This window comes from Scatophagus argus, chromosome 1 (assembly GCF_020382885.2).
Source record: "Scatophagus argus isolate fScaArg1 chromosome 1, fScaArg1.pri, whole genome shotgun sequence".
Classification (NCBI taxonomy): domain Eukaryota; kingdom Metazoa; phylum Chordata; class Actinopteri; family Scatophagidae; genus Scatophagus; species Scatophagus argus.
This window is the reverse complement of record NC_058493.1, coordinates 22,822,381-23,099,641: the sequence shown is the minus strand read 5'-3', so window position 1 is coordinate 23,099,641 and position 277,261 is coordinate 22,822,381. Positions and strand designations below refer to the sequence as shown.

The window sequence follows — 277,261 nt, the reverse complement described above, 5'->3', positions numbered from 1 at the left end:
AAATTTTAATATGCATTTGTCTTGTTCAAAGCCAGATGTGCTTGGTGTGATGTGAAACAGACTGTTATATCAGTTTTCAAAGATACCTGAGCTGTCCCACTTTTTATGAAACAGACAATCGCATGCAGACTCACATGGCAAACAGATGTGTATCGAATGAGACCTTCCGGTCTCTGTGATATTAGATTCCAAAGAATTAGAAATCTGCCACATGTGCACTGTGTGCCAGGTTCCTTTTGAATCATAGCAGTAAGACATAGTTTATCAATATTAATCACCACAAGATAAATGGTCATCCCTCTAGGGTTTGGTGATAGATATCTAGGAGGTCTAGGAGCTTTGTGTGTCCTTCCTACAATATATTGCTATTCTGGAAAACATCGTCTGCTGGTTCTTCTTCCCCAGGTTCAAGGTGATTCGGCTCTCTAAAACTTAACTGATTCAAATGGGCAGCTTTATTTTCCATATAATATGATTTTCTTATGTCTTTATGCTCTTGATTGGCTTTGTCAATAAATTGTCACACAGCTAGACACAATAATGTCATGATTGAGATGGATCCACCTGCATCAGGTAAGATTAAAATCAAAAGAAGACTTATAAATTATGTTCCTCTGTGTTTTATGTTGCTGAAAGTTCTTATTAATACAGTCAGGCAAATGGAAATCAGATATTTAAAATATGTGCATTTTGTTTTTTATTTTTTATTTTTTTTTTAGCCATTGATGATCATGTATAACTACTGGTTTCTTTTGGATGATATGAATAAGATAACCAATAACATCACATTTTTGTATTTGCGGAAAAAAAAGTTTAGATTATGCAGTCTTGAGGGTAAATAAAGCTAATATTGCATAGCTCTAGTAAGATTTGTTGTATTAGAGCTTGTAGACATTTTCCTTCCTCTCAGAACCCTTGCAGAACATATATTTTAATACCATCGTCTTTTTAATGAAAGTGTAAAAATGTTCACATCGGTGACAACATGTTTGACTTTCTATTCTGTGTTGCTCTACCCCGGTGCAGCAGTGTGATGTTTTAGAACACAACAACAACATGAGGCAGTTCTTGTTCTTCTGCTTGTTCTTGTTTTTCTTGTTGGTGGCCAGTATACATCGTGCATCCCTAATGTGACATATGGTCTTTCAGGTGTATCCAGGTTGCTTGGCTCAAAGAGTCAATGTAACATTTTATTGTGCATCCCCTGAAACAAAAGAGCAACTGGTTGACAGCTTCAAGAGATGCACTGAAGATATGGTGACCATCTGGATCTCAGGTATCTCATCACACACTGATGATACATACCTTCCCAGACAGCAAGACTTTCCATATTTGACGTGCAATTTTTTGTGCAGTTTGGAAAAGTTGCACAGTGTGCTTTTCAGGTATGAAGCCCAAACTCTTTTCCTGGCAGAACAGGTACATATGTTGGCTCACTGCAGCGGCTGGAGATGAGTATAAAGAGAGGAGCAATGCTCATGTTGAGAGATATGCTCCAGCTGAGGTATTGCACACTATGTGAAAATAACAGCCTAAAACCCAGAGTGATTTTTTCTTGGAAGAATATTAAGCTAAGTTAATAACCTTCTAAGTCCCCGTGATGTATCTGAAAATCCAACATGCCTAAGTCCAAAGTGTAAATAGATGATAATATTGCCCTGTGCTGCAAACTATCATTCATTTTTTATTGAAGTGGATATTTCTTTGTAAATGGTACAAAAGAAAAGTAAGCCCCATTTCATTTAAATATATTTATTTGGTCATCCTATCCAAATCACAATAAAAAAATTCTCATTTTCCTTGTGGGGTATTGAGCCATTGAAATAGTTTTGGGTTGATATTAAAAGATTTTGAGACATCCAGCACGATGGATGTGGAAAAACTCATGTATCTCAGTGTGATCATGGCTACATTAATGGATGTCTGTCCATTACTTCAGACTGTCCTGTTTCTTTGTCAGACTTTTGTATTTGTTGAATATGAACCGGTCGTCGACTTTGCTCCGATGTTTTGTGAACTTTTAGAAATATGATGTTGGCTATAAACAATCTCAAATATCCATATATTGAAACATCAGTAAGTCATTGATCTTATATTTGAAAACATTGAGACACAGCAAAAAAACCAAAAAAAAAAATTCAGTTGCTATCACTTTGGTCATGAACATCAGCTATTGATTATAAACCTGCAACAGGCCGGTTTATAATTTTCATGTTTAAACTTGTGGTATATACATATCTGCATTGGTCCACTAATCAGGTACAATTTTGGCTGTTCAGCAGTATTATTAACTCATGTAGTGTTGTAATTGGGCATATGAGGTTTTTTTGTTTTATCTGCTGGTGAGCTGCAGTAGTTTCCCAATGTATATTTTAAATGGCTTTTGGAAACCACCAGTTTTTTTCTTCAGTTTTATGGTGGACTGAGTTGTGAGAGTCTTTCAAGTCTTAAATGTTGCAGGTTTCTACACACATCTTCTTTTCATCAGAACCTATTATCTCTGTGTGGATTTAATTCAATGTCAGTGAAAGTGCGATATTGTGGTGAGTTGCTTGAAGTCCCGACCCTCTTTCACAATGATCTACTGTTCTGGGGGGTTCCTTACTGAGGTCTGAAAACAAAGAATTCCCCACGTTGCATAACCACACATTTCCTCTGGGTAAATGAAGGTTTATGGCCCTGAAATGTATCAGTTCAGCTGTGTGTTCCCCCTCCCTCTTGGGGCCTCCCCTTTCTCCCGCTGCCCCAAGAACACCTCTCCACATCTCACGAGACTCCCCAGCCTCTCTCCCTGTTTATCCTCACTTGCATTATTTTCTCATCCTCACCCTTTACGTTTGTCTCACTCCATCCTTCCCTGCAGTGCTTCTCACAACCAATGTCAGACTTCCTCCAACCTCCCTGTAGTCTTTGCCCTTGTCTGCGCATGCTGCTTGTAATATGGGACACATGTGGTTTTCAGTTTTCATGCTTCCACATAAATGCAAATATAATACTGCTGTTCTAAAGCATTGCGATGAATAATAAATCATTGTCACATACTCATTATTCATTCCAGGAGGTCCATCAAACTGCATAGTAGCTCTCTAGCTGCTTTTTTGATGGAAGAGTATATATATGTGAACAATAACACTACTCTAAACTAATACTGTAATTTGTAAAAATTGTATTTTATTGTATTGTTAGTACTGATTTGCTAACAGGAAATATGCACCTTTGGATTCCTTTATTATTAACACATACATTAGGCCCTAAGTAATGACTACATCTGGTAAGCATTTACCAGTATAGTATTATTAATAATATAACTTAAAACATTTGCTATTTAAAGAGTTGCATATATTGTGCGACAATATAGACAATATTTTTCTCATGAAAAAGCTTTTTGTCATTGTTGGCAAGAGTATAGCTGCCTTAGTAATTTTGCTATTTGTTGCCTCAGATCAACAGCAGATGAAGAAAAGTTCATGGGAATCCCACATGCTATAAAAAGAAAAAAGTACCAAAAACGTATTACACTGATTTCTGATTTCAGGAGCATTTTATTAAATGAAATCTCTCTCTCCTGGAACACCTTGTAAGTTTAATTTATGTGTCTGCTGTGCCTGTGTTGCATCTTTTTTCTTGGGAAATCTGTAGTTTTCACGTCTATGACAGTTCTCTCTCATTCTTGTTGGCTTCAGCCTCCCCTCGTCATGCTGGGAATACACAGCCTTGACTCTGAAATGTGTTTACATTTTGAGCATGTTACAAATTATCTGCTAAGACTAACTTTGCGTGACTTGGCAGAAGCCTTCACCTTGCTCAGATGTTGTTTGGGTCAAACGTATTTCAGGGGTTGGCTCTCTCAATTTGACTGTCTTTATCTGACGGGGGTTCTCCAAGCCAGATGTGAACCCAGGCAGAGGTAAAGCTTGTGTTCTGTGTGTGTGTGTGTGTGTGTCTGCACGCATGTGTTTATATGCATTCTTGTATGAACAATTGGCAGCCTGCCAATTTTTATATGATATTTTTCTGGACTGACAAGACTGTGCTTATACTCAATACGGTCTAACTCAGAGGGAATTAATGTGACATTTGACCATGTCGGTGTATTTTTATCTCCCATCATAAATTAATAGACTTATCCTTGAGTTGTATTACCACATCTCAACCTCCCTTATCAGACAGAGTAATCTTATTCATGTATATCATGTGTCGAGGATTATCCAAGGACACTAAAGTTTTCCCAAACCTTTCTTTGCCATGTGTATTCAATCTTCTTAAAGACAGCATCAACAGATTTGATTATCTTGTCATTAAATCAGCTAAACTGGGAAATGGATTGCCTAAAATCTCTAGAGGGCTGCAGTAATATCAGAGTTTGAAACACTGTGGTTGCTTAATGTGTAATACACTTTCTCTACAAGCTTGTGCGAATTATAAAGTTAGAGGTGATCAAATGATATTCAAAGATTAGGTTAGACTAATCCTCCAACAGCCATTTTCTAATAAGATTAAAATCATGTTATTATCATGTACCAAAAATGTGATCAAATCACTTGAGATTGCAGATATTTAAAAAGTTGTGATTGAATAACAAGGTGAGTGGCATGCAAATAGTAAAAAACACATTTATTTCTTAAATATGATTTATTGAGTTATTGAGGGTGTGTTGAATTTTTAATCACAGTGTGTCAACAGAATACAATTCTCTCTTCACCTTGCTCCAGAGCTCGCTGCTCAGCTTCATAGTTTCATACGTGGTGCAGTTAAGGCATAGTTCACATGCAGATTTTCTTCCTGAAGTTGCATGAAGCAATATATATATATATTTTTTTTATTTTACACTAACACTAAATAAACACACTTTCCGTAATGTTAAAGGCTCGCTAATACTCGCCAATCAACAGTCCTCACAGATGTGGGCTGTACATCACCAGGTGTCAGGTATGGATTAATGGCTTGCCGACATGCAGAGTGGTTGTTAATGAAAGCAGACCAACGCAGGAAACAATACTTGTGAATACTGGAAAAATGACACCATTTTCGTCTTCATTTTACTGTTTTTTTACTGGATGTTTAGATAGGTAATTGCTCTTTAACATGTTAACCAAAAGGAACTTGAAAAGCTAGTGCGGCGAGATTGTTTTTTACATGCCCTAGTGGTCAAAAACTTGATCTTTAAAGGTCCATTGTGTAGGATTAGCGGGATCTAATGGTATGTAACAATTTAAACCCCCCGCCCCCCCCCATCTCCCACCCCCCCAACGACAGCCACTAAAACACAACATGGTGGGCTTTGTGGCAGAGGACTCACTCCCTTCTGTAGTTATAAAAGGCTTATTCTAAATTAATGAAACAATTCTTATAGTTTCACGTGATTATATGCTAATTACAACAATAATAATTATTATTATATTGTAGTCTGCCCCTTAAATCCCACTCACTGGACCTTTAATACTGCTCTTCAACAACTGCACAGTAAAGTAGAGTAATGCACATTATAAGGAAAAGGGACACTCTAACATATATCAGTCACCAGTATTGGGACATTGCAATGATATGCAAAGAAGACAGCCTTGGAGATTGAAATGAGTATTTGATTAATGGTGGCAAAATATAAATGGACCTCTTGGGTACATTTTTGTCTTAGTCATATTAAGTAAAAATGGGAATGTCTTAACACAAACAAACATAATCTTCTTATAAATAAATATATGATCTTTTAGTGTACAAGATTATTAACTAAGAGACTGAATAGCATACATAATCGTGTTGTTCACCAAAATCTGGAAATCTTTTCAGCAGCAGAATACTTTCAAATCACACCTTGATAATGAAGAGGGAATCAGTGAACAACTACAATGTATTTGACCAGAGTTGTCAATGCAGGAAGGGCAGACAGCTGCAAATGGATCGTTCACAAGCAGATTGTGCTCTCATTTTACTGAATATGCTGCTGTAATTCACTGTGGTTCTGTTTTGTGTGCTTTGAGCACTTGTACCATTAAAAAAGACAAGTCCAGCTTGCTCCAGCAAATCTTGGTCAGGCCAAATCTCTTTTCTGGACCTTTCTGCTGGTTATACAGGTCTCCTCATCAGGCCTGGTGTAGATCATATATGGAAAAAGATGCAGTCCTGACTGTGCGTAATACATTTTACTGTTTTTATATAACTGTTTCATGAGGAAATGTAATATTTAACTCAAAGTAACAATAACATTCAATAGACTTTAGTGGTTTTACAGTTTGTATACCAGTCGAAGTTTTTCAAATATTTCAGTATTTTCTTGCATCTTATTTGAGGATGTTTGGGGTAGTTTAATGTGCCCATCTAATAACTGTTATTGAAGTTACAGCATATTATGGAACGTAATCACAAATCTACAAATGGAGGAGAGTGGCGGGTGATGTTGGTAATGAGTTTATATGTGTCTGTTAACGTATAAAATATGTGACTGAAATCATGCACAGTTTGCGACTCATTAGTCCTCTGCTCTTTCATTCCACCCTCCTCTCCTCCTCCCTGCACTTCATCGGGATGAAGTGCGATGCTATGTGCTCCCTCCTGGTCTTCTTCCCTCGCATTGGCCTTCCCTTCTGTGACAGGGCTATGAACATTTCTTTTCCATTTTTAGTCCACTTTGCAGAGGAGTAAGCATTGAAGTAGTTTTCTAGGAAAACCTCCTTGAAGTTGCAGTTTTCACTGTAGATCCTCTGTGAAGGAGAAGGCATATTATGGCATTAACACAATACAGACTACTGTTGCCAACATTTGTCTTTATTGGCAATTCTTGATTATTCAAATGGGTGTTTTGGTATGGTTTTGGTTCTAACTTTGCATGAATCTGGATTAGCTGTAAGCAGTCTATGACTTTCCTCACTGAGGGAAAATGTTACCTTGCCTTGCAGCTGTCCAGCCTTGTTCATAGAGATATAATACTGACTCTTCACACCCTTGATAGCCAGTATTCCGCCCTCAGACACTGTCCTGATCTCCAGGATGCCTGCCAAACATTCACAGTTAGAATAATGAGACATATTACAGGACAGATAAGACACTGTTGACATCCAGCCCTCACTCCAGCTCCAAACCGCCCTCAACATTCATCTTTATTAACAAACAGGATGGAAGTTCCTGTGGTTTATCAGTCTGTGGCCTCGCTGCCTTTATTCAAGTCTTGTTAACTGGCCTGGGTGGTTATTACACAAACCACAACCTTTGCCATAGCACATATGGGAGACAGATTAGGTCTCTCCCTCCTGGGACTAAGAAAACTACCTCCTTGCATGTGCTTTGCACGCTACATTTTAAGCCTGACCTTCAAATCTGTGGCAGAGTAAAAACACTCATGCGTAATTGTATTTTGATTTGGGATTTATTTTTTCATTTATTATGTAATGTCAGAACAAATATATATATATATATATATATATATACACATATGGAATATACATATATCGGCATTAATTTAATTACAATTACAAATATTTTGCTTGAGCACATGGTGCTAGTCTTTTGAGAAACAATGGATGTAATGGCTTGATACTTTTGTAGGAAAGGCAAAGGGCCAGGCTACAATTACACCTTTAAAAATACATATCTTGTATATACAGATATTTCTAAATCTCTGAAGAAAAACTTAAATTAACAACATTTGCAGTAGTGATTATAATATAGTTCCTTGAAGGAGCTAATTACTTATCTTACAGGACTTTGAAGTAAGAATACATCTTACTTTTCGACTTATTCCAATAGATACACAGATCACCGATTATTAATCCAGCAGTCATGCAGATCTACTTGGACTTGACTCAGGAAAATATGTAAAATATGATAGAAAAAACTATTGTGCATTTACTGTTTGCTTAGTATAGCTCTTGTGATTGAAGGTACTCACGTTATGTAAGTGATCAATTGTAAAGCATTAACGCGAAAGTGCAAAACCTGTAACAGTTTAGCAAAGATTTATCCAAAATATGCATTTCAAGGACACCAACAAGGTCCCGGTCATCGATTTTTAGGTGATAAAAAAACACTGTTGCTCATTTTAACATATTGCAGAAATGCTTTTAATTTGACAGACAGAGAAAAAAGGAAGAAGTCTATTAAAGCTCTTCAGACGGACATTGAGCATGCTGCATTTTAGTGTTTGATCACAAACAGATGGCAGTGGCCCAATGTTGGAATGTTGTTTGTGCTCTGCTTGCACTTGATATTTAACTTAATACTGTTGCCCTTTGACTGTGTGTTCATTTTTATTATAGCTGATTTTCTCTTGTCCTGTTTGATTTTATTTATTGTGACATGACTTGTGAAGGTCTTAAAGTTCAAATTAACATTGTTAGAGCTACATCTTAATTTGTAAAGACCTTAAACAACAATTTCCTAATCACCCATACATTGGTGGCAACTGTGGATGCAGCTTCATGTTTATTTCTCGAGTAGGAATTCCAGCCTGAGCATATTGCTTTGATAAATATGTTTTTATGGTTGTTAAGAAGCATAGCATCTTAAAGCATGCTCATATAGCATGGAAGTACTGTTCCCTTAATAATACATGTAAAGCTTGTATGGTCTACTGAGAAAAGATGGATCAAATTTCCGCACACGCATGCACATGCACATGTTAGTATTTTGGCTCTGACACAAGAAGCCTGCCAGGCTATCCTCAGCTTGAACAGTTTTGTTATCATTTGCAGGATCAGCCTCTGGCTAAATAAACTAACTTGTGGGTAATCCCTAATCCTGCGTTTTCTGAGCAGAATTTGAATCTGGTGTTTACTTTCCCCGGCAAGGATGTTGTAATCATGCCTTCCAGAAATACTGCATTATTGTCCAGTGGAATACTGATTGTCTCATACTACATGCAGACAAATTTTTAAGCAAATTAACTTTGCTATTAAACTATTAACTATTAAATTTTACTCACTTTGTCTTAAAATGTTAATTTAATTGGCTTCTGCACTGAAAATACAAAATATGAAATTTCTTTATCAAATTATATATATTTTAATTTTGGAATTTACCAAGTTACTCTGAATTAACAGAGGAATACAATAATCTCTAAATGATTTTTTTTTCAGATGCACCTGACACTGGGTCTGTTATGCCACCATCTGAATGAATTAGTAAAGAGCAAGCCTAAAACACAGTACTACCCACTTATGCAGTTGCTGTCTTTGAATTCCGTTTTCCACTTGTCATGCTGTGGTTTATAATTTGTTGACGGTCTGATTGGGAGATGTTGATATTCTCTTTGCTGTGGCTTCAAATAACTCCTTATTGATATTATTATCACATTTTGGTTTGACTCAAATTAAGCTGTGCCGTGGTCTTTCACTTAGACATAAACACGCCAGCAATTACTCTTTACTATTTTGTTGAAAGTAAATCTATCTCTTATATGTAACATGTGTTTGTTTGCTTTAGAGGGTTAGTTTATATGTTCAGAATAACATTTTACAAGAAACTTTTGTAATATGTCTGACCAGAATTCACACATTGTTTTTTTAGAAGCATTTTAACAGCACAGCTGTTTTTTTCTATGGTATCCCCATCAGTTTTAGACATTCTCCATACATCTCAGATACAGAAACTTGAAGTTAAGAAATAAATAAAGGAATAGCAAAATTTAAATTGTCATTTGAAGTATACTAAGACTGGAGAAGACTTGTGTGCTGCAAATGATGAGTATCCTGGAAGTATACTTTTATTTTTGTTGCAGAGGCAAAAGGAATGAAGAAGCCAAAAATAATGCAGCTCCAAATGACTCATTTTAGTTTCTTCTTTTTTGCTTTCTCTTTTTGTAAAAAAAAGAAAAAAAAACAATTTTGAGTAATCAGCCTTTCGGGACTTCTTCTTGACTGCAGCCAAAAAGTATGACTCATTGATTTATTACATATATATATCTTCACCACATTAGTCTCTTCAAAGGTTCATTGGTTAAATTTCTGTGTGTGTTTTGTAGCGTGCGATTGTCAGCCACATATGGGTGTATCAATTTTTCTGTCTTTCATTGCCAATTGTTGCACAAGCATCTTTTCCATACACTTTGAGGCATTTCCCTGTCAAGCCAACATTCCAGACAGAGCCACAGATAGGAGGAAACGATAACTACTTAAAACATCCTCACTATGACAGAGATTTCCAGTTGTCCCTGAAAACATGAACTTTGAAAAATATTGGCTCTAAAGCAACAAGCCTAATTTACAGCATTAAAATGCCATTACCAATGTTAGCAAATAAGAATTAGCTTTTTACTAGTTAACTGCCTTGCGTTATTTTCTTTCAACTGGAATTTTGGACAGCTATCATGGCTGTCTCTGTGAGCTGTCACTTGCACAGTCATTGTCATTCTAACCCTGCAAGTTTGTGGGAGAGTAAATCAGAATGTACAAAAGTGAGTCTGTGCTGGTGTGAGTCCTGGGTCACAGGGTCCTGGCAACCATCACCAGTCTCCAAGACCCGTCAGTTTACTTCATTACAGGCTGTGTTTAGATTGTGTTATGGTTTAACAAGCCAAACCCCCCACCTGCTTCATTTTAACTCTGTCATTTTGGCTGCTCTAACAGAGACACATGACCCATTAACACTGTGATTACACTGTGGAGAGCTCTGTACAATAACACCTCCCACGTGCTTCTGTCACCTTGACAGGCCAGTTCTTTACTGATTCAGTGGAAAGATCTCGCAACTGAACTCTCCACTGCAGCATTATAACATATTCAAGGACTATTCTAGGACACGTTTAAGTTTAAGTTAATTTACATTTGGAAAATAATTGCAAATTACTGATATTTTTATAACTAATAAATGCAGAGGAACATTTGTCAAACCACTGGTATTGTAATTCTTCAAGAATAATCATCCTTACTGTGGCAGTTGGTAGGATCTTGAGTCCCATTGATGTTGCCATTGTCATCAATTGTTAGGAACCATTGCGTGCGGCTGAACAGCTGTCGGATGCGCACATCTCCTCCCTCCATGTAGTCATAGTTCCTGGTGTGCCGCTCGTGTCTGGAGCAGTTCATGATGGCGGCAAGTTGCTCTGGAGTGCAGTCACTGTAGACCACACACACACTGCCGAACAGGAAGACTGCTTGCAGGTACAGTCCCGAGAACAGATTTTGAAGGTTCCATGTCAGCATCCATTTGTGCATTATAATACAATGCAGTGGGGATCAATGAACAACATACTGAAATGTGAGATAGAGATCTGTGTGCTATCCCTCAGCCCAGCGACCCCCTGACCCCTGATTCTGACCCTTGTGTTGTGACCTCCGGATCCCTGTTCCTGCAGCAGGGAGTCCTAGTGGGATGTTGCGGCACAGTGGAGAAAATTTTGCGAAGCTGGTTGGGGTTGCTTGAAGCTGGAAACTTGTGTGAAGAAAAAGACAGGTGACAGTTTTGTGAGATAATGTCTCTCTTTAGTCTTCCTCTTTTGAGTATAGTCTGACAAGGGATGTCATAATCCAGTTCAGGAAATGTTATTCAGGATGTCACTGTAAAGAAAAAACAAAAAGCAGACTTGTTTGAATTCACAAGTAAACTTTTTTTTGTTGAAGCAGCTTAAAAAAAAAATAATAAAATGAAAAAAATAAATGATAACTGTGATTCATCCAGTTTTACAGTAGAGTGCCTATGAATTTTCAAACAAGGTTCAAAGAGTTTCTAGTTGTCTGTGTTTACATACATAAGTATATTTTACATTTCCTAGCATTAAATCAAAATATCTGTCTTGTACTGTGTCAGACATTTCCCCATAACAGTAAAATATTGTGTCAGTGCTGCTGGATTGCTTCACAAGTTAATGGTTACAAATTTCCTCTCAGTACACACACATTGTGTACTTTCAAACAATGAAACTATGCTGCTCTTCTAGGAAAAACAAATAATAATAGTTAAACATGAATACATCCGTAGTTTAAATAACTTACATGTGCTCTGAGTGATGACAGGAGATGTCAAAGGTGTGTTTCCTTTCAGCAAGAGTTTTGATTTGAAAGCTCTTAAGTTCAAACGCTGTAGTCGCTGTTGTAAACCAAGCCCAGTTATGCAGTAAAGCTAAGCAAGAGCTGGGAGCTTCTGTCAATTCCCATGGATGTCTCCTTGATGCTGGCAGGCTGACGCTGTGCATCTTCCACTGTCGCTGTGCACTCTGCTTAGATAAATGCCTCTTGCTGACCTCACTTGAGAGCAATTAGATCCCAACCAGTCAGCTGTCCCTGGCTGGGATGCCGTGGAGAAACACCCTCTGCCTGCCTCTGATTGTCAGTCACCTACCAGACATGAGAGGGAGCTATAAACTCTCAGAATAGCCGACTCTCCTTGGTATGCACTCTTAAATATTTTAAGAATATTTGCGTGCACATTCACCCTGTCAGAACTTACGACAACCTCTCTGCCTTTTCCAAGAAACATTTTTTCACTTCACAGATTTCTGCTGTGTTTGTTATAGTCTCATAGTGACACACATGAACTTAAATGATGGTTAAGATATTTGGTCTCATGATAAAGCTCTAAAGAATTCCTTCCCTATCATTTTAAATGTCACAATTAATTAGTGGTTTTCCTTAGTGGCACTGAATCACTTGAACGGATTTATTGACTCAAGTAATAAAAAAAACTTCAAAAAGCCCTTTAGTTCTCATTTTTATTGAGTGTAATAGTGGGAAGCAATAAGTTATGGCTGGCAGGTATCCATCCAAAGAGAGAAAAACACAAGACATAACTGCGCAGAGGTAGTCATCTCCGTGTCAGAGGTCATGCTCTCTTTCACTTTTTGCGTTTGTATTTAAAGTCACAATTTATTGCCTTACATGCCTGGCCTTTCCTTGGACTCACTACTTCAAAAGTTTATATGGGCCCTAATGACGCGCTCCCCTGGGGAGGTCAGGGCTGCAGGCCTGAGAGAGAGAAAGACTTCTGGCCGCAGCAGGTCTCCTTCTCATCTCTAAACTGGGGGTCATAAAGACCTGATCTATTAGGTGTCATTCTGGCCTGTTCTTCTGTCCCCTCTATCACCTCAGAGACAGTTCACACTCAGGTCTTGGCATAGGCCAAAGAAAAATTATTTCATTTACCTATCTTATTACACATACCAGATAACTAAACATTAAAATGAATGCAAAATCCTAGAATTTCATAACAACATTTCAGTATAGATGGAAATACAATTCTGTGACAAACAATATATGTATTTTATAGGAAAACAGTTTTTTATGAGAATGATTATGAGAAGTACTGTGGTTTATGAGAAATGAACACACCTGTTATACATAAATTGCCACCTTCTCATGGTAGAGTAGTTGACAGGGACAGGTAGCACCTGGTAGGCAAACTGCTGCTAGGATTGACAAGGTGATTCCAAGACTTCAATGAATTTACCTCAATAGAATCAACAGCCTCGTCTGGAATCCCCTCCTCTAGACAGACCTGTAGAGGAGAACTTGCAGACATGACCTTAGTGAATGGACCTGTGAGGTCTGGTTATGCTCAAAACAATTTGGGCTCACTTCCTGCAAGCATCTATGTTGGGTTACAATGCTGTGCCAGTCGGACATCAGGCACAGATGGGACCCTTGGAGGACTGAACCTCAGAATTTCACTAATTTGAGAAGGAGCTGGACCTTGTGCAGGAGAGTGAGCAATACCAGCTAGATGGAATTGGTCTCACCTTAATGCACAGCACTAGCTCAGGAACCAAGCTCTTCGATAGGAACTGTAGTCTGTCCTTTTCAGAGGTGATTTGAGGCTTTAACTGACATTTTCCCAAAGTAAACGAGCTAATGTGTCTTTTGGTCTCTCTCACAAGTAAGATTAAGTGTTGGGATTGGCTTGTCAATTTGAGCAGCAAAGCCATCAAATTATTTGTCTCTATATTCTCACCTTCTTCCACCACATGGCCATGAACTCAAATAGAAAGAATAAGATCACAGATACAAGCAGTTCAACATGTGCCAGATATCTACAGCCAGGAGATGAGACATCCAAAAAGAGCTCAGACATGAATTGTTGCTCAACTCTTGAGCCAGCTGAAGTGAGTCCTGCATCTGATCAGTATGTATCCCCGTGGAAGTGCTTCTGCTATGTCCAATGTGTTGCTCCAAAGAAGGATATTTTGGGATAATTACCCCGGCCTGTTATGACCCTGACTTGTGTGCAGAGTAAAATGAAAGGACACAAAAGTCTGCCACTCAACCACTTCCTTTTTCAATTAGGAGCTGCGTGTCTACCATTCCAGTCAGTAACCTCTTGGAAACAGGTCACTTCCAGTACTGTCAGTCATCTACATACTGACCTTTCATGGGATTTGGTATTAGGTTGGGTTGCTGGAATAATAGAGGGTATGTATCACTAGATAAACAGTTGTTCAACCTGTGACCCTTGTTCCCTCCCTGGTTCGGGTCAGTGTGAACAACAAAATGACATCTAGGGGCACCACTTGGAGATGTCAAGTGAAAATGCAAAGGTATAAATTTAGTTAGTTAAAAGGCCCAACAGCATGCAGCTGAAACACCTCTTTAGTAGTTCTTTGCAGCAGTTCAATGAACCTCGTCATGAGAGCCCATGGTTCATGGCGTCATGGTCAGGAAAGAGGAGACGAAGAAGTTGTAGACTTCAAATGCTTTTTAACACATTGGGTTTTTATGCTCTTACTTGGCTCTTGAAACATGTTTGGGTTTAACTTTGTGATCTTTATGTTGACTCACAACATATAAAATTCGTTTTTATCTTCTGAACAGATCAGTTGTCTTTGTTGCAATAGTTTGGTTTCCCATGAATTCCTTTATAAAGTACGACACAATATGATGTGATACAATATGCTTTTTTGACCTACAGGGGAAATGCTGCTTTGATAAGTTGTATGTTGTTTTACTTGTCGTATTTCATTTTAGCCTTGAAAGCTGGAAGACTGTGAATTGATTTGCCTGAGGATTTACTTGCTCTCATCTGTATCAGATTTTTAATCTGTCCTTACATCTAAATTTTCAATTTTCTGAAGAAATTACTTGCACTTCAATGTTGAAGTGTGTGTGTGTGTGTGTGTGTGTGTGTGTGTGTGTGTGTGCAGGTACTTTGGTTTTACGGCGTGAATGGCTGCCTGTTGCCATTCAAGGATCAAAGGTCCAGAATCGTCTGGAGTTTACAGTAGCATGGGAAGTGCAGAGGCCGTGAGGCAGGCACACTAAACATGCGTGAGTGAGTCTCTTTAAATCTCAATGACTGTATGCCTTCACCCCCATCAGTCTGCCTCACTACTTTGTTTATCTCACTCTCCTCCTTTTTCTGAGTTATGTGCTGTTTTGACGAATGCAGGTCAGCGTTTAAAATCTTACAACTTCTTTTAATTGATTCCCATTGTTGAATGTTGTTGAAAGCCTGTAGAGCGTCTGTGAGGTTTTAGACGATTGCAGTGTATCACGCAAACATGCAAGCTCACCATTAACTCAAATCCTGTTCCAACTCCAAATTCAGACTAACCTCCAGCTCCATTCTAAGGGCCTTGTGGTCTTTTTGCTTCATCCAGCATGAACTCAAAGTAACATTTTGATCAGTCAATGTTATTGCTGCTATTTGTTAAGGTTAAGAGTGCATTAGTCTACTTTTTCATACACCGTTGTACCCTTTTACTTGTTATCATAGCGATAACTAAAGAGTTCAGACATGGTGGCGCTACGGTATCACATATAACAATTTTGAACAAAATAATTTGTGTCAGTGTAGGGAAATTCGGTCATGCAACATCACCTCATTGTCTGAAGGCTCAATAGATAAACAGTTCAGCAAGTTGTTTCTAATCCCTCCTGTACAGGACAGGAATATTGCTATGTGATTTAACATTCGATTGCATCTGAAGAACCTCTTGGATTGTTAGCACATGAGGCGAGATCTGCAGTTTATGATAGTTTCCACCATTACTGCAGAGACATCTGCCTACACACAGTGCCTGTTCACAACACTCTAAAAGCATTCCTGGGGAGAGAGTAGCCTGTGTGTGTGTGTGTGTGTGTGTGTGTGTGTGTGTGTGTGTGTGTGTGTGAGAGAGAGAGAGAGAGAGAGCTGTGCAAACGTATGTGTGCATGTGTGCGCGCAGTATTTACCCTGTCTTGTACTAATATGACGGCATTTATGGGACAGAGTATTTTGTCTAAGGTCAGTCTATTCTTAGCTCTGTTTTAAACTGTTTGGGTTTAGCTTTTGCTTTCTAAATTCCATGATAATTGGGGATCTCTAGGGATGGAGCCTCACAACATTAGCTCCAACTATAAATAACTAACTTACAAACACACACACACATACATACATGTGCGCACACATACACACTCTTTGCACACAAGGGTAAATGGTAAAGACAGTTCAGTTCTAAAAGTGAAATAGTTCACTGCAAAGTGATCTGAAACAAAATACTTAATTCATAAATGGATGGAAAGTAAGATTTTTAGATTTGGAAAAATTCAATCTTAGCAAATATAAAACTCCGCCCAAAGCTTCCGATATATTAAGTTTGACTTCTTTTTTTCTCTTAAATTATTTTTTAGTGATCAAAAATAACAGGTCACAGATTTTGAGACTCACCATTTAAGGTAGTGTACGAAGAGAAATAGTGAAGCTTTAGAAGCTTTAGTCTGTGAGAGCAGACTTTACAGTTTCCAAACACAGCGACACATGCACACACACACACACACACACACACACTGCTGCTCTGCTCAACTCTTTAATGCTTCTCTTCCTGGGCCCTGCTGACACACTGAGTGTTAGAGCTGTAAAAGGTAACACATGGTTAGAGCTCAGGTTATCCCTGCTGCCTCTGTCTGATCTGAGGTGTAAGATGGAGGTTCCCTGTGTTCTTTGGTCCCTTTCAATAAATGTCATTACGCACAAGGATTTCTATTAAATGCAACAGAGTGTTTCGAATTAAATATATTCAGTCAAACTTGATGTTAACACCATGCTGACAGCACTGTTTGTTCTGGAAATGTAATTTTAGCCTGTACCTACAATGACACATCCAGTGTAATAAATTTCATAAGTTTTCTGCATACATCCATTGATTTGTTGGTAGGCGATCATGATGTTACAGTGAGTTGCAGTGCATTAGGGCCTGTGTAATTGGCCCGAGTTTCGGTCAGGGAATGTGAACCGGCGATGTACTTCACTGTCGGGGGAATATTCTGATCCCATCTAATGCAGGAACAGCTGTTAGGGATCACGGTCTTAACTGGTCACCATATCTGTTCATGTATCAGAAAAAACAGAGCTTTGCTTATAATGACACACTCTGCCTAAGTGGCTTTAAAGGTGAAAGAGGTTCTAAAATAAGCACTTTGAGTTTCTGAGTCAGAACAGTGGACAGCTTACCGTACATAGAAACTTTTATTTCAGCTTGTGTTTGTAATTTGAACCATAAAAGCTTGAAGAAAAGTTATCAGCTGTTATCTGAGATACAAATGAGTCATTTTATGTACCCTGTAAATTTGTAATTAGTAAATTAAAATAAGTAGCTTGTGTCAGTGGTCTTTTTGATTGTTGTTGTTCTTGTTACCACTCATGTAATGTTGTATTCTTTTCTTACGTCTGTCTCCGCAGCATTTGCTCTGTCTGTATTCATTCGTTTCCATAAGTTAATATGTGTATTGAGGATTGGAACACCGTGGTTTGTACTACCTCTGCCTCTACCATAATGAGCAAATTGTTGCTTATCCACTAATCTCAATTTTTTTGATTGAAGTGCATTAATTTTTTGACCATTCAACACCCACTCCCATTTGCCATAAGATAAAGGTTAAAGTTAAAAACAAAAGAAAGAACTTTTTTAATCTGACTTGTTCAGCTGAGGAGTTTGTTCACCACTTTGGTCCTAACTAAAATCCTTTGGTTTGACTTTTGTATAACCTTGAAATTTGGTACACAAATTTATGAATGCCTCAGAGTCTTCTTTGGTGAGCTTTGGTAACTTTGGTGATGCTTTACTCATCTAGGACCATCATCAGGTCAGAGTTTTACATAAGATCGAGTTCTACACAGCGCTACCAAATCAAAGGCAAACAGTGGGTGGTAAAAGCTATTTTTTGTTATTTCAGTTTTGTGCCTTCTTGGTAGGATAAATTGCTGTGGTCACATCCACATGAAGCACCACTCAGTTTTTGTTAACCTTCTTGTCTGAATCTGAACCCTGTAACTTTCATGGAACAGTTGTTGCTGAAGTAAATTGTTTAAGTAAACTGTGAAAATATTTCTACTGAGGAAACGATAAAAAATGATAAAATGTTAAATGGCAAATCCAGTGCCAAATTTAAAGTGCAAGTCAAGGATTATGATGACGGAGGACTTGCTGCAAGGATAAAATTAGGATATGCTTACTTAAACAGTCTTACTTCCTTGGGCAGGTCATTCCAGAGCCTTGGCATGGGCCCTGATGGCAAAAGTTCTGTTCCCTTTAATTTTCAACCTGGATTTTAGAAGAGACAAAAGACCACTGTCTGTATCTGAAACGCTATGCACAGATTCATTGGGGATTAAAGGGTTTCGAAAATATAATATATCAGGACCCAGCTCACGTGGAGCTTTAAAGAGATCAAAAAGATCTTAAAATCAATTCTAAAATAAATGGAAACGATGTAAGAAGGCTAAAACAAGGGTGATATGATTATACTTATTAGTTCTGGTTAAAAGCATAGCAGCTGTGTTCTGCACAGTCTGTGGTCACTTCAAAGTCTTCTGGTTTAGGCAAGAGAAAAGGCGGTTGCAGTGATCAGTGGTGAGAGGGAACAAAAGCATGAACAACAGTTTATGCATCTCTGAAATTTAAAATACAACTTACCTCTTGCAACAGGCTTGATATGTCATGACAGACATCCCGCAGATCATAGTACGTGTTTTATGCTGGAGGAAATTTAATGACATCCAGTTTTGAAGTCAGTGGGCTTAACACGGTGGTACAACCATGTGTCATCTGCATAACAGTAGAAATAAATACCATTTCTGTAGATGACAACACCCAGGGGGGGGGTCTATATTCAGAGAACAGAATTAGTCAAAGCGGCGTTTCTGTTTGTACCGGTCCGGGACATTAAAATGCCCCAGACCAAACAGGAGAAATTCCAGTCAGATATTATCTGTGTTTAAAAACAATTGTTTATTTCTTCAGAAGTCCCAATTCAGCCTGTGGTTCTCTCCTCAAGATCTCCCTGAGGGGAAGAGGTGAGCAGCTGCTTTGTCCCTCCGCTCCAATATAGCAGGAAGCTGCTTTGAATTAATATTTCAAGAATCCTAGAGACTCTTGCAAATGGGACCCAATGCAGTCGACTACTTCAAATAAATACTTTGTTTGAATTTAAGTCACTGGGGATATATGAGGCAAAGTTATATGGGAAACGTAGTTCAAAGTGTCCCGATGTTACATGCATTTAAGCCTATGTCTGAATATATCAGCTATTGTTATTAATATATACTGAGACTTAAAAAAATGTCATTGCTTGATGATGAGTTGAGTGTCAGAATGGAACTGAAATTTTGTTCATAATCACTCCCAGCAGCCATGTGCTAAATAAAGAGGGCTTCATTTAAAGAATTATCTGAAATTAATACACCAGATCACAGTGTACTGTGGGAGATTACTGTCACGACCATTTTTGAAAACCACATTTGCTTTCCTGTTTGATTTAAAATACTTCCAGGTGAGTCTCTGCGTTATTCTGTTCTCTTTCTCTCACTTCAACATCCTTCTCTTGCCGTCGCCTCTTTGTCACGCTAACTGGGTCTCTCTCTGTGTTTATAGCCATACAGCTTTACTGCAGGTTCTTGCATGCTAAAAACATGTAAAAAAAAAACAATAAACAAACCCCACCTATAGCTCATGGCTCATCTATGTGCAGCGCTTTACATTCTCGTCTAATGATTAAAAGTGAGGGGGATTTCAAACAGCAGGGTGCAGTGGTAAAACATCTATGGGGTTTAAACACACCAACTGTATTAACTTCATGAAAAGAGCCATGTGTGGGGCTTCACTAACCTAAATGGAGCACATAATAAGCTTGGCATCAGACATAGTCCATATTCACATGGCGGCCACTCAGGTTAGGAAGCTCAGATGCTGGCATAATGTCATACTGGTAACTAATGGGTCATCAAATATGTTGGTTTACCTTGAAATATGGGCAGATGTCCCTCTGGATTGTCACTGTCCACTGTCTTTTCAGTTGCTGATCAGTCAGGTGTATGATAGTGATTTGATCCATTGATTTCATACAGCTGTATGAGACCATCCTATCATTTGAGCTTCTCACCCTGAGCCATGACCTCAGAGAAAACCGCCCTGTGAATATGGCCTATGGGACAGGAAATGTGAAAAGGAGTATTGAGGTGCTTGGAGGACACCAAGTGATAACTGATTATGACTATCCATCCTACAGTTGTGTTGATGCAATTCAATTAAAATCATGAACTTCTACCTCATGGGAGCACTACCAAAAAGTTGGGGAATTACCAAAATCAATAGGTTTGATCCATTGGACACCATGGATATTTGTACCAAATGTAATGACAATCCAATAGTTATCAAGATATTTCACCCAAAGCCACAGCTTCTTTGGTTGGGTCAGCGTTACATTATGTTTAGGAGAATGCTGCAGCACTGTTAGACACATCTGGCACTTCTCGTTTCTTGGTGGTAAACTAGGCATGAAGATCCTTATGAGGATGTGTTATGAGTAGTCCACATACGCCGTTCAGCTAAGATTACTGCAGCACCTGTGACAGACAACAGGCACACAGATATTATATTTGTATGTGTCAGATACATATTTTATCCACATTTGGTAAAACTGAATATTGGATTGGTCTCGGTATTGGCTGTGTTTCTTTGCATATTATGGCTATTGTAGCTCAGCAGAATAATCTAAAACCACTGGCAGACAGGCATATTGTGTCACACCAAGTGTGTGCACCAGACACTCAGAAAAACATTGCTCTAATACTACCCGTGATAAAAAACACTCCATGGGGTTCTTTAAGTTTGGTCTGAGATTGGTGCCATAAATTCTTTGTACAGTGGCCACAGAGGGCCAGGTCTGATCCAGCTCTACATTGTCAGGCAGAATCAATGCCAAGCACTTTCAGCGATGTAGAAAGAATGATCTTGCAGGAGGCGTTTTAAAGTTGGTCTTGGTGATCTTTCTGCAGTTCTAATGAGAAAAAATGTTCAGATAAGTGTGTGCTGCACACTCAATAAAATATAAGAGCTCAGTGGTTTTCATTCTTGTACAAAATATGATTGGCTCTGAACAACGCAAAGTGTGTGAAATTTTGGAATCCCAAAATAAAATGTGTGCCATGAAAGAAGTCACTTAAGTCACTTAAGCAAAAATAAACAATGCCCAAAAATAAATGAAGAAAGCAGACAGCAGGAGAGGCCAGTGAGGGGGCAGTGATTAGAGATACCTCCAGACGTTCATAAGGCACACGCGCACTTCCGCTCACCGACACACACACACACACACACACACACACACACACACACTAATCAGCTGTCCCTCACTTTTGTATCTGCGGTGGTAATTAGTGAAAATAATAATAAGTGGGGAAAAAAGGACTTGTGATCAGAATTAAACTCACTCAAATGAAAGGCCAGATAAGATTCCCTCTGGGACAGAGTTCGTTTTGGATCCATCTGAAGTCCTCCTTAATCTTCTCATAGCTACTGGCTTTAGTGGAGCCATAACCATAACACTGAGTCACTCAACTGTTCATTAGCTTCTGAGAGGAATGTCTGTGTCATGTGTTATGACAGCAGATAACGAGAGCCAGTATTTTGTGCTTTATTTTCATAACCTTCATTACGAAAGGATGACAAGTTCATGGATTCATGAGTGCATGCACACACATACACACACACAGACACATACACACAAATACGCGCGTGCAAGGTTTTCTCAAAACATGGAGTAACATAAATACCTCTTATCAAGTTTACATCTATTGCTTTCAACAGTGAGCATAATCCCAGTGGTATTTACATGTTTATTTGCATCCACACGTTAGCCATCATTCATTTTTGTTTGTCTGAGCAGATCATCTGTGCAGATGTCATATGCTAAATTAATTGGCGTGTGTGTTTGTGTGTGCGCACATGCTGAGTCCTGTCTATGTACATGTAATATATCCACATGGATTTTTTTTTTTTTTGGACAAGTAAAGCTCCGTTTTCTATGGCTTTTAGATAACAGTGCCTCTCAATCTCTGTCATGCCTCCATGTCTGTCTCATTGCAAGGATGGATGTCTTTTTAATGGTGGGGGTGTGAGAAACAGAGCAGAACTGGGAACAGGAGCTGATGTTGGAAGTAGAACAGACACATTATGCCTTTGAATTCCTGATAGCAGCTAACTCGCCAGCAAGTTTCTCTGACTGCCTCATGTGATTGGTCTTGAGCTTGGTGCCGCATTTTAATTTCTTGACCTTCGTCTTTCCGTCAACGGCTGAGCATTATTATGTCAAGGTCACAGGTCAGAGTTTCTTGGTGTTTCATTAACGTCCTCTATCACCTGGAAAGCCAAGAATTGCTGTAAGGGGAGGAGAGTTTCGTGGCAAGACAGAGATGAATGAACATGGGCTGTTCGTGTGAAGAGCAGGTGTTGTCTAGAGGAAAGAGTCTGGTGCATGTTCTGTATATGTATATGTGTTTGGGCATGTTTGTTTAACAGAAACTTGTGTGAGGCAACATTCATGCGAGAGACCAGGTGACAGACAAGAGAGATTACATTTTGTGATCAGTTATGTCCTGAACTGGCCTGGTTTATAACCAAAGGTGTGCTGCTGTTATATGCTTGAGCAAAACAAATTTTAAAACCTACAAGATGTCACAGGTAAACAGAAACCATGTGTATCTGTTTACCTGTTACATCTGTTATGAGGAACTGAAAGATTTACTTAATCATTCTCAGTAACAATGCATGCATAGTGAAAACAGTTCACATTTTTCAGTAAAATATTAAAACGATAACTAAATGAATGCAAATGAACTATGGAAAAGTAAATTTGTTGCATTTATAATTTTGCTTTATGCTACTTTTATCGCAGTTTTCATTACTTAAATCTGAAATCTGTAGCTTTTGACATGTTTCCTCCTTTTTCAGCTGTAGATGGTTTTTGAAATGAGTTTTGAATTATAACAAAGATGTCGAAATTGCTGGATGTGTGAAAATATACTGTTTGCTGTTTGAGTCAAACATGATGATAATTTGCCAGCCATGCATAATCAGAAAAGCATTGATTCCAATGTGCTCATTCTCTTTTGAGCCTCATTTACTGGCACTGTCAGCCAGTGCAGGCGCAACTCAAAAGCTCATCTCAGGCCATGGTTGTGGGCATTGGCTTTGATACACATGGGTGAAAGTGAATAATATGCCAATATCAACCTGTTGGTAGGTTTAACCAGTCCTAATTTGAAATGGATATTAAGTCAGTGAATTTTTGATTGTAGTTTTTGAAAATAAATGCTGTGCAAAAGGTGACTTAATTGCTCAGTGTCTTTTTAATGTTTAGTAGTTTATAATATGAAGTGCAGAAGGTGTAATAACCCTATCAATAGATCAGCAGAAAGCACTGATATTTAAATTTCTTGAATTACTCTTTTGTCGTATAATACTGATAATACTGCTTCACTGACCATCCAAACTTGGAAAAATAATTCCAACCTTGCACCCCAAAGCCTGTATTGCCTGTCTTGCTGGCATGCCTTTTCCACTAGCCAAAGAGGACATTGTTTCTCTATTTGAGAAGACGACATGCCGTAAGGATGAAAATATTGAATAAACAGTCCAGGCCAAATGGAGGGATAGCATGAGTTTACAGATTAGTCCTTCCCACAGGGTGGAGGGGCCTGTTTCACAATGTGCTTTCACTCAGCCCATATCTTGAGTTGCGTGAGAGATTTCCATATCTCACACACTCTAGTAAATCACAATTGAACAGTAGTAACTCAGAGAATGAACTCAAACACGTCTGCTTTCAATTTGGGCCCAGGGGTCCTGCCAATGCTGGGGCAGGCTCAGAGACCACCCCTCAGATTTACTGGCCTCATCACCTCTTAGGACTACAGCAACGCCTGCCCTGCTCGTGTCACATCAGGACAGACACCTCATACAGCTGGGGGATGGGTGAGGTGTAGGAAGGTGTGAATGCCTTCACATGGTGGAATATTTAAACGCCACACTAATGCACAAAGAAAAGAAAACCACTCATATAAAAGGTTTAAAAAGTAATGATGACGTATGTGATTTCCTTTTTTTTAAATTTCTCCTCTAACACAAAATTATAGATTTATTTTTATATTGTATTTTTTTTAAAGATTTACATCTTTTAAAGAGTCTTTTAAAGAGTCTGTAAATTTTAGGATTTGTAATAAACCAGAGATTTTCCTGCTATATGATGTGAATCTTTGGTTAAAAAAATAAGAAAAAAAACAAACAAACCCACCTCTCGGGTGCACTGTGTGTGCTTCAAAATGCTGGCTCTATCTGATCTTTAAAATTACACAATTCGTGCAAGCCTGAGAAAGTTATCCTCTTTCTCTCCAGCCCACTGCTGGCCTTACTCAGCAATTGGACACACTAGTTCCCATTAAATACTCCCCAGTTTACAGACTGTGTGATCCTGTAAAATGGTAGGTGTGCATGAATCAGTTTCAGAGCTCATCAATATAGCCTCTGCAGTGTGACTTCTATGTGGTCACACCACACATCTGTAACTATACTGACCAGTGAAGCTCTGGAGCCATAGAAAAGAAGATCACAATGGTGACGTAAAACATGCAGAGTTTGAAGAAAGTTGTGTGTTGAATCCTGCTTGCTATTGTGCTTTGTGCTGTCTGAAACAGACAGTGTGGATTGCTATCAGAAGCATCACACTCAGAAGAAGAATGGGACTGAGTATTTAAGGATGACATGTAAGGAGGGCCCTTAAAGCTATGAATAGCCATAGATTTGGGGGGGGGGGCCCTTAGAGAATCTTTATGCACACAGTCTACAATTTTATGCTATGCCCCTGGCTGACATAATCCCTGAAGACAGTCTTGCAGTTGGGTATAAATTTATTGAAAGTAAGCCACATAAATACAAAGCATGTGCAGCCTGTTGGTCAAAGAGGTTAAAGGCATAATACGTGTGCAACAGTTTCCATATAAAGGTAATTTCTTTCAGTCTTCATCCAGACCATCTCAAAGTGTTTGGTTGTGTCTCTTTTCAAAATCTGAACGGTTGTGTGTGGGGTGTGGGCATGTTTATTTGTGTTGTAAAAAGTAACTGCTGTGTCACACAATCACACAATCATGTTTTATTTCTCTGATTGACTGCTTTGTCTGTCACTCTCTCTCTTCTTTCACTGTGTAGCTCTCTCTCACTCCCCATCACTCTCACTGAAGACTGTCACAGCAATTTAAATAGTGACACTGTGTCCATACCAGAGCACCAATACAGTTTCTCAGCAAAAAAAAATAAAATAAGATAAATTATCCAACTACAGTAGTCAGCAACTAGAAATCTTTGTACTGAACCGAATGAAACAAAAGTGTTTGGGTTTTTTTTACCTTCTTGTGAATCTTGTGAATACTTTACATGAACACTGGTGGAGTCATCAAGAGCCTTTAGATCTCAGGCTTTGCCCAGAAATCCACACTTTGGCATGAATTCACAGAAAATAGCCCCATCTGTCTCGTGATTGCATGCCCACCAGGACCTCTAAGGCAAAATGTGTTATTGATCTGACTGAGTCATTGGCTGTTTACATAGAAAATTCCAAAGCAATGAAAGAAATCACCAAGGCATTACAATATTTAATTTCACTTTTTCAGTTGTCCTATAGTAACACCATGGTGGAATCATGGATCACTAGACAAGTCTTGGGCTGCTCCAAAACCACAACAATTGTAAGACTGGAAAGAAAGAGGCTGGTAGAATAAACATGGCTCTGTGGTCAGGGGGAACCACACACCAAGACCATGTGGGATGTGAGAAGAGCTTGTTAAAGCACCCAGAATAATATGACATTATGGGTGCTATGTTTACTGATCCACAGACAACTTGTAAGAGCAAACTCCATCAAACAGACAGGACTCACACATGTAGTGGTTTCAGAGGGAGGGATGTGAACATGTTTCTTGGAGCATGCCCCTCTTTCTAAAACTAATGACTGGTTCCTCCATATTTGACTGTATTACATAAAAACAGTCTGTAATAAAACAAACTCACGCTCTGTCGGTGTGGCCATTAAGGGATGGAAGTCTGACATGAAAAAACATGACAGAATTTTCTGAGAACCTGACTAATCAGCTTACATTGGAGTTAAGTAGGAACAGAGGGTCGTGGACTTGTGTTTGCTTTCCATTTTCAGCTCTGGCACAGATTCAGGCCACCTTGAAGAATCTGAAAACCATTACGCAGGGCTGTTGGTCAAAAGTGCACACTGTATAGGATATCACAGCGCTGTGCCTCACAGAGAGATGGAGTGATGAGGATGAGAGGGGGAGGGATAGAGAGGAAAATGGGGAAGGGAGGTATCATGGATGAGATATCGTGCGAAAGGAGGAGAAGTTGAGACCAGCAGAAGTTTAACACGCCTTCCTGCATAGACGTCTCAATTACAACCAGCTCACCATGCCATTCATGTGGATGTGTTTGGTTTCACTGAAACAAAGGCATCCTCACAAAGTGATGTAATTCAGAGCGGCCGCCTGTCCATCTGAAGTTACCTTCATGGTTGTCAAACACACCACCTTTTGCATGCAACAGCACATATGAACAGGCCCACAGACCAGCCTTGTCTCTTCCACACGCACCCAGTGAACATGCATGAAGAGGGGTCACGCACGTGAAGACAGAATCAATCACTCTCTTATATGGCTTTGAGAGAACTGCTGACTGATGCCTCTTAAAAGGAGCAAGCAATAAAGATAGGTGTGTGTGTCTGTAAACGTAGGTCGGTGAGTGTGACCTGATGTGTGCTTAGGTAATTTATGTTGTAGTTGGTTTGGCTTCATTAATGTGTTTGTTTACATGCGTGTGACTGTACTTGTGAAACAGCTCGTGGTGTCATTGTGACCTTGTTATAGTCAGAACGTTTTTTGGATGTTACAGCATTTTTGTACAGATTTTTCTTCAGTGATATCAGTGGAAATGAAGAATACGAGAGAGCAAAATTGGTGATCTGAATAATTGGCTCAATATAGTATCACAGCTCCGAAAATGTTATGTGCGTGTTTCACAGCTTCTTATTGTATTTGATTCTACAAGGCTCCAGCTGGAAGTGGAGAGCCTAATGGTGACTTCAAAGGAAAATTAGAATCAATGACTCATACTGAAATACGCTATATAAACCCAGCCCTCACGCATACTTTTCATTAGTGTTTTACTTTATTTGGATCCCCATGTACTTCCACAGGACTGCTGCTAGTCTCGGGCCCATATAAAATGATACAAATTTAAATAAACAGCAATTCAAACAACTAATTGAAACAAGAAACACAAACATCACTAAATAAGTCCATTGTGAATGAAAAGCCAAAACAATAAAATTACGCATTTAAAACAAAAACATACTGTTTACCCTGAAGTATAACATTACAGCTAGATTAGAATGATCTATTTTTGTTTCAGCATCTAGGAAAATCTGTCCTTGATCTGTCTTATGTTGGTGGGTAACATTTTTATGACAGAGGAAGCTCCACAGTCTTTGATCCCATATTTATTTGTAGACATGGCACTGACCAGATGACTTTTTCTCACTTTACATGCATACAAAACAAAGCAAAAACAATTTATACAAGCTTTTTAACAAAAAAGTGTGATGTTTTATACCAAATAACTGGCCATGTCATATAAACTGGCCGATGGCCATTAGCGTAGCATCATTAAACTGAAAAGATGTATGACGAAGATATACGAGTTGTATAATATTCAGGCATTTCTGTAACACAGAGAATTATTTTCAGACATTTTTTAAAAATGTCAAATGGAAGTTGAAATGGAAGACGTTTCTGTACAAAACAGCAGAAGACCACTATGCTTTTCAAAAAGTAAATCATACTGTCCAGCTCTGGTCAATTTGGTCTTGTCTCATTGTGTTAGCTTTAATAATGGACTATTTCTAAATGTTTCCACTTTCAACTGATAATATTTTCTGGAAATCCTTTGATACAACAGGATATTGTCCAAGTATTCTCCATGGAGGGGGAAAAGCGCCCAGGTTGATTTTAAGAGGCAAATTATCCCCCTTTAACGATAGAAGAGTGGGGCGATATCTTTTAAAATATTAGATCATTAAATGAGATCATCTTAAAGTAATCATCCCTTGACAGCAATCATGACAGATCCACAGCAGTCTACCTCTGACTCTCACGCTAACTCACTGATGTCACTGAAAGCCTCTTCTTCTGAAAGGATTGTTGTTTATGGGCACTTTAACAATAACAGACTTCCATCACATTGTGCTGCGTTAGAGAACAAACAGGTATAAAATAAAGGAACCAAGGAGATGATGTTACTTGACCAAGGAATTCAGTGCCATAAATAAGAAACTTCACATCTCGTTCAACATGTGATAAGTTTCTCCCTCCCGAAAGAAGCAAGTGCAGAGCAGTCTCCAATATGTTTTCATTCCTTTTTTTTCATAATCTGACCACCTGCAACTCGCATATGTCATGCTAGTGCCAGTTAAGATATAAAGTAAATGAAAGCCAGATCAGTGCTTTGGGGTCTAGCGAGTTGTAAGGGGGACGTGTAATGGGAAAGCAGCACACTCCCTTTGCACTGTACACAACAGTCATTAGGCAACCCATCTGCTCAGTGCTTGCATGCTAAGCTGTAATTTTCAGGCTTTGGTGTGTGTGTCTGTGTTTCTGTGTGTGTGTTTGTGTGTGCGTGCATGTGTGAGTGTGAGAGAGAGAGAAGTGGTTGTGTCTCAAAGTAGAAGAGAATCTTGTGCATGTGTATCTATTGTGTGTGTGTGTGTGTGTGTCTGCTATTATCTGGATGTCATCATAACCACAAAAATCAGGGCCTGATAGTATCTTCCCCACCCCCTGCTCCTATCCCCAACCAGAGTCACGAGAGCCGAGGGTCTCCTTTGACCGCACACACACACGCGCGCACACACACACACACACACACACACACACACACACACACACACACACTGACACTGACAATGCATTGGGCTTCCACATTTTGTAGGTAAACATCTCCAGATTGGTGTAGCACGGACGGAACTCCGGAACTTTGTGGGAAATGTGCTCAGAACCATTTGTAAAACCTCTTCTCCGCCGCCTCGTAACTCTTTTAAAGATTGTAAAAGTCTGGGGGGGAATAAAATGCAATCACGAAAAACACAATACCCATTAATCTTTCTCAGGCTGAAACCTCATAGGTACGGTCACATATATTTATTTCCATTGTGTTTTGAGATCATACATATGCTACGTTATGGGCTGTTGCTTCTGCGTAAATATGTGGTCAGCAGACTTCAATGTAACATAGACAGTTTACATGTAGACAACACTGTGACTGATATAGATTTACTGTATTGCGTTTTATGTTACGCATTACGGCCGTGAGTTTACTCGAGGGGGAAAGTGTTTGCCTATTTTCCCTTTACAAGCACATGGAGGCGCTGACAGTCAGGCCTTTACTCTGGTCATGGCTAAACCCGTGCCATATGCCTCACCTAAATCAGTAATAGGTTGTGATAGCTGCAATAATATTTGTTTTGTCATACTTAAAGTGAATCTTGTGCTCATAAATATAAAATATTGTGGCAACTGAGTTTGGGTTCATAAAAACATCTTCACGTGTCATCTGATGCTCTGCTGGTCCAAGTATCCTAACTGCTTGGCCCACTCCAGGTCTTGGTCCTGGCCTCAGCTCTGGACTTGCTACAACTCTGTTCTTCAGCCTTTTATCAGGCTCAGCAGGGCCGGAGTTTCGAACTGCTGTTTGTCCTTCTCATTCCCCTTCTTACTGGATTGCCTAAATGTTGTTGACCACACCATCATCTGTGATGGTTTATGCAAGCACTGCCAGCACAGAGAAAACAAATGTGGTTTTCATACAGGTTTAATCATTCCGTTTATGGTGATCGGTGACGCTTGCATTTATTTCCATGAGTTAATATTTGTTTAACTCGCAGCGGTGGCCAGAGCGTTAACAGCCATGTGTGTCACCTCTGTGGCAGTTCCTTATCTTGTACGGGCAGCGATTTCATCAAGCATGGGGAAATGGAAGATCACAGTGGATCATCCGTCTCTGGGGAGGTTGTGCAACAGGGCCAGACACAACTTACATCCAAGCTCTGATGCACCAACTAACTCATGTATGCCCCAACAGGCAGTCAGACAGACATACATATGATCACTTACTGTCTTAAACATGAACGCTCTAGACGTTTCCCTTCCCCTAAAATGCCCTCTGCCTTTCCCAGAACTGTATTTTGTTGCCATTTAACACTGAGGGCACTCAGAGACAGATAAGGTACATCAAAGTAATCTCTCAGCACAGGCCCTGGTTCCACGAAATGGAAAGTTACTATTTGTGAGCAACTGTGGAAAATCTCACATGCCTCCCTGGCTGCGGACCACCACAATACAGGCGACTCGGTACAAAAGGAATAAACAAAGTAGATCCTAATGGATGAATGTGAGGACTTTTATTTGATCTGGGGATGCACGTAGACTTTAGCCTCAGAGTCTGATGGAGTGACAGCAGATCAGACACAAAGGGCTACATCGGCCTCTCTGACATAAATACAGTGTAGATTCGGTCAGTATAATATCTGTGTTATTGCAGTGTTACTGCATGCATCTGTGAGCTTCGGCTTTGCTCCAAAAATGAAATTTTGACAACAAAATATTAGAGCTTTCCATTTCTCTGACCTTTTAAGATCTTTCGTTTTCTTTCAGCTTAGAAAGCCCAAGGAAAGCTTGCAATATACAGATTTGTGTACAGCATTGTTCAAGAAACAAAAGGTTGCATCATCTGTTGCAAAACTAATGCAGGTTGAATCCAGGATAAATATTATGTCTGGGGATTTCTGCAATAGCTCAATCGTGTTTTACTTACTGAAGTGGTGGATCAAATAGAACCAATTACTCACTGATCTTTATTTAAACATGGATTGATATTCAGTAGCACACTGGGAGACACTGTAATTGCATTTGTATAAAACTAATTTGCAGCAGAAGACATATTTTTAAGGGGAATGTAAGTGCTGTCTGGATAATGTTCAGATATAATGTTTATTTGAGTGAATCAAACTCTGTATTTATGTGCTGCACCAGAGCTGCAAGGAGGTGGTCGAGGTGGATGGTAGGTGTACAAAGTGCAGGCCTCTGAACACCAGAAACTACATTTTGAGTCCAGACTCCAATCTGTGGTTAGATTTGGACAACAAAAGCACATTGGTTAAGGTTAGGAAAGGACCATGTTTTTGGTTACTTTTAGGCAAGAAAAGTGCTTTGCTTAAGGTTTGGGAAGCATATATTTTTGTTAAATATTTCGATAAACTAGAATAGCATAGAATAGAATAGAATAGAGAGGGCTAGTTGTATCTTACTGCTATATATGTTATATACAATTTTTATCCTACAATGTGAAACAGTTAACTGAAGTACAACACATGGTGCATTACAGAGAGACGAGCACAGTCTGAGTTGTACTCAAAACAGATACTATCACTAACATATGGAAACATTCAATAAATAACCATCAGTCCCTACGCTCCTGGGAATCCACACACAAAGCATATATGTTACAACTACACTGTTTTCATTCCAGTGCTTCATTGTACCAGGAAGAAAGAGCTCCTACAACCTGTCTGCAGACAGTATAGTAATTGTATAACACTACAGCGTAGCTTATTAGATTATTATTTTTTAAACGTATTGTAGTTTTTCCCACAACAACTCCGCGTAGTTGTAGCACCTACAGTATTTTTGGCAGTCCTCCTGTGCCTCTTGTCATCTTTCTTTCAACTCACAGTTAGGGCAGATTGTACAATAAAAAATCTGCATACAAATGACAAATAACTAACAGAAAATCAAACTACAAGGTGAAATATTCATGAAGAGACAGGTGTTTGATCTATATTTACAGTAGACGGAAGCTAAAGACACATGCAAGCCTTTCAGCTGGAGCCGAGTTCATGCACAAGTGGAGGTTTTACTACTCAACTTCTGACAAGCACTTTCACAGCTGTGGCTCCTCTAGAGCTTGGCTGTCAGCTAAGGGCATAAATCATTCTGCTTAGTCTGACAGGTCAGCACTGTAACAATAGAAGGTATGTTCATTGCTATGGACTCAATCTGTATGAACCAGCATTGTCCCTTGTTGCTGAAAGTATCTAAAAGACCACACATCACCAGTGTGACACAAGTGTCAGAAGCCTGCTGCTTTTGCATGAACATGCAGTTGGAAACCTATAGCCTCATTTTGGGCATTTGAAATAAGTAAGTGCATCTAACCATACTGTCTCCTGGATTGATTTCTAAACCAAACTCACAGGGATGAGTGCATCAGGTGAGAGGGAGAAGACATAAAGCAACAGAGGAGAGGAAGAAAGGAGTGGGAAGGGGAGACGATAGGTATTTCCCATCCTCGACTTTGCATCCTGGACCTGATCCAAAAGCTGGGCTCGCTTTTGTGCCACATCTGTTTTTATTTTCGTCTGCAAAAGAGAATAATAAAAGCAGGGGAGCTGTTAGTCTGCCATCCCATCATTGTTGGGGGTGGGGGGGTCAGCGAGTGTGGGTGGGATATGCTTGTGCTCTGTGCTGCAGGGAAAGCTTTGGCTGGCTGGACTTCGTGACATGTTTGCAGTTATGAAACAACAACAAACTCTTTCCAACTTCCCTTGTGCTCAAAAAAGTAATATCATTAACTCTATAATTGTGTAGAGAGAATTGCTCTGCAATTCAAAAAGTTTAAGGAATTTTAGTTGGCAGAATCCAAAGTTAAGTCTGACTTCACATTTATTATATTTTTTTAATGAATGTTGGGACATGGAGTCATCCTTAAAGGAGACGTTTCACATAATAAGAAACATTTATTTGTAGTAATGTCCTGGACTCCTGTTGACGCAGTTATTGAGCCTGGCCAAGAAACAGATCCACGCATAGCTCTTGCACAAAACTACACTTTTTGCATGAATTAAATAGACATAACATCTTAATTAGTGGGCTTTCAAGCTGCTGATAGAGGTTACCTTTGTCAGATAGAGCCAGACTAACTTTTATCCCCCTTGCTTCCAGTCTTTATGCAAAGCTAAGCTAGCTGGCTGCTGGCAGGAGCTTCACCTTTGCTGTACAGATGTGAGAGTAGTATCCATCTAACCTTGGAAAGAAAATCTCTTGGCCTTTTTTCTGAATGTTTTTTTTTCTTTTGAGGTTTTCATGTTTATTTTTATAATTATGCAAATGATAGCTGAAACAGAACAATAACCACCATACAGTGGGCCAGAAGTACATATCCCAGATCAGTCTTGTCAAGTGCAACAACAACAACAAAGCCCAGGTCCCTTCATCGATCTGTGTCGCCACTGGATTGCCCTGAGTACTCAGTCTAGGAACCTACCCAAATTTTCATTGGGTGGTATTTTATTTCTTTTTTCTAACTTCCATACATTTATTATACACACAGTCGCTACAAATACCTCAACACCTTCAAACTCCAACTTACATACAATCTTACCACTCAAAACACATACTGCACACACACACCTCAGTATGCTCGCGTGTGATACAGAGGGGGGTGCGTGTGGACTTGGCAGCCGTGGTTGTTTCAGCTCTTGGAAGTTGGATTTCATCTGTAATAACAGCCCCGGTTGATGGAAGTTGTTGCTTAAAATTGAGACACGCTTCTACATACCTTGTAAAAATGAAAACAGCAACAAAAAAATAAAAAGAGAAAAACAAACTGGCTTGTCACGCATCTTGCACAAGTTGAGAAGTGAGAGCAGCTCTGATGACCTCAGGGTAGGTAGTACGTGGTTGGCAACTGTGCAGGTTCTCAGAGCATTTAACTGTATGTGCATGCACAGGCACACATGATTAAGCAGGTGTGCATATTAGACTATACATATGTGTGATGTATATACACATGCTATATACAGTATATGCATATGTGTGCATTTGTGTGCTGGCATGAGTAATGATCTACAAGAGAGCTGGCAGAAGCTCAACCATGGTTAGCACCGTGGTGTGAGCGCTTTATTGGTGAGAGCGATTTGTGTAGACTATACAAGCAGGCAGCCTGCTGAGAGGGCTGCCTTCTGGCATTTGCTGCCAGATGCCATGCTGGAGATATTTTAAAGAGTCTTGTCTCATGTTTAAGAAACTGTCAGATGAGATGAGATGAGATTATATTAACTCTATTAAGGTTATGAGGTTCGGCGTAAAACGGTTTTTGGCAACCAAAAATTAAACGGCTCATGAAACCCAGTGTATACATTGACGCCAAGGAAATAATATCAGTGTACTATTTTTATTAAATGAATCATCAAAGATTATCTGAAAGGACAAGGGTCTTCCGATGTGTTTATGAGGCTTAATACCACCCTTTTGGATCTCTAAATAAGGTTAGTAGGTTTACATGTCAAGGTTAAACATAATGAACTTGTGTTTATCACACCATCCCCCGGACCCAGTCAGATAAATAAAAGTCTTTGGCACTAAATTGGTGCCTGAGACAGAGTTGTATTAAACTTGCGCTGGGAGGGTCCTTCTGAAAGGCATTTCAAGTACTTCAGCAGCATCATCCCACCACAGCTGGGAAATGTACCCTTTAGAGATTGCCAGTGTGTTGACAGATCAGTCAGTCTGTGGCGATAGCGATGTATTTCAGGTATGTGAAGAAGTCTCATGCTGTATAATTTGAGGAGGTTGTGTGGGTGTTGTGATGACAAATCAGGGTGTAGCAGCACTCGTGTGTCTTTTGTCTCAGAACCGCAGCTCTTCTGGCTTTGGTGCAGCGTAGACACACTGCTCATTCATTAAGCCTTTGTGTTGATGCACAACCGGTGCAATTAATGAAAAACTATAACAGACACTACACATGCACCACTACTGCTAGAATGATGCATCTCACGCATGTGCACATACTATCATGTTGCTACAGTGCACACACACACACAAATTACAACACATACACAAAAGTTGCCAGCCTGGTGTTGATGCAGAACAATTAGAATATTTTGGTTTCTATGTGAAACCCATAGACAGCATGGCTTTACGTAAGTGATGCCTTAACTCCATCAGTGCTCCCATGAAAAATAGCATGGCTGAGGAAAGTTCGATGTTTATGACACATTTAGCGTACACTAGGAAAATTAATATTACTCTAGACATTCTTAATGCTTTCAAAGTTATAACTCAGTCTGTGAAAACATTCTTCCCTCTAGTATTGGTTTTGGTGATTCATGTCTGGATATCGTAAATATTATGGCCAAACTGACTGCGTAGGATGATGGACTTGTGTTTTTCACCCACACTCATCAATTTTTTGAAATAAACTTATGACACATAACTTGATGACACACCAGCTGATTGCGTAAATTTTCGGGAACAGGACCGTAATTTCATCAGTAATGAAATCTTTCACAGGGTTCAGTGTGGACTGACCCCCCGAGTGAGGCAGAGAAGGATGTGACGCTGCCAGTGGTCTCTCTGTGTGGCAGCCAAGACTGTTGAGAGAACAGTCACGAAATCCATTTGACATGAGCCTGATTCACAGGGCTGACTGAAATCTGATACGCACAACTGGAGTTCAGGGGATATTTGCAGTGGTGGAAAGTTACAAAGTGCAAATGAGTGCAATTTTGAAGTATTTGTACCTTTACAATTTATGCTACATTATACTTCAGCGGGGGAATACTGAACTTCAATTATTTGACAGTTCCAAATTACTTTATGGATTAAGATTTTTCAGATATGCTTAGTAGCAGATTAAAATAGCAACAGTGTATAAATGTGCCTATTTAGCTTAACTAAGACCTTTTGCACCACCAACTGTTCAGATGAACTTGGTGAACTTGGTGCTCGTTGCATGTGTGAGTGGTGGCAGTGGTTCTGTGTGTTTGTGTGTGTGGAGTTATTTCTGCTTGTGATCACAGAGTTTTTGGTTTTAGTTGATATCACAGGGTGAAGACCATAAAGTCAGTGAGGAAATTCAAGAAAGACAAGAAAAATAAAACACAAATAACTTTTCTAAATAAGCTTGAATTGTTTCCATAGCAGAGCTGTATCGGGAGTAGTTTTTTTCACATATTCACATTCTTTACTTAATTAAAAGTGGCAATGCCACAATGTAAAAGTTCTGCATGCAAAATCTACAAAAGCAAAAGTTAAAAATAAAATGTATCGTTAAAAGTATCATGCATCAGTTAGTGACTGCATTATATCATTATAAATAAATGTAATATAATACTAAATATATGTTTGCAAGACAAACAACATATTTGCATGAATATTCTGAATTTGGAAATTAACGCGTGACTCTCCAAAGAGGTTAGATGAAGGCACTGGAGTACAAAGCACAGAATTTCCTCCTGAAATGTAGTATTAAACAGCACAAAATGTAAGTAAAAAGGGAAAGTACTTCAAAATTGCTTAAATACATTAACTTCAATAAATGCATTTAGTTACTTAGTTGTTATATGTCTCAACCCTGTAGAGCAGCTTTCAGAGATACAGGTACAAGGTACAACAGGTACAAGCAGCTTCTTCTTCTACATACATCAGAAGTGCTGTCACCAGGAACTACTCAGAGAAGTCCATCAACTCTATTCTGGACTACATCTCTACCTCCAAACAGGTATGGATAGATAGTTTTATGTGTCTTTGGACCTCGCAGTACCAGGTGTCTTTAATCCACATCTCTTTGAAAATTATTTGCACTTAAGTAAATTAACGTCAGTAAATGCACTTAGTTACTTTCGACTACTACCATTATTATATTGGACTGTTTAAAAATTTAACAATTTAACTACAACCATGTCATGCTAAGTACAACAGCCAGTTGACTTCAGCTAGTGAAACCCACACTATTTACAGTGTAGCGGCGTTGTGTGTGTGTGTGTGAGGCGATCCAACAGCTCCATCTATGGACGGAATCGGTTTCTTGCTTCTCGCCACCCTGACACACCACCTTACGATAGCTGCAAAACACAGCACAGGCCGGGCTACCGTCTGTGTCTGAATAAGCAAGCAGGGGAGGACTAAGCAAGGAGCAAGGAAGACCTTCAAGATGTCTGACATGGAAGACGATTTTATGTGCGATGATGAAGAAGATTACGATCTGGTATTCACGCTTGAATTTACACAGCTTGCGCTTCAATTTTAACCGTTTGCCCGCTGAGCGCTAACAGTGAAGTGCCGGGCTAGCTAATGTTAGCTGTTTAGCTAGCTTTTTGGCTAATGTCAAACTGACAACGGATGAGTGACGTTAGCTTCCTAGCTAGCTGTCCACAGTTGGTTTTAGCACTAAAGCAGCCTGCTAATATCAGTAAACATTAACCACGCTGGATAGTTAACTTGGGCTACAAGCGTTCAGCTATCGCTGGTTTGAAGTTATAGGCAGGAAAAGCAAACCCGTCGGCTAATTAGGAAGCCATGGCGTTGGCTAACTCGCTAGCTCGGGGCTCATGTTTGCAGAATCATATTCATTGGCAATCTGTTCTCCTTAAGTGTGTTAGCTAGCTAAGAGTTCCTGTTATGTTTTGCTAGCAGGCGTTTCAGTGTTTGAACTTGAATTTGTGAATTGAACTTTAACATGCTTATATTCTCAAACTTAGGAATACTCAGAGGATAGTAATTCAGAGCCAAATGTGGACCTGGAGAATCAGTACTACAACTCCAAAGCCTTGAAGGAGGATGATCCCAAAGCAGCACTCAGCAGTTTCCAGAAGGTGGAGTGGTCCTCTATAAAATAGATCTCAGTTACTTAAAAACAACAGTATTTGCTGACATTTCTTGGTTTCGTATTGTGTCCAGGTATTGGAACTAGAAGGCGAGAAAGGAGAATGGGGATTCAAAGCACTGAAACAGATGATCAAAATCAATTTCAAGCTGGTATGTGCAGTAACACGTGCTGTCATTTATTTACACCAATCCCACCTGACATGAGTGTTTGATGAGTGATTTGCTATGTGTCTCAACCCTGCAGACCAACTTCCCAGAGATGATGAACAGATACAAGCAGCTTCTCACATACATCAGAAGTGCTGTCACCAGGAACTACTCAGAGAAATCCATCAACTCTATTCTGGACTACATCTCTACCTCCAAACAGGTATGGATAGATAGCTGTATATGTTGTGTCCTTGGAACTTTCAGGATCGGGTGTCTTTAATCCACATCTCTTTGAAATTTATTTCCTCTGTTACTAGATGGACTTGCTACAGGAGTTCTACGAAACCACACTGGAAGCTTTGAAAGATGCAAAAAATGACAGACTGTGGTTTAAAACTAACACAAAGGTATACAAAGGTCCTTCACTGCTCTCAGGCATCATTACATCATAATTTCTTGGTGTAACTCTTGCTCAGAAATGTGTGTTTTGTTCCATCCCTGCAGTTAGGGAAGCTGTACCTGGAGAGAGAAGAGTATGGGAAACTGCAAAAGATCCTTAGGCAACTTCACCAGTCATGTCAGGTAATTAGGTCAATTTTAAATTATTGTCTGTATATCCAATAATTTGTTTCGTTGGTTTGCTACAAAGATGAGATTTTACCTTGCAGATCTTATAAGCTATATTGTGGCTGTTCAGTTTGTTAATTGCTCATTAACTGTCAGCATGAAACCAAATAATTCTTGTGTGTATGCAGCTCTTTAACTTACAGCCACAACGTTAATGAAAAAAAAATTAAATTTCATTAAAAATCTTTGTGCATATGAATGTGTGTGTATGTATGATTGCACAGTAATGATGATCTAACAAGCATTTGTTCTATTTTTATGATAACTACAGACAGACGATGGAGAGGATGACCTGAAGAAAGGGACACAGTTGTTGGAGATCTATGCTTTAGAGATCCAGATGTACACAGCACAAAAAAACAACAAGAAATTAAAAGCTCTTTATGAGCAGTCACTGCATATTAAATCTGCCATTCCTCACCCACTTATAATGGGAGTTATCAGAGGTATGATGGTGTACATGTCTTTGTCATTCATAGAGAAGTTTTTTTTTTTTTTTTTTAGCTTTGTGTTAAATGTGACTGTTACACTTTACGATTGTAGCTGTTTGTTAAATGACCTGTGCTTGTTTGCTCCCAACTAGAGTGCGGTGGTAAGATGCATTTAAGGGAGGGTGAATTTGAGAAAGCCCACACAGACTTCTTTGAGGCCTTCAAAAACTATGACGAGTCTGGAAGTCCAAGAAGGACAACATGCCTGAAGTACCTGGTCCTAGCCAACATGCTGATGAAGTCAGGAATAAATCCTTTTGACTCTCAAGAGGTATAAAAAAAATTGTTACTGTTTGAAATGTTTTTCTAACAATATGTATGTTATATGTAAGAATATGAAACACAAATCAAGACAGACTAGTGGTTGCCACATTAGTTTGTCAAGTTCGAAGCTGAATTTTTGATAAAGCACAGCAAGAATGTCTCTAATCCGAAAGTATATTGGGGGGTTTTGCACTTTAATCAGTTGATTATTGTAGTTTTAGTGCCTGACATAACTTTTCATATTTTTTTTTCCAAAGGCCAAACCATACAAAAATGACCCGGAGATTCTAGCAATGACAAACTTAGTAAGGTAAGCACACATAAATGTATTAATAGAATTTTGTCTTCTTTTTTTTAAATTGACTGCCACAGCTTTATTAAGGAGCATAAATGGACAAGTGATAAGAATAGTGTGTAACCTAACATTCTTAGCTTTAACCTACCATGTTTGAACACTGCTTGAACAGAGATGGATCTAAAATTGTTTACTCGGTAACATCCTTAAATTCAACACTTAATAGCCTTGTGCTGGAACAAGGCTGAAAATTAGCAGGTCCACCCAGGTGTCATGTTGCCGTCACTTTAGCTGTAGCAGCTGCAGATTGTACCGTTTTCTACTGAGCAAACAAGACAGATGTTAGTGGATTTTAGTGTAAGTCATCATTCAAACCTTCGGGTAATGACTTTGTGGTTCACGTTTTATTTTCAGCTAATAGGCTTGGATAATGGGGCCTGTCTGATCATATCATTATTTATTATATTTTATCTTGTTCTTTATTTGTGATGACACAAAGCCCTCCTGACAAAACATCAGTATGTCATTGTGAGGAGAAAACATCTTTTTGAAGAGAAGAAAGGAGAAATGTAATCTGCTGTGATTGAAAATGAATGGTGAATGGTTTTGTTGTGTGTCTACATGCTCTCAGAAGATGCAGTGTTGCTTCCTGCAATTTTATTTTAAAACAAAATTGATCAGGAAAACTGTATTGTTGATGGTCAGAACTATTAAAATTGACCCAGAGTGTGACTAGAGATAGATATTCCCACGATGGTGAGTGGATAGTTATCTTTTGGACCCAGTTGCCTATACAGTATGGCCTTTGGTCAGCGTTTCAGCTTTGCTGTCCCTACTATATGTGCCAATACTACTTCTAAATTTTAAATTTAATTTTTAAATTAACAACATTATGGTCTTAATATGGGTTATAAAAGTTACACAAACAATTTCTTGTCAACGTTAATGTGTATTTCACAGTATTTGTATAATTATGGAACATGTCAGTTGTCTTCGGAAGGCCTTTAGTTGTCTTCTTCTTCCTTGTTTGCTCTTGTTTGTCTTCATGTTTACATCAGTAACAGGCACTGTCTCAAATTGTTCTGGTACCATGCAGTTATATATAATTTGTATTGCATAAACAAGAAACTAAGAACACACACCCAAAACCATAATAAGAATAGTGTTTACAAAAAGTCTAATATTTTGGAATTTGTTTGACAGTTATCTGGACGAGAGTTTTTGTGTGGGTCATGGAGACACAATGTATAGAGTATAACAACAGGCACTGTTTTTCCTTCCAGCGCCTACCAGAACAATGACATCACTGAATTTGAGAAAATCTTGAAAACAAATCACAGTAACATAATGGATGACCCCTTCATTAGAGAGCACATAGAGGGTGAGTGGTGAACGTGACTTCAGTCCACATGCATGATAAATGTGTTGGAAAAACTCCGTTCTCTGAAGTATATCTTATCATGTATTGTTGCGTTGCAGAGCTCCTGAGGAACATTAGAACTCAAGTACTTATCAAACTCATCAAACCATACACAAGAATACACATCCCTTTTATTTCTAAGGTGAGTATTCAGTGACTTTATTGGTTATCTTTCCTCTTTGGTTGCATTCTGTTGGCATGTTATTAGATATTCATTTTAGAGCCAAGTGACTTTGTGTCGGTTTTAAATAAATCAATTATTTCCACTTTAATTGTTCTGTATTTCAAGATGATGTTTTTTTTTTCGTGATTCAAGTTTTATGTTGTTATATAACACAGGATTGTACAATGAAGTGATATTTGAAGCCAAACAGTCAGTTCAGTTTCATGTCAGTTGCTTACGTATAGGTGCCAAAAAGACAGCATTAATATGAGGAAGTAATGGAGGCACTTTGTCATCCCTCAGGTTCTTCTCTCAGTACACATGGCTGTCATCATTAATTCTAGTACATAGTGGGAATTTGTTAATGCTTTTTTATTTGTTTTGTTGTTCAGAAACTTGCATGATGCAATTTTTCCATAGGTCTTTTGCAGCACATTTAACATAATATTTGTGATCTGCAGTGTGTTGAACCCTGTGTGTCCTTCAGTGTTAAATCATACTAGTTGACACACTACTTTACAGATATCTTATCTGTTTGCCTCATGTTTCAGGAGCTAAACATCGATGTGTGCGATGTGGAGAGTTTGCTGGTCCAGTGCATCTTGGATAAGTAAGTTTTTCTCTCACAACTCTGCTGAGAAGTTGAAGAAAAACATGGTTTCCTTCCTGTAAATAGTTCCTCATAGTTCGCATCTTTTTGCCCTTAAGGCAGTCATGCGGTATGAATTGACATTAGGTTACGTATTGCACTCAATTAATTGTCATAGTGAGCTGTTATTTCACTTCACATCCCAGGTCTTACAGGTTCTGTGACGTAAATGACTTGGAAGGGAGTCAAAACATTCTGTTAAATTCAAATGTGTTGTATAAAATGCTAAAACTATCACCTTTTTTCCTGCAATACATACTTCTATCTTTAAAAATACATTGTAGACTTAAAGATTATTTGAGGATTTTCATTACGATGCACCCTTAAAGTATACCACATATTATTGTTGTCGTTAGCTGTCTTAGCAACCAGATGAGATATACAATTTAAGTGCAAGAAGATTCTGGGAACTGCTGAATCAGCAGGTCAAAGCTTTTAGATGAGCTTGACTAAATTATTGGGAGAAACTGGACAGAATTTAATGCGCTAGCTTTATTTATTTTTTATGTTGCAACATGTCTGGCTTCTCTGCTTACTGTTTTTTTGTGTTGTTTTAAGCACAATCCATGGGCGAATTGACCAAGTCAACCAGCTACTAGAATTGGACTACCAGAAGAGAGGAGGGGCTCGCTACACAGCTTTAGACAAATGGACAAATCAGCTGAACACACTCAACCAAGCCATTGTTAGCAAACTCACATGATGGCATGTAAAATCAAGAGACAAGGAAAGTGGCATGTTTTAATGCATCTATAAAATATGCTACTGTGCTTCTTCAAGTATGTCCTCTGAGACCAGATACACAGCGCAGGTTTTGAATATGCCATCAATTTCAAGACGACTCCAGGAACACCAAGAACGTGTTCAAAGTGTATTGTTTTGTGGTGATGAGAGGAAAATCACTGACACTTATTTTTGTTTTTTATGTTCCTGATTGGCAGATCCTTCCATGTGCAACACACAAATGCTTCAGTTGTTTAAAAAAAAAGTCCAAATGTGTATGAAAACATGCTGTGTACAACACAGTATTTTAACGTATACTGTTGCCTGTTGGTAATAAACATTTTTCTCTCTGCACAGTGTGTGTCAATAGGTTTTTATCGTTTATTGACATAGAGAAGTCTCTGTTTTGATTTTGAAAATATCATAACGCACTCGTGACGTACTGCATTCCCCAGCAGCTAAAAGCTTTCTGGGCCTCGGCGGTTTCCGTGCCAGGTGACTCCCATTTCCACCCTCAGTGGTCTGATCGCTCTCAGTAAAGCCAGAGCGATTACAGTCTGTCTAGAGAGCGCAGCTAGCTGACGCAGCAGCATCTAGCAACAGTTAGCGGTTAGAAGGGATCGGGTGTGAGTCTCTCCAAGCCTTCAGTGATTATTATTTACAATGAAGAAATTAAAAAGGGCCACATCCTGACGTCCGCATTGTGGTCAATGACGGCCTGTCTCGGTGTTGGTGACTGACATGGACGCCAGTGACAATAAGGTACAGTCTTTTTTAAAAATGATTTGTTTTTTGTTGGGGTCTTGCTAAAGGCTTAGCCCGTGGGAGAGAAGATAGCGTTCTCACAGTTAATTTCTGCTGAGGCCCAAAATCAGATACTCGTAATCGTTATTCAAAAAGCCGCTGTTATGTTGTCGTACTTGCAAATTGCAACGGTGCTTAATGGTAATTTCAAATGGCTATTTAGGTCATTAGCCATAGAGACAGCACGATAGTTTTGGGTGTTTTGTCTTGCGATGGAGTAGTACAGTTATCCCTGTTGGCTAGTAAGCTAATGTTAAACCAGCTAACGATAGCCCCAGCCCTTAACTAAAGATAGCGGATTATGAGTTCCTTGTCTTCTGACGCAGCGTATGTGTTTTCGGTCATTTTACAGAATTACGCAGATTTATTTCCATGACAGTATTTCCCTTCAATAATACGAAGCCCAGAAAGACAGCTTGTGTCAAGTGTTAACTGTGCTAGGTAGCTAAAGCTATGTCACAGCTGTCATTTGACGACGCTTGTCATTTTGTTACATGTATAGCCGTAGCTAAGCTAGCATTGTTTTTAGAAAATATCGATTGACTACCAGCTGGAGTGGCAGAATTCAGATGGTTACGAAGTTTCAGTCAGGTCGAAATGCGTGGATGAGTGTTGTTGTCAGGATAGGCGGAGGGTTTCGCGGATAGTCATCAGAGGAATGTCTGGTTCTTCTGCATGTATGGCATTCCTGTGACGCCGATTGTAATGCAGAAAGTTTAGTTTGCTGTCCCCAGGCTTGGTGCCAATGTCTGCCATTCACCTGACGGCGAGCACAGTGAACGAAGGTGTTTGGCTGGCTGACATGTACCTGTGACCTGACCGCTTCTGAAATGTGTAATTGTGTTGTGATACTCTTCAGTTGTCCCCTCCTCTTAAAAGGGTTAATGCATATGCTCTTTACACACAGTTTACCTTGCTTTCAGTACAAAAACAGATACCATCTGCTTGTTTTGGAAAGCAACTGGTGTGAGAATAGATGCTTACACAATCAGAGGCTTGTGAGATCAGTAGCCCCCTGTCTAATCACTCCAAGATCTGTCATCCCAACCGAATGCACATCTGGATGTGACCTCATTGCCTTTTTCACAATCACAGCTATTCTCATTCACCCTCTCACACAGATGCACAAAGACACACATGGTTGTATCAAGAGATGGATCCTCTGAAGAACTGTTTTTCCTCACAAAAAGTTAAAATTTCTCCTCTAGTGTTCAGGATTCTCAGCAAGTGCACACAAGGCCTCCATGCTATGGTTTACTGTATAATTAGCTTATCATGTAGTACTGTCTCTACTTTATCCTCTCAGACTTAATCCTGTAACAACACCCTATCAGCTATACTCAACGATCGTACAGGTTCAGACCAACTACTGCAGTCCTTTACCTTTGCGGCATTATTAGTCTGGTTATGGAGGCTGCCATTACTTCCTGGGGGTTTGTAATCTTTCTTTACTGAATTGGCATAACAGGCTCCATTCTCCACGGCTGTCTAGATAAGATGGAATCTGTAGGTTACCTAAGGAAAAGTGAGAGAACCACCCACAGACAGTAGCAGTGGGAGACAATAGCTGTCTGTGTGACATCCAGAGGCTTCACTGATGCTCTATTCATGCATCCCAGCCACTGTTTCAGAGATGTAAGGGGGCGTCTTTGTACTCTGAGCCATGTCACCTCTCCTCATCCTTTACAAAATAGCAGATTATTTTATGGGGCCTCTTGGACAAAGCTACCACCTTGGGCTAGACCACTATGATGTCAAGTGAGTAATACTCAGAGGTGTGAACGATGGGGCAAGAGTGGTGGTTGTACTTAAGAAAAAAAATCTTTTGTGGTTTTTGCCACAAATTGGTCATTTCAGTTATTTCATGATTTAAAGTGTGATGGCATTTTAACTCTTTGACATGTGGAACCAAATCACTGTAAACCAAGAAAAAAACAGATAGTTGACAAGCATGCAAATTAAAGTTAAGGCACTGAGAATAGTTGGTGTCATTCCTAAACATTTCCTTACTTTTTGAGGCTGTGTCTCAGTTTTCTACAGAGCAACTGTCTGAAATGGTCGATTGAACTTGGAAGTACTTTAATGTTTCAGTCCTAACCCTGTTTTCTAGTGCCACAGACCTCTAATCTTTGGCCTTTTTGTGTCCTGCCGTGTCATTTCCTGCAGCCTGATTGCCTGGGCCATAAGTCGGGAGACCCATAAAACCAGACTGACTAGAAGAAGACCTCGATTTTTAGCATTATCATGCATTTTTTGAGTTATGCACATTTGGATTGTATGTGCATGGTATACACAGGAAAAAGTCCTTTGTACATGTACTTGATTTGATTAAAAAAAAAATACCCTACAGTACAATATGTCTCATAAAGCTGAGTATAATGTTTGTCCCTTGGTGCTCTCAAAGGCCATCATGTGTCAAAGACTTTGAGGGAATTAGACAACATAACACATAAAGGCTCGCACACCAAATGTGCACCTGCTACAATTGCCCTTCTTATTTTCTCTTATCTATTTTTAGTGTTGTTTCATCCATAGTGGAGTAGATGATAGTCGTTGTAAATATATTCAAAGAGAAACCATTAACTCCTTTTGGATTTAAGGTACATTTTGAGGTCACCTCATTGTAGACCATATTGACAAGAAGATGGCCCTTGTTAATACTCTGCCTCTGTTTATCCAGCTTCAGATTTCTTAGTCACATGAGAAAAGAACTGTGAAAAATGCTTGGAGCCCTTTTTTTTGTACTTTGCTTAGATCCTCCAGCAGTTGCTTGTTATGTCATCTTTGAACTCAAAAAGGTTTTATTTCCTTGTGGTAAGCCCTGATGCCCTTCATATTGATGTGGATTGTTGTTCCCACCCTACATCTTTCCCATTTTATCAGTGTGGGATGCCAATAAAATAATATAATTCTTGGCCTTGATAAGATAGCATAGAGTGTGATGACTGACTCGAGGAGCTTCGTTTCACCATTCAGTTATTAATCGGCAGCTGTTGCTCACAGTGTGACAGTAGTGGCTGTTGATTTGTCTTTTGCACAGGATGTGAAGCTTTCAGCCGAAGTGGAGCCATTTATTCCGCAGAAGAAAGGTCTCGAAGGATCCCTAGTCAGCATGAGTCTTTCTGGAGAGGCAGGTGGTGGAGGAGGAGGTGGAGGCAGTATAGGTGGAGTCAATGGAGGGGTGGAAACCACTCCCATACCCAGCTACCTCATCACCTGCTACCCTTTCGTCCAAGAGAACCAACCCAACAGGTACCATTACCCCGTCACAGCAGGGGGAGATGTGGAAATGAGTTAAATTCTAAATGCGGTCCCTTCAACCCCATTTAGCTCTGACCTAATGGCTCCAGTCATTCTGGTTCATGACAATTCTGGGTTTTGCCAGTGCTGTTAAATTTGGCAGAAATATTGCTATTCCCTGTGGCATGAAGTCCGCATTTAGCTCTGCCCAAGAAGAAGAAGAATAATCTGCCTTCTTCGGAACCTCTTCTATTTTCAGAATAACTCTTTTACTGCGCTGTTTACTGTATTAAGAAGAAAAGAACACCATATCCCTAATCACAATTAGATACTTGAAACAGTGTGTTGAGTTAGAGCCATTGGATGTAGTTTAAGACTGCTTAATTATGAATGGAAACCTCTCTGGTGTTACAGAGTTTACATGGAACCACAATCTATGTTTCCAGTGGCTCGGTCTTTGTCCAAAGTGATCTACTGTGTCCTGCACACATCCGTTGCTTTGTTTCCTTCCCCCCCATTTGAATGCAAGGAAATGCTGGCTCTAGTAGGCTGGCTGTGAAAATGTCATCTGGATTCTTATCAACACTTCTGCGTACCATGTGCACACCCCTTAACAAACCAACCATCATGCATATTACTGTGGCATTAGGGGTATCACCCCTAAAAACACGGTTTTAATCATATTTTCGGAAACACATTCTGTACAACATCACTGTATGTTTAGAACATGATTCAAACAGAGAAATGCTTTAAATAAGGCAAACAAATTAAAAAAATAAAAACAAAAAAAAAACTTCACAATCACGTTTCCTTTAACTTTCAAGTACTGTCTAATTTTGTATTTTGTTTTTTATCTCTTCTTTTCCCACATGTCACCAGTGCACAGTACACACTTAGCCTAAAGTTGACCTACATTAAATAACACTTTGACAGCTTAATAGCTTAGTATGAAGACAATGCCTGCATTGCAACCTTCATTTTCTGGTGTCGAATAAAAAATCACTGTACACTTGAAAAAAACTTTAGTGAAATGAAAAACTGATTAAAAACGAAAAGCCAGGATTTCTTATACAAAAGTGAAGGAAAGAATTTTTTGAAGTTGGTTGAAAACATAGAATATCATAAATAATTTAACATTTTACTTCTCTGCTGCTCCACAGGCAACATCCTGTGTACAATGGAGGGGAGCTGCGCTGGCAGCAGCCTAACCCCAGCCCTGGTGGTTCATACCTGGCCTACCCCATTTTGTCGTCCCCCCAGCCTCCTGTCTCCAATGACTATGCTTACTACCAGATTATGCCTGCTCCATGCCCACCTGTGATGGGCTTCTACCAGCCCTTCCCTGGCACCTATGCAGGGCCTGTGCAAGCTGGAGTGGTCAACCCTGTCTCGGCAGATGTCAGTGAAAGACCCCTGCCTCTGGGACCAGCATATGGAATGGCCAGTCAGAGAGGGAGAGGCATGATCCGACCTAATGTTTTCTCAAAGGTACTTAAGGTCAACAGCCTCATTGTCACAGGTTACTTGTCACGCCAAAAAGCAGCCCTCCTAATACTCAAACTATTTAGTGAGCATCCCCCTGCCTCTTTTTTATTTCTCCCACAGCAACAGCTGGGTGTGTGTCAACCTCCAAGGGGACGCAGACCTCCAACCAGGAGTGTAGCAGTGCAGAAGGAGGTGTGCACCTTTGGGCCTGATGGTAGGACCAAGACGGTCATGCTGGTGGATGCAGCACAGCAGACTGGTAAGAATACTGTGGCAATAATTGAACATGCACAGTACTTATGACAAGACAAGACCACTTTATTTATTTGCATAGCCCATTTTTACAAGCAGTTTGTCTCAAAGGGACTTATCATGCATCTTGTATACAGAGTTTCTTTAACAAAATAAATAGAGCACAAAAACTCTTCCAGCTAAAGACAAGAAGCATGTTAATTGTTGTAGTGGGAAAATTCTGATGCCAAACATTCAGCTAAGTTTATGGCCGACGTCAGTGACCTTCTTCGGTCCTGTGGCTGAAAGGAAGCTGAAACCCAAAACATTCCACTCTTTGTTATAGTAAGCAGCTTTGCTTGAGAATAAGAATCTTTCCTGTCAGTGAGGAAGTAGGACACAATGCAAGCAAGAGTGTTGTCTGGTCTTACAGGTTGATGTTGACGATGCTTGTGCTTAACTTTTGAAAGAACTGGAATGCAGAGTTACTAGTTGGAGAGGTTAACTTGTGCGTAGTTTGTGATAAGACTGTGTAAATCATGTTTTATGTCACATGACAAGTGACCGTGAAGTCAAAGTAAAGTTCAGTGATTGATCTCCAATATTTATGGTTCTTTTTATGGCTTTTTTTTTTTAAACAAGTATTATTATTATTAACACGTGTATTAATGATGGTAGCAGTTTTATTCCACTTTGTGACTCTGAGTTTCACATCAAAGTTTCCTCTTTTCACTTTGTCCTCAGATTTCCCAGGTGAGGTGTCAGGACGGACTGCTGCCGAGCGGGCGAGTCCTCTGCTGTGGAAGAACCGAACAAAGAGAAGACGGGCGTCCCATCCAGGTGAAATCTACAACGAGCATGGTGCCAGTGAGGCAGATATAGACAGCGACAGCGGCTACTGTAGCCCCAAACACAACCAGGCCACAGGGGCAACACAGCGAACAGGAGAGAATACAGCAGCACCCACAGTAAGTCGGCTACTTGGCATCAACTCCCGAGCCAACAGATTTGCTGTAAACTGTAGAACTTGTTTTAACCCCTAATCAGTAAATTAATTAGACCATTAGAAGAGCAGTTCTTGATTTTGGTTTGGTTCTATCAAGGTAAAGATTTGAAAGTAGGAGTCAGTCAGAAAGTAGGAAGGAGAATGTGTAAATAGCGAAAAAAGTAAAATAAAACAAATAAATTTAAATTTAAATGTTTCAATTCAACAGATGAATTTGAGAGGAAAAATTCCCTGAACCATTTAGCATATTTTCCTTTTATTTTGCAAAATTACTGGATGCAAATTTTACAGGCAAAAGCTTCACATCAGATCTACAAAATGAATAAAAAAATCCAGAAATACTCGACTGCTTAAAGGTGTTAACATTCAAAAGATATTTCAACGTGTCTTTTCTCTCTGTTTTCTGTGTTTTCTGTGCTGTACAGGGAGTAGAGGCTGGCGTAATGACTGGTAAGTTTGATTCATGTTTTTAATGAGGTGTCAGGAAGAAGCTTTCCTTCCCCTCACATATCATGTATATATTAAAGATTAAAGGTGATTTTTCTTTTAGCTGATAATTACTAATAGTTTTTTTTTAAATTTCTTCAGCAGGTACCTGGGTAAATGTAGCCTCTCAGGCTACCCCAAAGTCCTGGGGAGACAGGAATGGCCAGTTTCACAGAGCAGACCAGAGGAAGAATCCCGAGCAGAGGAACTTCTCACAGGTACAGTAGATCCCACTGGAGAATATGCATTTTTTGGAGACTGACACAGTTTTTAGAAAAACGGTAGTAATCATTAACCTACTGTTTAGTGGCATTTGGAGATAAAATTTGGCAGAATATCTGTATGGTGTGGACATTCATTTACACTTCTAAATTTGAGCAGAGCGCTGTCAAGACTTGTTGCCAGTTTCAAATGCACATCTCTCGCATAATGCACATTGATAGCATTTGGCGTACAGAGATGATATATGAAGTTAAAAAAAATAAAAATAGACATTAACAGGAGAATATGCATGATTCAGTCTAAAATGAAATACTGCCTCAGAGTCACTTTTTCCATCTCTAAGCATTCTTATATTCGCTCTTGCATCCTCTGCAACCCTGTCTGACTGTTCAATGTGCGTGTCTGCCTGTCAGGATTTCCACGGTGGCTATCCAGGGCGCGTGCCCCCCATCCAATCAGAACAAAGACTACAGCCAGCTGCGGTCAACCCAGAGCCCCTGTACTTTGAGGTGGGAGAAGATTTTTCTGTGAATTCCATTGTAAATGAATACTCAGTGCAGCACTGTTACCGTCATACTCGTTATAGATTTATTCTGTGCAGAATGTGTTTGTTGTGCTGAAATGTTTTCCATGTGTTTGTCAGGATGAAGATGAGTTCCCAGATCTGGCTGCTGGAGGGACTGTTCAGCGCAGCACCAAACCAGAATCTACTCCAGCCCAGACAAACACGCAGCCTAAACTGCCCAAAAACTTAGTAAGGGAAAGCACTTCCTGAAGATGACTCTCTTTTAAGGCTCCCTGTTTCATGTTCTGTTTGCAGGACTTAGAAAATACTAGGGGTGAATATGAGGGATATCTCTCACTCTCAGATATTTTGATTCATGTCTAGGTACACGATTTACCATATTTACAAAAAAACATCCAGCAATACAATACTAATTCAATTTTTAACTGAAATGCTACTGACTGAGCATTGTTCATCTCAGAGACTGGGCCACTGCCATCGCTCTAAATCCAAATTTCTGACTTCTGTATTGATCATTTGTTACACTCATGCTAAATACTTAGTTGTGTCTCTTCACGCATCGCAGCTGGACAACCTACCAGAAAACTCCCCTATCAACATTGTGCAAACACCTATCCCCATTACCACTTCTGTTCCCAAGAGGGCCAAGAGCCAGAGGAAGAAGGCTCTGGCTGCTGCTTTGGCCACTGCACAGGAGTACTCTGAGATCAGCATGGAACAGAGGAAATTACAGGTACGAACCTGCTCACTTTCTCCTGGTCGTGTAGCTTGGGCTCGCGCTGAACAGTTATGGCTTGTTAATGTGTTTCTCTGCCTCATTTCGCCTGTTCTGGTCCTCTTCAGCTGTATTTGACTGGTTCATTGTTGAGACCTTGTTATGTCTTCTCTTTCGTCGCCCGGCAGGAGGCATTCACTAAAGCAGCAGGAAAGAAAAGTAAAACCTCCGTGGAGCTGGACCTGGGAGACATGCTGGCAGCTTTGGAGAAACATCAGCAGGCAATGAAGGCCAGACAAGTCACCAATACCAAGCCGCTGTCTTTTACAGGTCTTTATTAACTCTGTCAGACATTAGCAAGCAATCTAAAAAAAAAATAAATGAACAATTTGTTCAGTGTCAGTGATGGTCTACTTGTTGCCAATATTCCTGTTTGCAATCCTAAAACTGAGGATTATCTGTTTGCACTTTGCCCCGTCGTGCCGCGTTTTAGAGTATCTTGCATTTATGTGTCTTTCCTCATGTTCTAATGATCATATAACCTCTGACTCCCACCATGAACCAAACACTGTAAATCTGCTATGCACATGCATGTACACATACTCACATTTTGCAAGTATACCAACTTTGTTGTGCTTTGCTCCAGTTGGAACAACTACTCCGTTCCATGGTTCAGGCTCGACCAATGTGCCGTCCACGTTGAAGGGCCACCAGCAGCCACACTCAGCCCCACATAATTCTCTGGATTCGACTGCACCACGTGTCAAGAGAGGGAAGGAGAGGGAGATCCCCAAAGTTAAACGGCCAACGGCCCTTAAGAAGGTTGATTTAAGTATTTAGTCTCCATAAATTTGAGGATTGGTTACAATAAAGAGAAAGAAGCTTTCTTTGAATTTGCAAAAAGTGCGTTTTTGACGTTCCGTATTTGTTTTGTGTTGGGATAGATTATCTTGAAGGAACGTGAAGGGAAGAAAGGGAAGGCAAGTGTGGAACAGGAGTCTTCGGGCCAGGAGGAACATGGGGAGGAATGTCTACATTTCACTGATGATCTTCCACGAGAGCCGGCCTCCCAAGAAGGTGAGGGTTATTCATTATTAGGAAATGAAAACAATTCATTTGTACCCATTTTTATTTCATACCTGATATATTTTCCAGCTGTTATTTCTGGTTTGTTGTTTGTGCCATAGACAATGGTCTGAGCGTGCCCAGTGATGCATCCCTCTCCCCGGCCAGTCAAAACTCTCCGTATAGCATCACCCCAGTATCCCAGGGTTCTCCTGCCAGCTCTGGCATTGGGAGCCCGATGGCCTCAAACGCCATCACGAAGATCCACAGCCGACGTTTTAGAGAGTAAGTACACACTCACACCCCACATGGAGTGAGAAACGGGGCAGACATTCGGAGGAGTCCCCCGGGATTGGAATGTCTCAAATATGTCCAGTGTGGTAACGAAAATACTTGTTCCACCCAAAAATCACAGAGGCTTGCTGTGAGAATCGTACTCTGAAAGTTAACGGGTGTTTTTAAGGGCGGGACTGTACAATAAGGAATTGTAGAGTACGGCACTGATGCCTAGCACATTGTCTCTTCTCAGCAAAAATGTATGCTTGTGGTCACAAACACGGCTTTGTCCCTCCATGTCCTCTGCTGTAGGCCTATTGTCCCTGCCCACTCTTCTCTAACAGATTTTGCATTTAAAGCATCCAAAAGGCCTCTGTAGCCAGGCTCCTCCTCTCAGCTCTGACCTCCTTGACCCTTGTCACACTACGTCCACCTTCCGATATATTTCGACGACAAAGCTGCTGGGAGTATTCATGAGCAGCTTTGAGGCTTATCCTGAATGAGATACCAAGAAAGTATTATGGCATTACCATAACCAGCAAGCAGTTAAGGTAGTCATGAGCAGCTGTATAAAATTTGAGTGATTTAAAATTTAAGAGAGAAACGGACATTTTAAAACATTTTAGGGCTTCATCACACTTTTATCATAGACTGTTCTGAGGGTTGTCTTTTCTGTTATTTTTTTGGCCTATGAAATATCGGGAAAATAATTTTAGAAAATGTCTATCAGTTTACTAAATCTGATGTTAATATCAAGACATTGCTTGTTAGCTTGCTTGCTTTGTTTTGCTGCCATCAGAGAATCTTTATAATAATTCTTTCAAAAAATAATTTTACATTTATCAGTTATCAAAATCGTGCAGATTGTTTTGTTGACATTTCACTGTTTGATTAATGAACTCATTTACGTTTTCATAAAGTTTTCTTCACCTTTCACGGTGTTATTAATGCTCATTAACTTTACTGTCAACTTGTCACTGTTTTGAACATCTGTAACTTAGATTACTTTTCCATCTGCCCTCACATGATTGTTTGTTTTTTGTTTTTGTTTTTTTCCCCTCTGCAGGTACTGCAACCAGGTGCTGAGTAAGGAGATCGATGAGAGCGTGACTCTGCTGTTGCAGGAACTGGTTCGCTTCCAGGAGCGGGTCTACCAGAAGGATCCCACTAAGGCCAAATCCAAACGCCGCCTGGTCATGGGTCTCAGAGAGGTCACCAAGCACATGAAGTTGCATAAGATAAAGTGTGTTATCATCTCTCCCAACTGTGAGAAGATCCAGGCCAAAGGTGAAGAATGTTCCTACACTATTTTCAGAAATATATTTCATCAAATTGTCTGTACATCATTGCACATATGAGTCGCTCACTGTTTGCTGTGCTGCAGGTGGTTTGGATGAAGCTTTATACAATGTAATCGCCATGGCTCGTGAGCAGGAGATCCCATTTGTGTTTGCCTTGGGCAGAAAAGCACTCGGACGCTGTGTAAACAAGCTAGTGCCTGTTAGTGTGGTTGGAATTTTCAACTATTCTGGAGCAGAGGTAAGGAACTCGCATCCACTAAAAAATATTTGTTTGTTGTAAAAAAAAACATTCTGTTAATGCTGAAATATTAATCCACCTGATCTATGTTAAGGTTAATGATTGAAATATCAGTCTGTAGTTGTCACCAAAGAGCAGTGGAGGAAACACCTTGTAAAAACTGGATTGTCTCTGATGTCTCCTATGTTTTTGGCCTCTTACTGACTTGGCTAAATCCCTCTTCCACCTTTAGGGTCTCTTCAACCGATTGGTGTCTTTAACTGAGGAGGCCAGGAAGGCCTACAAGGACATGGTGTCAGCTCTGGAGCAGGAGCAGGCTGAGGAGGCTCTAAAAAATGACAAGAAAGTCCCACACCACATGGGGCATTCCCGCAACCACTCTGCTGCTTCTGCCATCTCCTTTTGTTCTATCTTCTCTGAGCCTATCTCAGAGGTCAATGAAAAGGAATATGGTAAGCTCCCTCACGTCTGGCTCTCTGCTTTTGCATTTTTGTCCTAATTTATTTTGTCAATAATTTAAAGTGTATGGAGCTCCTGGATCTGAAAATGAAGTTTTAAGTTTTAAGTGCTTTAAACCTGCATTCTTTCAAATGGCCAATGGGGGGACAACAAAAATGAAAGTCAGTTTATACTAAGCAAGCTTATTGAGGAAATGACCTCACTTCTCACTTGATTTATTACCTCAGAAACAGTTTCCTAATGGGTTTCTGCTCTCAGTCCTCTTCTGTACAGCACAATGTTCATTTTGTAAATTATGGTCCAATTTAGGGTAAAACAGACATTGAAGCAGGGTATGCTTTAGTACGTGACTATGTTGTGATTAACAACCTGGCCCACTTCTAAATGGTCACTAGATAAATTGAAAGGGTTGGCAGATGATTAATGGGGTAGAAAAGAAGGAAAAACAAATTTATGCTTCTCAAAATTCATTCACTTCATTGACTTTTCTATGATAATTGGCTTTTGTCAGCGTGTTGGATGACTCAGTTTCTTTATACCTCATAACGTTGTTTAAATCAAATGATCTAATGGAGACTTTCTCTTGGGTGGAACCATGAGCCCGATATCTGGAGCATGTGCCAAAGACCCCAGTAGACAGTTTGTAAGAATCCCCAAAGACAACTGATTTAATCCTAATAAAATGTCGTAGGAGTAGGAGTATAAAGTAGCATAAAATGAAGACTTTCAAGTGAAGTGTACGTTCTTGAAAATTGTGCCCAGTTCAGTACTTGGATAAATGTACTTTCCACTGTCTGTAATGTTGCTGAGATAAGAAAATGGAGCATAACAAATCACTTATTTTGTTCAGAGACCAACTGGAGGAGTATGGTGGAGACTTCAGATGCCCTAGAGCCTGTAGAAGCTGAGCTGAGTCGCCCAGCACCTTCTGCAGCTCCCCAGAAGGACGGTGAGGCTCTGACAGCCACAGCAAGCACCACCCCGGCTGGCTCCACTGCCGGCCAGCCCAGGGCGGCGCCCCTGACGCAGAGTAACGGCGAGAGAGACGAGGTCCGCGTTGACGACCGGCTGGAGCTGGCCTCCCAGCAGAGCACGGAGACGGGCTCGTTGGATGGGAGCTGCAGGGGCCCGCTGAACTCCTCCATCACCTCCACCACTTCCACCCTGGTCCCTGGGATGTTGGAAGAGGCAGACGAGGAGGAAGAGGAGGAGGAGGACTACACTCCCGAACCCATTTCCGTGGAGGTGCCAACGCTCAGCAGCCGCATCGAATCCTGGGTGTCAAAGACTCTGGAAAACCTGCAGCTGGGAAAGAGCCAGGAAAGTACAGAGGAGGAGGAGGAGGAAGAGGAAGACGATGAAGAGGAGAGAGGGCAGAGTGAGGACGAGGAGGACCTCGATTCAGCGGACATCACAGAAACGGCGAGTGAGGGTAAAGAGCAAGTGGAGGCTAAGAAGGTCACGGGCTGATGTCAGCTCCGATCATCTGTTCTTACATACACTCGTTCCCTCGTGTCCTTTGTCACACTCTCACGTTCCTCTTCACAGCAGCCAGCAGCTTTCCTCCTTTGTCTCTAACCCCTGACACTGGACATAATCTCAGGTATCCAACCAGCTGACCAACACACACCCACACCCACAGCATTAATACAATACAGAGAAACTGACCAACTTAATAACATACAGGGTCGCAGACCAAATGACAACTAACGCAGTTTGAAGGTTTTGCAGTTGACACCAACTCTGCTTTAAAAAAAAGCACTCGTCTTTGTCCTCGCTTCTTCTTCTGCCCATAACCTGCAACACTTGAATTTAGACGGAAGTCTTTGACTTTCCTCCCTATGAAGATGAACTCTTTGAGAGTCGGGGACGTTTCTGGGAGCAAGTGATGAGCTCTAAAATAATACTGAACTGCTGTCTGTGGATCACAGAAGAGGAAGTTTAGAGCCTTTCAGCTCCCATCTTACTTCACACAGAGCTCAGAAGGTTTACAGCTCTGCAAGTATTTGTGTGCTTGTGTATTTGTGTGTGTGTGTGTGTGTGTGTGTGCTTTGCAGGCACATAGGTTGCATTTATTTTGCTGTGTTCATTAGCTTTATCTTTGTAAATAATGTATGTGTGGGTTGTTGTTTTTTGTTTTTTGTTTTTTTTTTCACCTGACTGCTCTGTGAGGGAAGGACACGTTTTTTTTCCTAATCACTGCTCGGTTTCCTCACAGAATATTACAGTGTCAGGGGTTTTGTCTTTCTACAAAATAAATCATGTCCGCCCGTCAGAGAGTGTTTTTTAATGTTCACATAATAAGTGGCCCATTCTGTATTCAGATGATTTAAACGACTTAACTTCTAAGAAGCAAAAAAAAAAAAAAAAAAAAAAAAGCTGTGTGTATATAACCTTGTCTATGTGGTTCTGCTACAGTATATAATGGTTTGTCATATTGATCTTGCCTAGTATGAAACTATTTAGGGTTGTTTTCCTGTGACTGGAAATGTCTTGAGTTCCCAGATGCTGTCTGTGCGTCATACAAAAAAAAAGTTCTCCTGTTCTTGTTCTCTCTGGTTAAGTTTGTTGTCTGGTTGGGGTTTGGCAGGGGGGCTCTCAAGCTGACTTGGTAATGATTTAACACCTTTTTTAGAAGTCTGTTCATCAAATCTCCCCCCACCCCATCCATCCAGGACGATAGGAAGTACATTTTGTGTTTTGGTAACAAAGCATTTAGACACAGAGCTTAGTTAAGTTGCTCTTTACCAGCATTGGCTCCATTTGTCTTTTAAAATGTGCCACTTAAGTCCAACATTAACCAATAGGAAAAGCAGTTGTTAACTGTTATTAAAGAAATGACGCAATTCTCAAGTTTACATAAAATCAGAAGTGTTTGCTTACAACCGATGCAAATCTTTGTAGAGCTCTTCTAGATTTTATAGACGGATTTTTCTGGGCACCCAGCTGACACGCTCCCTGATCGGGGGCGCAGTCACCTGAGGAAGTCAAAAAAGTTGTTGCAGACTCGTGTGCACACTAATGATAAACCCTTTGTAAATACAAGTGTACAAAAGAGAGTTTGATTTTGCATTGTATTATAAAGAAATACAATCATCCTGTTCTTAAAGCCATTTGATAGTTTTAACATTTAAACAGTGGGAATCCAGTTCGATAGTGAATCATGGTGAGTTTTCAGCCACTCGCTGGTGATAAATGCGGCGTGTCAATGCAGTATGTCGGGCTGTATGCAATGTGAAGCCCTGAGATGGGAGATGACAGTGTACTGAATATCATACTTGGGATTATGAAAGTATTTCTAGTTTGATAAAAGGTACGCTGTGTGTGCAGGCTTTTTGTTGCTATGACTTCCATCAAAGTGTTTGAAGTATGTTAATTGACAGCAAGTGTGTTTTTTGCACTATGTAAATACGTACTGGTAAAGGTCTTGTAACTAATGTGATCAAAAAACAAACAAACAAAAAAACGGTTCGGTGAAGTACTTTTTCAGCGTGTTCCTCGTCTTTATATGGATATTTAAGACTGTCTCTCCTTTAAACTGTACATCGCTAGCAACATTGTTAAAGGCTGTTTTCTCATAATCCTGTTATCTCTCTTAACCTTCATGGACTGATGATTAACATCATTAAAATGTTGTTTATGTAAATCAATGACTTATGCCTCATCCTCTTATCCACTTTTTTTATTAGCATGGCCACAATTAGGTTGAAGACAGAAAATGAATCTGCAACTAGTTTGATAATTGATTAATCCTTCAAGTCAAGTTTTAAGCAAAATTGAAAAACATTCCCCCTTTCCAGGTCATGAAATGTGAGGATTGATTGATGCTCTTTTTTGTGTATATATGATGGTAAAGTAAATATCTTTGGATGAAATGAGTTATGTGAATAAGTTTGGCTCATGTGAAAAAGAAATCGGTGTTTCCGAGACAAAATGGTAAATCTGTTAATTGATAAAGTAGATTTAAAGAAGATTAACCAATAATTAAATTAACAATAATCCTGCATTGTACAGTCCTGTAGATTGCAGTTTTACCGAATGACCACTAGGAAGGGACAAAGCTCTTCTTCTCACTTGGCTTTTTTGCTTAATGACACCATAGCTCAGGAACAAAAGGGCAGATTGTGACCATATTTCATATTTGGCTGCATGCTGAATTGGTGACACTAATCTTGGGTGTCCACCCCGGAACCGTGCTGACTGTATAGATCTTCTGTGCACGTGTGTGTGTGAAGCATCCACGTTTTGGAATTTGTCCTTTCTCTGCAGCAACTTCATACTTGAAGTTCACCGGTTTCGCTGATAATGAGCTTCGGGTGATTCTCGTCGCATCATGTGACGAAGCGCTCCATCAGTCGCTACATGTAAGAGTCTAGACGGACATTAATGTAAACTTGACCAGAGCACTGAGCCGCATAACTGCAGGTCACATCCAGTCTGCGGCTGTCAAGTTCATTTGTTTTCAAGAAAAATTCTGAAATCAGAAATTGCTCCTTACTCTTACATTTCATAAAATCACCCTGTAATTCCAGGTCTGCCGTGTGGAAGTACTACTACACTCACTTAGATAATAATCTTTTAATCAGAAATAAGTAGAATATGCAAAATGCTCTGTGATCGGTGCCTGGAACATTACTCTGATTGGAATCAAACAGTAATGCAAATATCTGTCGCTTAACTCTCCTTCCTCTTGTGTGCACATGCAGGTCATTTGAATATTACATGCATTAGGGACACTGTGGAATGTCTTTTGTTGTGTAAATCAAGTCAATGCGAGCAATTTCTGTCCTCATTTTCAGAAATGAAGGGACATTGGGAAAAGGAGGAGAGCCAAGCTAACAGTGCATCAACAGCAACAATTTAACAGCATCTCAGAGGTGCAACTGATGTTAGAAGAGCAGAACAGAGCACTCATATACTGTACTGGCTCTGCTTCAGTGTGTGTGTGTGTGTGTGTGTGTGTGTGCAGCATGAGTCACCCTGCCCGCCTGTGATTGGATGGTAGTTTATGGGTGAGGGAGGGGGAGAGAGCCTCAGGGGCCGCCTGTCAATCTCTCCTCCCCTCCATTCACACATTCATCTGCAGACACCATCACTGAGAGACAGAGGAAGTGAGCGAGAGCTTCCCATTCACAAAAAAAAGGAGAAAGTTCATTCATAAAAGCCGCACAGTTCTGATGTGCCTCAGAAAAAGAGGGGAGCAAAGTTTCATGTGAAGGTGAAGCAGAAGTGGAAGCCTGGCAACAGACTGAGAAAGTGTGTGTGTGTGTGTGTGTGTGTCAGTGGGACTGCACTCAGCATGACTGGACTTTAGTCTCCACAGGACATCCCCACTCCCACACTGGTGAGTTGAATCTACTGTAATGCGTAGTACGATTGGAGTTTAACCAAAGTTACCAACTTAATGCCTTTGTTGTGCTCTGTCTGCTCAAATCTGCTTCACCAAGTCTAAGCTCTGTGTGTAATAACTGTGACTGTTAGGTCAATTCCTTTACTCTCCTTTGTCCAATTGTCTTGTCTTGTCTCCAACTATGTGAGAGCGCAGCTCACCCAGGTCCAAACCTCAGGCAGGACTTGTACCAGGTAAGCTCACCATTTTTGTAGTCATTACAGACATGATCACTTCAGTGAAAGTCAGTGTGCTGCATATCTGATGCCGACACTTTCTTCTTCTACAGGCATGCTGAAGCGCACCAAATACAGCCGTCTGCACAACGATTCGCTGAGCTCTCTGGAGGATCGGCCCCAAAGAATGCTTCCCCTGAAGAGGGACCTTTGCTTAGAATCTGATTTTGCAAAGCTGGACCCTGACACACCAGCACACCACAGGTCGTCCACCCTGAGGGAATTCATCCCCCGCGTGGCCAACATCCGATTGCAAAGTCCTGTTTCGGTGCGGGTCCTGGGGGCACAGACAAAGAGAGCAGGGGAGGGGACCACAGATGGACAAACTGACCGACGCTTGCCCAGAAAAGAGTGGTGCTCAGGGACTCATCAAAGATTTTGGAGCCAGCCTTCCCTCACTGTGCCCCCGTCAGCTGGCCAAAACCAAACTCATTCGGCTCTGAGCTGCACAAAGAGACCCATCACTTTGCATGGGATGGCCTGCCTGCCCTGGGACCCCAGCTGTCCTCCTCGCTCGCAGCACAGAGATGCTCAGAGCTGTTTGAAGGCTCCGTCTGCGTGGACAGCAAACAGAGCAGTTCACCATCACATCAAGGTACTTGTCACCACACATTAACCAGTCACAGTGCATGAACACACCCTGCTGAGCACAAACACAAATCTGACTGGCAAACTGCAGCAAAGAGTGCGTTTGAGGTTCCTTTGATGGTTCCAACTGATATTCATGTTTTAAGTTGTTCTATTGTGTTCTTACTACAATATTGATTGTGAGTCAGTGTAAAGCTTCTTCACTTTACTTTAGTGGAGGGTCCCAGCAGAGAGTTGAGGTGTGCTGGCGAATCTCTACCTTTGCAAACAGAAACACACACACATGTGAACACAGGATGCACACACACACACACACACACACACACACACACACAGCCTCCCTGTGCTCTATCCACACCATCACGCTCACTTTTGTACTTTCACCCCCCTCCCTCTCAGATAGAGCTTCCTGTGTAGGCAGTAGTGACTCATCCTGGCTCCTCTCTAGATCCCCTCTGCTCCTGTGTGTGTGTGTGTGTGTGTGTGTGTGCATGCATGTGTGTGATTGTATCCAGTATCAGCAGAGCCCATGCTGTCCTAGAACCGGAGGTGTGTTCGCATGGCTGATTAGGAGCAGGGCCTGTGAGCTGACCACTGATGGAAATGAGAACGGACTGTCTGATTGTCCTCTATAAACAAGCGCACACATACATATCACACACCCTCCCTCCCACTCACCCACCCACCCACACACACATATATCTTGATTCAAGTCTGGTTTCCATCAATGCCCGTCCTGCCTCTAGCCTATGGCGGCTGCGCTGCTGGAGCTCACGGCGAAGGAAAGTATCTCTCTTTGATGATCGTTACTTTATGGTCACAGCGAGGGTGACATTTTAGCAACTTGTTGTGTCTTGTCAGCTACTGGATGGATTTGAGCGACATTTGGTACAGATAACCTTGCTTCCCAGAGGATGGATCTAAATGATTTTATTGATACCTCTGGTGTTTGATCTAGATGAAAGTGGGGTCCACAGGCCAAAACTGGCCCAACATAAAGTTCGGTTTGGCCCAACGGATTTTTCTAGCTAAGACCAAAACAATTAGAAATGAATTGGAAAATAAGAATCTTCATGGTATTTCAAATTTTGTGAGATACATGTGTAGGATCACTAACTGTTAAGTATTTTTCATAATCTGAAAATTCATTACAATACAATAGCTCTTTGCTTTTGGCCCACCATTGGGTTTCAGTTTTGGCTCACCAAGGCCAAAGGTTTGGGCGCCCCTGCTCTAGAACCGCCAGCAAGTCATGAAATGTATTAACCTCTACTTGATGGATTGGTACCCACTTTGGTGCAGACATTCACGTGTCCCAGACGATGAATCATACCGACTTTGGTCATTGTATTTGTAATCACTTGTATTTTGTGTGTATCCCCTGGGCTGAACTGTCTTTTGAAGTAAAAAAAGAGCTGGTGTTTTGATGTGTTTTCAGTACATGGGTAATGTGGAGGTGACCCAGTCCATGAGAACCCTTGGCTTTGATACAAGAATTCAAGTTACACGGTAGGAGGTCCTACAATCACACAAACACACACACACACACACACACACACACACACACATGTAAACATGCACACCTTGCTGCTGCAACATGGTCTCAGAATAAAACAGTGTATGAAAAAGATAAAATAAGATAAGATAAACCTTTATTAGTCCCGCAGTGGGGAAATTCTCAACTGATGTTTTGCGTGTTCGTGGAAGATTTCCATTTTCGTTGGAAATAGCTTTACCCAGAATTCATTCAACCTATATTTGCCAAGCAAGACATGTGTTACTCATTTTAAAAATGTTTCGAAAGGGGAAATCAAATTAAAGGTATAATGTTTCATAAACCAGGGCTTTCTGCTTATCATTTGATATTGACATCCAAGCGCTGGACACAGCAACCTCTGTTGACAGCAACGCTGCCGAATGATAGGGCAGAAAATCCAATTAGATGAATTTCCTCCTAATGAGCTCTCATAGTCTTATGAAGTGACAGAGGCCTCGATCCATTAGGCACAATTTGTTTTTGAGGAGAAGGAAGACATTTCCAGGAAAAAAAAAAAATGTCTGGCTTCCTAAACAGTAGGATGTTATTTTTGATGTGCGTTTGTATGCTTTGACCTCACTGACCCAAGCAACTTTTTTCATTTTTCATGCACTTTGTTTATCTTTATTTAAGATTGCTCATTGACATTCAGTATCTCTTCTACAAATATCTGCGCAAAATTCTTTTGAAGGATGCTATTTATTTCATGCTGTTCCAGGTTTTTCGTTGTGATTTTTAGATAGATTGTACCTTAAGATGTTTCGGCTGTTGCTCTAAGTTAGATAATTTTTCACGCTTGTCCCTTTTTTAATTGTCAGTAAGGTTGAATAAGTCGTCCCCCCAAGACTGCCTAAAAAGCATCCCAAAACAATGCCAGACTTATATAGCACCTCTTAAGAACCAGGTTTCCAAGGTGCTTAACAACCAGTTAAAAATAGAACTTGTGAATTATTTTCTCATTTTATGAAATAGCTATTATAAAATCAACTGGTGCATGGTCAGAGAGAGGCTTCTTGACACCAGTATAAAGTCACCTCTGAGGTATGTTTGGTGTGGATGAGAGAAGAAAGTGAAATCTTGCTTGAAGGGGTGGAGCTTATATCACATTATCCATTAGATTAATTTCACCCTCAGTTGCAACAACGGCTGCACAAGCCTGAGGTTTCCACTGTGTGTCTAATGAATTATAATAAATAAGATAAAATCTGAAGAAAATGACCAAAGATCACAAAACAGCAAAACAGGAAATGTAAAAACAGATCAACAGCAGATTGAAATCTTTAAAACTAACTTGCGGTTGTCTGTCCTCACCAGCACATACTCACCCAATGTCAACACAGTGTATGTCATTTCACTGATATTCTATACACAAGCTTCGTTTATAATGTAGTTTCCCTCCTCTCAGATTCTCACATGCAAGTCACATGTTAGCAGGCTGTGCCGGGTCCCGTATTTACAAAGCCATGCCTGTTTATGGTGTGTGTTCATGCTTGTGCGTCTGTATGTGTTTGTGTGCATAAGAGAGGCAATCAGCAGACTGTGTGAGAAGATATCAACCAAGACAGCAGTGAAAACTAAAAGGGTAAGAGACACACACACACACACACACACACATGCCTCAACACAGAAATAAGTAGAATAACTGAGGTGTTTTTGTCTCATCATCAGTCTGCATGTAAGGGACTGTCTGCTGTTCTGGGTCAAATCAATCTGCAGTTTTCTGGGAGCAGGATCATCCTCGCTGTCTCCACAGACAGCGTGACCCTGATCGCTGCCTCCTCCTTACAGGTTACAGCATCCACACGCTTAACTAAAAATTCTAACTGTCGCACATCTGGATCGACCGTTGGGGAATGGAGTGACAAACCTTCCTTTGTTTCTGTGTTTCCCCTCCCTCTTCTCTTCCTCAGAAGATTGCTCATCACCCCATGCAGGCCATTTCATTTGCCTCAGGAGGAGACCCAGTAAGTTCATATTCTCGGATGGTGCACACGTACAAACAGACAGGGACACACACACATGCGCGCGCACACACACACACGCACGCACACACACACAGGGAGTAATTAGATTAGTTTTATTACTGCTTGGTTTGCTGCCATTTCAGAATCAAATTATTTTCTACCTAATTGTTCTATACATTTAATTTGTTTTGTGAGGACTCATGTGAATTAAGTAAAAATCCTTCATTTTTATTCCTGCTTGCGAATGTGTGGAGAAAAGCTTTTAACCAAATTTTCTTGCAACTTGAAAAAAAACAAAAAAATCAAAAAATTTAGGGGTTAAAGTGAGAACCTCGAAGGTGTCCTCAGAGTAGATTCTACATGACTACTTGTACCGTTTGATGTTCCACCACATGTTTTCTTTCCTTGTTTGCATTCAAACGGGATGCGGGAAAACTGACTCAAACTGATTGTGTTTGCAGTCACTTTCCATGCATCTTCATTTCAACGTGGCATAAGTTCCTCTTAAGATTTCTCTGATGTACCTCCTCTATCAGCAGAAGAATTTCCTTTCTGATTCATTTTTTTTTATTATTGTTTGTTTACATTACTTTCCCCCCTTGGCCCTATGTTATAAATAGTTATCAGTTTCATTCAGATTTATTCATTCACTTACAAGTGGGGAAAAAAAATTAAGGATTTCATACAAATGAAATTGTTTTTTTCTGACAAACAGTACATGTTTTGGAAAAATACCACAAGCTTTTTAAAAAGAATGACCAGTTCTTATGTTGTTTTTGTTGTTGAGTTCTCTCTAATTGGCTCCTTAAGTGTAATTCTTCGGATAATGTAATAATATAAGCAACAAATCACGAAGTCCTTTGCTGTGACTTACTACAGCCATCAAAGCCGCTATGCGCTTTCATCATCTTTTGTCTCACAAAGTCTGTTTCAAACTAATTACTCCCATTTACTTTCCCTCCAGGTCCACATTATTTCCATATGACAGAATGTGCATTATTCATCCTGGCTGAAAAGTTTCCTGTAGCCTGAAAATAATTAAATAAATAAAGAATCAATGGAAATCTGTCAGTGTCTGAGCAGCCAATCGGACGTGTCAGTTATTAGCTGCTGTCTACGTCAAACCCTGCTGAATAAACTGCATGACAAACAAAAACCCTCGTCTATGTTTTCCCTTTTCTGCTCAAGAACGGGACGGTACTTTCTTTATGAGACACAACACCAGCAAAGCCCTGGATGGGATTATAGCTCGCTGTTTTATTAATTAGCTAAAATAATCTGTTAGCGTGCTCTAAGCCTCTCTCAGCTCTCAGCTGGCGATACGGAGGGAATCAAAATCAATTTGCCACAGAGGCTTTATGGGTGAATCAAATTCAGCTGACTGAGCACAAACAGATGACCATTAGCTGAACATGTCTGCTGTGTTTTCAGTGATTAAACGTGCAGCAAAATTATGGATTGAAAAGTTGAGTGCACATCCTGAACCCAGCACATGTTCAGCTTTTAAAACTGAGCTGACAGGAGGTCAGTTTTGCTGCAGCGGCCTCACTTTGAGTGCACGGACCAGCAGCTTATGTTTGCAAATTTTAGACACATACTGCTGTATAAGTGACATTATTATTGGTTGTTGTATGTTGCACAGTTGGTCTTCTGACTTTTTGATTCTTATCTATTTGTGCTACCGTTAAACTATGTGTACACAACATACAGTCTGCTGTGTATTAGCATTTAGCATCTTGCGGTTGCCATTTGTGGGCCACTGTGGCCGCTGCTGAGCAAAGTTTACACAGTCTCACTCTAAGTCCTGCTTGTTATCATTTTTCTTTCACTTTGTTTTCCAGGACATGGCAGATTACATTGCTTATGTTGCCAAGGACCTCTTCAATCAGAGAGGTAAGGGACACTTTAATCTGTCATTGTGATGAGCCGAGTTTCTGCATTCAAGCTCGCTCTCTTTCCGTCTCTCTGCCAGCCTGTCACGTTCTGGAGTGTCCCCGGGGTCGGGCCAGTGAGGTTATCAACAGCATCGGTCAGGCTTTCGAGACTCGTTTTTGCCAGCTTGTCAGCCACACATCAGCTCTCCCCTCCATCAGTGCCAGGTTGTCCTCCTTTCCAATGTCTTATTGACGTGACACAACACAATAAATTGCCTCACATCCTGTTTTAACGTACTGCAAATTTCACCCATCCAGTCAGGGACTCTGCTGTGGCTGGTAATTCTTCTACCACATCATAGCTGTCTCAAATGTGAATGTAGAACTCAGAGTTTGATTCAGGGTGCCTAATTCTAGATTATTTGTTTTGTGTGTGTGTGTATTTGTGCAGAGCTGAAAGTCGAATAGACGGTTAGTTGAATAGTTGTGCCATAACTTATATGAGTATGTGTCTCTATCTTTGAAGTGTATGTGTTTGTGTGTGCGTGTGCAATCAACTGCAATACTCATGTGCGTTACACTGATAGAGGTTTTGGCAGAGCGGAGGCAGCAAGGTGAACAGCATGCAACTTCCTGTTTGCAGGTCAGCAGTGAGACTCTGCCACAAGTGGAGCAAAGAGAAGGAGACCACAGTAGACCAAAAAACCAAGGAGGAAGGTGGAGTCAGCGAGCGTCGGGACTACTACAACGTGAACCCAAGGCAGACACCACCTGCTGGTGGAGTAGAGGACCTGTGGCTCACAAGGGACAGCAAACAGGATGCTGACGCTCAAGGGGTACGAGTTAATTGTAACACCAAAGACACAAATAATATTTAGCCAGCTGAGCTTGAAAACCTTAGAAACTGCAGTTTGACCAGAAACACAAGGTCCAACACAAGCTTTGAGCTCATAACTTTGATCTTGTGGCCTTCATCAGCAGATTAAGTTATCACATGATCAAAGGATGGAACATAAAAATGTTTTATATTATACAGATAAAGATAATGTTTTGTGTTACATACCACATGGTTTTATGTAATGATAGCAACTGAGCAACTCCACCCACAGAGGATGACCACAATAAGGCTGAAAGCTTGGACCTTGTGTTAATGATTTTGTGGCCTCTCTTTTCTTGGTAGGCTGTCTTAATCCAGCACAAGTCTGCTGGTCACACAGTGTTACACCTTGGCCCCGTACAACATAATTTTACCCATCAGTCACTGAGAAGAAACATTCGAGCTTTAAGTCGTCTCTCTGGAGCACCTCAGTGGTTGGTAACAAGGAAGGCTCAGTCACTTTTGGTTTGCTTCCCAGAATGACTGTTCTAGTCTGAGAACTGAGTCAATGACTTTCCTGTCATGAGCACACATCTCTAACCTTCAGGCCAACACTGCCTCCCCGAACACACACACACACACACACACACACACACAGAGATCTCTGTTTTGTGTGTATGACTCATCCAGCGCTGTTGCAGGTTTGTTCATCTCAGCCTGTTTCACTGTATGAGAACTGCTCCATCCCAGATGAGAGTACAGCGCCACAAACAGGTGAAAATCATTACTTCGCTCCCAGCTCATGTTAGAGATCCAGCAGTGTGGGATTTAGGGGCAGAAATGTAATATTGGCAGAAATTGAATACACTATCTTGAATTTCCCTCAGGATCAATAAAGTGTCTATCTATCTATTCGTAATTATGTTTTTCGTAATTATGTTTTCGTTAGTGTCTAGTCAGCTGAAACTAAGAATCATTTTGTTCTTGTTACCTCAGAATGAGACATATACATCTACAGGAGGACTGGGTCCACCATGTTTCACCGCCATGTTTCTACAGTAGCCCAGAAAGGACAAGCCACACTCACTAAATCCCATGCAGTGGACCTTTAACATGTGTCTATATGTCTGCATGTGTGTATGCATGTATGCATGTAATACAGTATTGTGTGTTCCTCTGTGTGCATTAGACAGTCATTCTACTTTAAAATAGTTGAGGGAGATTTAAATGTAATCCCATCTGTTTAAACCTGGCTTAGTAAAACTTATAAAACTAAGTGTCACTCATTCAAACAGCCGCCAGCAAAATCCCTTGAATAGTGCTGCCACCACTACACTGTGAAGCAGTTTCATTTGAAAGACAAAACCCAGAACATTATTTTTACTTATTTTTATTATGATGATTATTGTACACATTATTAGAGCTGTAGAAGAAGAAGAAGAAGAAGAAAAGGTGGCTCATTTCAGCTGATTTTATGATTGATAACAGCTACACCTTAGCCCCTAGGGACCCTTGAGGGGGTTTCAGGGTGGCTCATACATTCAGAAGTATGAAACTGGGTTGAGTCTACTTTCTGTCCTCGCTCAGTTTGCCCTATTAAACACCTCAACTGTCACTTTGGTGCTGCTGATCCACAGCTGATTCAAAGGCAGCGTTGGTGTATTTTAAAATAGATTTTAAGAAAGGCCTAGAGTTCAATCTGTTTAACAGTATGTTGGAGAAATCCACCTTTCTTTTGTATCTCCATCAGACTCAGTGGTGGAGGTCAGTCCCGATGTCGGTCCCGAACGGGGCTCTCTTCTCTCTGAGACACAAATCCAGGACCTGATCCAGGAGGAAGGCTGGTTCCATGGCAGGTGGGTAGTCAACATCCCTGTTAATGTGTATGTCTGCGATCGTGTATCTTCCCTCTTGCTTTCTTGGTAACTTTGTGTCCTTCATCACAGGTTAGGAAGAGAACAGGCGGAGTCACTCCTCACCTGCAGCGGAGATTTCCTGGTCAGAGAGAGCAGTTCTGCCTCTGGTCAGTATGTCCTCAGTGGTATGGAGGGAGCCACAGTGCGCCACCTGCTGCTGGTCGATCCTCATGGACAGGTAGAGTTATGACGCTGGATTTTAAAAAGGCACATGTAAAAGAGGAAGGAAACGGCAGCTGGCCATATTTAAGCCCGTCACCTGTGTTTTTGTGCGTCCAGGTGCGGACCCGAGATCAGGTGTTTCTGAGTATTGGTCACCTGGTGCGTTTCCACATGGAGAACCAAATGCCCATCGTGTCTGGAAGCAGTGAGCTGAGTCTGAAACAGCCAGTCCTCCAAAGACACTAACACACACATACATTGACAGACTGACACTTGCATAAATTAGCCCTCAGCAGCACCTCTCAGCATTTGTTTTTTTAAAGTTGAGGTACAATATGTGCAAGCCAGAAAATTTCTACTCCTTTTAAAGCTTTTAGATATGTTAAGTCATCCACGTCTGAACGCGCGAGACGTCACTTCCCAGAATATTTTCTAACACATTTATTGTATATGTGTAGTGTATTGTTTGTTTTTTTGTCTAACACTTGTGCACACTGTGCCTCACCCTGTGCTGAGAACAGTCGCTGGCCTGCAGAACATCCTGTCTCTGTCTCTCAGGCTGAATTCGCTGGTGTTTACTCAAAGTTTAAGCACAATCACTGGTGTCGGGAGGAAATTACCACGATGTTGGCAGGCTAAATTTGTCTTGTATTCATTCGTTTTGATTTGTTATTGTTTTGTGTCCCCATTTCCCATGCATGACTTTTGAAAACAACTTTTCATCCCTCTTATTTGTTTCACTCTGAATGTGGAATTCAAATGCTCCTTGTAATCAGAATCTACAGAAACACATCTGGAGTTTATTCCCAGATAAGCTGGCAAATACACAAATAGTAATGTCTTTGCTCCTCATAAATTGTAATCAAATACATCTTAAGTTCTTTTACAGAATGATTACTGCACTTTGTAGTTTCTTTCTTGCTAAACCTCCAATCACAACAACACAACTTTATTTCTTCTCACTTTTCTAAACGCAGCTCTCTTCAGCACGATTCTTCACGTCACATTACAACATGACACCTTATTATTAAACTAAGAAACCTGAAAACATTCAGTTGATGTTGTGTTCTCAGCCTAATTCTTAGGTACTTTTTACTGGAACTATCTGGTCAGAAATCAGCTTGAAAATACACAGTGATCAAAAGAGACCTTTTTCAACTTTTCACAGTCATGTAGATTTGGACTGGATCTCTGGATTTCATTTCTATTGATTTGATTAAAAAAAAAATATATATATATATATATATGATGCACTTTTTCACAAAAGTTCAAAATATTAATCTGTAGCCAGTAATTACATTAATATTCCAAAGATGTTAAAATTCTGGACAGAGCAATCTGCTGTATATGCTTAGATCAGAAGTAAAATACAGAACACATGAATGTCACTCTGTGTATCACAAAGGCATTACACTGTTTAAAGCAGTGTTTAAAACATTAACAAAAACAAAACAAAAAACCAAACCAAGCAAGCAAGCAAAAAAAACAAAAAAACAAAAACATTAACAAAAACAAAAGCAAAATGAGTGTCATTCCTTTTAGCTAAAATTGAATTTTAACCCCACTGGAAATTGTAATCATTTCAGATAGTATGATAAAAATGTCAAACTGAGAATTATAATTTTCTAAGACTTCAGGTTGCTTGAGTGCCTTTTTTAATTGTGATTTTAAAAGTAATATATGACTGGCTAATTACTTTAACTGAACTTGGTCATCGGTAATAAATTCATTCATAAAGCTCCATGACTTCAGTTTCTTTATTTGAACCCACGCCGGGAAAAAAAAAAATAAAAATAATAATCACTTTGGAAATCAAGTAATAATTAAGTGTCTGGATTCCTTGAGCCACAAGATGGTGCCATTAGCCTTTACAAGAGCTCCTCCTCCTTCAGCAAATCACCAAAATGCAAATATCCTCTGGCTCTGTTCCCTTCACTGGCCGTTTGTTTACGTGCTCCTTACATTTCTCCATAGTCTTATATGTTACATTTTCATGATGAAATATGTCAAAAGGACATAAGCTCTCACTGCTGACTCAACCTTCACCAACACCCTTTCATTGGTTATTTTACTGCTCTTGAAACAGATGCATGTCTGAAAAGAGCAGCGAAAATGACCGGTAGTAAACAGTCTATAACAGTTGCTGCTGCACTCCCCCCCCACCACACACTTTTCAGCAGCCCGTCACTTGATTTTGGTGAAGTCAAAGATGACTGCGTGATGAAAGTATGCAGCTGACTGCTTTCGGGCTGTGGCCTTCACTGTCCTCTGAGAGACTAGGAGGGTCTCTCCCACATTAATCACCCTCAGCACAGCTTCTGAGGCTGAGACCAGGGAACCACTGGCAGCTGATTAGGAAAGAAGCAGCTCTGCTAAGGACTGATAGAAAAAAAAAAAAGAAGACACACACTGATAGAGTATCTGAAGAAAAACAACACTTAAAGCCTTTCTGTTCAGATTATCCTGTCAAATGTAATCGCAGAAGTTACAAACTCACAGTCCCTTGGTTTTGGGGTCTCACAGAGAGGGCTTGTTAGAGAGAACAGGAAATGAACATGCTTGAGATGTTATCTCCGCTCTTTCCTACTCACTTCATGTGCAAGTTAATTATGATAAGGACATCTGCATCTTATCTGATTCCATCGGTAAACAAACAGAAGCTGAAAGTGTCTTGAAAGTGTCTAAAAATCAGATATAAATCTCGTCTACTAACATGAAAGCCATCGTAAGTATTATTTTAAATGATTTCTCAACTGAGTGAGTTATTTTACTGCTTCTATTGCGTCCCTCTGGATTTTATTTGAGTCACACGGACCTCGCCCAAACTTCTTTCTATTGCATTATTTGTTTTACTGCTGCAGAATTCCCCACTGTGACTTTAAAATATTGATATCTTCTGATCAGAGATGGCCTGGCGTGCGATGCTGTTCTTTCAGACTTGTGATGGTCAAATGTGTCAAACCTGCCAGGCCACCGTTTGACCTCTGAGCCTTTGTTAATGTTGCTGCAGCTGGCAACTTATCTGGTGTTAATGTGTAAGCTGGATCAGAAAAGCAATCTGTCACTTATTAGATCACTTTCACAAGGCGGTCAGTTCATGTTGTAACTCTAAAACCAGTAGTGACTATTTAGCTGATTGGGTTATTAACTTAATGCTAATGTTATCTAGTATTATTCTGCAGCAAAAAAGGCAAGAGAAGCCTATTTTTTCTGGTTTAATGAACATTTTTGACACTTTTATGAAATACATTAAATTCACAACAAAGAGATTGCTGTCAATATTCCACTTAGCATAGTGCTTACACGTTTAAGCTATCAATAAACTGTAAGCTCAGTGCCAAAGGATCTCTTAATTGTCTGCCTTAAGCAAGTCTCCTAAAGTGATTTTTAACTTACAGACGTAGTCACACTTCTGTAATCTATTTGGGTTTAATTTATTTTGTAGAAATTTAATAGACTGAGTACTTGTGCTGATTGTCCATGGAAATTAAACAGATTATTACAAGCGTTTGCTCCTGTTGATTCATCATGGTAGCTGTGGATAACCATTTTTAGGGGGGAACCATTTCTTCACTAATTGATTAGTGAACAGAAAATCAGTCAGTGGTTATTTTAAGTAATTTTTGAGAAAACATGCAAATACAATATAAATAAATAAATTTTAAAAATCACTGGCTGATTCATTGTCATTGTCTCAAATGTCTGTTCAATATGTTTCCTGTTTTATTTTGTAGTTTTTCTCCACTTGTGTCAGGTTTAGCTTTCCATTTCCTGTCTTTGTCCGTTTTCCCTCCTTTTTTGACTGCGTGGCCTGCCCTGATTGTTTTCACCTGTCTAGTCTCACCTGTTTATATATACCTGTGCTCTCCTTGTGTGTGTTGATGGTTTGTCTGTTTCCTGTGTGAGCTCTGTATCCTCTTGAGTCCCTGCATCAGCTTTGTTTCCTGCTAATACTGGATTCTGTGAGTTTACTTCTTTGTGTTTTGAGTTTCCCTGTGTTTCCTTTGGTTCCTGTATTTGCTGTTTATCTGCGTTTCCTTCATATCCCCATGTGTGATGTTGTTCTAGCTTGCCCTGCGTTCCCTGGTTGTTCTCCGCTGTTCTTTGCTGTTCTGTGTTTCTGTGCCATTTCAGAGTTTTCCGTTTCTCTGTTTCCAGTGTCTTCTGCGTTCTGTGTAACTGTGTTCCCTCTGCTCCGTTGTTATTTGGATATTCTTGCTAAGACCTTTTTGTCCTGGACTCCTAACTGTCCTTTGTTTGTTCTCGTCCCTCCCTGTAGAGAAATTGATTTATTAAAGCTTCTTTTCTTAACCTTATTCCACTGCATCTGCACTGTGGGTCCTCCTTTCTGTGATTCATAACACTTTGGTCTTCTGTTACAGTGGACTGAACATTTTTCTCTTTTCTGACATTTTACAGACCAAAACTTTATTGAATAAAGTACAGTCATCTGAGCAGTGCATAAAAACATGTCCTTAGCTGTAGTCATCCTTATGATATCCATCACCACTCAGTAACTTTTGTAATCATGTAAACCAAAGATTAAGCTCACTGAATAATATCCAGTAGCTTCCCTTAAATGTCCACTGTATTCAGCTACAGTTCATTTTGCTTATAATCTAATCGAAAACATCACTGATGGTCAGTAATAAAGTCTGATATAATTACAAACGTGTCCACCCCTTCACAATAAGACATCAAGAGGTTTTTAGCTTCCAGGACAAACATCATTCGGTCAGTGGGTTGATTGTAAGAGGCTCTGAGAAATTTAATGCAGCTGAAATTGCAATAACCACATTATGTTAATCTATGCAATCCATGCAGTGTTGTGCATGCATTCCTTGAACCCAGCCACTGATGTGACATGACTCTAAAACAGGAAGTGATAAGCATTAAAAAGCCTGTATTCGTGGAATTCTTTTATGGAATAAACTTGAGAGCTGATGAGCCTGAGGGCATTAACATTAAACACTCACACACACAGTGTACTCGGAGCATTCCCAGATCCTGAAGCGCCCTAATGGAACAATTAAAGTCATAAAATGTGCCCAGAGTACGAGAGCATTAAATTGTTGTTTCAATGTTATCAGTGTCACACAGAGTTCAAATCTGGGAGGAAAAAAAACACAAAAAAGAAAGACTTGGCCACTGACTTGCCAGTGTTGCAGCAGTTTCTGGCATGCCGAAATCTACACGTATGTTCCTCCAGAGGCAGCACAGAGGCGGAGACGTGTGAGTCACGTGAGGTTCGCAAACAAATGCACACAAACAAAGAGACGGCCTGGTTTCTGTGCCGAGTTCTGTTTCCTGTTTCCACGAGTCAGGAACCAGTGAGGGCATGCTGTGGAGAGGAACGAGCCAAAAGTCTCTGTTAAATGAGTATACAGTAAGTTGCTGTTGGCCGAAGTCAGTGCAGAATAGATGAGTGTGTGTGTGTGTAACCCCCACAGTGATCGCCTCACTCCTCAGTGGTGCTCTACATGAGTTTTTACCTCCCTCTACTCTCAGACCTCAGCCCTCTACTCTGGCTTAGCATGACAACTTGTCTCTGAGGCTCTGTTGGGTGTGTGGATTGTTAGATATTGGCAGGCCTCTCTGAGCGGAAACACACACACACACACACATGCACACAACAACAGTGTGTCCTGAAGCACAACATGGCCTGGAGTTTCTTTACCTCTTCCAAATCTTCATCTTTCCACCCCTTTTTTTATCATTGCCCCTTCGGAAACTAGGTCAATGTCGGTTCATGCCATTAGCTTCTGCTCCGAGTGCTCTCTGTGTGTATGTGTGTTCATGTTCGGTTAGCAGCCATGCTTATCTGCCACTTGGCTTAAGAACTTCCTTGAAAATGTTTGTTTTCATGCCCTGTGCCGATGGATTGGAGTCCGCATTTGTGTGAGCGTATGTGTGTGTGAGACATGGTGATGATGAGGGGGTGGGGGATTCCAGGATTCTCGCACGAGGCAGCAGACAGATGTGGGAGACTTGAATCAAAACTTTTCTGTTGGCCAACTTCAAAACGCGACTTTTCCTTCAGTGTTGGTCTCTTTTCACTCTCCATTCCACTGCTGTTTCCTCATGCTTTGGCCAGCAGCTCACACTTCTCCCTTGGATTTCAATCAGAGGTTGAGATCAAAACTTGGATTCTAGCAAACACCAGGAGGGATGATTCAGTGAATCTATGTCACGCTGGATGTTTTGTTTTTGGTCCTGGGGAACCCGGGGCCTCTTTAGGAGCTCTGAAAAAAGGAAAAGAAAAAACATATTGTTTTATTGTTTTTTACCGTGACACTTTATGAAAATTGCTTATAAATGAGTTTGACCTGCTGACATGTTTCAAAAGTCCACTACAGAAAATGTTACATCTGTTTGGGTTGTCGGAGAGCCCAGCTGTAAACCACGGTTAAATAGAATGGGTTTTCATATGCTCTGTATCTGTGATTGGTACCTTTTACGCAGCACACATCCCAAATAATTTGGATTTCTATAATTGGAGTGTTATTGTTCGTAAGAGGTGGAGTTTTGACCCCAACATGCTTGTGTTGGCGGGCACTGCCTGTCCAAATTAGCATTTCACGTTCAATCAAGCTAACAAGCAAGTTTAATAAAAAACAATAAGCATTGCAAAGTCCTGTCTGCACCAGCAGAATCTACTACACATGGTACTCCTTTCAATTCAAAACCACTATTAGTTTCTTCATATCAGGTGATTTCTCCAAGAATGACCAATGATGCTTTTTTCTCTGTGACACAGCAAGCTGGCACAGCTAACATTAGCACGAATTCTATGTCAGCAGCTTCCTTTGCTAGCAAGCACCACCACCAACAACAACAACAACAACTACACACCACCTAAGGACCTGGGTTCTGAAAAGCCAAATAAGGTGAGGTAACTAATCTGTTTTTATAATCTGAACAAATGTTAATTTCAGGATGAATTGTAATAACTTTTGTAATCCTCTAACTTGTCAGCTTACACCACCACCAGGCCAAAATTGCAATTTGTTTAATACTTTGACCAAAGACCTGCAAAACTAATGGGATTATTATTAGCTGCAGCTTTGTGTTGAGGGCTGATTAGCAAATGTCAGCATGATAACATGCTAACTTATGGTAGTGACCATAATAAACTTTACCTGCTGAACATTAGCATGTTAGCATTGTCACTGTGAACACATCTTTATGCTGATGCTAGCCTTTAGCTCAGCACAATTGACCTTAGTGCAGCGCTCTTAGCCCAGTTTTCAGACATACAGGAGTGGGGTCATATGGGACCCCAGACAATGAGGAAGCAAAGCCAATGTCAATAAAACCAAGGGTTAATTTCTGCATTCTGTTTTCTGCCATTACTCTCTCTACTGTTACTTTGTTGACCAACTCTTCTCTGTCATTTTCATGATCTCTTCTTCTGTTCTCCCTTTAATAAATTTTGTATTTATATCAGAATCGATACCCAAGCATAGAATCACTTTAATACCAGAGCGTACGTATATTTCTGTTTGTCTGTAGCATAGAGTCTGTTTATGGATCTCTACGTCTTTGTTGAGTGTCTATTACAGATGGTGGTGGCGAACTCCTGGCGGGAAAACTCAACAGGGAATGTTTTCCATTCCTAAGATGGTCAGATTTGCGTGGGGGGACACTGACTTTGCATAAATCACATGTGGAGGGGAGGTAAGTGGGCGGCTAGACCAGCCTGAAGCCAAAAATACTATCCACTGTGCCCCACGGGGGACAGACCCTGAATAAATCTGTGTGTACTGTGAAGTTGAATCAACACCAGTGTATATGAAAATATATTAGAAATTGCAAAAGGTAGTAGACTATTTAATGCAGGTCAGTTGTACTGACACAAGGCTTTTCCTCATCAGTGGGGCTTCACTGAAACAGTAGGTTTGGGGAATATGTGTTTTTGCTTTCTTACTGAGAACTAGATGATAGGATTGATACCACTCATTTGTCAGTCCATTTAAATATAAATCTAGATTGAATATAAATCCTGATTAGCTTAGCGTTAATTCTTGGAGTCAGGAAAAAGCGGCTAGCTCCACCATTTCAAAAAGTAAAAAAATGATCTTGTTAGCACACCTACAGCCAGGTTTAAAGTTGTACATTAACAGGTTAAACTCTAGCAAGGGCAGCTATGTGCATCGACTCCAAAACTATGTTGTAATGTTGTATGTTGTATTTTTGAGCCTCCTCAAAAATATAACTGTATGTCTGGCCTACAGCAGCTATGGAGATACCATGTAGAGAGTGCAAGAACTGTGATTTCAAGAAAGATCCCCTGCCAGGACTGAACTGAGGACATTGTAGTTGTGCACCTCAACAATCATCAGGACATCCTGAACACAGATTTAACAAAGTCAGCTCCACTGCAAGCCTTCTGCTCACTAATCCAATTGTAACACCAATTCTCTAAGTGACAGCCCAGTGTCACTCTACATTACATCATAAATGAAAAATGTAAACACAAATACTCTGAGGAATATAATTAAAGATCCACCTACTGTTGCAGAGGTGATATCAAGTTTGAAGGTGAAGCATAAATCAAAGCCTACGGTGTAGGTATCTCAGATGGGACTCCCCTGTGGCCACCAGCTAAATCTAGCTTTTAATTTGCTTGTTTAATCATACCCTTGGCGTCAGACTCCAGGAAGTCACTGCACGTAATCCCTGTATAACCAAAACTTTTTGTTTTTATACTTTGGTGTTTGTGTGGATTAAACAAGCAAGATATAATGTGTTAATTAGTGAGGTTTAGAGGTTCCGTTATGTGGATTTTGTTATCTTTGAACACTGCCAGGCTAGCTGTTTCCCCCCTGTTTCCACTCTTTAAGCTAAGCTAAGATAACCAGCTGCTGGATCTTGCTTTATGTGTAACACACAAACATAAAGAGTGATATCGATCTTCTCATCTGATTCTCTGCAAGAATTGTTACCCCATTACCAGTTCCTTCTGTTTGTGCACTGGGTCCTAATAAGTAGGAAACTCCACACACACCCAGACTTTATGTACATACACTCCCGGGTCTTCTTCTTGCCGATTTAAAGGTGTTTATGGTGTCACAACAATACAAGCTCTTAGTAGGGATGACATTGAGGATCTCAGATCTTTCCTCCATCCATCTGATGCAATGCCCTGTTTTCCCAATCATGAGTGACGCCAGAGGCCATGGAGTGTGGCCGAAAAACATCCAGGGTTGACACACCAACCATTAAGCTCTGCTCCCAGGACACTGGGAGATGACTCATTCTGTCAACCCCCTGTTCCTCCTCTCCTACTCATAGCTGTTTCTTAAGAGGCATGCATCCGCACCATGAAAGGGACCAATTACAACTTTATATGACCCGAAAAATTCTGCTCTGTTTTTCTGGGCAAAAAAAACTTTAAGGGAAATTAGTTCATACGGCGCCTAGGTACACACAAGGAAAATGATCCATCTGGAGGAGAAAAGGGATTCCTCCGAGTTATTTTGTGGTTATGTTTGATTTTGGGCTGTAGCTGTGTGCTGTATATAGTGTGTGTTAGTGAACGAAGCCTTGGGTGATAATAGATGACCAAACCCAAACAACTATTAGGATTTTAATCATTACATTATTCTTGTGACAAGAAAGCAGACAAACTCTGGAATCACAAGTAACTCCATTACACACACACACACACACAAACAATTTTACAAGATTGGTGTTTAAACCCGAAAAAGTCAACAAGCAAAGTAGAAAAATTGTGTGTGTTTGTACATGTATGCGTATATATGTGTATGTGAGAAAGAGTGGGAGAGTGAGAAGGGGGAAGAGATGGGGAGACTCATTTCTGCTGCAGCTCATTTTCTTGAAATATTTCACATGAATATTGGCAGCAGTTGTGCTGCAGAAGACAAAAGGAAATGAACCATGGCTGCTGGAGCCAAAGACAACACACAGTGTGAGAAAGTCTCGCTACAGTTACTGCTCGGAGCACAGAGAGAGACAATCCCAATCTGAGCTATTAAAAACTGCCTTGGGATATATGAAACACATAGGCAAGAAAATGAGCCAGCAAAAGATTATTTGTGATGTAGCCGCAGAAAAATGAGCTTCTGTCATGGTGAACATTAAAGCAAGCAACAAGTAAATTACAGACAAAGAGTTTTGTTGTCATTTAAAATGACAATTACTTGGTAGTCTGAGGGATATTTTGTTTGGTATTGAAATAGTCCACAGAGACAATTGGACTACGCTCTGAAAAATGTTTGTCTTAAACTCTGTTTCAGTCTTACTATTTCAGGCTTTTTAGTTCAGCCATTTCAGGCCGGAGGAATAAACATTCCCTAAAATGAAACCCACGCTCAGTTACGGAGAATAAGGGGATTAACTAAGAAAAGGATGGGGTGAGACGCAGAGGTGGGTGGGGGGAATTAAAGAAGGGTGGGGTGGGGAGGGGAGGTGGTATCTTACTGTAAATGACACCTCCTCTGGGTTGAGGAAGAGCAGAGGATAACCCTGCACTGCTGGGCATCAGTTTTCTCCCACATTACATCTTGTTGACGAGAAGCATGACTGCCACTCTAACAATGTGGTGTGTGTGTGTGTGTGTGTGTGTGTGTGTGTGTGTGTGTGTGTGTGTGTGTGTGTGTGTGTGTGTGCAGTTGGCTGGAGTGCATGTGTCCATATGCTTGTCTTTAGTGGTGGTACTTCTGCATTGTCCATTGCATGTCAGAATGTTACGCCTCACATTGTTTGAATGAAACCTACTGATGAGGTCATGCCCTGCTAATGTACAGTCAATACTACTTTTTGCAGAATAACATACTAAAATTTCATTGCACATCAACTCTAACTCGAATCGAGAAAGCAAGTAAGTTCTCAAATGGTCAAACTATTCCTTTCAGTCACGCATTGGTGCGACTGTATTTACTCAGTGAAAGAAGAAAAGTCTACAAGAAAAGCTTGTCGATGCCCGACGTCAACAGTTTTGTGGTGTCAAAGCCAACACCAACACGCTCCAAGCCACTTTGCACACAACTATTCATCCTCATCTCAGCTCATCCTCACACACAGGTCACTTATGTTTCAGAGGCTGATCTCAGCTAAGCTCAGATAGAGGGTCAAGGCTCCAGGATGACCAGGGAGAGGCTGTCGTGCTGTCAAAACAATCCACCCCAATCAACTGTGGCCACTTCTGCCCTCTGCCTCTCCTCCAGACTCTCTCATTCCTCAACTCAAGACCTTTAATCCTTTCCTCTGGACCATTCTGCCAACATCCTTCACTATTCAAACATACCATTTACAGTAAGTGATGTTCTTATCTTACAACAAGTCCAATAGTATGTTTCAGTTCTCACTTACATTCTTGTATCACCAAATATACTTACCAAGTACTTCCATTATTGTATTACTTCTATTATTATGGAACCCAGGGATATGGGTCCAAGACTCACAAATTATATTTCAGTGACAAGATAATAATAACGTAAGAGTGAAAAAGAGAGGGAGTGGATTTTTTTTTTCTCAGAAAGCAGAGAGGAGAAAAGTTAAAGAAGAGAAGTTGATCTGAGTTTAACTGCTGTTATTAATTGCTATGAACCATGTTAAACACGCTTGTCCGACAGCTCAGTTAATGAGTTCCTGTCTTGCTGTCGTAATAGGTTAAGTACATGATGGAAGAGACTGTTTTAGGGCTAAAAGTAAATGCTGATGGCCAGCTGCTTTGTATACTGATGGATGGTCAAGGTCATTGTCTGTGACAGAGCAATACATCAAATCCACAGCTGAGGTTTCACACGAAACTTCAGTGAATCTTGTTTGACGTAAAGGTTTAGTTTCTTTTAGTTTTTGAACTTCTTGGTAATATGATTTTAGGAATAACACACATGATGGTAATAGAGGAAAGTAACTATGTGCTGTAAGTCAAGCAAGTACAATTTTGAGAAATGTTTATCATGCTTAAATTTGTCAATTTTCTGCTGCTTTAGACTCAATTCAGACTCCACTATGTTTATATGACATTGATTTTATTAATTAACTTTAGTTATTAACTTTACAGATTGAGATTAATAATACAAATACAAATACAAAATCAACAAATAAATCAGGATTTTTTTAACCACTGTACATTAAGAGAAGTCTTCCCCAGGGGCGAATTCACAAGCTATGCAGCAGTACATAAAATAATAAAAACACTGAACAACTTAACTAGCAGCACCATTAAAATGGCGTATACATTATCCACATCAATGATTATAATCCAGTTATATGATATACTTTTCTCTGAAATGGGCATTCTGTATGATGAATACCTTTACTTGCTGTACTTTAATTATGCGTTGATGTCAATACCTTCAAATTTATGACTTTTAATTTTTACTACTTGTAACAGAGTATTTTTATACTCTTTGCATTCCTATTTTAAGCAAAAGATGAGAGTGCTTCTTCCATCACCACATGTGATGATATGAAAGCATCAGCATTTCAAATTGCATACAAAAGGTCATGTGCAGACAGGAAAGGGAGTTTACAAAGGGAGTGAAATGGAGAAACTTATGAAACTGAAGATGGGGCGGCCTCCAATATTTTGGTGAGGTGGTTGGGGACTTACAGGGTATGTTTTGGGAGGCTGTCTAAGAAAGAGCTGTGGTAGCCGAAACAGGTCGTAACTAAAGAAAAAAAAATAAAGAAGCTTTGCAAGGACACTGATTAGAAAAATGTCGAATTAGATGGAGGTTATTAAGTGCAAATCTGCAGGATTGCATTGCGGTTGCACTCCGGGTGCTGCCTGACAGTTGGTTGTCTCGAGGCAGACAAAGACTCTTGGCAGCCTGTGCAGGAGTAAACGTGGTCTTGTCAGCCGTGATGGAGAGGCCTTGCAGAGGGCAGGACTTTCCAGGGGGAGAAAAAATCAGCTCAGTATTGTTGGGACTAAATTTGAGGTGGTGGGCAGACATCCAATTGGAGATGTCAGCAAGGCTAGCAGAGATGCGTGCCTCAACCTGAGCATCAGAGGACGGAAAAGAAAAATTGTGGAAGATCGGTTAATCATATATATCCTGCACACCACATGAAGTACTACATGAGGTGAGACGCCTGTAAGCACTTTGTAGACAGATGAGCGTTATGGTCTCTACAGAGGAGGAGAAAAAAATGGGCTGGAGGTCTCAAGAGGTATGGTGGAGAGGGTCACCAAAGCCAGAAAATGAAATCCCTTTTCTCAGCCTCGCACTTGCAAAGTTCTCTACCAATGATATTTCGTGTGGGCTAATTCTTATCCTGCTAAAATGTAGCGTGCAAAATCAACACATGATCTGTGCAGGTGGAGGTGAGGAGAATGTGGATTGTCATGAAGAGAAGAGAGAGGGGGAAAAAAGAGCTGACGTTGGAAAGCACTGGAGTGGAATACAGAGTGTGAGGAGGTCTCTTTTGGCATTGGAGTGATAGCATACGTGAGCGAGCAGCCAGCCTGACTCTGTATTTGCTGGGTGTGGTAGCAGGCATGAATCAGTGTGTGTGAAAACTATCGCCGCACTGGACGAAATTCCTCAAAAAGTCCAGCATGCACAGTGTAAATATTTATAGGACACAATTCAGTCCTAAATGAAAAGGAATGAACCAGTGAACTAAAGTCTATTTAGTAGTCACTGAAAAACATGATTTATAGAGCAACAATTTTCTGATTGTCATGTTTTGAAGGATTGATTCCCTTTTTCCAGTCGTTAATTCTCCTCCAGTGAGAAGCGAAACACTTACTTTGTCTTTTGAGTTCATTATGAGGGGCTGCCTTCTGTTGGTAAAGACAGACGGGAATCTGCACCTAAATCAGTTCATTAAAAACGTACCAACTGACTCACTGAACTCGAGTTTGGTGAAATGATTATGAACATGCTGCCAATATTTAGAACTCACTGTTAGGAAATCTGAAGATTAATACCAACCAAGGGGATTTTAAAAACAAACAAACAAACAAACAAACTCAGTACCTGCTTGTCTTTATTAATTGAACATAACTGATAAGGAGTAAATTCTCATGATAAACTCTGATGAAACGTTAGTTACAACTTATTAACACTGTGCTGTGTAAAGTGTGCCTTGCTGGGATGTGGCACATGCTGTCTTTTACAGTAAAGACTGAACAGGTGCATTTTTTTAAAAAAAACAAAGATCCCAGTAGTTTATTTATGATCAAACTTTGGCATGTTTACGAGTTTAGCCTGCTAAAAGTTATCTTCTTCTTCTTTCAAGCTTTTCTGCCTTAAATATACTATTACTGTAAGAGTTAATAGTCCAAGCTAAAGGTTCAGGGCTTAGCCTGTACATTTTTGCACTCAAGCTTTTGTATCGCGAGAGCAGGGGGAGAAAAGAAAAAATAGTTTTGGGGAAAGTTGAGCAGAGCAGGGATGAGGAAAGAGCTGTGCTGTGAGGGAGAGACACAGTGAGTTTTGCTATTCTCATCCTCTGGAATGCATCAGCTCCTCTAACTTATCTGTGCAAAGTCAACACACAACTGGATGCGCACCAGCACACTCCAAAAGTTACGATGCGCATCTTTTTATAGCAGCTCAGCAAAAGGTTTGAGTGACTCTTCTTTTTTTTTTTTTCCTCCGCAGTTTGCGTCTAAACGTTTATTCAGCAATACCTGCAAGTAAAAGTGAAGTAGTCCTCTGTCGGGTCTGAGGCGAATCTCCTGTTCGGGAGACAAGGTAAAGTAACGACTCACTCGTGCGCAATTTTTTGCACATGAATTTTACGTCTCACGCTTCGGCGACTCTCATCTAAATGATTTTCTAACTTAATGACAGAATCATATCACAGCTGCTTCTGAGTGGGCAGCAGAGTTGTTGTTTTTCTTTTGTGCGCCGCATCTCCTACGTTTTCCTCTGTTTTGTTTTTTGTTTTTTTTTTTAAATTATTTGTTTTGCAGCTTTGACTCCAGGCTTCAGAGGTCGACGGGACTGGGAAACAAGTTAAGGACACTTATATTCTACCGAGCACTGGAGTTGTACACTTGAGAGTGGATATGCCGGACAGTAAGCGTCGAGGACGGCTGCTGCAGTTGGCCGTGGCTCTGATGGCCTTGCTGTCGCTCTGCGCCGAGCTTGGAGAAGCTGCTGAGGTGGTGGACACCGGGGACAGCGAGCTGATGGCCAAGCCGACCGATTCAAGAGCCAGCAGAGCCAAGAGGAGGGGAGGGACGGACGTCCTCAGAGGGTAATGTGACTGTGATAATCCTCGTTAGTTCAATTTGGCAACCATTTCTTTACTTTTCCTCGTCCACCTTATGCCAGTTTCGCCCGAACTTTTTAATGTAAATGAGCATCTTTCCGTATGTGCTTCGTTTTATTGTTTCATAGCAGGTGTCTACTCTTTTCACATGTAACCTGTTGGTCCTTCATGATCTCTGAAGGTCAGAAAACGGTGTGTGTGTGTGTGTGTGTGTGTTTAATAAGGCAGACTGAGAGCCATGAGTGGCATTGTCTGTGATGGGAAGTTTGGAGCAAAGTTTAGTAATTAAGTACTGGCAAGAATATCACATTCCTGCTGACTGCAATAATAAATTACATCCAAACAAAGGAGGCCATTGGTCGTGTGGTCCTGTGTGTGTGGCAGAAAGAGAGAAAGAGTGTGTGTGTGTGAGTGAGTGTGACAGAGAGAGGGAGTGCAAGAGAGAGAGAGACTAACAACCTAATCCTCTTTCTGGCCAAAAACACCACACCCCAGTTGTGGATAAATCACATCTGCAGCTGTACACAGTGGGTCACTGCCGGAGAGGTTGTGTGTATGTGTGAGCATGTGTGTATGTGAATAAGAGAGAGAGAGGGGAGGAGGGGAGAGGGGAGAGCGATAGGAAGACAGACCGATGGAAAGCAAGGCAGAAACAAATAAAGAAAAAGAATGTCTGTGTCTGGAGATGACAGCAAACAGCTGATGAAGGTCACACAGTAGACAGCTCAATGAGAATTCTCCACAGGCATTTCTGTCTGACATGCTTTAAGTAAATGTATCAGAACATGTGGGTTCAGAGGCAGGAAGTGCACACAGGCTGCACACTGCGTCATGCTGACTTATGCTTCAGAGGCTCAATAGGCTTTCGTATTCACCTCATGAGTGTGTTTAGAGCTGCGCTGTGCAGTGTATACACTGACGCCAGGGTCCATATGTGCCCCTGTAGGTGATTCTAAATTCACTCACAGTATGTAGGCCTGTCACAGACCTGTAGGTGGCAGGATGGCCCAGACATTCACTCCTCTGTCAGATGACATTTTTTTTACAGGTGCATCACATTTCTTGAAACACCTTGTGCAAAATATTTTCTTCAACAACGATATTTTGAATAGTTTTGACCCATTCGGGACTCAAATGGAAGGGGAAATCTCTCTCTTCAGTTGAAATGCTCGCTACTCATGACACCCACAAGCTGGCTTTGCATCTCAGTCTGGAGGTACAAGCAAAAAAAACTGTGACAGACATATACCAAACTGCTTTATCTGTGTTGACCATTTTATGCTTTTAGGTGGCCTGGAAAAAAGAAATATTTTTTGTGTTTTGTGTGAGGTTGTGTGCTAGAATATCCTTACATGGAGTTGAGCATTTATTGACTTAATGTTGAATCTTTGCCATCCCTGCTGAAACGTCCTTGAGTAATGTGCCATGATTCCTGCTGTGTCTGTTAAAGGGTCGGGGGGTGTTGCCTTCAGATACTAAGGACTATAGATTGTAAAGTAAAGCACAAAGACAAGATCTGTGACTATGGTCTGATATCGACCTTCTGATGCTGCATCTTCCTCAGACCAAATGTGTGCGGCTCGAGGAACAACGCCTACTGCTGCCCCGGCTGGAAGACTCTGACTGGAGGAAACCAGTGCATTGTTCGTGAGTATCGCTTCCATTACTTCACTACTGTTGTAAATTCAAGTCAGGGAGAACCTTGAGTTCTTCATTTCCACCACCCTGCTGTTTTCATTGGAGAATCCCAATCATGGAGTGTTATATAGCACAAAGGGGCACAAAGTGAGTACATGTTACAGTGCCTCCAAATTTCCACTTTGCTGGAAAAAAAATCCAGTGGGAATGTGAGCCCTGCAGACCATATTTGACTATTAATTTATCTGCAGCCATTAGAAACTAATTTATCCTCTTTCTTGAGCAGAATCAGCAGTGGAGATAAAATGCACGGTTATTGCAAGTCACTTAGTTGTTGCACAGCAGTAAGACTGGAGTTTTAAGGTCATGAATGAACATTAATATTACTGACAGGCCACTCTGTATGTATATGTGATAAATAATGCAAACATTTCATGTAAAATATTAAGGCTTGTAGTTGCTTTATAAATGCCTATAAGAAATTGTTTTTTTTAGTTTATTTTGATGCGTGTTTGCAAGGAAGATCTCTTGAATACAGATCGCAAAACCTGAGCATTTGTCCATTTCCCTGATTAACGGCACTTAAATATGAGACTTTACCCAGGTACAAAACAAAATATTTCCATTTGATTGTTTAAAACTGTTTGATCAATAATTTTACATTAGGAATGTGTTAGTCTGATGATGGTTATGAGCCAATAACATGATCCAAAACTAGTTGGAATTGGTCATTAATTTGATCCATTTACTTTGGTATTCTGGCAGTGGTTTCTTTTTCTTGTTTTCTTCTCTTTCTTTGGATCTCCTCCCCACCTCCCTCTCTCTCTCTCTCTCTCTCTCTCTCTCTCTCTCACACACACACACACACACACACACACACACACACACACACACACACACACCTCAGCAGACAGGAAGGTCTGAAAGGCTGTAGAGTTGTGTGATTGCAGTCCGACTGGTCGGCTGGCCGGATGCCTGTCGCGGCTCTAATGACATTGTTTAGCAGTGGGGTACAGGGAGAAGGGGTCAGTGGGTGTACTCTACCTGATGGGAGCTGGGGGCAGGAGACCCTGCCAATAACAGTCTATGGAACAACTGAGTGAAAACAGCAAGCACCAACTGAAACACACACTGGTATACATTTATGGCAACAACTCCAAGAGGAAAATAGCTTGAAGCTTTTGCCAAGTGGGCTTTGGCCATATTTGGACTGTGGTGTGCTTGAATTTTGAAATATTATAGATGAGTGTTCAGTTTCAGGTTTAGATCACAGCTTAGGTTTCACCGAATCAAACTTTAATCTGAAATTCAAAACATGCAGCAGACAGACTGACGAGCAGCAGATACATAACATGAATTTTCTCTCACGCACAAGACAAATCCCGGCGCCATAAAGTGAGCATTGGACTGTTTTATTTTATCTTGTACCTGACAGAGGACGTTTTTATGTTGTTTGACCGACTGTCATGCTCCTCTTCGCAGCCATCTGCCGGAGTTCATGTGGAGATGGTTTCTGCTCCAGACCCAACATGTGCACCTGCCCCAATGGCCAGATCGCCCCATCCTGTGGATCCAAGTCAGGTCATTAAAGAGCACCTCCCCGTTCCTTTGAAGCCTGCTGTCATCTTTATGATATAGTGTGCATAGATGGGTGGGTTAAGTGGTACTTGGCCAAGTTCTATGATTTATTTAAATCGGGCTGTATGTCAAAACTAAGTATTCATTGGAATGCGAGGTCCCTACCAATTTTTTTTTAATAAAAGAGGTTTTACCATCCAGTAACAACAATCACAAGTGGCGACAGATGATGGATGACAGAAAACATCCAGTCTTGTCATGTCTTTTCCTTTGTAGGATAAAAATTAAAGGGCTTTTAATTGACTTAGATTTTTTGAATTTTCTTCTCCTCATCTTGAGTAATGAGCAGTAACTAGGGTAGTACAATATGAATACTAAGCCAGAGAACCTCTTCAAAACATCCCTTGAAATTGCCCCAAGCAATTGACATATGTTGCAATCACGTTCTTGCAAATAGCGGTCAATCTCGTGGGTTGCTTTGAGTGTGTGTGATTCAACTGGGTGTGTGTGTGTTTTGGAAGGCATCCACAGTCAACATCTCTTCCATGTTGCTCTTTTGCAGCTCACGGCACTTCAACCCAATTCGCTCATCTGTTTGCACACCATAAATTTCTAGGAAATTATATCTGAGTATGACTTTCAAAAACCAGAGTGCATTTTGTCTATGTTGCAAACCTAATCTGCAGTGTGTGTTTGTGTACCGAATTTAACCTCAGTGTTGATCTGTGTGTATGTCCTTATGTGTGTGTGTTTTTGTTGTTCTGCCCACAGTCCAGAACTGTAATATTCGGTGTATGAATGGGGGATCGTGTGCAGAGGACCACTGCCTGTGTCAGAAAGGCTACGTGGGAAACCACTGTGGTCAACGTAAGGATCTTCACAAAAATAACACTCTGATGCACTTCGCATTATCAGGATTTTAACATTTTTTTATATTTACTGATGATTAAGATATGCTGTAGCCGCTGCACTAAGATTGTCAGTGCAGTAAACATTAGAAGTGCTACACAACAGCATGTTAACATTATCACTGAGAGCATCTTGCCCTGTTAGCGTTAGCATTTAGCTCAAAGTCCTGCTGTGGTCCAGTACAGCTTCACAGAGCTGCTAGCTTGCCTCTGTGCTCTGATTTGTAGCTCTCTGCAGTTATTTTAATAGTAGGCAGTATATATATATATTTTACTATTGTTCACTCCTGGCAAAACATTTTTCTCTGTCACACAAACACTTTGTGTTCTTATGTTTCTTCTGAATTGTGATCAGCAACACCCTGCAGGATTATGGAATGCCACTGCTTCCCACTGAAGTTATCTGTGTGGTTCTCTGATGGTGCAGTTATTGGGATATGACTTCCATCTATTTGCACCTGCACACAGAGGAAAGCCCCATTTTGTTTGAAAGGAATGAATAATGCTTTTCAGGTGATCGCCCACTTGAAGCTTGGTGTACTCAACTTCATAGTACAGACAAAGCTGTGCTGAACCAGGCCTTAATAGTCGTTTTGTCCATCCTCTCTATTGGTAATAATAACTGGTCACGGCAATATTTCTAAAGGTGTGACAGTGCATGAAGCACGATCAGTCAGTTACCCGATAGCCCCAGTTAGTCAAACTTATTTGGAAGAGAAAACAACTTTCGAACTGGAAAATTATTAATCAGACTTTTTAAAACATTTGTCACAGTGTACAATCCAACCTCCTAATTAAAGTTTGACCTTGGATACTTGTGTGTGCACAATATCCGGTGTAATGAAAGATCAATTTCATAATTCTGTCAGTTGACACCTTTTTTTTGTAAATCATCAGATTCAGTGCTTTACGTAATGTGCATGAACTGGCCACTTGTCTGTGGCTTGTCTGATTGATGGATGCTCAGTTTTTCAACAGTGTTATCATGTTCACAGATCAAGTGAAGTCATTTTAGTGACTACAGTGTCATCACAACCCACACGAATGATGGTCAAAACTACTAACATGACACCCAATTTGTATAAACTGGAAATGCCCTTTGAATTATTTGTAACTGACAGTAGCGTCCTCTTGTCAGTGTCGTGTCATTGTTTGTTTTTCCTCTCTCTTCTTCTCCAGCTGTTTGTGAAAATGGCTGTCTCAATGGAGGACGGTGTGTGGCTCCCAACAGATGTGTGTGTACCTACGGCTTCACCGGAGCTCAGTGCGAGAGAGGTAACCAACGTCACTCTGCAGCACTCAGCAATTCTCTCACCCATCTTACATCACACTGTCTCTGTCACTACTCACTACTGCTGAAGGAGTCTCCAAAGCCACATTTGCTGCTTTTGTGAAAATGTGACTCAATGCTGAATGGTGGTTGTTTTCTCTGACTGAGGACGATTCCTGCCGAGTCATACCATCGGCTCCAGGAATGTGGTTTGTTGTGGAACATTTGCATGTCAAGCTTGAGCTCAGAAATGACCATTATTTTCCACATCTGCTCTCAAACGACGCTCTGGGGAATGTAATGTCTTTCTAAATGTGCGCTGTTTGTTAACCAAAGACCTCCCAACCTCCTGTGGTTGCTCTCTGGCACATGTGGCTCCAAAGTATACAAGCACACGCAAACCGAGGGCAGCCTGCCCTGTGTTTGTGAGTCACACATGCGCATGTACAGGCATGTGTGGATGTTTTGGGTATGTGCAGGGGGGTCTGTGGCGGGGATGATCTGTAGAGGTCATAGATGGAGACCTTGTAAAGATAATATTTGGATTGGCAGCAGAGCTCCTAATTAGCAACGTCCCCTTTAACGAAGCCATGCCTGTCAGTCGGGTCTGGCTGAGGATTTGTCCTTTGGTTTACTTTAGCGTCTTCTTCACCCCTGCAACTAATAAGACACTATCTGGTTGCCTGGTGTGTTATCTGTTGAAGCACACTTCTGCATGTTTTAACTTTGGTTTCCACTCTTTCCTGTGGAAGCTTGGCCAAAGGGCTTGTGAGACTGTTGAGGAATTAAGCAATTTGTTTTTAGCACACGGTATCTTGTTGATGTTAGTACTTTTTGGCCACGTATTAGGGTTTCTCATGAAGAAATGTGCTGCCAATGAATTTGACAACATGTGATTCTGAGTCTTTGATTTGCCATGTAAGGTGACAAGCTTACAAAGTACACTCACTGTCTGCTGCTTTATGAATGGTAGCTTCTTGTCTGCTATAATGAAGTTGTCTTTCCATGAGTGAACCCATCAGACCGGTTGTTTTGGAACTGCTGCTTAGAGACCAACTTCAGTTTTCATCTGTTGACCTTAATGCAGTATAATGTGCTGAATGTGTCATTGTGTGTTCAATATTTTCTTGAAATCCAATATTCAGATATACCTATAGCAGGTCTTATAGAATTTTATAGAGATGAATGTGTTCAGTATAATATACAAAGGTCTTAGTTGTTTAGTAATCACTCACATAATGAGCAGATGTAATCACAGATAACATTTATGATAGTTGATTACATGTTTAGGATATTTATTGGCAAAAATGCCAAATATTCTCTGGTTCCAGCATCGCAAAGGTTTTTGGTTGGACAAAACATGCTATTTTAAGATACATTATATAGACAAAAGTATTGGGATACCTGACCATTACACCAAAGAGGGGACGTTGATGACATTGCATTCCATGTGCATGGACATGGTGTGCAGTAATTCCCTGCTTTGTGGTTATGGCGACTTCTACCCTTCTGGGATTTTGGAGCTGACGGTCACTTTTCATCCCAGGGGTGTTCGATGGGCTTGAGATCAGGGCTCTGTGTGGGCCGGTCAAGTTTTCCGCACCGGACTCATTTGGGCATGTCTTTGCGGACCTTGCTTAGGACGCTGGGAGGCAGTCTTGCTGTGGTGGAAGTGGGTCTTCCCTGGGCTGTTGCCATGGGATTGGAAGCATAGCATTGTCCAAAATATCTTGATATACTGAAACATTAAGATTCCTCTTCACTGGTAGTAAGGGGCCTAAACCAACCCCTGAAAACCAGCTCTATATCACTCCTGAATTCAATAATAAAGAGGTGTCCCCGAATACATTTGTCTGTATAGTGTATATTGGGCTCTGATGACTTGTGATGGACATTATTTGCAATTTTGTCATGTTTTTGGCTACATATTATTAACACATATTGATAATAATCAGTGTTAGCAACTCTATACATTTACCAGTGATTTGGTTCTTCAGCTTGAATTTTGTTACACCGAGGTAGAGCAAGTAGGCCAATGGATACAGTGGCGTTTTGGGTTAAGTTGCTTTCATTGGAATTTCCTTGGCTGGGGTCCATCACCTCCCAAGGGAAAGCCATTGTGCTCTCACACAAACACAAGCACATGCATGAAGTACATGTGTACACACAACACATGCACAACCCCACTCTGTTTTTAGATGCAATTTACAGAAACGTGCCCCATTATAGCTTGATCTTATCACATTAGCAAGAACACAGGGTTTTCCACAAACACGTGATGTGACCGGGGGGAGAAGTGGCTGCACTTACGATGTGGAAAAGTCCTGTTGCTGCAGGGGCTCAGCATGAACCCATCACTGCTGCAGAGCTGTGTGACTTTGAGCTGTATGCTACCAAAGTGACTGGCGATCTGCTGACCAGTGGTCCCACCACCACGCACAGCTGACTGCAGTGAAAATGCAGCCTGGCAGATCAACATGTTCTTTGTTGGTTACAAATGTGATTTAGGTTGGAATGTGGGTTTGGTGAGATCCAGCCGCACTGCTGCTGATTGCATGCAGGGCTCTTTGCTCTTGCTGCATAGAGCCGTTTAGCCATGGAGCAATAAAGTCGTGCTTTCGGTGTAACGACATTGAGTTCACTTGGAATGGTGGTGAGAAACTGGCCTGAAACGTGGCAACACGTGAGTTACACAGTCAACAAGTCAGCAGCCAGAGCACAACAGGGAAGTCGGTCAGTCAGCTGAGAGGCTCTCTTGTTTCTTAATGCCTCACTGACTTTCCTCTATCAGGCTCTGTTCTAGCCCAGTGCAAACCTCAGTAGATAGATAACCAAATGTGTGTGTGTGTGTCTCTGTCTGTGTTTGAGTGCGTGCTCAACTTGTTAGTCCTGGGAGGATGGAGAAATCTGCTGACAGCCCAGTGGGGAAGGCCCCCACCCAGATATAAAACCCCATAACAAATGCATGCAGACACACACAAACACACGCACGCATGTGCACAACTTATGTGTATGTTAAGGCATGTTTGGATGCCCTTGAAAAAGGGTGGACGTTTTGGAATTAGTCCAGGAAACTCTTTTGACCCACTTCCTGGCGGGCTTCCCTTCTGTTCACACCATGACTGTTGTTAGGCATAAATTCACCGGTCATTGAGGAAGTTGAAATTTCTATTGTGTTTCAAAAGTAACCTCTGCACAGACATGAAACCACTTTGCAAATAAAGGTCAAAACAAACTACCCGCTCCCATATTAGGACGCATGTTCACTGCTACAATGATATGCCAACTTGTGTCCAAAAGTAGAGCACTAAAGCAAAAACAAGAGTGACATTTTTGTAAGTTTTGGTCTGTTTTGAGATCATCTCTGGCTAGACTACAGATGAGGGGCTGGGTCATTGGCCGAGATTGTGTGTGTGTGTGTGCTTGAGTTCGTTTGTGTGTGAACACGTGCGATTGCTCCCAGATGTACAGGACATGGGTGGATCCCCCAGCTGTATGCAGTTCATGGAGAGACAGTAAGATGACAGATGAAATGACACCACTTTCACCCTACAGCTGTCTGCCTCTCCCAGTTTACCTCAGCTGACTGTTTCAGTGCTAGACTTGTATCTGCTTTATTTCATGCTCAGATCTTTGTGTTTTTAGTGCTTACTCTCTTCCACCAACAGCTGTAATAAGCAGGTATTATGTCAGATGGATTATGTGTGGCAGCCCGACAGTAATAACACATGAACCTTAATATGATGAAAAGAGAAACCTGAGTTCTTTACGCAGTCTGCGGCACTCAGCTTATATGGGCGCCATGTAAAAAACTTTCCATAGCTCCAGTAATTAATTTTCCTATATATGGTGTATTCCTTTGTTGTCGTAGGTAAGGCACATAATGTAGGCTTTAAGTAGATAGAGAAGATTTCTGCCAACTGGATGGGTTTGTTGCCTCAAAGCTTAACATTGTTGAAAGTGATGGTGGAAGAATTATTCAGATCCCCTCACTTAATTAAAAGTAAAAATAAAACATTCAATAATATTCCAAAATATTGGAATTAAAAATTTAAAATATTCTATAACAAGTAGAAGTCTTAAACTTAGTAAAACTAAAGTAAAACACAAGGCTTTGTGAAAAAATTCCCCTTAAGTATAACAACAGAAGTGTTGAGAGTGTAATAGTGATACATTGACTTCTGAAATAAAAGTTGGATTTTGGGGAAATACGGTCATTAGCTTTATTGGAGTTAGATAAAAAGACTGATATAGTGATATATGAATCTGGAGCCGGAAGATTTAATGTTAGCTTAGTTTTTAACTTGTAGATTGGAAACAGGATGCAAAAGTTAGCCTATCTCTGTTGGAAGATATCACAATAGATTTATTTGCACCACTAAGTATTGTGTTACATTTCCTTTGTTCAATCCAGTTTGAAAATCACTCTTTTAGAAAAACCGAAGTCTAAAAACAACAGGCTGAGGTTTATGAGGCGGGTTGTTATCGACAGACTTACCTTTAGATAGAACTAAGCTGTCTGCGTCCACTGTTTATGCTGCTGTATGCTAAGCTAACCAGCTCCTGGAGGTATCTTCATGTACAGACGTGAGAGTGGTCTCATCTAGCTCTTGTTAGGAAGGAGAAGAGCAGATTTTTTGCCGTATTTCCAAAACTTTTTCTTAAATGTTGTAGCAAAGTTTGCCATGTGTCTCAGTATGCAACTTCAAAGTAGTGATTTCCTGTTTGTTCCCAATCTCACCTGTTATCAGCAATTACCTGTGAAACCTATTGCTGTCATCAACCTCAGAATAAATCAGAAAACAGACAGAAGAAGTGGCCCAAAAGCACTGAAGTTAAGTGCAAGTAACTCAAAACTTTATTAAATAAATGTATTAGTTATTTTATAGCTCTGGGTTGAAGGAGAATCAAAAGCATTCAGTCTCCAGTGGAGCCTGAGCAGGAGGGAGTGAGAAAGAGAAGGAGCGATGACCCAGTTCTGTTTCACACAGCGCTGGTGCCAGAGGCAGAGAGACCGTGGAGGCTGTGGTGCACGTGATGGGTCTGGGCTGGGCCGCGGTCCACACGGGAAACGCACAATGTCTCGTTTGTTTTAAACGACTGCGCTGTTGGAACCGCTCTCTCTCTTTCCTTTTGCTGTCTGTTGTCTGCCGTGAAATGTGGAAATGATTTTTGCCATTGGATCTCGGCCAGATTCTTTTGGGAGGGATGAGTTTTTAACCTCCGTCTTTCTCTCTCTCTCTCTCCGTATCTCTGTGTAACCATCTTCCAGTCCTTCATCTGATAAGGGTCGGCGGCGATTTTGTTAAATCTGTTGTGTTTGTTTGCAGCTAAGGAGAGGTGTTTGTAGAGAAGATGGAGTGAGGGGACTAGATGCATGAAAGAAGTCTGATCAAGGACATTAGGATTAAATCAGTTTGAAGGGGAGGATAGATGAAAAATCTTCACACTCTTGAGCTCATATTTATCATAAGCTATTTAGTTTTAATTCCACGCCGCTGTAGTTTGTGTGGAAATCACCTACTGTGTTCCATAGACACGCCCTGTCAGTCAGCCACTGCCGGCCTTGGGGATGATGACCTATTCCCCAGATTGTGTGTGAAGCTGGCTAGAAAAATATTCAAAAGTAACACACCACAAATAGTGCTGGTGATTGTGCCATTTTGCCTTTAAAAACACAATACTGGCAACTACGAAATGATGATCATATAATATAAGCACCAGACTGATTTTTCACTGTCTGGTTGTCTTTGTTTATTCTAGCTTGTGTCTATTACTCTCCACAGTCGCCCACACAACTTTAAAAGTTTTTCCAGACCCCTTCCCCATCTCTGCTTTTCTCTATCACACTCTCTCTCTCTCACACACACACACACACACGTACAATGCACCTGAGAGCCAGACCGATTAAAATGCCAGGAACAGACACTACATTCTTTATGGAGGGTGTTACTGTCCGCTCTGCAGCACTTTCATTGCATACAATGTGCGTGAGTTGAAGATGTCATGCAAAATTACGTTCAGTTTGAGCATTTTGTTTGTGTATACCAGACAGTTCAGATTCTAGGTTTCTCTTTCTGTGACACAGCTTTGGGTTAAATTTTTCATAAATTAGATGTTGCGCATTTTTTAAATCTAACATGCTTCAACCAATAGAGTTTTTGGCTAATTTTTTCCTCCTGTTTATGTGTTTGACTGCCAAACTTTGCTGTTTTGCATTGCATTTGTACCAAAAATAAATAGACAAGTCAAGTTTCCACAAAGACGAACCCCTGCTTTGCCTCTGCAGACTACCGCACTGGGCCTTGCTTCGCCTCTGTGAATAACCAGATGTGTCAAGGCCAGCTCACAGGCATTGTGTGTACAAAGACTTTGTGCTGCGCCACAGTGGGACGGGCCTGGGGTCACCCCTGTGAGATGTGCCCGGCCCAGCCTCACCCCTGCCGAAGAGGGTTCATACCAAACCACCGCACCGGGGCGTGCCAAGGTAAAGTCTGTTGCTCTGAGTTTTTGTCTCTTTTTCTGTTTTTGTCTGTTTATTTTTTTTTCTGTCACTCTTACCTCCCATCTCCGCCTCTGGGAAAAGTGCTGCTGTCCTCTCTGCCTGTTTTAACTCCTTCTTCCTCCTTGTCTCCATTCACCCCTCTCCCCTCTATCATCCCCTCATCTCTACCCATCATCTCCTCTCCAGGGGATTAGTTCTAATTGGGTTAAATTGGGGTGGGTGGCAGTGCCTCCCACATGTGTATGGAATGCCCGCAGACACCCGCTGAGGCGGGACTGTCAGAGTCAGTAACACGGGTCAGTGGCGGTGCCACGTGGGAGAGCTCATTTCTGGTAAGACGGCCCTCTGCCTGCCTGCTCCAGACCCAACAACATCAGAACCTCTGCAGGGGAGGCGGACCTGAGCCAGGACCCAGAGGAACATGGAGTACTCTGAGACTGCATCAGGTCACAGCCTCCTGGAGGTTTTTCAGAGACCTATGTTTTAATCTGTCAAATCCATTGAATGAATTGAATTTAATCACCGTTGTAACTCACAAAGTCGCAGTTTTCAACTACACCGTATATCCTTCTGTAGACCTGTCTTTTCTGTATTGCCCTCCCTCCTTCTATCTCATCTGTGGTCGGCTTGGCTTTGACTTCTATTCCTCCTGCAGGAGACATTCCTCTCTCTCTCTCTCTCTCTCTCTCTCTCTTTCTCTCTCTCCCTTTTCCCTTGTCACTCTGTTGATTGCAGGAGAGCCACACTGTTAAAACAGACCCATTTTCAATCCATGCACATCCAGGCTTGTGCAGATTTGTTTGTTAACACTAACCTGTATGTTTGTTGATTTTGTCTTTTTTCCCTGTAATGACTTTATTTCACCATTGTGTCTTTTCTCTTGTTTTGTTCATTAAATCTGTATACTGACTCATATGTATTCGTATGTTGTGTTGTGTATGTATAGATGTGGATGAGTGCCAGGCCATCCCTGGCATCTGTCAAGGAGGAAACTGTATCAACACAGTGGGCTCTTTTGAATGTAAATGCCCCGCTGGGCACAAGTTCAGCGAGATCTCACAGAAATGTGATGGTAAGAATCAAGCTAGCAGCTGTCACCTCAAAACTGGGAAATGTGTGACTTTCAGCGTTAGCTGAAAGTCTAATAGTTTGATAGTAGGCTCAAAGGATCTTCAAAGTTCCAAATTAACAATGTGAAAGCAGAGTTAAAAGCCACATCCGTCTAGCTGTGGTTATAACTTCACCTCAGACGTGGTATTCTGATTATTACTTTGTGGGGAAAGACCACACATAAGCCACTTTGCCCTTCCCTTGAAATATGTCTAATTAAACTGAAGCGGCAGCCAGTTTTCTCTCAGTAATCCTGTTTAACACTTAATTGTCGACTTGAAAGAATGCTAAAGTGTCACTTTTGAAAGACGAAATTAAATATTTTTCCTCTTAGATTAGAAAAGTTGAGTTCTTGAGCAATAAAATGCACCACTGCTTATTTCAGTGCAGTCAGGAGTTTTGCTGCTACCACCTTATTTGGTTTGGTAGGATCAGTAACATATGGTGGCTAATGTTAGCTAATGTTGATGTAAATGTTTAGGTAAATACTGTATTGCTGTTTAATACACAGTACTGGGTCACTCTGATGACCTGACTCTGCCCCACTTGTGATACTGCTGCAATAGTTTAGTATCTTAGTTAAACACTCACAGTAGTTTGACGTCCCTTGTAGCCACTGTGGCTGTTGTTCAGCAGCTTCTCGGCCAGTTATGTCAATGCACAAAGAGACACTCACTAAAGATGATGTCCACATGTAGTTTTCTTTCACCTGGGGTTCCTAATTATCAACTGATGACTGGCTAAAGAATTGTTACATCATGGTTTTTCCTCACTTTATAATTTTGGCCTCTGATTAAATAAAATCCGTCCCTCTGCATTACTTCTGTTCGCCCACAAATAAAGACCTACAGTTAGAACTGTGAAAAATATTGGTCATTAAGACATGAATGTGACGATTTCCAGAGCAAGTTTTACTCTGGTGAAACAGACTGAGCAGGGTTTTGTGGCACTCATTTTGCAGAGTGAAATATGTGCTATTTTATGCCCAGAAATAATTGCAGGAAAACTTCTGGACTGTGTAAAAGACATTTCAAACGGGTACAAGTTATGTCTTTGTGCACGATGATATGCCCTCGGTGGTTAACGGTGCTAAAAGAGCAGCTACAGAGGGCCATGAATTAAATATCCAGTGACAATGCCTCATTTCCATTGTCACTGCCAGCATGCGCTTTAGTCGCTCTAGAAGACGCTCACATTTCCAGTTTGTTTTTCGGTTTGCTCGCTTTCATCGACAGTTATGTTTATGTGCAGTTTTTAGAAACATAGAAAAACATGCAATTTACAAGGGTTTGAGACGTACTTCATACTCCTCTCCTCTCCTCCCCCCTTCGTAGATCTTGATGAGTGTTCAAACATACCAGGTCTCTGCGGTGTAGGTGAATGCTCTAACACTGTTGGCAGCTACTTCTGCAAGTGTCCCCAGGGATATTACACCTCTCTGGATGGGACCAGGTGTATAGGTGAGTCTGTCACACCTCTCCACAAGGACATGACGTGAACTATATTTGCTCCGGTTCATTGTTACTAGGATAGATAAAATATAAGGGAAGGCAGTTGAGCAAAAAAAAAAAAGGTGCAGTTTCATTCTCTTCCTTTTTTCCACCACATTTTGGTTCTTCTTCCTTTATGCCTGGCACTGAGAGCAAAAAGAACTGAAATCTGTCCAATGTTCCAGCTGGTAGAATTTAGGTCAGTGCTCGTCACTTGCTTGTTTCTAACTCCACAACAATGAGCTATTTTCTCTTGAGGCGACGTGATGAGAGCAGTGAACTCCTCTTGTGCTCAGGTGACTTTGTTTTTTCTGACATCACGGTCGGAAGAAGTGACTCATGCGTGCATCTGTCTGTCAGTGAAGTGTGTGTGTGTGTGTGTGTGTGTGTGTGTGTGTGTGTTTGAACAGTCCACATCCTGGGAAGCTGATAACAGTGTGCACACATGCACATGCACACACCCACACATACACAGTCGTGTTTCCATCACTTTTGGGTGCCTAATCCTATCCCTTAACCTGACACTAACCTCAACCTAACCTTAAATCAAGCCTCCACCCTAATATTTAATGATTTACATTGTGAGGACCTGCATTTTGTCACCATAAGTAAAGCAAGTCCTCATAATGTGACTGTGTAAATAAATTTTTTGTCCCCACAAATACAGGAATATGCATCCACACACACACACACACACACATCCACCAGAAAAGCCTGCGAAGCTCCCAAGTTCAGCTCAGTTTGACCTAAAACAGACCAGGGAGGAATTTGGGTTAGAATAGTCCATTAGATGTACACACAGATACTCACACGTGCACGCATACACACATGCGTTCACACACAAACATATGCAAACACACGCTCATTACCCCCCCAGGAGAGGATGTTTGTGAGGAAGGAATGTCTGAGTCTTATTCTTCAGAGAAACTATTGCACCAGACATTTCAGTCTGTTTCCCATGCAGCAGCTCATGAGTATTTACATCTACTCTTACCCCTAAGGGCCCAACTCTTTTTCTTCCAACAAACTCTACGCTTGCCTTTTGACTCTTCAGATTAACAGAGCAATCAGTAGTATAGCATGTCAGTTTCTCCATATGGATACCTTGGATGGGTTGGGTGTGAAACAAGACATGATATATTTATGTTAACAAGGAATCTGAGTGTTAGTCATGCTAGTGCACAGTGCCAGAAACAGTGGGATGTAGGAAAGGTTCTCATAAATAGGAAGTGATGGCTATTGAAAGCGGTTTCCATCTGTCAAATGATGGAAAGTCTGAAGCAGCGATGCCTACCTTTTCATTGTACTCCCGTCAGTTTGCTCGACGCGCAGACAGCATGTTACATTCCATACAGCGCGGTCAGTGTAACAGACTTCATGTTGTGTTGTTTCCCACAGATTCTCGTGGTGGGTACTGCTATGCTAGCGTGCTGAACGGGCGCTGTGCCAACCAAAACTCGCAGCTGTTGACTAAAATTCAGTGCTGCTGTGACAGTGGACGCTGCTGGTCTGACGGCTCCACTCCTGAGATGTGCCCCATTCGTGGAACAGGTGGGGTCGCTCACCATCATGTGGCTTTAGATTTCATGTTCTCTTCTATGTATCTCATCACAGAGATAACCTCCTGTTTTGTTTTTTTTTGCACATCATGTGCACATTTTAGAAGAGCATCAGAAACTGTGCATCCAGATACCTGATCGCATCCCAGGGACCCCTGACCTACCTGGCATCTACCCGGTTCCATATCCCGGACTACCTCCTGGGCAGGTACCTGTAGTGATTCCCGGTCAAATTCCGATCCAGGGTCCAGGCCAAGTCCCTGGCCAAGTTCCAGGCCAGGTTCCAATTGATATCCCAGGCCATATCCCAGGACAAGTTCCAGGACAACTACCTATACAGCCTCCTCCACCAGGTAAGTTCCTGCTGTCTGCTTGTCTGCTGTCCTTATATTCACACTCATAAAATGTTGACATGTGTAACTCATGCGTTCTGGTTTGGCTCAACCTCCCACTGGTCTTGTGTTTCCATGTTCAAAATCCTAGTATTGAGTAAGTACATCTCACACCCTCTAACTCATGAAGTACATGTTAATGAGGGGAAACTTTGATTTTAATTGTATGCCGAGCTGTTCTTTTCATCTGGGTATTGCTGTTAAGATATGCAAAGTATATGTGCAGATAATGTCTTATCTGAAAGGAAACAATCTCGCATGTTTGCTGACCAGACCGTGTCAAGAGTTTAATTAGCCATGTGCAGAGTCTTCCGCAATAACATTTCATCCGGAACTATTTTTCAGTGGTTTTTGGCAGAGTTTAGGCTTCTCTTAAGAACATTCAAACAAATCAGAGCATTTTTTTTGCCTCAGTGAGTATGACAGTGGGTCCTGCCAGACCTTCGCAAATGCAGTGCGTACACTGTCTAACACTGCAGGACTACTGCTTATGATTTTGTTTGATCACACCGAATGTATATTTTCCATTGACCAAGTATCTTAAAATGAAGATGACAAAAATCAATCAAAAACAACAACAATACAAATAAACTATGCAGACGATGTGGGTTTTTCGTTATAGCATCTTATGATTCATAGATGATATGTTTGTGTTTTTCTGTCAGGTCCTTTCATTATCCAAACCCGGAATATCACCAACATGTGCCAGGCCTATCGCAACCTCTGCCTGAACGGCAGGTGTATCCCCATGCCGGGTATTGGATATCGCTGTGAGTGCAACATGGGGTTCAAGCTGGATGGAAGGGGCGAGTGCATCGGTAAGCTTCTGACAGAGTGATGAACGAGCTTCTTGAGCACTTAACTGGGCATACGTGAAGGTGAAGAAGGTTTATGAGCTTTATGTTTGTCCTCCAGATGATGATGAATGTGAGAGAAACCCGTGCGCACATGGGGAATGTGTGAACACACCTGGTTCGTACATCTGTCAGTGTCCTCCTGGATTCCAGACTACTGCAACCAGGACCGAGTGCCGAGGTTAGACGCACGGGCACACATATGTATACACACACTTTAAGAGAATGGATGTATTTACTGTGCTGTCTGCTTCTGCCAGATCTGGATGAGTGTGTGGCCAACGGACGTATCTGCAACAACGGCCGCTGTGTGAACACTGAGGGCAGCTTCCACTGTGTCTGCAACGCTGGATTTGAGATTTCAGCAGATGGCAAAAACTGTCAAGGTCTGTCAAGTCCTGACATCTGCATTTATGGAGCGGAGACCCATTTAGTTAGTTTTCTGTAGTAAGCACAGTGCATGTAATGTTCATGTGTAATGGACCGTGGATCTGTTGGAGGTGGTGATTTAATACCAATGCCTGTTGGAAGCATGTGCTGAAATAACTGGCATTTTAAGTGATCACCCTGGTGGTTTTGTGTGTTTCAGCCCATTAACAAAATATACACATTTTTTATTACAACTAACTTTTTTTCTCCAAAGGACTCCATATTATTGATATTTACGTCTTACCTCGAAGGCATCCATTTGTTTCCATTAATCTTAGTTTACTATAAAGTCCTGCAAGCTTGCTTTAGGCAGTCTGTCAGTGTACTCCATCAGAACTGCTGGTTGAACAGTGAGCTTTGGAAACCCCCACCTACTACCTTTTGAGACGTGGTATTGGGTGGGTGTGACTGTTTGGAACAGCTATAAATGTTAGTTCTGATCAAGCGTACTCTGGCCCTTATATTTTCTCTTGTCAAATTATATTATTGAAGTTTTAGGCGTGGATTTTATTTAAATTTCTGCCTGTTGTTCTGTTCAAGAATGCTCCATGATCCAAAATTAAAGAACTGGCAGCTCGTGTAGTGTTTGTCTTCTGGACTTGAGTTTCTGTCAGAATACCTAGCTCTCCAGTGAAATGGTTTGGCAGCGAACTGTCAGTTCTCCAATGTGTGAGTGTCCTTGAATGTACCAAGGAGGGTTTTGAAAATAGTGTTTGTCTGCCACTGCATTAACAGCAACAGTTTGACTTTAGTTAAAGCAATCCGCTCTGGTCGTGTTAATGTAAAGTATCTGAAATTTGTTGTTAATGGACTAAACAGTGCAGAACCGCCAGTTTGTGCCTTTAATCGCCATATTGTTACATCTAAATGCACTTACTTCTGTTCACACACAGATCAGGACGAGTGTCTGATCAGAAACATGTGCCTCAACGGACTGTGTATCAACGAAGATGGCAGCTTCAAATGCATCTGTAAACCTGGATTCCTCCTGGACACCAGTGGACGCATGTGTGTAGGTGTGTTTTCAGGAAGCCCACAGATTATTGAAATCGCACGTCTGAGTAACAGCAATATAGACCTGTTTTTTGACCTGTGTTTTGGGCTGAGTTGGAAGGTGGCTACCTCTCTGTCATGTTAGTAGTTCTATTATATGAGTCTTGTGAGCACACAAGCCAAAAATCCCCCTAAAAGCCTGGGAAAAATCCCTCGGCATCCTGGCAGACCAGCTGGAAATGTGGATATTTGGGGCCCGCCTGTTTTGAGATTCTAGCAGACAGCCTCCTCTAAACTTGTTCAACGCAAAGAGAAAAGAGATTTGGCACAATAGGCGCTGGTTTGATTAGGAGACACAAACATGTGAGTCAAATTGTGATTGACCAACCATTTTATTGTATTTTGCTGTAGGAGATCATCATCATCAAACTGGATTTAAATTATTGTGATGTTTAAATGATAAACCACCAAGTAGAGAATGGTCTTTTCCCTTTTCTTTTGTTTTTTTGTTACCTGCAGCCATTTTGCTCCACATGGCTTGCGGTTCCAGACGTTTGATCTCACAGACACTGACCCGGTTCAGTCATAGCGGAGTAAATAAACAGGAGAGCAGGGTGTGGGTGAAGTGTGCTGATGTATGCAGTCATTAATGAAATGTGTGGTCTAAAGGGGCCCTGGGGCCTCATCATCTCTCTGTCTGTCCCCCAACACACCCAGACAGAACACACACACAAACATGCAGAGACTTATGTGTGCATGCCATATCATTGTTTACGCTCATTACGCTCATTATTTTAATACGCTGATGGGATGAAGGGGAAGGAAAAGAATGTTTTCTTAGCTGAGGTCGTAAAACTGAAACTGTGCAGCAGTCCTGGCAGCATTTTTTCATGAATCAAGTACTTGAGGTCTTTAATAAGCAGTGCTTCAATGGGAAATTGCTTTATTTTAATAGATTCTAGACTCTTACCATTCACTGTGTGATGAGAAGTGTTTGAAAACGCGTCGTTGCTGCATCTGTTTCCAGACATCGATGAGTGTGAGACTCCAGGCATGTGTATGAACGGCCACTGCGTCAACACGGAGGGATCCTTCCGCTGTGAGTGTATGGCCGGGATGGCAGTGGGCCTGGACGGACGGGTCTGTGTTGGTGAGTAAATGTTTTTGATTCCAGCAGTGGTTCTTGTTTTCATTTCAGGCACCACAACAAACAGTAATCTTACAGTTCAAAAACAACACTCTGTTTAGGTGGAGGTAGCCATGCGTTTATTTTGGCTTCAGGTGTTAATGAAGGCAACATAAACACCTTCTGACTGTTTCAGTTTGATTGAATGTTTTCTGATGCTCAGAGCAGATACTTTTTCAGTTTGATTTGAACCCGTACTGATAACCAGTAATTGCCTGTTTCTCGTGAATGATAAGGATAAGTTAGCTGATCATTTTTCATGTTTTTGTTTTCTTAAAAGAAGCTCATAACGCCTGTGCACACCTGAGGGTAAAAGGTGACAAAGATGGATGATTTGATATTCCGTAGCTTTAACAAGTTTTACTGTGTCAAAACCTTTCTTCTTCTTCTACTACTTCTTCTTCTGTGCCTCTGTGTTTATTTGCAGATTTCAAACCAACTTTGAAGGTGCATATTGCCACCCACTGTATTGGAGTGTGTGGACACTGTGCTTGTTAAGTCAATGAAAGTAATGTGGCTTTGTATTATTGGCTCTGTTTATCGGCTGATAGGCGATAGTATAAATTTGCAGTCATCAATAGTTTATTGGCCTGATATATACTGTATGGTGCATCCCTATCTCTCATTGGTGTCCATACGCCTCTTTTAAACAACAGTTACTCAACAGTAATTGTCCAAAGCTTTTGTCAACATGTTGGTCTTAAGAACGAATGAGCATTTAAGTAGTTCAGCTTAATGATGGAATAAAGAAAATGTCACAATGTCACAAAGCGGAGAATAATCGTGTCGTAATGAGTTTTACCAACAGCTTAACCTGTTAACCTGTTGGCATCCACATTTTCACTATTGTTAATGAGCATGTGTTGTTCAGTATTGATGAATGTTTTCCTGCCTCCATCCCCTGGACTGGCATTTGTAGAGCAGATCTGTTTATGCCTTTATTGTCAACATTCCTGCATTGCCCCAAATCGCATTTCTTTGTGCATTGTGTGAGAAGTGTTGAAAAGCTGTTGTTCGTTGTGGGCGAGTTTTCTTGTCGGGATGATATCAGTGCAGGAGAATGCCTCAAATCCCTGGATATTATGGTGAAAGAACAACCATTTGTATTGCTGGTGTTGTTGTTTATTGGAGCTAAGGGCTTTTGCCTCCCTTTCCCTCTCACTCGCTCTCTCTTTTGCTCTGGCTGTAGCCTCTTTCCAGGTCTGTCGTCTCAGTTTCTCATACACTCTGTCTCTGTCTCTTGTTTTGTCCAAAACAGACACACATATGCGCAGTTCATGTTACGGTGGATACAAGCGAGGGCAGTGTGTTAGGCCTTTATTTGGAGCGGTGACCAAGTCGGAGTGCTGCTGTGCCAGCACGGAGTACGCCTACGGAGAGCCCTGCCAACCGTGCCCACCACAAAGCTCTGGTACGGATATTCAAATTACTCCACCCTTTACACATATGGAGCCACCTCCTGCTGCCTGACACACACACACACACACACACACACACATATACATATATATACATATATATATATATATATATATACACAGACCCATACAGCTTGTGTTAAATTCGATGAAACACACCTGTTAAAGTCAGCTTCAGTAGATCTGATATTCATTCTTCTCTGACATGACAGCTTGGATTTCAAACATGACAGAAAAGCAGTGAAGAAGTGATTGCTAAGTTGTTTGACAGAAATGCCCACAGTTGGGAGACACTGACAGCCTCCACACACACACACACACACCCACTGATACACAAACACACACATCATAAAGTCACTTCTCATTAGTCCCGCCAATGAAAGTTTCTGTATCAAAAGACGCCAGAGCTGCACCACATTAAGGAGACGGTTTTATATACATCCAGGCTAAATGAGAAAGCGTGGAAATGGATAATGACATGGTTTTAAATGTTCTGCTTTGAGATATCTTGGATTTTGGCAAATGTGATATTTTCTCAGAGCCTGTTATTTCTTCTTTTCTGTCAGCCAAACTGTTGTGTGTTTTGTTGCAGCTGAGTTCCTGGCACTGTGCCCCAACGGTGTTGGCATAACCGGTGATGGAAGAGGTAATGAATGCAAGCTCATCATGTGTGTTTCATTGATTTTAAAAGAGAGAGATTGCTGAAACCAAAAAGAGGCGCATGAATTAAATGTAGTTATTGCTTTTTTTTCCTGCTGTGATGTTCAACAGGTTGTTCTTTACCTTCTCAGATATCAACGAGTGTGCCCTCGACCCTGACATCTGCCAGAACGGGGTGTGTGAGAATATGCTGAGGACATACAAATGTACCTGCAATGAAGGCTTTGAGGTAGACCTGACGGGCAAAAACTGTGTTGGTAGGTCCTCTTAGAAAATTAAAGTAAAGTCCCTCATTTCAAAAGCCAGTGTGAGGAAAGTCACCATGTCTCTCTGTATTGTGTTTTCTTTCAGATATTGATGAGTGTCTGATAAACAGGCTGCTGTGTGAAAACGGTCTGTGCAGGAACACACCAGGCAGTTTCACCTGTCAGTGTCCCAAAGGATACATCTTTGATCCTGAGACTGACGTCTGCGAGGGTCAGAGACTCATTCATTCCTTTGCACAGTCCAGTGTGATTTCATCGCTGCATGTACCACATTTGCTATCAGTCTGATAAGAGACGGCCAAAACCTGGTGTTTGTTTTGTCTCCCACAGATGTGGATGAGTGTAAGTCTAACCCCTGTATTAATGGAGAATGTAGGAACAGCCAAGGGTCCTTTGTGTGTTTGTGTTCAGTGGGCAGTTCGCTGGACAGCTCTGGGCTGGAGTGTATAGGTAAGAGAGCGTTGTGTTACCTGAATTAGATATTATTACCAAAACGGTGCTTTCATTGGCAAGACATTTATTTATTCAACATAAAAATTGTAAAGAGATATACAAAAGAACACTTCATTAATTCAAACCAAATCAGAAAATTCAAACTTGAATGAAATGAATGCTTACTTTGAAATGAAACATGAAGTTTTCCCTTCGAAGGCCAGTTGAATACTAGTAAGCCAACCAGCACTCTGTTTGATGTTAGATCAGCCATGGAGATTAATTAGTTGGAAGATTGTCTAATTAAATAAAGAATTTTGCCAGCAAATAACACGTACCAGCTCGTGTGTCATAACACAGAGACTACAAAAAGCACCTGCTGGCTGAAGATAGTCAACAATCGCTGTGAGGTCAACATCAACGGGGCTACACTGAAGTCTCACTGCTGTGCCACGCTGGGAGAAGCCTGGAACAGCCCTTGTGCCAAATGTGAAAAAGGTGACGTGATTAATATACCCCATTTTGCTCATTTTAGTGAGCCACAATCATATCTGACCACTTAATTGCACTGTCTGACATTGCATTGTGTCCTTTTCCAGATCCAATCTGCACTAAAGGCTTTGCTAGAGTCAGAGGAAATGTCTGTGAAGGTGAGGTCTGCTTTGATTCCACTTAGACCAAAAGATTCAGAATGGCTTTTAATTTGAATAATGAGAAACACTGGACCTGTTGTTGATGTTGTTTTTTTTTCTGCCCACTGTCAGATGTGGATGAGTGTCAGGTGTTTCCTGGAGTGTGCATCAATGGCAAGTGCATCAACACACCAGGCTCCTTTTTCTGCCAGTGCCCTCCAGGAATGACTGTCGATGTCAGCGGCAGGATGTGCATTGGTACGTGCTGTTTATGTGTAGTGGTACTGATGTCACCTTACGATCTAAATGTCCTGTGTCCTGGTTTCATTTCTGCTGGATGGAATTAATAATTTATATCACTGTAAACTGTGTGACTTCCAGACCTGCGTACGGAGCAGTGTTACCTCACCCACGAGGATGAGCGCTGTGGGGCTCCTATCTCAGGAAAGCACCGTGTGGATGCCTGCTGCTGCTCAGTGGGTGTAGCCTGGGGCCCTGAATGTGACGAATGTCCCGACAAGGGCACTCCGGAGTACGCCCAGCTCTGTCCTCGTGGCCCAGGCTTCTCGCACAGGGGGGACTTCATCAACGGCAGACCCTTCCTCAAAGGTACTGTACCACCCAATGACAGTTTAGACTCCCTGGCTTGGTTCATCTGTGGTCTCTCAACTCTCCTCATTCCTCTGCTCTGTAGATATAAATGAATGCAGAATGATAAACACGCTGTGCACAAATGGAAGGTGTAGAAACACCATCGGCAGCTTCCGTTGTCGCTGCGATAACGGCTACGCTCTGGACTCCGATGAGAGGAATTGCACTGGTGAGTAGTGCCTAATGAAATTATCAGATTAATTGAAAATTTCAACAATATTTTTATAATTTACTCATCTTTGAAGTAATTTATCAAGCAAAAATGTAAAGGATCTTGGTTCTGGTTCAAATGTGAGGATTTTTCTCAGTTTTATATCATTGTAAACAAATATCTTTGGATTTTGGGCAATTTGGAGATACCACCTAAGGCTCTGGAAAATGTCATTTGGCATGTTAGGCATATTTTCTGACATTTTGTAGACTAAATAACAAACCGATGAACTGAAATGCAATTGACAGATGAACCAATGAAAATAAGCCTAACTGCTGACTACTTCACGCATTACTTAAATAACTGAAATAAATGAATTAGATTCTCTTCAGGAATCAGCAGCTCACATACTGGCACTAATGTAAGAGCTGACATGCATGTAGCTACTATTTTTGGTTTGCATGTTTGCTCAAAATCAGCTATGACAATATCCCAGCTCCATTTTATCCTTACAAGTCCAAACATTCTTCATCAGTCCCCATTTCTGAATCCCTCTGCCAGCACTAATTACAGTAAAGTGGTGTAAAGCCATTGCCTACATTCATCTCATTCAGTCTAATGCGAGTCTGGCTGCTTTGGACTTGTTGGAGCGGATCCCTGCAGTCTGGTTAGCTATATTACTGTTCTGTTGAAATGTGCATACGCCATTTTAGGTTTAAATGCCGGTGCTATGGCTTTATTCTGAAATAATTTATAGGCTCCTAGTAAGTAAATGATGTTTGGGACCTTTTAACCCCACATGAGTGAGATCCCAGCCCAAAGTCTTTGCGTTAAATGTTTCAAAATGTGGATTAAATTCAAAAGGGATCAGACTTTAGTTTTAGACTTTGAAAGGATCTGCTTGAAGAGCAAATGCTGCCTAAATTGTCGTTTAATTTACCTCTTAATCTCATTTTATAGTCTTTCTTTCATGTCGTAACCTTTTGTTGAATATTTTGTGCTTTTGTACTTGGTCTGCCTTTCGTTTATATTGCATACCTTATCTTTATTGCCTTCTACTACTGATGGTATCTGTTTCCATCTTCTGTGTTGATTCGCTCTGTCACTGAATTGAAAATCTCCACCGAGCAAATGTTTTTGTCAGTTTTTTTACACAATATCTCTATATATTAAGTTCATAGTAAGCACAGGGAGCTCTGTGAGTGATTTTCTCTGCATGCATGAACGTTGCAGTGCAGTTTTGAGGGGAAGTTCTACTTTGTTGATTTTTGCTGCTTTCCTTTGCTACAGACATCGACGAGTGCCGCATTTCTCCGGACCTGTGTGGACAGGGCAGGTGTATCAACACAGCAGGAGATTTTGAATGCGAGTGCTTCGAAGGTTATGAGAGTGGCTTCATGATGATGAAAAACTGCATGGGTGAGTGGCGAATCCTCACACACCAACACTTGTGGATATTGAAAATACACAGAGACAACACTCTTACATATGAGATCATCTAGTCTGTGAGGACATGAGTGAGCAACTTGATCTCCTGAACAACTCTCATGCACACCCAGTTATAGTGGCTGCATCTGAGAGCAGAGAGCTTTGCCAGCCAATAAAGGTCTCCAAGCATGGGGAAGGCCTGCGGCACAATCCCAGTCCCAGTCAGAACCCAGCCATCTCCTCCACACTCCCTCTTGGGCCATAAGCTCTGGATGAGGTGCTTAGGCTAACTTGCCAGACCTGGAACTCACTGTTTAGACGGTTGATGTAATCTGAAAGTTCCAGGCTGTGTGCATTTTTATATTTAAACAGTATATGTGTGTGTGTGTGTGAGAGAGAGAGAGAGAGAGGAGAGTTAAACATACTTTATTTAAACTCCTGTGGGTGTTGAAGGAGTTGACTCTGTGCAGCCCAAGTGTTGTCACAATCACTTTGCAAAAACTGCTCTATAAAGTCTGAAAGATAATTCTTCTTTATTGCATACTTGACCTGCATGTGAGGGACACGCAATCAAATGCCCAGCAAAATGATTTTTATATGCAGCTACAAGTCCTAATGTTCTGCCATCTGTGAAAATACTTCATGCTCTATTTCTGTTCTGCTCTGCCTTTGACGCCGTTTGATTAAATTCTTGGGAGAAATTGTACACGCAAAATGGAGAACCTCAATACTTTTGTTGGCCTGAAACTGCCATTAGACCCAAAATTAGCGAGACAAAATTTACAACTGGGAATGGAAATAATGTGGGCAGGGTTGCAATCATAAGCTGTTGGTACTGACTCGGCTAGCAGGCTAACAAAATAAATAACAAGTGAAAACACTTTTCTTTTGTTTCCATCAATCTTGGTTAACATCACTACAAACGATGGAGCTGCCGTGTCTCACTATTTTGCAGGTAAAAGTTTAGCAGAAAGTTTTGACCTGTAAATGTGCCAGATGTGCTCACATCACACCTGGCAACACAATTTTGAGACGTGCAATATATCTCAGTTTGTGTGTGCTCTATGTTTGTGTGTTCTTCCGCTGTCAGACATCGATGAGTGTGAACGGAACCCTCTGCTGTGCCGTGGAGGCGAGTGTATAAACACGGAGGGCAGCTTCCAGTGTGTTTGCCCAGAGGGACACGAGATCGCGCCCGACGGCTCCGCCTGTCTAGGTGGGTGAGCGTGTCAACAGAGAGGAGACTCTGCAAACTCTTCTCTTGTTGCTTTTCTCACAAATCTCTTTTCCTGAGTGATGAAAGAAATTAAAAAAAAAAAGGTGAAAAGGAGACGAGTAAGTTGAGATGTTCTCACAGAGCGGACAGTTTGAAGGATAAGACGGCTCTGGATTGTCCCTTTCTATCTGCCTCTGTGTGTGGGCTCTGTGGGAGTGTTTGAGTCGGGCCTGTGTGTGTGTGTGTGATATGCTGTATGTTCTCTGATAGATGGGCAGATATGAACTTAAGACTTGTGTGTTTGTTGACACATGTGCTCTTAGATCTGAGAAAAATGTGTATTTATTTAGGTTTTAAATACTGTCCTTATTTCTTTGTTTGTATTTTGGGACTGTTTATGTGGTACTGTAGCTTTGTTGTTTCTCTAACATTTTGTTGAGTTCTTTTATTCTGATATTTTTTTTTTCCATTTTGGGAAGCAGCATCCTTTATAAGCTAGTCTTTTATGTGTCTTGTTTTCACTAGACAAAGATTCAACAGTCTTGTTTAGTATATACGGGCAATTTGCTCTGTAAAATCCCCACTAAGGGTGCTGAAGCATGAAGCATATTGGCTGCAAGTCAGTTTCTGTTGTGTGTAGTTTTCTTTTGTTACTTGAGCAACTAGTTGACTGGAGACTCCTTTGTTCTTTCCGCAAGAACAAGCAAAGACTTCTCCTGTGCTTTCTATAGTTAACGCTCCTGTGTTTAGTTCATAGCATTGAGCTGATCATGCATTATTCACTGGGTGTCATTCTGATGACCTAATGCAGTGTTTGAAGGGCTCAGCACATGATGTAATGCTCAATCACTGCCTCTTAAGCGCATTTGTTTTCTTTATTACCACCCAGAGCAATAAAATGGATGAAAACATAACCTCAACCCTTCTGAGACTATGGTCTCTGGTGAACCATTGAGCTGAAGTGCTAAAATGATAATAATGATAATGAATTTAGTTCTATAGCAATTTTCACAGACATGGCTGTAATGCACTGTGTTTAGTGCTATCAGATTCCATGTTGAAAATGTCCCGTTTATCACCATGAGGTCCTGAATCCATCATAGAACATTTTTTAATCAAACAGCATTTAGTAATTGATCTGGAAAACAAGGAACAGAAAATCATTATTATGAAAATAGTCATTGGTGTCAGCCATTGGTGGGTTCCTTGCTCAGCGGCACTTTTAAAGGCAAGAGATTTATTTTTAGAAGCATGTGTTGTCCATTTATTTCATGTCCAAGAATTCAAACTTCTGACCACCATGCAAACACGCTTCTTGTTTGAATAAACTGTGTGTAAGAATTTTATCATTGCTTCGGTCTTTCACAGACATCAATGAATGTGAGTTGAGTGACAGGCTCTGCAGGAACGGTCAGTGTGTCAACATGATCGGCCGCTACCAGTGTACCTGCGACACGGGATACAAATCTACTGAGAACAGACTGGACTGCGTCGGTGCGTACTGAACGAGAATCTGTTTCCTTTCAAAGATATTCTTTTTGCTTCCGATGATGCAGTGTGACGGTTGAAGGCCAGCTGTATCTGACAGTGTGTCTTCCTCAGACATTGACGAGTGCACCATTGAAAATGGTGGCTGTGAGACCTTCTGCACCAACTCAGAGGGGAGCTACGAGTGCAGCTGTCACAGTGGATACGCCCTGATGCCTGATCTGAGAAGCTGCACCGGTAAGTATCTTTATATCTTGTCTCTGTCTGTCATCCTGCCATCATTCGTCTCCTACCGTGTGTCAGCTGTTCTATGTTGCACATTAGGCAGTTGTAAAATTTCTAAATGTACTTTTGCCGCACTTGTAAAGATGCAGTAACCAAAGAAAACGGCCTTTCAGTGATTCAGCGGTCAGAACAGGTTGCATAGATTGTACATGTGGCAGTACAGAAGTAAATCAAAGGTTGTGTTTAAGCAGAAGATATGGAAACCTGTTACATATAGGTGGAGACTGTTCATTCGTTAGTAACTTCCAAATGTTACCAAATAATTATAGCTCAAACTTATTGATAAATCTGGCAGTGATTACTGGAGTTTCTCTTTATTTTCCACCATGACAGTAAACTTTGTGTGTTGTAAAGCCTACTATCATGCTGACCTGATCTTATGCTACTCATATTCCTTTAATTACCAGAGATAGATATGTGGACATAGATCAGGGTTGTACTGTATTGTTGCTTGTGTAAGAAGAACAAAACTTAACCGTTCCTCAGTATAATGCTCACAAGCTTATTTCACAAGCTCTGTCTGGACGTGATCTTGCTGATTTATATAGCATTTCCTATATTGTCCTGTGTTCTCTCTGAAGTAGCACTGTTTTGTGTTGTAATCTTTACGTGTATGGCAAATGTCAAGCCTGGATTATTAAGAGCATGTTTTCCTGCCTTCTGCATTTTCTTTGCTCCCATTTCACTTCTGACTCTGTGCCTCTCTGTCTTTGTTCCTCAGATATTGATGAGTGTGAAGAGAGCCCTGACATCTGTGATGGGGGTCAGTGTACCAACACCCCAGGGACGTACCAGTGCCTGTGCTTTGATGGTTTCATGTCATCTGAGGATATGAAGACCTGCCTGGGTAATGGATGGAAAAGCATGTGCTCGAACTGAAACACTGTAGCTTCACCCTCTGCAGCTCTTTTAGATCCAGTTCTCACAAATTTACTGAAACAACGTGAAGATCAACTCAAAGGTTATCCAAGATATGAGTCATGAGAGTAAGATTTAATGACTCAGAACTTCATGTCTGTGTGTGAGTGAACAGACGGCAATGCTGTTGTTGTTGTTGATTTTAAGACTGTGAACATTGTGTGAGTCGGGTTGGGCAGGGAGGAATGCGTGACATTTAGATGTCTGGTTCCACGGAGTGAAAAAACACAAACCTGATTTTAGTGATGTAAGGATCACTAAAGGAGGATCTGCATAAACACATTCTCTGTTATTGCTGTATTTATTAAAACTAAACACATTTCAAAGCCTTAATGTAGTTCATGATGTAATTTTATTAAAACCTGTTTGGCAGGCCAAATCAGCAGCAGCTAGTTCAGTTTTATTCATTGTCATAAACTTTTCCTTTATTGTAGTTGTGTGTTTGGCAGATTAACATTCTTGCTCTTTCACTGGTTCACTCTCTTTTTCCTCTCCTTGTGTAGATGTGGATGAGTGTGAGCTGAACCCAAACATCTGTCTGAGTGGCAACTGTGAGAACACGAAGGGATCCTTCATCTGTCACTGTGACCTGGGATACTCCGTGCGCAAGGGAACCACAGGCTGCACAGGTGAGCAACGCTACCCACAACAAAATGTCCTCTTGTCAGCGGCAGAACGTGAACGGGAGTGAAAGGAGGTGAGTCAGTAGAGGGCTGCTGCTGATTAAGTGGTGAAGGAGACGAGTGCTTGTGTGTGTGTGTGTGTGTGTGTGTGTAAGTGGTTTTGTTAAACGAGAAGAGTGAAAGCATGTTGAAGAGAGAGGTGAGAAATGAGAGGATGCAAGAAGAATGTCTGACTAACCAGAAGCAGCTCTAACATTACTCACCCTCATTCAAGAGCTCCTGTCTGACTTGATGAGAAACACGCTTACAAACGCACGTTACGCACACTCACGTGAGCTAGCAGCAGAGACGGTTCGATCATTATTGTCCGTCAGATGTAGGCGTCACGTTGCACCGTTGTTTATTCCTTCGCTGTTCTTTCATTAAGGTCAGTTAAACATTACGTGATGGTTGGAATAGTTCTGCAGCACGTAATCACCTGAAACAGCTCCAGAACACATAAATACAAAGTCCATCCGGCCGGCAGAGTCTTTTGATAGTTTGGACTCGCTCCTCGTCTAGACAGACTTAAGTCTAATTTATAGGACCACTTAAAAGTTTGGGATTGTGGGCTAGTTGAGAGTTTGGCCAGTGATGTTATCTGGCCTTGCCTCAGTGATCAAAATGAGCTAGACACAAAGTCAGCAGCAGCAGCAGCAGCAGCAGCAGCATGTCTCCCTTCAGATGCAAATAAACAGGTCTGTCTCAAGTAATGATTCAAGCTCACTAATTCACTCACACATACTCTGCTCATTCTCATCCCATTATAAAATGGCCATAAAACATTTTCCTTGTTTTTAAAAAGCTGGGGTTTGCAGTAAAGTGGGCCGGTTCTGATTCACGCGTTTGGAATTTAGGCCCCGGAATACCAGAGAATCAAGGCACTAATTCCTCTCAGGCAGACAGGACGTCTCGTTATAGACAAGTGAACAAAACCTGCTACTCTTTTTGGAACAGGTCTCTTTCCAATATATTCATGTGAAAATTCATATGTAAGTGGTTGTCATTGTAGAATTGCGTTATGTGACCACATTGGTATTCGCCGACTAAATCTTAATGCGTGTGTGTGTGTGTTCGAGTGTTAATGAGTGTGTGGTTCCGTCAAGCCCAGATCGGATCCAGCTGTTGATGAAGTTCCCACAAAAGTTATTTCTTTTTATTTATTCCACAACACTGGGAACTCAGGGGCAGGGTGTAAGTTTTTAATATGTATACTCTCGCTGTTATGTGTGTATTGGAAAAACGTTTGGGTTGGGTGGAGATCTACTGGTGGACTTTACAAGACTGGGAGTGTCTCAGCCTTGAAGACAGGATCAGGGCTAGGGGTCAAGCGTGCTGACTTAATCTTTTAGCTGAATGACAAAATAGTTAAACAATTTGAGATAAAGACTGTTTAACTCTAAAAACAATAAATATGATGATCCTGTTCTTAAAAACGAAAAGCTAAGTTCGAAAGAAGTTAAAATCCAAAGCCCCTGCTCTGTTTAATAAGCTCAGGGGTTTGTCGTATACAGGCCTGCTTGGTCTGGTACCAGTAGTTTAGGGTGGCTAATGTTAGCAATGTTTTGATAGATATTGATGCATAACTGATATTACTGAGCCAATTTGTTAACTTAACAATTCTTCTCATGGTTCTACTCCACAGTTTTTTAATGTTGATGTTTTAATGTTCTTACAGTGTTGATATTTAGTACGTAGTCACACAGTCTCACCCTAATAAGAGTTCTGTTTGATTTGGTGTGACCAGCTTAAGTGGTGTAATAGGGTGGCAAATTGAAGACATTATGTACTTGCCTTATCTACTTGGTTTATATTCTCCATATTCAGTCATTATCTTATTAATTGTTGTGACCATGTGTCTCAACTGATTTTGCTTTGTCTGGTATCTTTGGCATATAGAGACTAATATCAGCTTACTTATATTGTTGTGTAACTGACATTAGTCATTTACTTCAAATGCAGAGAACTGAGAATATGATTAAAATGGCTTGCCTTGGCAGATTTTTTTCTTTTCTGCTTTTCTTTTTGGGTAGCAGACGTTACAGCAGGGCCGGGTTGTCAGGAAGGCAGATACACTCAGACATTTAGACATATAGCGAGACAGGCAGGCAGATAAGCAGCCAGGCAATCAGGCAGACATACAAACTGAGAGACAGCAACACAGCAACACAGCAACGCAGGCAGATGTGTAATTCTCTGCTATCCCTTTTTTATCCTTTTTTTTGCCATTCATCTGTCAAACATTAGCTCCAGTTAAATCAGGCATCTTCTTTGACACCAGCTGTGACCGCTGACACGCTTCTCGCATGCAACAACCCCTGTTTGCATTTTACATTTCCACATGAGTGCATTGATGGATGTGTGTGTGTGTGTGTTTGTTGTGCTCTCTCTCTGTCATCAAAGTCTTGGGGGAAATGATCTTTAATTCTGTCTGTAATCCAGGGAGATTTGTTTGCTCCCAGCCCTCATATTAACCCCATCATCAAATGTAGTGTAAATATAACGTACCCTCTCCTCAGGAAGACCGTAAACCAGCAGCACTAATCTCTAATTGACAGTGTTTTGAATTACTACCCTCACAAAGACAGACACACAGAGGGGACTGTGTCTCATTGGTTGATAAATCCTAACATCTTGATTGAGTTCATAGCATGCCTTCCCTTGATGTACAGGGACACACACGTATGCACACACAAGCAGGCACACACACACACTTGCACAATCTCTCCATCAAAACTGAAACACTTCATTGTCAGGCTCAAGGCCAGGTATTGTGTCGGCCATTGTTTCACTGTTTTTGCCTTTGTTTTTTTTCCTCAAATTGGCATTCATTATTGTTGTAAGCCCCATGCTGGCTTTTTCCACTGTGCTGTGTAGTTTATCGTGTCACAACTGCCCAAGGAACAAGAGCTTCAGATCTATAGCTACATCTGCAGTATCTTATATTTCATCACCACCAGCTGCTTTAAGGAGATCCTTATTTGTTACACCCTATAGGATTTAAACAGCTTTTATGGGCAAGGCAGGTTTTAATAGAAGCCAATTTATTCCCTCCCATTAATTGTTAATTAATTAGAATCCACATACCATAGGCTAACACATAAATAAAGGTATTTTTCTAACCACATTACTGTATCTACCAAGTATCTCAGTATTTCATCCACCGGCAGAGTTCAGATATAATTATAATGGTTTTGCCGTGAAGGAATGTTTATTTGTAGAGTTGGCACATGACCACATCGCATTTTTATAGAAATTATATTTGGGATAGATTAAATTTCCAAACCTGACATCTGGGGTGGTGAGAAAACCAAACATGAGCATTAAAACGGGGCTGTTAGAAAAGCCTCAAATGAAAGGCACAGTGTCTGTGGCTCTGTGGGTGAAGAGGGAAATCTTTGCCTAAAATAACCTCAGAAATACTAGTTTAGACAGAGCAGACAGAACAAGGCCTTAGCATTAGGATATTGTTCTCCCTCTTAGTCTTTTTTTTTTTTTTTGTACAGCTCTCTGGACATAGTTGTACGATGAAAACCCAGAGACTGGATCTGCTCATTAAACCTCTGCAGGAAGGCTATTAGTATCAGAGATCATGAGAATGTCTCTGTGCCTTCTGCTCTGAAATAGAGGTCTCCACAGATGAAGACAGTGACCCAGAAAGACTTAGTTCTGTCGTCTCCTGCTGCTGTCTTTATACAATTCAAACCAAGCATCAACTCACTCTACAATGCCAAGAACCCCACTGGAATGAGAATGCAGACTCAGATCATTAGACCATCAGAGTAGGGTCTGTTTTTCTTAACATGGTTTCTCATTTGTTTTCCTCTTTCTCAGATATCAATGAGTGTGAGATTGGAGCCCATAACTGTGACAGGCATGCTACCTGCACCAACACAGCTGGCAGCTTCAAATGCAACTGTGCTCCAGGGTGGATTGGCAATGGCCTCAAATGTACAGGTAAGGCAGATGATCTTACTAGACTTGGTCTTCTGCATATTATGATGCAACAAAATAGAAAGGATGGAAAGGCTGAAGTGAAAAAATCTTGTTAGTCAAGAAAATTCCATGATCCTACAGACAAAATAAGGCATTAAGATACTTCCAGTTTCTCAGGCTTGACAAAAAAATTTTTTTGGATAAAGCAGCATTGTAAATACCTAAACCAGTAAAGAGGTGATCCTCATAATTCACTGTTTACCCTGTCTGAGTAAAGTCTGTTAAAATCTTCAGTGCTCAGCTGTTTTTGAAAATGATTTTGCCATTTTTTAATGAATCTGTTCATTTCTGAGCAGTTTTCTAATATTTATGTGTTCATTTGGATAGAATGCACTTGTATTGAGAGATTTTCTGGAGAGACGACTTATACATTCATGTTTGGTCTTTATACAGTATAAAGACTGTATATCTTTACTGTTATCAAACTGTAAGATAATATATCTTACAGTAAGAAAAATGTAGAGTATCACCAGTATTATCTTTTCCTCAATGTTTTCCTCATGTTTTCTCCTGCAGGAGGCTAATTGCTTTTGGACTTGTTTTTTTTTCAGATCTGGATGAGTGTTCAAATGGGACACACATGTGCAGCAACAACGCTGATTGTCACAACACCATGGGATCGTATCGTTGTTCGTGCAAGGAGGGATTCTCTGGAGATGGATTCTACTGCTCAGGTCACACATACAAACTGATATCCTAAACCAGCGGGTTCTACCTTTTTCTCTATTGTACCCCCACAGACCTGATGCATGAACTGAGGCACCGTTTCATTGTTCTAAATGTTTCATTTTGAATTGACTCCTTACTTAATCAATTTAAATTGAATGTTTAAATTGTATTGCTTGCACTGTTACCACTTTGAGAGGTAAAAACTGAACATTTCAGCCATTTATCCGATAAATTTAGCCTTTTCACTACTTTTTCAAAAGCTTTTAGATAACTATTTTATCTGTTTATTCAGTGGTTAAAGCAATCCACTACTTTAGCTCTTTCATGATGTGCTATTTTTAGTTTCCATTTCCACCATTTATCCTTTATTTTATATTACTCAATATCAATTACTTAAGCTAACAGTTTCAACCAAGTATCATACTTTTTGCCATCTATTTAACCATTTAACCATTACTTTTAGAAGTTATGGATACATAGCTGAAATAGAACAGGTGAAGTAGATAATAAGTAGTTCATCTTAACTATTTATTTACTTAAATGATTGCTTTCTTGCCATGCAGGCTAGTATTCAGGTGTTAACAGCTAAATCAGTAATTGCTTTTATTCAAACAGATTAGTTGAGGTTTTCTTGAATCTTTCCAAGTACCATTTAGCAACTGCAGAAGTACCCCATGGTTGGGAATCACTATCCTAAACCACATTTGAGCTTTTTCTTAGTCACATGAATGCTTTGTGTGTGTTTACGGACTGTGTATGTCTGTGATCACGGCTGCAGACAGCGATGAATGTGCAGAAAACAGCAACTTGTGTGAGAATGGACACTGCCTGAACCTGCCCGGAGGTTTCCGCTGTGAATGTGACATGGGCTTCATTCCCACTCCTGATGGCAAGGCCTGCGAGGGTAAGGCAATGCAACACTGGTACTCCTAACTATCCTGTTTCCAGATGCCTGAAATGGTACCCACATCTAAATTATGTTGAGTGATTCAAATTGGTCAGGTGTTGCTCTGGTGAATGGCTGAATGCTTTAAATAAAAGTAAATGTGAAGTGCACAGTATCTGATTAGCTATTACTAAGGGACCAAATTAGCTAACTAAAAATGTTTAATTAATTTTTTTTTTAAAACTTGTTTCTATGTGAGAAATAAACTAGCAAACGTAAGCTGATAACCTTGCTAGCCTTTGCTAGTTAGCCAATGTGTTAACTGCCATTACAATTCCCACCTTTATCAGCTTAGATATAAATACTTTTGTCTAGTTTTATTCATACAGTCTATTTTTGCCTGTTTTCACACCTGTTTTACTAAGGTGACACAATGTGTGTTTAAAAACAAGCATCATAAGAAAATAGCTGAATCAAGGTCAGTGCAAGACCATCATTAGATAGCAAGCTTGCAATTATTAGCCAGCTAGCTCTGCCATCTTCTGTTTAAGGTCTGTTCCCACTCAGACACAAAGTTGAGTGGGCACAAACTTTAATGTTGTCTTCAGTTAATTCAACAACAAAAAAAAAAGGTGGACTGGGTAGACGGAACTCTTATTTTACAGCCACACATTATTTCTTTGTACAGATTTAAAAAAGCAAAATAATGGAGTGGAAACAAAAGGCCAAGACTGAATCTCTGGCTATTTCCAGACTTGCAACTTTGTGTCTTTTTATTCTGTTCAAGGTCTTGTTTGAGATAAAGCTGCATGCACCTTTCATACATATGCCTGGATTTATAACCGTGATGATATGTTTACATATTTGTATTTACAGGTTTTGCCTTGAGTTTTGATATTTCGTAGTTATTATGTGTTTCTTTCTAGGGTTATGTTACTTGAGATGTCGAGCTTTCATGAACAGAATAAAATATTATGATGATGTAACATTGCATGTGGACTTGTAACTCTTGTATGAAATCCTGAGCTGAGGTAGTGCAGAGTGGACATAAGAACACATTTATTACTGGTAGCACACGAGTGTGAATCATGCTTCTAGTGATAAGGCATTGCTGGATTCAACTTGAATGAGCAGACTGACCTCATTTTGCTGATGTGTCAAACATCCTGAAATAACCTGTCCAGTCCTCCCTGTCTCAACTCAGTGGACAATAATGACTTGCGCAGAGTCTAATGATGTGGAAGAGCACAATTTCATAACCTTGGCTGCTGCTTTCATAGTGTATGTGTGTGTCTGTCTGGATATGTCTGGGCATTTTTTTTGTCCCAGAACTGTCATTCTTTAGCTGAGGTGAGTGGCCTTCACTTCCTATTGTTGGCTGCCAATTTTCCACCATGATCCCATGATCCACTAATCCCTCACAGCTGGGCCTCTCTCTCTCTCTCTCTCTCTCTTCCTCTCCTCTCTGCCTCTCTCTATCTCTCCATCTTTATCATTCACCCGTCTCCATCTCTTTTACAGACATAGATGAATGTACCTTTGCTGACATCTGTGTCAATGGACGCTGTCAGAATATCCCAGGACTTTTTAGATGCGAATGTAACATTGGCTATGAACTGGACAGGAGTGGAGGCAACTGCACAGGTAAGACTAGTCAACACACCACCCAGCTGTCTACCCCTGTAATACTCTGTTTATGCCTCAGTAAGCTAAGGCAATGTGAAAAGGTGTAAAAAGACTGGAGCAACAATCTTGTTGAGGCACATACTGACATATTGACAGAAAATACAAAACTGTGAAAGATATTTCTTTATCTATTTTTCTCAGATGTCAATGAATGTGCAGACCCGACCATCTGTATCAATGGGATGTGTGTCAACATCCCTGGAAGCTACCACTGTAACTGCCCAGCGGACTTTGAACTCAACCCCACTCGGGTGGGGTGTGTAGGTAAGATTCAACAAGTTCTCACTGCATTCTATTGGTGTTTGATCATAGCTTATCATACAACTAACTCTGTGGCAAAAGCAAGGTAAATCTATATACCTGAATGCCTGTGTGTGTACACAGACACTCGCTCTGGAAGCTGTTACCTGGATGTTCGTCACAGAGGAGATGCATCAGAGAGCTTGGATTGCTCCAATGAGATCGGAGTTGGTGTTTCCAAGGCATCTTGCTGCTGCTCCCTGGGCCAAGGATGGGGAAATCCATGCGAATCATGCCCTTTTGTCAACTCAAGTGAGTCAACCCATCATTAAGATTCTGTGTGCATTATGGATGTTTAATTTTATGTTTCAGTACAGTCGCAAGGTTTGTGACAATCAAACAGTTGGCGAGTCAACACATAGTAGATTTAGGGGTACTGGGTATCGATATTTTCACTGCACTGAAGGTGTAGAAGGTGTAGAAGGTGAGGGTGTTAATGTACATAAATTTAGCTCGTCATAGTACTTGGTCAGGTTTTTTCAGCTGCACAACAGATCTACTCAGTGTTAAGTAATAAGATGTGAGAAGGTAGAAGTGAGTTTTAATGAAGTCATTGTCATTAAATCCTTACTTACCTCGATAAGAAAAAAAACTCCTCAATTGTCATGATTATTTAGAAAAAAAATCTCGTTAAACCTTTCACTTTCAAGTGCAACATTGCTGAATGATCAGTCGCCCACAACATGAAAAGAGATGCAACAACATTCAGGAATTTATTTCCACCTATCCAGCTCAACCACAGGACTCCTGTCTCATAAACATGTAATTGAAATGATTTGTTGGATATTTTCACCATAGTCACTTTGATAATAGAGTTGAGTTGTTTCAGTCTCTTACCACTGTCCTTAATTACAGAATAAGTAAAGATATGAGTTGTAGACTCAAAGTCTATGGACTGAAAGTTGAGTGTGCAGGAAATTTTGACCTTGGAAAAAGGCAGAAAGTAAATCTTCTTTGGTGACATAATTTAAGGGTCACTGGCTTTGCTCAGCAATCCTGTTATTGTTATTTACCATGAAGGAAAGGCCTAATGTTATTGTTGTTATTTTGTTTTTACCTCTAATGGGCAAGGAATAATATATGGTCACTTTGTTCAACTTGATTTTCTACATGAAAATACTTTTTTTTTTTTTTTTCAAAATGTTCCAAAAGTAAAATGGTTATGTTATTTGCTCCGACAACACTCTGGGGTTGAAATTATGAATTTACAAGTATTTCAAGGATGCCCCTTAAAGGGTTAAAGTGGTTTAAGGTTTTCCTTACTGCTTCAACTAGGAGGAACATGAAAAATAGCCACACCAGCTATATATAAATACAGCGTGATGTAAATCAGGCCTGATAAGGTATGAGTTAGATGCTCTGCCAAAATACAAACTACATGCTGCCCGCTCTTGTCTTGAAGTGAGTGTGTGTTGCTGTAATTGTTGTTGCTGGTAAAGATGAGACAGCTTTGTGCAACTTACTTAAAATTGCCAACAGATGGTTCAAAACATCACAGGGAATGACTCATTCCTTTCAGCTCAAGGAAATGCTTGCCTCTATGACAAGAACAAAACCTTTTTCTCTTCGCTTTGTAATTCTGAGTAGCTGCAGTCATGTCCGGTCCACTGGGCTCTGTGGATAACTCTGAGATCTGAGATGGCTGATCAGAAAAAAACACAATGGCGGTTGACGGGAAGTGTCTTTTTCTGGCACCTGACGAAATGTGCATGTGATTTAACGTCTTACCATCAGCTAACAATTACTGTCAAATCCTGAAATAAAACACACTTTATATTGGTGGTTTGTGTGTTGTGTCATTGTTGCTGGTTAATATGATTTGGTGCTGTGTTCTGTGTTACAGCTGAGTATAAGACTCTGTGTCCTGGAGGAGAAGGCTTCAGACCAAACCCCATCACTGTCATACTGGAAGGTCAGACAGAAACATGCTTTCAGACACTCACACAGCTCACACCCACCCACCCACCCACAATGCCAACGAATGTTTGCTTTCTCTCTCTGGCAGACATCAATGAGTGCCAGGAGCTGCCAGGCTTGTGCCAGGGAGGACAGTGTATCAACACTTTTGGCAGCTTCCAATGTGAATGTCCAAGAGGTTATGCCCTCAACACAGAAACCAGAGTCTGTGAAGGTATTACACACACACAGACACATTGACACACAGGTGACCTATTCCTCTCCAGCTCTCGCCCTGGGATGTTTCAGTGGGAAGGAAATTGAGTCCAGCCGTCGAGGCCTTCGTTCATCGAGGACACGTGGGGAGAGAGGAAAAAACACTGAGTGCAAAAAAGTCAAAGAAATATTGGACTTTTTTGTCCCATAGACAAAACTGCAGCTCATCGTAGCTCAATGTGTCTCTGCTCTAGTTCCTGTCTGTTGCTAAGCTCAGTCAGGATGATGAGACAGCTGAGCTCCTAACTGTGTCCAGAGGAGCAGGGCTCTGATGTGGTCAGCCCTCTCCTCGGGGAAGTACACTGAGTCCCCTGTAGACAGGCCAGAGATGATGGAGGGAGGGCGAGACAAAGGAATGAAAGATAGGGGGTAAAGAGAGATACATGAGAAGGGTGTTTAGAAAAGAGAAATGGGAACAGCGAGGAGAGGAGAGGGGGAGACAATGACATGTGGCTGGCGGCATGTTAATTAGTGTGTGTTTGTTGGCCAGGAGAACAAAAGCGCGTGTCTGCTCTACGAAGTCCAGGACTCCAGATTTACTATTTCTCTAGTCAATCAGAGATTCAGCTGCTGGGCCAGAGGAACAAATACTGTGTTTGGCAGTAGTGTTGGTAGAGAAATTACTTTAGTATAGAGGGAATACAAATTAGAAAAATAAAAGTTATAATATGAATAGAAAAGTTGGTAAAAGCAAATTCCAACCTGTGCCCTGCTGTAGTTGTGGCATGTGGTCATTTTGAGCCTGGGATGTGCACGTACCTGTTTGATAAGATGATAAGGGGGGATTATTGTACCCTTACCCACAGGCACGATGTGTAGAAATATGCCAAGAGGAGGGCAAATGGATAAAATAGGTGAAAGCTGCCTTTTCGGACTAACTTAAATGACTAAATCCGTGGAGTCATGAAATGCAATAAAATGTAAATTGTATTATCCTTCTATTAGATCCCAGGGATTTTTATTTTATTTTCTAAGTTTTAAATGAGCTGACTCGTGATGTCTGATTTGCAATAACTGTTCATTTAGACAGTATGCAGGAGTTTTCTCTAGCAATCCCTCTCCTAAAGGTTGCAAAAAATAGTTGTGTGATACCTCAAATAAAGGGATGCAAATCTGAAACTTTGTCCATCAAAAAATTAACTAATTTCTGTCTGTCTTTCTCTGTGTGTAGATGTCAATGAGTGTGAACGACCAGGTATCTGTGGCCCGGGCCAGTGCTACAACACCATCGGGAACTACACCTGTATCTGCCCTGTGGACTACATGCAGGTCAATGGAGGGAATAATTGCATGGGTAAGTCTGCATACTGCACTCTCATCACTGTTTCAGTCAGCAAAATGGTCAAAACTGTCATGGAGTAACATTTTTACCTTTAACTTTCTGTCTCCATCCTATACATGCACACACAGACATGAGGAAGAGCTACTGCTACAGGAATTTTTACTCTGACAACATGACATGTGATGGAGAGCTGACCTTCAACATGACCAAAAAGATGTGCTGCTGCTCGTACAACATTGGCCGTGCCTGGAATAAACCCTGTGAACAGTGTCCTGTGCCCAGCACTGGTGAGGTCTCTTACACACATATGCCAGAAAACATATGCATAGAGAGTATAAAGAACTAAAAATGAGCTTTTATAAACTCCTGTCTTATGTCCACTCAGATGAGTTTACCATCCTGTGCGGCAGTGAGAGACCAGGATATTACATCGATATCACCACTGGACGTGTCATTGGTGAGTTTTTCCCGTTCAGAGGTATATGTGATGAAAAGGAACTTTTGCCTTGGTCTTATCTTGACCCCTTGTCTCTTCCCCATATGCTAGATATTGATGAGTGCAGGGAAATCCCAGGAGTGTGTGAGAATGGTGTATGCATCAACATGATTGGCAGCTTCAGGTGTGAGTGCCCCATTGGCTTCATCTACAACGACAAGCTGCTGATTTGCGAAGGTAAGGCTGCACTGCACTGAAATTCTACTGAAAGAGATGCCAAAAATGTAAAATGCCATGAACTTTGCAGCTAATTCATTTCAATAGGGTCTTTTTTAAAAATATTTATACCCCCTTTGTCACTAGTAGATGACACTTCTGTCCCTGTTGTTGTTAGATATTGATGAGTGTCAGAATGGACCTGTGTGCCAGCAGAATGCAGCCTGTCTGAACATGCCAGGAAGCTACCGCTGCGAGTGTAAACCTGGATACCGCTTCACCCCTACTGGACAGTGTCTCGGTAAGGCTGTGGTGGTGATCAGTTATGTACTTTAAAGAGGGGAAAGATGTCAGCAGCGCTTAGATACTGCACTACATGACTAGTATGATGCATGTTTGTGACTGTTCACTCAGCCAACAGGGATTTAGTCAACTCCTTATGACCTCAGTGAAGATTATACAAAATTGGTGGAAACACAGAGCAGGATTAGAGAGAAGATTATGGGAGCCAGCCAGAAAAGTGTTGTCTTCTATTAGGATGAAGCTGACTTGTCTGGATCTTTATGTGGCCTGATGCTGTCTTTCTTCCTCGAGCTTTTGTACCAAACTCGGTCTTATGAGTGTCTTTGAACTGCGCACTTACATGCCCGGAGTTAAAGCACCAGAGATGGCAGAATGACAGTCGAAAACTGGAAGAGCTTTTGCTTCCAGGTTTTACTGGGATTCCTAATAACAAAGCCTGGTCATGGACTCCAGTGAGACAAAACTGAAACTGTGGCTGGAGACAGTGATGACCTTATGTGAAGAAGTGAAAACAGTGAAAAGAAAAACATTGCCACAAGGTAGAAAGTGAAATGGACTATTTAAAATTGGCCTTTTTAAATTTTTTCTTAAATAATGACATTACTCTGGTGTTATGCAACATATTCATTGTGTCATCCTGCGTTAGAGTTAATGGTCAGTTTCCTCTCTCTATGATGCAATAAATACATCCTCATAATAGTGATTGTTTGTGGCTTGCATCAAATATCTAAATAGTCATTAAAATCATTAAAGTAATTCAATAAATAGTCAATGAAGTAATATTACGTTGTTAGTTGCTAGCAACAAATATCTAAATAGTCATTAACGTAATATTAAACTCAGTCAGTTGTGCCAAAGATTAATGACAACCTGCAGATCGCATGTTGATCCAGTTACGAGGAGTTTCACGGTGATGTCTGGGTGAAGGAGAGAACTGTCAGTCGTCTATTCTCCGGCTGTCTTAAAATGACTAGCTCAAGCGAGAACCTTGCCAATGGCAGAAGTAAAATTATGGGCTGGCAATACAATTCTATCAGGGTGTGTATTCTCGCATTTATAGGACACAGGTTTAAGAAATCAAAAAATGTACCACATTAAGCCATTACACATTTCTAGTCACTGCAGACCCTCCGCTGACCTCTTCAGGTAAAACTGTTATTTCAGTCATGACAGTAGTTTAGTCATTTGATTTATCACTTTCTTAACTTTTGCTATTTCAGTGAGTGTGTATATCTCACACAGTGTGACGATTGTTTTCCTCCTTTTTCAGACCGTAATGAATGCAGTGAGAACCCTGGTGTATGCAACCCTGGTCAGTGCATTGACACACTGGGGAGCTACCGCTGCATCTGCCCCAATGGCTTCAAAACAGCACGGGACCAGTCAATGTGTGTTGGTAAGCTGCATTAGCTCCTATCAGTCCTCATTTGTTTTTGAAACGTGCCTCTCAGCAGTGTTGCACAGCTGAGTGAGTAATGTGAGTAATGCTTGAGGTAAAACTGCGATGATGCTCTCTGGCTTCAGACGTGGACGAGTGTGAGAGACAACCCTGTGGCAATGGGACCTGCAAGAACACTGTGGGCTCCTACAACTGTCTCTGCTATCCCGGCTTTCAGAACTCACACAACAGTGACTGCATAGGTGGGTCCACCTGTGAAAGTGAGTTAGTAAAAGAGGAAAAAAAAGCAACAGGGATGTATCGTTCATATGACATATTGTGGTGTTTTTTCAATGATCAGATGTTGACGAATGTTCGACGCAGAGGGGCTTGTGTCGAAATGGGCAGTGCTTGAACACCGTGGGTACCTTCCTTTGTGTGTGCCATGATGGCTATGAGCTCACTTTGGATGGCAGACTGTGTGCAGGTAAAGAACTGCCATTTTTCATTTTTTATGTTTATCTGAGTGTAATACAGATGTGTTATGTTTTATTTCTTGTGTATCCATTTTTTTTCTCAGACATTAATGAATGCGCAGTAAATCCAGGCACGTGTGGTGCAGGAACTTGTCTGAATCTGGATGGCTCCTACAGGTGTATCTGCCCACCTGGCTACTATCTCCATGAGGAAACCTGTGAAGGTACAGCAACATAAAGCCAGTCCTTTCTGTCTTGGTCAATAAACATAAGTCAAAACTAAAGTAATAGAATCTCTGCATTACTTTCACCTGTGCAGAGAACACGTACTTAAATGCAACGTGGTCACAGAGTGTATACATACAAAAATCACAACTTAGACCAGCTCTGCTGAGATGTACAGGAAGAGAGTAAACTATTTCTACTCCTCATCCTTCTCTTCAATTGCCTTGTTGCTAAAAATCGCCCCTCTTCTCCCTTTCACATGTGGGAGTGGGCCTAAGCCAGAACACTCGGATTGTTTATACAGTGAGGCTGATGAAGAGATATTCGGCAGACTTCAACACATTCCTGCTTTGTGCTCTGTTCCTGGAAGTCGGGAGGAACGGCACCGAATTCTCAGCATCAGTAACAGCAGCAGCTGGTCATTGTGATGAGCGAACACGTGACATAGTCTCTTGTTCCAGATAATACGCCTGCATCCAACTATCCACTAGTGAAATCATTCTGTTTTATCACTTTTGGATAAACCATGACGTGCTGGTGTGACTTCATCCCTTCAGCTATGACAGCAGTTCAAGGAGGAATTAGATGTCAGTGAAGCACGGCATGGTTCTGATGTTACAAATTAGGATTGGATTTTGATGGATTAGATTTGTAAATTTGATAAGGTGGTTGATGCTATTCCTCTTTGTGTGTGTCAGATATTGATGAATGCTCCCAGTCACCCGAGATCTGTACATTTGGGACTTGCTCCAACACTGAAGGAAGCTTCACCTGCTTGTGTCCTGAAGGCTTCCAGATCTCTGCCTCCGGACGCAGATGTTTAGGTAATTATATGTGTGGGTGTGAGAGAGAGGGGGGAAAAGAGGCTATGAATCTTATGCATTAAGTTTAAAGTGCAAAGTGTAAATACCAGTGTATCTGTATAGTCTGTCTCTGAGTGCTAGTGGAGACTAAGCAGCAGTCAGTAGTGTTAGACTTTTCCTGCTCTTTCACGGTCGCACACTGAGTTCCAGCTGGTTCTGCCGCCTGTACAAGGCCAAGGGTGGCTCTGAACATATCACTTTTCCATTTCCTCACTTGTGTGTGTGTGTGTGTGGGTGTGTGTGTGTGTGTTTATGTACATGCGAGTATTTTCTGGCTGGGTGGGGGCACGCTGACTCCTCTGTTATGGAGTTCCCCCTCCAAACACTGAAGTGATGACATCATCAGTTCAGTGCAGCAGTTTACAGTTTGTATTCCACTTTTCTCTCCAGTGTCAGACGTGAGGGTTGGAGGGATAAACAGGAGGAGTTGGGTGGAGAGTGAGCAACATGGGCAGTAAAATAGATTTCTGACAAGGACAAACCCTATCCCCTTGAGGAAACCATTGTTTTTGTTTGAAATGATGATAGACACAAAGGGAATGAAGAAAAACATGATGACAGCAGTGATGAAAACCATTTATGAGTCTTTGTGTGCACTCATGCTTTTAATATTAAATATATTTCTAGTCTATACCCCTAAAACCTATAATAACCTTTTTCTATAAAGAGAAATAAGATATTAAGAATTGTTACTTTAGGTATCGGGTGAAAGAGAGCCATTGCCAACTAATAAGAGGACATATAGTAAAATGTAGTTTTTACATTATATTCTTCTTAATTCTGCACACTATAATAAATATTCAACTCTATTCATATATTTTATTCTTCCAGGAAGCCTAATAAACCTCTAACCACTCAGTTTCTCATACCTCAGTGTGTCAGAATTTCTTCCCTTTGTATTAAAACAACAATACGTAACTTTTAATGTGATTCTGGGAAAAGATAGTTGATTGTCGAGTCTCATTCACAGGTCATCAAGTACTGACCCTTTGTGGCTCGGCTCCACTCAGAGCCTTTTTGATTTTATTTTTGGCCATTTGAGAGAAATGGAAACAAGCTATGAACAGCAAACTTGTTAGCAAACAGTTGCATCCAGTATTTAATGTAAGTCAAATATTCACTCTCTTTTTAGCTCCGTGTTTTGTTTCCACCCAAGACCTGAGTGATTACGATATGTCTGTTGTCCCAATGCGTGATGGGAAGACAATGGATATGCCTACTTCAAGCGTGCTATATGAATTTGAAGCTCTCTGACGTTCCTTTGTTGGGCTAAACCATAGCTAAGCTGGTCAGATGCAAAGTGACAGAGCAGCAGACAGTCCGGTTAATAATATGTTTCTTAGCCTTCATTGACAGTAAGATGGTAGAGAAACGTGGGGCTAGACAGAGGGCGATGTACCACTGGTCCTTGGCTGGAATCATACTTTGGATATTGCAAGAGCAGTATATGGTATGTGTCTTAACCACTTGGCCCCCAGAACTCCCCAATTAATAATATGTTTTAGATTATAACGTCATAGTGGTTTTGCAGATTTTCATAATCATGACCATTTAATATCAGTCCTCACCACGAGCAGATTTGTGTCCCCACTGTCAGACCTTTGTTGGCCAAGTGTGTGATTTATTTCAAAGCTGAATTTTCTAATTAATTCTTTTTGTCTTTTGTGTTTTTTTTTTCTTCAGTATTATATTGTTTCACTGATTTAAAAAAATAAATAACATTAACATTATAGGTGACCATATCAAAACAGTTGAGCATTTGATGAATATATTTCAGTGTCACAGACAAAACGTGTGCAGATGCACATGTGCATGTACTCACACACACACACACTTGCAAAACAGCTGTGCACAGAGCACCATAAATCTATTTTGCGGAAAGCTTGACAAATCAGTTTCATGGAGGAGAGTAACATGACACTCTAAGACTTTCTCCTCAAAGCACCAGGTGTTCATATATGCAGTCCTTGCCTCTGAGCCAGGTGTGTGAGTGTGTGTGTGTATGTGCGTGTGTGTGTGATCTATGGCGGTCAGAAAGCTTATTTGTGTTGAGTTCAGTGAAGGCCAGTGCTAGCAGGAGAGCACAACCATATGCTTCTCATTACAAGTAAGTGCTTGCCTATTTGAGGAGGAACAAGAGCCTTCATAAGGGAGGGATAGAGACTGGTAAACACAGATCACTGACGAGAGATAATTAGCCAACCTCTGTCCTCACAGCAACTTAACAACTTTTAACATTCAGTTTAAAACTAAAACATTGTAAACTACAGCATTATAATGTGCTGTAATATGTTGTAGTTTTGGTCAATTTACAGTGCTCACAGGCAGGCATAACACTACACACTGTAGTCACTGTGGGCACTGCAATTTCACAATGGAGTCCTGTTTGGCCACAGAAACATGATCCTAACCTTTCATCATTCAGAACTTTTAAGTAGTTGGTATTTTGTTGTTGGGTTGAGACTGAACTTGTTTAAAACGCATCTAAATCTCTATGATGGTGGTAGTTAGATATCACTCAGACCTTAGGAAACAACAAGCAGAAGACCCAGATACAAAGAAAGAAGGAGAAGTCTTTTCTCTTTCTCTCACACAGTGTAATCTGGTATGCTCAAAGAAGAGTTTTGACTTAGCATTATTTCACAGGGAATTTAATGAATGCAAACAAAATCTTCATAGAAAAACAAATATGTATTATTTATTTACATTATTTAATGTTAAATATTAATAAAATGTCCATAAAAGCTTAAAAAAGGTAATATACAGTATAAGCTCAATATTGCAGACTTTACTAAGTTGCAGATAAAAAATCTAAACATTTCATTAGGGTCATAATTTAACTGACGTTCAATGTACATTATATAGACAGAAGTATTGGGGCATCTGACCATTACACCAACAGGGACTTTCATGACATCACGTTCTAAATACATAGACAGTTTTGAATTATAACAGCTTTCACTCTACTGGGAAGGCTTTCTGCATTTTTGCCCTTTCACATAGCATTTGTGGGTCAGTGAAGTTCTTCCATACCAAACTCATCCAACCATGTCTTTATGGAGCTTTTCTTTATTGCACTGGAGCACAGTCATGCTGGAATAGAAAAGGGCCTTCCCCAAACTGTTAACCCATAGCATTGTCCAAAATGTCTTGGTATGCTGAAACATTAAGATTTCCCTTCACTGGAAGTAAGAGGCCCAGCCCAACCATTGAAAAACAGCCCCATCAAGAGGTCTGTCTGGATACTTTTGTCTCTATAGTGTATATTCTCCTCTATCAAAACAGAAACCCTTGGTTTAAGAACATCATTTAAACCTGGGTCTTAAAGGAATAGTTTGACATGTTGCTGCTTTATGAAAGGTTTTGTGACAATTAAGTATAAAAACAGGATATAATTAATGTTTCTCGTATTTATAATTTAATTAATAAATAATATGAATCACTGCAATTTTAGATTTACAGAATCAGGTTAGTGTGTGTTTCCAGTCTAATCTAACAAGCTGTACACATAAATATGAGAGTGGAAGGAGGAAGGAAGAAGGACAAGTGGCAACTTTCAACAAGAGCACAAATAAGTTAAATAATGCCAAACTATTCTTTAAAGAGAAACTAAAAGTGGTGCATTAAACAACAAAAATGGACATATATTGTGCATTACTCCTTCCATCTCACTCTCCCTCTGATTCTTCCTCCTTCAATCTCTCTCCTTCATTTTTTTGCTACGTTTGTCCTCACTGTATGTATTAATCTTAGATATTCGCGTGAACTACTGCTATACCAAGTTTGAAAATGGTCGCTGCTTGGCTCCAAAGCCTCAGAACACCTCCAAGGAAGTGTGCTGCTGTACTGGGATGCCAGGTCAAGGCTGGGGAGACCCGTGTGAAATATGCCCTACCAAAGGAGAGGGTGAGTACACTTACCATCACGGAGACACACAGGCACACTGCACACATAGGCTGGGAGGCATGTATATTATTTAATGGTATTCATGACTTTTCTCGTCTCATGGTTTCAGAGGCGTATCCTCTTCTTTGTATCAATGAGGGATATCAACGGGGGCCAGATGATCACCCAAAAGGTATATGTGTCCTTAACACGCACTCTTCACTGTTGTGCATCTGTTATTGTCGTGGGATGTAATTCACTTGATGTTGATGGTTTTTTTTATTGCAGATGTTGATGAATGCCTCAATGACCCTTGCATCAATGGTCAGTGCATCAACACAGATGGCTCTTTCCGCTGTGAATGTCCCATGGGATACCGTCTGGACATTAGTGGAGTCAGATGTGAAGGCCAGTTTACCCACTGTTTAGTTATATTTCTTTAAGTGTCTCATTTGTCTCTGCTTTCTGCTCTCACTTATTTATTCACCCAGTAGATATGAATCTAACAATAACATGCTTAATCGTCATTGCAGACACTAATGAGTGTGACATTGGCAACCCCTGCGGAAATGGCACATGCACTAATGTCATCGGTGGCTTTGAGTGTGCCTGTGATGAGGGCTTTGAGCCCGGGCCAATGATGACCTGTGAAGGTATGTGAAATTATGTCTGCGCTCTCACTTCCATCATGCGGCCCTTGTAGTCCTGTGCTACTACTGTAACTTGTTGCCTTTTGCGCTTTTTTTCCAGACATCAATGAGTGCGCCCAGAATCCTCTACTGTGTGCCTTCCGCTGTGTTAATGTGGTGGGCTCGTATGAGTGTAAATGTCCCACAGGCTATGTGCTGCGCGAGGACAAGAGGATGTGTAAAGGTACCACAGCAAAATGACTCACTCATTGACTCAGCTTTCTCAGTCGTGGTCCATTTACTGGAAAGTGTTGGTAGAAAATAAACTAAGTACCTAATAGGGGCATGCTGGCCCCATCCATAAAGTTACATAACACGCTATCTCTCTGAGATCCTCAAGGGTTCTATGTCTCCGATGAACTTAAAACACTCTCTGGAAACTGTAACTGGTCGAGTCACTGTTTACACCTCCACTCTCTCAGATAGCTCAGGAGTCATAGCAACGGTTGTATTTGGAGGGAAGTGCGGAGACAGGAGGAACCTCTCAGTGTCTATAGCGTCACTGTTTACATTAGCGCTCCAAACAGACCACCATCCCTCCCACTACACGCCTGTTAGCACTACACAGCTCAGTGTTGGATTGTTACATTAAACTCTGGAGGGCTGCAGTGTGTGCGAGTGTCTGCATGACATCACTGGTGTAATTGCTTCACATGCATGCATGCTCATAGATTTCTTCATACTTGTCCGTCGTCTCTCAGTATACTGTCTGTTTTCCAGACCAGAATGAGTGTGAAGAAGGTGTAGATGACTGTGCCAGTAGAGGCATGACCTGCAAGAACCTGATCGGTACATTCATGTGCATCTGTTCCCCTGGATACACACGCCAGCCCAGCGGAGAGGGCTGCATGGGTAAGATTAACACAGTGTCTTACTGTAGGAAATAATGAACAGTCATTCTACTTTATGGTCTGAAGTAGAATGAAGTAAATCTATCATGATGCTCGCCTGTTATGCAACCATGAACAAAGATAGTTGTGTATTACAGAGTTAATAATCTCCCATATCCTGTCCTGGTAATTAGTGGACTTTTATTGCTGTCATACAAGGACTTGAGCCATCAAGTAATTTACCCTTGTGATACTTTGCGAACAGAAGAGTAAAGACGGTGAATCCTTCTCATGTGAGCTCTGAATATTTCTATAAAATTCTACCAATCAACAGCTTCAGGCTAAAATGTCTGGTTCCTTCTTAAAAACCCATATTTTTTTCATTTTTTACACATATTTTCCTTTTCTTTTTTTTTTTTTTTTTACGAAGTATGCTTTTTTTAAAAATCTTACCTTTGCAAAATAAGTTAAACCACAAGAAAGCCACATGAATAAAGGTATTAATTACTTTGTACTTAAAGATAATACAGTCATTTAGAGATATAACTTATGCTTGTAGGTGAGACGATGGCCATTAGCTCTGTTTCAGGTGCAGAAGTGCTTCATGTTTTCGATGTTGGTGGCGCTGTAGTGACGGAGGAAGTGGAGTGCAGTGAAAGACAATGATACCATGATGAGCCAATGGGGAAATAGGAATGTGAATTTGATAAAAGGATGCAAGAAATATTGTGTTTGTGTACACTGAGTGTGTGTGACGAGTGGTCTTCTGGTCAAACTTCCACTTTAGCTTCATTTTACTTAGTTTGACATGTAACACACAGTCTTGTTTAATACATATTAGTCTTTACACTGTTTGTGTGTGTGTGTGTGTGTTAGATCTGAATGAGTGTACAGCCAAACCAGGTATCTGTAAGAATGGTCGTTGTGAGAACACAGTGGGAAGCTACCGCTGCAGATGTGACCAAGGATTCATCGCTAACCCCACACAGACTGAATGTATTGGTACGTATGCTGGTCTCAGTTTCTACATCTTGTCAGTACTGTTCTTCTTCTTTTTTCACTGTGTGCCAATTTCAGTATTTCAGTTATTTTAGTTTAATGTCAGTTTTTATCAGTATCTATTGTGTCTTCTGCCTCTTTCATTTGGTTTACCGCACTGTTCAGAAGGGTCATCCTTTATAAATACAGACTGTAGGAAATGAACCTGTAAAGCTAACTTAACCAAAAAATGGAATAGGATGTAATACTGGGACAGCACTGCTGTCTGTTAGTGTCAAGATAGAAGCAAGGAAATCCTTTCAAAGCCTCTCTCCCCTATCTAAATATATAAACGGGATGTGCTGAAGTCGGTGAGAAAAACTCCAGGGGGATTTTGTAAACGCTGTGGTTTTTATGGCTATCTTACAGACAGTGGTGATAGAGCAGTGTGGGTTATCTATTCATGTCTGGTTCTCTAAGGCCAGGTCCTGTCTGGGTGGTTTGGTCTGCTTTCCTTAGGCCAACCTTTTTTCTTTTCTTTTTTTTTTTTTTGTCTTGCTCTCACATTTCTCTCTCTGTCTGTTCCACCCTTCAGATAACCGTGAAGGCTTCTGCTTCACTGAAGTTCTCACCACTCTGTGTCAGATGACTTCTAGTAACAGGAACCTGGTGACCAAGTCAGAGTGTTGCTGTGATGGGGGCAGAGGCTGGGGCACCAACTGTGAGCTCTGCCCCCTGCCTGGGACCACTCAGTACAAGAAGATGTGTCCTCTGGGACCTGGGTACACCACTGATGGCAGAGGTATCTTGCTGCTGAGGAGATTTGTGTTTACGTTAGATATCACCGTGGAAAAACCGAGAATCAGTGGACAGTCAGCAGCAAAATTTCTGCAGTAAATGAGTGCAGTTTTCTCTGAAAAGTATTGTTGTTTATGAGCATACTGGCATTTTTTCACGATTTAGCCCTCACACACAAGTCACAAGTAGTGTCGAATTTTGCTGACATTCAACCAGTGTTTTTTTATTGTTCTCAGTTACTTGCAGTAGAAAGTTGGATTCATCTTGAAAACCTTTCCTGGCTGGACTCTACAGCATCTAAGATTTAAAACTCACCTGCCTAATACCATGGCATTTATGAGCCATTGATTCAGTGGATCAGGCTCAGAGGACAACAAGCTAACTTTAGTGTTTCAAAAGTTTGCGTTAAAATGCCTCTGTCAGTGCCAGTCTGTGCCAACTGGGAGTGTATTGTTCATGGTGATGGATTATCATGTCTTACGTCTCCGCAAGTTAATACATATGTGTACTTGTCTGTAATCATTTGTATGGATGAAACCACTGATATGGTTCTGAAGTGGCAGGCGTTGAATTAACAGATAATGGTTGTTTGCTTATACAATCACTTTGAAACCATTGATTTTTACTTTGCCAGAAAAATCAGTTTAATATATGATACAACACTGATGCATAACTAAATGTGTAGAACAATATTTCCTTAAGATTCTACAGAACTGGGACACACAGCTGTTATTCACTATTAAAATCCAGTTCTTGGCAGATTTTTCTCTGACAGTTATTCCTGTTATTCCCACTCAGTCACTTGACTGGAAATTCACTTGTGATAAGTTTATCTGGAACTAACTTTTCTTGCTTCTGCCCAGATATTGATGAGTGCCGTGTGATGGGGAACTTGTGCAAGAATGGTCAGTGTATCAACACGTTGGGTTCCTATAGCTGCACCTGCAAACCAGGCTACACTACTGACATCAGTGGCACACTGTGTGTGGGTAAGGCTTAATTTCACCTCCAGCACTTACACTTTATGGACTGTTTTCCTCCCATTCTCATTCCTGCTGTCTAGTAAAGAGCCGAAACTACGTGGGTGGACTGCCCACACACTCCACTGAAAAATGCAGCCCGAGTCTGTCTGTCTCATCATCTCCCCTTATGGAATTTTTGGCTACAGGATCAAACTCTCTTTCCCTGTCTCTCACGCTTTCTGTCTAACCCTCTCCATCTAGATGTGGATGAGTGCATACAGGCACCAAAGCCTTGTAACTTCATCTGTAAGAACACAGAGGGAGGCTACCTCTGTTCCTGCCCCCGCGGATACATCCTTCAGGAAGATGGAAAGAGCTGCAGAGGTGGCACACACGCACACACACACACAGTAATACAGAACTGCTTAATATTGCCAGTTGTCGTCCTCACTAAACCCTGTGCCACTCAGATCACTTGGGTCCAGTGGCATGCTCCTGGATGTTGGGTGTTTGGGTGTTGCTCTTCTAGGCACCAGCAGAAGGTATTCGGCTGTGAGACAAATTTCACCCAGGGGACAATAAAGTTTGAGTTGACGTTCTTGCTTGATTTAGTTTCCAGGTTAGAGCCGCTGTAGTGCTGAGTGGGCCGGGCCCTCTGCCAGTGTTCTGCTTACTGTCCCAAGATGCATCATTTGGACTGGCGTATCAGCTCGCACGTGTTTATTCATGAACGTGTACCCTACGTCCAGAGCCTGTGACACAGTGCATCTGGCAGAGTCTCTGTTTATCAGACTTGTTTGTGAGTCCAAACAAGGCTGGACATGGTGTTCAGTTTTTTAGGGCCTCTTTCATTTTTATTTACTGTAGATTTAGCTCCCCCCTGCCCCCCGGCCTCCCCGACTACAGTCCTCTTCCATGTTTCCGGTGTCTGGTTCATTTGCAGTTCATTTGTAGGTCAGTGACTGTAGAAGGACTGGAATTTGACTCACAGTAAAGAGCAGCCCCATACATATAGTACACGTAGTGATCTGACACCACTTCAGCCGCAGTATCTTAAATGCACTATGTAAAAGTAGATTTTAGCTTTTCTGTTAAAATTATAGCTGATTTTATGTACAACTTCTCTTTTTCAGACATGGATGAGTGTTCGACCAAACAGCATAACTGTCAGTTCTTATGTGTTAACACCATCGGTGGCTTCACCTGCAAATGTCCTCCTGGCTTCACCCAGCATCACACTGCCTGCATTGGTAAATAAACACATGAAAAATACAGAAATACCACACATCCAAATATTTTGTACCTACAAGTGTACTTTATACAACTACTCTATTATAGCTTCAAATATCTGGATACAGTTAAGTCTTTCACAGTGTAGTTTCTTACAGTATCTTCCAGTCCAGCTCATAACCCCAGAAGTACCCTCTTGTTTAACCTTTACTAACTCTCATTCAGAGTTAATGGACTCCGGCTGATATCACACTGATCTTATTAGGCTCGACTGGTTTGGAGTCATGGCAGCTTAGCATTGCTTTGTTATGGAACTTTGCAATGGATCGCCATGACTACCACAGGCTTTTTTTTTCCAGACCATAAAGCAGCTCCCAAGACCTCACATCAAGTCAGAGACAGGGAACCCTCATTTTTGACTATAGGAACAACCCCCCAGCCGTTAATTTAGAAGGAAGGAAGTTGGAGAAACATGGGTGTGACATAAAACATTTGTTCGAGTCATACCTCAATAGCTACTGCTGAAGTGTAGGCCACTGAACTGAACTCAACAGTTTTCTCAACACATTGTAAATACTGTATAACCCGTGTCATTCCTTCAAATATATCCCTCAGCCTAGAGAAGTATGTTTCCACATCCAGTGTAATAATGCTTGTCTGTCACAATGACAATGAGCCTTCCTTTAAAGCAGTATGCAGTATGTTTAAAATCCATATTTTAGACTACTTAGGCAAAGTAGACCTTTCTTCTCTGCTTTTGTTGAGTGTTCAGCAAACAGAGATCTTAAGCTGTGAACACACTGGAAGACTTGTAAAATTTCAGCCGACTGTGGAAAGATCCAGGACCAGACGTTAAACAGCTCACATTTAGAGATTACAGCTTTGATCTGAGTTGCTAAACAGCTCAAAATGTCTGATTGTTTTCAGATTTTCATAGTTTCCCAACACAACACTCAAACATGTTTGTGATGTTAGAAAAAATAATCTTAACCCAAGGTTTACTTTACTACCTTTTTTCTGGGTAAGCTTGTAAATGGATGTTGACTTTAGATGATTTTGTCACAACTCCAGTGAGTGTTTGACACACTCTGATATCTTATTTACCTATTCCGGTCTGAGTGAATCAGATGGTGAGAGATTTTATTCCTTTTAATCAGTGCTGCATTCCTTTTATTCCTTATAGACTCTGAGATTAGGTGCAGCAACAGGACACGGTAACCTGCCCTATGTTTTTAAAACCGGTGTCGACCAATCTTGCAATGACGAATCAGAGTTATAAACAGCCTTTATATTATATTTTCTGTCTTACCTGTCTTTCTGAATCATCCCTCCTCTCCATGTAGACAACAATGAATGTGCATCAGACCCCAATCTGTGTGGCTCCAATGGTGTCTGCCAGAACACTCCGGGGAGCTTCAGTTGCGACTGCCAGCGGGGATTCTCACTAGATCCAAATGCGCAAACCTGTGAAGGTCTGAAAACAGCTGATACCAACCTCAGTAGGAGCTGATTCGTTACAGAATGCAGGCACTTACAGTAGTTTTGTTGCGTATTTGTCCCTGGTAGATATGGATGAGTGTGACGGTAACCACAGGTGTCAGCATGGCTGTCAGAACTTAGTGGGTGGATACAGGTGCAGCTGTCCACAAGGCTACCTGCAGCACTACCAGTGGAACCAGTGTGTGGGTAGGTAACACCCCTGTTCTTTTTATCAGCAAATATAAAAATGCTTTCCTTGAATGACTTGGTTGCCAAAGTATGTACCATGCAGCCTTGATGTTCTGGGCTAAAGTCCAGCCCAGAGCCTATTTATAACAAGTTATTAAATATCCTTCACCAATTTCCTGGCACGTTTGCTATACAAATATGTCTAATAGGTTTTGCCTTTCCTCTGGAAGTTCAACCATTTCCTTACTGTAGTAAGGTCATGAGAAAAGGAAATGTTATGTTAAAACTAAATACACAACATCCTACTTACAACCCTAAGAAAAGATCTACAACTAATTGTTATATATGCATGCTTCATTAATCACAAGAGACAAAAGGTGCAAATTAGGATGAGAGTGTAAGGGTGGGAGAGAGACACAAGAAAATCTGTTCCGAAAAGGACAAAGTGACCTGTTGAGGTAGTGACAAAAACAAATGAAAAAGGAGAATGGTGCAACACCAAAATCTGTGATTACATAAAATAACTAGAAATAGCTCAGGCATGGACAAAGTCTTTGTGTGGTACAGTGCCTCTGTGTATACCCCAAAATAACAAACTTTTGACAGTTAAACCTTTATTTGAATCTATCCCTGTACTTACAACAGTCATGACAAACTTTCCCAGTATTGTTTGTGTCCTTTAACTGGACTGACCTCTTGTTTACTTTCCGTCAACTTCCTGTGACCCAGATGAGAACGAGTGCCTGAACAGCCAGATCTGCGGGGGAGCGTCGTGCCACAACACCCTGGGGAGCTTCCGCTGCCTCTGCCCCACCGGCTTCAACTACGAGACGGGCGGAGGCTGCACAGACATCAACGAGTGCTCCACCAGCCAGAACCCCTGCAAGTTTGGCTGTTCAAACACAGACGGGGGCTACCTCTGTGGATGTCCACCTGGATACTTCCGTGCAGGACAAGGGTATGGGAGTGAATGGCTGCATGTGAAGCGTGAAGATGTTTCTGGTTGACAGATGGCTTTGTCTTTGTTTCAGGCATTGTGTCACAGGTATGGGCTTTACTAGTGGTAGCTCCAGCCCTGGACAGGCAGGTGAGATGGATGATAATTCTCTGTCTCCTGAGGCCTGCTATGAATGCAAGATCAATGGCTATCCAAAGAAGGGACGCAAACGTCGCAGCACCAACTCAACACAGGAAGATCCAATGGAAGACATGCAGGTAATCTGTCTGCTGCAGAATTTTATTTTGAACAGTGTGGGTAAGGCCTTGTGACAACATTTACACAATACATATTGTAAAATAAAATTTAACAAAACTAAATTGAAATTGAAAATGAAATTGTGGCAACAGCCCCGTTTTTATGTTTTTTTATTGCACCTTGTCCTCGTCCCATGTTTTCTTGCTGCAGCTGACTGAGGAGATCGTCAGCCTGGCAAGTGTGGACATAGAGGACACCCTACAGTTCCACCTGAACATCAGCGACCTGAGCAACCGTGACCACATCCTTGAGTTCACCCCAGCCTTATCCACCCTCAGTGACCATGTGCGCTACAGCATTGACTATGGAAATGAAGAAGGCTATTTCAAGATCAACCAGAGAGAGGGCGTCAGCTACCTGCATCTGACCAAGAAGAAGGCCCTCCCCCCAGGGGCGTACTACCTTCAGATCAGCAGTATGCCCCTCTACAGGAAGAAGGAGCTGGCTGAGCTGGAGGACCGACATGATAAAGACTACCTCACAGGACAGCTGGGAGACATATTGAAGATGAGGGTGCAGATCATCCTCCATTAACCATCACAAGACTGAGATAGGCAGATGTTGTTGACGGCTGCTAATCCAGTGTCAGGTTCACACTTCCCAAAATGCCAAACATCTCTGACTCTGGATCAGTGGTTAGGGGCAACTTCTGCTTACTCCAACAGGGAGAAGGGCTCGCCACCAAAGAGACAAGAAGGGGGTGGGGGGAGGGACTGCATCATTTGAATGCCAAAGATGATTCTACATATCATAGATACAATTTCTGTGGAAAACACCAGCTGAATGAGGCAGCGTGAAAGATTTCAGTTAAATGAAGAGCACACTGCCCCAACACACAATTTCAGTTGTGTGTAGAGCACTATGGAGCTATTGGATGTTTTTTTTTTTTTAATTGTAGGGTTTAATGTTGTATGATGATATGTGGAATCAGGTGCCACTTTGAAGGGCATGTGGACTGCAGAAAGCTCTAATGGTTGAGTTTTTTTGTTTTTTGTTTTTTTTTTAAGAACTCAGCTTAGGTGGATGAAGAAGGGTGAGTCCCAATAGTCTGAAACAAATTCATTTCCTCCCCTCAGGTACATGACGGAACAAACCTGGATACATGAAAGTAAACACAGTTCTCCTTCCCCAGATATTAATTTAATGGAGTGAAGATGAAAAATTATTATGAGAATGGTTAGGAGAGGAGAGGAAAGGAACCCACTATGGACTATTGAGATGTAGCCATGTCTGAGCTTGAATGACTCCTACTGCATATTTAAACTGCTTTTCCATCTTTCCTACTGACTAGAGTAATTCATATTTACTGGTGCTAGCAACACAACCACATAGACTTCTGAATGCACTGTACTACTATACAAAACTCTGTAGTCAACAAGATACAATCCCATCGGCCATTCTGAAGATTTCATGTCTTAGCAACAGTAACAGCTAGCTTCATAGCCTGTCTGCTCTCCTCTATACTACATGTAAATTGTGTTTATACTGTAATAATCGATGCCACTTTTAATCTATGAAGCCTTTGTAAACTAGAGGAAGCCCCTGGAATAGAGGGGTTTGTAATGGTGCTTATAATGACCAACTACTTCCTTTGTAAACTGTGTATACATACACACACCTGCACACACCACACACAATGATGATGCCAAACCTGGGCCTTCATGATTATGCACTGAGGTCTTCGTGGCCACACATTCTCTCACAAGTACAATCAGTGCTGAATTGCCACGGACCAGCCTGACACCAGTCTGTGTTCTCTGTTCACATCAGTGAGGGTTTAGTTGTAAATTCACAATAAAAACATATTTTTGGTGTATATGTATTCACTGCTATGCTTTCCCCTTTATCCAGTTTCAATGACTACTGGTGACACAAAGAGCTTAGATGTTCTTCTTCAGCTGTGGGACCCATGTAAAGGACATGATCTCTGTATGTTTTAGCTAGTGAAACTTTATCTTGTGGAATCAGATGAGTGAAGCTTAATGTGCTCGAGTTTACTTCTTAGGCTGTCCTGCACTGCCCCCATGTGGACATTCAGAAGACTTTTTTTGTTGGATTTGGAGAAGAATCTGAAAAAGTTTCACACTAAACTCAAAACTGTAGAACATGAAGGTGACAGTCCCAGTAAAGACACGTACTCTTCAAAGTACAAAAAAAGAACTTTATTAACACCTAGTCTAAGTATTTTCAACATATACACTGCACTGCAATTCCAGCTTTCAATTGCGCCCAGTTGATCCAAAGCCTCCAGCTCCACGCTCTGTCTCATCAAGTGTCTGAAAGAACACAGCCAAGCATTTTTTGATTTTATTATCAAAACCAATATGATGACAAACATGAAATAAAACAGTGAAGTCACATATGTAAAAGAAAAATCTGACAATGTCTGCACAGCTATTTCAAAACAGGTAAAATATACTTGATTATTGCACTCTACTACCCTCATTAATATAAATGGGGTGAACAAAATAAAAGCAAACAGCCAGTACACAATACAATTCAACAGTACCACAAAAAACACCCTCCAAGATGATTATAAAGGTGGATAAACAGCTCTTTAAAACAATGAAGGCAGGACTTACTGCAGGACTCCTGTATTCGCCTGCATTAGTTTTAGTCAAGTATAACCTAATAAAGTGGCAACTGAGTACATAATGGTGTGTGCGTTTTTCAGCATAAAATTTACCTTTTGTTCCACCAGATCTGGGTAGCAGATCTTCTCGCACACAAGCTGAGCAACTCTGTCACCCTTTTTCACTGAGGAGAGGAACAATGAATGACATTTGTCACCACCGGTTAAGTGATTTCACTACAGCCTTACATTATCATGCTCCTCCAGAAAATACAGCAATAGCTCACCCTACTAAGGTAGTGCTGGTAAGTTCATTACCACAACTCACCTTCAAATGTATCCTTGCCAAAATTGAAGAGCACAACTCTCACATTCCCTCTATAGTCTTCATCTACAACTCCAGCTGAGCAGAACATACAGAGACATTAGAGAAATTAAAATGGCTGACATGACAGGGGTTAAAACATGGCCTGCTCTCATGGATTCTCATAAATAGGTCAAGCAGGTAAAGACTCACCTCCAACATCAATGAAGTTTTTTGCTGCCAGTCCAGATCGAGGTGCTGAGAAGGAAATTTAAAAAAAAACAAAACAGAAAATATACAGTTACGGCCTGTTGTCTGAGAGGTACACCACTTGTGTTGTTCTGCAAGGGATGAAACAACTTAAATTCATATGCACTGAGCAAAACCTAAGAGTATGCAGACACGGTAGGAAAAAACTTCACTTAAAAAAAAACTAATATCAGAGTTGCAGGGTTGTATCAGCATGTAAAACACTCACCCACTCTCCCATAGCAGCCATGTGGAACTGCTATCTGGATGTCTGTCTCCACAATGGCCTTATCCATTGAACCAATGGAGTAGTCATATGCACTGTTTCAATTCAGAATGAAGGTTAACAGTAGCTGAATTTCATGGCATTATATTCATATATTGCACATGCTTTTATACATAACAGCTTTTAGTAAGATTACATTCAGTCTCTGTATTAACACAAACTAAATATTAAACATTTAAAGTGAAATTGTTTAAGTGAAACACACATCAATAGCTAACAGTCACAATTTTCAGGGAAGGTTAGACCAGATTATTAAAGACTGCTAAAAGCTGCTCTCAAAAAGTCAGAGAATCCAAACATAATTTTAATTTAATGTATAACTAACCTGTAGAGGTCATAACCCGCTGCTTTAGTTGAGCCTCTGGTCGGTGTCGTGGCATGCTCTGAAAGTTTAGCAAATCTGAGGACAGGTCTCCCTTCTGCAGAGTTTGTTTCTATCCTTGCCCTCTTTGATGGAGAAATTGCTGAAGCATCTGGGCATTCTAGGACAGGCATGTTGGCAAAGTTATAAACCGATAGTACACTAAGCAGTTTATATAGACTAAACAGTCACTAAGCAGGGGACAGAACTACTACTGCTGTCTACAAGCTTTAACCCCTCAAGTTACTGCTCCAGTTGGCGCTTCTATTATTTGAATGAATTTCCCGCGCTGGAAGTTGCGCGCAATTAGCCCCGCCTAAGAAAACGTCATTCCAAACAAATTCTTATTATAAAACACAAAACATAATAATGATTAACCTCGATAGCTTACAAAGTGGCTACGCAACTGTCACTATATGAACACACTGGAGGGAAAACGTTTCCAGAGATAAATTCACAAAAAGTAAGTATGATCTGTAACTATGACAACCCTTTTGTCACAACGTTACTCAAAACACGCTCTCGCGAGAGTTGATATAAATAATTATTACCACTGAAAAAAAGTGAAAGCACAACAAAATAAATTGAAGAAAACAGGAGATCAGACCTCGCTTTACTTACGCATAGCATCACAATAAAGCAGACGTAGTGTTGGTGTTATCGTGCTCGGTACACGACAGGCAAAAATGCCACATACTAAAAACCAAGACGGTATGTTACAAAACGCTAGGCAGGCTAGCAAAGCTAACGTTAATAAGCGCTTGACCTATTGCTAGCGATAATGTTATCCATTCTTATTTCTTGCTTGCCTTTGTCTTGAGTGGGCATTTGATTATGAAATTCCCTTCCTAAGAAACAAGTCTCATCACCGAAAGCCGAAAAGAATTGCAGTCGTAGATGCCTGAGCCTAAGCAACGTTCGTGTCATTGTGTTGTCAACGTCGTCTGGAAGCTAACGGCTAACTTAGCGCTAACGTGCTCTCAGTTGATTGTGCTGCACTTTCTCCTCCCCCCGTCATTCAGCTCCACTCCATCAGACTGTGGCTGACTGCAACGTTGAGCAAAACATTCACTTGGATAGAAGTGGAGGTACAAATCGTCAAATTGTATCCAATGTACGTCACATTAACTTGCGACCAATTCTATCGGTTTTGTCAGTGTTTTGTTTTTAATAGATAAGTTTCAACCTATTTCGGTTGTACAGAGTAGCCTCAGCAGGCAGTACTACGACCAGTACATGCAACCTGACCTGAAAACCAGTGAACTGCTGAGTAATGTTACATAAGAAAAACATAAATAGAATTAACAAGCTTGCTGGTAGTTCAACAGCATTCAGATTTGTATAGTGATTCAAGTATTTCTTTTAATCATTGTTTGCATATCGAAACTACAAACAATTTTGGGCCATAAAAATAATGTTTTTCAGTTTATTTCACCACTGCTTCTCGAACAACCTTTGACCAGTACCACTAAATTTACTCTTATCCTGACTGAAGACATGCCCGGGCAATGCATTCATTAGGCTGTCACCACCACGCACTTAACCATTTGGGTTATGTGTACTGCTGTGCATGTACAGTAGTATAAATATATATGGATATGTGTAAGCACATAGTACAAGTAAATGTTTGTACAGTGGTGTGGCAGTTTTAACAGTTAATTTCACAGGGCCTGTGCACATCTCGCGAGAAGATGATGTACCTTTTAACTGAGACCCTACTTCTGTTATTTCCTTATAAGTTATGTAAGTTAAGTATTTCATAACTTCTGAATAGAAGAAAATTAACAGCCAGAAGTCACTCAAAAACAATTCAGCTTGCCATTAATAATATAATCTGATTATAGGATAGCCTCTGGTATGCAGAATCAGTTCAAATGTTCAAACTAATGCGGTCGATCTATCGGTCCGTCGTGGCGAAGAAGGATCTGAGCCGAAAAGCGAGGATCTCGATTTACAAGTCAGTCTACGTTCCTACCATTACTTACGGTCATGAACTTTGGGTCATGACCGAAAGAACGAGATCTCGGATACAAGCGGCCGAACTGAGCTTCCTCCGCAAGGTGGCGGTGCGCTCCCTCAGAGATAGGGTGAGGAGCTCTGTCAGCTCCGAGTAGAGCCGCTTGAAGTGGCTCGGGCATCTGTTTCGGATGCCTCCTGGACGCCTTCCGGGCCAAGGACGAACCAGGACACGCTGGTGGGACTATGTCACTCGGCTGTCCTGGGGACGCCTTGGTGTCCACCCGGAAGAGCTGGAGGAAGTGTCCTGGGAGAGGGAAGTCTGGGCATCCATGCTCAAGCTGCTGCCCCCGCTACCCGGTCCCGGATAAAGCGGAAGAAGATGGATGGATGGATGTTCAAACTTAAGATTTACTGCCAGATCTCGAGTTTTAGATCTCCTATGGAGCCAATTCAGGGCCAAAAGTTTCTAATTTGACAAAAAGATTTGAACTTGAAAGTTCAATTTTGAACTTTGAAAAATACAACATTGTAGCTGAACTAAAATAAGTGTATAAAAATTAGTGTAGGAAAAGTTTTTTTCAGTTTTAAAATAATTTTATTCAATTCTGAAATTCTTTTGAATAAATTGTGTATTTTAAGTTTTCACGAAACTATATTTAAATCTTTGAGGTCTGATTTTTTCAGTTGCAGATTTCGTGTTTTCAGATTCACTTTTTTTTTTTTTTTTTACACAACTGACTCCACACTTTATATACACCATATTCACATTAAAGGCAGTGAAAACAACCGTGAAAAAGCCGCTTTAAACCGAATTTGGCACCAATCGCAGTACAAGAGCATTGCCTGATTGTGCAGATTGAACAGCCACACTTTGACGTTTGACGTTTCCCACCTTCCCGTCCCTTTGAAACGTCAGTGCGGACAAAATGTCGGCTATTTCTTTGAAAAGATACTCTCAGAAATTATCCCAAGTGTTATAATGATGGGCAGTTTTTGTAACGTAGGCGCATACCTCAGGGGGGATTGGCAAAAGCTGGAAGTTAAGCATAGAACTAGAGTGTACGTCAGCCGGCATCTGTCGCTACTGGCCAGTTTCAGGCATTGTTGTCCGACAGATGAATACATCGAACGGCCAAAAATGTTCAGTGGGAAACATGCCACATAAATAGGTTATTGTGTGACGGATAAAACATGTTCACACCTGAAAGGATAACCGGGACCTTACTGCCCCATGTAAAGGATTAATAGGGACAAAAATCTTTGGAATCGGTGAATTATTGATCAAGAACGGGGTACTTGGCAATCGCAACCAGACTCCATGAACAAAAACAGTAATTTTACTGAGCGGATCACAGGAGTTGTTGGAGTATCCCTGTCTCGATCAGTTAGTTAGTTTGTGTTACCCACACGGAAAGGAAATATGTGAACATATATCCAAATATATGCAGAATATATGTTGCATGTATGCCATATTTAGGGTCATACATATGCATGTATGTGGATATATTGGAAATATATGTGTCATATATGACTTATATATATCCACATATATGTCACGGTCAGGTGCATATATGCCATACATAATGCCTATATCTCACTTTATTTGCAAATGATGTAATGTGCATATATGTTCAAACAAAATGTATTTATGATTGTGCTTATTTTACTTCATTGTAGATTGAGGTTTGCAGAAGAAAATTAAATGTATAAAACAATAGCTTTTGATTGTTTTATTGCATGCAACAAATTTTTAAAGTGTCCTCACACTCTATCATCTATCATCAACTCGATCCTGGGATCTCCATGCAACTGGCCACTGTTTACATTCATAAGTTTTTCCTCTTTTTTGCTGAAATTTTGCTACATCACGTCCTAACAAAATGAGTTCATTACAGTAAGTGGACTTTAGAATATTTTATGCAACCTAAGATCGTAGTGTTGTTAGAAAAGCATAACTTGGCTTAACACAAAACTTTTTTCAACCTACAAGCCAGTTCAACATGCAAGCTAGTTCAGGCAGGTAGCTTAAAATTCTAAATGAGACACTCTTCTGGTGTGTTGGATTTAACAAACGCACCCTTTTTTCAAGGTGGGCTGTTTAAACTGATGGTCTGTCCACTGCTGGGGCTAGACATGGCTGCTGTCCTAGCTTGCTTCTGGTATTTATCGCTCGAAAACACTTTTGAAGAATACTATATACTGTATTAGGTCAGTACTGTTGTTCTGAGATAGCTTGGTGGAGGGTGGGTGTTTGTGCTGCACGCTGGCCACATTTAGCAGCTCTGTTTGTTAACTGTCGGCCATATTGGACATAGGCCTCAAACACACACTCCAAGCCAGAAGCTTCAAGAGTTTCCTGTCTTCCGGACCACTCAGACCCAGTCAGACAAGTTTCACCGAGAGGCAGAATATCACCGCTTCACTTCTACAAGCTAAGTACTTGCTCTTTGCTTTTCCTAACATGCTGAGCTGATGTCAGTCTGGTGTTCAGTCTGTTTGTGCTCTTGTGTCAGAAAGCTCTGAACACGATGTCTGCTGGTCGATATGCTCGTATGCTGCTGCTCCTGCATTGGTACTGGTTCTTCCAACCATGTCTTGAAGTGGCTGAACTTTGTTTTCATCTGATGATTGGATTGTGCCTTGTGGTCTTTTAATACTGTTACATGGTGTTGAAATATGAATCTTAAAGTCTGAGTTTTAGAGGCCTTGTGTTATTGCCTGGTTTGGTTTGGCCATATTTTCTCTTTAGTTGTAGCAATTGTTTATTGTTCGATGATATTAGAAATGTAATGTGAGTAACTGGTTGCCTGCTGCTGCTGTGAGATTTTGATGTGCTGTAACTTGCTGCTGCTTATTGGATGAATTGTTTGGTTTACTTGTATCCATATCATGATACTTGCATACCTAGCTTGTTTGAAAATGCTGATACACGGTAGATTTCACAGCTTTGTATCAAATGTGTATTCTTTTTGTTGGTTTTGTTCCTCATCCTCATTTCTTGATTTTCTTGTGTTTGCTTATCACTTCACCACTGGTATCAAAATTGTCAAACAATACCCAGCTGCAGCCAGTACAATGACTTTTGTGTGGTGGGAAGCGCTCCCTTAATGTGAGCGAATGGTACGTGTAGTGTTGGTGAACGCAGCCTGAGGCCTGGCTCCTCTACTGCCAGTTTCCTTATCAGGGCCAGGTTAAATAAGGCACCTGTTTGCTTATGTCAGTTTCTTTTGGCTCCTGTCCTGTGTCGGTTGTGGCCAGCAGTGTCTGGTTTTGTTAGCATGTTATGAAAGTGACAGTCAAGTAATCCTTTTTACTCTGCATTCATTGATCAGTTTATGTCCTTACCTCTAGTATTTGCTGAGTAAAATTATAGTTGTCCTGCCCCCCCCTGGAGTGATTCCATGTGTTAGCACCCAAGAGGCAGGATCATTATATTGAAGTTTCATCAAATTCAAAACTTGCAAAAATGACTTAGTGAGCTAAGGTGTAACAGTAATATCATGCAACTAAAAAAGGAGGCACCTTTAACTTAACCCACAAAATTAAAACACTAACACACTAACACAACTTGTGTACGTCAACAAACACAAGCAGATTCTCTTTGCACTGACACATTTCCACAGACAAACAGCATCTGATATTCTCATCGCATAAATGACAAACCAGGGTAAGAGTAACAAGAGTAAGAACTGCTCATTTTATTTATTTCTTATATCAGGCAATCACAATCATATATTTAAATAGAAAGATGAACAATTGTCTAAAATATACAGAAAAACTGGCTTTACAATCTTTTCTTTTACTTAATTTTCCTCATACACAAAGTGTACCGTGATAGTAACATTTAAAATATTTCAACTGTATAATGTGGAACAGGTAAACAGCTTTATAATGACAGTGTATTTTACACTCAGTGAATATCAAAGAATGTTTAAAAAAGAATCAAAACATTATTGGTACAGTTTAAAAAGTACAGATGCTGTTAATCATTTGTGAAAAGTTTTTTTTGTTTGTTCATTTGGGTCAGAAGTTCAAACATCTACTATATACACACTTATTTTACAGCAGCAGGCAACACAGTCACTCAGTGTAACCTTTTGAAAGTAGGCTAATGTATCTGCTTTTGTTCGCTGAACTGATCTGACCGAGTTAGGAAGACGAGTGTTTTTAGCTTTGTTATAACTGCAAATTATTTTTGTTTTATGCGTATAATAATGCTAATAATAATAATAACAATAATAACATCTGAGTATAACACCATCTTTTCTGTACTCGTCCATCATTGCAAGGAGCTTAAACTTTGCTTTGCTCCCAAATTCACATTCAGATTGTCTGACATTTGCAAATTCAATGTCAGAAATGAATTTCACCAGCTGACCACCTTGCCTTCTTTTTCTTTTTTCTTATATTTTCTTGTCTTAGCACTCGCATTATGAATGCCCTCGTCAGGTCCTAACTAATAAAGCTCATGTTACGTTGTGGTGTTGGTCTGGAGAACTGAATAAGACTGAAGATAATTCAAGGTTCTGGTATGCTTTATGAACATGCTCCATCATTGTGGTGCCTTAATAATAAGCCTGTAACGGTGCTCAGGAGTAGAAAGTAAGCACGCTCTTGTGGTTGCCCCTAATGAGCAGGGTCGGCGGAAGGTCTTTTGTCAGAATGTCCAGCCAGGCCATGTAGAGGAAGTCGGACACGGATTCCTTACGAGCAATGGGCATGCTCCTGCAGAGGAGGGGGTCGGGGGGTACAGAGAGTATGTTAGACACAGTTCCCTGCCACACTGGACTGAGCTAACAATTGTTACTTATACTTACACAATGATCAGATTGGCTGATTTGGAGTTTTCCTGAAGCACCTCATTCAGTCGTACCTGGAGGTTGGTCTGTAAAACAGCAGCAGTTTATTTTTTTTTTTAACAGTGAGATTCAACCTAATTTAACAAACCACCTCTTAACCAAACAAACACAGAATTATATATATGATGTATGTAAAGTCTTAGCTTAGTGTCAGTGGTTCTACCTTCTCCTCAAAGGTGCTCAGCTCTTCGTCAGTGATTTTCCAGGGCTGCTCTTTCCGCATGGCTTCAGCCCGAGCGGTGTCTTTAGAATCATGTAGACGGAAAGGCTCAATCATGTCCTCTAACATCTTCAAGCTGGAGGAAAGCAGATAAGAGCTTGAGCTGAATGTGGAAAATGTTCTCGTTCTTTAAAATCGTATGATATTGAGACGCTGTGAGGTGGTTAAATGTTGCCGCTGCGTCATCTGGTCTTGTGTCACCACAACAGCTGCTGAATAAAATGCAGTCACCTGTTGGAGCTGGGTGGGACGTGGATGTTGTCAATGACATTGATGTCATCGCATTTGATTCTGAACTTCTGCAACAGAGATTTCATCCTGCAAGACAGATCATCACACACTGTTAAACTTTCATGTAAATGTTTAATTATTTTTCAGTTCATCCTTAATAACCACCTCCTGTGAAGTGATGTTGATAGCTTTCAAATGTTCATTAATATGCCTAATCTAACTTCCACCCATTAAGATATAATTGATACTGAAACATAATTATTTTTTAATTGATTATTTTCTTTTTTTTTTTTACTCACTCCTGTTTATCCAGATCACTGCGTTCAGGCTGTCCTGCGATGAAGATCCTTAGTTTACAGTCTTTCCACTTCTTCCTGGTAGTGAGGATGTAGGGCAGCAGCAGAGTGAGACCTGAGAGAGGGGAAATGCATTTTTTTTTAAATGGTAAAATCAATTTGTCCAGTTGATTTTATAATACACAGAAATGACCTTTGTATTTCACATTTGTTTTTGCATATGTCAGTCTATGTGTCTGCCACCTGTAGATCTCAAAAACTTCAGTGTATGTGTTTAACGACTTCTAGCCTACGACTTCTGTTTTATTTTATTGTTTGGGTGTTAACGTGATAAGTCTGTGTACATGTCTGTTAAAATCTATAGGCGAGGTACATAGGAGAAGGCTGCCTTGGGGGGGGACTAACACCTACCTCCATCATCGAAGAGCCACCACACATCAATGGTGCCTTTAGGCTGTTTCTTCTTGAATTGAGTGCTGGCCTCCAACAGCTTCTCATTCATCTTGGCAACCTGCGGGGATGTAGGGCCGCACACTGACACTGAAAAAGAGAGGAAAAAGATACGAGAAATGAGAACTGGATGAGGGAGAGGGACAGTAGGAGGGAATGTAATTCACTGAGCATGGAGTCAAGTTGGATGGAAAAACTAGCACAAATCAACATTAAGAGTGGACTCTACAGTCATCTCTCAGGTTTAATGTTCCAGTGAGTGGGATCCAGATTGCATGCTAACTACCGTAGCAGTCCCGCCAGGACACAGCTCAGTGGTGTGTGTGTGTGTGTGTGTGTGAGATGTTGAGACAGATCGAGTGAGAGGCTGCAAGCACCCTCTGCTGTCTGGGCTAAAGGGCTGCTCTTAAGAGATGCTCTCCAAAGTGGAACAAAAGGGACCATATTATTGGATTACACTCTCAGAGACATCTTTAGTCAGAGCACTTTATTCAGTTATATCTCAATGGGAGTGTGGAGAAGTTTCCAGAAAAGATGTGTGTCACTGGCTTCATTTGTTAAATGTATGTTATCTGGGTGGAAATATGAGTGTGAGATGGACGCCTTCTATTCCCACATATTTAAATGTGCCCGTCCCTCGATGCTTCACTTTAAAAAGCTTAGAATGAAGCCTCTCTGAAACGTCAGCTAAGATTTTAACGGAGAGAAATAACCCATAGAGAGATACCTCTGGTTGTGAGCACTTGCTGAGAGGATTTTCTGGACTTCCTGAACAGTCCTCTTGCTTTCCCTCCATTCTGCATCATCTCATTGTCCAGTGCCTGCTGCTCCTTTGCTGCCTTTAGCATCTCGTCTGAAAGACAGAATCAGATTTCTGGTTTATGATAAACATGCAATGATTGTCAATATTGTGACATCAGTTACAATTATCTTTGTTATTAGAAGATTTCCAGAGGCACGGCTGTAAACTGGTAGTTGTTTTTGCATCTTATCTGTTCTGTCTGTCCAACTATGCGACCTTTATGAATGCTTTGTAATCTATGGAACAAAGTGCCCCGTCTTATCGGTGTTGTTTAACTATTTTCACTTACTGTGGGTTGTTGTATTTTTACACTGCTAATCTCTCTCTTATTTGTACTTTTTTAATTCTTTAATTGGAAGTATACATCCTTCATGTCCATGCTGCTGTTTGGAGGCCACGTATCATCCTTCTACCTAACCTACTTTGCAGCTTGCGCAGAAAGTACTTCGTAAACGCTGATGCAGGGCTTCCTGTCGTTTAACACATCGTTTAGAGAAGTTCTCATACTGACCTTCTGCCTCGACAATGTGCAACACATCGAGTCCCTCGTTCACCCTCAGAATCACTGTCCCATACTCAAAGTCAAATGCATCACTGTCAGACAGGAAAAGAGAATGAGGAGGCCATTCCAACATAAAGATCTCCCTTAAATATATGTTTATTTTTTGGTATGTTTATTCTCAAGTTTATACTGTATGTGTGTTGTTTTTTTGTTTTTTTTTTGGTGACTTACTGCAGTATTCCCACATAACTCTGCACTATCTCTGTACTCGAAGTCCTCCAGTTTCTCTTGAAGCCCATCATCAGTATGTTTGGCTTCAAACGGCCGAGACCAGAAGCCTGTCGGGAAAATACACTCGTAGCATTAAGATAAAACTCAAAATCAGTTAACTGAAGCAACACACCAGCACCGTGTTACCCTGTGGTTGTAAAACCTGGAGTCATCATTAACTGGAGAAGGAAAAAAAAATCTCTAAAAAGTTTTAAAATGTCCTCGGCAAGAAGGCAGTGAAGCACTTTTACTGCCAGAAATTATGGCCAGATCACTCAGCAGATCTCAGTTTGTCTGCAGGGACTCATCCAGTGCAGTGTTAATCAATTATAGCTTTTAATCTGCCGTACTGTTTGAAGTAAGCAATCCTGACAATGAACCGAAGCCTTATCTCGAAAATGTGATAGCCAGAGCCATGAGACTGTTTTCCTGCTCCTCATTAACTCTCTCTTCTTCTTTCTCCTGCACTAATGTCCTGGCCACATCCTTCAGACGGGTCCAGGCCAGAGTCATAACACAGCAATAGATACTTGTTGTTGTGAGGAAGAAATGGGACAATGAAACCTGTCTCTGCAATGTTTATCTCCCTCTGATCCAAACTTGCAGGTTACACATTAATGAAACAGTTTTTTTAAGGCTAGCTGGTTTGTTTTCTTAGTATTACCGTAAGTTGAAGGAATGTTTCATAAATTACGAGCACACTACCTGCAGCAGGCTCTCCGTCCCTGCCCTGAATTCATCACAGGCCACGCCAGTGTAAAATGCCTTGCGTTTGGTCTTCCTAAGATACAGCTGGTTCCTTTCCATGCCAGAGTTCATCTGTTCCAGGGCCTCTGATCTCGGACCCTGAGGAGATCATGTCATACGGCTGTGTGTGAAGTCTGCACTCTGCACAATTTTGAAATTCGCTTGATTTGCAAATCTTGATTTGAATAGAAGGTTGATATTTAAACGATGATTTAAGCGATGGTTATAGCCATTGTTTTGCATTTGCAAATAATGAGATTGCACCATAAGCTTACCACAAAGACTTCACAGGTGAGACAGAGTCCATAGTTCTTCGTGAAAGCGTGAGCCAGGTCTAGGAGAGCTGGTCTGGTCCGTACTGAACCTGTCAGTGCTAAGATCTGAGGTCTGAGAAAGAAATAAGAATGTCTCTCACTATTTTAGGACTCTGGAAAATGTCCTGTGATCCTGTGTTTCATTTTTTTATATGTATATAAAACAGTCTATATATTTATCTGTAAAATTTTGTGCAAGTTGTATTGTCTTGAAATATAAATTTGCACCCTCATTGTCGCGATGCAGACCCTTACCTGAAGTTCTTGACGTGATCCTCTACACCAGACAGAGACAGAGTGTTGCTGACTGCACTCACAAACGTCACAGCCTGTTTGGACGAACCCCAGTTCACATCTGGAGAGGGAAAGAGAGTCCTAACAGGTTAGCATGTAGGCATCATAAATGTATCCCAAACATACAGATCACACACACACACACACACACACACGGCTCACGGCTCACCTGGCTTCTTGACAGTGACGTAAATGTAGAGGAGGAGTTCGATGCCGTATGTGAGCAGAGCAGCCCACCAGTTGATAACAAACATAACAGCGCAGCAGAGCAAAGCGCCCAACAGGGAAAGCCACATGTTGTAGTATTTATATGCTGGTCTCCAACCTGGGAAACGCACAGATCGAACAAAATAAGTCACATTAAATACCTGGATTTTGATATGATCAAGTACTTTCTGAGATACTGCCTTGATTTAATATATTCACAGTCATTTATACATAATTCCTGGAAAAAGCCATGGATGGGGGGCATGTCATTCATAAGCAATATTAGCTGCAGAGACTCACCTGGAGACTTTGCGTAGGATGCATGGAAGCAGGAGAAATTGATGAGAGCATAAGATGCCAAGAAGAAGTTTGAGATGATTGGAGCAATTGTGTTGAGGTTACCTATAGAGACAAATAAATAAACAAGAAAGTTGACTCATTATCTGTTAAACAAACAACAAACACCCCCATCAGAACATTTGTACACCAGAAGCTTAAAACAAATGTTTAAGATAAAATGTAATAATTTAGTTGTTGAAAAGATGTTAAGATGTTATGGCCGGGCCACGAACTGACCAATGAGAATGAAGGCCACAGAAATAATGAACGTGAGGACGTAGCCACGGATTGGCTCGTTGTTCTTGCCGTATCCCTTGGCAAAGAAGTGCAGGATCTTGTAGATGTTATCTTTACACAGAGCCTGAGGATAAACAGTACTTAAGTAAGAATATTTTTTAAGGCAGTAAAAAGCAATGATCTACTTGTAATACTGCAATCAGAAAAATGTGTTGAGCTACTGACCTGGAAGACTTTGGGAGCACTGACAAGGGAGGCCAGGGCTGATGAGAGGGTGGCTGAGAACGTCCCCGCAATGATGAGGGGACCAAACCCGGACACCATGGTCATCACCTGAACCAGAGGCGAGGAGAAGAAAGCATTAGGGATGAGAAAAGAGCTCTCCTTCTTCTTCTTCTCTGCACATCACAGTTTGAAAGTCTGTGTACCTGATTGTTGTTATTCAAGCCAAAGCTGCATTTTTCTACTGCACAGGAAGAGAAATTGTAGCCGAGCTCACAAGCAGCCTCTGCTGGACCAGTACATGGTACTCCAGGGGTGATGAGGTCAGTTATGTTTCCGGTGGCATCACGGACAACACTGGCGGCTGATCAGTTTGAGAGAACAGATACTTTTTTTTTCCAGTTTAACAGCTAACCTCATGGAAATACCATATGGGAATATTCAAATGCTTGTATGTGGTACCAAAACAAATGTCTTAAAACCTTTCTCTAAGTGCAATGGTCATCATAGATTATGTTATGCTGTTTTTATTTCTATTTAACTGATTTTATTTAATATTTAATGGAATATTTATAACAAGTATTGCTGGAGTTGCATTACATGGATTACTGTACTTACAGACACAAATGGCCACAGCCAGGTAGGTGACTCCAGTTATCAGGATGGCCAGCAAGGTACCTTTAGGTATGGCTGCCTGGGGATCCTGTGAAACAACATGCGTTTGATTGTGTTACATCAATGCACAACACCAACTGACGACTGTTTCTGTAGTGAAGATATTAAAAAAATGTAAATTATTCAACAAAGTTAAAAAAAAAAACTTCTGACACAATCCCATGATTCACTGAGTATAAAAATTATTTTTCACCTGCTGCCTTTTGTTTAGTAATCTAGCATAGCAGCTCATGATTTCTATTTTGCAATAAAGAAGTTACCTTCAAGTCACCAGAGATGTTGGCTCCAGCCAGGATCCCAGTTGCAGCAGGGAAAAAGATGGCAAACACTGAAAAAAAGGACTCGCCGTCTCGAAAATCTGGCGTAAAATTCTCTAAGAAGATTTTCGCTAAAAAAAGGGGTGAGAGAGGGAAGAAAATCGAGAGAGAGAAATAAAATGAAGTCAAGTCTTCACATTTTCATGCTAAATGTTTTCGCAATAATGATGGCCGTTGATTTGCAGAGGGTGTCTTACAGTTATAATTGAAGATGCCTTTGGATTTCTTAGACTCGGATGGAGGAATGAACATCCCTACAAATACATTCACTATGGCCACCAGCAAGATGACGAGAAGGACAATCTGTGCCTATGGGGACAAAAGAATTAAATTAATTAAAGTGATGGTAGGACGTTTTACCAGAACGAGCCCAGACGCTGGCAAACAACGAGCATAATGCGTATTTAATACCTTGGCTTCCCATTCCATTCCAGCAACTGATATGCCCAACAGCAGCACTACTGTAATACATCCAACGATTCTGATGTCATTTAATTCATCCACCATGATGGCTGCGTGTTCCTGAGTGTGACAGAAGAGGCACAGATGAGTGCATAAACAATACATTCTCCACAATCCCTTCAACAGTCACCTGATCATCCTAATTATCGTCACACACCTTCAGCAACTCGACCACAGTCTCAGCAAATCCCACCACATACATGGCTACAGCCACTGCATTGGCAAAAGCAAAAATTAGACCAATGGACCCGCCAAACTCTGGTCCCAGACTGCGGGATATCAAGTAGTAGGCTCCTCCTGAAATGACAAAATAATGCACACGCATACATACAGTAGTGAGTGATTAATCACGACATCATTTATTGATTTGACATCGGGACAAGTTAAGTTGGCTGTAAAACAGAGAAAAAGCTTCAAGAGGGGGCATTCAGGTGCTTTTTTGAGCCTTACATCTTAATCTACATAAGGTGTCCTCTTGGTCAGTTGTGTTCTCTCAGTAAAAGATTTTACGTCAGGATGAGTGTGTATTATCTCAGGCTGTGCCCATCTATAAATAATGCTTAAACTGTTGGCACTGGCTGCACTGGCTGGACTGGCTCTGAGCATCTGTCTGTATGAAAGGCTGAACTCAAAGCACTTCTGATTACAAAATGTCTTGTCTTACCTCCTCTGACCACACCGTTAGTACAGATGGCAGACATGGAAAGGCCAGTGATGGTGGTGACCACACAGCTGAGAAGGATAACCACAATTCCCAGACCTGCAGTGCACACATACAGTAATTCACGGAAATTCAAAAGGAAGTTTTTCAACATTAGCCTACTCTGGCATTATTTTCAATTGGTTAGTTATAAAGCGTTGGGATGAAACCCTCCCCCCACAGTCACATTTAAACGCAGACAGAGTCAAAGTCTGTAAGTTAGAGCCGTTTGCTGAACCCACCCTCCCTGCTCCCTGCAGCCTTTACTGCCTCTCAAAGCCATTTAGTTACACCACCCGAACAACAGCTGCTGCCTGATCGATAGATTCTTAAGCAATGAACACACTCATGAAGCCATTTACACAATTTCCCCTTTCTGTCTGCCTCTCTCTCTCTCTCTCTCACTCACTCACTCACTCACACACATACACACACTGCTCATAGAGGTTTACAGAGTAGAAAGCGAGTTTAGATCATAAGGCTAGTTCGGGTGAGTGTGTCCTGCAGAAACCAGGGTAAATGTAAATAAATGGAAAACGGTAGCTATAGGAAGGGAAAAATAGCAATTACAAGTAATGAACATGTACAAAACACAACTGCTTCAGTACTCTGTGTGTCCCTCGTGACCAGCATGTACCCTTGTCTCACTCACCCCAGCCTGCCTGTCCAAAAATCCAGGACAGACGGATGAACAACATGACACCCCAGATGTTCAGCATGCATCTCACCTGCAGAAGAGAGGAACAAGTTAAGTTTACAGCGTTGGTCGCAGATTGCTTACTATGTCAAGGTGGGGATAGAAACTCTGCAATGTGGGGCATATACATATAGAAGTATTGCTCTTAAAGATGATATAACCGTAGCTGTCATTTTAATAACGAACTGAAACATCTGTGACTAAATTAAATGAAGTGTCAAACAGCACTAAAAAATATTTGGAGATCTTTTCTGCCTTGTGCCTGCAACACTTGAGCAAATGCAAATCACTTCCAGTCTCTGCTCTTGAGAGCCCCACTTGGCCCCGCTGTGTTAATGAGACACACGGAGCCTCTTCCTTGCCAGGTCACAATTATGCAGAGCGACCCTGCCTATAAAGCAGAGGGAGCCCGTCATGACCTGACATAACTCACCAGGACTCCCCTTATCCAGCCAAACTTTACTGCTCCTTTGTTGTCGTCTTTGGGAATGGCAGACTCCAGATCGTCGGAGGGGGCCCCGTCGCTCCCCTCGCCATCGTCCTCCACAGTGTCTGGCACAGAGATTGCGCCATTCTGTTGAGAAATGTAGGAGCAAATATAAACAAAATGCGTTCATGTACTGGCATGTATCCACGATGACTGTGCTTTTATCATTTTTGGTGCAAAAGAGCATCATTATTAAGAAGATGCGGCCTGTTGAGAAAAGTCTTTTTATGCAGCAATGTGTGTGTTTGGCTTTTCTCCTGCCTTCTCTGCAGTACACAGGAGACAACAGAGAAAGCAGGAGGAAACCATGGTGGGCTGATCAGGATGAAGATTGATAAAGCTTTTGCAGAGACATTACACTGCTGTGTGTCTGTCCCTGTAAAGCCGAGGAGAAAAGTGGAGAAAATGAGACAAACCTAATTTTAACTTCCCATGAAGATGAATACTGACTGTCAAGTGACTCTCCCTTCTCGTGTGATTTAGGGAGACCTCTCAGATGTGTTTCATCTCCATTTACTGAAATGAAGGGATTCTGGCAACAAGTTGTCAGAGTTTGTGATTACAACAAAAACTATCCTATCGAGTTAGATTAGACTACTTGTTATGTGTAACTTTGTGATGGGTCATTCGTCAGTTTGAAGTGCAGAAAGCAGCAACTGCAAAAGCTTCATAGACTCAACTATGGTTCGACTGTGTTTAGTTTTCCCTGATGAGTGTGGGGACTCGTAAATCACTGGTCCACGGTGAAACATTTTAAGATCTGTCTGACAAGATGCTAATGAATGGGTGATAGATGACAGTACACATTCACACCAGTTCTCGCAGTCTGTGTCAGACTTGAATATCACTTAATTTCCTTCACTTACTGTTCGAGGAGACTGCTGAAAGACCTGTTTTTGTCTGTTCAGAAATGCTAATCTAGTTCAGCCTTTAAAGTCCAAATGACCTATAACCCCATCTCTTTGCAAAACAAAGCATTATAATAGCCTCATAAAAATCACTAAAAACTGTGTCAAGTGTGTTTATTGCTGTTAAGTTCCAGAAATAACTTTTGGCATGCCTTTACTATCACAAGTCTTTAGGCAAAATTTTTATGACTGAATGGTGAACACCGAAAGTGATCATGTTTGAACAAGTGCAAAATATCTGACTGTGATGCTCAGGAGCTGAACAGTGACTGCAGTTACAGAGTCAGTGACTTGGATTTGGGACACAGGGAGAAAAAACAGGTGTAAAATACTTTCTACAGAAGGTGAGGTGAAGGACAAACATGCGTAATAGAAGAGGAAAAGTGCGCAGAAAGACAAGAAGCGTGGAGGATCGGTTCCATTCGTATTTACATGCACTCACCTTCTGAAACACGTCGTGGAGCTCCTGCAGGGATGGTCGCACAGCCCGGTGACCACTCACACTACCTGCATTGCGATAGAAGTCGATGTGCGGCACTCGGTCCAAGGTGTCATGACCAAAGGCACTGACCACTGATGGCCGCACCGTCCGGTGTTCCCCATTAGAGAAGTTTGGCTCCTCATAGATGGGAGGTTCATCCAGAGTGGAATCATAAGCGGAGTTAACGTGCTCCCCTCCGTTAGACTTGAACCTTTCCATGAGGAATGCTGGAGGCGATTCTCAGATTTTAAACAGTCAAGGATAAAACAGCAATGCAGGTCTTACGTCTTCAGTCATCCAACAGTGTTTTAAAGAGTAGGGCGTCAGCTTGCAGGGTTATACTTGTTTACTGATGTATACGCTAGGCTACGATTTATAGAGATCTGTCCTGCTGCTCTGAGCTTCTTGTGTTTTAGATTGGTCCGTCATAGGTAGCCTACCTTTATACCCTCATCTCAGGGTCATACACTGGCTGCCAGCTATTGGCTAACTCTCTGGATCAACCCTCAGAAAACTGACAGAGGGGTGTCAGATATGTCCTTGCTCCATCCTAGGGGACACAAAGGCATTGCTTAACGATTAACCAAGTCATAAACTCCAAACGAGAGATAAAGGCGCACATTGCCTGAGTTCTGAAGAATTGATTACTAATATTATTGTCTGAAGTGCAGGGCAAGAGCACATGCTGTTCTGTGACTGCAGTTTATGGGGCTATGGATAGTGTGGGTCCTTTGCGTGAATCATTTGGAAACCTGAGGACTCCTACTAGATGAATTAAGGAGGAAATGTTTCAAGTTTACAAACCTTTGATGATGCATATGACTGTGGCAGATGTTTTTTAATGAGAGGAAAAATACTAATTTCACAACAGATATACAGTATAAGCAATTGGCTATAATCAATAGAAATGGTCTGATAACAAGTGGAAACCGAGTCCAGAAGAGTTATATAATTGATTTAATAAATGCTATCTCTAATGATTCACTTTGCCAAATAGTTGGTGGTAGCACAGAAGAAATGGTAGCAATATTCTTGGGTAAAGTGGGAGTTAATATGAGACCATGAATTACAGGAACATGCCAGGGGCACTTCTCTATAGCCGCATGACTTTTAAAGTGCCTTTAAAAGACCTCTTAAGCGGTAAACTTCCTTATTACTGATACACCACAGTGATTTATGCGCACAGTGAAAGGCAGGCTAATGACTGGAAATCTGACCTTGGCTGTGTTTAAGTTTGAGAAAAATACTCAATCACGTGTTGTCATGAAGGAAGTAATCAGTGGCACACTGCCTCTCAGGGACAACAGTGGTTCAAACTTGCTTGGTTTTTCTACAACAATTTTACCAATTGACTCATGCTGAAGGAAGAAAATTTTCCATGTGGAGCGTACTAACTACTGCAATAAAACTTTCCTCGCCTCTGCCTCACCTCTCTGTCTTAATCTAACTGCGACAGGTAATTTCAGCTCCGCACCGTAATACTAATTCACAGTTTTTTGTTGCATATTCGTTGCCAGGTTTATTTCGACCAGAGCAAGGTCTTGTCTCATGCTTGTCTCACTGCAGCTGTTTTTGTGCTAGGTAGAGATCCTCACGCCCTGCCGACTCTCCCACAATCTGAACTTCAGATTAACGTTATTCCTTTTTATTATCGGGGTTGCTAGACTTTTGTTTCCTCTGCTTGAGTAAGTCCAGAGCATGTAGTGCTCCTCAGTGAACTGTTGAGACTATATGGTCAATCCGTGGCAGCGGGTGCATATGCTCCATTTCATACATAACAAGGGAATCTGCACTTTGGTTAATGTGCAAAGGGATCAAAACAGCCAGAAGAAAATCCATATGTAGCATTTATAAAACCTTGCTGCAATGACAATAAAAAAAGACAATTAAATGTACAAACCAGCAGACAGGATTCTGATTGTATATCTTAAAAGGTTGCACTAAATAATCCTGCAGAGACCAAATCAAAATAGAAAAAGAAGAAGAACTGTATGAGACTAACTAGCTACCCCATAACATGCAGATGTTTTCTGCAGATCCTCAGGCTCTGCTATCTGTCTCACAGTCTGGACTCAGGACTAAAGTGTTAATTCTTGACTTTCAGAGTTGCTGGACTGTGGCCTGCTCTGTCAGAGGCACGTTGAAAACCCAAACCCAGTATTTAAAACAGCTCCTAAATACATATTTATAAATTTTCTTTCCTAAAATGTGTAACTAAAGCCAATCTTTTTCTGTAAATAATCATGAATGTTTTAAGTCTCTTCTGCTTACTAAGTAAAAATATTTCTGTTGGTCTCACTTTGTTTTAAATTGTTCGTTTTGACTATTAAGATCTATTGTTCAACTGAAAATTTCTAATACTTCTTATTTCATTTCTTTTAAAAAGAAACCCAAGCTGCCAGTAACCAGCAAAAGGCTCTCCCAAGCTTGAGTGTATTACTTCATAGAAAAGTACAGTTTTGAATCAATTAAGAGTAAATAATTAAACACGATAGCTTTATACAAATTAATAAGTGTTCTAAAATATTAATTTATGTCATGGTGGGTAATCATTGACCTATCCATCCATACAGGCTATTCAACATGTTTAAATCTAAAATCCAGTGCAGTCTGAGATCAGGCTTTACTTTTGACATGAGGGCTTTGACTCAGACTGGTGTCAGAGCCAGGAGACCAGTGCACACATCTGAGGAGCAGAAATAACTTCTTGTCATCTTGGTCAGTACTGCAGCAGCAGCAGCAGAAGAAGAAGATGAATTCTGTAATTTATGAAGTGTGGATCAAAACCTTAAATAAAGGCTAAAGCATGAAACAGAGCCTTTTTCCCCCAATAAAGGAAAACTGGCTACAGTATTTACCACTTCTCTAATCTGACTGCCTCAAGCTAATTTTAGAAATTACTGCACTAATATTAGCTTTAATTGTACTTATTGTACAGTGCTTTTACAGCTGTGAAGATAAGTTTGGCAATGGATCTCCTGGTCTTATCACAATAAATCAAGGACGCAGCGTGTGGTTCGAAGACCAATAGCAATAAAACTGATGATTGATAATTGACAAAAGCTAAGGTTCACTATTCAGCTGACTCACTCATCCTATATGTAACAAGGATTTGGTTTGCACTCAGGTCCTGTTTTGCGCCTAGTAGTCGAAGTGTAATGACATTAGTGTCCTTCATGCGTCCCCAGAGGATGAAAATCAACAAAAGACTATATTTGCTACTGCATGCAGAAGAGTGCAATGGGATCACTCGAGTTATGCACAGCGTGACTGTGGGCCTCGAAACTTTGTTTCCTTGTATGAAAAAATGAGCCTGGCTGTATCTGCCTTTGTTCCAACCAAAAAAAAAGAAAAAAAAAGAAAGTGATTTATGGTATTTTAAATAAACACATGCTATGCAAAGCAGACACATTTGTTCAAAATCCATATATTTATATTCCTTGTAACTAGTTGAGTGAGTCTTTCTTGTAAGGTTAGTGGGCTTGTAGGCTGAAGAGAAAAAGGGCACTGTTTTTTTCCGCTAAAAATAGTTCTCAGATAAGGATGTTACACAGGTGACAGAGATAATGGTGCAATAATGATTGCATTCCCGAACAGTGATGTGTGTCGAGAGGAGGTGTCTACGGTGACCTGGCCTCTGAATGTGAACTGGCCACCGGAGAAAAGACCAGTAAGCTGTGCAGATCAAGACCTGCCTTATCACCACAAGACTGTCGCTGGATGCCTGGGTGTGTGTGTGTGTGTGTGTGTGTGTGTGTGTGTGTGTGAGTGTGTGTGTGTATGGCTTTGTGTTGCGACAGTGGCCCCTTCCTCTCTCTGGAACGTGCATGCAGATTAAAGCACAGCAGAAAGACCTTATTGTTAACATTTTTCATCACCCCTATCTCTTCAAGGATTGTCCGAGTTTAAAGGCACAGGAGAGAAAAAAGGCTCTGCTATGTCATAAAACCAACACCTTGACAAGTCACCTAAAGTATCACAGCAATTTGAAAAACAGATTTCACAAACACAAGACTGTGATCAAGGAACGCCGAAAAGCAAAGATTTGACCGACAATATTTTAAAGTGAAGAAATTCAATTTATTTCACATCATTGAATCAAATCTATATCAATGAGAAATCTCTACCACCAGCTGAGCAAGCAACAGGTCAGGAGATGCACTATCTGTCATCATGATATGCCACACACACACACACACGCACGCGCGCACACACTCACACACAAACAGGTGCTCTAATGTTTCTAGATGAAGGCACATAAACCCATTGAAGGTCACAGTAAGGCAGATTCACAGCACTAAGGAGAAACCGTAGACCGTAAAAATTAGCAAAGGAACACTCAAGACTTTGATCAGTCTGCCATATTACTGAATCTCTGTTTGGGACTGTCCTGTCCTCCTCTGTCTGGAAGGAAGAGAGCAGGTGAGAAAGGGTGAGGATGGCTGAGAACAGGAGGAAAGAGATGTTCAGGTGCAGTGCTGACAGACATCCCACCCCTGTTTTCCATGTGACCTTTTTCCTCTGCAGGCAGGTAGTGAGAGTTTATCCTTGTCATTAGAAAACTAGCAGCGCTGAGAGAGAGATAGATAGATAGAGAGAGATAGAGAGAGAGAGAGAGAGCGAGTCCTTCCCAGTTTGTAATTCTCATTTCCCTTAAAGATTTGTTTGACTTGATTGCATCAGCCAACATTTAGACAGAACGCTGGACAGACATGACAACTGGCAGTCCATAAAGCAACATTATCATATGTCTTCGCAGACACGCTGTCGAGAGTAAACAGTTGTGGTTTTTTTTTTTTCTTTCACTCAGACGTGGCAACATACAGTGTACCATCACTCAAAGACAGCGGCAGTACAAACTCCGAGAGTTGTTTTTGCATCATTTAGAAACAGAAACACCATCATGTAAATCACAGTTTGTTCACTTGCCTTTCACGCCACGGAAAGGACCAATCTGTACACACACAGCAGCAGCAGCAGCAGCAGCAGCAGAGACGGCAGCAGCGGCAGCAGCAACAGCATTCCTTTGGATCGCCAACAGACTGGATTTGATTAGACCACAATGCACTAGTTTGACATGATACCCTGTTTCCAACCACATACATTCTTGTGCAGACCAGCTCTGCTGTGCAGAGGTGCAAACAGTCTGTTTTCACATGAGGAATCTTGTCCCTGAGTCTTCAAACTACATCTGAATAACCCCACTGCACCCTAATTCCCCACCCTGTCCCACGAGCATCCATCTCTTATCATCTACAGACATTCAACTTGTAGGTGTGGGTTAAAGGGAGCTTCAGCCATTTCGTGTAAATCTATGAGCTGAAATGCACACCCCCTGGCAAAGAAGGGCAAAGAATATGACACAGCATCTGCCTCTCACTCGCTCAGATACACACAACAAAGAGACATGTAGTCACATACAGTAGAGAGACTCTACACTGGCTCTGAACTAACAGCACACACACATTGAACAACATACACAGCTTCAGTCTCTTGGTCCAGTCCATCACAGAGAGATGTCTTAATGATGTGTCAGTGTCAGGCGCAATGGTTGTGCAGGGCTGTGGCTTTTGTGTCTTTGTGTGTGTGTGTGTGTGCGTGCATGTGTGTGCATGTGTTTGTGTCCTTGCGTATGCACGTGTGTGTCTACAGGCAGTTCTGTTTGTCAGGACATCTATGGATGCGTGGGTCCCTGTGTTAAGTGAGGGCGTACTCAAACGTCCCTTTCTCCAGCCCCTCAATACCATCAGCCCAGTTGGAGGAAGGCATACTGCTGTAGGGGTCCAGCAGGATCCTGAAACACCTTACTATCAGCAGCCCCAGGAACACCAGCAGCATCCCCACGAAGGCAAACGCCGTCTTCTGCTCCAGAGTCAGAGAGTGCGCCATCATGTCGTTTCCGCTCATGGCAGCAAGGGAGTGGTTGTAGTGGACGCTACACATGGTAAACCAACATCTAGGTGCCTCATCTCTCCTCTGATAGGGTCAGGCGTTTAGAAGCCTGCATGTTACCTGGACAGAGATTACATGATGGCTTCAGGTTAGTGCTGTCTTGTCTCTTGTGCAGACTATTTAAATATTATCACACTTAATGCATACACTGCGTAGGCTGTGAGAAATAAGGTTGCAGATACGGAAAAGAGAAAATACAGAAACAATTTAAGTGTTTCGAATTGAGGTGACCATGAAAACATGATGGGTTATGGGTATCTATAAATAGCTTCTTTTGATGTGATATCAAACAGATGTCCGGAGACTTCGATCTCTCTCTCTCTCTCTATCTCTCTCTCTCACTCGGCCCCTCTGGGAATTTTGCAGAAAATTACAAAAGGCAAACGTGAACAGAAGAGTGAGGGAGACTGCAGGAAAATGGGTTCAGGGATACGAGCCAATGTCATGGCCACATTCAGGTTTGAATTACAGTGTGTCGCAGTGCATAGCCAGCTGTTAAACATAAGCAAAGCAGTAAGGTGCCAATGAAAGCGTCACATCTCATGAAGATGCAACGTTATGCATCAGAAGAAAGGGCTCTCTACCTGTTGCGTGCGAGCAGATGCCTGCCAGACAGTGTAATTCCATTAGACAAGAAAGCGACGGTGATTGACCGGACATAATCACAAAATTGGTGTGATCACACAAGTGCAGGTCTGTTGCTGTCATTCTTTTCCTCCCAAATCTTTCATATGAACACAAGCAGCAGGTGGCTCAAGTGAGAGGAAGGGATGGTGAGGGTGGAGGGGGGCGTTCAGATGAGAGAGGGAAGGTACATACAGACAGGGACGGGGGAATGAAGAGAGAAAATTGGGAAAGACAGACGAGGGAGAAGGAAGTCGAATGGTGCGGAGGACACTGCACAAGTATGCATGGTGTGAGAGACAGAGAGGAGAGAGGGAGGGAGTGAGGTAGGGTGAAAGAGAGAGACTGCATTGACAGATTCTCTAGTGAGCATGTCCAAGGAAGAAAAAGCAGGAGTCTCACCATCATTATCGTTCCATCCTTACAGACCTGTTGCTGGCGTCTCCTGCGAACAACTCCTCTTTCTTGGTGTCCTCAGACACATGTCCATTAATCCATCCATTGCTGGAAATGGACGTGCTACGCTAACCTCTCATCTAAACAAAAAGCGAGAGATAAAGAGAGAAACGGAGAGGTGGGGGAGAGGCTGGTATCTGGATCGGGCTATGATATGTGACTCCTCTCAGAGACACAGCTCCTCTCCTCATGCTCCCTTACTTGCTGCCTCCTACTCATTATCATTCTGTTTCTCTATCTCTCCCTCCAGAAGCACGCGCGCTTGCTCCTGCTGCATGGCAACCACTTGTTAGTCTCACTCAGCTGCTCTGCTGCCTCAGTCATTCACAACATTCGCCCCTCAGCAACACCGGGACGGATGCAGCAGCATAAACAAGCAATCCGCCTCTTCTTCTCTCTCTCTCTCTCTCTCTCTTCTCTCTTCATTCTCTCCCCTCTTTGGTTTATTTGCCGTTTCTAAAAATGACTCCACCAAAATGTGACAGGAATACCACAGCTTAGCCAGGAGGAGAAATGCTGCTTCTCACAGCTCCTGGCCAGTAAACGCTGCTGCAAAGGTATTTTTTGGTACAGCACAGCATTATGTTCCAAGCCAGATCTGATGATGTGTTTTTAACCGGTGCAGTTGTCTGTGCACAAATTGAATTAGTCCCTCTGCTTACAGGCTTGTGAATGCAAGCTTGCTGGATATGGTAAGGGAGAAGAGACTGGTATTTAAATAGATGTTGCTGTAGTGAATGAAAAGCAGCATTTTAAAGGAAGCACAAACAGCAGGTCATCAGATCGCCCACTGTAACAGAATGCAGCAGTGAAGCGTCTGGCCATCTGTTTCGTTGTTATGCAGTACAAATTCATATCAGCAATGTAGTTTCTGTCACAGTGGTGCAGTGACTCGGATCTAAGGAAAAGGCTCGCCATGGGGGAGATGGTCATCACTGATGTGTGATGCACAATTATTCAAAGCTTAAAAGTGGTAAAAAGGTCTGTGTTTTTCTTATTTGGTTTGCAGGTAAATTCCCTGAGAGATCGTGCACACAGAGGTGAATTACTGACTTTTATGCCTCTGCAGTGTCTTTTGAACTGTCTCTGTGCTCATAAACATGTTCTTGTTTCACATTTATTTCAAGGGCAGATCTTGGAAATTAGATGAAGAGGCGTCACTCTGTACAGACAATAAAATCAACATTGCCTCATTGCCCTCACGTCGATTTAACAGACAAGGTCAAAATGGAAAACCAGCGGGTCACAGCACGTTGGTGTACAGTTGTTAGCGATGAGGTCAAGTTACAGTAAATTATCATTATTGTCATTCCATTATAATGAATTTTGCTGTGAAGGAGGATTTCATAATACAATTTATATGAAAATTAGTAGAACTTCAGTGACTTACATCAGGGTGTTTGCTTCTGAATTGGCTTTATCTTTCAGATCATGCAAGAGTGCTTTTACTTTTGTGCCAAGGTGTGTGATGTGCTTTGGACTCTTTTTGGACTGGAAGAGGAACTGCTGGGACAGTCTGAACCTGTTGCATAAAGCATATTAGAATACCACTCAGTGTCCATAGGACAAACGGATAAAGATTGTTAGACTTTTATCTCGGCCAAACAACAGGTCAGGAGCAAAACTGATATCAAGAACTATAAAACGATGATTCTGCTGTCATGGTACCCCCCCTCCCCCCCAATGGTAGGGAACTGCACACAGGTAGTACAGATTGTACTACCACACCCCTGTGTGATAATACAATCTGTGCAAGAAAGTACAAAGACAAATGCAGTGAAATTGCAAAGATTTTTAATACTTTATTAGACCTCCCCATTAGCCTGATTGCAGCAATTACTAATTCTTCTGGGGCTCACAACTTAATTAAATTCACAGAGTTCATCGTACGTTTGACAAAACGATGCCATGATTTTTTAGAATAAATATAATAAGCTAAAATATTGTTATTAAAGACATATTTATTGCCAGGTGGCTGTGCGCATCATAGTGTACGAGAAAAGTGAAATATGGCTCTAATGACTGATAAAACTGACGGAACAATCACTAACGTTTCTACATGTCTGAATGTGGTCAGAGGCTTGAAGTCTTCACTGAGCTTGTGATAACAGACATATACAATAAATGATTTTAAGGATAACTGTGGGTTTTCTCTTTGACCATAGTGGTGCTTGAAAAACTTTAAAGATTTCTGATTGTGTCTTTATTTGTTTTTTATGAAGGCAACCTGATGTTGTGTTGTGTGATTTGCACTAACTTAGGTTGACTAACCACTCCTTGTTAGTGGACACAAGTTATGGAATTAAGGCATCTTAATATCAGTTGCGGAGAATTAATCTTTGAGATGCATGCCATGAAGACATCTAGCTGTCATAGAAATGTATTATCAGTTTATTGACCTGATTTTTCTCTTTGTACTGTGCTACAGTTAAAGGTTAACTTCACTGATGCTATAGGTCAACTTTATTCATAGTCATAACTGAAACTTGTTGAAATCTGTCCCTCATCACGCCTGACTTTTCAGTGGTAACATTTTCAGAAGTGAGACGACACCAGTTGTTGCATTTGTCAGTATAGCATGTAGAAACCTAAGCAGAAATATCCATATAGGAATCCAACACTTTCACAAAGCATAGCAAACATCTGGCTCAGAGAGGCTCACTGCACATACACGATCTGGACTATGCAGATGTAGTGCAAATTGGTTTTAAATAGAGCAGTAGTGCCTGGATGAAACGATTAAAATGAGCCTGGCACTAAAACAACTGGCCATTTGCTTATCCCCCCTCCCCATCACTTGCTTTAATTTACTGATTTACTGCGTGGATGTAAATGTGTATGTGTATAAATTATACTTGTTGAGAAGCATAAAACTATGGTTTGAACACCATTGAACAGAAGAGTCCTTTTAAAAATTAGGAGCAGGACAATCAGCTTTTATCTGATATGGAAAAGTATTTTTGATGGTGAGATCTGCGCAAAATTGCTGAGCAGATTCTGTACAAATGTTGAAATATATTGTGTAAAGAAAATGAGATTACTCCCCCAGCAAAGGTGCATTAATCAATACTTTCAGGGATGATGAATTGGCTTGGCTCATTCTGCACTCCATCATTAGCATGGTAACATTTGCAGAGTGCTCAGGGATTTACTGATTGCTAATGTCTAGTGCATCGATCAAGTTGCTTCAGTGGGTTGCACAGGTCTTCACAGGTTTCTAAGGGTCTGGGTACAGTTCAGAGAAACATATCCATAAGCAGTGTTGTGTCACTTTCTGCTTACACTCACTCACATGCTGTCTTAGCCTGTGTTCACCCCTAAAACTGTCCGCTAACCTCACAGCAATCATGAGCGGACTCTTTTTGAATATTCACATTTTATTTATTTAATTCCCCAATTCCCTCGACTCTGACATTCACCCAGGCTGCCTAGCAACATCTCGCAGTTCTCCACTGGATCTTGTTCTACGGAGTCCGGTGCGGTAGGTGGTGGTGTGCACTGAAAAGTTCACACTGCATTCCGCTAAAAAGCCCGGAGAAGAAGAGGCAGAATTTCCATTGCACATTTTGAACTGCGTAGCGACGGGGGCATCTTGCGTTGAGTGGAGCAGGAGACACCTCAACATGGCAGATGTTGCAACTGTTGATGATGAGCCAAAGCAAGAGGAATCTTCCGCGTCCGTAAAGTCCGACACTGAGGAGACGTTTGAAGAAACGCCCAACGGCGTGAAAACGTGAGTAAGAATTATGTATTGTCCTGCCCGTCCCGTCTGTGCAGCCGTCGGCTAGCTTAGCTAAAATGGAGTCCAGTGGTGCCAGCTATTGTTAGCCTGAAGCATATAACCTTTGTTATGAAGCACCGTAAAAAGTACCAACATGACACACGTTAGGTTAGTAGTAAACGTGATGGCAAAAGCATGCCTACAGCCAGACAATTTCTTCATGGAGTTTGGAAACTGTGCACTCTTGCGCTAACGTTAAAGCTAATTATTGTTAAATGGGTCAGCCTTTACCTGGTGCTAATCTCTGCCGTGTTTTGCTAACGAGAGCATACGATTCTGAAATTCAGCTTTTGTTGAATCGTGAAGTTACATAAAGCTCATTTCTTTTGACAAACCAGCTTAGTTGGACAAATCAAATAGGTTTTACTTGATCCCAGAAGACATAACGAGCTCGCCATAGCAACCACGTTACCCTCAACTCAGCTGTAACGTTAGCCATCTGTTATGTTTCACTGTGCCAGGCTAACACTTAAGTGAAGTTAGCTGCATATGGCTCCTGGATGCTGGACTGTAAAATGGTGTTGATTATAAGCTAATCTCGCTAACGTAGTATGTTCTATGCGCCTCACAGCCTCACAACAGATGGCAGTTGATTCAGCAGACCAACTCCTTTGATAAATGCCTTTAAATTTACATAAATATGAAATTCTAGCAGAACCAGTTCTTCTGACAGGCAAATGGGTATTCAACTGTATGCTGAATTTCATGAACTACTCTACTGCTGGGGGAAAAAGCAAATTGTTTGCAATATAATCGTCCTTTACACTCAACGGAATACAAAGATGTCCCTTAACCACTGACACTTCTGTATAGAAATATAGTAATGTTTAGATTACTAGATAACGTTTTTTCACTGTTTTCCCTAAAGGCGGGTGGTATTCTTTGCATATTTAGGACTTTTTTTATGTTGGCTGTGCTACACCTTTTTTAAATCAGAACTGTATCAAAGTTTAAAATTAATTAATCTTAATGCAGACTACTTTGCAGGTTCTGAGATGGGCTGTCCTCTGATGTGCAACTTTGTGCATTTTGTAGGGATGCTGAAGAAACTAAGCCCCCCAAAGAGAAGCATGATGCTAAAGAGAAGTCCTCTGGGAGTAGAAGAGGAAACCGGTACCACCCCTACAAAGACAAACATGGTGGAGAAAAGAAGGGTGCTCACAGAAACCGGGTGTTCATCAGCAATATCCCCTATGATATGAAGTGGCAGGCAATTAAAGATCTAATGCGTGAAAAAGGTAATGTTCCCAGTGATGGGATGGTGTCTCCCCTTCTCTCTAGCTCTTCAGCTGATTAGAAGTTCTTGACCCTTTTTCCTTCGTTACCAGATGGAGCATCCTGCTTCTACCAGTAGTCAAGTAGTTTGTAGCTTTCTCTGGATGTACTTAGTGCAGATAGTAGGGAACCAACATAGTGTGATATTAGGTTATTGGAGATTCATTAAATTTCTTTTGGATGGACACCAATTTAGTTTGGGCTGATATGTCTGTGAGAAAAGGAAGATGTACTTAGTTAAATTGTCACTTGTTTTATGGCATTGTCAGCTCCAACATGTAACCTCAAACCTTTAGTAGAATTGATTGTTGAATGATTTTGTTGCATCTGTTGCAAGGTGAATCTTGATTATATGAATGAAATTTTGTAATGTTTTACTTTCTGAATTATTGGGGTCTTAAGATGCCTTTTGAAAGGTCCAAGGACAGCTTAAAACTTTCAACTGCTATGAATGGAATCTGTTGACAAACTGATCATGTTGAAGTCTTTTGAATTTCCCAGGTTTAATGTAGCTGTGTTTCTCTCTGGCCTTGGCCTTTGGGTGTCTCAGTCACTGCCCAGAAAGGCATGGTGTTGTCTGGTGGGATGTTGGTCTGGGCTGACTGTTGATCATTAATGGGACATTTCCATCTGTAGCGGCATTGCCAAGGCCAACGGCGACTTGAAGACTTGGTGACTTAAATTCCTTTGTTCTTTTGGTATTTTTCCTTTGTATGTCTCATGTAGTTGGTGAGGTTACATACGTGGAGCTCTTTAAGGATGCAGAAGGAAAGTCAAGGGTAAGTGATGTGGCCAATTTGCTGCACGAGGTTTAAAATGCCCTCAGCAGGCTATCATTAATCAAGTGCTCTTTTAGGTTCTGATCCTTTGGGTCTCACAAGTTACTGAACTGGAGATACTGTAGGTTGTGTTTAGAGCCTGATAGATGGCCAATGATTGATATTCATTTGAAAGGGAGATGTCCTGTTGATTTTGGAAAAGTAGCCTAATGAATTCATCTAAGAGTACACTTTTGCTTTTGTTGTTGTCATTTCAATTGGTGTTAAAGTTTGTTTGTTTGGCCATTTTCCAAAGGGAAATGTGGGTTGTGTGATTTGTCTTATTGATTGACCCTCATGTCTCAAAATCTTATTTTACAATTCCGTTATATGACACAGCTCTCTCTTTTCAAAGGAACAAACAGTCTTGAAAGATCCTGTAATGTCTTTTATTATTATGTTCTCGTGCTAAATTGCAGTAATGCATATAATAGATGCAAAGGTGAACCACATGATTTTTCTTTATTGGTGTGATAGAGCTATTTAATTCTAAAAACATGTACTGAATAAATTTGTAAATGCATTTTTTTTCCATTTTCCACCTTGGTGTTTGTGTCCAGTTCAAAACAATGCAGCGTTTCAGTTAAATTACTATGCATAGGTATCTACTGATGATACATGTTTTTACTGAAACATATCTTTTTATTTTTGTGAAATATTGATTTTAAATGTTGCTGTTATTAGTGTTTTAATCTCGTTTGCCTTAAACTTACTTAAACACAACTAAAAACCTGCTGGCTCAAGCCAGTGGGCAAAACATGGCCAACATGCACTATAGAAGATACTAAAAGCATGTTGATTGATTAGATTTATAATGTGCTTGTGCTTTGTCTTGATTCTAACTGTACTTTATTCACTCCCTCGTCTGTGGATGTGTGTGCTACCTGGCCTCTTATGATGCCTCCTGGTTAGGGTTGTGGGTAAGAAACTGTCTTACTTTCTTTCTCTCTCTCTTTTTTTCTCCCCTCTTTTGAACTTGCATGGACTCATCTGATGCCTCTGTTTCCTTAATTCACAGTGTGGTGGAGTTCAAAGATGAAGAGTTTGTGAAGAAGGCGATAGAAACTATGAATAAGCATGACTTGAGCGGAAGGCCACTCAACATCAAGGAGGTGAGAACAAATTATGCTCTGGTGAAAAGTTGGATTATATTGTAATCTTCTGAAACAGCTGCTTCTTTTGGTTTCTAGAAATAAATAAAAAAAAATTGCACTTTCTGCTCTTAAGTATTACACTATTTTAAATGCATTTTTCCTCAGAGCAGCAGCAGATATTAAGTGTCTTTTTTTTTTTTTTTTTTTTTAACAGCCTTACTACTATTGTGGTGCAGATTTCAAAACATAAATGATCCCAACACAAACATCGGTCACCTTGCTACTATAAAATGAAATATTTGTCAGTTATTTAGTTATATTATTTAGTATTTCTAAGTGGAACAGAAAATATAATGGACACCAGATAACATTACTAAGTGTGGAATTTTTTTGTCCCTTATTATATGCTATTATTTGTTGTTCAACACATGGTGATTGTTCATGGTTATCTAGACTTTCTTGGTTTCACATTTCAGAAGTAAGTTTTCATGTGTTTCTTATTGAAGGACCCTGATGGGGAACATGCTCGGCGTGTGCTGCAGCGTATGGGAGGAGGTCAACTGGGAGGTCGTGGGCAGGACATGGGGCCCGGTGGGATGAACATCCCACCTTCCATTGCCAACAACCCCAACATTCCACCCGACGTCATCCACGCACTGCAGGCCGGAAGACTGGGCAGCACAGTGTTTGTGGCAAATGTGAGGATACAATGAAAAACAATTTCTTAATATAGTTCGGGTTAGTCATTCATGACAATTAAAAATGGTGGTGTCTGTTTGTTGTTTTACAGCTGGATTTCAAGGTGGGCTGGAAGAAGTTAAAGGAGGTGTTTGGCATGGCAGGCGTGGTGAAACGAGCAGATGTTAAAGAGGATAAAGATGGCAAGAGCCGCGGGATGGGAACAGTGACTTTTGAGCAGTCACTGGAGGCTGTGCAGGCCATATGTATCCTTCATAACTGAACACTGAAATAGAATATACAGTTGAAAAAGCACACTAACCAATGCTTGGCAAATTTCTGTGACCTTCTTCTTGACTCTGGACTCAGCCATGTTCAATGGACAGATGCTCTTTGACAGACAGATGCATGTTAAAATGGTATGTTGTTTTTAGTTATGGTACAACTTCAGTTTTGCAGAGGATGATTGATATAGACAACTGTTGTATTTCTTAAACTTGCGTTGTGGTTTCATAGGATGAAAAATCTCTTCCCCCTGATGATTTCCGTCAGGTAGAAAAAACACCTCAGTTACCACGTGAGTACACTGTCGGTGATATCTAACTCATATCCATAGTAATAAACTCAGTGATCTGTGTACAGCACTGACATTGCCAGTGTTATGATGAGCCTCTGGGAACAAATTGCACATGATAATAAGACTGTTATAATAAATGTCAGTAGTATCATTGCTTATTGATTCATCTTTGTGTAAATTCTTGAATGGTATGTAATCACTGTTTCTTTTACTGTTTGTGTAGGGGGTTTAGGTGGTATTGGTATGGGACTGGGGCCAGGAGGACAGCCTATAAATGCCAACCGTCTGAGCAGTGGAGGAGGCATGGGCTCCATGGGGCCTGGAGGTCAGTTATCCCTCAATTTTTCAATTACTATTTTATTTTCCATAACTTTTGTCAGTATACAACAACAAGTATTTTTGGTCAGTAACAAAACATAGGTATCCTAAGGCATTGATAGATGGTTAAATCAATCAAACAGAAAATAATAAATACTGTTATATCACTATTTGTAGTTATGTTTTGGCAGAAAATGTTCATTGGTGTTGCAAACCAGTCTGTATAGGCAGTTACTTATCATAGAGAATCAGATGCATGTCTGATAGCTAATATGGGTTAAAGAGATAATACAGGCAGAGCTCCTACCAGCTGTAACACACAACCTTTACACTGCTGGGTGTCATGATGTAACTTACATTGAGTTCAAATGCACCTTTGTGCAGTATTTGTAAATCAGGCTGTTCATAGATAATTTATCTGTTGTGTACTTTGGTACGGCTTGACTGACATCTTCTGCCACAGGTATGGATGCTCCAGGTTGTGGTGGGATGAACAGGCTCGGAGGAGGTAAGGTTTTTGCTTCCTAATGAGTTTTCTCTGTGAAAGACTAGAGCCCTTTGTTCAAACTTTGCGCTGCTTTGGACAGGAATGAGTGGCGGGGGCTTTGGAGGCATGGATAACATGGGCAACATGGGCGGCTTTGGAGGAAGAGACATGGGAGGTAGGATGGGAGGTAAGCGAGTGTATTCACTCCTGCTGGACAGAGATGAGGTTCAGTTCTAGGATGCTGTACTGTAAACAGTGATATGCGCCTGGGCTGTTGCTAAGCTAAGTCTGAGGTCACATTTTGTTTTTTTTTTTTCCTCTCTGTTAAGATATGTACCGGTCAGGAATGGGTGGAATGGATCGAGACTTTGGCCACAATGACATGCCAATGAATCGAGGATTTGGGGATTCTTTTGGAGGGATGGGTAAGTGATACTCTGACATCAGACAGCTCTTGTGCAAGTTTTTCTTTTGAGTAATGATGGGCGTTTAGGGGGTTCCTTCTAGTCTTGTTTTCTGTTATATTGCTGTTCTATGTTTGCCGTTGTTAAATTTTTTTGTCTTATGGTCTGATCTAATCTGCACCAACTTGCATTCTCTTCTGTAGGTGGAGGTTTTGGAGGAGGCATGGGTAGTGGTGGCATGGGGCACATGGGGACTGGATTAGGTACATGAAATATTCCACACAAAGTTTTTTTTTCCTAAATCTTTTCTATATCAGTTCTTCCCCTATGGACGTGCATTCGGTTTTGAGGTTCAGTTTGATGTTTTGTTAAATTATCATTGAAAGTCACTATGCAGTCTTAGTTTATACAGCCAGTCATGTGAAAGCAGGAATGAGTATTCATGTATCATGGTGATGCACAAAGTCTTTAAGTGTCAAGTCTTGCTGAAAGGGAGGTGAGCAGTAAGGGGGCCCATTACTTTGAGAGACTGGTCTTCAATTAGATGATCTTGGTACAAACATTGGCTTGACTCCTGTGTTGTGCGTGAAAGATGAGGTCCATCAGTTCTGGTGTAGGGTGCATACTAAATTAGGGTCAGTGGTGATTTACACTGGGACATCCTGTATGTGTATGATGTTGTGGTTACAGCTGAGTGGAAGACAATTTGCCATGCAGTGTTAATTATTAAATTAACTGTTATATTGCCATGAATTTACATTTAACATGGTTAAAGCAGGGACAGCAGTAAGTCGGTCTGCATTGATCTACAAGTTGAGTGACTCTTACTGTATCTGCTGTCAGCCCTCCCACTGTGTTTACCTTGAATTAAATTATGTGCAAATGACACCAGCCTGCTATAGCATAATAACTTAGTTCTGGTGTGTGTAGAAAACAATTCTACACACACCAGACTGGTTGCAGTTGTTCATTGCCTTCTGCAACTGTCTTCTTTAACTAAATTATGTTAAATATTTTGTTTTGTTTTTTAAAATGCTTATGAGTGTCACATTGTGACTTGACAGTTTATATTATGAGATACAGCAGAAGTAAAAGTGAAATAGTGTGGGATGGATGCTGGTATATAAGTTTTATGTTCTTTATTTATGTCATCATGGTCCAAATGAAATTATAAAAATTATGCCATCTCCCATTGGCTGCAGATTTGTCGTGCTTTGTGTTTCTTTCATGCATGCGGAAGAAGGGTCTTATGTTCCAGCTGTTGTTGTCATGCCGAACTGTTATTGGCACAGCTGTTTCCGAGCAGTGATGCCATGAAGATGCCCAGTCAGTCACCCAGTAGTTACTGCTTTGCACTTAATGTTGTGGAGTTGCTTGGCAATTAAAAAGAAAGAAATAACAAACTTGCATTGCATTAATATTACAGGATTAAATGGTTCTTGAACCTCTATGTCTTGCCCTATTAGAATATGCAGTACATTAATGTAAATTGCTGTCTTTTATTAGCGTGTGTGTGCTTGTGTATTAATTGCAGGTGGTGGACTGGGCAATATGTCGATGGACCGAATGGGCTCAGGCTTTGACCGGATGGGCATGTCGGGAATGGACATGAACCGTGGCTTTGGGGGTTATGGCCATATGGGTGGAGGCATGTCTGAGCGAGGCTCTGGGTCCAAAGCAGGATGTCAGATCTTTGTGCGAAATGTAAGTGTGGGCTGGTTATGTGAGAAGGGTTCTGTTAAAGCAATGTTATGCCAGAACGTTTTTCTTTTTTTAGTTTGTACCCAAGCAGTTGTTACGATTACATTATCAAAAACTAGCAAGCTGACAACTTTAAGAACACAGCTAAACATCAAGCAAGAGCAACAACGCAAGACATAATACATTAGTCCAGAGGGCCATCTCGGCAGCTGTGTGGTGGACTTTTATTTTGCAAGGCTCTCGCTGACGACTATAAGCAAACCTGATATTTACTTGCCTCTTGCTCCGTCTTTTTCCTTTCTTAGCTTCTGCCGTCAAACAACAGAAGCACCTTTGCTTCTGACATCATGACAGAAGCAAAGGTGCTAAAGAGGATGTTTAGCACCTTTGCTTCTGTCATAATGCCAGATGTCAGGCTGCTTACACACCAACATTTCCCATGTCCCAGTCAGGTCTGGGCAGAGTCAGCGAGCTACACTGCTAACTGAGCTAACTAGCTAGCAGCAGCTACAATTGGCAGTGGTTAAGGGTCACTTTAGCACCAACTAAAGGGAACTCGGAAAACATTTTCTCCATAAAATATGATCCAGTTTCACAAATCGTGGGTGATCGCGCTCACTCACCCTTCTAACTCTCTTCGTTCAGTTGAATTAGCCGAATTTATACTGAATGCTTTATTGATGGACTCATCTTTTGATCTGCATCTTGTGGGGGTTTTGTGTAGCCTCAGATATGTTCTGTTGACTGAGCCTCTGATTTCTGTGTTGCAGCTGTCCTATGACCTCACATGGCAGAAGCTGAAAGAAAAGTTCAGTCACTGTGGTAAGTCTTTTGCTTTGTAAGAATTACTCACTATGAAGCCTGTGAATATTCTCATTCATCCAGGTCATGGTTATCTCAAGGAAATTCAATCGAATGCAACTGGACTTAGTTATTTGTCTTTGAAGACGTTTCACCTCTCATCCAAGAGGCTTCAGGCCTCAAAACGTGTGGTTATCCCAGTTGGACCTTTGTGAAAACTGCAGCTGGTTCCAGGAAGAACACCACCAAGGTGGTTGAGGAGGAAAAACAGGACAAAAGAAATAACATAGTCATCCCATATCTATCTGGGGTATCAGGAAAAACTCAGGAGGATCTTCAGCAAGCACCGTATCCCTGTGTATTTCAAACCCAGCAACACACTCAGACAGAGACTAGTACATCCCAAACACAGAAAACCACACACTCAGAAAAGCAATCTGGTGTACGCTGTCCAATGCAATGAGTCTACCGTCTACCTACACCTGAAGGAGAAAGCTCACTCCTTTGAGGACAACAATGTTCACATCTTGGACAGAGAGGATGGATGGTTTGAAAGAGGAGTAAAAGAAGCCATCTATGTGAAATTAGAAAAACCATCTCTCAACAGAGGAGGAGGTCTGCGACACCACCTATCTCCAATTTACAATGCTGCCCTTTCATCTCTTCCCAGGAGATTCAACAACTTAGCTTCTAAGAACAACTGCCATTCACAAAGGACCCCATGTGACTCTAACGACTGTCGTTATAACACAATAGAGCATTAACGAAGTCGAAACCAACTTCACCATCCCCAACGACTGTCATTTGGCACAATGGGGCACCAAACGAGCCTATGACACCACTGGCCATGTGAATGCCTCCACAGAGGTTAAATACCTGGGTCTCCACACCACCTAGTTGGACTAGTCCCAGCCTAGTCAAGCGAGCATGAACTGATGAAGCCTCTTGGATGAGAGGTGAAACGTCTTCAAAGATAAATAACTAAGTCCAGTTGCATTCGATTGAATTTCCTTGAGATACTCACAATGAATTATATCTTTGTTGTTTAACAGAAAAACCTCTCGAAGTCTTGCTGACATTACATCACGAGCTGTCAATGAACATTAAAGCCAAATAGAGATTGGTTTTTAGAAATCATTCACTGCTCTTTCTTTTCTACTGCAGGCCAGGTGATGTTTGCAGAGATCAAGATGGAGAACGGAAAGTCAAAGGGCTGTGGAACAGTGCGATTTGACTCTCCAGAGAGCGCTGAGAAGGCCTGCAGGATGATGAACGGAACCAAGATCAACGGTCGAGAGGTGGACGTCCGTATTGATCGCAACGCCTAGAGCTTTTCTAGAAGTCATGCTAACACACTTCCACATTCAGCCCTCTTGCCAATGATCTTTTGTTTTGTTTTAAAAACACAATTACGTCATATCTCCATGTGTCCACTGTTTCAGTTTTTTTTGTTTATATACTACATAGCTCTTTTATCTTTGTTTTGTAAACCCTTTTGAATTTGTCAGGCAGTTTATTTGAACAAATAAACTTTTTAATTTTTAAACCTGGTGGTTGTAAAACCTGCTCGGATCAAAGTCTCGAAGTGTTCTTCACCTTGTGTAAACTGAACCTCAGGTGCTGCTTTTATAAGCATTATTGCTCAACAGTGCCATACAGTGGCCTTTTCAAAATGGGGAAATTCCACAATAATCACAAAGGCAGCAGCTGGATAGAATGGACATTGATTTCACCAACGTTAATCACAGAAAGTGATAAAAGTTCCATAAATCTGAGATTGTTTTTTTTATTATTATTCCAAAGAATAGGATGGTCACTTAGAATTCTTGGTATAGATCGGTGTCTCAGGTCCAGGTAAGCTTTACAGTTACCTGGAAGCACAACTACCAAAAACTGAAGTAATTTTTCCATTCAAGGTGATGGAAGAGGAGTGGAAAGTTTGCTGCTTGTGACTCTTTACACCATCCTCTTTGCAGACAATAAGGACTTGCTTGTAAAAGGTTATCAAAGTTGTGTACTTAGTGCCCTCTCTTTTTTTTTTGTTGTCTTTTAACTTGACCACTGACCTGAAAAGGAGGACAAGGCCACATGAATATAGTTGACACTTTTATTACTTGACTCTGACTTGTCAGTTCTGGATTTATCTGAACTCTGCAGTTAGTCCTGTGATGACACATTTTCTCTATATAGGTCTTTGAGTAAGACAGGAGACCTGTCGACTTGATGGCGGGTCTTGAGAAGTCTGGGCTGACATGCACACAAGAGGATGATCTTTGGTACATTCCTCCCTTTGGTTTAATTAAATATATAAATTACTAAAAGAGATCATCCTTTTCATCTTCTTTAGAAGTACGTGAGAGGGACCCTGGATCCTTGTCTTGTTTTGTTCTGTTATTGCACTGTTGTTAAGGGTCTCAGAGGCTATGGCTTCAGTCCAGGAGAGGTCAGATCTCAGTCACTGCACAGTCTTATCGGATTATTTCCAATAATCCCCAGTTCATACAGGATGGACAGAGTGGCAAAGAGGATGTAGCAGATGAGACAAACGATTCCCAACTTCCAGTCCAACTTCCACCCGTTAATATGAACGGCTACAAAAAGGAAGACGATGGAAAGGAGAAGCGTGCAGGAAATGAAGACCAGTCCAGTGCTGTTGACCTCTACGGGGTTGGTGGTGTCCACAAAAGCAGTCTTGATAAACCAAGGGAGGCCCAGGCACAGCATGTCAAAAACATTAGAGCCCACGATGTTGGACATGGCCATGTCTGCTTTCCCTGATGAGCAGAAAACATGTTCACATACTGAGCCAAAGTATTTTCACACAGCTTCAGTATTTAGGTTAATTCCTGTAATTTCTAAAATGGCTGATGATTCAGCAAAATGTTTTGCTATGGTGGGGCTCAAACTATACCCAGGACTACGGTGATGGTGCAGATGATAAAATGTGACACTGATGTTTACCTTCTCTGGCCACCATCACGCTGGCCACAGTGTCGGGTATACTGGTCCCAGCAGCAAGCAGAGTAAGTCCCATAACTGTATCAGGGATGTTGAGGGTCTCACCTGTGTGAGCACAAGAACAACTCAGCATCAGAGTCCGGCTCAGCCAAGATTTAATACTTAGCTTATAGCTTAGCCACCAATGTAACTGTAGAGTGTTTTGAGCATTCAAAAAAGTAGCTAGATTTTATGCCCTATTCATTATTCAGCTTTTCAATTACATGTGCTGTAAATCTTTTTCCTAACATTATGTGGTGATGCAAGATGATTTTGGTAAAAACTACTTTATGCTTTTCATTTTAGTCTACAAACATATTAGAATAGACTTAGAAGAGCCAACAGATGTAAAATGTGTGTAATCCTTGAATGGAAACTTCTTTTCATGCCACTATACAACACAAATATTACATAAGTAGGGTTTGTGACCTTGTGTCCTCAATGATGGCGATGACTGATTGGAGACCATTGTGGGAAAAAAAAAAAACATTTTTAACTACTCTTAAGCTACAGTGTTACCCAAATGTTAATCACCTATCATGAACCAAGACTTCCAATGAATCATTCCCACTGCATGTGTTACACTGCACCCTTTCATGAGTTCTCTGAATTGTGCGCTATGATGCAGCTGGTTTACAAACAAGGCAGAGAAACAATCTCAGTCACATACTGTATGTTTGTACCTGCTTGGTCCCATGCCTGCCCTTTCATAAGACTGAACTCTCCTTTCATGTGAGCCAATCTGGCGACTACGGGATAATAATCTCATTATACTTCAGTAGATCTATCATGGTCACATGATGAAGCTGCCCTTTCGGCCTGATCGTACGTCAGTTTTATAGTTTACATGTGTGCTGTAGATGGTGGGGGTAAAGCTGTTCTTGCAGGGCTCACATGACCGTGTTTCCTTAGGGGTGAAGCGGACTGTAATCCTGCTGTGGCTGGGTAAGCACATGGCCCGCTGGAGCTACAATAGCCCCCCTCTTAACTTTCCAGGACAATGGCATTTCAGGAATTAGCCAGCAGACCGACATGTGATTCTACTCTACAAATGAGACATTTTTTTCTCACAAGTTTCAAACACTTGTGATCTACAAAGGCTTCATAACCCTGTGGGTGAGAGGGTGATTTTCACCCGCGCCTCAACTGAAAAGACTGAGGAAAAGAACGGCTCATCACAGAGCGTGCAGTTCACACAAAGATCTTACCGACAACAGTGACCATCCACACCAGTATGTATGTGAAGCCCGAGATCCACACAGCCGACATGATGAAGGTTATCACGAACCATTTCTTCCAGAACCTTCTCCTGCAGTCAGGGGTGGTCAGGAAAAGCAAAGTGATGATGGGCAGAGACAGAACCCAGAGGATCCGCTTCATGTCGCTCTCCGGCACAGCAAAAACACTTTTGTGCTCTGATGGAATGCAATCAGACAACATTTGTATCACATTGTCAGGGGGTCATATTGGCGGAGACGTCATGTTCAAAAAACTGTGAACTTGTGTTAATAAAAATTGCGTTTTTACCTTCCGGAATCTCATTGAGGCCATGCAGGCTGAGGGACAGGTGAGAGTATCCTGAGTCGTCCTGGAAGATCCCACTGTCCGTTCTGGAGCGACTGTGGACTCGCAGATTGGTGTCGTCGTTCCAGCCCATGAGAGGCTGCCTCTCCGTCTTCTCGCCAGATCCTTTACCCAGACAGGTGCAGCAAGGGCTCAGCTTCCTCAGGACGAACTCACTGATGCGAAGGTCAAAGCACAGGACCACGATGTAGACACCGTAGACCAGCAGCAGGCAGGCAGCGTCGTACCTGGAAGCAAAATGTGCAGTTTGAGCATTGAGATTAATTCTTGACCTTGGGGACAGACACGAGTAAGCAAGTTGTCTAAATGCAGGGCCCTTTTACTATGATATTTTTGGAGCTTTTGTCCATGGCGTACTTCAGGAAATGAAACTGAGTTGCTGAGTTGTCATCACATGGCCGAAGTACAGGACGTTGGTCATGTTATAACATGTGAGCAGGTTGCTGAAAAAGGGTGTGGAATATGGTCCAAAGCTCTGGCAACACCTAATCAAATAGAACCTTGTCTTTAAAATATTCACCACAGAGCACATGCAGGGCATAAATGACCTCGAAAGTTGTTTTGCGTCTAACCAAGTGATTTTTAAAATATATTTTGAATGACCAAAATCAACGTCACTGTTGTGGTTATTGTTTCAAATCAAAATGTTTAATTTCACACAAAGCTTGTGGCTCAGCTTTTATGAAACGCCACATCTTGATTGTGATAAAACTGTGTTCTTTGTCATTTAATCCTGTCTTCCTACCTAAGCAAATTAATTCCATTATATGTGGAAATCTTTCATAAACTCGGATTGCTACTGCAGCTGTGTTTATGGTGGTCAAGTTTGGAATTTAAGAGGCATTTATTGCTCTTTACTGCCCTTGTAATAAATGTCCATGAGTCACAGTACAACACAGTTGTTTTGTGATCTGTTTTCATTTATTGTGTTACACAATGCCGTAAACAGATGGATCTAACTTTGTCTTTTATAGCTACCTTATATGTAGGTGGTGTCAGATCAGGGGAACATTTCAACACACCCTGATGCTGAGTTAGTAAATGCACAAGCTCACCAGTACACCTTGTTATCGGAAATGATGGCAATCACAGCGGCGACACTGATGCCATATGCCAGGCAGTCCCTGAACAGTGGCCAACAGGTGAGTCTCCCAGCCTGTAAAAGCAAACAAAGATAAATGGTTTACAGCTCATACAGGAAAATGCATACAATGACTTCCCCTCTTTGACCCAGTGAAGGTATTGTTTTTATGTACAGGTGGTTAGTGGGAGGGTAATCTTTGTCTGATTATTGTCATTGTGTAAAGGTGTCAGAATGTACCATAGAGGCCAAGAGACCACATGCAGCACAGATTCCTAGCAGGTTGTAGACTGCTGATCCCACGATGGTGCTGACCCCAATGTCTCCCTTTGTCACAAACACACCTAACACACATGAGAAGCACATCTTAACATTGAGAAGAGGGAAAATGTGGAAGCGTTTGTGATGAACAAGAGGAAACGTGAGCACAACAAAGTGCTGAGAGGAAAGATATTCTCCCAATAAGGCCACAGTGCCTCTCTGTTCCCATATGGCTGTGGAGTAACAGTCCAGCAGCTTTGGGAAGGGACACAGTGACAGTGGTGATCATGCTTGGTTGTCAGCATCATCATCATAGCTGCTTGTAATTATTCTAATACAAATGCATGATTACCCAGAAAGGCTGTGACCAGTTCAGGTGCAGAACTCCCAGCTGCCATAAACGTGGCTCCTGCTACATCCTGAGACAGTCCCAGACCTGAGAGAGAGGGACGCACGAAACATCAAGAATACATGACAATTAACATGCTGTGTACAAAATAATACAAATCTGATGTTTCATAATCCAATTCAACAACACTACAAATTACAAAAGCTATGTATGTCACACTATAAAGACAAAAGTATCCAGTCACACCTCTTTATGGGGCTGTTTTCAGAGGATGGGCTCGGCCCCTGACTTCCAGTGAAGGGAAATCTTAATGATTCAGCATACCAAGACATTTTGGACAATGTTATGGGTTAACAGTTTGTTGAAGGCCCTTTTCTATTCCAGCATGACTGTGGCCCAGTGCACAAAGCAAAGCTCCATAAAGACATGGTTGGATGAGTTTGGTGTGGAAGAACTTGACTGGCCCACACAGAGCCCTGACCTCAACCCCATCCAACACCTTTGGGATGAACTGGAACAGAGACTGTGAGTCAGGCCTTTTGGTCCAACATCAGTGCCTGACCTCACAAATGCTCTACTGCATGAATGGGCACAAATTCCCACAGACACACTCCAACTTGTTGTGGAAAGCCTTCACAGAAGAGTGGAAGCTGTTGTAGCTGCAAAGCTGTCTGTGTGTTTAGAATGTGACGCCATTAAAGTCTCTTTTGGTGTTATGGTCAGGTGCCCCAATACTTTTGTCTCTATAGTGCATCTATCCACTGCCTGTAAGTTTATCAGTTGTGTTCACATTTCATTAATGCTTATTAATTTAGCTGAGCAACAGTTAAGTTAGTTAAGTCGGTTTAATTGAACAAACATCCCCATCTAAAACAAAAGCAGAAACATGGAGAGGAAACTCCACAACCACACCCTGGTAAAAGTTACTTCTAGTAATTTAAACACAAACTAAAAAAACGTTTCAATTATATGTGTACACTTTTACATAATATCTCCACATATGTAGGTATTCTTACAAGTCCTGTTGGCTGTTGTGATATGAAATAAGCCAAAATAAACCCGCAGCTGTAACATGATTTACCCACCCAGCCGGTTCATGTGAAGCACACACGTCACTTACGTTCACTGATCACTTCTAACGACGGCAGAAAGTAATCGTCGCAGACTACCGAGACGGCCAACAGCATGTAGAAAATAAGCATGAAGTAAATAACGAGTCCTCCATCCTTCCTCTCCTGCACCGTGAAGAAGCCGTCGGGAAACTCAGAGGACTGTGGCGAGATGCACTCCGTCTCATTCTCTGAAACGGCAGGACACACACACACACACACAACCCAGCAACATCACTGACAAAAATCTCGTCAAATCCTCAGCAACAACAACAACAACAACACTGATGCTTTAGTTCTGCGCCGGCCGAGATAATTTGAACTCTCCATGGCACTTACACGGGATTTCATGCCAATAGGACATGATGGTTAGTAGAGCAAACAACTGTCACAGCTGCTGGGCCACGCAATTGATTCACACACCCACACTTACTGTAAATGAACCATGACATTTGCGTATAATGACACCCTAAACAGATTAAACTGATAAAAGAAACACATTGTGGAGGAATATTGTGGGAGATTTCAAAACATTAGACTATGAGAAGAAACAAAAAGAAAATCACATACAAATGATTTCCACATGTGATTTTCTTACCAAGAGCCCGGCGCACCCTGGCTGAGTGGGTCTCCTGAGTTGTTTTTGCTGTGAATGACACAAGGTGGACCGTGCAATACAAAAATATCACAAATCCTAGAAAATAAGGTATGAAGTCTTTCCTCTTCTTTTTCTGCACAGCTGCAACCTTATTCGTGGCCATTTGGGTCAGAAAATTAATAGGAATTATTCCAGGCAGTCATCAAGTCCTACAAGCTTGCAGAGATCAAATGTGGGCTCAAACTTCTCGTAAACGCTGGAGCATCTAACACTACGACTAAAAGCTGCAAAGAAAGAGAGGTAGTTATGGGGAGAAAGCATCTCTTAAGGCCTGGCCCCAAGAATGGGGAGGGGGGTCACGAGTTGCGAGTCGTTCCACTCGAGCTGAACCGACCTGCAGCCTGGGGCTTATTTGGAGGAGGAGGAGGAGGTGGGGTAATTCAACATAAAGCCACTTTAACACATTCCTATCACATCTTTAAAGGCGGAAAAATGATTTTCTGCTAACAAACACACAACCCAAATTTACAATTAAAATTAAAACTATTAAGCTTCACCTTTGGAGCTACAATATAAAGTCTGACGCCAAAAGGAAAGGTAGCTCACAGTTCAGCTTTCCTCGTGAACATCAGTGGAAGTGTGAGGAGTTAGAGATCACACACGCCTCAGTCTGGGCGCAGACTGCGGGCCGATAACATGAGACAAAAAGGCCTCCAATCGTTTCAAATCTGGACTAAGTACGGCGTCGGAGGCTGCATCCGCTCCTCAGTCTCCATCCGCGGACCTATGTCAATGTAGATCTTAATTCTTATATAACATCATATGATAAAAGTTATAAATATGACCCTGTGCTTTGCTACATTGCGTAGATATCCAAACCAGCCTACGCCATAAGTTATTCACTCACTCATTTTACAACTAAAGCGACTTAACAGGACCCTGACAGGTGGATGTGTGTGACAGGTGTGTGCGGAGTGACGGGGTGTCGGGCTTGTTTGGACATGCCCCGATGTCCCCCCACCACCACCACCCCTAAAATCCACAAAGCAGGAAAACACAGGCACACCTCGAGACAGCGTGCTGTGTCGTCAGTGCAGGGACGGAGCCGTGGGACGCGTGGTAAGTTGCTCTGCTCAGTTTTATTTCATTCGCACTAAACTGTCGCGTTTGTGTGAACCACGTAGGCCGAGCAGGTTGTATGAATGCAAAGCACCGAGCACTGAGTGTCGTAAAGACTGGCAGTTATTTTATTTACAAATAAAGAAAGAAATGAAAAGATGGGCCCGACATGTCAGCTAAAGTCAGTCTCCGGTTGTTGTTTTTTTTTTCTTTTAAATAAGGGACAACGATGAGTCAATGGCGCCCCCGTGTGGTGCAAATGGATAATAAGGTTTTCTGTTTTTTAAACTTTGTGAGTCATCTTGTAGTTTGACTCCTTGACAAAAAAAGGAAATGTGTAGCTGTGCGGGAGACTTAACGTTTCTGACCAAGAAAAAAAAAACATAAAATCAGACAAAAATATGTGGATTAGCTATGAAATTGTGAGATAAAATTAAACTCGGCTCACATTTATGTCATGCATTTTATTGAAGTTTAGTTTTATTTCCCCCACTAACCGTTTTATTTCATATCCTAATGCCACTTTTCATTACTTGAAGATGAATTTGTCATATTTATTCATAGGATTATTTAATGACATCATATTGATTCTTTCAAGAGTGAATCAGCCAGAATGAGGTGACTTCTTTAATGGTGGAGTGCAACTGAAATCACAAAACATCTTTTTGGATAAAATAATCTGTATTCATGGCGTGCACTTCCGATCCAGAGTCATATCAGCTAGTATTGTTCACAGTGTTTTGATGCAGCAGTTTGATATTGTCTCTGAGCAGACCCTTTTCTCACCAGTAGATGTCAGTATTGGAGCAGAAAGTCTCCGAGGACATGTTGAAAATGTGATTTCTAAATGCACACCAACATATACATATATATATATTTTATAGAGTGAAACAAAGCAGATTTTTTCTTTCTGGAGTTAACATATATATATATTTCATTCTTGAAGTTCACACTGTGCTTTGCTCTCTGCTGTGTAATTATGTGAGTTTCAGGAATTTAAGGGTCATAGTTGCACCATTGTTCTTGTTATCAAGGACTGTGAGCCGCTGCTGTTTTAAGAATAAATACCAGACTCTCTTTTATTTACAGATTTCTTTTTCCTTATCCCAGTGAGATTAATGATTTAATAGCACATTCTGCAGAGACCTGCGTACTGCAGTTTGTGTTGGGGAACTGAGTTAAAATAGCTTGACAAGAAAGCTCTCCGTCTCATTTGTCATCGGAAGCCTCTGTCTCTCAGTGTGTGTGTGCTTTCACTTGTGTGTAAGAGGATACAATGGAAACTTGACAATGTCCTGTTCCATCTCAGTTGTCACCGGCATTGTAGCTGGATTGAAGACATTGAAGTGCTTCTAGATATTTGAATACAGGGGAAACCTTGAGTATATAAATATATGCACGTTGTGTAGGATTTAAAGGATACATTTGTACTGTGTCTGTGTAAGTTAAAATGTGTAGTGGAAGCAGATTGCACTTGTCTTTTCAGAGTGAATATTCACAAGGTAAAGGGGTAGTTGCTTTTCATAACATTGATGTCACTTATAGAAATAGGGGAAGGAAACAGGCCAAACAAGAAAAACTTGTTCAGTTGCTCTGCTCATCATTGCACAGGGAAAAGTCAGCAGCTTTTGTTAGTTTCACAAGATCACTCGGTGTTCCGGACCTAAGTCCACAAAACTGTTCTTTTCATTTGCTTATCGCTCCTTGCCTGCCCTTTTGCTGTTCCTTGGCTCTCGTAACAGCACAGGTCTGTGTGTTTTGTGTACTTCAACTTGTTGAATACCAGCACCCTGCCCTCTGTGAGGAGTGTTCAAGGTTCAGGAAGATAACGAGAGGTGAGTGGCTGACGCACAGCTCGTGTTATGTTACCAAAGGCTCATATCGGATTACGGTAGACAGCAGGTTGGGAGGAACTGCAGCTGTATTCAGATCGCTGTGGTTCAAGTAAACCAGGAACTGGGACCAACAAAGGAGTTTAAAAAGAAGCTAAAGAGGCTAACAGAGTGCTTCCTGTTGTTGTTAGAGGAGCGTTACCATGGGTAAGAAGAGTCAACACTGTCTGCTTTTGCTGTGTTTGTCAGGACTTGTTCACCATTCAGCTGCCTTCGTGTTTTGGACAGCCACGGTTGAAATAAACTATGTTAACGGCAGCAATGCGCCAGAGACAAAAATTTGTGAGTGTGGGGTGTATGGTCGCAACTCTCCCCTGGGGGATGCAGAGGGCATTGTTACACTTCCCAAGGGAGACCCCAAGGGCTGTGGCCCAGGTCCCATCTACAACCGCAATTCCAGCTCACCGCCTTGGATAGCCTTGGTTAAAAGGGGCAACTGTACCTTCAGTGAGAAGATCCGTGCAGCCAAACGCCAAGGGGCAGCTGCCGTGGTGGTGTATAATGTGGATAGCAGTGGCAACAGCACCACTCAGATGTCACATCCAGATGTGATAGATATTGTGGCTATCATGATTGGCAACACTCCGGGTATGGAGATTGTCAAACTGGTTAAGAATGGGACAGATGTTGAGATGTCCATCATTGTTGGCAGTCCTCACGGGCCGTGGATGGACACCTACTGGCTTTACTTCCTGTCTATCGCCTTCTTCATTGTCACAGCAGCCTCGATCGCCTACTTTGTGTTTATCTCTGCAAATCGTCTCTACACTCTGAACATGCACAGGCGCATGGAGAGGAGGCTGAAATCTGAGGCTAAGAAGGCGATCGGGCGCCTACAAGTCCGCACGCTCAAGAGAGGCGATGAGGAAACGACCTCTGAGTCCCACATGTGTGCGGTGTGTATTGAATCCTACAAGGCAGGTGAAGTGGTGACAGTGCTAACGTGTGACCACATCTTCCACAAAGCCTGCATTGAGCCCTGGCTGCTGGAGAGGAGGACCTGCCCCATGTGTAAGTGCGACATCCTGAAGGCCCTGGGCGTTGAGGACGAGGGAAAAGAGAACATTTCCGTTGAATCGCCACCAGATGCCACTGTGATCACAGTGACAGGAGGAGAACCCATTTACGAAGTCCCGTTGACTGACCCAGCGAGCCCTGACCCAGAGAGACAACAGCATCACTATGACAACAGGGCCTTCGAGAGAGACGCAGAGGCGGCAAGACAGTGAGCAACAGCAACCAAAACAAAACAGCAACAGACCAGGATGCAGTCAAAGCACCTGTTTGCAATCTGATATTTTTCTGAAATGCGATACATTTTGAACCAGCACAATGGAATCAAGCTGTTATTTTCCAGCAGGAGAAATGATTTCGATCGTGTAATGCACCAATGCTGAAATAGGTTTTCACAACAAAATCAGATGATTTAAAATCTTAATGCACCTTGCGTAGTTTAGATGACACTGGATCTTCACTGTGGTTGTTTTGGTACAAATGTATAATTATTGGGTTTTCATGAAGTTACCTATTAGATATCTAGAATGTATTCTGAAAGCTGAGTAGCCTCTCACTGCTGCCAGTGTCAAATTACTGTTTAGCATTGTGAACGCGCCGGCTCGACACTGTCCAGAGAGGAAGTGCAGCACAGCGTTCATTTGACTATCTGTGTGAAACTGTGGCCAAATTTCCTTCTACGGCAAGCTTGTTAGCTTCTATTGCTCTCAGTCCCACACAGTTGACCGCCGCCTTTTAAATTCACAGCACAATTTGTTTCTCATAATTCAGTTTATTTAAAGATTTTTTTTCTGCTCTTTGTGAAGGGGAGTGTGTTCTTGCATTGTAATTCTCAGGTCGTCAGGCTGGATTCACGAACCCACCCTTATGAACACACCTGTGACTGAAATGCAGCATGACACACATTGCACTACAATGAGTGAATAATATCACCTGAGGGGCCTATGACTCTGGGACTCTGCAGAAACAAGTTTACCACAAATGAAGTTGAAATTTTCAAGGTTTTTCTGTGTGTGTGTGTGTGTGTTGGGGGGGTTGTTCCTACTTTTGAGTAATATGACAATACAAACAATAAGTGTTGTATTATGTAACATATATAACAGATGCATTCAGATATGTTGGATCGAGGAAGATCCTCTGCTTTTGAAAATTATACCCATTGAGGTGGATTTAACAATCATAAAGTTCTCTCTGTTGATGTAAAGGTGATAGATACTAAATGTGTGTGCTACTTATCTTTGGATTTTGGTGTACAAACACAAATTGTTATTCTTGTACAAGTCTTCCGGGTTATTCCTTTTGAATTATTTTGAATGGAGTCTATTCAGCCCTTGTGGTCTACCTCTGAAGTTTCTTGCAGTTCAAAGATTGTGTGTCCCTCAGTAAATGATAAAGCTAAAGAGTCGTTTTGTTTCTTTGTTTGCTGTTGGGGGATATGCTGATTATGGTACTTCATATATTTTTCTACGTTGAATCATTTTCACTGCTGTTTTACAGATTCCAGGAGTCTTAAATTGTTCTGTAAAATAAATATTACCTGCTGTATTAAATCACATTGATGCTTATTAGAATGTAATAAATCCCTCAAAATGAGGACAATTTCATGAGCATGTGTGCTTGTAAGAATGGTGTTTCTGTGTGTGTGTGTTGGGGGGTGTATGAGTGCATATGAGTGTGAATGTTTAGGTTTGTTACTCTTCATCAAGCAGGTCTGTGTGTGGTTAAGCAGTGCCTCAGTTTTAGAGTTATATTCTTGCTCCCAGTGACTGTCGAAAGGAGTGGACCTGTAATTACCTCTGCACAGGTGGGAGCCCATTCGCACACACCTTCAGCCTGAGCTGGATAATCATCGTATCATTTAAGTAGAAGAACCTGACCGAGCACGTAGAGATATGCAGCTGTATGGCAGTGGAATAGAAATATTATGTTTTATTATCCTTCCTTTGTATTTCAGAAAGGCTTCCACAGTTAAGTTCATAATAAAATTGCAAGACCTCTTTTGGATTCTTAGTGACGCTGTTGAACTTACTTTCCGAGAGCTGATAGACTGTAAAATGAGAGTGGTGTTCGTAACCTTTCTGGCTTGTGACCTCTTAAAATAAAATAACGCCCACTTGTAACCCTTCAACACAGATCTTGACCTCAGCTTGGACATGAGTGAGGGGTACAACCTGAAGAGGCGTAAGGAGGTGAACGTATCCAGTATTTCTCAAGAGGGAGACAAAATCTGAAAAAGAGAAACAACTATTCTTAAAACAGAAGTTTTGAATTCTTCCAGTTTTTTGTTATTCGGACCCACTGAGAGATTGAAACCCCCTGGATGGGATCGCTGCTCTACAGCATCCTGTCACACCCATTACTCATTTCACACATACTATGATTTACTTTCTCAGAGTCAAATATGGTGATACTTTAAGATTTTTCATAATGACCTCTATGCCAAGGGAAGTTTATCTAGGTGTGAAGCCCCTTTGGTCAGAGCGTTTCTAGACACTGACCCCGTTTGCATGCATGGTAATCCATCCTTTCTCTGAGAGCCTGTCAATACTTTTGTCAATCATAATTTTCATTTTAATATCCTGCTATTTTAATATTACGACCAACAGTCTGGAAAGTTGCCTGAGGACTGAATCATTTATCATAGCGACTGTTTAAAAGTCTGTGTTTGTGAGCAGCCATGGCGAGGGGAGATAAGGTGAAAGGCGTAGATGCTAAAGCAGGCTGACTAGCAGGGCATGAGTTGAGGGCAGAGTTTGTTTGTTTTTAGCGAAAGCACTACAGTCCAGAGCCCAGAGGGTGCGCTGAGACTTTCCTCTCATGGTGTTCCCGCTACCCTCCGAGGGCAGCGTACACTGGATTTCAGGCAAGGGCTGTGAGCTTCATAGGCCAGATGGTTATAGTGGTATCACAGCGAGATGGAGAATCAATACTGAACTAACTGGCTAGGCTGGGAACAACGGGTAGGCCCTGGGTTAGAGGCACACTCTGCTCAGCGGTGGCGCTCTTCTGATTTATTGCAGTTGTTAAAGGGAAAATTGAGTCAGAAGGTTTTCATTTAACGACATACTAGGCTGTGGCTGTACTCTAATACTGCACTTGACCTTCAGTTTCAGATAGGAATCAAACAGTGGAATTAACTACTGTAGCGAGCTTATCAGCTCCTGTACAATCTAATCAGAGCAAATATCTCATGTTTTCTGTGGCAGCATATAAAGCTGGAGGCTTGAGATTGAGTAATAATGATAATTAAAAAAAAAAAGAAGATTTTGCTTTATGTTCGGGCTTTGGGCCCAAACTGTCTTTGAGTTTGTCCCTGTGAATGTTTATGATAGCCCTGCAACACCACCTGGTGGAGAAAAACCTGATTCGCACTGAATTTGAATTCAGTTCTAGCAAAGGTAAAACTGAGCACAAGACAGTCGCATGCTTTCACTTTTGGTCATCAGGTGCTGGGGCAATTTCTTGCTTGAGTGGAAAGTACAGAGTAATAAATCCCACCATAATGAAATTTAGTACTTCACTGGCTGTATACTTTAATGGCCCGGCTGAAGTTCTGTCAGTCAGTCTGTCTGCCTGTGCGCAGGAAAGTCTTTCTAATTAAATTACAGTAATTGGTCTTGTCTCAGACTCTGTTGTCCCACACGCAAGTAATTATCTTAATGAAGGAGGGAAATTTGATTACAAAAGTGCAATAACAAACAAACAAATCCATTTAGTCAGTAAGTACAACATAAAACATTTTTTTCTTGCTCTTATTGCTCACTTAGACTATTACATCAAACGCTCTGGTAGACATATATATATAATCCTTCCACTCCACATCTTTAGTGTTTCACTGGCTCAGCGATGGAGTGCAAATATTGGGTAGACTACTCCCAACTCCCTTTTCCTCCCTGCAAGGTTTATGTCTTTTGGCCAGTCGGTTTTGTGTTCACATTATTAGACTTTGGCTCGTCTTTGAAAATATTAGTTGATATTTCGCCGGTGGTTCGTGTGCTTCATATCTGGCGCTGTTAGTTTCAATGCTCGGATTTTCACTGCCAGCATTATTTAATCAGGAAGTCTGCTTTACATATTCTTCACATATATTTGTGGTAATATTACCACCATGACAGCGACGTGTCTTCTGCTTGATGCTGTCAGCCTTTCCTTCCTCTTGTTGTCCCTCTGGCAGATCAGATAGTGCTGCGTGCAATGGACAAAACGGCTCTCATCCTGTCGTTATTGTCGTCACTGCCCCATCCCGTGCTGTCCTTTGACACCTGGCCTGCTCGCCCTCCTTCGTTCCCTTTTTTTCATGGTGACAGACGGCAAAAGGGCAAGCCATCCGGCGTGTGAGGTTAAAGGAAAACAGAGAGGGCGTCTGAAGAAGAAGCACGTCTTCCGCTCTGGCTCAGTGGCGGGGGGAAGGAAGTGATGTCGTATGGTTATCTACATCCCACACAGTGCTGCAAGAGACCTTACTGTAGGTGAAAAAACAAAACAAAACAAAACAACTGGGCCTTTGTAATCTTTTGTATCACTCCTCCCTTCCACTTTTAACTTATTGTACATTCCTAGTGCTGAGTCTGGTCTGGTTTATCTGTCCACTGGACTCCAGTGATTAAAAGTCTGCCATCTGCAGGAGAAATATTAAGATGTGATAAGATAAGATAATTCTTATTGATTTCCCGGAGGGGGAGTTCGAGATTAATACAGCATGATGTAGGCTACCTGAGATATCAACAAAAACCTCTTCATTCATGATACTCTGGAGAGGTTTGATGGCTTTATTTGCCTTGTATTTTTGTGTATGAGGTGGTGGGGCTGGGGTCGTCAGTGGCCCATAATTTGTCTTAGATGTAGAGCAGAAACCATTACTTGGTTAATTGATTTATCAGTTGTTTTGTTTATCAGTTTACATTGTGAGTCAGTTTTAAGAAAAAAGACCAAACATTCTTCTGGTTCCAGCTTTTTAAATGTGATGTTTTGTTGCTTTTCCTTGTCTTCAGTGATAGAATATTTTACGGGTTTGAAATGTTGTCAAAACATGAAAACTGAAATATGTTGCCTTTTGGTTGTTTTTTCTGGCAACATTTTTCACCATTTAACTGTAACAAAACTATTAATCGAGAAGATAATCGGCAGAATAATCGCTAATGATTCCTTTAAATTAAATGATAATAATGGGTTTTGCCTCTGTTTTTTTGTCTCTTTTTTGGTGCAGGAAACATTTGCTGTTTTCCTCTGCTGGTGCAGATTCCAAACATTCCCAACATTTGTGCATCTAACTACCTCTGTCCTACCCTAATCTATCTATCATCTATTGCACAAACACACAGACATCAGAGAGAGAGGCAGAGAGGCAGAGGATGAGAAAGATAGAAAAGAGATGCTCCGTGTGCCTCAAGAGAAACCCAACTTTAAAGCAGAAAAGGTCTGAGAATCATGTCTGCATTCACAAACAGCCTCTGTCTCAACAACCAAAGTGATGTCTCAGCACTGAGCCTGCACCTGTCTGGGACCGGCCTTGTACTTATCAAACCAATTTGTTCAGTATAAATCCAGCCTATGCGAATCCTGTGTGGCTCTCCTGTCAATAGCCCTATTTGTATATACTTCATGAAAATGATTTGTCAGCATTCCCGCATCTCAGTGATTGAGCTGTGTACCATCACATGCAAGAAAAATATCCTCTTGTCTCGCTCAGAATGTTGATGGCCTGAGGCAAGGTTTCAACCAAAGTTTCCTCCGAGAAGAAACTGCCACTCAGCACGGTCTGACAGCACGAATCAATGATCAAGCAGCTTTTCATCAACTCCTGCCATTTTCTGTAATTCTATTCATGCACGTCTTACTGGAGGCTCACTTCTCAGAAATGTCAATAGTTTGTCAAAGTAAGCATGTCTTTGTGTGTATGTGCGTGCAAATGTGTTCATGCGTTTGTGTGTCACGCTCCTTCCCAGCAGTCCATCCATCCAGTCTGATTAACTCCTCGTGTGTCCTGTTGCCTGCGGCGATTAATTAATGACCCATTTGCTTAATTGCGAGGAGCTAGCAGGACAAAGTGAGAAGCAAAAGGAGGCGTTGCCTGAGGAGAGGACGGGGGTGTTTGTGTGAGGATTCTGACATGAGGGAGAGAGCAGGTGAAGCAGAGTTGGGCAAAGCTGAAAGATTTATCTTGCTCCAGTCAGTTCAGGGTGTTAGCTGTTGTGTCCCTGCTTGTCTTTTCCTGCTACGGTGGAATTTCTCTGTCCCGTCGTGCAGGCATGAGTCTCTTTCCGTTGTGTGTGGGGGTTTGTATGCGTCTAAAGTGACACAACAGAAGCTTCAGGTTCTTCCCCGCCTCTTTCTGTGCCATTGTGCTCAATGTGCTTTCCCGAACGCAGCACACATTGTCAACAGTCACTCGTTCACTCGGACCATCTGTCACAGGCCTGTCTGGGCTTCCCTGCACAGTTTGTCCACAAGCTGTGGCTGCCATTTGGTTTACCAATAAAAGTCACTCGAAGGTTTGTCCTAATTTTTTGTACACCGAGGGTCAGTGCTGGGACATGGCTCAACTCTGGCTGCCTTTTCAAAGAAATACTCGCTAAAATTAGAGTAGATTTGATGCAGATAAAATGTTATTCGTCATTTAGTATTCAAGATCTGTCAGTATTTTGATCCTTTTTTTCCTCTATGCATCTTGATCATGTTAAAAAAAAAGAAATATTACAGTAACAAAATAATAAATAGGAAGCATTTACCATTTTCATTCACCTCCCCATTCTGTTTTGTAGTGTGTCTGTATGGCTCTTATCTGTGTACACTCTCTCTCTGCCATGTATTTCCCTCAGCAATACCAGATTTCTCTGCATTTACATTCATGCCAAGCCACCATGCCTGGGTTGGTTATGTCTGCTGGCTTAAGTTGCTATATGCAGCAGATGCTTTCTCGTGGTGAAATAATATATAGGTGGATGGCAGACTGGAAGAGAAGGGGGAGGATGATACAGTAAACGGGGGAGGAATGGAAGGAGACTGCAGCAACTGCCATTTACATGTTGCAAAGCAGATTTACCAAACGAATCAAACACTTGTTATTTGAGTTATTTAGAGCATGTGAGGGTTAACCACATAGGATCATTATACACATAATCAATGGTGTCACACATCACTGCACATGCCTTATTTAATGAGTCTCACACACACACACACACACACACACATACACACACACAATTCTCCAAAGCTTTTCTATTACAATTTTATGAAGAGGTAGCTGGCCAAAAATCTTATTGTTGATGTAGTTTTTATGCACACCAGCTGCTTTCTAACAAACATACAAAAAGTGAAAATATAAAGATTTTTGTCTAAATAGATTTACAATATGCCTCAGTACAGAGAAATAGTACACGATGATACAACAGACAAATTATCTACAACTCATTGAAACAAAACACACACACGAATCCCAGTGGCAAACACACATTCAACCCTGAAGCATCTAGATTAGATGTTTTCCGAGTCGAGCCATCTAATCATCACCCGCGGGCGAAATCCGTCCTGCCAAAGCTTCCCATCCCACAGAATATTAACAAATTGTCCACAACTGTGTAGGTCCTACACAGTGGTTTTCCTGGCAGGAATCTGTTCATTTAGCACAAGTAGTGCAGTGCCCGTTCAAAACATGCCTGTTGAGAACAGACTGATAGCTTGGCCTCCGGTGCTGCTGCAACAAAAGACTGGGAAAGCTGTTGAATGCTCAAAAAAACACAGTTCGGCACAGGTAAACAGGTTGATAGTATCATGATTTAGTGTGAAAGGGGCATCCTCGAAAGGCTCAGTCCTTCACAAGCAAGGATGGAGCGAGGTTGGCTCGGCAACACTTTGTAAATGTGTTGTCAGTAAACACGGTTTGTTTTCAGATCATTGCATTGCGTTTTTATTTTCATTGTACATGAAGTCCCAACTTATTTGGAATCAGGGTCATAGCTGCTTACAAAGGATGGGCTGGCACTGCTCATTGAAGATAGTTAGCTAACGTTAGCTTAATGCCGTTCAGTTAGCCAGTGTGTGGGGTTATCAAAACGTTAAGTCAGCTGATGTTTTTCCGGTAAAACCCTAATGTGCTCTCTACAAGGTTCTTAAACTCGCGCTTTCAGAGCGAAGTTATTGTTTGTTTTTCGACAACTGCTCTTCCAAACTACTTCACAGTCGACTCCCTTGCTTGCTTCCTTGGTGCTTGGCGAAACACCTTCCAAGCGTGAAGTCAACGAGATGAACGTTTGTCAAGAAAGTAGATGGACAGACAGACTGAGATTCCTTCCATTTTAGTTAGAAAATCTCATGGGTTTTTGATCACTTCTGAGTGATATCTTTTGTGTTTTGCCCCCACCCCCACACCTTGTTTATGGAAACAACTTTATTGTCATAATGGTTCCCTGTGACCTTAACATTTATGTAGTGCAATCACATGGAACGCAGATAAGCAGCAGGCAGGAGACTTGACGTCTGAGATTAGAGCCTGATTGCATAATACTAGGAGTGACTTCTTTTCTTTTTCCATGTTATAAACTTGTACGTTGAGGTCTGTGAACAGCACAGATCAGCTGACAGTATGGCTGAAGAAAGGCCTATGTACTGTTTGACGTGTATTTAAACACAGTACCGGGACATCTACATAGTACAGCTTAGTTTTTCCGAGAATAAGTCCTGAAGGGACACTTCACACTTCTTTCTAAGACTGATATCACAGTCTCAGGAGTAGTGGGGGTGGAGGGGGATCAGCTGTTCTGGATAGTTGCACACCCTCATACCCTTAAATTTACAAGCATGTAACTAATGAGTTGTTGTTCCATGGCTTATATATATTATGTCTTTGTGTCTAATTTAACTAAATGTTCAGGCTGTAATGCTTTTAGTTCTTGCTGGCAAATGCTCACAGTGTGTTTTCTTTTGTAGCAGAAGACAAAAGGTGTTGTTTGCTAGAGGAGAATAGAAGGCTTTGTCCTGACTTTCTATATGTGCAGGCATGAGTTACATCTCAGTGAAGCTTCCTTTGTCCGAGGAACAGGATAGCTGGTCTGTGGCTGGGCTGAGGCCTGGACAGGGGGAAGGGATGTGAATCTAGAGTTGGGAAATAGATACGAGTCTCTGGCTTCAGGTAGGGTCATCTAGAACAGCATGTGATGTTGCATAAACAAAGAGGATCTTGGCCTCGGGCTGAAGCAGGATTGCCACGCCTATGAGAAAGAAACGGAATCACTTGACAAAGTTTATTTGTGTTCACTTTCTCCAAACCGCAGCCACTTTGTGAGAGTTTCCTGTGTGGTCTAGACTGAGCTGGGATTTGTGGTTTAGGTGAGGTGAGCGTGCCACCAGGGGAATGTCATGAATATTCTTTTGCTTGGTGTCAAGAAATAATGGCATTATTTTTAATTCAAAACAAGGGAATTCTTGTTATAAATGGTTTACATGTTGTAACTAATGTTTTTATTAATGCTTAATGATCAGTGGTCTTATAATTCATCAGGAAGACTGATCACTTAATTTTTGGAAGGTGCTGGAGAGCATCTGGACCGTCATCCATTTATTAAACAATGAATTAACATTTGCAGCTGCGGACCTGATGAATTGTGGACAAAAACCCTTTATTAATCACTTATTACCATACATAAGTCTTTTTAGAAAATGTGAAACCAGACAATAGTCCATCACGTCTACAGCTGTAAATGTCAGCAAGTTCTTATTAAATGGATTTTGGTCCAGATGCTCTTTAGCTCTTGTCCAGAAGGTAAATGATCCAGTGGTTGATGGGAAGATTCCCTGTGATGAATGAAAGAAATATGGGAAAAATGCCTATTTGTTTTTTGGTGAAGTTAAACGAGAAGGTAAAACAGACAGTCTGATTTTTGTCTGTTAAATGTAAAACTATATCCAGGAGCTTAGCTTAGCACAAACACTGGAAAGAGGAAAATGGCTAGCCTGAAGCTGTCCAGTGGTCACAAAATCTGAGCAGCTGGCATATAGCTGAGATATGCCCCTTGACAGCACTGAGCTGACCTGTTTCTACTCTTCATGCTTAGCTAAGTTAAATGGCTTCAGCCAACATATTTGTTATGGGCATGAGAGTGGTATCAGTCATTATGACTTATCATTTTTGAGATAAGATGAACAGTAGTCAAAAGGTTTTGGTAACCTGCCAGCCACAAAGTTGGTCCATTAGTTGCTTTTAATCTATAAACGATTAATTAAGTATTTCGTAACCAACAGTAATATTCAACCCTTACACCTGTGATTAAGATTGCCTTATTATAAAGCAGTATCGACTTATTTTGGACACCCACAACCTGAACACAGATTAAACACCCCCATGTTATCTTCCCTCTCTTGATCCTCCTTGTAAATAAATGTAATTTACAGCCACTGAACTGAATGGTCCCATAGAGTTCAGGCATTGCAAGCGCAACTAAATCAACTTTGACTACAACAACATCTCTAACAGCAGGTTGGTCATCGAGGAACTGCTCGGAATACAGGATCAATGGGGGGGGCAACAGAAAAGGATGAAGAACGATGGTTTAAAAGAGGGGGAGGGCACACTATTTTTTACCCCCCCAAATGCATGAGTACACACACACACACACACACACACACACACACTGCGCTGACTCTTTATCTGCAGCCTGAGGGAGTCAGTCAGAGTCAGTGAGGTCTCCTGCACAGAAATAGTCACCATGGCTCTCCACGCCTCTTGATTGCTGCTTTAGATCTCAGCAGGTGAAGAACAATATTGTTCAGACATAGTATGGGAAACCAAGCACCAAGTACCTCACATTTGCATTAATTTTCAGCTTCCTGAGTTCATACCTCTTTATATCTTGGCACTGAAATCCCTTAGGAGAATATATGTGGGTTCATTATGTCTATTTTGGTGTGGAAACCTTTTCCTGAGGGATTTATATATGTTGATAGGTTTTAATGTGTGTGTGTGTGTGTATGTGTGAACTTGTGTGTGAGTGTATGCAACCCGCATTAAATGAGCCAGTGTTTGTGACTGGCCATGTGAAGTGATGTGTGACACTGGTAACTGCAGGCTATGATGGGATATTTTCCCTGTGAGTGACTGGGCCCACATGTCATTCTCTCCAGGCTTTTATTTTCTTGCCCTTCGAAGTCAGGTTGTCTGTGTGTGCAATGTATCACGCGTTTGTATGAGTGTGCATGACTCCCTTTATGTGTATACGTGTGTGTTTGTGTGAAGGGTTAAGAAATGGGCCTGTCAGAAGTGAATGATCAGACTAATCAGGCAGAACACGGCAGACAGCAGGATTAAGACACACTGGAGAGAGAAAGCCCAAATATAGCCTGGGTCAACACACATCTCACGCTAGGGGAGAGATTGTGTGGGTGTGTGTGTGTGTGTGTGTGTGTGTGTGCGCATCCCATCTTGTGATGTCCCATGATAGTCCTTTTTTTTCTGTTTAATTGCTTTACAGTGTTATGACATGAGAGTCTCAGAAAATCCATCATCAACATCGCTAAACCTTTTTTTTTTATTTTGTGAGGAGTCTTGTCCAGTGGGTGTTTAAAGGCACACACACACGCACACCTACAAATCTACAGCATTTACCCTGGCATACATTATTATCAGAAACATGCTGCTCATTTTGAGACAAACCGTTTTACCAGCAGGTCTTTAACGGCATTAACTTTTAAGGAGAATGAGTAAATCTGGAATAAAGCTTGACATGTTGTTTAACAATCAACCCATTTAGCATAAATGAACTTTACAAGCCTAAATGGATATCATCAACAGAGGATACAGCAGCCTGTGTTTATCTCCTCCATCTATCCATTTAGTTATCCAGTCACTGATAAATGTACATTCTCGCACTCATTTGATCTGACAAATATTGATGCTGCTTTGGTTTGTAATGCGCTGGAATAAAAGCAATCATCAATATTAATGGCCACTCTATTTGGAGATAATACACACATTCATTATGGTCCATTAATGTTTGTTTACCTAATTTGATGGGACTATAACCTCCACAAAGGCATAGCATGTACTTCTCAATGTTATTTATGTGAGGAATCCTGAAATGGCGGAAGCTAATTGAACTGAAAGTCAAAAAAAAAAAAAAAAACAAAAAAAAACGTGTGAAGGTTTTGTCACATTAGCTGCTATTCCCAATCAGCGGTATACCACTGAGATTCTCATGACACCACCAGGGTTATCTGTTATCATATTTCACATCATGTTGTTATCTTTCACCTCATTAAACCTCCAATCCAACTTGCACAGCATTGCCAAACGGTGTGAATCCAATTTTTCTTTCTCCACCCCCCCTCTTTCCCAAGATGATTACGTATTTTTCTTCTCTTTCTTATCTTCATCGCTCGTGTTCCTCCCTCTCTTCTTGTCTCTCTGCTGTCTCTCAAGAGCTGCTCTAATTAAACACGGGGTCGGTGGTGGTACAGAGTCTTCCAGCCGAGCAGAGGAGAAAGGCTCTAATTCCAGCTCTCAGGATGGAACTCTGACACACAATGGCCCTGCCATCCACTCTGCCCCCCATAGATTCCTAACTGAAAGCCCTCTCCTCAGGCAGCTTTTTAATAGGCCTTCCCTCACCCACCACATCCACCCATGCACATATAAACACACACGCATAAGCACACGCAAACACACGTGCACCTATGGAACACACACGCACACACAAGCCATTGGCCCCCTGTGTGTGTGTGTCATTTGTGCTGCAGCTCACACTGCTGTGGGCTTTTTGAAGTGCTCCTAAGGCCAGACGACAGCCTTTTTACTTTCCACATCATGCAGAGGTTCAACCGCTAAGCTAAAGCTACTACTCGTACCAGCGACTATTGTAAGAAAAGCACTCAAGGGCAGACTGCCGGGTATTAAAGGTTTTGACCATTTTCTCCACGTGGTGTAGTTTTTAAAAGCACTTGATGCATGAAGATTTAGCATGAAAAAGCATTGTGAGCGCAGGTAGTTTTCTCCACTGAAATTGGGTTCAGGCCTGTAATTTCTTGGGAAAAGAAAAAAAAGTAAATCTGAAGGTAGATGTTACATTGCTGAACTGTCTCCATTTGATGCCATTACTTTCAATTTTGGCTGGTGCCAGTTTTTTTTTTTTTTTAAATCTAATATACTGTATTTTTGTGGCCAAGACTTTTAAAAAGAACAAAAACAGCAGTGAACTGATTCTGCTAACAGTATTATCGTGTAGCCAAAGTGTAATAGTTTATTCCATTACTATTAAAACTATTAAAAACACATGAATGAGCCCCACAAACACACCGATTGACATGTTCTTTTGTTACCATGAACATGGGCACTTCTTTCATGCTGGTCCCACTGAAGTACTCATTAGATCATCAAAAGTGTATTAATCCCCAAGTAAAAAATAGTCCCTGACAAACTTGCATTTGTGAGTTTGGGTAACATTTTAAAAATTACTACTACTACTACTAAAAACTATTGTGAAACTGTCTAAAGATTTACATCTCCAGCAGGTTTAAATGGTCTTAGTTTGTAGTCCCAGGCACAGGGTAGGTCGAAAAGTGCCTGAGCCTTTCGAGGATCCCTGTTCCATATCCAGTCATGATACTATCACCTGTTACCAATCCAAGTTTTTGTTTTATAGGCCTTCCACAACTTTCCCAGTCTTGTCCCAACTTGTTTGAAACGTGTTGCTTGCATCAAATTCAGAATAAGCTTATATTTGCAAAAATCAATGAAGCGGATTGAGTATATGTCAAAAGGGATGAGGAAATTCTTACATCCTGTTTTAGTTGGGGTTGTATAAATTCTATAGGGTATGCTGTGAAATATAAATTTTCTTAGCTTTATTTAGGGAGGTATAAATGGCTGAAAGCTTCTTTTAGGTCATGTGTGGGTATGTGCTGTTGGGGATGGGGGTGGTGCTAAGCCGTATCCTGTGAGTCCAGGGTATTGGATCGTTGCTGATGTGTTTTTGCCCTGAATGATAATTCTGCCTGTTGGAAAGACTAGGGGTTGTTGTGCAACATTTTGGCACTCAACTCTTCCCTCCTTTCTGTGCCATCTTCTCCCCTCCGTCATTCTCTGTCCTCACTCCTCTTTTTTCCTTCCAGCTACCCTCCTTCAGTCCTTCGCTCTCTCTCTGACACTGGAGATGTGCCTTAGCAGCACAAAGAGACAGTGTTCAATCATGAGGGGAAGCGTCGGAGAGGGCTCATCTGCTTAGTGTGACGCCTGTAACTCATCGATCTGGACTCCGTGTAGGGCGGCCAGGGCACGTTTGTGTTTGTATCAATATAGATGAAAAAGAGAGAGAAACAGCAGGAGAAAGTTGTTTGCTCTCTATTGGCCTTTCTGTGTTGATCTGATTTCTCAATAATAAACAAGGTTGGCTGCGAGATGACTGTGTGGTAGGGGCAGAAAATTGGGCAGCTGATACAGCAGCCTGCTTGTGAAATCTCTCTGCGCTGATGTGTATAGACTATAAGCCCATTGATCTGTAGGGAGAATTAATTTGCTCTGGCACTAATGCAGGAGGGAGCTAACTTCATGTTGTTAGCCAACGTCAGATCCAAGTTATGTCCAATTAAACCCGGTAACAAAGGCAGAGTGCTGCACTGCACTTACAACTGCACCGCATAGTGTGAGCCGGAGGTTATGTTTTACTATTTTTGTAATCCATATGGCCTGTCTTCATGCCGATGTGTGCTCAAATCAGTATTCTGTGTCTGATTTTATAATTTTAATCTGAACAGCAATTAAAAGGGCTTTTTGTTACGTGAAGAAATATTGCTGCACTTGGTGTAAGATTTTTATAATTATTACAGCATCCTGCTCATTCAGCCGTGCCGGTTGCCTGGGGGTGGGTCTACACTGAAGGCTGTGTTTACACGTATTTGTGCATCAGGGGCCTTCCCAGGCTCAGGGCTTTTGCCGGTGATGAGGGCCCCGTGGTCGGCTGTAATGTGTACGTTCTCATCAACCCTCAGGGGTAGGGTGTGTGTTGGGGTGTGTCTCAGGTTGAGTGTCTGGGAAGATGTGATTTCCCAATGACAAAGCACTGTAATAGCAGGCTAGGCTTTAGTCATAAAGCAATTGAGATAATCCATTGGTTTACCAACAAATCTCCCAGAACACCCACAATGTGAAGAGCCTGAGTCAGGCTTTAGAGGCGAGGCGCGTGAAAAGAGCGGAAAGAAAGAAAGAAAGAAAAAGTTGTCTATTTCTACGAAGACAAAGCAGGTTGATGGTTATGTAGCTATCCATTGGACACTTTGTGATGATAATCTCCGTCCCGAACACATGATACCCCTGCAAAAAGAGGGAGAATCTGTCCGGCATTTGCAGTCTCAGTTAGTGAATGCTGATGATGGGCTTGCTGCGACTTGCACCACCAAACCTCCCATCACCGAAACACCCTTTTTACTCTCACTCTCTCTCTCTCACACACACACACACACACAAACACCCTGGTGAGCAGATGAAATCTAACAGATAAGTACCTTTACTTGCGGGTTGCTAGAGCAGGGTCTGTGCATGTTAACAAACCACATTGTACAGATATTCATCTCACTCTCTCCTCTTGCTCTTAACACTCTGTACACGCTGATCCTTTATGACAGACAGTATGTTGAAGTGAAGCCAGTACAGAGACAGTATATTTAATGTTTTACCTCATCAGCTTCACTGATTCTTTTGGGCTTTTTCTGATATGATGCCAGCAACACTGTCTGGATCATTTTCACAGGTAAATAGGTTCATTGATTACAGGAAATAGTATTATGACTGGGTATGAAAGGAGCATCTTTGAAAGGCTCGGCCATTCACAAGAAATGATGGGGCGAGCTTCACCACTTTGTGAAACATGCGATTGTATAGAGGACATTGCACTTAGTGAAAGTTGTCAGTAAGCACAGTTTGTTTGCAAATGGTTGTGTTCTGTAACACACTGCTTTCATGTAATGTGGCATGTAGCTGCCTTACATTTTTATTTTAGGGATAAATACAACAGCCAGATTAGCCTGCTTGATGACATGTTGACATTTATCTCTTCGTTATTTTCTGTCGTGAAACTGACGGCTTGACATGTTGGAAGCTTATCAGGATTACATCTAATTCAGATTTATAATATACTGACGTTACACTGTTCATGTCGTGTTGCTGCTGCTGCAAAAGTGATCATACTGTTCTATCTTTTTGGAAACATAATCTCTGGACTTCATTGCATAATATAAAACATCTGCAGTCCTTAGTGGGCTCAACATAATAATTTCCATATGTATCTCAATCCGTATTCCTCCTTAATGACAATGTCTCATGATAAAACACAGGTGGTAGTGCAGATGCAGGCATAAAAAAGAGGTTGTCATGTCATTTGTGGAGGTTATCTGGGAGCACAGCAGCCATTCACTGCAGGGGACTCTAAGCAGCCATTATATAATATACCAATGAATTCAGTTCCCTGCAGCCTCCCTCCCTCTGTTCTGCCATCTCTTTTACCGTCTCTGTCTGTGGTGTCAACAGACCATGTTTACCCACAATGCTGTGCCTTGCATGACCTTATCCCAGCATTTGAGTTTCCCACCCTGAGGCATGACGTCAGAGGAAAATGGCTGCTGTGTGAATGTGGTCTGTGTTGCTGATTGTAGAACTTGGCTAAAGCTCAGTGAAGGAGAACTGGGAAAAATCTTTGATTCCTTGTATGTTTATTTTTGTCATTAAGCTGTTTTGTTTATAGTTTATTCACAAATCAAATATCTGAATCTACTCATAAAGACAAACAAAATACTAGTCCCTTCCTGTCTGCACTTCCATTCCCCGTATTTCAGCAATCCTTTTCTCTTGCTCGCTTTTGCTTGCCTGCCTTTTAAGTCACTTTTCAAAGCAATATGTGCCATTAACCAGCTGTCAATGCAAGGGTACTCAGCTCATGGATTAGACTTTGATGGCTTTTCCTTACTGTAGAGTCTGTGCTGCAAAAACGTCAAAACTTTTTTTTTTTTTTCCCAATCCAACTTCAATCCAAAGGAGGCTTCTACACAGTCATTTAATTCCACTTTCAAAGCAGTTAGCATTACCCGGACACTCTGTCAGAATTTAATGCATCAGAGAAAGCGCACATCTACTTGCTGAAACTCACAAAGAAACCCTTTAAGCACCTTTCCTTGACTGAAGCTTGTAAATGTAATTGCTGGTTTCACCTCCGGGCTTTTAAGAAAAGAGGACAGGAAGGAGTAGAGATGGATGATTTTAGTCTAATCACCATCCTTAAATTTCTAAAGAGATGCTGCAGAAAAAGCCAGAAAGTAGAGAAATGGACCACATCTCTCTTTCTCTGTGTGTTAGCATGTTGTATGTGGTGTGTGTCTATGTGACTGTGTGGTTTTCTTGTATTCCTGCATTTCCTGCTTGCAAGCATTGCAATTTCAAAGCACATTTTAATCTGTACTTTCAACTTAAGCAACTTACTTTCATCTTCCTCTATCCAGATGACTAACCTTGCTGTGTTCCACTTACACTTAACTGAGAGATGTGTACTTTTCTTTTTTTAGCATCTGCTTTCTCTGTCTCTTGTAAAGTGGTATAAACGTGCGTGCACACACACCCACACACACACACACACACACACACACACACACACGTTTGCATGACAACAAGCACATGCTTTTTGTCCGGGAACAGTCGGTGCTAGTAATGAGACTAAGTGTGGCCAGGCGGAGGGACAAGTAAATGAAACAGCTACAGAATCACTTGCTGTGTTTGATTTGCCTCCACTAATTCAAAGAGACCATCTGATAAATTGAGAGGATGGATGTACATCAGAATAGCAAGAGGCACCTCTTTGTTGTTCCCCATTCCCAACCAAATCACACCCCAACCCCAGTTAGAACAGCCAGAGGGGTGAATGTTTCCCTTGTGTGTATGTGTGTGTGTGTGTGTCTGTGTGTGTGTGTGAGAGAGAGAGAGACAGAGACAGAGAGACAGACAGAGCTGGGTTGCTAGGAGGTGTGAGTTTTCAGGAGGTCCTGCTGAAAGCAAATGAAGGAGCACTTGTGTCAACATTCTGATGGCAGCGATGAGCCATAAAGCCTCCCAGCCAAACAGCCAAAGGGCTTCATAACCTCCCCGCCTCGCCCTCCTGAACTTCTTCTTAATGCGCAGATCAGTGAGATGAAAAACCCCCTTTCCCTTCAATTTTGATATTTGACTTTAAGCGTTTCCACGGTCAGTGACTTGAGTTTCTGCAGGAAGTTAAGACTCAAAATGATGATTTTAAATGGTGATCAAAAGTTGTTTGTGAGGGTTTTTTTAATTACATCGAGTGTGTGTGTGTGTGTGATTTGGAACAGTTTGGGCATCTTCAAACCTGCTGTCATGTTTTAACACAAAATATATGTATTTTCTGCCTGTGTCTGCATTTGTGTGAATTTTACACGAATGCCCTTTGGAGGTCCAGCAGTGCAACGCATAGAGCACATGCGATTGCATTTGCATGTTGTTTTAAGATGTAAACTACATGCACTTCCGCCAGTTGGAAACACATAAAAGCGATCTTCATCCAACCATCACTCCTTTAGTCTTTGTTGTTGGCAGCTAATCTTATTGCAGGCCTATCTGTGCATAACATCGTGCATTGGATGTTTATGCTGCATGCACTAGTGTGTGTGCATTCCTCTACAGCTCATTGGTGGCTCAGATCTTATGCCTTGAGCAGTAGTTTGTCCAGATGTTTGGTGTCTACAGGAACATGCTCCACTGGAAACTTTCCCACATGCTATCTGGTGTGGTTGACTCTGTGCTGGCCCCAAACTTCAAAACAACGCAGCTCTAAAAATAGTCTGAAGCTCTTAATCATTCTGCAGACTCTTAATGTCTCCAATAGTCAGCTCACAGAACTCAGCTTGGACAAATTACCCCTGCCTGAATATATCTCATGGCTCTTAGGCTGGATTCACAAGACACTAAGCATCTGATTTAACTGTTTGCAGCCCACCGTCATGCTCTGTCACCCCTGAATCACATAAGGAACCCACTTAGTTAACACGACCAGGCTAAATGGAATGACTTGACAAAAAACGCCAAGAGGACGCTTTCTGTGCAGTAATGTTTTATTTCAACTATACATGCTGTGTTAAAAAAATCAACAAAAATATCATGAAACAAAGACCATCATTATTATTTACACATTCACAGTACAACTTTACAAGATATCTACACGCTCAAATACTCTGAAGTTCATATATATATACAGCTGGCCTTGCATCACCATGTTGCACAGTATTTAAATCAAAATTACATGACAAAATCCGGTTCATCTGCACATACACCGAGCTCAGACTGAAATATAAAGGCTTCAATTTAGATTGCAACAGAAAGACCCAGTTCATATTGCAATGTACAAGGCAGCTGAGCAGTGTATGTTGAGTGTGTGTTTGTGATGTCGGTGTGCATGTGTGGAGTAGAAAAGAGAGCCCAAACACTGGTTAGATGACAGGCAGAAAGTCTTTACATACAATCATCACTTGTAAACAAAATGTGGCTTTGGGCTTAACAGGCAACTGACACTCAGATAGGATTGCAGATGTCATCCAAATAATGTACCCACTGCTAAGGGAAAGGATCCCTCAGTCGTCCCTACTGGCCAATAGAAACAATTCCTGCCACTGCAATCCTGTGGAATTACAGATTCTGCGTGACCACCGCCCATGCCAACAGACGGCTTTCACATGAGCACTGTGTTAATACATTGGCTGTGGGCAAGATGTGCTGCAATGAGCTGACTGCTCCACAGTACAAGGTCTAACCAACCCTACATCCCACTGTCAAGAAAATACATTCACTGCATGGCACCTCTAGGTGGTGGATTAACACCCCTCTTTTCAACACCGGTAGTAAAGGAGAAAATTCGATTTATACCCCAAGTGAATTTTTTTTGTTTGTTTGTTTTTTTTTGTTTTTACTGTCTTTTTGTACAACTAGCATTCACAAGTGGAATGTTTGTAAGACTATTTGTTTTACACGTATCACTTCGATTTGGATTAGGTAGTGATTATCCAACACATCCTGCTGTTTTTCTAATTGCTTATATAAATATTTTTTTATGTAGTTTATGACAATAACATACAGAGGACCAATTGACATTTCCAATATTATATACTGTAGTAGTTCATTTTGTGAATAAGGCACACAATGCACAGATTCAGGTTCACTTGCCTAAAAATATTTATACTCCTTATTTATAGTATTTAAGTATATACAGGATCTTGTCATTCCCAGCATGACTCTTTTGGACACATTGGTAAATGTTGTGTTGATTGTACACTGGCCACTCGCAGGAAAGCTGCACAGGGAACATGGGCTGCAGAACCAGCATGGCAGATGGCAGATGTTACATCCATGTATTGTTCTAAGGTCAGTTTAATATACCTTTAATAGGATTAATGTAGGAGGAAAATGCTCTTCTATTAAGGGACACACAAGTTTAATAGAACAGAAGTGCCCTGAAATGTTGAATTCATATACATGGGCAAAACCATTGGTGTTGCTTTAGTCTCATATGGTAAACTCTATAAATAACACAGTAAAACATTATCAAGGCAAATCATTTTGTTCAAAATTCATTTATAGAATGAGAAGATAAATGTATGTTGTTTTTTTTTTTACTTAATACCATTGCTACATAAAGAAAGAAGTCTGTTGAACCACCAGTATAATTCCTATCAAGAGGCAGTGGAGGTTAAGAGAGGGGAGGTTTCAGTCCTGGAGAGAAGCATTTTTTCCCATTAATTTTAACAGTGCGTTTGGTTGCTGAAAACTGTACTTCTTGGCCTCTGTTTGCAATATAACACACACACACTCACACACACACGCACAAGCATGAGCACACACCCATATCAAGGGCTGTCCAAGTCTGGTAGAGAGAAAAAGACAAACACCTATGTCTAAAAACAATAGCAGCAAATGTACTACATAAATGTTTTCAGTGAGTTACAGAGTCCATGTGCCAGTATACAGCCAGCATGACCAACTCCACCTCAGCCTAACCTAACTGCCAGAGACACTACAGAGTGATGAGCGGTTCAAACAAGAGCAGAGAAGAAATGAGAGACAGTGACTCAGGTGTCACACAGGTGTTAAGGTGCATTCTCTGGCATGTGGAACCACTTTCAAAACCAAATGTGAATGCCAACTATGTGCACTGCCGTTATTTAAACCTGCTATCCAATCAACCAACACACACACACTCGCACATTAACACCTTCATCTGCACTCTGTTCACTTGCTGCTTGAGTCAGCTGTTAACGGTCATATGTGTATTGAACAACACACACGTATTATTTTTTGAGTATCCTCTCCTCTTCTCTGCCCCAGCCATCTTACTGACAAAAGCATGGCCAACCTCTCCTCTTTGTTCACTTCACATTAGTGGGAAGACAGTGCTCAAGGGCAGTGACAAATGAGACCCATTCTTCAAGTATTCCTCTGTTTTTAACCTGGTACCACACGCACAGACGCTGTAGCGGCCCCAGCTGGTGTCCTGAACCTCGTACCTAATATGGGAACGGGCGACACCCGAGCTCAGATACAATAGGGAGCAGCAGATTCACCACTGTCCACGATTCATATCCTGTGGCTACCATGACAGGGGAGCAAGATTGAGACGTACGGAGCGTAGAAGCCCCCAGGAGTATCTTTGGCCACATGTGTGATTTTCCCTTTTTCGTGTGAGTGAATGTGCATATCAGTTAAAGGGGGAACACACCTCAAGTCGATACACAAACACACTATAGGCCCTACCCCATCTTTAGCGCCACCCCCAAGCCCTCAGGGCTCAGAGCTCTATAGTCAAGGCCAAGAGTTCACTCAGAAGTATCCATGGTCTTTTAATAACTGTACTTATTGACTACCCGCATTTGTGGAGTCTGTGGTGAAAACCCGTTGGGTTTAGGGGGCACATCCGGCTTTAGCGATGGGGTCCTTTTAAGCCCCGTGCGAGGGAGTGAGCAATGCCCACTGTAGCTGCTCTGTCGGGATACAGAGGATGGGTGGGCTGAGTGCATTCCTGCTCCCATCCCTCCGCTATGGGAATCAAGTCTGGAGGGGGGTGTTGGGGGCATGTAACCCCCTCTGTTCATACTATGTTGGCGAGACACAGACACCCCCATGGTTACCCCATTTGGTGAGGTGGATAAGGAGTGCCTGTGAGAGGCACTCCGGTGGAGTTGATACCCCCCTCTTTGCCTCTCCAGGGTTCCTCCCATGCTCAGGCTGCCCGTTGGTGTAGTAGGAGTGGTGGGCATGGGCACATCAACCCTTTTGGTGGGGCTGTGTCTTGGCAAGGAGGAGGAGGGAGAGTATAGGGAAGCCTCACGGCTGGGCACCCTGGGGGGTACTTCAGTCAGTTCCTCCATGGGCTCTAGTGTGAGCTGCTGCCTTGGGCGAGGCCCTGACCCCTCTTGAAGAATGGCCTTGGGGTTGGCCACGGAGTCATTGAGGTGTTTTAAAATGTCATTTAGGGTATTCCTGGCATCCACAGACCGTTTCTGGTCTTTCCTACCCCCCTTAGAATCTGGATTCTTCAGCTTTTTTTCAGATGAATGTGGCAGTGTATCATCTCCGTTGTCAAGGTCAGGGTGGTCATGTGTGGCATTGGGCAGGACAACCGCACTAGGGATGTGGGAGTGTCCCAGGGCGAGGTGAGGTTGGTGGGACTTGGAGTTCTGAGGAGCAGGAGAAGAAGGTAGGAACTGTGGACTCTTGGCTGATGAATTGGACTCCTTACGGGGCCCAGCGACCTTCCCTTGAGCCCTCTCCCACTGGTTTTTGATGGGTTGTAGGCCTTTTTGCTGAAGCACAGGGGTGGACTCTGGTGTAGGCAAGGCAGCCAGCTCAGGGGGCTGACAGCTGTCCCGCAGGATCATGGTCTTGGTGTCACCATTGGGCGTGTTCATGTCTTTGCCGTTGCTCAGCAGATTGGTGTACAGCTTGGGAGAATCAATGTTGGTTTGGTACTCCTAAGAAGAACAAATCAAAAGAGTAAGATTAGACACCGTTTTATATCTTGTTTAACCATTCCTCTTTACAAAAGACTTTGGTGTAGCATTGGAGCTGTTGTCGTGGTTGTACCTTTACAGGGCTGTCAAAGAGGCCATTGAGCTTGACAAAGCTTCCAGTGGAATCGGAGCAGGATGGCGCAGACTCTGCATCCTTGTGGACGTGTCTTGGCTTACGAAGGAATGAGTCTCGGTAGCAGAAAACGATCAGACCAGCCAGGAGGGCACCCATGAGAAAAGCGGCAAACACGCAGGTGATGAGGATGTTCATGTGGACCATCTGGTTGGTCTCACCTGCTTGGATATCCCACACACCTACAAAACATTGAGGTAGTGGTTAACCTCCTGCTGAAAAAAGCTGAGTTTCACTGACTGAAAGTACTCAGCGAAGCATCCCGCCCCATTCAGCAGCAGAAATGTGCATGTTTGTGTGTGAACATAATCATGCATGAGTTTCTGCTTGTACACCTCCCGCCATACAACGTAAACAGTCAGCCACAACCAATTCCATAAATACTGACACATTGCTATTCATCTAAACTATGGTGAAGAAGAAAAATGGTGAAAATCAGCAGAAGCTGTTAGGTACCCACATCCATTTCACCATTTATGAGTAACGGTGCTTTGTTAGTTCAGGAAGGAAGGCTGTAAGTGTTGCCTTGATCCACGTTCCACTAGAGGCTTTTTGTCATGCATTTTACTAGTACCAAGGGGTTAGAAGTGAACTCTTTGCCGAGACAGTGAGCCAAATCCATTTTTTCGCACAAGAGATCAACCAGCAGGAAATTGTTTGAAGGAAAGAGATGCAGTACTTGCCTCCCAGGTGTTGAGTTACCACCTACTGCTCTACTGGAAATTTGTTAGTAACCACAGACATTGAAAGAGTTAGTCATCCACCGTGCGGCCACAATAGTGATGTGACAGAGCAGGCCCAGTTAATGATCTACCAGCCAGAGTAAACTGTTACTAAAGATTAGGTTAAAAAATCTATACTGGCAGAGACAGAAGCTAAAAACAAAAGATTTTAAAGAAACCGTATGAGAAGAGTAAGTGTAAGGTTTAATGATTAGAAAAACGGAAATAAATAATTTGAAATAAGGAAAGAAATTACAATTAAAAAGAAAACAGTGGAAACAAGAAAAAATATGTTTAGTAACATAAATGATGTATGTAAATGTTTATTTGAGAGAAAGAGAGACTAAATTAAAATCTGCCATGTTATTTAATGGAAAACCTGAATAGCTGCCACTGTGTGCACGTGGGTCGATGTGAGCCTATGTGTGGATTCACATTTGTGTGACTCAGTTGTTGGCAGCTATCAGATCAGGATCAATGCAGCATGCTAGCTGCCTTCCTGCGGGCCTTACCCTTTTGGCCCCCTTGGATAGAGTCTAAAGAATGAGAGGTGGCTGGGTCATCCTGCAGCACAAAGCCTGAGCCGTAGAGCTCTAGACCAGGTCCAGAGCTGGGGCTCTGAGTGGGTATGAGAACTGGGGGGTGTATGGGCCCACTGGGGGGGACAGTGACTGGCGCTGATGAAAACTCCATGTCTGTGGTGACAAACAAATTGTTAACAAACTGTGCAGATGTGGTGAAAGCATACTGTTATCATCCCAGTTAGTAGACTTGCGCAATGGGTCATTTTTAAGGTTAGTGTCTGATAAAACAGTGAATAAACCACAGTTAACATTTCAACAAAATGTTGTTTTCCACATTCACAGACCAGTGGAAGTACATCTTATTTATTTAATTATTTTTAGAACACTTTTAGAGGAGAAGATTGTAAGGTTCAGAGAGGAGTTGGTACACAACAGTAAGGATGCCAAGGAATGGTGGGTGGGCATGCAAGAGGGAAGTGGCATTGAAACAGGACGTGATGGGTGAAAAGCAGGAAGTGAACCTGTGCTGAGATAGAGCCTGGTGAAGTAGTTGTTTGTGACGATGAGAATGAAGCAGGTGACATTAGCATTCAGGAGGTGCTTGGTAAGAAAGGATAAATGGTGGAAGTGGTGGAAAGACAAGGTTGGAGATGCTGAACTCAAGGAAAGAAACCATTTGAGTAAAAGATCAAACTAACCAGAGGTAGGGTCGCCAAATGATTTGTAATCTGGCGCTGATGTAGTGCCCAAAAACGCTAAAAGAATTAAAAGAACAAGAAATCAGCATAAAGGAATTCAGAAGAGAAACTAAAAACTAAAATCCCTAAGAGACACTAAGAGTGCAGTCAATTGTTTCTTTTTTTTTAATTAAGATATAAAGCACTCAGTAGTGTCCTTCTCTCACTGGAGTCACTAGAGGCCCTCTGGTTCTGATCAATACTGAGGTTCAGCCATGGTCATGTTTAGTTGGTACAAATGAAGGGATGCAACTTTTAAAGTAAAGTCAGTAAAGGCACATTTTCTGCAATTGGTATCTTAATACCTCTACCATTTGCACCAGCTGAACATGACCCTTAATTGTACATGTCCATATCTGTGCCTCACAGGCAGCATAAGTTTCTGGTGGCCATGTACTGTAGGCAGATGTGTGTGTTAATACTGAACATAGACTTATGTAGGGACAAGTTACTGGAGTGGTTATTGGTGTGAGTGTGCAGGCTCATGGCATGTGTGTGTGTGTGTGTGTGGAGATGAGTTTGTGTTTCAGTTGCATAGTGTCAATGTTTGTGTATCCAAGTGTGTGTGTGTGTGTTTGTTTTTGTCTCTGGATAGATGGCATGGCATGGAGATGAGATTCATACCATGACAGTCTCCAAGGTGGGCAGTGTTTCCTAATTCAATGTCCTGCTCATATTCACTCCTGAAAAGAGGCAAAAGAAGCATGTAAGAAGAACGAAAATCTTGTTACCTCATTAACTCATTAAAATATTTGCTCTTGGAGCTGAGGTTTGAACTCACTGAACACCAGGCTGTATCCTCTCACAGGCTCCATGAGGCCTCCAGCCACAGTAAGGATCCCTTGATGCAATACAGGACCTGATTGCCACACAAAACATTAGACCACCTGGTTAAATCATTGTAAGAGGTGCACTATAAACATTTGTGACTGACTGAACATTAACCGCAAGACATATGGCGAGGTTATTATCATTCCTTTTATGACATTTGCTGAAAAACAAAACAATAAAGTTACAAACCTATGACCGGCCTTACAAAGTACATTTTAACCTCCGACATGTGCGTTAGGGAGTCACTTACTTGTGACAGGAAGAATGCCTCTCACAGCGACTCAGGGGAATACGGATGACGCAGCTTGAAAAGGCGACATACAGGCTGTGAGCGTCTTTGTCCACGTGCAGCGAGAGGACACGCTTGTCGTCCTCACGGTTAGACAGGCACCTGGGAATGGAAGTAAGAAACCCGATCAGAGGTTTATCAGATAAGTGTCTACTGTTTCAGTCTCAGTAGATTTAATCACTTGTTAGGTGGAGAGATCACATAAAGCCTTTTCTCACAATTTAATCGGATTTTAATCTCTGACACACAGCGATGTGCGTGTTCGCTACCACGAATAAGCGCGCAAAAAAATGAAATCACACATGTACTGCCTAGGCACAGAAAGCAGACAGACAGACACTGTCCTCTGTGCCAGGAAGCTTCATTTTAAGAGTTGCTGACCCTTTGGCCAGAAGACAGAAGGGGAAGAGAAAAAGAGAACAGAAGCAGACAGAGAGAGAGTGAAAAGTGCATGTAACCATACTTTGCCTTGTTGAAGACATCTATCTCCTCCAGAAGCAGGCTGTCATTCAGGGACACAGTGGTGGTCTTTGCCAAAACCTTGAGGACAACCCCTGACTCGGCACCGATGAACACCACTGTGTAGTTCTTGTGAGGTCCTGCTTCGTTGTCCACAGCCAGAGCTGTCAGTCTGTACCTTCACACACAGCAGAGAAGCATGTGTTACTCACAGTAGGGGTGATCCCATTCAAAACAGGAGAGAACATTTTGAAAGCATAAATCATTTCGGCTTGAAGTTGTTAAAGGTCAAGCTCTTTTTATTTACATTACTGCATAAGAATCATCTCTATACTGATATCTCCAAGTGTGAAAAACTGTGAACTGGGTTTTGAAACTCAGTACTTTTAAGTGCTGACCTGAAGGTGTCAGTAGCACTGAATAGGGCAGGCTGTTTACTTATTCTTAAGCCACATAGTGATATCATTTTTAGACAAAGTTCTTAGAGATCTGCTAGTGGTAAGACTGAATTAAAAATTAATTGAGTTTAAAAATTAAGGTAGTTAAAACCAAAATCGAGGTATTGCTCTTATCCATACCATACCTAATGTGCATGTATTTACCTGACACGAGTCTTGGTGAACCAAGGCTCATCCCCAATGGAAGGCACAGCTGTATCCATAAGGGGGTGGGACTTGATGAACTGCAGGGTATCATCCGGGAACTCAATGGAGCTCTTAAAGGACGCAGCTGGACCATGACCTGCGCAGCACCCAGGTCTAGAGAGGAGGGTGAACACACACACACAGAGAGGGCAAAAGGTCAAAGATCAGTTCATACAATCACACACCAGGGAGTAATAATGACGTGTACTGAAATGGATGAAAAGTGCAATGAGAAGGTGGGGGTGAGGAGCAGGTGCTTATTAGGATCACAAAAAGGCCTCAGCTGGAAACATAAAATATACATATGCATGGTTGTCCTCCATCAATGATTTACTGGGGTAATGAGGTGCTTTGCCGACTCTGTGCTTTGGACGCAGGGCTGGGCTACAAATATACGTGCCCACCGTAAACAGGTTAAATATGCAATGTGTCTAATTATGCCAAATTAATTATTTAATCATCAGCAGATGGTTAATGTGTGTGCTGGGTCAAAGCTAATAACTTGGTCCCTTACTGGTGAAAAAGATTTCATTTCATTGGGTTTAACCTGGACAAAGAAGGGTTAGCAAGCAGGGAAAATGACAGGTGGCAAACAGCTGCTGAGTCAAGCACCACTTGCTCAAAGAAAAGACTTTTTTGAAACCCTTACCGGGGTTTGGGCAGCTTCTCCTCTGGAAATGGAGTCCACACAGAGTCAGGAGTCTTCTGCTCTTTGAACCGGCCCCAGAATACTTTCTCTATGTCGGCCATGGAGAAGGCGCACACTGCAGACCCTGGGATACTGTGGAGAAAGAAGTAACATCAATGCAACGTCAGCGTTTGCCTTCTAAATTTCTTATTTCCGTCCTCAGCATTGGTTAATTTACAAATCAACAGCAGCCACGGCTCACCTGTTCATCTGCGTGGTGAACACGCCCACCACCGAGGGAACTCCGTTGATGTTGATGATGTCAGTGATGGACTGGAGCACATCAAAGTAGAAAAAAGACTCCCCTGGCACGGAGCAGTTCAGCCTTGCCTTCACAAAAGACGTCCAGTGCTTCTCCAGCACCCTCTGTGACCCACCGACGTCATTCTTACAGATGCGGGCCACACGAGAATAGACAACCTGCAGGGAACGGGTTTAACGGAGGACAGAGTCAGGGACAAGAGGAAGGCAGCTGAGTGAACGTAACTAAAAACACTTCAACATGCTGAATAATACATCCTTCCATCCTGTTGCAACTCGCCACAGATGACTTAACAAACACTCTCTCATCTTTAACTTTGTATGTGGAGATTGTTCACCCTGACTGGACATCCAATGTCCTAATGCAACACTATGTGAATGTGTGTATGATTGCACATATTACAAAGCGTAGACTATAAATGAAGTGTTTGAAGCAGTTGGCTTTGAGAGTTTTAATAATTTACCAGTGCAAACCTCCATCAGAGGCCAGGTGTCACCCAAGCATTAGTAGGGCTGAAATATTTATTGGCTGGTGGCTGATGGAGGATGCTGGCTTCCTGTGGCTCGGACAGACCAAATCAGTCAGGATGAGATGAGGCTTGGTCAAAGCTGAAGTTGGCCTCAAACATCGAACATCCTAATGCCCTCTGCATGTGTGTGTGTGCGTGTGTGTGTGTGTGTGTGAGTCATAGGGAGAGGCAGACGCAGAGCATGCAATCTCTGGAAGAGACAAATCCTCTCACTGTGTAATGGTTTTACATGAGTACAACATACCCAGCAAACACTGGCTGCTGAAATTTCTTGTGTATTCTAATGCGATGTACTGTCATCGCCTGAATGGGCCCCATTACCACTGGGGCCATTTATGGTAGAAATACAGGCACTGAGGGAGGTGTAAGCCTTTTTTTGGATAAAGACCTGCATACTGTAGCTGTGCGGAATATGTAATGTATTATAAACGGCAGGTGCGCTGTCTTACCTTGCCCAGATTGCTGTGCTCCACTGCAATCTCTCGGTAGAAAAAGTACACATAATTCCCATACTCGGCTGCATGCAGGAAATGAGGTTCTGAGGGAGAGACAGAGGCAGAGAGTTGAAGTGTATTTCTGCACCGTCACCACCACTGTGCATGTTGAATATTTCAGGGATTTGTACAAGGCTGTATACGACTGGGGGTGACCTAGATTGCCTGGGAGAGAACAGGCCGTATCCCCATGGAGCTTTGCAAGGCAGGAGAGCCTCTCTATCACTCCAAAAACAGCTCTGACATCCACGTACATACAGACACCATGCAAAGGCAAAATGGACATTCAGCTAGCTGGCAGGTAGACACGTGCTGTATATCTCCAGGAAAGCAAGGGGAGAGAGAAATAAAGATTGAGAGTGATGAAGAGGCACTCGTGTACCTTTCAGCCATTTGGAGTCATATTTGATGGTCCTCAAGGCTGATCCATCACCCATACTGCGATAGATGACAGAATCACTGGCCTGGAAGTCAGCTACAGTTGCAGAATACAGCTTCCCTTCTAAAAAAAAAACAAAAGAAGGGGTACAGTTACCAAAAAAACGAGGATACACTGCTCTTCAATGCTTTGTTGTTTCTCTTTGTTTATGAGCCTTAATTGGCTGACTTGTTATCGCTGCAGGCACAGTTTTACTGTGGCAAAGACACTGAGGTGATAATGAGTGCATAAGTAGGAACACGTCAGTTGTACTTCAGCAGGACTAACAATATGTGGGCGGGCGTGTGTTTGACCCTTACCAGCAAATAGGGCAACGTTGGTTTGCTTGGAGTCAAATGGGCATCGTGCCAGTCCATTGATCTCCTCGCCATCAAACTCTAGGTTATCCAGCTGAAGGGAACATAAGAATCACCCACACATTAAGCGAGTTTCGTCAAGGGACACCGTGAACACTAGCGTGCACATGAATCAGTCAGTTCTAGTCAGATTTATTTAAAATAAAATAAAGAAGGATGGTGTGCTACCCAAATTACTTTGAAGACATTTAAAAGATTCTAGTTCAGATTTTGACTCTGTGTGTCTTTGTGCACGTCTCAGCATGCAAATTTGATTCACGGCAGGTCCTGGCACTGGATACTGACCCTGTAGTATCTGCACATGGGGTTGAAGCCGTTGGTACCACAGATGAACACCAGGTCATCGTTTCTGGGAACCAGCACTTTAATGAAGTTGTGGCACTCGTCCTAAAAGCAAACACACAACATGGAACAGCGTTTTGAGAGGCAGCCAGCTTCCCTGTTCCCTGTTCATACGGTGGAGTTTGGAACAAAAGGTGCAAGGTGAGAGATTTTTAATACATACTCTACGTTTTCCCTTGACGGCACACATCTCTCTGTCAGCTTGGCCCGATCGCCATGTAAGCTTCTGTAAAATGCAACATGGAGCATTAGACACATGCGCACAAGCACACACAGGTCCTCCCTTTTCCACTCTCTCTCATTTTACAGCCTGTCCAGTTCGTGATGAATGGCTTTGTATTTTCTATGGAGCCCTTTTAGTGTTTGTGGATTGAGAGAGCAGCTTGTGGCAAGAATCTTACCCGGTAAGGAATGATCTCATTCCTGTAGGATTCTCTCAGACTGACTAGGTACACCTGATCTCTGTGGACAGACAACAAAACACACATCTCAGTGATACAGTATGACCAAGAACACGCTTGTATGCACATCGTTTTGAATTTTTAAAATCAAAACTCTGGGACTTTATTAGTGTTTGTTTTTAATATCAATTAAAGAGCAAGTTCATTAAGAACTTACTCAAGCCATAATATAAAAATACCATTTTCAACACATCCACGCAGTGGTTTAGCAGGTCTTTTTTTTATTTAATTTCTTTTGTTTTTTACAGGGGCAGTTCATTTACTTTAAACAATGCATTCACTGTCTTCTGGTTTGTGGTTAAATACAATCTAAGTGAACTGGGCTTAAACTCGTCCTGTGTAGGGTTCTGTCTAAACCTTTAAAAATGGAAAATGAAGAGACTAAAATTTAGTTTATTAAATGTTCCTTCGCTGTGGTTATGTGAACAACAAATGGAGTGTAGTGAATTCTGGCTTTATGCAACTGGCTGTTACATGAAGACCTGAATGTCTTCTCTTCTGTCCCATTTGACATGACAACCACTTCTGGTTTTGATTGTGGCTGTTATTTAAAAAAACACAAAACAAAAAAAAAAGGTAATAAAACCAATGAGGATCAAATTTTATTAGCCCATAGAGAACAACATTTTACTTCACTTTTAGTAAAAACATGTGAATACCCCAAACTGACAACAGGAGGATCCATCCGCCAACAGTGATACATGTGGTGGTGATTACAGGGGCTCCAGAGGTGGGAGTTTTATACTGTAGATGTCAAAGTGATTTCCTGCTACAATATTAGTGCTGGCGGTCAGATTAATCCCAGTGCCCATAAATACCAAAAAGACATGTAAAGATGCCAAGAAATCCCTGACAGAGCGTCAGGCCGGCATGATAGATGCCTTTCCTGGATCAATACTGGCCATATACATCAGATGCAGGCCTAGAAGCCACAGATCCAATAATGCTAAGAGCCCCCCCCCCCCCCTTTCACCACTGTTTACCTGCCAAGCAATGACAGAGTATATTGGTATGGGGGATGTGTGAAAGAGAAAGAGGGAGATACGGTGTGTGTGTGTGTATGGGAGTTTACCTGCCAGCGATGAACAGAGTGTCCTGTATCTTGGTCATCAGCTGAAAGTCAAGGCGATGCTGTGACTCGTTGCCAGAGGGCCTGCCTCTGAACACTGGGTACCTCCGTGAAACTGGGAAAACAGAACACATGCAGATACGCTCTTAATGGGAAACTCGTGGTAGGTGCACGCTCTCGCACGGATAAACCACGTTCACCTCTTGCTGCGTTTAACTTAACTGCACTGATTACAATAAAAATGTTGCGTATGTCCTTTAAAGCAATCCTCCTGCAATTAATGACAGAACAGTAGGAATACCCACTGTTCCCTCTGTATAATTATATCCGTGTGTCATTTTTTTCATATTTGTGCATTAGATAATTGCTGTCTGTGTGAGCACATCTCTGTTATTCTACATCACACAGATGAAAATGAAATCCACTTAGTGGTGGATGGTCATCCAGCAGATTGATTTTATTACTATGGATATGTCATGCCAGTGTCTGAACCACTTACACGACTGTAAAGGAAGCCGTCGGTGTTTGTCTTTATTCTACGCGTGACCAGACTGGGAGCAAAGTGTATGTTAAGGATCGTTGCTGACTTTTTCAGTGACGTGGTTGTAATTGTAATGTCTACCCCCTTCTCTGCTGAGCTCATATGCGTGTGTGTACTCACAGTGTGCGTCGACGACATCGAGGGGTATGGTGTCCTCGGGGAAGCTGACTGCGAGGAGAGTGCGTGAGGCTGTCAGCAGCAGCAGCAGCAGCTCACTGAGCAGAAGCGCAGCTCTCTGACCCATGGCTGCTCACAGACGACACTTCCTGTTTCACACTAGTGGATATGTTACCTGGAATCACACACAAAAAGGCATGCGTTTGTTGCTTGACATGTATCGAGTCCAGTGTTATAGTCAACCCGCTGCTGCAAACTGTAGTCTCATTAGCCAAATCTTAACCTTTCTTTAAAGTCAAATGGAAAAAAAAGACCCACTGTTTTTCTTTGTTTGTAAAATACCAACATAAGGCACACATAATGCTGTCTCTGGCTATCGATGACTGAGTCGCAGTGGCAGTGCTTGGCGTTGCCCCTCTACCTCTCCCTGCATCTGCTGTCAATGGGAAGGTCAGCCAACTGGCTGGTGGGGTGTCTCCGTGTGTGTTGGATGCAGCGGAAGTCCACTCTGTTAGAAATGTGGCGGGCCTGCTGTCTCTGTACATCTGTGCTCTGATTGGTTTGTCCTGGGCCAGGCTCAACACTAATCAGCACACTGCAAACCTCATCTCCATCACTGGTGTAGCCTCTGCTCTGACCTTAGCTGACTTCTATTAGCACTCTGTTACTGCTCCAGGCCTTCCTTACAGCTAGTGCAGGGATTCAGTCATTTCTGCTTTGTGAGGATGTGTAGCTGTTTTGACATGGTAGTAATATCTGTGTACAGTAGTTTGTACAGTGCCTGATTGTAGACATGATACACCAGCAACTACATTGGTAATAATTTATTGTGGGAGTGGCAAGGGTTTAGTCTGTATGTTAGTGAGTGGAGGGGTGCTTTAGAGACAGACTGTGTCTGTGCATATTAATGATTGGTGTACATTCAAATATTTATGAGGCAAACAAATTATTCATGCAGGCAAAGCCTGAACGGATATAAACAATTTACTGGGAGACGTCACACAGGCAGAGGGATGGATTAGCTGGGGGCACACTGGGATACACACACACACACACACACGGTTGCACATACATAATCACTCATTCAAACCGGGTAATGCAAAGACTGACGCAAGTGCGCGCACATGAACACACACACACACACACACACAGTATTGACTCATTTTTCAATTAGCCCCAGAGCACACCTGCTCCAGTGCTGTCTGTGAACCCCGCCTGCCAGGCCATTAGCGCTTTGATTGATCCACACAGGAAGCATGGCAGATCAGCAGCCAGCAAAGGAAATCTATGGTCTTTACCATATCACTGTGGCCATGTGCCACAATCTTTTTCACTTTTTGAAGAAATCTGACCTTTTTAAAATATTTCTTAATGCTCAAAACACTAAATGAACTGTAATGCACATGGCTGTCAAGTCGAAAAAAGAGGTGAGAAAAGTGCCGACAGCACCAATATACATATAGCACCAATGTCCGCCTTTTGTAAGTGTGTGTGTATTACATAGTGTGCGAAGGATGGTTGTGCTGTTTTGAAACTTACATGTTGATATATCAGAATCAGAATTCCTTTATTTATCCCTGGAGGGAAATTCTTGTTCTTACAGACATTGCACATACAGTATTCCTGACCAAGAAAGGAGAAAAGTGCGGAGTATAAAAAATAGGATAAACAAAGACTAAAATCTCAAATCTCAATATAAGGCACAAGGCGTCTTTTTCAGGCACTTACGATCCAATTTTGGTCTGAACGGTTACTGTAAGCCGATGTGTCACTAAGTAGAATGGAAGAGGGGGAGAAGGAATGCCACATATTTTAGTCATCAATGGTGTGTAATCATGGCTATTCAGCACTCTGTGGGATACTGAGGCCTTTGAAAGAGCAGCTAGTCCAAGGCCAGGACGAGACGACGCTTTATCTCAATTAGTCTACTTGATAGTTAAATAACGGTGTTCGTCTTTTGACAAAATAGAAAGATTGTATGAGGGCCAAAAGGTTGCTTCATCTTTCCGCACAAACAACAGTGTTGCTGGAACAGTTGCTGTGCTCTAATCGAGACACAAATAAACCTCTGGACCCAAACGGTCCACAGATCTATGCCAACCGGCTTCCAGATCTATACAAAAGTGTTAGCAACTTCATCGAAACAAGAAGTGATGATACTGCTCAGCAAGGTGAGACAGCAGTGTTCCTTAAAAGCATCAAAGCTATTTTTTTTTTACTACCTGCTTCAGACGTTCTGCACCAAGAGAGGTGCTGTATTAAAACCCAAGCAATAAATTGCTGAGTTTCTCGGAGAAGCCTGGGACAGGAATAGATACCAAGCGCACAACAATAGAAAAAAATAGGAGCTATGAAAGGTAAATAAACCGAGCTCCACATTTCAATTCTGTAGTGCTATCATACAGGCTGCAGGCTGTGCTTCTTGCCCCAACTCGGCTGTGTTCACAGGTAAATCATTTCCTTGGTTGTCAGAATTTAAAGTCCCACTCTATATCGCCTCTTTGTGAGCACACATACTTTTTTCCTGCCATTCTCCTTCACTTAACAATTCAGCAGAAAAACACTCAACCAGACTCAGAAGCTCTGCGCCGATCTCCCATGATTCCTTGCATGGTAATAGCCGTGCTGCGGAGGCGAAGGCTTTCCTCAGAAACTTTAATGTAAAACAGAAACAGAAGACATCCAGAGGTCAGCAATCTAAAATTACTTCTCAATCTCTAGTGAGCCCAGCATGTTTTCTATTGACTATTCCTTTGCGCTCTCTTGTTCCTGCCCTCCAGTGTGTGTGTGTGTGTGTGTGTGTGCGAATGCACATATAGGCCTCAACAAGCCTAGAGACGCTGGGCTTGTCACGCAACTCAGTGCCATTCAGCCTGGCCTCACTCTACCTCTGTTATTACAGGCTTTTCAATGTCCTACAACCACGCACTTTCTCTGCTGATGTTGTTGGCTCGGGCCCATGATGTTAAACGCAGGCAGCAGAGGGGGGGAGGGGGTATGCTAGATTGCTATTTCTGGTGATGGTGGGTGTCGGGGTCTGCAGCCCAATTCTGGTAGTTACAGCTGAAGATTTAGTGCTCCAAGCTTCAAATGACAGATTAACACATATTCTTTTAGCAGTGGTTCCAGTGGCCTGTGTCAGCCATAACCTCCTCCGCTGCACAACACGATGGATGTGTTTTTGCAGGGAGGTCCGGCTGGAAGGAATTGGGGCTAATAAAAGGATGGCAAATAACAGCGGTGCGTGAGGTTTCCGAAAGTTGTGTGTGGATACGATGGGTGGATGTAATCCCAGCAGAACAATGTCTGTTGCTGCTTGAGGCTGCTCGACTTGTCATTGTATGCCATAATGAACTGTAAACCAAACAGCGCAGGAAATCAGATAGCCCACGAGTTCAGTTTCAGGCATTGCACAGTCGGTGCATGTGTGTCTAAATGCGTGTGTAAGCATGCGTGACTGTTTGTCCGAAAACTGGATACGTCCTATAACATGGTTGTCTCAACTCTCAGCTGCGGCTCCCAGAAAGTAATCAAGATGCAGCCACACAGGAAAGCAAGTCAGCCAGATGATTCGGGCAGCCACACAGGCCCAGAAATGATTACCACTCCTGTTCCCATCTCAGTAATAACCACTACCCCTAATCGTGTGCCATTTACCTAAGGATCTCTTCTGAGGCGCTTGGTTGGACTTGTTGCTTCAGAGAATTGGCAGAAAGAGTGGGCTGTGCCACCCTAAACCGAGCTTCCCTCCCTTTCTTCTCTACCTTGGCGAGAGGAGGAGTGAAACAGGAGAAAGGCTGTTCTCAGCAGTAGTTCTACTATAGTGGAGCACAAAGGGGCTGAGCTGCAGGTGTGACCAAAGAAACAAAGGGGGCTTTGGGCAAGTCAACACAATAGAGCCCCACCCCCGGTCAGTGGACCTACGTTCGGGAGAGCTGATTTGGGGGCTCCTAAAAGGGGCTTCTAAGTGAACAAAGCAAACCCCATATAAACATCTTGACTCCAAATGCTGCAGACAGGGTCAAACTTTTAGGACTCAAACAATTTAGCACTGAACAGTCTGATTTCCGAGCAGCAGTTTAGGGCAACCATCAGGCTGTATGGTTTAATGCCAGTTGTTCCGGGGTTATGGCCGGCTATAGTGGAGGTTAACGGTGATCGTTCTGGTCGCTGAGTTCTGACCCCGTGACCAGCGAGGCACATCAGCCAGCTGTGCTGTCAGAGGAACCAAAGGTTGGTTCCGATGGTTGACCTGAGCAGAGTACGGTACTCCTGTCAGTATCAAGTTTTAGCAAATGATCCGGGGTTCTCTTATCTCTGTGACAGAGCTCAGACACGGGGAGATGTTCACATCTGGTTTATGTTTTGAAATAAAGTTGCTCTTGCTTCATTGTTATAAAGGGACTGCACTAGTTTGAGAAGAGCACCAATACAATTTTGACCATAGACTAACTAAAATTTAATGCAATTGTACACTTTTGACTGTTGTAAAAACTAACAGCACGCCAGGTTAGGCTATGGTGACAACTTTAGAATAAGCTCTTTGTTCGTATAATTTTGCTCATTGACTTAATTTGGACAAATTTTCTTAAATAATCAGACTTAACATCATCAGAATTTTTTAACTGTTGTATCCAGCTCACCATTTTGTGTCTCCTTATGAAAGAAAATAACCATTCAGATGATCTCTCCTTCCTCAACATTCTTGTGTTTCTCTTTCTTTAATTCGCTGGTAATTTTTCAAGTTTTGCGTGGGGATCATCCGCTCCACTTTTGAAACGCAGTCCATGCAGCAGCCCGGACTCTAATGGTTGCATTGTGCGGACTGGGGCGGAAAGGCATTCAAGTTTTATCCGTGGTAAATCTTTTCAGACCCCTTTAGCCCACATGTAGGACTCATACAAAAGACAACAAAGACTCGGGGGACAGCGGTGGAGTGACAACAGTGATGGGGCTGCGTTTAACTGCCTCCACAGCACCTAATGCGTGCACTGGGCTGGGCTGTCGCTCTGCTCTGCTTCCAAAAGGCTTACGAGCGCTCCTCCAATTTATATTCCAATGTAAGAATATGGTAATCAATTCGGCAATACATTAAATCGATCAAAGGCATCAGAGTGAGCAGTCAACAACCTTACAGTCAGTCTGCTGGTTCTACTCGTCTTTTATTGTTTAATACAGTGTTTGCCAACATGGTCCGTCCAGTGTGCAGGTTACCTTTATTCCAGTAGGTTTCATTAAATCGAAATGCAAGGAAGCACTTAAATGCACGTCTTAAAACATTCCCACAACTCTGAACAATATATAATAGATGATGTTAGCAGTTGTGAGTGAAATTGCTGCAAAGTAAGCACACTTCTCTGCACGAAAGATCTCTTATAAAAACAAATATAAAGTAGCTGATGTGGCTCTGATTTTACTCGGTCGGTCAGTCATACGCTTTGTGCAAATCTTTGTGTTTAAAAAAATGGTTTATTTTACATTGAAGTCCACGTACTTGGACAGACTCTGCTCACAAAGTAGCTCTCCGTATAGAGGAGAAGCCATTATTGATATGTCCTTAGTTAAATCCGAAGTCCATCTTAATAACACAACACAAAACGTTTACTAAGAATAGAAAAACAGTGTCGTTAATTAAACGTGATCGTGGACACCTACCTTGAGTATCCGAATTCACTCATGAAAGGGATAATCCGACTGAATATCATATTCCTTAGGTAATCCATGTAAGAGAAAACACCCAGCATACAATATTCCTGTTATTTCGAGCTCCATCCGAACCCCACTTTTCTCTTTCATCCAGTTGCGCACAGATTTCAGCTCCGCTCGCCACATACGAGCATTTTGACTGCCTGCTCTGCGTCCGTCCCCGGGCCCCTGCGCTCTGATGACTGATCTTCAAAGCTCTGCCACGACCACACAGCCCCCTCCCTCATACAGCAATACGCCAGCCCCCTACACTACTATTAACTTTAGAAACCAGAGGGAAAAGACATAAACATTAACGACGCGCTATCCTTGTTCCGCCGCTCTCCGACTTCACGTACAATCACTGATTTAACGCTGGTTTGAAATAATCGAGGGCGTGTGGACCCACGGGGAGCTCGATCCACACGTAACCAGTGGAATAAACAAAAAAATAACGACATAGAAACAAAACTCCTCTCTGTGCTTGTTTATCCTGATGGACAATGCTCACATAACTTCACCGGTTTGATACACGGTTAAGTGGTGCGACTAGAGAACTTGGGAATGATAATATTAATAAAGCTATTTCTGACACCTTCAGTAGCAGGATAAACTATCTCACAAACAAACAGGTGAGTAAACAGTTTAGATTTGGTTTAGCCTCTGTTACACCGCTTTATGCGCGCTGGAAAGACTCTTCCGAGCAGGACGGACAGGCAAACGCTGCCAGTGCTTAAAGGAATGAATGAAAAGTATATTGGATTAAAGCACGAGTAAAAATAGTCTGGACCTGAACTATTTCTGTCCCACAACCGTCGGTTTTTGCAGAGCTGCATAGCGACGTGGTCAGAAGGAATATTTTGTATCCCAGCAAAGACTTCTCCTCTCTAGTTTTCCCCCCTTGACTTTCTCTGCGTAACGCGGCGCAACAAAGTGTATCCTCGTAGCAGCAAGGAGCAAACACTCACCTCATCTGAAATGTATGATTTTTTTTTTTATCCCGTTTGTAATCCCCAAAAAATATTCAGCGCGTCGTAGTGAATCAACTTCTCCAGGCTGAGAGAAAAACAAACTAATGCACGGCAAAGGGTGTAATTCGACCCGTGCTAAGTCAATCCATCCACAGAGAGAGAACCACAACCTACCAATAAGCAGCGCTCTTGCTCCAGTCCCTCCCCCCACCGTCCATCTCTCCTCAGTTGGTTCGGGCTTCACTGCTTTGCTCTGGCTTCCTTCCTTTCTTTCCTAGAGCTGGGAGAGAAAGGAAAAAGCGACCCCCCTCCCTCCCCTGTTCTCCTCCTGTGTGACCCCATATTGCCCCCCCCCTCCCCTCCTTCTGTTAAACCCCATCCCCCAACTCCAAGTCAGCAAGAGTGCCTTGTTAAAATCATTTCAGCTGAGTTGTGGCTGCTTAGTAAAACACAGGTTGAGAAATGTTTGGATTTAAGAAGAAGATGACCTCAGAGCACATCCCCTTCTGCTTCAGCACCATGCAACTGATACTCTGTTTAAAGTGGGCACATTCTGTTGTGTTATTATTATTAATGTCATGGAATTATTGTTATTTTGGATGACAACAGTATAAAAGTGTTGAAAAGGTAGTAATTCCACAAACACATACATTTTCTAGCACACTCTGCATAAAATTATTTCTAGTATGGAAGAAAATCGAGTTATCCTGATCCTGGTTTTATTTGAGCTAGATCTATACATTGGCATTAGGCTTTCTACACGTGTGTGTGTGTGTGTGTGTGTAAACGTCATTGTGAGGACGTGTTCTCGTATGCATGCGCCTTTGAACGTGTTAGATCATTTCAACCAGGTCTTCAAGGCCCGACAATGGAGGCCCATTTGCGCCCCATTAGAGAAACAGGTTAGCAGATGTATGAGAATTTCTCCCACATGGACATCCTCACCCACTCTCTCTCATACACACACACACACACACACACACACACTTTTCTGACAGCCCCCATTATGAGCTGAGAAAGTGGGATCTGCATCTCAATACTTGCACAGGAAACACTAGTTTGCACTGCTGATCTGCCTGATCCCGGATTGGCACTTCTTGCATGTCTTTGTCCCTGCTTGTACGTCACTTGTTCCACCATCTTCCTCTCTCACTTGAGTTTCTGCTTCTCAGTATCCAGTCTCTTCATTTGACAGAAGCTTTCTTTTTCCCCAGGCCCTCTATAGCTCTCATTTTTTCCCCTCCCATCTCACCATGGTTATCTCAGCTGATAGAGTTAGTCTGTCATTTGTGTGACTTTCATTCCTTTTCTTCTGGCCTCTCACGCTTCAGTCTTGCCACTCAGTGTTGCTATCAGCCCTGGGTTGCTTCCGTGTGATGTTCCTGTGTCCTGTGGGCACTGAATCAGCATGAGCATCTATTATGGTGGGAGAGGGGGAAGATGGATGGATCAATGTGTCGAAGGTTTGCGCAGACGTAAGCGGCGAGTGTCAGGATAGGTGAATACATGTATGGATCTGTGGGTGTCTGCTGATTGGTGGGTGTATTGATTAGGCATTTCTTCCAGTGAACTGACAGTTTTATCATGGGAGTAATGGAAATGTGATACCATTTCAGTGGGTTTTAATGGGTTCTGATGCACTACTGTTGTCTGGTTGTAGTGTAATTTTTTTGCAACTAAGATGAATTGTTAGCAATCCGAAGACAGTAGAAGGATAATTTATGATTCAGCGTCTTCCTAGAAATGTCAAAAACCTAAAACTTTCTGATATAATGGTGAAAATTTAAGGGAGCTGGTGAGGATAAAGAAGTGTAAGAGCAGAGTTGCATGGACGAAGTTGTCTTCTTTTTTTTCTTTCTTTTAATAAAAATAGACACAATATAGTCAGGAGGATAACAAAAGATGGTTAAACTGATCAAATTGCAACATTTCCAAACATAGCAGCAACGGGAGTGAAACGGATGGGTGAATGACAGAGATGCTGAGAGTGAGAAGATGTTTGGATTGATAGTAGGGATGCACAGTTGAATGTATTGTTGTTGGGAGATGGAGAGAGCGATGGTGGGAGAGCAGAGAGAAATGTGTGGAGGGTGTGGGGCAGACATAGGACAGAAGGCCTGTGCTACTCCCAAAGCCTGATTTGCTCCCCTGGGGACCCTGCAGTGTGTGGGTCGACCCCAGGGGGTGTGTGAGGGTGGGCCCTGGGATGCAAAGGAGAATGTGAGGGCTTGGCCTTAGGTTGGGCCTACCAGAGAGTGTGTTACCCTCCACTCCTTTATTTACTGCCTGAAATGCCAGTGCAGATGGCCATGTGTCAAGGATGGGGGCTGCAGGCTTAAGGTTGGGACTGAGGCCAGAGATGGAGTGAACCACTGTTTGAGAAAATAAAAACCCTAACAGAACACGTTAAGGAAGTACGTCTAGACTCACAAAAGGTGAAAAATGGAAAAGCTGTCAAGTTGAATTAAACATGTCAAAATGAGCTCAGCTGACTTAGTGTTACTTTCATGATGAACAAGCAAAAGAAAGACAAAGACATTTCTGCTGTGAGTGGTCCATTTTTCAGAGCTGATGAGATGACATTAACAGCAACAGTGCTGTGCTAACTAGGAGAAAATGCAATGTGTGCTCTGTGACTTGGCATTGAGTGTTCTATCAGATGGCTGCCTCTCAGGGTGGGGGCAATCTGGACTGAACCTCCATGGTGACCTCTGATTGATTAAGAGGCCATTTCTGTCACTTGGCTGGCCTGTGGCACCATTTGTCACCTGACTGTGCAGTCCTGTGGAGAAGCTTCGTGTCCTCCGGTCTAGGCTTACATTCAGACCTTTCCTTATCCACCAGGGCCACCCATGTCAAAAATCTGTTCACTGACTCTGGTGCCTTTTGGATTAGAGTAAACACCAAATGGCATGTTAAAGCATAATGAAATATACTACACATCAAACAATTTCTCTGCAAGTGATGCCTCAATGCATTTGTCTCAGACTGCTGTTTTTTAAATTTGAAGTTGAGCTGAATATAGGCCATAAAATTGGTATTTGTTTTGATTGTTGTCATAAATAGAAAAAGAAAGAAAATTAATGTGTTTATTTTTCTGCTTTGATTGCAAATGATTCCTTATGATAGTTACTTTGTGTTGTGATTTGAATTACAGGTAATTACAGCTTTGCCATCACCACAGTTGGACCCATGAAAGAGAGACAGTTGACACTAGCCAGAGCCTGTTCTTTGTGTAATTATAAGGTAGGACTAACACAGCACTGAGAGTGCAAGAACTGTTGATGACTCAGCCGGTGTTGATCTGACATGAATGAAAAGTAAAAAAAGTAGCCTTCAGTGGGAATCGGTGCTAACGTTGGAAATCTAGGCTAACTAGCCTCCACTTTCTCCTTGGAAGTTGGCTTAACAGCACAGCTGGTTCTCCTAAGTGCTTCATGGTGTAAAGGGATGAACACCTTTAGTCACTAATTGTACCTAATCAATGCTATCCCTGCTTGTTGATAAAGAAAAACAAATTTATATCTTTATAGCTTTACAGGATGAAAAATATCCAGACCGGCTTTGGTAGTCCATTGTTATTATTAGCCTCTTTAACAGAAAATAAGCAGAATTAAAAATTTGTTTGTTTTGGTGATTATGCCATCTAATTCACTTCATCAGCTGCTTTTCAAGAAGGTTCAACATAACCAAAGGTGAGAGAAAGGTGTCAAGTTTTACAGCCACCAGTTTAATACACAGACTGAAGGTAGGGCTGAAACACATATATGTAATCTGCAGTGAAATGACCTGCGCTCTGTTTGCACATATTGCTACTTCAGCTTCCGTTTTTATGAGATTATTTTGTAGATGAGGGAAGCAGGGACGCAAATCTGTTTTGTCATAACTTGTTTTCTGCTCTAAATTCAAGAAAATTACAGTATCTAGTTTGCTTTGATGAAATGCTGATGACTGCCACATTTACTCAAGGAAATGCATGGAAAGGTATGAAATAAATTCTGATATAATGTAATTGTGTTTATTAGAGTTTTCTTGGGGAAAATGAGAATGCTAATCATATTCATAGCCAGTGCTGTGGGTAATTTGCAGCCTGTGATAAGCTGCCATATCAGTGTGAACTGCTGATGATTGAGTGACACATATGACATTTTCAGCTCATTATTTATTGATCCCATTTCAGTTCCCATCTAAATGTTTTAATCTGCTTGGCGATTGAGGTGCTCACGTAAGAGAGATATATGAAATGTTCCTGGATTTGAGCTGATGGTGACACAGTTGCCTTCCGTCTTACGTATGAAATGAATGATGATGTGAATATAATGCAATGCCACCTTGACACCATTAGGACAATGCTTCCACCAATTAAGGACAGCACTCCTGGCCCAGGCCTAACACTGACATTCACTTGGTATGGGAGGTAGGCCATTGTTAGGGGGCAAAAGTTTTATTACTTCTGATAATGATAATAAATGCCTCCTCCCACACACTGTGCCCTTCATTACGGCATTGATCCCATAACATCTCGGTGAAAATCCATCACTGTAGCCGCGTTAATGAATGCTCAAAACGTAGCAGTCAACCACGCGGATGATCCAAGACCTTGTCACGTTCTCAGTAATGAAGTTAATGAGCTAACAGAGAAGCCAACATTTTCTGGAAGGAAGGATATGACTTTATTTGGGGTCGAAGAGGATAGAAGTGGGATTTAGCTGGCTGAGGTTGGAGTGTGAACAGGAAAGGAACAGCCACAAAGGTTGATCTGTTCACACGCTCTGAAGTTTGGGTCTATTCCTGTGTGTGTGATTTGGCTGGCACACATGCATAGACAGACATGCACGCAGACACACACATGAAGACAGGTGCTGCGTGTGGCACTGACTGTATGACGAACAGCTGTGTGTAGGAGCTTGTGCTGGGAGTTAGCGTCTGCATTCTCCAATCTTACCACCGGACGAAGCATTTGACGCAGTCAGACAGACAGACACACGCAGAGGGCAGCTGCAACATGCCGTTCAAGGGCCCCAAAGCCAACTGCACCCACCCACACAAAACTCACTGTCTCCAGCATGATATTCTACCTTTGAGCTCATAGCAAGATGACCCTGCTTCTGCTGCACATCCCAAAACTGAAGGAATATCCTGCAGCCATTTATCTGTGACTGCTTCATTGTAGCTCAGGCTCCAAAACGATCCCACAAGCTTCCAAGGGGAGCACTTAAACCACAACTGCTGGTCCAAATATTTACTTACCCCCTTACCCAACCCGCACACCTTTCATAAGCCCTAGCATCAAACCCTGTCCCACCTCCCGTCCTGGCTGTCAGTCGCCAGCTAAGTCCTCCTTGGAGCTTGGAGGCTATCAGGGATTTAAGGGAAAAGCCCTTTATCCAGGGACTTTCTCCGCGGGCTGGGGCGAGCAAATGTCTCATGTCAGCAAAACACCATAAATGCTGCAAATGGCATCTTTTCTGCCTCTCAGAGGTGGCAAACAAACTTTCCTGACAGAGCAAACACATGTCGTATAGTTGATGAGTAAAAGGGATTGTCGGAAGGAGGCGAGTGCTTAATTTGCTCTTTATACAGCTATGTTTTTATTTTTATTCCACATGTGCTTATAAGCATGCATTTTCATATTCTTGCAGGCATTTCTACTTGAATGGGTGTACATAAAGGTTACGCTGGTGGGATGTGCTACTGCTTAACCCTTAGGTGGATTGTATGGGATAATCGGGGGAATTAAGCTCCTAGCCATCAGGAATTCCAGCAACTGCTAGATCCAGACCAGGTGTCCACACACACAGTCAGCTGGGGGCCAAGGTGTGTGTTGGGGGTGGGTCTTCTGTGTGTGTGTAAGAGAGGAAATGACAAGAATGGCCTCGCCTGCATGACAATAGCAAATGCTGGGTTTTGCAAGAGGGACTGGTATGCTGGAATTCACTGGGCCGTCTTCATTTACATGAGCTTGATCATGTCCACGCAGATACTTCCAGCTGTAGAGCAAATGTTGCTGAAGCCACATCATGCCCATCTCTGTCACACTGGACTCTGCCCGCTCTATCAGCTTTATTTTATCAGTTTCACTATAACTCCTTCCTGCATGTACAGACAGTGTCCAGTAAATTTGTGAAATACAGGAAGTCTGACACAATATTATTATTACCAGGAATATTACATAAAAATGTATGTATGCATCATGCATGTGTTTCTTGACATAACATACATGTCCTGGATTGTGTTCCTATGTCTAGTTGGTTGTGACACACTGTATTACCAAACAGCTCTGTTGTAATGAGTGAGAGACAGAGCCAGTGTCACCTGTCCCTTTAATAAAGGTGGCATTAGGAGAGGCAGCAGGGAGGAGAGCAGCTGGAGAAGGTAATCCCGTCTCTCCAGGTCAACCACCAGACAAGCTGTAGCAGGCCCCACTAACTCCAGCCTAATTAACACACACCAGCAGGGAAATCTTTCCCCGTCAGACCCATATAGCAGTGCACTCCCAGTTCTCCAGACATCCATTGCAGGGGTAATACTTTCTTTCCAGCCTCCACACTTGGGGGTTTGACCAGCTCGAACATGCTCCTGCTTCCCAGCTTCTGTCACACCTCCTCAGGGGATCAAGAGATAGATGAGTAATGGGGATTAGATGGGATGCAAGATTAAGTTTTTCTGAGTTTTCCTTGGATATGTGTCACCATTTTACGTCAGCCGACTTTTGCCAGTCCCAGACCGAATTCTTACAAATACCCTTCAAAGTCAGCCACACGGATTAAAAAGCAATTTAGAAAAGAAAAAAAAAAACATTAAAAGTTTCAGTAAAAAATTCAGCATAATCTCTTTACAGAAACATTACCCTAGCTACTCTGGACAACCCATAGATCACAAAACTCTTCACGGTATGCATGCTAAATAAATGCTTTTTGACTTTATAGGGGTTTTCAGAGCAAAGACGACGTTTTCAATGCTGCGAAAACCTCTAACAAAATTTGGTGTACCCTAAACATGGAGCATAAAACCAAAGTTCTCTGCGTGGACAGGCACAAGCAGTTAGAAAATAGTTTTTTTTATTTTTATTTTTTGAAATGTAGTTGAAGCAGCTTTTAAAACATAATGTAAAAACTATAAAACAAAATCCTGTCATGATAACATTGTGCTCACAAAAGTAACTGCTGAAAACTCAGAGGCAGAATACAAAAGTCCAATTAGGAGACGACTATACAAGCTGGAAACGCACCAAAAGTTCAGCCAGATAATCAAAACAACTCCTCTCCAGGTAAAACAAAGTTTAAACCAAAAGTCAATCTGTAAGCTGCGATGGATGTTTACAACAGACAGTTTGGGTAATGGTTTTACTATTTGCTTTCATTCTGTCTTCTGACTAAAGTGGGATTTTGTTTGAAGCCGAATGTCTGATTGCTCCTTTTTCTTGCTGCGTCAGACTGCTTCTCAGCAATTCCTCTGCGTTCCCAGATCTCAGCAGTCAGCTTTGTGAGCACAGTGTTATTATCATTGATAGGAATAATGGCTAAAACGACACAAATAAAATCTCAGTCCTTCAGCGTCTGTCTGGCTCACAGACAGCGCCACGCCGACACGCTTGCTCGACCACTTGACTGCATCTACGGCACGAAGGATTTAGGAGTATGTGTGAGATTTTCTCTCTGACTGTCACCAAGCAGGTGGAACATGACACACACTCTGCCACAAACACTTGGAGACAGTCGTGTGTGGTGGCGGGACAGAGATGTTACAACCCTGGCGTCTGACCCTTCACACACCCCTCCACAACACCACTCATCCATTTCTCATCCACCCCCTCCCACGCATTCCCATCTTCAAGTGTGTCTTCAGCCGAACGGTGGTGGTGGTGTTGGTGGGGGTGTGCTGGGGGCTTGAGGGTATCAGGTGTCATTTTTATAAAAAAAGCGGTTGTCAGGACTTGCTGAAAATGGAGCATGACTTTATTCAGTCTAAATTGTGGCACGGTGAACAGCGTGGCCTCTCAGTGCCCTCCCTGCAGTGGAGTGGCCATTTCTGTACAGCCCTAAGAGTCGCTTTAATGGAACTCTATTAAGTGCTCTGTTTTTATGGGATTGATTTCTCCTTCCTGTTGCGCCAAATGAATATTTTTATAGATTTCTCTGCTCTTGCTGGATGCCAACTGCCATTGAATAAAAATAACGTCTTTATATCTCCCACAGGTAGATTATATTTAAATGAAGTAAACCTAACTCATTTCTCTGGTAAGTCATTTGGCTTTGTTACACATAGCTCTACACACACAGACACACACACACTCTACACTTTTTGTTTTCGCCACATGAGTGCATGTCCACACACACAGATGGTGGGGATTAGAAGAGAGGAAGCACAGTGAACACACAGGGCTTCAGAGTCAAAACAACAGAGTTAGACTTGACCTTTGACCTGCATGGCAATTCATCTGTTGATAACATCAGTTGGTCCCATAAGACAAGTCCAGAGTGTGTGCAGGCCATTAAGTGTACTTGTGACTCTTTATAGAGAAGGAAAAAAACCCTACCTTTGACAATACACACTCCCTTCTAAAGGATTCAACTTAAGATAGTGATGACTGCGAAGTATAAGGGTATATGATAATTAATGGCTTCCATTAGAAGGAAAACCCTTTCTCTGCACTTTTCCTGGTGGATGGAGTGCTGAAGTAGATTAGCTCTGTGTTTCTGTCCTACCTGGGGGTATGGACAAGTGATATCCTGCATGTTAAATACAGTCTTCCCCTCTTTTGAGCACCTCCTCTTTGGTTCCCATTCCTCAAGTTAAATCAAGTCTTTCCCTGCTCTTCACATCTCTGCCTCCTCCTCCGTCTCCATCCAGGCATTGTTAATGGGATCGCTTCCTATATTATAATATCCCTGTAATCTACGTCATACTACATTTCCTCTGGGTTTGTTGGGTATGGTGGTAGATAGGGAGCAGAGCAGTGGATATTTCCTGATAAAGACTGAATAATGTATATTTTCTCTGTGTACTGCATGTTATGGGTTGCTTTACCTCGGTAGAGAAACACTTAATTGTGCATGTGTGTGTCAGTGTAGTGTTGTTGTCGGGTGTTAATTTTATCTTCCATCGAGCTGGTGGCCATGTTGTGGATTGAGTAGAGTCATTTACCAAAGGTTACAGCTGCAGTCATGGATACCAGCAGATGATAAGTCATACCAATGAGCCTTATCCTAGGTAATCACGCTTTATATTCAACACTTCTCATTCCTCTGTCTCCCTTTCTGACATCCTCCTCTTTATCTGTCTGCATTTTTTTTACCTCTTTATTTTTCAGTCTCTTTCCCTTTCTTATAGCTCTCTGAAATCCTGCTAATTCCCCACATTCTTTGCTTGATGGGGAAGAGCTAACCAGCATGTTGCTGTCAGAAGGTTATTATACAGCCTACCATTTTCAGTGGATCATGGTGTCCACACCTTTATATCATGTGCACCGCAATGGGAATATGGAAATGAGACAGCAGCTCTCAACAGGGGCTCTCAAAACAATTTTCTATACTTCATAGGCAGAGATGCTGCTGGGCCAGCGCCCTGAGCTTTCTCATTTCTCTAAGAGGCAAATGTTGCTGACTTGCTGCTTTCTCACAGCACCAGCCTTGCCCTTGTTACAAACAGAGCTGAATGGAAGCTTTTTTTGCCATAGCTTGCCCTTGTGTTTGCTGCCAAATGGCAGAAACAACAGGTATTGTGTGGCAGTGAGGTTAGGAGGGGTTTAGAATTGGTTTGGCGTGACAGCAAAGTGCAGAGCATGGATGGATGGAGGACTATGGATGAAGAAGGGAATTATGGAGCTTTAGAAAACATAAATTTCTAGCAGGTTTGAAAGGTCGATTACTTACAAACACCAGACAGGCTTGTATCTTTTAGTCAGAATGTATGTGATAAACTTGTTTTTTACTGGCAAGATAAAGATCTTTAATAATATTTCTTGTATGACCCCAAAACATAATTTTTAATGCTATATCCTGTAGGGGGATCCACGGGGTAAAAAGACAAGAATTTTGTCAACCACTCAGCATTTTCTTCACTATCCTCAGTTCAAGATGTGCCATAACCTTTGGCATATATATTTGGGAAGGATATCTGTCACTATATTTAAATACTTTGAATATCTAACCTGGAACACTTTATCTCAATCTAATACACCACTTCCCCTTTTCTCTACATGCGTACAAAGTTTTCTTCGATACATTTAACCTGACTTTGTGACGTAACCCCAAATTGCCAGTGTTTTCTAATTCTAAATTTGAAAAGCTATATTTAAAGCGTTTATGTGAACTCTTGCCAGCTTTATTACTGCACGTTCTTTGGTCTCAGTGCCAGAGTTCTGAAAAGCAAAAACACTTTCAAATACCTATTTTGTTTGTAGTGTGTCAGTAGGAGGGAACATGGCCAAACTCCTAAACACTCCAGCACGAAAGCAGCTGTGCCCTGATAAATCAATGGATCACATGGATGCATATTGCTCATCTCATACGAGCGTTTAGTCATCAGTAATTCTGAAATTAGCTGTTTGTGTGTATTTGTTTTCGTGCGCTTGTTTTCCTGTTCACCCCATCGGTCTGAGCCTGTTTGCACATGTAGGGCCATGACTGATGCGGGGCCAATCCCTAAACTTGGGGTAGATTTATGTGGGTGAAAAGTGAACTCAGTAATGAGCATGTGTACAAGAAAAATTCTGACGGTGTGCTTGCGAGTCACTCTGTTGCCAGAGGGGGTCTGGGATGTGGTTTCAAGCTTTTGAACAGAAGGAGTGATTAGCCAGGAGAGGCAGACTGAGTTGTGTGTCAATAGCATGACTAGCCGTGTGTGAGTATAGGATGAATGCTCTGCGGTGGCTGGAGTTCCCCCTGGATCAAGAGCACACTGTTTTCAGATGACTGTTTTTAGCAACAGCTGCCAGCCTCTGCTTTAGACATGAAAGACTTGCATAGAAGGCAAGAAGAGCTTTAGATTTTCTAAAGACTAAGGATCCAAACAACAACAAAAAAAACAGTACAGTCATTCCAACCATTCTATTTAGCACTGACACTTTTTATTATATGGATAGAGCTGATTTTGTTGCCTGAGCACGCCAGCGCTTTAGGCTGTAACACACTGACACACCTGCCTGACTCAGCTGAATCAGGACACACGCAGCTGGAGAACATGTGGGTGTGTACCTCTTTATTTACCTGAGCTTGGGTTAAACACGGGCTCCTTTTTCTCTGTCTTGCTCTAAGTCCCTTTCTTTATCTTTCTTCCCCTCAGGGTTGTCGTTCTGCTTCCCTTCCTCTTCAGGTTGTAGTATGCCTCTGAAAGCTCAGTGGGAGGAGATCAGCTCTCTTGTCCTCTCTGTTTGTGTCCCAACAGCCCCATCCAGCTCTACACAACTTGCTGGCCACAGGCAGCCAAGGGATCGCAGCACTAATTGTGCAGGTCACCGAGGTTACGCAGCCTCTCGGAGTCTTTCTGCCTCCCTCTCTTTAATGTGGCTTGCTCTGCACTCTCCGCTCAGTTACTGTATAATAATGTATGACATCACAGTTTACATTGCCATGGCAAATAAATACTGCACTCAGATGTTTGAATCAGGAAACTTAAAATGCATCATGGCTGTAGGAGTTTACTTTCTAGTTTGCTAGGGAGGTTAATCATGTAGGGAATCCTTCAAAGCCTTTGCATTTTTCAGCACAACCTCTGCTCATCTAAAATCATTTAGAGCTTGTTTTGTTTTCTCTCTTTTTTCCTCCTCTTTGTGTGATGTAGGAAATGTAGGAGATGTCTGTCTTTTCAGGCGGGTTCCGTTGTCTTTTGTGTGTCTTGTCTGAAACAGCATGTCAGCCAGGCGGGGCGGCTCTGGCAGGATGTGTGTGTGCGAAAAACGGAGTGTGTGTGCTGAATGAAATGTAAAAAGCGGTACGCCTGCCTGCACACACACACAACAGCCTTTGGCCTAATGGGAGCTGACACTCTGACAGGCTCTCTGAGCTCTTTATCTGGGCCTCTTGCCTTCAGAATTTGTGTGTGTGCATGCATGTTTGTGCCTGTGCATTTGTGTGTTGCGTGTTTTTCCATGCTTGTGTGTGTGCATGCATGTGCATGTGTGACCCCAGTGGTGGTAGTCGCCAAGCCCCTAGAGAGTTCTTTAACCCCCTAACAGAGTCAGACTCATTTACATTGAAATGGGAGAGTGGCAGGGCCTCTTTATGGACTGTTTGCTTTTGCTCTAAAGAAAAGCCTCGACTCCTCCCCTCCTCTCTCACACACAAGTGCATGCGTATGTACACGCACATACATACACACACATACTGAGTCACTCCAGATACATGGGAATTTACTCTGTTGCGGGTCACACAGTTGGTTTTCCAAACTGTTGGACTGTTATGCCCTCTTTAAGAATCTAGATTGTGTGTGTGTGTGTGTGAGTTATGAGGGGTCAGAAAGGGCTCCTGGATCGGGTCCGTGTGACTGAGGCCATGTGTTTTTGAGCTGAGTGTTTTTCCACCTCACACTACAGCTATCCTACCTTCATAATGACTGCTGGCCAGAGCCGATCTGGAGTCCCCCTGGTTCCCGTCAACTAGCCGGTCCCACCCTCCAGATGAACATCGCCTTAGGCATGACCTCCCTCCTCACAGAACTTCCTCATCCTCTAGCGAGGAAGCGCTAAATCTGACCCCAGATCAGTGTCTGTGCCGACTCAAGGCAGAAAGAGGTTCCCAAAGTTGGTGGTGGCTGCCAGAGGGAGCACAGGTCTAATTATAGCAAGCAGGAAGTGACTGGGAAGGAACCCTTTGATGATCCATACAATTATATTTCTTTCAGGAAAGTGGTGTGGCTGTGGGATGCATCTCTCCTCATCTCCCTCCTCAAATCTGGTTCACTGCCTTGTACATATAGCATGGACTTCTGCCCTCTTTGCCAGCTTAGTGTAGTGTTTTTCCCATTCTCTGCCTTCTTATCTTGCTGTAAGGACTTTCTATAAAAAAAGGAGAGCAGAATACGGTGTTTGAAGTCAAGTGGCTGGTTAAAGAGCAAATAGAGTCAATGTTTTCCACCTGTCTTGCTCTCTTTTTTTCTAATTTCGTACTGGAAAAGGTTCACTTATCCCAGCTATCACTGTCTGTGGCTGCAACCCCCACCTTCTGAGTATAGAACTATCTATAAAGATTAGAGGAATGCACAACAAAATCTTCATTTATCCAATTTCTGTATGTATTGCGCATACACTTGTAAATGCAAATATGTATGCTGTGTCTCTAATGTTGAGTTCAAATATATGGACTAATAAACTTAAAAGCAAAACTACCTGCAATTTTTAGTACTCCAAGTAATTTTGCCCCTTTCAAATATATAGTTTTTCATTAAAATTTATTAGTTTTTTTATATGCTTTTGGAGCCAGCATAACAGGTGGCCAGTAGCTGGGTTGCTGCAGAGTCACTAGATCTCATGATTTCATTTTCACCAGGCAAGAACAAAATGTATATCCAAGTTTCTTCTTTAATCTTTTTCCATAGTTGATATATTCCAGAATTTTTTAATGAGGATTAAGGTAGAGGTCACGTTGCTCAGAAGGTTAAAGTAAGACACTAAAGTACAGGCAACAAGCAGATCTTCTTTCTGTCCACAGCTAACAACTAATCTTCATTCATTTTAATACAACAACATTGTACATTATACATTGGCAGCCACAATGTATATCAATTAGGCCATTCCCTACCATAGACAGTATAATAAATGGATGGCGTTTCTGTGTCTGAAAAGTGAAGCCAAGAGATAGATAGATAGATACTTTATTGATCCAGAGGGAAATTCAATAAGATGTGTGTTCAGATGTGTCTTTAACTTTTATGCTTTCTAATATCGAGGAAAGGCGATTCCACTGGTTTCAAACATAAGTCTGATTGTATGTAAGCTTATGAGAAATGGACCACCTTCTCACATGATTTATTGTCTCAGTAAACAGTTTCCTAATCAATTTATGCTCTCACTCTCTAGTTTCATGTCTTCCTCGATACAGCATGATGTTCATTTTGTAAATGACAGGAAAATAGGTGATTATGTATAGACTACACTTTGGGGTTTAACTAAGTCACTACCACAGCATGACCTTGGGTTCTCAGTAAGATTCAATCAGGATAACTGGGTAGCAATATATAACCTCTACAGCTCCACCGTCTTGTCCAAATATGGTCACTTCTGGCTTCAAAAAGCCAAGATGGAGATGGCTGTAATGCCAAACTCAAAGCTCTATAACAGTGGTCCACAAACCAACTGATGACCGTGGCTCTGTCCGTCCACTATATATTATACAACCCCGCAGAGGAATGTCCATGTGTGGTTAGCATGACTTGTAAATTATGTTTTTAGGATACAACAATTAATTGAAGGTATAGTTATACATGTTTTAGCTGTACACCGCTTCCCTTTCCTGTCAGAGATGAGTCATTGTGTATGTGAGTGTGTATGTGTGAGTGTGTGTGTGTGTATTTGAGTGGTGAGTTCAGTCACCGCAGTAAGAGCAAGCCACTTTCTGCCTCCCTGTGATGAGATCCAGATGGAAAGTTTCAGTGGATTGCCCACTCTGTTAACCATTATGGTTCCCAAAATGTTTTTCCTCTTTCTCCCAAAGTCTCTTGCACTCTAAGATACTTTTACACAGCAATGGACATTTTTAGACTGAATCACTTTTGTACCGTTGTTAAGTTAAATCTGTGACATCAAAGGGTAGTTTCAATTTGCCATTGTATGATTCAATTATGCCTGAACTATTTACCTGCAGAGCCACTCACATCAAGAGAAGAAGAGAAGTGTTTTTTGTCCTTTCCAGACTCGCCCCTGGATGTCTCATTTGTACCGCCACAGACCAGATCAAAAGGATCTCTCTACAGCCACAATCTTTTGTTGTAAAGAAAATCATGCCAGGATCTTAGCGTCCACACAAGCACTCATTCACACAGAGACTCGCACGCGCTCATACTGTACATCCAAACAGAGTCAAACAGAGTGTTCTGAGCTGTGACAAATAAACCCGCCAGGGTCCGAGAAAGAGGGCTTTCAAGTTTGGCCAAGTGGTCTACCGCTCATCCCATCCATCAGCTCCCCTCTGAGAATCCCAACAAACAGAGATGTTGAATGACCATTGTTTGAATGTCCAATCAAGATGTCCCATTATTGTTTGAAAATAGTTCCAAGGCCGACGTCCGTGCATTACCTGGCCTTTCCTGGTAATCCTAGCAATGTCAAAATATGACGTGAATGGGCTTATTTAACATTTCAGATAAAGTTTAGGTAGACAGTGTGCAGTCAGCAGCTGTATAGATCTTAAAAACTGAAAAAATAAGTCAATTAAGTTGAAGTTGACCCACATGGGTCATGGAGACATGGGAGACAAACTCCAATTTCATGGATGAAGGCCCTGTGCTTAACTAAGACAACCAAAGAGAATTTAGTTAAAGACTTTTGGCTTTTACAAACACCACTCGCTTAAAACAGTGAGACACATATATACAGTGTAGGGCAAGCTACTCAGAAAGTGTAGTGAGCCAAGCTGCCTACATTAAATGAATATATAAGAAATAGAAATATAGCAAGCTTAGCTGCAGTAACACAGAAAAAGTAGTTTACCACATCAAAACTTCATCAAAACCTTCATTCCAAGACTGTGCTATCTCAGTGATCGTAAAATGTGTCAGTGAAAAAGGCAGACAAGCAAAAAATATTAGTTTAGTTGTTTATTAAACAATAAGCTCTGCTCTCTGTTTTAAATGCAGGTTTTGTGTGTGTGTGTGTGTGTGTCACAAAAAGCTATTTGTATTTAAACTTGTGGTGCTGCTACTTGTACACCGCTACTGCCTAACACAGCAAATATAATTTGCATGTAAGTATACGTAAATGGCATAAACAAGGACAAGAAAACAAGGTCACCGTCTGGCCGTACATCTCATAACCACATTGCAATTATTGCCGTGCGACTGGAGCAGTTTTTGGCCAGGGACACAGCATCATTGTCTGATCTGTGTTTTCTTGGATGGGACACTGAACTGGGATGATCTTGATGTTCACAGGCACACGTTTTCACACAACAGCTGAAGTTGTTGTGTGAGGTAACAGATTTCCTGTGTGTTGGGGTTGGGCTTTTGGTAGTTTGGACTTTGGTGCTCAGGTACAGTAATGCCAGTTACTCATCCTGTGTCAGTCAGGAAGACTGACACAGAATAGAAGGGAGTGGCCCTCTCCCATTTGCCTGTATGTGTTAATATTTGCGTACGTGTGAGACAGAAAGGCTGAGAGATAGAAAGATAACTTGCGTGTGCTTGTTTAAAGGTTCACATGTTGAGATAAATATGTAGTGATTTGTATTCAGTGTGTGCCTGTGTGAGTTTATGAGCCAATGTATTGGTGGCCTGTGGGCATAACTTCATGTTTGCATAAAAGAAAGCTCACGCTGAGAAAATGCCAACAGCTGATGAAATCTTCCCCAGTGCAGCAAGGTCAAGCATTTACTTTGAGAACATGCATCTGTTGTCCATTCACCTGATAGAACAAAATTAAGTTTCTAAAAACTGAATATGTATACTTAATTGTTCCAGACTGCCTGCGGGTCCATGAGTTTTCGTACGAGCAGAATCACGGATGACCACAAACAGTTAAATTTGGAGCAACGTGAACCAAACAGAAAAATGAAAACAAAACATGAATCTGTCTTTTATCTCTCTTTCACAGCCAGACTTACCTGCCTTATCTCCAGCTCTGTTTCACCTCTCCCTGCCTTTTACTGCCTACTAAAAACTACAACTGCAAACTTTGCTCAAACCACTTTACAGTGGTGACCTGAAATCTCAGCAGGCAGGCAGGCAGGCAGGGTACTTCAGTTGAGTTGTTGCGTAAATTTGTCTATTTTTTTTTTTTTTGTCAGACTTCACTTGTATTGAATAATTCACTGGCAGACCTATATATAGTTTAAAACGACTGACTTGTATTTTTAGCTTGCTCCAGGCTTTACATAAGACTCTTTATATAATCACAAGGTTTAATGGTACATTTTGCTGTTAGACCTCATTCGCAATGAGCAGATAGAGGGTCCAAAGACTCATTATCCGTGACTTTAGGCTTGTACACACACACATATACACGCAGGACGGCCCTCTTATCGTTGCGGTGTATGCTGTCAAATGTGTGTGATGAAAACATAATGAGCATAGTATTTTGCATAGGTGCATTATTTTGAGCCATATTTGTCTCCCATCACTGCCTTTTATTAGAAGCTATATATACCAATCTACACACCACTGTAATATCACACCTCTTCCTGTCCTGCACTGATGAGAATGAGTCACCAGCCAGCAGGCATTAAACAGCCAGAATGGAGGCTAGGAAAGAGTTATTAGTAAACACATTTATCTTCCTGATGTGCCCTCCGTGGAAAGGGACTTAAGTCTGCATGTTCTGGCATCCAGCGGTTTCTTATCTGGAGCTAAATGGGAGTCGCGGTGACAACCACAATTAGGCAGGACAGCACAGAATGGGAGAGGGTCACACACGTAGTAATTACTCTGTCACTGCGGCGAGGCCCGAGACACTAAAACACTGGCTACAGCTCAACGAACGCACCTCTGAGACAAATATACACGTCATTAAGACAAAGACAAAATACACAGTTTCAGATATGTCTTCACTGTGAGGAAGTCAGGGGTAGTTTGTGTCAGATATCAGAGCCCAGTGATGTGTTTATTAACTCACAAAAACGTGCAGGACATTCAATTTGCACAGTTATTTGGCTCCAGAGCGGAGTTTACCGATCAACGTCAGAACTAAATCATGAATGACTTGAATTTAATTAAAACTGGGCTCTGACCTCTTGACGTCCAAAGGAGAGCAGCGAGTGCCTAGTGATACCTTATACGAGGCTTTCTCATTTGTTTGTTATTCAGCGGCGGAGGTGAAAATATTGAAAGTTATCTCAAGAGTGAGTTATTATTGCAGCATGGGTCCAGGCAGGTCCTCGGAGCCAAAACAACAGTGTTGGTCGGAACGTCCTTTGAAAACAAACCTGAACCTTCTCTGGCACAGGACGTTTATTTATCCCAGGGATACAGGCTCTATTGCTCCGGGATGCCTGATACAGCCCTGCTCCATATTTCATATATTCACCGTGGATAAACAACACTGACTCTGACACTCCTGTTCATGGTGAAGTATGTCAAGATGGGTCTGTGTGCATGTTTGTGAGTGTGCATGTACTGTATGTGGGTGATAAATGTTAAATCTGTGACAGAGCAGCTTCGCCTCAAGCAGTCCTTGAAAACTGCTACTTTGCTCAGTGACTGAATGGTGTTTTTCTTCCCCCAATCTCTCCTTCTCACCCAGTGCCTGTCTATCTATCTATCTGTCTCTCCCTCTTCCTTTGTTCTTACCCTATGCACTAAGGCTTGACACACACACGCACATATCTCTTTGTCTGAGACCTGGTGAGACTCTCAGGTTGTAAATAAGAAGTACACTGTACCTCCACAGACATATTGATCCCACACACATCAGTCAGATAGAAGAAGTAGATTGTGATTGATGGTGACCAAAGGACTGGATGTGTTTGACCGAGTTTGTGAGTTGCTGTGTCTGTGTTTGTTTTTGTGATGTGTGCATGTTTCCCATTGGGCCCAATACGTTCTCTGGGATATTTACACCCGGAGTTGACTGATAACATAATTAAGGTCGTGTAGTGATCTGTGACGGTTGTGTTCCCACTACACACACCAAACCCGGTCAGTAAATAAAGCCTTGGCCCAGGAGGCGATCCTGTGACACAACATATATTCAGCAGAACCACACATGCAGCCACACACACACACACACAAATAAATGAGGAATTCCAGAGTCGTGTCACACAGCAGAACGGTCGCTGTTAGCTGTTGCAGTGTTGTTGCGGTGAAAGTATATCGGTGTTAAAGTGTGACAAAACACAGCTGATAAAGACTGTTTATTTGAGGCTGCCCATCATTTTTATAGTAGGGGGTGTTTTTCAGCCAATGGAGTCACTCTTTTATGACAGAGGATAAATTATGTACATCACCGCACACATTTCAAACACATCACCATCTCAGAGGTCCACTGTTCACAGGCCGAATATTGTCAAGCTCTTCATTTAAAGTTTCTCTTTGACAAAATTTTCACTGTTAAATCGTCGGTTGGTTGGATGAATGATTCATTTAATGTTCACTGTGAACCTGAGTGTAAGCAAACTTCAACAGAAAATAATCCTTAAACAATCACGCCAAAGCAGGATTTAATACATGATGAGTTGTTAACCCCAAACGTTATACAAACAAGAGATAACATGTTACTATCCTCAGAGGTTCTGGTATGTGCGATTTGTTAGCTTTGTTAACTAGACCACGCCGACTGTTTCCTTGTGTTTCCCAAGGCCTCTTTTATGAAAAATATTCTTACATTTACAGTCATAAGACGATTTCTGTATGCTTTTCTATGCTCATTCATAGAAGTTTTGTAACTTGCGCACCCTTGATCTATAAATCTCTCTGACAGCACCTGTCTTACATTTTCCCCTTAAATAAAGCCAGCACAAATGGGAGTTTAGTCAGGAATAGCCATGGATTAAAAGAGAAAATCATACTTCTTAGAAGATGATGTTGGAGGAAACTGAAGGCAGGCAACACGTATTATTTGGTGGACTAAGTTGGTGGTTGACAAATAAAGAAGTCCAGCGAACGAGGGTGGGGCTTAAGAATTCAATATGAAAAGATTAAGTGACGCAGTGTGTCCAACAATAATGACAGTAGGTCTGTTAAATCCTCACACCTTTACTTGATAATTCCTGTCACATTGTTCGTAAAGCTCATGCAGAGTTCACCACAGGCTTGGACACACATGCATCCCAAACTTTAATGCCCTTATACAGCCAGAAGGAAAATCACTTATGTCAAGTCAGTCTTGGCTTATGTAGACAAGACTACATTTCCAAGTGAAAGTTAAGTTAACTACTTATACATGGTTTTCATCTTAAGTCCTACTTAAGATCAAACATAGTAAGTCTGTTTTGTAACTAAGACTTCAACCTTTGTGCTAAGCTAAGCTAACCAGCAGCTCGCAGTAGCTTCATATTCACAGTACAGACACGAGTGGGATCAATCTTCTCATCTAACTGTCAGCAGGAAAGAAAATAAATGCATTTCTCGTAGTGTATAACTTTTCATTTGATTTTGAATTTTTCCAGCTTCAAACTTCCAACTTTCTTTTCATATGAATGAAATGCTTCTTCTTCCCCATCTGTTTCCATTCAGTTTGTCTTTTTGAACTTGGCTAACTGAAGACTCCTATCTGCCAAAAGTCAGAGCACTTTTGTTTTTCACATTACTTTCTGATAATAGATTGTGGTTGATATTTGCACTTTTGAAATTGCTTTGCAGTCTGCTGAAAGTCTGCTTTGCAGAATTTCTTTCTGTATAAAAGTTGAAAGTTCAGACATTTTTATGTTGTTTTGGAATGAGCGCCTTCATGCCTTTGTGCTTGACCACACTCTTAATATCACTGATATGCTCAATTTAAGTAATGATGCTATTTTCCACAACAATGGCTGTGTTATTATTTTTCCCTCAAAAGAGTTGAGCTAAGTAACGTTTAAATCCTCTGACTGGTAGAGCATAAATCTGGTAAATGTTAATTAAAGCAGGTTAAAACGATGCCTTTATCCCATTTGTTCTCTAATTACTGAAGTCAAGAAAGGTCTTGCTTCAACTTGTGTCAATATCACAATCGGATTTGTGTAGCACTCATGACAGTGAGAGAATTTGTTGTAGTTTGTTTAGTATTGATGAGCGCTTCAGTGTATTGATGCTTTTTCACAACTTTTTTTTTTCTGCCTTTGCTGTTATGTGTCATCTGTGACTTCATGTGTCTGTCTTTCTGTGTCGGATGTGACGGATCATGCCTCTCCGCGTGTTACAGTCTGACAGCTCTTCTCATTGGAATGTTAATGACACAGATCACTGCAACTAATTGGACTGTGTGTGTGTGTGTGTGTGTGTGTGTGTGTTTCTCTTGTGTGCACATGTGGGTTTTAATGTATGAATTAAAGTGTATTGACGGCATCTAAACTTGTTGAACTGATGTTATTCACTCGACTTAAATGAGGTCCTGAACCATGAGAGAGAACCTTCACACACTGCAGACAGCACGCAACTGGTTTCAAATCCACGTCTCCGTCGACAGATCAAAACACCATTTTATCATGCAAATTGTATAGTTTATATCCTATAGTGGAGCACATCCTTCCCCCAGAATGGTCTCCTTACTTACATTTTAACTGCCAACCTCTTCATGGTGCACTCAGCATTAATCCACATCTATATCTTCAAAGAGGAACAAAAAGACCCTTCATCACATGATCAAGACAGAACAGCCAACTGCTTTCAGATCTGTGAGAGGATTAAAGACACTTTCAAACTAAAAACAAAACCTCCACATCTCAGCTAGCTGACAGACAAGTAGGATGGCTGCATGGGCAGAGCTCTGTGAAGAACTCTTGGCTGGGAAAGCAAAGGGAAACTAGGCCAGAGAGGCAGAGGGATTGTGTGGTCCACTGTCCTTTGTTACTTAAACAGATGATTTTGCCTTTGTGGAGACTGACAGGTACAAAATGGATTTGTTTGTCATCATAAAGGTGTGGCTACATAATGGGGTGTCACATGGTCCTGTTGTTACATTTGAACTCGAAGATGAGCTTGGGATGCCAAAAGCCTTCAAAGATTTAAAGATTCAAACCACATCCACAGAAAGGCACATAAATCTTCAGGTCATTTTCATCAAGATCTTTGTCTACTCTCAAAGGGCAAAACAACGGGAAAACAGCTAAATCTCTTCTACCTTTTTTTCTCAAGTGGCAAACATCAAAATAATGTGTTACAGACATCGGCTTGTAAAAAGTGGGACAGACACAACCAACTCTGCTGAGTCATGGCAGGTTTGAGTCTTCTTCTGTCACCTCCTGCTCTCCATGAACACCTTTCATTAACAGTTTTTTTTGTTGTCCTTTTCTGTTTTTAGGCACCCGACTGAGAATTAAGAAGTGATTCAGTGAGACGTGTCACATGTTTGTTGCCTGTTATCCCTCCTGCCCTAAGGCACTGATGAATGCGTAGCCACAGAAAGATTTAGAGTTGGAGGGAAGGTTTGTTCTTGTATTAAAACGTAGAACTTGTGTTGGAGAAGAGATAAATCAGTGTTTCTGTTCTGTCTTGAGTGTGAAAATGCTGGGTTAGTGTTAGTGAAAGAATGCCAAAATGAACATTTGGTGATTTTAGATTTAGCTGTCTTAGTTTGGATGTGGTCCTAGATGCACACCATCTCAGTCTCTCCTCATGCTGATCTAGTCCATGGGTCAAAGCTTTCACTATGCTGCAAAAATGAGCCATCCCCTCATCCAGTATAGTTCTCAAAGTGGATGCTGCAGTACCATGGAGTATACATTGAAGACTGGCCAAGATCGCTATTCCTCAACATAGATTTATCCTCAAGCCAAGATTTATCCAATCATTGTTCGTTTATGTGTTTATTCTTTTTAAGTAATATTTCGCAATGTTAAGAAATCTGTGACATTTATTTACTGCATTTTATGTGATGTGTTCAGTGAAAAAAGTAAATATCAAAATCACATCATTAAAAACACATTTGAACACCTCGTACAAACTAGTTCTCAAGCACAATCTGTCCCTTAAAACATTGTACTCCACCAGGCTAAATAATTATGCTACATAACAGCTACAGTTTGTGCTTGGCTAATGTTATTTTTTGCAGTTTCCATTAGGGGAAAAAAGGACAATTTAAACCATGAAATTCAGTTTACTTCAACTAAGTACATGATTACAACAATAAAAATCAAGTGACGAAAGGGACATTAATTTGCTAAATAAATCTTATCTTGAAGTTACAAGCAGCACAGCAGCAGCACTGTTCTCTCAGAGAACAGAGAGAAATTAGTCTGGTTGATTCCCGCCCTGTAGCAAAAGATGCTCACAAATGGTCTGCCAAGAAACAAGAAAAACACAACCTAACTGTGCTCGTTTTACTGGAGTTCTGTCTGTAACAACAACAGGTACAAAATTCACCCCTGGCTAAAGAACAAGACAAAAAAACAAAACTTTTTTTTAAAAAAACTTTGATCATAGCTGTTCGTTCATCAGACTTTATGTGATCAGCGAATCAAAAGCTCTCTTTGATTTAACAAATGTGTCTGAAATAAACTTAACTGAAATTAAAATTTGAGATCTGAATCTTCCTGTGGTTACATCAGTTTAACTCAGTGCTGCATGAAAAGGGACAAAAGTAGAATTACTAATCTCATTACTTCCCAAATGAAGCCTTCAGTTGAGCTGCAACAATACCACGCAGCCACTGCTTTGTTGTCTATCAGAAGTCAAACTACGGCTTGCTTAAGAAAGACAATAGGCCTGCCAGTTGAAAGCAGTCATTCTGTGGTCTTGAAGGAGGTCCTATGTTACCACATCTAGTTTTGTGAGACCTGTCTTGAGCTCAATTCACAGAGTCTGAGGGTCTTTCATCTCCCTGGGCCTATCACTCTAAGCTGGGAAACAGGAGCTAAGGGACCCTCAACTTGCAGTACCCCAGTGCAGCGTCCCTGCCCTCAAACCCCTCCTACTCTTGCCTGTCGTACTGGCCCTCTCAAAGGACTCTTTCAGTATTGTGTTGAGGCCCAGTTCCAGGTCAATGGGAGCCCAGAGATTTAGAGGTGCAGTCTGAGTGGGAACAAATGGTTTGTTTGGTGAGCGGTCTGAAGTAGCTTTAGAACTTCCATCAGGCTGAAGGTATTGCTGACTTGAGTATTTAGTATTACTGCAGCAGAACTAATATGACTGCGATGACGGAGGCCCCGGTTCCCAATTTAAATCCTGTCACTCGGTCACAGGCAGAGGTTGCGTTTAGGTCCTCAAACAAAAGTTCAAGTAATGTTTCACGTTATCGATATCGCAAAACTTATACAACACGTCCCAACAAAATGCCACAAAATGTCTGGGATAAATTAAAGCTGGTGACACCTGCTGTGGCATTTTCACAAACACAATTATACTGACCTGCGAGAGACTGACATTTAAAAGAAACATATTTGCACCCATCAGTGAAATTACTGCAGCAAATCTGATTTAAGAGACATATGAATGTATCTGGCATTGAGTAAAGAAAGTAGTTTAATTGCCACAGGCACCGGCAGTCAGGCTGAATCACTATGTGCTCATCAGTCTGCTCTTGTTTTGATCTCAGCCATCAGAGGAATGCCTTGGCTTCTGGAGGGTCGTATCCTTGTCCAGGGGTGTGCTTTGTCTTGTGCCCCATCTGCCCTGAGTGGCAGCTCAGCTTCATTTGGGAGACAGCACCCCTGTACTCTATCTCTAGCTGTCTCTGCACAGGCCTTTGTGTGAGTCCCAGCCACTGATTGGGCTGTATAATGTGACTGATGTCCTCTGGGCAATCTGCTGCTGGGACAAGGACGTGCTCAGGTGATCCAGAGGCTGATTGGCGCCCGGCTAACAGAGAGGACACCATGACCTCTGAGGCCAGGTGCCAAACCAGCCTGTTAATTATGCATCTGAACACTCACCTGCAGCTGGAACCAGGCTGCTACCAGCTGAGTGGTGTCTAGACACGCAAACTGCTGAAAATTCACTGGAATTACAGGCTTACCATTCACTGTGCTTGTGTGTGCGTGTGTGTGTGTGGACATGTAGTCCTGCAGTTGTGTTGTCCCCACAACGTAAATCATTAAATATTAGGGTGAAGAGTTGCTTTATGGTTAGGTTGAGGTTAGCGTTAGGATAAGGTAAGGGTTAGGATTATGCAGGATTACGTAATGTTTGTTGTTATGGTTAGGTGGTGGTTAAGCCTCCAGGAAATGAATGTAAGTCTATGTAATGTCCCCAAAAGTGATGGAAACATGACTGTGTGTGTGTGTGATAGAGAATTTTCTACCATCTGGTTCGAGGCTGAACTGTCTCCCTGTGCTTTGCATGAACATGTGAGCAGGGGATACTTCACTAATGCTCATAGGTGTGTGAAATGTCCATATTTCCCTGAGTTAGGGTTTCATGGCTGAACAGCTGACCACAACATTTAAAGAACGAAAGAAACAGCACCAACATGTCTTTATTCCTTCTTTCTTTCTTTGTCTTTCTTTCTTTGTTTCTTTCTTCTGTCCATAATGATCTCTTTTTTTACTCGCCATTTTCAATTAGCAGATTATAGATCTTGTCCAGTTGACCTGTATAGCAGTGCCTTTCACCCTGTCACAATTGTATGGAAGTGAGAGCAAATATTGATGTTTTTACTGCCCTATCTGCTCTCTCTCCTCCTCCTTCTCCTCCTCACCAATCACCTTCTCCTCATAATCCTACCTCATCTCTCCTTAATTGTTCCTCTGCATGCTTTATCTGCACCACCCCCCCTTTGTCTCTGTCCTACTTGTCCTTATTTGTTTTAGCTTCAGATGGTCTAATAGATAGGATAATCTTCTCGCTCCTTTATCATCTACTGTAATCAGACAGGCCCACGGGAGCCGTGTTATGCTGTATTACATGTAGTACGGTATTTTGTGTGTTCCTGTGTGTGTGTGTGTGGCACATTTATTTGGTTATTGCATTGTTAGAGGCACTGCCTGCCAACACTATTTCTTTTAGACAGACAAAAGCCTCGTTTTGGATGAGCCGTGTTTATTGTTCATGCTGACACTGCTTTTATGACAGAATGACTAATGAGTACACTGCCGTGTGTGTGTTTGTGTGTGGCATAAACACCATCAAAACAACAGCAAATGGCAGCATTCTAAAACCCTAGCAAAGTGAAATTTATGATTTGAAATGAGTGTGGTATACCTGAGGGACATTAGGTAGCTTGCGTCCTAAACTTTAGTGAAACATCCTCTCAAAGAGTTCTCTGTTTTGCTGCAAAAATTAAAGGCACAATGTGTTACATTTCTGCATTAAAATCTAAAAATGAGAAGACCTATGAGTGTGTCACCTGTTGCCGTGTCTTCCGGGGAACCGCAGGACAAGTTGGATGATATGTCGGAAAGTGAGGAAGAAAGCGGGTGAAGTAGCAGGCCATGCACTCTATTGCTTACAATCGATTGTACTGCACACTCGTGATGGACCGTTATTATTCATTGCTGTTTGCTCCACGTTGTTAAGCAGTGAACACAACAGCTCCCATGATCCTATGATGTCCTCACATTGTATTGTTTTGGTTGAGAGACCCTCATGGCAGAAATCGTACACCTTGTGTTTAGTTAATGTGTTGGTAATATGGTAATATTTACCATAAAAATTAAAATTGGCTGTAATTGTATAACATGATAACATTTTTGGGTCACTCATAAAAGTTCATGTCTGTATCGCACTTAAATTAACAACACAGACCTTTATGTGTAATTGACAGAGGAATATCGAACTCCTCATCAGCGATGAGTAGTAAACAGTACTCAGTACTCAGTAGCAGTAAACAGCAACAAGTACTCAGGTCAAAGTCACAGCACTCAATCAGAGCTCCCAGCAGACTGAAGGAAATATGTTCCTGCAGCCTCACTTCAGATAGTGTTTTCATATAATAGGAATGCATTTAGTAATTAAATAAGAATAGGGCTGAATATGGACTTAATGTTATACATAATAACATTCAACACTAACGAAGTGTTGCAGAAGAGAGGAGTGTTTGAGGGGTTTTGACGCTGTTTGAGGAGATGAGTTTTCAGTATACAGTAGAAGACTGGACGTGTCTCTTCAGCACTGAGTAGAAAAAGAAGATCAGGGCAACGGCGAGGATTCAGACAGCAAAGGAGTGGAGGTCAAGTGAACTGTTCTCGCAACAAAGAGAGAGCTTTGTGTATCATTCTATACAAACATGCAATATAAGTTCATGTTCAATCATACAATTATATTTGATAAAGGTTTTTCTTAGGGCTTCTGCTGGAGACGAGATGAGGGCTATGTTGTAATGTCTGAAGACATCTGAAGGTCGATCACGTACCTCACTTCCAGACAGGATGATGTCATAGAGGAGGAGGAGGAGGAGGAGGAAGGAAAATAACATTACGAAAATGAACGTTAACAAGGCCTGGCATTGGATATGAACTGAACCTTGCTGAGTTTCCACCTCGCCTTATGCTTGTCAAAGCAGTAGATTACAGTTTTATGTCACACTTAATCAGATCTTTTTCAGTCATGATTAATCAATAGAAATTATTAACTAGACTTTGGGTATAGCAAGTGAATAACTAGTTCCTGTTCTGAAAGTTTATATATAATCTCCTAACTTGCCCTTCCCTGAGGTGTCTAATATTAAATGAAAGTCAGATCTTTCAGAAGGAAGAAGGAAGAGAACAGCCTGAAGATGGTGATATACTAATAAAAAGTTTTACCAGCCCATGAAATAGTCAAAAACAGTGTCTCATGTCAGCTTAGAGTTGTCTTGACACTGCACTGAGGGTGGTGTACAAAGATTAGAAAGTAAATGCCAGCTAGGGAAAACAGAAATAGAAATGGAAAAATATTACAGAGAGCTACTGCAACAATGACAATTAAAAGAGCAACAAATGCCTCTGAAGGATTTAGAAGCAGTTTAATGATTGCAAAGGTAAACATATATTTTAACAAAGTTATACAAAGTGAAACAACTTATGAAACACTGAGATACATTGAACTATTTCAGGGCACTTATTCACGCAGTTGCAGTTTCATAGGTCAAAGTAATAGTTTTCTTTACAATCTTGATGGGCTTTTACTTTGCAACTTGTATGCTGTGGTTTAATGGCTTTGAAGGTACAAAAGCTGTTCATCCTGGTGAACAGCTCATCTATGAAGGTCGCTTGAGTCAGTGTGTGCCTTTGTCAAATTGTCCAATAGTTGTTTGGAGCTTTTAATTAATATGTGCAATCTTTGTGACTGTTTTTCACTTACTGCAGCCTTCATTTATTATGTGCTTAAAACTCTATAGTTTGACTTCTTAATTAAAGCCTTGCAGTAACCCTGGCAAGCTGCATTTGATTTTATTCACTTACAGAAGACATTTTAATTGATGTCCTTAAAACTCCAATTCTAAAGTTTGACTAGCATTACAGGATTTGTTTTCTTATTTCAGAGCTACCTAAATCACAAAGTTAAGTTCAAGAGTTTGGACCCCTTACCAATTTTTCTGTTTGAACCTTTTCAGTGAAACACAGAACTTGATACTGAACCCATTTAAAAGTTAGTTCTGCCGTCCATCTGTTGTTGTTGTGGGTATTGCTTAGGCCTGACCTTTCTGCTGGATTGAGTTTTCCATCCACTAAGAAAAACAGAAAATAGAGATAAGCAAACGCCCACTCACTGCAAGAAGCTACGCACGTCACATATGGTTTGTACAGTTTGAACGGCAGAAGTGACTTGTGACTGTACATTCAAAATGATGTATGTCCACTTCCTGATCTTTTTTATTTTATTTTATTTTTTTTATAAATATTATGGTTCATATTTTACCCAGATCAATATGAATGTCTATGAAATTTAAGTGTACTACGTCCCAAATGTGATAATTATAAGATGTTTGCGCATAATTTCACCGTCTGTTACCTTTTTTTTTGATGTTTTGACTCAAATATCTGACTGTGGTCTTCTTATTGCTCAGCTCAAACACATACTTATTCCATTTAACAGCAACTTAGAGTCCTCAAGAAAAGTTTGTGATGAGCAGTGGCATGGCCATTTAAGACCTGCATGACTAGAAGCGATTGTGTTTGACCTGACTTAAGATCAGGTCCTGCAAAAACAGTTTCTATTGTGCTTTCTCAACACTGTCTCCCACTAAGTGCTCCCACTCTCTCAACATGGACAGTTCACTAAAGGGAATAGTCTGCCCAATCTTTTTAAACTTCCAATGAGGTTGGATAAACGATAGATAAATGGGATGCTGGACAGCCAGACAGTTTCAGGGCAATTCTTTGTATGGGAACACAAACAGCAAATGTAAGGAAATTTTCTTGAAAAAGACACACAATAGACATATTTGTTGGCTAACCTGCTCTTCCATCAATCAAATAAATCATATTTGGTTTCCTAGACTCCCTTGCTGCTTGCACAAGGGCTGTCCATAACTAAAATATCGACCCATCCATGCATTTAAAACAGCCATGACTTTCTCTTTCAGGGTCATGATAGCCTGAATCTAATTCCAACATGCATTAGGTAAAATGGGGGTGAATGTAATTTCTTTGGAAATACTCACAGCATTTAAAGTAGCGTTTAAAAATGCAAAAGCAACAGGTCTTTCCAGAAACAGTGGCCTGCTTTTTCCAAGCCAGAACACGCTGTAAGTGTTCATAGGGAACATTTCCTCAGTAGAAAGTAGCTCAACTTGCTGTTTGTATGCCCTATCCTGGCACACAAGGCACACAAGCTGGTTAATTCCTTCTCATGTATCTATTGCACTATTTCATTTGTAAGTTACAGTCTAAATAGGATAGATAGGATAAAAATCATCATTGTTACATTACTGAAATGTTGAGTTGTCAGTATTAATTAGCTTAAAAACAACATCAGTTATTCCCTGTAGTGTACATACAGTAGTCATGTTTCACAGGCGGATACAGTTGTGATTCAGCATATGAATATGGTTGGAACAACAGTATGAATTGTGTAATCATGCATTATGAATTGCGTTAGCTCCCCATCAGAACTGGTACTGGAAATATACCACTCCGGATGAAACGCTGTTCCCGTGTGCGAAAGCGTTTCCTCTGATGCTGAGAGCCAACGTCACCGGTAGAGACAAAAATAACGCAGATAATCTGATTCGAATATTTATCCTTGGGGGACACGGGAGGAAGTCCTGCACTGCTCTCTGGCACCACTGGAGTCCTGACGATACCACTCATTCCCATTCTGCTCTATCCCTGTATAATACTATCTTGTCCTCTCAAATTTGTCAGACGTATGCAAAGGAAATGTTGTCATTAGCCTCAGTTGGCAGATATGCAGGTTTTTCCTGTAACAATTTTACATTAAATTGAATCTACCCATTAGGATTTCAGATGAATGGAATGATAACTAAAACCAGTAAGTCATTTAGAAATAATTTGAGGAAAATCAGCAAAGGTTGCATTCAAGGACGAGTCGGCATTGGGGATGTTGCACATTTTTGCCAAGTGCTCTCGCTCTCTCTCTCTGTCTCACACACTCACATGCACACACACACACACACACACACACACACACACTTTGCACCTCTTCTCCAAAATCAGGCCAATTTCCTCCTGTCTGTGGAGATTGAGCTGCTCATCAGAGCCTGTTAATTACATCGTTCTCTAAAGGGATGACAAGTTAAGCCACTGCCTTTTCCTGGTTGGGTCTGAGGCATGGAGGTGGGCCTAAACGCTAATCTCAATAATCCATAGGGTGGAAGAATACGTCTCTGCTGTCATCAGTCATCGATGAGTCCAGCTATCGGTTAGCGGAAAATGATTGTCTTCATCTCCTGCCAGGTACTACAAGAAAATTAGGAAACATAACTGTGTCCCTGCACGGCACTTAAACACTGTGGTCTTCCTACACCTCCCCGAATCTCGTCCACCACTCTCCCCTATGCCCTGCTCTATTACGGCATGAACAAGAACATAATTGCAATTTAACACAGTTACAGACACAGAAGAGAAATTAGTGTCTTGTGGGAGTCTTATGGCTGTGTTTTCCTGCTCCTTGGTCTTCTAGGCCTCCTCCCCTGGCGTGTACAGCACAGCCTACATGGGAGCACTGATCTCTTTATCCTCCTGTCACATTGGACAAAAAACCCACTAACATCTGGCTTTTGTCCTCAATGAGAAATGGTACAACTGGCATTCATTTACACGTCAAATGACTCTACAGTAGGCACAGGTTTTTATCTGCTCCAGCTCTGATTGGTTGTGATGTACACCCAGGTGGACGTGCTAATTTTCAGCCTTTTCATCTTGTGACACTATGATGCGAATTGAAATTGAGAATCTTACACTTATTTTTAGCAGTTTTACCTGCATTTATAAAGCCTGCATATGGACTCTAATTTGGGTGTCAGTATGGTATATGACTGGACTGTCATAATGTTTCAACAGGGAATATGTTGTGTTTGCACTGAACATCAAGTTTCTCCTTCCTTTTGCCAAATCTTTGTCAGTAGCTAGTTTGTCGTCAGCAGAGCTCCACTTCATCCATGTTGCCATCAGAACATGCAGATGTTGCTTCCTGTTTACTCACAATCCATTATCGTGTTATGATGTTTGAAAAGGTCAAAAGATGCCTTCGCTTGCCTCAACCTTTCACAGAGAGCTTTTAATAAGTGCCAGCATCATTCATCGTATAGGGTTAGTTTGTGTGAATGTGTGTATTGTGGGTGTGTAAGGCTGTGCATGTACAACCTGGGTCACCATAAGCTGCCAGAAGAGCTCCAGTGTTACTTCTGCAATTCTCTGGGATGCTTCTGGGTGGGGCGGTTAAAACACTTTTCCTATAAAAGATACTCCTGCATGTTTTTGCATGTCCAACATTCATGCAGACCATCTCTGTGTGACTTTACTGCAGTACAAAAATGTTGGACTTCGATCAGTGGGGAAAAAAAAAGAAAAACGTAAAAAGAAATGTTGCCAACTAATTTAATAATCCAGGCAGCAGTTACTCCTCCTTCAAAATGTGACCGATGTACAAAGTAGGTATATATAAATGTAAACAAGATTACTGCATGTCTTGCATGAAGCCTTTGTTTTCAGTGTTTCTTCACTAAGTTATTCTTTTTTTAAATTTCATTTATTCATGAGATTGTTGCTGCTGATCTAACTGGAGAAGCTCTGGATAAAACTTTGGTCAGCATACACATTCATCCACGTGTTTCCATGTGTTTACACATGAGTTAACTCAACAGTTTGCCCTCATTCTCTGATATTGTAGTGAGCTGGTGCACTGTGACCTGTTTACCACTGGTTGTACTGTATTTAATTGCTCTAATGAGAACAACAGCAAGACTAACTCCCTGAGCAAACAGCCCAACTCAGGTCACTCCTTACTTCAAACACTCAGACGCCTATACGCTTGTCTGCTACTGAGATTTCTGTTTTGTCCTGCATTTGTTTGACCTGACAAATCCACGCATGGGTTTTTTCTGATTCTCCTACTTCACTGTCCATCCTTTCCTACCTCCATTTCATCAGTCCCCTCCACAAACATCACCTAACATGATGGTCTGTCCAATCCAGCCATTTTCTCTGTAGCCCAGTAAATATCAATAGCATCTGGTTGATATTCACTGGTGTGGGGAAGATAAATGTCCTGCTCTAAATGCTTCAACCTCATTGCCTCTTGGAGTATTAGTCATGTAAACAACGTCTGCTTATTAATGATAAAAGCTTTCCCTGATGATCCACACCTCACATGAGTCTGAAATATCAAGTCAGGGTATAAAGAGCAGCTATAGATCATCATAATGAATGATGGGAGGCTGGTGGAAGGCTGGGGGAGGAGACCTGTCCCGATGCTAATTCACTCTCTATTTCCCCGCCTGATTCATATGCTGTTTGGTCATAATACATCAAGGCCGTATGATTCTTCCATTAAAGCAGCTAGTTTTGCCTTCACTTCACTGGAGGCTATTTGTCAGCATTATAGGACATCATAGGTATTTGATAGTGATGCCAGTTTTCCTAAAAGTCAACAATAAGAAGATGCACAAGTTGCTGTAACTGCATGAAAAGATGAAATCAAAATCTGACTTCCATTCGCACGTCAAGTTGTTTTGTATCCTGAAGGCAACTCCACTAGGAATGCAAGTAATTTGCAAATCTAATCAAATGTGTTCAAAAGAAGTGGTATGTGTCTTTTAACGAGTGTTCTGTTATCTGGCTGACATGATCAGTCCCCTGAGAGAATCCATCAAAGCCCTGTTGTCTTTATCACGCCGGATGGTTCTGAGGAAAATTGGCATGACTGTGAATTTGTTCTTGTCAAATGTTGAGTAATCAAAAGCCAGCCAGCTGTAAATAAACAAATTCACTTCACTACACTGTGGCATACTAACTAGCCGCTCCACAATATTGCGCATAATGGGGTGTGATTATTTTTATGGCAGCACTGAACGGCCAATGACAATGATAATTCCACAATGAATCAGAAGTGTACCTGTGAATTTGCTCTAATTGCCTCTGTCACTTATTCACTACAGCCACGAGCATGTTGGTTTTAATATGTTCAATTTGTGTAAAACACCAACCTGTTCGCATCACATCAAGAGGGTAATGAAAGTGCCTCAGGGAACAATGCTTAGGGGTCAGGAGTACAGAACAGTGCATTAACGTCGCTGTAACATTATCTGCGTTGTAGGTAAATGTGTCTTCCGAGCCTCTTAACTCTGATTATTTGATGCCACAATTAGTGCTGAAGATTCGGATGGAGAGGCTAATGGATTGATGACTTAAGTGGTGTTAAAGCCATCTATTGTCAGTGCTATTTCTTTTATGCTGAAGCTGTGAGAGACAACTCCACGGGACATGTTGATGTACATGTCTTAGGCATCACACAGACATGAGTAATCGTGTATTGCAAAGACACCGGGTCCTAGGTGCTTCTACAGTTTCTTAAGTGTGCGTGCGTGAGAGGAAATAGTGTGGGTGTCTTACAAAACACACAGCACATCAAGGGATAATCCCTGTTTTTCTCTTTTTGTTAATAGCCTTAAACTTGAGCAACCAAGCAGCTCTAGAGTTTAGTCTGTTTTGAAAGACTGAGAAGCATTGCGTGACTAACCTGTTAAGGAGGGGGTGGCGATTTGGTTGTGAGATATTGTTGGGTGGGGCATTGGGGGCATGAATTGAAATGTTATCTGGAGTGGCACAATGACCTAGGAGTGTTGCCAGTTTTCCTTTTCAGTGTGAGGTAGCTAATGCCTGTAAAATAAGTTTCAAAAAGCTGATTAATGCTTTTAAGCTCTAAATTGTACATTATTGTCATCACTGTCTTACATGGCCAGACTTATCTCCACAGCAGTGAGTCAGCGCCGGAGAAAGGTACGGCTGCTCCCACTATCGTTCTACTATACGGGAAAACCCCTTTGGATTTTTTTGTATTTCTTCAAACAAGTCACAGTCATCCTGGGCAGTACTCAGCCCAGGAGGCAGTGATGGTGCCCGTGTGATTGTGCTGGCAGGAAGTTGTACACGTGGAACTTTTTTTGCATGTGGGCAGTCCCTGCAAAAGAAAAGGTAACAGCTGCTTGTCCGTGTTCACTCTCTTAGCAACCAGGTTTAATATTTTCAGCTGTGGGTTGCAAGCTCAGAAGTTGTAATCCTCATCAGAAAGATGAGGATTTTGGAAATGTTAACACGCATCCCCAGTATACCCACAGTCTGCATCCAGTGAGTCAAATTACTGTACTCCCAGGCATCTTTTAAAACAAGATGGCCTGTGTTACAGTCTATGGGTGTAGACTTTGAAATATGTGTGACAGGGAGCGTGTCATTGCAGACAGAGTTGGTGTTGTTTGAACTGGTGTTTTGTTTTGTTTTTGTTTTTTTTTTTTAGCTTGATCTGTACTTGGGAAATTCAAGATATTTCAGCCTCTGCTGGATCAATTTGAACTATTCTTCTTTTGCAAGTCCTCAACTTAAAGGGCAATAACTAATCACTATCATATTATATTTTTGAGTGTTGTGCTTAAATGCAAAGATCAGTGTTGTGTAGTCTGAACAGCATATGAGTGATGGGAAATGCAGGCAGGACAATACATTGGAAGGGCAGATAGGCAAACTGCAGTTGTCAGTGATTGGTTGTTGTAATGCTGGATTGGACAACCACAGCGTCATGTTTCAAATACAGTGCTGTTCGGTCCACTGAACTTTATCTTTCAGCTTGCATAATCATCAGCAATTCTGTGGGCTGGAGAGCCATGGTGAGCAGAGGAAAATTAGCTGATATCAACTCATAAAATGACTCTTCATGTGGCCAGGATAATTTTTAAAATGATGCTAGTCTGAGAAGTCACTGAATTGATAAGTTATTGGCAGTAATGCTTACTAGAGAACATGTTGTGCATGAAATCTGATGCACAGAAACAGAGAAGCCTTCAGCAAAATGTTCTTCAGTGATTTTTTTTTCAAAGTTAATGACATAGTGTGCAGCTTGCATTTTGCATCAGTTTTCAGTTTCGTTCAGTTTTTATCAGAATCATTTGAGCTTTTGTGGATTCGTTAAATTCAAGCAGCCACTGAATACAAGCCATTCAGTCAAAGCGAGGATACTGACAAGACCTGATGTCTAGCTGAGTTAACTCCTGCTTATGAAGCACCCATTCAATGCTCAACTGCCAGACAAATACTTCCACTGCTGAGGATTTGAGCATTGCAAGAGATCAATGATCCTTTCCACTCCTCTGTACCTCAGAATCCTGTCCAAGAAGGGTGATCAATCCTAGGAGCCCAGATCAAATCACCCAGTCTCACACATAGTGCATTACTTATGACCAGAGAGCCACTTGACACAGGAGTGGTCAAGATTATTGCTTTATTGGTGGCGAGAGGATGTCATTTGAGATGCAGCACAAGTAGCCAAGCTTTTAAAGCACAGTGGCTCTCAGATTCCCGCATGTAAAAGTGCTATCAGGCCTGTCCAGCCAGCTACGGCGCCTGTGCTAGCCTTGGCACTGACACTAGGCTGAAAGTGGGCCGGGCCTGGGGCTGCCTGCTCATAAAAACACAGGAACCATATACTGAGTGGAAATACAATCCCTCACTCTTTCCTCAACCCCATCCCCCACTGTCTACTCCAGTAGACAGGGCCTGGATCTTCTCTAGTGAGAAGTGTGATTGGGTATTTGTGCTGTTAATATGTGACTGTTTACACTATGTGAGGCCAGTTAGGTACTAGTGGTCACCGTATAAGTGAATGGCAAATCAGTGGTAAATAATTTGCTTTTATAAAGCACTTTTCTAATCTTCTTACCCTTTCAAGCGCTTTACGACACATGCCACTTTTACCTACTCACACACATTCATACACTGATTGTAGAGGTTGTCATGCCAAGCCATGCAAGGTGCCAGCCTGCTCATCAGCAGCGATACAACGTTTTCTATTCAAAGAGCCTCACAATATTTCTATGATCATTCACACACTGATGGAACAGCCATCGGGAGCAATTTGAAATTCAGTATTTTGCCCAAGAACACTTCAAAGCCAGGGAATGAACCACCAATTAGTGGACAACGTGCTCTACCTACTGAGCCGCGGCCACCCATAAGTGTTGTTTCAAAAAGGATGCTTCACGCAAAGGCATGATGTGTAGCTCTTATGTGAATGTGTCTTGGCATTACAGTTTGCTGTAATATGGAAAAGCAGGGCTGGAAGTGATGACACGGGATCACTTTGTTTCACCCTGGAGCCCCAGCCTGACCCAGGGCCGTATCATAATAATAGCTCTGTGTGACAGCCATACTGCTCCACTCAGAGCAAATACTCACTGACAGTTGTTCCTGCATGAGGGCCTGTGGGCTCTAGCTGCTGCTGGTGGCCTCTCTCTACCTCTTTTGTACTGTAGGTAACAATACCACTGAATGGTACTGAGCCTGAGCCAGTAGTGGTACAGCCAGGGCAGTTGTTGTACTCAGCACACGGAGCAACATTTGCTATCAATAATGTAGCTGGGTCAAGGCATGGGGGAAAGGATGAAGCGGAGAGTGGTGTATTCAAGGCTGACTTCACTTCAGTGAATATATATCATACAGCACCGGAACAGCAAGATACATAAAATATTTCTTAGTGGTTTACGTTTCATTCACACTTTATCGAGGAGAATGTTCCCGGTTGAAAACCTGCTTTGAATGAGAGCCTCCCAGTCAGGTGGCATGCCGAGCCAGGTGTGTGGATGCACTGCTGATCACGTACCTATACACCCCCTTCAGGATGAGGGGGAATCCCCAAGCTTCAAAGGAGAGATCTAGTTCGCTACAAGCTGGCCAGGTCTGTTGGCTTTGACAGGGTCATTGTTTGTAATGGCCATTTTGTGGTTGCAGGGGACACAGGAGGGTCGAATATCAGTCCGCCTGGCCAAACAGTCACCCCACTGTTCACAGGCAGAGAACACACAGAGCAGCCTCAATTAGTTTCTCCAGTAATCTCCCTCCCCTGTCACATGATCTGGGCTGTTTGTAATAACACACAGGGGGCTGGGGCCGTCCCGGTCAGGAAATGAGATGATCCATGGCTGACAGCTTAGACACACAGCAGCCACTTATCTGTTATTACTATGCTGCAAAAACAATCTCGCTCTCTCCTGTGTGTGGATATGCATGTGTGCGCGTTTACACGTGACTGCAAGGTTATAAACAAAATGAAGCGTGATATCAAAACAAATCAGAGATCATAAGATTAGAAGATGGTAAAGGCTAATCAGAACGTTATGTGTGCGACTACAGGCTGCACGAGCTTGAAACATAATCACCGCTCAGTCTTCCAGCCACAACTTGTTGATACCACCGCTGGGCTGACTGTGATTTGTGAGTGTATGCAGGTTTCACAAGGACACTGCTGCTAAAGCTTGAACAATCTTTTTCACTATAATAGGCCTCTGTCAGCCCACCAGAGGCCCAGTGTCTCAAATAATCAGCATCAACATCACCTGTGTCATGTTCTCTGTCACTGATGTGGGTATTCTGCTCCGCCCTGCACTGTGCCCGTTCACTTACTGTCCAGCTGAATGTGTCGGCGCTATGAGTTGTGGAGCAGGATCGCAAATGATGACTGTGTAGAGTGTGTGCACAGATCTTCATAAGAGAGCGAGAGACCTCCTCTGAAAAGCCTCAGTTCAAAGGCTGAGACTTTGCCTCTCTCTTTTGGCTCTTGGCAGAGTCAGAGATCAAAGCTAAATGCTGAGCAACAAATGTGTGTTTCTGTCACTGGCGATTTGTCTGTGTGTTTGATCAGCAGCCTCCCTTATCTCCCTGCCTCACTCTGCTGCTAATATGCAGTAATGGACCGCCTTTCATGAGACAAGAGATGAGGGGCGTGATGTGAAGGATGTGACTGAGGTGAATGGAGCAGATGGGAAGACACCTTGCAGACAAATCACACTCATTCCTGAAAATGTGACATTGGGCGCAGAGTACGTAGGAAGATTAGAAATCATTCATGTCCATCTGTAATCATTGTGCCATCACTGAGGACGTGTAACAATGCACATTTTTGATAAAGACTAATTTTACATGATTAAAATAGAGTTGCTCATTACTGATCTTTGCTCTGCCAAGATCACAATCACGCTGATAACCTTCCTCATTTCTTGTACCTCTCTCTCTTTCTCTCTCTGTCCTCTGTCTTATGTAAGGTTTTGCATATATTAAGCCTTCCTTCTTGTAGTTATTTAGATAAAAGAAAATCCTGGCTTTGGTCCTTTAATGTTAAAAACCATGTGGCTGTTGGTAAAAAGAAAACAATTCCCACAGGACGGGCTGAAAGGCCTGTTTATTCTGCCATAGCTGCCTTCGGTCTGGCAGAGGAGGAAATAGCTTGGCTTTTCCAGTTGCTATGTAAATACTAGTAGAAGTGTGCCACTGTGCTTAAGAAAAACACAGCATGGTGTTTTTACAGTGCACGTTTAACTTCACAAGCATACACAGCTAATCCACACAGAGGTGACTGCCCTCACAAAGAATTAAACACTTTATGCTTTTTGGAAATTGTAAAAATGCTCCTGGTGTTGGATGATGTGTTTTTGTACCTCTGGGCACAGAAGCTTTCACACTTTTGGAAAGGCAGCGTTTCAATGGTGTCTACTGGCCAGAACGAGGCAGGCATAATGACTTCCTGCCCCATGTCCTCCCAAAAAGTGAAAATGTGACACCATCAGGCTCTTCACTGAATTGGTCTCCTCACTGATTCAACTAATGCCAGCACGATGGGTCTAATTAGCTGGGTCAGATGTGGCTATATGTAGGCTTTTTATGCCTGTGTGCGGATGTGTCTAAAAGTGTGATTTTGTGCTGCAGGAGAACTGTTTCGGTAACGGTGTGTTCTGAAAGCATCCTGCTGATAAAATTACTTCAATAAAGAGCTGTGTTTAAGATACTAGACTTATATCCCAACCCCTGGCCCCCACAGGGCAATCACCTTTGTGGTTCTAGTCAGGAGAGCTCCAATGACACCAGCTGGCTGACTGGAGCGTAGACCACAGGGTATTGGGGATGTGCAAGTCCACCTCCTTCTTCTCCTGCCAGCTCCGCCTCACACTGTGCACAGCTGGACAGGAACTAGATTGATGTTGTTTGTGGGGCCAGCATTAAACACGAGTTCAATGACGCTGTAAAGGAGGATGGGTTTGTTTTTGTTGAACCAAAGCAGCAGTGACATTCAGGGTCAGTGCTAGTTAATTAGAAATCTTGTATTTTGGCATGCTTATCATTTACCCTCTCATACATGCTTTTTGTTTCTTTCCCGACAGCCATTGAGGTCCTCATCAGCGTGTTACATTTGATACTTATTGGCATCACAATAGTATTATACATAAATCTGGACCTGTCTCTAATTTCACAGTTTTTAATTAAACTATAATTTAAGCATGGCTAGTTAACTCAGCTGGCCGTGAGCCAACTATGAATCATCATAGTTGGCTTCTGTCAGATATAATTTTAAGGAATACTCAAGGTGCCGAGTTACACCGCTGGTACATTTTTTTCAATAGTTGTCAGTGTGTTGCAGTATAAGTAGTTTCCATACTCTTAAATTAAAGAACCGTTTGCCTCTAGCGTTCATTATGAGAGAAACAGATTAAGTTAAACTGTTTTTTCAGAAAGTACCTGCACATAAATGTCATGATACATAAAATCTTTGCATTAAATGTTGCCACAAAACGGTATTCTCATAAATCACAACCGTATTTGTTTGTGGGAAGCAGGAATTTTATGGTTTATGGTAGAGCTGCTGCATTTTATAAAAGGTTTCTATCAATTTATCCACTGGTTTACCGTTCTGGTACCCTCTTCTTAGGGTGGCTCCAGTTTACATGTAATATACACACACTGTCCTTTGATTTCATCTAAATCAATGATATAATGCATACTTCTCTCACGCATACTATAATGCGAACTTTCAAGTTTTAATTGCATACAAAGTTCTGGGTTTTGATAGGTGCCACAATGCTTTATTTCGCTTTTAAATTGCACTTAACGCTCCTTGTTAATTGACTTCATTTTTTCAATGTCATTTTTAACGCAGCACCAGAGTACTGGTCTGCATTTTATGTATGGAAGATTCCTTAAAATGTGTTATTGTTATTATAGTTATTGTGTAACACATGACTGATACCACATTTCGCAGTCTTGTTTACGCTGTTTGCTTTGGGTTATTTTTTGCATTAGAGCATAAAAATCACTGGAAGAGGGGGAAAAAAATGAAACACAAGGATAAATCTAGCAGAGCAGATTATATATGTAATGACAGCAGCCTAATGGCAAATTTGGCTGACAGATTGGAGAGCTGAGTTAAAAGCTGTGATAATGCAGGGGGGATATACTACTCTTTGGATAACACCAGTAGTCAAATGGCTGAAAAAAAAAAAAATCACAAACTTAAAAGACTTAAAAATGTCTTTTGGGAAAGAAGACGAGCATTTTCTTCCTCTGTGAATAATGACTTGTACTTGGGGTAGGTCTTACAGCGAGAGAGAGGATTAGCTATTTATCTAGATGCCAGGGTACGGATATGATCTGTCGCAGACCTCTGCAAGTGATACTGCTGTAATCACAAGGAGTGTCTGGTTCCAAAAGGCAAGGGGACAGAGTCAGTGAAAGTCTCATGGGGGATAGGGTAACAGGTGGACTGAATGCCATTCACCAGGGTCAGACAGCACAATGCTAGCATCTCCCTTTGATGCTGATACCATCTTCAGTGTGTCTGCTCAGCCCTGCTCCCTATTTCACTGCTCAGCGACTTTACATCCAGTGGCCTCCAATTTTGCCTGTAGAACTGCCGCCGGATCCAATAACGCAGCACCACTGTAAGACAATTACCCACTTTAATAACGGGCGTCATTACACACCCAGTGGACAGAATATGAAATACGAATTGCGAAGGCGAGTGTGCGCCCGCGTGTTTGTGTGTGAGCCGCATCAAATCCCATCCGTGCTGCTGCTGATCATTACAGGAAGTTCTTATGAATTTAGTTTCATTAGAGCCTCCAAAGTTGCCCTTAATGACAATCTTTAGGTGAGAGGAATTTTCATTATGTGAGTCATGACTGGTTTGTCATAGCCTGAATCCCTCTGTGTTTTATTATTATTATTATTTTATTATTAAACACATGAGCCCTCTATCTTAAATGTGATTTTATGTAAAATGCAGGTGTCGTGACCATAGTCAGTCTTACAAAAGCATTTTCGCAAGCAAGGAAACAAACCATTTATTACCAAGTTGGAATTTTAAAGCCGTGGAACAGTCCTGCATTTTCATTGGCTCAGGGGAAAAATGCCGGCCATCCATAGCATGCATGAGGCCATAACAGAGAGAGAGAGAGAGAGAAGGAAGTGAGAGAAAAGACGAGTGGAGAAGGAGCTTATAAGTCATTTATGAGACATAAATTATTAACAAGCATCATGATGGCAGAACAGAGACTGAAAACACACAACGCCATCTGGGCTATGAAGATGGTTTGTCAAAACAAAATGGATAAATGAAATTTTGATTACGTTTATTAGTAGGTCTAGATCTAATTTACACAGCCATTCATTGCCATTTGCCCGGGAGTGTTTTGGGTCATGGCAGTGATTACTGTGCTGAGAAAGTATCGCACAGACACAAAGGCATCGGCATCCTTATATCCTCAGTGGGAAGTGTGGTCATTAGAATATATGATAATGTGCTTTGCATTAATCATATAGTAATGCTTTAATAATAATGAGTTTATGAGAAACAATGAAAGTGCAAGTACCTTCATTACTAAACTTAATTTGTGCTGTGATGGCAACAGTGCTGACTAGTGAGTTTGTCCGTAGTCTGTCCAAGTGATTCCCAGGCGGGACACATTTGCTCCAAGAGATGATTCATCCAGTTTCACAAACTGGCTTGATGCTGGCCTTTACTTTAAAGCCAGGTGATGACATTGAGAGCGCAACCTCATTAAATACCAAGTGAGTTCAAATAAATAGCTAAAATGAATGTATAAATAATTAATATAAACGACTGAAATATTTGCTAAAATGGATAAATAGTTGAAAAATAATTTGCTTACTTAAAAACATTCTAGTACAAGTAAAGCTAATGCTTTGAAAAGGTTACTGAAACATGAGGATGTAAGTATAATCAAGAATGTAATTAAATGTTGTATCATTAGATCAATACAATAAAAGATAGTCATGCATTATGTTTGAGCAACATTTAAGCAGCCAATTTTTACACATTTTATGTTTAGGGCTGCAACTAATGACTCTTTTCATCATGATTAATCTGCCGATTATTTTTTCCATCAGTCAATTGATTGTTTGTAAAAGTTCAAAAATGAGACGTTACATCACAGTTAACCAAAGCCCAAGCTGCTTGTTTTGTCTGACCAATAGTCAATACTCAGTTTGCTGTGTATCAATGCAGCACATCCTCGACCATGAAATTTCTGGCATTTCTGCATGAAAGATGACTTGAAAAATCAGACAGTCATTAAAATTATTTACATTTTAAAACTGATGGGGACCATTAGCCTGCTCTCATCTACATCTCACAGTTTCTAGTGTGCACTGTTTTTATTATCATTTTCTTATCATTATCTTATTTAATTTTGCTCTCTTGGTTTGTATTTCAGCAGAGTGATGTCATTGTGCCTGAGGTAATAACATACAGGCCCGGTGCTGTCTCTGCAGCCCACAGGTCCGTTAGAAGATATTCTTACCTCGACTGTGCAGCACCGGCTAGAGGCTCATATCACTCCTTGTTGCTCGAGCAGGTGTTTTACTGCTGCTGTGGAGCTGGCACACACCCAGAGATCTAGAGCGAGAAAAGAGAGGGAAGAAAGTGAGAGATTCTGTCATGCACTGGGTCAGAGGAATGTCTAACTATAATCATCTGTGATGGTATAATCATAGCTCAGTCAAATTCCACTCCAGGCTCATATATCCCCCCCTCCTCTTACCACTGTGCAGTGCTCTCTCTCTGTCTCTCTGATATGAGTGAAACTGGCAATCTGACTTTAGAGAGCCAAGTCTCAGCTTCGTCTGAAGAGTCTTTATCATTCCAAGAGTTTCTTTTTTCGGGCTAATCTACGAGCGCTTTCCCCATTTTAATCTGCGTCTGTGTATGAAGAGTGTCCCATTGGGGCTGCCATACACTAGAAGATTAATGAACCCAATTTGCAAAAGTGACCTTTTGGCTGCTGAAGCACTGCCGCCGCTAAGCCTCTTAATGCCTGCCTTTAAAGAAATGTTGTTATAGTGAACAACTCTTCAGATAAGAGCAGGGAAAATAACCATATCAGAAGTTAGAGGAGGAGTCTGGATTAAAGTCAAGCTGATGTGGCCACCATACTAGCTCCCCAGAGGACAAGTTTCACTGAGGAGAAGTGGAATAATCAGAGCATTGAACAAGCAAATCAGAAATTAGGGCGATACTGACAATCCCTGTTAGCACTTCACACAAATACACTTAAACCAAGTCACAACAAGCATCATGAGTTCACCAGTCATTGTACAATACAGTATCAACATATCATCACAATGGAAAGGGCACAAAGAGCCATGTTGTCAACATTTAGAAATTGCTTAACGTTTCATTAAACAGTCTAGTCTTCAAAAGAAAAAAATCCCCAGTTCCCTGAGGCATGACTAATGACTAATAGCATGAATTTGAAGAGATATTTAATGACACCCACTTCGACATAACTTGATGAATAGTTAAGCTCCATGATTAGCCCATTAGGAATCTGTCTTCATCACCAGTCTTACAGATCTGACTTTCCTTACAGGAAAAGGAAATGCAAAATCCTCTTTAAGAAATTGAAAGAGACTGAATAGAAGGCATGGCTAGTTCAGATTATCACTCCAGATCTGATTTGTTTTGATCTACTATGAGTTACAGACACTAATGCAGCACAAAAACCAAGTGACTGGAACGCTGTTAAATCTCTATAATACCTATCTGCACAGACATGGATGCCAACAAAATGATTAAGAGGACGCGGGTGAAGGCCAGGTTCAGATATTTGTCCGTTAGCTGATGATATCTGGTTTTTCAAGAATACATAATGGTGCTTGAAACAACAAACTTTTCCTGCAGTGCAGTTCAGCATGGACTGTTCCAAAGGAAAGTGAACAGTACAGAAGTGGTCTGGCCATGTGGAAATAAATGGCTTGGAATTCATTTGCAGCTACAGATTTGAACTTCATTTCTTGTGTGCCGTTTCAGCGGCAGTCATGAAAATTTGGTGAAAAATCTAATGAGCAGCAGGCGTATCTTGACATTTGCATACCACACCCTCAGCTCAGTTAAGCCATTAGAATTAAAGATTATTGGCACAAGACCAGGAGAAATTGTCAGTTGACAAAATAAACACATGGACTGGATAGCAAGACAAACTGAGCCATTATTAGAAAATAAGTATTCCAGGAGCTTTCTGTGTTTCATTTTGTGCTCATAAATTTAAAACTTAAACTAACTAAAAATTTGAATTTAGTCTTCATGTCCTGAAACAGAAA

General features: G+C 41.5%; 12 protein-coding genes and 1 long non-coding RNA gene across 30 annotated transcripts; 6 read left to right on the top strand and 7 right to left on the bottom strand.

Annotated features, from left to right (window-relative positions):
* Positions 1–4,601: 4,601 nt before the first annotated feature.
* fgf7 (fibroblast growth factor 7) lies at positions 4,602–12,257 on the bottom strand. Its single transcript, XM_046392869.1, has 4 exons — positions 11,922–12,257; positions 10,859–11,486; positions 6,882–6,988; positions 4,602–6,698 (listed from the first exon to the last, which is right to left on the bottom strand). Exons 2-4 carry the CDS (start codon positions 11,142–11,144, stop codon positions 6,483–6,485), a joined length of 609 nt encoding a protein of 202 aa, XP_046248825.1. The 5' UTR covers positions 11,145–11,486; positions 11,922–12,257; the 3' UTR covers positions 4,602–6,482.
* A 24,839-nt stretch (positions 12,258–37,096) lies between these two features.
* Positions 37,097–43,077, top strand: cops2 (COP9 signalosome subunit 2). The gene is made up of 13 exons (XM_046392815.1): positions 37,097–37,321; positions 37,815–37,928; positions 38,014–38,091; positions 38,186–38,311; positions 38,409–38,498; positions 38,596–38,673; positions 38,990–39,164; positions 39,302–39,480; positions 39,731–39,783; positions 41,052–41,149; positions 41,248–41,330; positions 41,903–41,961; positions 42,559–43,077. The coding sequence occupies exons 1-13, from the start codon at positions 37,268–37,270 to the stop codon at positions 42,701–42,703; spliced, it is 1,332 nt and encodes a 443-aa protein (XP_046248771.1). The 5' UTR covers positions 37,097–37,267; the 3' UTR covers positions 42,704–43,077.
* A 103-nt stretch (positions 43,078–43,180) lies between these two features.
* Positions 43,181–58,423, top strand: secisbp2l (SECIS binding protein 2-like). Of its 2 annotated transcripts, none has more exons than XM_046392758.1 (18): positions 43,181–43,485; positions 46,568–46,779; positions 47,928–48,255; positions 48,373–48,511; positions 49,228–49,451; positions 49,915–49,939; positions 50,081–50,193; positions 50,611–50,706; positions 50,841–50,951; positions 51,289–51,456; positions 51,627–51,768; positions 52,085–52,260; positions 52,383–52,515; positions 52,626–52,788; positions 53,846–54,066; positions 54,164–54,318; positions 54,551–54,770; positions 55,628–58,423. In XM_046392758.1, exons 1-18 carry the CDS (start codon positions 43,465–43,467, stop codon positions 56,245–56,247), a joined length of 3,267 nt encoding a protein of 1,088 aa, XP_046248714.1. In that variant the 5' UTR covers positions 43,181–43,464; the 3' UTR covers positions 56,248–58,423. The 2 variants fall into 2 exon arrangements, with proteins under 2 accessions (XP_046248714.1, XP_046248707.1); XM_046392751.1 differs by having other exon boundaries at positions 50,078–50,193.
* A 1,433-nt stretch (positions 58,424–59,856) lies between these two features.
* Positions 59,857–70,993, top strand: LOC124061170 (SHC-transforming protein 1-like). 4 transcript variants are annotated; one of them, XM_046392773.1, is made up of 14 exons: positions 59,857–60,121; positions 60,323–60,360; positions 60,456–60,997; positions 62,429–62,499; positions 64,049–64,109; positions 64,196–64,315; positions 64,438–64,491; positions 66,333–66,384; positions 66,464–66,590; positions 67,009–67,201; positions 67,884–67,956; positions 68,933–69,038; positions 69,129–69,276; positions 69,378–70,993. In XM_046392773.1, exons 3-14 carry the CDS (start codon positions 60,458–60,460, stop codon positions 69,504–69,506), a joined length of 1,674 nt encoding a protein of 557 aa, XP_046248729.1. In that variant the 5' UTR covers positions 59,857–60,121; positions 60,323–60,360; positions 60,456–60,457; the 3' UTR covers positions 69,507–70,993. The 4 variants fall into 4 exon arrangements, with proteins under 4 accessions (XP_046248729.1, XP_046248749.1, XP_046248739.1 ...); XM_046392793.1 differs by lacking the exon at positions 60,323–60,360; XM_046392783.1 differs by lacking the exon at positions 59,857–60,121 and having other exon boundaries at positions 60,238–60,360.
* Positions 70,994–76,049: 5,056 nt separating this feature from the next.
* On the top strand, positions 76,050–143,585 carry fbn1 (fibrillin 1). Of its 3 annotated transcripts, XM_046392696.1 has the most exons (69): positions 76,050–76,147; positions 76,823–76,937; positions 80,323–80,537; positions 83,846–83,938; positions 84,160–84,446; positions 86,026–86,108; positions 87,582–87,680; positions 88,449–88,544; positions 89,765–89,860; positions 96,145–96,342; positions 97,307–97,432; positions 98,805–98,930; positions 100,359–100,511; positions 100,624–100,872; positions 101,577–101,729; positions 101,827–101,946; positions 102,026–102,151; positions 103,088–103,210; positions 104,215–104,337; positions 105,632–105,784; positions 106,384–106,437; positions 106,583–106,708; positions 106,803–106,928; positions 107,048–107,167; positions 107,510–107,647; positions 107,749–107,799; positions 107,914–108,039; positions 108,163–108,390; positions 108,476–108,601; positions 109,874–110,002; positions 111,102–111,227; positions 112,596–112,721; positions 112,830–112,952; positions 113,722–113,847; positions 114,422–114,547; positions 118,415–118,537; positions 119,128–119,250; positions 120,024–120,149; positions 121,653–121,775; positions 121,959–122,081; positions 122,202–122,369; positions 123,961–124,029; positions 124,123–124,248; positions 125,461–125,583; positions 125,700–125,858; positions 125,957–126,028; positions 126,119–126,244; positions 126,402–126,524; positions 127,797–127,922; positions 128,051–128,167; positions 128,266–128,391; positions 128,485–128,604; positions 129,304–129,429; positions 133,222–133,374; positions 133,484–133,546; positions 133,642–133,761; positions 133,887–134,006; positions 134,104–134,226; positions 134,763–134,894; positions 135,749–135,874; positions 136,446–136,652; positions 137,512–137,637; positions 137,872–137,994; positions 138,744–138,860; positions 140,184–140,312; positions 140,407–140,526; positions 141,238–141,466; positions 141,540–141,723; positions 141,914–143,585. In XM_046392696.1, the coding sequence occupies exons 5-69, from the start codon at positions 84,256–84,258 to the stop codon at positions 142,295–142,297; spliced, it is 8,721 nt and encodes a 2,906-aa protein (XP_046248652.1). In that variant the 5' UTR covers positions 76,050–76,147; positions 76,823–76,937; positions 80,323–80,537; positions 83,846–83,938; positions 84,160–84,255; the 3' UTR covers positions 142,298–143,585. The 3 variants fall into 3 exon arrangements, with proteins under 3 accessions (XP_046248652.1, XP_046248634.1, XP_046248643.1); XM_046392678.1 differs by lacking the exons at positions 76,050–76,147; positions 76,823–76,937; positions 80,323–80,537 and adding an exon at positions 83,531–83,670; XM_046392687.1 differs by lacking the exons at positions 76,050–76,147; positions 76,823–76,937; positions 80,323–80,537 and having other exon boundaries at positions 83,677–83,938.
* A 325-nt stretch (positions 143,586–143,910) lies between these two features.
* On the bottom strand, positions 143,911–146,568 carry dut (deoxyuridine triphosphatase). Of its 5 annotated transcripts, XM_046392707.1 has the most exons (8): positions 146,345–146,490; positions 146,157–146,231; positions 145,500–145,656; positions 145,118–145,209; positions 144,853–144,897; positions 144,664–144,738; positions 144,450–144,520; positions 143,911–144,039 (listed from the first exon to the last, which is right to left on the bottom strand). In XM_046392707.1, the coding sequence occupies exons 1-8, from the start codon at positions 146,460–146,462 to the stop codon at positions 143,983–143,985; spliced, it is 690 nt and encodes a 229-aa protein (XP_046248663.1). In that variant the 5' UTR covers positions 146,463–146,490; the 3' UTR covers positions 143,911–143,982. The 5 variants fall into 5 exon arrangements, with proteins under 5 accessions (XP_046248663.1, XP_046248679.1, XP_046248669.1 ...); XM_046392723.1 differs by lacking the exons at positions 146,157–146,231; positions 146,345–146,490 and adding an exon at positions 146,520–146,568; XM_046392713.1 differs by lacking the exon at positions 146,157–146,231 and having other exon boundaries at positions 146,345–146,495.
* Positions 146,569–151,168: 4,600 nt separating this feature from the next.
* slc12a1 (solute carrier family 12 member 1) lies at positions 151,169–162,649 on the bottom strand. Its single transcript, XM_046392667.1, has 26 exons — positions 162,173–162,649; positions 160,769–160,909; positions 160,291–160,366; positions 159,603–159,698; positions 159,096–159,235; positions 158,888–158,998; positions 158,674–158,785; positions 158,420–158,547; positions 158,103–158,187; positions 157,691–157,848; positions 157,488–157,595; positions 157,263–157,386; positions 156,987–157,088; positions 156,649–156,804; positions 156,441–156,540; positions 156,147–156,258; positions 155,830–155,970; positions 155,086–155,192; positions 154,864–154,946; positions 154,278–154,403; positions 153,512–153,640; positions 153,104–153,215; positions 152,805–152,891; positions 152,517–152,649; positions 152,312–152,379; positions 151,169–152,219 (listed from the first exon to the last, which is right to left on the bottom strand). The coding sequence occupies exons 1-26, from the start codon at positions 162,428–162,430 to the stop codon at positions 152,084–152,086; spliced, it is 3,129 nt and encodes a 1,042-aa protein (XP_046248623.1). The 5' UTR covers positions 162,431–162,649; the 3' UTR covers positions 151,169–152,083.
* Positions 162,650–167,801: 5,152 nt separating this feature from the next.
* Positions 167,802–168,273, bottom strand: ctxn2 (cortexin 2). Its single transcript, XM_046402432.1, has one exon. The coding sequence runs from the start codon at positions 168,152–168,154 to the stop codon at positions 167,909–167,911; it is 246 nt and encodes an 81-aa protein (XP_046258388.1). The 5' UTR covers positions 168,155–168,273; the 3' UTR covers positions 167,802–167,908.
* Positions 168,274–172,669: 4,396 nt separating this feature from the next.
* On the top strand, positions 172,670–182,749 carry myef2 (myelin expression factor 2). Of its 2 annotated transcripts, XM_046392606.1 has the most exons (17): positions 172,671–172,976; positions 174,060–174,262; positions 175,026–175,078; positions 176,030–176,037; positions 176,136–176,229; positions 176,718–176,909; positions 177,002–177,155; positions 177,259–177,308; positions 177,406–177,466; positions 177,690–177,791; positions 178,248–178,292; positions 178,372–178,458; positions 178,601–178,696; positions 178,879–178,938; positions 180,210–180,379; positions 181,147–181,198; positions 182,342–182,749. In XM_046392606.1, exons 1-17 carry the CDS (start codon positions 172,867–172,869, stop codon positions 182,503–182,505), a joined length of 1,701 nt encoding a protein of 566 aa, XP_046248562.1. In that variant the 5' UTR covers positions 172,671–172,866; the 3' UTR covers positions 182,506–182,749. The 2 variants fall into 2 exon arrangements, with proteins under 2 accessions (XP_046248571.1, XP_046248562.1); XM_046392615.1 differs by lacking the exon at positions 178,879–178,938 and having other exon boundaries at positions 172,670–172,976.
* On the bottom strand, positions 180,664–180,874 carry LOC124061109. Its single transcript, XR_006843681.1, has 2 exons — positions 180,762–180,874; positions 180,664–180,707 (listed from the first exon to the last, which is right to left on the bottom strand). It is a non-coding gene; the product is annotated as an uncharacterized LOC124061109 (long non-coding RNA).
* A 129-nt stretch (positions 182,750–182,878) lies between the features above and the next one.
* On the bottom strand, positions 182,879–190,088 carry slc24a5 (solute carrier family 24 member 5). 2 transcript variants are annotated; one of them, XM_046392635.1, is made up of 10 exons: positions 189,714–190,088; positions 189,157–189,204; positions 188,570–188,749; positions 187,453–187,536; positions 187,080–187,183; positions 186,814–186,914; positions 185,702–185,985; positions 185,383–185,589; positions 184,139–184,240; positions 182,879–183,951 (listed from the first exon to the last, which is right to left on the bottom strand). In XM_046392635.1, exons 3-10 carry the CDS (start codon positions 188,649–188,651, stop codon positions 183,629–183,631), a joined length of 1,287 nt encoding a protein of 428 aa, XP_046248591.1. In that variant the 5' UTR covers positions 188,652–188,749; positions 189,157–189,204; positions 189,714–190,088; the 3' UTR covers positions 182,879–183,628. The 2 variants fall into 2 exon arrangements, with proteins under 2 accessions (XP_046248591.1, XP_046248583.1); XM_046392627.1 differs by lacking the exon at positions 189,714–190,088 and having other exon boundaries at positions 189,157–189,696.
* Positions 190,089–191,870: 1,782 nt separating this feature from the next.
* rnf128a (ring finger protein 128a) lies at positions 191,871–194,791 on the top strand. The gene has a single exon (XM_046392648.1). It carries the CDS (start codon positions 192,311–192,313, stop codon positions 193,394–193,396), a length of 1,086 nt encoding a protein of 361 aa, XP_046248604.1. The 5' UTR covers positions 191,871–192,310; the 3' UTR covers positions 193,397–194,791.
* A 17,464-nt stretch (positions 194,792–212,255) lies between these two features.
* sema6dl (sema domain, transmembrane domain (TM), and cytoplasmic domain, (semaphorin) 6D, like) lies at positions 212,256–232,810 on the bottom strand. 6 transcript variants are annotated; one of them, XM_046392572.1, is made up of 20 exons: positions 232,686–232,810; positions 225,859–226,030; positions 225,201–225,312; positions 224,069–224,129; positions 223,831–223,893; positions 223,611–223,712; positions 223,269–223,359; positions 222,913–223,032; positions 222,486–222,574; positions 221,448–221,665; positions 221,207–221,338; positions 220,516–220,671; positions 219,918–220,091; positions 219,416–219,556; positions 219,116–219,193; positions 218,959–219,017; positions 218,296–218,352; positions 217,586–217,768; positions 216,292–216,533; positions 212,256–216,179 (listed from the first exon to the last, which is right to left on the bottom strand). In XM_046392572.1, the coding sequence occupies exons 2-20, from the start codon at positions 225,980–225,982 to the stop codon at positions 215,049–215,051; spliced, it is 3,333 nt and encodes a 1,110-aa protein (XP_046248528.1). In that variant the 5' UTR covers positions 225,983–226,030; positions 232,686–232,810; the 3' UTR covers positions 212,256–215,048. The 6 variants fall into 6 exon arrangements, with proteins under 6 accessions (XP_046248528.1, XP_046248512.1, XP_046248520.1 ...); XM_046392556.1 differs by lacking the exon at positions 232,686–232,810 and adding an exon at positions 232,509–232,659; XM_046392564.1 differs by lacking the exon at positions 232,686–232,810 and adding an exon at positions 231,511–232,472.
* Between the last annotated feature and the right edge of the window lie 44,451 nt (positions 232,811–277,261).

Bases quoted from the DNA above. Each gene is read 5' to 3' on its own strand.
- fgf7 (XM_046392869.1), bottom strand. From the start codon at position 11,144: ATGCACAAATGGATGCTGACATGGAACCTTCAAAATCTGTTCTCGGGA. The intron at 6,989-10,858 runs GTAAGGATGATT...AATGTTTGGCAG, and splicing joins AGATCCTACCAACTGCCACA to GCATCCTGGAGATCAGGACA. The intron at 6,699-6,881 runs GTAACATTTTCC...TCTCCTTCACAG, and splicing joins CTGGACAGCTGCAAGGCAAG to AGGATCTACAGTGAAAACTG.
- cops2 (XM_046392815.1), top strand. From the start codon at position 37,268: ATGTCTGACATGGAAGACGATTTTATGTGCGATGATGAAGAAGATTAC. The intron at 38,674-38,989 runs GTAATTAGGTCA...TGATAACTACAG, and splicing joins AACTTCACCAGTCATGTCAG to ACAGACGATGGAGAGGATGA. The intron at 39,481-39,730 runs GTATAAAAAAAA...TTTTTTCCAAAG, and splicing joins ATCCTTTTGACTCTCAAGAG to GCCAAACCATACAAAAATGA.
- secisbp2l (XM_046392751.1), top strand. From the start codon at position 43,465: ATGGACGCCAGTGACAATAAG. The intron at 46,780-47,927 runs GTACCATTACCC...GCTGCTCCACAG, and splicing joins CAAGAGAACCAACCCAACAG to GCAACATCCTGTGTACAATG. The intron at 51,769-52,084 runs GTCTTTATTAAC...GCTTTGCTCCAG, and splicing joins CAAGCCGCTGTCTTTTACAG to TTGGAACAACTACTCCGTTC.
- LOC124061170 (XM_046392793.1), top strand. From the start codon at position 60,458: ATGCTGAAGCGCACCAAATACAGCCGTCTGCACAACGATTCGCTGAGC. The intron at 64,316-64,437 runs GTTACAGCATCC...TCTCTTCCTCAG, and splicing joins TCGCTGCCTCCTCCTTACAG to AAGATTGCTCATCACCCCAT. The intron at 66,385-66,463 runs GTAAGGGACACT...TCTCTCTGCCAG, and splicing joins GGACCTCTTCAATCAGAGAG to CCTGTCACGTTCTGGAGTGT.
- fbn1 (XM_046392696.1), top strand. From the start codon at position 84,256: ATGCCGGACAGTAAGCGTCGAGGACGGCTGCTGCAGTTGGCCGTGGCT. The intron at 105,785-106,383 runs GTACGGATATTC...GTTTTGTTGCAG, and splicing joins GTGCCCACCACAAAGCTCTG to CTGAGTTCCTGGCACTGTGC. The intron at 122,082-122,201 runs GTAAGATTCAAC...GTGTGTACACAG, and splicing joins CACTCGGGTGGGGTGTGTAG to ACACTCGCTCTGGAAGCTGT.
- dut (XM_046392707.1), bottom strand. From the start codon at position 146,462: ATGACACGAACGTTGCTTAGGCTCAGGCATCTACGACTGCAATTCTTT. The intron at 144,739-144,852 runs GTGAGTCTTTAC...TGTTCTGCTCAG, and splicing joins AAACTTCATTGATGTTGGAG to CTGGAGTTGTAGATGAAGAC. The intron at 144,040-144,449 runs GTAAATTTTATG...GTGTTCTTTCAG, and splicing joins CAGATCTGGTGGAACAAAAG to ACACTTGATGAGACAGAGCG.
- slc12a1 (XM_046392667.1), bottom strand. From the start codon at position 162,430: ATGGAAAGGTTCAAGTCTAACGGAGGGGAGCACGTTAACTCCGCTTAT. The intron at 160,910-162,172 runs GTGAGTGCATGT...ATTTCTCAACAG, and splicing joins TCCACGACGTGTTTCAGAAG to AATGGCGCAATCTCTGTGCC. The intron at 158,548-158,673 runs GTAAGACACCCT...CCCTTTTTTTAG, and splicing joins AGGCATCTTCAATTATAACT to CGAAAATCTTCTTAGAGAAT.
- ctxn2 (XM_046402432.1), bottom strand. From the start codon at position 168,154: ATGTGTAGCGTCCACTACAACCACTCCCTTGCTGCCATGAGCGGAAAC.
- myef2 (XM_046392606.1), top strand. From the start codon at position 172,867: ATGGCAGATGTTGCAACTGTTGATGATGAGCCAAAGCAAGAGGAATCT. The intron at 177,156-177,258 runs GTATCCTTCATA...CTCTGGACTCAG, and splicing joins GGAGGCTGTGCAGGCCATAT to CCATGTTCAATGGACAGATG. The intron at 177,467-177,689 runs GTGAGTACACTG...CTGTTTGTGTAG, and splicing joins AAAAACACCTCAGTTACCAC to GGGGTTTAGGTGGTATTGGT.
- slc24a5 (XM_046392627.1), bottom strand. From the start codon at position 189,319: ATGGCCACGAATAAGGTTGCAGCTGTGCAGAAAAAGAAGAGGAAAGAC. The intron at 185,986-186,813 runs GTGAGCTTGTGC...TTTTGCTTCCAG, and splicing joins TCCGATAACAAGGTGTACTG to GTACGACGCTGCCTGCCTGC. The intron at 185,590-185,701 runs GTAAAAACGCAA...GCATTCCATCAG, and splicing joins CCTCAATGAGATTCCGGAAG to AGCACAAAAGTGTTTTTGCT.
- rnf128a (XM_046392648.1), top strand. From the start codon at position 192,311: ATGGGTAAGAAGAGTCAACACTGTCTGCTTTTGCTGTGTTTGTCAGGA.
- sema6dl (XM_046392572.1), bottom strand. From the start codon at position 225,982: ATGGGTCAGAGAGCTGCGCTTCTGCTCAGTGAGCTGCTGCTGCTGCTG. The intron at 221,666-222,485 runs GTAAGACAGCGC...CGTTCCCTGCAG, and splicing joins AGCACAGCAATCTGGGCAAG to GTTGTCTATTCTCGTGTGGC. The intron at 220,092-220,515 runs GTAAATACATGC...CTGTGTGTGAAG, and splicing joins TTCACCAAGACTCGTGTCAG to GTACAGACTGACAGCTCTGG.